Genomic DNA, 288,358 nt, shown 5'->3' with positions numbered 1-288,358 from the left:
CAACCACCCTCTGACATGGCTGAGCAAGCCACTCAGTTGTAGCGATCACTCTGATGTCTCAACAAAGAAATGAAACTGGAATGACCACCCGGCATTGACCCAGGCACCAGAAAAGATAACAGCAGAGACAGCCCTGGTGATCCTACAACACCCTCCTTACGAACATCTGAAGGCTCGTGCCAAAATTAAGAGAGCTGTCTCAAAGACTAGTCAAGCCCAACATAGTATACGCACAGAATCATACCTGACAAGTAACATCCCAGACACCACCATCACCATCCCTTGACCCAACCAGCAGAGATGGCAGTATGGTGATATACAGCTGGAAGTGAGTTACCCTGGGAGTCCTCAACATTGACTCCTGACTCCATTATGTCTCATGGTTTCAGGTTAAACATGGGTGAGGAAACCTCCTGCTGATTGCCACATACCACCCTCCGATGGCTGAAGAATCAGTACTCTTCTATGTTGAACAACACTTCGAGGAAGTACACTTAAAGAAACATGCAGCTATCAGACATAAAAATGGAGGCGCAGGCGAGATTACAGAGCTAATTAGCGGGTTTCCTGAGTGAAAGCAAGGCTAGTGTTATTATTTACTGACTCTGAGATGAATTAGAAAACATATCAAACACAGGTAAAAATTTCAAAAGGAGAGTTTGTCAGGAAAGGTAAAGGCTACACATTTTCGAAGTCCTTAGAGACCTTGTGGTGTTCGATCCTTGACATGAAACCACAGTTGTTTCACTGTTTATCCATCTTGTCAGGGACTAGCTGGGCTTTCCACACTGCTAACCAATCAGAGGCCCAGCAGCCACGCTAGGACAAATACCCACCCCTGAGGCAGCGAAGAGAAAGTGAGGACACTCTCCACAGGGTGAGCATCACATTACTGTCTAACCCAAACAAGGGGAACAGCAGGGAAAGCCATCCTCCAGCAAGAGTTGGAGGCCATGGGGTTGCCATTTCTGATGGTTGCTCCTGCTCAATTGGAGGAAAGGACAGAGAGATGGAATTCAGCTGTCACACCGCACCCCCCACATACCCTCCCCCCCCCTCCAAATTGGGGAAAATGTAGGCTCTGTAAAATCCAGTAACCCCTTTTGGGAAAGCAGTCACTTTTCTGCCCTGCTGGGAAGGTTGGTGACAGGACCAGTGGTGAGTTGAGGACCTGAACTGGCTGCGAATTAGCCATGTAAGGGCTTTAAGCAATGGGTCCGATTGGACCATCCTGCCCAGAACTGAATTGGTTAGTTGGCAGGAAGAGGGCAGATGTCTTGCTAGTGCCAACCTGCCCGCTTACTTGACCTTTTCACCACCTTTCCCGTCACATCAAGCGAGGGGAAATTACTACCCATACCATCTACAAGGAGGTCCCAATGAAACTCTGAGGGTGTGTAACTCAAATGAGCCCCAAACTGTCCCAGTGTCTTGTTCAGAAATGGGATGGTCCCTCCTGCCCTACACCAAGTGGAACATATGCAGAATTTGTTTTTGCATTCTCTTCATTTCATGGTGGCATTAAACACTGCTTCTCCCCAAGTTGCATGGCCAATGGTGTAGCCAGCTTTCTCAGTGCTGCCCTTATGGAATTGCATGAGCTTTCCTGAATGCACACCTGAAGCACAGGGAGGTTGCAGGAAGCTTTGGGATTAAGTGGGTGCCTGAACCCTACACCGTGTGGGGAACATAAACCAGACAGTGATACTGGCCAGTGCCTGGCCTGCTGTCCATAGAAATAATGCTTAGAGGCCGACATCCCATCCCCAATGCCCCTTTATTTACGAATGCATCACCGAGCCTCCCACTACAAGCACTAATAAAGCCCAGTGACCATTCTCTAAAAGGAGTAACAATTGACACTTACACACTGAATGGGCTGCATTGACACAGGCTGTACTCCTGATTCCTGGGGTGGCACAGCAGCTCAGTGGTTAGTACTGCTGCCTCACAGCACCAGGAATCCAGGTTTCGATTCCAGCCTCAGATGGAATGGAGTTTGCACGTTCTCCCCATGTCTGCATGGGTTTCCTCTGGGTGTTCTGGTTTCCTCCCATAGTCCAAAAATGTGCAGGGTAGGTGGATTGGCCATGGGGGATGCAGGGTTGCAGGGAGGTGGGTCTGAGTGGAATGCTCTTCAGAGGGTCGGTGTGGACTTGATGGGCCGAATGGCCTGTTTGCACACTGTAGGGATTCTATGACTCATGCTGGAAGGTGGATTTTCAATGAAACAAAGCATTATTCCTCGCTTGCTATCCCTCCCATCACTACTTGCAGCCACTTGAAGAGCTATGCGAGGTTATATTAATCCATGAGTTACCACCTACAGAGAAGAATAAACAAAATTGCAAGTTTCTTTAAGCATTAATGAGAATTAAGGCATCAAAAAGAATCTTTATAATTAATATAATTGTAATTCAGATGAGTTAGCTTAAAATATTATAAAAATGCCTGGTATTTCTCTGGAATTTCACTCCATGGTTATTTTGTCTGAGTACCAGTGATGTCTCTCTGTCATGGGGAGGCGTGGTTAAGAAGCAGCAATTCACTGAATGAAGAATATGGGTGATAGTGAAGCAATAAAGGGAACCTGCTGGTTCAGGTCCCATCAGATGTGGATAATAATATCCCTGAACAAATTGAAAGAAAACTTCTGAAGGGAAAGTACACCCAACGTTACTCCTTGCTTCAAACACTATTTCTCAAGAATCAAGAAATCGTATTGATGACTCAGAGTAACCATTCAATGGTAGGTCACAGCACAGAACGAGGCCATTCTACCCATCATCCTGGTAACAGCTCTTGAAAAGGCCAGCTCACCTTGTCAACTTTTACCTATAGCCCTATAAATATTTTTTCTGCAGATAATCAGTCTGTTTTCCCTAATTAATCAGCTTCCAGTCTCCTCTCAGACAATGCATTCCAAAACCAAATCATTCACTTGATAAAAATATTTCCTTACGTTGCCATTGGATTATTTGGAGCCAGCATTAATCAGTTCCTTCTGGTTTCAGGTTGCTCTGCTACTGGGAACAATTTCTCACTATCTGCCCTCTCCAGGTCCCTCATGGTTTGGAGCACCACTATCAAATCTCCACTTCAATCTTCCCTTCTCCAAAAACAACAGACCCAGCTTGCTCAACCTAAAGTTTATCATCATTGAAACTAATTGCCTGAATGTCTTCAGCTCCATCACTAATATCTTCTCATCCTTCCCAAAGAATTAAATTGAATTCAATTCAATTGAATTAGCTTTTTTGTCACATGTACTCAAATGAGTACAATGAAATAAGTCGCCACTAACAGCATCATCTCAGGTACAGAGGTACCCGGGTACAATGCTGTGTGAAAGAATTGAGAAATGAACAATAAAAAGTTACATTCCAGCTACACACGGTATGGCCATAGGTCAGAGAAACCGAGAGGCAAAGTTAACAAGACAAACATCACAGTCTCTCTCCAAGCGCAGCCCAGCGCAGGGGGCTACCACACTGTCTGACTGCTGGCTGCCAACACACTCCACTGGATCGCTGGTCACTGGGTCCCCAGTCTGCACTGTTCCACTGGCCATTTTTATTCCCACTCCACACTGTTCCACTGATCACTGGTGTTCCCACTCTGTACTGGGCCATTGGACCCTGATATCCCCACACCTCAACGTGCCACTGGTCACTGGTAGCCCCACTCCACATGGTTCCATTGGTCCCTGATATCCCCACTCCTCAACATGCCACTGGTCACTGGTAGCCCCACTCTACACTGGGCCACTGGTCACTGGTATCTCCACTCCCCACTGTGTTACTGGTCACTCATATTCCCACTCCACAGTGGGCTACTGGTCACTGGTATCCCCACTCCACACTGCGTTACTGGTCACTCATATTCCCACTCCACAGTGGGCTACTGGTCACTGGTATCCCCACTCCACACTGCGTTACTGGTCACTCATATTCCCACTCTGCAGTGGGCTACTGGTCACTGGTAGCCCCACTCCACACTGTGTTACTGGTCACTGGTATCCCCACTCCACACTGCGTTACTGGTCACTGGTATCCCCACTCCACACTGCGTGACTGGTCACTGGTAGCCCCACTCCACACTGGGCTACTGGTCATTGGTATCCGCACTCTGCACTGGGTTACTGGTCACTCATATTCCCACTCTGCACTGGGCTACTGGTCACTGGTATCTCCACTCCCCACTGGGTTACTGGTCTCTAGTATCCACAGTCCCCACTGGGCTACTGGTCACTGGTATCCCCACTCCACACTGGGCTACTGGTCACTGGTGTCCCCACTTCGCACTGAGCTATTGTAAATTGCTGGAGTCTATTGTAAAGGATGAAATTACGACACATCTGGATAGCAGTAACAGGATAGGTCAGAGTCAGCATGGATTTATGAAGAGGAAATCATGCTTGACTAATCTTCTGGAATTTTTTGAGGATGTAACTCTGAAGATGGATGAGGGAGATCCAATAGATGTAGTGTACCTGGACTTTCAGAAAGCTTTTGATAAAGTGCAACATAGGAGGTTAGTGAGCAAAATTAGGACACATGGTATTGGGGGCAAAGTACTAACTTGGATTGAAAGTTGGTTGGCTGACAGGAAACAAAGAGTAGTGATAAACGGCTCCATTTTGGAATGGCAGGCAGTGACCAGTGGGGTACCGCAGGGATCAGTGCTGGGACCGCAGCTTTTTACAATATATATTAATGATATAGAAGAAGGTATTAGTAATAACATTAGCAAATTTGCTGATGATACTAAGCAGGGTGGCAGAGTGAAATGTGAGGAGGATGTTAGGAGATTACAGGGTGACCTGGACAGGTTAGGTGAGTGGTCAGATGCATGGCAGATGCAGTTTAATGTGGATAAATGTATGGTTATCCACTTTGGTGGCAAGAACAGGAAGGCAGATTACTACCTAAATGGAATCAATTTAGGTAAAGGGGCAGTACAAAGAGATCTGGGTGTTCTTGTACACCAGTCAATGAAGGTAAGCATGCAGGTACAGCAGGTAGTGAAGAAGGCTAATAGCATGCTGGCCTTCATAACAGGAGGGATTGAGTACAGAAGCAAAGAGGTTCTTCTGCAGCTGTACAGGGCCCTGGTGAGACCACACCTGGAGTACTGTGTGCAGTTCTGGTCTCCAAATTTGAGGAAAGACATTCTGGCTATTGAGGGAGTGCAGCGTAGGTTCACGAGGTCAATTCCTGGAATGGAGGGACTATCTTACGCTGAAAGACTGGAGCGACTGGGCTTGTATTCCCTTGAGTTTAGAAGACTGAGAGGAGATCTGATTGAGACATATATGATTATTAAAGGATTGGATACTCTGGAGGCAGGAAACATGTTTCCGCTGATGGGTGAGTGCCGAACCAGAGGACACAGCTTAAAAATACGGGGTAGACCATTTAGGACAGAGATGAGGAGAAGCTTCTTCACCCAGAGAGTGGTGGCTGTGTGGAATGCTCTGCCCCAGAGGGCAGTGGAGGCCCAGTCTCTGGATTCATTTAAGAAAGAGTTGGATAAGCTCTCAAGGATAGTGGAATCAAGGGTTATGGAGATAAGGCAGGTACAGGATACTGATTAAGGATGATCAGCCATGATCATGTTGAATGGTGGTGCAGGCACGAGGGGCAGAATGGCCTACCCCTGCACTTATTGTCTATTGTCTATTATCGCCACTCTGCACTGGGCCACTGGTCACTGGTATCCCCCCCCCCAACTGGGCCACTGGTCACTGGTATCCCCCCCCCCCAACTGGGCCACTGGTCACTGGTATCGCCACTCCGCACTGGGCCACTGGTCACTGGTATCCCCACTCTGCACTGGCCTACTGGTCACTGGTATCCCCACTCCGCACGAGCTACTGGTCACTGGTATCCCTACTCTACACTGAGCTACTGGTCACTGGTATCCCCACTCCACACTGAGCTACTGGTCACTGGTATCCCCACTCCACACTGGGCTACTGGTCACTGATATCCCCACTCCACACTGGGCTACTGGTCACTGGAATCCCCACTCAACACTGGGCTACTGGTCACTGATATCCCCACTCCACACTGGGCTACTGGTCACTGGAATCCCCACTCAACACTGGGCTACTGGCCACTGGTATCCCCACTCCCCACTGGGCTACTGGTCACTAGTATCCTCACTCCACACTGGGCTACTGGTCACTGGAATCCCCACTACACACTCGGCTACTGGTCACTGGTATCCCCACTCCGCACTGGGCTACTGGTCACTGGAATCCCCACTACACACTGCGTTACTGGTCACTGGTATCCCCACTCTACACTAGGTTACTGGTCACTGGTACCCCCACTCCACACTGGGCTACTGGTCACTGGTATCTCCATTCCACACTGGGGACTACTGGTCTCTGGTATCCCCAGTCCGGTTGCTGGTGTTTCCGCTGACCCCGCTGAGAGGTTGGGTGTTTGAGGCCAGGGCCCGGTGTCTGACATTGAGAGAAGGAGAGAAGGAAGGAGGGACAGAATAAAACAAAAGAAATGTAAAAAGAAGAATAGGTGAAATGGAGGACCACCAGCTGGTGCATCCCACTCCACCGCCATCTTACCTATTGAACATGGAGCTGCATAAAGTTTGCAGCACAGCGACAGGCCATTCAGCCCATCTACGTTTCATACGAGGCTCCTCCTACCCTTCTTCATATCACGCTATCATCGTATTCTCCAATTCCTTTCTTCTTTGTGTACTTATCTGACTCCCCTTAAAATGCATTGATGCTAGTTGTCTCATCCACTCATTGATCACCATCACAGATTGGAATTGATCACTGAAGCCTCGTACTTTCCCAGCACCAATAACTAGTACAAACCAACATGGTCAAACAAGAGCACTCACAGCAGCAATGTCATCAGAAATGTGACATTGTGTCGCGAGTATCGAGTTTGGAGTTGCCAATTTCAAATCTGCACAGATCAAAACCAGTTACACTTGGTCAAGGGAGTTTGATTAACTGTACCCGTACAATGATCCCTTAATTCTCGTACTCTGCCCGAATACACGTCACAGTGTTTGTCGTGCCAACTGTTTGAATTTCCTGTTGACTTAACAGGATAATAATTGCCATCTGTTGTGTTTCATGTAAAGTGACTTGGTGTTTACATATTACTGCCAGAGCTGTGGCTTATGCCAACGCATATTGGATAACATTCTCCTTCCTTCCTGAGACGGTCCTTGTGAAATGCATGTTTTCTGAATAGCCCATGAATACTTAGACAGCCGCAAAAGTGCCAATGCCACCAAGTTACTTGGTATAATGTTTTATTACAAAGCAATGGGTTCAGCCAGATTGTGCTCACGTAGCTAGTTATGTGTAGATTTAGTGCTGACATTACAAACACTCAACTTGCTCGAGTCTAAAGTGTCATCAAGAACTCTGTCTGTAATAGTCATTTTCTAGTGTATGTACTCAATTTAAAACAATAGCTTGTGTATCTTTTCTTACATGTAAAAGTTAATAGCTTTTACTGCTCCCACATATGGTTCCACTTTAGAATTTATCAGGGACAGATTCTGATAAAAAGGGAGAAGGATGATAGTAATTCCTCACGTCAAACCACTCACAAACATACAGCATCTCTCTCCTGCTTGTCTCCATCATCAGGCTCCATCCCAAACCCCCTCACCACCAGGAAAGATTCTGTTCAGGACATTTCTAATCTTGCTGGCTCAGTTGTTAGAGTTCTTATATCAGAGTCTCACATTCCCAGCCCAGAGACTGGATGGAACTCAAAACTCCAGACCAACACTCCCCTTCAGCACTCTGGGAGTGGTATGCTGCGGGACCTGTCCCCTTCAGGTGGATCTCGTGATGAACTTATGGTTTCTTTCCCCTGTCCCTGGTTAATATACGTATTTAAAGTGACATCACTGAAAAAAATGATGTAATCTGATCGTAACAACCTGCAGCCGTGTTTTCTACATTCCAACAGTGACTACACTTCATGGCAGTAAAGTGATTTGAAAATTCACAAGGTTGTGGTAGGTACTACATAAATGCAAACTTGTCTTTCATAGTCTGAAATGTCCAAACGCCAGGTCTTTACTAGCAGACCCTTCCTCAGGACCAGTTAGGCCCTGCTGCGTTGCTGCTTTAAGCGTTGAGTATGATAATGAGCCATGGACCAGAATGAGCAGGAGCTTTGAGGACTCCAGGCAGCAGCAGGTCAGAGGAAGGGTGTGTGCATTAGCTACTCTACAACTGAAAACTAATGGTTTGTCTGTAAAGTTAACTTGTTTGAGAATTTCAAGTAAATTCAATCTGCGCTACTTGAGAATCCAGTGAAAATGGTAACTGTTTTGTTAAGAATATGACAACTGGGTATGCCTCTGTGTAGATGGCATTTGGGGTGCCAGTAATGATTGCGATTCAGACTGAGCTGTGTATGGACACAGACTGAAGGGAGTTCTACTCTATATCTAATCTGACAGGTGCTAGCTGAACAGGATATACTGAAAGAAACAGAATCGGGCAAATCTCAGAATGTTACTTTCAGTTAAGTCATGATGAACAGCACATGGATTGAAACTTAGTGAAAGATCATTCAGGACTGACGTCAGGAAATCCTCCCTTCATAGAAAGAGTGATCAACATATAGAATAGACATTTGGATAGAGTGGTGGAGGCAAAATCCCTTTTTTAAGAAACCTCCACCTCTTTAACATTGTCTGACTGCACCCTGGTCTCAGCTGCTGTAACCCTTGTCCTGGCCGTTGGGCAAGGTCTTCAAATTGGGTAAAGCTCCAGATGGAATGTCCCAAATCATTAAAACTCATTGAGGGGTGGGATGACTTACATTCCCTGTTTTCATTCACAAACTCCCTCAGTTGGTTGCAACAAGGTTAATTTAAAAATGGATGTATTCCCTTGTGGTTACCTTTTCTCCCATGCCTTAAATGAACTAACACTGGGAAAGGAGCAAATTTAACCAGGCTGAGAATTCCTGACATGAAAGTTCTGAGAAGATACTTGGTGACTCCAGATTACCACTTGTCCTCTGGGCCACCATCTTGGACACCTGCCTCTGATGTTTCAGAGCATGCTCCAGCCACATGCAACCCACATCCGCAGATGTTGGCAGCTGGCATGTGCCAGATTTGCTGTGCTATCATGGCACATCTCTGATGCACTAACAGGATGTTTCTGCACTGCCATGTTGCGTGTTGGGGCGTAATTGCATCTACCATAGAACCAGAGAGGTCTACAGAACAGAAAAAGGCCCTTTGACCTATTGAGTGCATGCCAGTTAAAAGCAAGTACCTAATGCTTCCAAATGAGATTGTTGCTACTAGGATCCTTGACGTGCACCTGAGGCAGCAAAGTGAGACTTGGTTTAAGGTTTCATCCAAAATCTAATACCGTCAATTTTGAATTATGCACTTTGTACTGAACTGGAAACATCAGCCTAGGTTTTGTACTGAAATTCTGAGAGGAGACCTTGAATGTTCAGTATTTAGACCCAGAGACAAGACTGCTACCAATGACGCTCATAATCCTTTGCCTAGTAGTCTTTGCAATCATAGGATATGTCTTGCAGCATGCCATAGGGTGTAGAGCTGTCTGCTCATTCTGGCAAAGAAAGACGTCAGGCTCATTTAATGGACAACACTAGCTGTTGTGGATGCTGTTCAAGGCAGGTGGGCCCAGATGTTTATTAACCTGCAATCTGCCAACACAGACACAGTTTCACTGAGGAGCTGAACTCAGCCAGCCAATTCTTGTGAAGCTGTCACTATTTAATTCGATCACGGAATATGTTTGAGATGGCCATGGACAGGCAGTGCAAAGCACTTCACTGTGACTGAATACCAGCTCAACTGGATCTGAGAAAAGCTCCTGTAATCTATCTGAAGTCAAGTTGTTAACACACCAGAATTGTTCCAGAGTCTTCAAATTCCCTGCCAATCTGAAGAGGAAAGAAAAATATTATATGACAACTGGACTGTGTGGGTTTGCTTTTTAAATTTGATATTGGTTCAAACTAACACCTAAAAACAGTTGATTGAGTCATGATTGTATTGATATTTGTGGGAGTTGGTTATACATAAATTGGTTGTCACGTATCCTACATTATTACAGTGATTACATTCCAAAACCCACCAGGTTATCTCAATTCTTCCGAATGCATCAAAATTCTACTCATCAAAAGTTAAGATAAAATCGCCTTTAGTTTGGTAAATAAATATTGCTTTAAACATCAAACCTTACCACAGCTCTGACCTTATTACGATCTTGGCCCGAACATGGACAAAAGAGTTAAATTCCAGAGGTGAGAGTGACTGCCCTTGACATTAAGGCAGCGTTTGACCGAGTAATGAGGCCCCAGGTAAACAGGAGTTGGGAATCGGGAGAAATTCTCCACAAATACGTGGCACAAAGGAAGATGGTTGTGGTTGTTAGATTCAAACATCTCAGTTCCAGAACACCTTGACAGATTATCTCAGGGTCATGTCTTAAACACATCTATGATTAGATTAGATTCCCTACAGTGTGGAAACAGGCCCTTCGGCCCAACAAGTCCACACCAACCCTCCAAAGAGTAACCCAACCAGACCCATTTCCCTCTGACTAATGCACCTAACACCATGAGCAACTTAGCATGGCCAATTGGCCTGACCTGCACATCTTTGGACTGTGGGAGGAAACCGGAGCACCCAGAGGAAACCCACGCAGACATAGGGAGAATGTGCAAACTCCACACAGACAGTCATCCGAGGCTGGAATCGAACCTGGGACCCTGGTGCTGTGAGGCAGCAATGCTAACCACTTAGCCACCATGCTATCATCAGCTGCTTCATCAATAGCCTTCCCTCCATCAATAGGTCATAATAGGAATGTCCAGTGATGATGGTGTCACAAACACTGAAGCATAGCCTACGTAGCAAGACCTGGCTAACATTCAAACTTGGGGTGATAAATGGAGGTAATATTTACCTCACGTGTTAACAATGACTATCTCCAACAAGAGAAAATCCAGCTGAGATCCCTTAACATTCATCATGTCACTAAAACTGCCACTATCAACTTCCTGGAGGTGACCATTGACTAGAACCTGAACATATAAATAAAATGGCTACAACAACAGGTCAAAGACTAGGCATCCTGCAGCAAGGAACTCAGCTTCTGACTCGCCAAGATTTTTCTACAATCTAGAAGGCACAGGTCAAAGAGGGTGGGAGACTTTTCTCCACTTTTCATGTTGAGTACAGCTTCAACACTCAAGAAACGCAATACCATCCAGGGCAAAGCAGCCAGCTTGATTGACCATTCACCATTCACCACCTTAAGCATTCATTCTTTCCATCATTGACACACAGTAATGAGTACCAGCTACAAGACACATTGAGGTAACTCACCAAGACTCTTTTGACAGCATTTTCCGAACTCACAACCTTTCCCACCGAGAAGGCCTAGAGCATGTAATAGTCATTGAGTCCCAAAAACCCAAAGGACAGAAAGATTCGCTTCCACTCATCAAATCTGTACCAGTCAAAGACAATCACAAAACTATTCTATTCCTATTTTCCAACTCTTGGCCCATAGCCTTATATGCCTTGGCCTTGCAAATGTACATCTAAATATTTCTTAAATGTTACGATGGCTTCAGCCTCTACCATCCTTACAGGCAACAAGCTCCAGATTTCCACTACTGTCTGTGTGAAAAAAAATCCCATGTCCCCTGTAAACCTCCTGACCCCTCACCTTGACTCTTTGCCCCCCTCCCCCCTTCACCCTGTCATTAATCCCTCCACCTAGGGGAAAAGTTACTTCCATCTACCCTGTCTATGTCCTTCATAATTTTATACATCTCAGTTATTTCTCCCTCTCAGCCTCCTCCAGTCCAAGGGAAACAACCCTTGTCTATCCAATCTCTCTTCAGAACTGAAGTGCTCCAGCTCAGCAACATTCTGGTCAACCTCCTCGGCACCCTCTCCAATACCATCACATTCTTCCTACGATGTAGACTCCCAGAACTGCTCGCCATACTCTAACTGTGGCCTCATCAGGTTACAGGAACATCACCAATTTCAAGATTCCCTGCCAAGGTGCAAACAACCCTGACTTGGAAATATAGACTCAATTGGGAGGTCATGTTGCAGCTGTTCAGGACATTGGTTAGGCCACTGTTGGAATATTGTGTGCAATTCTGTTCTCCTTCCTATTGGAAATATGTTGTGAAACTTGACAGGGTTCAGAAAAGATTTACAAGGATGTTGCCAGGGTTGGAGGATTTGAGCTATAGGGAGAGGCTGAACAGGCTGGGACTGTTTTCCCTGGAGCATTGGAGGCTGAGGGTGACCTTATAGAGGTTTACAAAATTATGAGGGGCATGGATACGATAAATAGGCAAAGTCTTTCCCCTGTTGTCATGGAGTCCAGATCTAGAGGGCATAGGTTTATGGTGAGAGGGGAAAGATATATGAGAGACCTAAGGGGCAACTTTTTCACACAGAGGGTGGTACGGGTATGGCATTTGCCCAAAACGTTGATTTTACTGCTCCTCGGATGCTGCCTGAACTGCTGAGCTTTTCCAGCACCACTCTAATCTAGACTATAGAATGAGCTACCAGAGGATGTCTGAATACCTTAAAGTCGAAAGGCTGGTAAAATTGCAACATTTAAGAAGCATTTGGATGGGTATATGAACAGGAAGGGTTTGTAGGGATATGGGCTGGGTGCTGGCAGGTGGGACTAGATTGGGTTGGGATATCTGGTTGGCATGGACGGGTTGGACTAAAGGGTCTGTTTCCATGCTGTACATCTCTATGACTCTATGACTAATTGGCTGTGTGTAAATTTTGGGGACTTCCATGGAGGGTTTCTCTCCATGAGGCCTAGAGATTTTCGCACATTATTCTCCACAGCTTGCCTCAGTAGCTCTGCACCTCACCTCTATGGTGTTCTCACATGCACAACCTTCCTCTCAGCAATGGCACAAGAACTCACCACTGCCAGAACCTCCTAGGATTCCCTGTGCATGTCTGATTCTTACAGCCCAGTTGTATGTGGGATAAGCACTGCCTGCAAGGAAGTGCCTGTCACAGTGCACCTAGTGAGAGAGGAACAATGAATAAAGTGGTACATATGTGCCATGGCTGACACTTTATTGTAAATATATGTACATATTCATTAATGAATAGCTATTTGAGAATTATACATCTTTCGTGCCATCTCATGTTGCCCAAGTACCACGAAGCCCTTGTGTCCAAGTGACTAATCTTGTAAGGCATCCAGACCTTAAAACAAACCAAAAAATCAAGGCAGCTTGCAGGGTATGTGTGGTATTAAAGGTAATGGAACTCTGCTGATGAAGTCATCTAGACTCTAATTCATTCAGGTATGCTAATGGCATGGACACCAACAGTGAACTGATGAAAATTGGGAGTATACTGATGGCCGGAATTGGAGAATTATTGATAGGGTTCGGGGAGTTGGAGTGTGGGTTTTACAGAGACAGGAAGAGGGTGAGGCCATGAGGAGGGTTTTGAACAAATGGGTGTGAATTGTCAAATCTGTGTTATTGGATCAGGAGCCAACATAGGTCAGTGAGCACGGTGGGCAATGGGGAAATGGTCTTGGTGTGAGTTTGAATATGGTGATGCATGATGAACTCAAGCTTGTTGGAGGCAATAGGTGAGTATTGAGCAGGAGAGTATTGGAGTAGAAATTAGCCAGTATTGAGAGAAAACAATATATTCTTTCAAAATGAATTGCACATCTGTGTAGCACCAGGGCATTTAAATCATGTATCATTAGATTTTTTAAAGCTTTTTATTAGTCTGACTGATATATTTCATTGTTGTTTAGTATCTTTATGGACTGGCTTTTCATGGCATCAGTTTGTTTGATTGGATTCCTTGTGGGAGCTTTATAATATGCAGAGGGTCAGGATTAATAGGTCAGCTGTAAAAACAGTTTCACATAACATTCACACCAAAGCCACATCTGTAAATAGCTGATTTACGTGTGCATGTTTAGGGGCGGTGGTACTGTAGTGGTAATGTAACTATCCCAGTAACCCAGAAGACATGCTTAGAGCTCTGGGGACATGAGCTCAAATTCCACCATGACGAAATCTGGGTTTTGTAAAAATCTGGAATAAAATTTGTGTAATGGTGACTATGTAACCATTGTCATATTAAAAAAAGCAAATCTAGTCCTTAGAATCCCTACAGTGTGGAAAGAGGCCCTTCAGCCCATTAAGTCCACACCAACCCTCCGAAGAGTAACCCACCCAGACCCAGTCCCTTATTTCTCTACATTTCCCTCTGACTAATGCACCTAACACTATGGGCAATTTAGCATGGCCAATCCACCTAACCTGCACATCTTTGGACTGTGGGAGGAAACCCATGCAGACACAAGGAGAACGTGCAAACTCCACAAAGACAGATGCCCGAGGTTGGAATTGAACCCAGATCCCTGGCGCTGTGAGGTTGCAGTGCTAACTACTGAGCCACTGTGCTGCCTATCCTTGTTAGGGAAGGAAATCTTACCTCTATGTGACTCCAGACCCACAACAATGTGGTTGGCTCTTAACTGCCCTTTGAGCAATAAATACTGGTCGAGCCAATGATGCCCGTATCCCATGAAGGAATTCTAAAAGATGCACATGTTCACATTGACACCTCACTTGTAAGGGCACTGTTCAATTTGCTGTATCCCTTCCCCAGGTGTATTGTTGCTTATAAACTCTGACTGAGATCAATTAACTCCATACTGAGACCGGAAATCCAGCCTCAAATCCTATTTAACAATAACTTGTATTGACATAGTGAAATCATGAAATGTCCCAACATGCTTCGCCAGAGCTGGCACTGAGAGCCAACATAAATATTAGGACTAGGGATTAAAAGCTGAGTAAAAGAGAGCTAGAGAGATCTTGGGAAAGAATTCCTGCTCAAGGGGCCCCAACAGGATAAAGGCGCAGCTGTCACTGATACAGCGATGAGAGTCGGAGTTTTACAGGAACTCGGAGATCATGGAATCTTGTGGGATGGAAGAGATTATTGGGTTACAGGTATGATGACCTTTTCAAATCAAGGCTTTGCTAGTGCAGGAGCTAACACAAGTCAATCACAAATCTTCTGTCAAAGGATAGTCAATTTTTTTTGTATTCAGATTTGCAGAATGTGGGTGTCGTTGGCTAGGCCAGCATTTATTGCCTACTCATAATTACCCAGAGGGCAGTTAAGAATCAACCAAATTGCTGTGTGTCTGGAGTCACATGTAGGCCAGACCAGATAAGGGTGGCAGTTTCATAGATTCATAGAGATGTACAGCACGTAAACAAACCCTTTGGTCCAACTTGTCTATGCCGACCAGATATCCCAACCCAGTCTAGTTCCACCTGCCAGCACCGGGCCCAGATCACTCCATTTCCTTCTATAAAGGACATTAATGAACCAGATGGACTTTTGGAATTGTTTCATGGTTTCATCAGATGTTTAGTTCCAGATTTCGATTGAATTCAAATTCCACCATGTGCTATTTGATGATTCGAAAATAGATCCCCAGAACATTGCCTGGGGTCTCTGGATTGATAGGCTCATGATAATACCACTAGGCCATCACCTCCCTGGTCTGAGAAGCTTCATTACAGAGACACCATTAATTATATCCAAGGTTAGGACAGACAGATCTTTAATCTGTAAAAGGAGTCTGGAGTTCTGGGAAAAAGACATGCCAAGTTTGGTTGACGATGATCAAACCAGCCATAATCTCACTGAATTGTGGAGCAGAGTCGATGGGCTGAATGGTCTATTTCTGCTCCTACTTATTTTGATCCTATGGTCTCTCAGTACACCTACTTGGAACAGCAGCCATTACACATTTGTGTAATTTACCAAGAGCCAAAATCTATTTCTGGATAATATTTGGCTTCATTTGAGTAATTTCCTTTAACTTTCAGGCTGTCTAATACACTCTCAAAAAATAAAGCAGGTTGCACTGTAAATAAATGTTGTTGTATAATGGAGTGGAATTCAGCACTGTAAGAACTCTATTACTTGAAATCATTGTTAGTTGAGGGGAAAGATATTAGTCAGGTGGCTCAAATGCATTTAGCCCATATATCAGTGCAAGTTTGTCCAGATAAAAAACCTGGTATTTCCATTCATCAAAACTGCCAGGGGGGAGAAATCTATATTAGCTTCTAACTTTGAGCTTCTGTCCTGAAAGTAGAAAATGAAATAACAAAATATGGTCGCGTGAAAACACAAATGTTGTTTGTTGAATACAATGAATTGCGAGCCACACATTAGATGTATTTATGAGTGTAAATTAACTAATGTTGCAAGCCTATGAAATATTTGATCCTTTGTGGTTGATGGTCTCTGTTTTCAATGGAGATTCATATTAAGGAAGGATTTGTTCCCCAGATTCTCAGCCTGAACCATTATGAACTCAGTTTCTTCAGCAAATCCCTTTAGATCAAATTCCAATCAACAGTATGATGTTCACTCTCCCCTCTCTCTTCCCACCCCTACTCCTCCTTCTGACATTCCCTCCTCATCCTCTCTCCCTCTCTCCCACTAACTCCTTCATCTCTCCCTTTCCTTCCCCTTCTTGCTCTTTACCACATCCCCCATCTTCTTTACCCCCTCCCCTAATTCTGCCTTTCCAATCCATCACCCCTCCACGTGCCCTCATGCTCATCATCACTATCTCCTCCTCCTTTTCTCTCCGTGTGATTCGCCTCTCTCTACCTTTCCCTCTCTCTTCCTCACTTTTTGTCTCCTATTTACCCCTTGCTCTCTCTCTCTCTCTCTCTCTGCCTCTTACTCCCTTTCTTTCCCTCTCCCATGCCTCATTCTCTTCTTGCTGCTCCTTCTTCCACTGTTGATCACAGTGACTCTTTGTACTCTATGACTGTAACTTCTACCTGGACTGAGTAACTATCTGTGTACAATGATCTCTGTGTGATCAAGACTGTTTGCAAACATAGCATAGGCCCTTGTCTACAGTAACCATGGATTACAGACGCAGCCAAGAGTCAGAAAAATTCAACGAAATGATGCTCTGTCGAGAGATTGCATAAATACTTTATATTCTGGTGACTAACTGAAACCAATTATGGATTTTCACCAGTAATCCCAACTGTCAGCATCAATTCAAATAATCACTCTGAGCAAATAGAATTCAATGAGAAACGTGATCAACTTTAAAATAATGTTGCAAGTCTGACCATGTTCATATCCAAGAAGTCTCTGTACATCAGCAATAGCCTGGTCTGAAATGTTGACATGCTTGTATTCTATTTCACATTTTTTTATTAGATGTGCATTTTGTGTGTGTTGTTTTTTTTTGAATTGTTGGCTTTTTTGGCAACTATTTCAGGATTTTATGTCCTATTTATCTGCTTTTCTGAGTCAGTAGGTTGATATGTCAATAAGTTAAGAGGCTGGATTACACCATGTGGCCTCTATCTGCTTGTCCCATTCAATAAGATCACAGTTGATCTACTGCCTTTATTCTATATTCCACCCCTTTCGCTGGTGCTGGTTTCCTTATTCGAATTAATCAGGTTTTGTCCGATAAAGCCTGTTACTCTCCCCACCAGCCCAGGTTCTATTATAGCTGATCCGATCTGCATCCTCTTTGTAGCCTTGCCATCCTCTCTGGAGTACGTTGACCAAAGTTGGTGTAAAAGTCACACCTTTCTACTTTTTATTGCAGACTCAAATGAAAAAAGAAAGCACTGCTTTAAAAACCAGCGACCATTGAAAGCTTATGGTGTTTTAAAAAGCAAGTAACCCGATAGTCATGGCAAATGCTACTTACAACTGCGTTGTAGGTTTGCAGATGAGCTGGAGCTAGGCTTTGTTTATAAACGGGGATTCAGCTGGCAACGAGTCATTGACTGATAATTGGTCACTAGTCCACAGACCAAAGTCCTTCTGCTTGCCAACAACTGTGTGATTGGCTCCCGGCTAGCTCAGCAGCTTGGCGCTGTTATCAAGAAGTCATCAGATCTCTACAGTTTCAGGAGCTGTCTCTGTTCTCGATAGAAAATGATGTGGAGATGCCGGTGTTGGACTGGGGTGTACAAAGTTAAAAAATCGTACATCACCAGGTTATAGTCCAACAGGCTTATTTGGAAGAGTTGAGAGTGTGTTGCTGGAAAAGCACAGCAGGTCAGGCAGCATCCAAGGAGCAGGAAAATCGACGTTTCGGGCTGGAGCCCTTCATCAGGAATAAGGCTGAGAGCTCGGGGGTGGAGAGCTCCTGGGATGCTGCCTGACCTGTTGTGTTTTTCCAGCAACACATTCTCAACTCTGATCTCCAGCATCTGCAGACCTCACTGCCTCCTAGGTTTATTTGGAAGCACTAGCTTTCAGAGCGCTGCTCCTTTATCGAGGCAACCACCCGATGAAGGAGCGACGCTCCGAAAGCTTGTACTTCCAAACAAACTTGTTGCACTATAACCTGGGTGTTGTGTGATTTTTAACTCTATGTAAAAGAACACTCCAAGCCAGAAGAAAACCAGTTGTAAGCTCTGTGATGTTTAATTAACAAGCCGGAGATCGTTATAACTATGAACAGGTAAAGATCCCAGTAGATCCAGTGAACAGGGACCACTGAACTGCTTTTCCAGTTTTCCCTCTGCCAATAATGTCCATGTTATTTGATCCTGTCTGTGTGTGTACAGGGGCAGTTATAAGGTGGTTAGAGTTTTAACTACTTCAGTTATATGCTTCAATAGTTTACAATTGGTGTTTCCCAGTAGCTGGAGCCTATCTATTTGTATAGTTTTAAATAGTCATTCTTGTTCAGTATGGAATGTGGTCTGTGCTATCTGTCACCTGGGTCTGTGTTCTTTTTAACGTCTTTCATCTCTGTGAGGAGGAATAGCTAGATTTGACTTGCCTAATCCTAGTGAGGTGTGGTATTCAACATTGTAACTGTCATCTAACCAATAACCAGTCTGGGTTTTAGTCTTTCTGCTTTGCTGCTATTTATTTAAAATTCCATCATCGAGTTGTTTCCCCTATTTTAAAGATTGGTACTCCCGAACCCCCAAGTCTTTCTGCTCCTCTACCATTGTGATTGCCTTTTGTTAGTGATTGCTTTCAACAATCCAACCCCTTCCTTTAGTCCCTTCATTCATAATCCATCTTCTATCCATCTCCATGGCAACTGAACCCGTAATCTACCAAATACAGTGAGGAAATCATTCATGGAGTCGTGATGAAAACTGGTGCACAACATGTACGAGGGAAGTCAATTGGTCAAAGACAATGTTTAACAACACAAATTAAAAAGGCATGTACATCCTGAAAAAAATGGCTTGAAACCAAATCATGAAATTGCTATTTCTATTTATATTTTTGGGAGGATTTACTGCATGCTTCCTGATTTTCTATTTTCATTACATGTTTAGCAAAGTGATTAATTTTAACATTGTGTGGTATAGATCAGAAGCTGCTCTCTTGATTGAAACATCAAAATACCAGCATGGGAACTGGCCCTTAGGCTACACCGGTCCATTCTGGTATTAATATTCCATTTGAACCCATCCCATCTTTTCTCAACCAACTCCATCAGCTTAAACCCATCATCGAGCCTCCTCTTAGATTCATCCAAGAGCTCCCTGTGAACGTAAGAACTAGGAACAGGAGCAGGCAATTCAGCACCTCGAACCTGCTCTGTGATTTAATATTAGCGTGGCTGATCTCACCTCAACCTCAACTCCAGTTTCCTGCCCGTTCCCCAGAACCCTGTAACACATTATTGATTAAAAATCTACCACCTCCTTAAATTTACTCCATCTCCCAGTGTTCACTGCACTCTGCACCCTTCAAGAGAACTTTCTTCTTCATCTCTGTTTTAAATCTGCCACCCCCTTCACCTAAGACCAAGACCTGTTGTTCTAAATTCTCCATAAGGGAAGCATCCACACTTACACCCACTTCATCAATCCCCTTTAGCATCATATATCCCTGTGGGAGTGACTTCACATTCTCATTGGTCACTGGGTAGAGAATCTTCTTCTGACCTCCTTGTTGGTTACTATCACATTTTGGCTGCCTTTAATTTAGTTCTTCCATCTCTGCAACTTATTAATAAACACTTCTCACAACTTCAAAGAACTCTATAAATATTAGAAAATGTTTTGGTGGGTACATGCATACATTAACACTTTATCATCACAGCAGTCACAGGACACACACTTAGGTCTTCATTAACAGGAATTGAATAAGGTCAAGCACTTATTGCACATCTCGAATTGCCCTTGAGATGGTGGAGGTGAATCACCTGCAGTCAATGGGGTGAAGGGAGTCAGTAACTCAGGTTATCTAGCTGAGCAGATGACTCTTAAAAAAAGGGTCCAACATTGCATTCTGAGGAAGGCTCACTCGACTCAAAATGTCAACTCTGATTTCTCTCCACAGATAGTGCCACACCTGCTGAATTTTTCCAGCAATTTCGGTTTTTGTTTCTGATTTACAGCATCGCAGTTCTTTCAATTTTTACACTGCTTTGCAGTTGGGGGCAGAAATATGATTAGTTTGCCTCTCTTGGACTTCCCGAGTGCCGTCTGATACACTGTCCCTCTCCCCGACATCCTTTTCTTCAAAACTGTTTCATGGGATGTGGATGTCACTGGCTGGACCAGTATCCATTGCCCATTCCTGGTTGCCCTTGGGAAGACGGTGGACTGCTACATAAGAACACAATCCTTAGAGTCAGAATTGAATTTCACAACACCCTCGATTCTTCATTCTTTTCCTGAAATTGCAGCAACCTTCCTACTTCAATCTTCTTTTTGTCACATCATTTCCAGACATTTTAAAAGTAAAGCTTAGCCTCGATGTTTTGCCTCCACGTTTTCCCGATACCTCCTGACAACCTCGCAATATTTGGACATAATAAGTTTTGGTCTTTAATGATTAGTTTTCGGTACCTCAAGTTTAATGTGCTTGCCTCCTAGTTAGTGTGATTGGCTGCTCCAGCCCACTGAGATGTCGTCTCGTAAAAGTGAGTGCCTGACACAGATTGATACTGATGGATTAATTGAGTTCTTGCGCGCGTATGCTCATTAAAGTGACAAGTGACAATGATGGAGAATGGAATTTTTTCCTGCACAATTGGATCTGCAAAGGTCAAATTACTTTGAAGCCCTGCTAAGCAACAATGATTGAAACCAACCAGCCTTGCCTGACCACTTCTCAGCCTGTATATTTTGACAGTGAAGCAAATGCTAATACTGAAGGAACTTGGAAACCCTTAACCAGAAGAGCTTTTGCAAAATGTTGTTTTGAAATCCAAAGGAACAGTCAGTATTTGCTTCGAACTTTTATCATCTCATCCTTCCATCTACCCTCATTTCGAATTCCTGTTCTCTATTAATTTCACTCCCCCTTCTTAAAAAATACATCATGACAGTGGAAGTCTGTCACTATGTGGTTCAAAATATCGCCATTTTGCTTATAGCATGGGGGTGTCGTGGCTTCCAAACTAGCTACGTCTTTACTTAAATCTTAGTTTTGCTCATTAAAAATGGGAGAAAATAGGAGCGTTGTTATTAACATTGTACAACTGGGGCTCCAACATCTGAATTATAGCAGACCTCCACCTTAACTCCCCTCCTGTTTGATGACAGGGAACTGACACAATGGCAGCTCTTCCAGCTACTCATTCATCATATATGTATGAGGTTGGCTGGGTGCCTTTCTTGTCGCTGTAGCTTCAAATCTCCTCCCAAGGACTTAAACATAAACATCCAAATTGACTTCCCAATGCAATAACAGGGGAGTGCTGCACTGTCAAGACTGTCAAATGAGAAACAAATATGAGTTTTTGTCTGCCTCTCTGATGGGTGCGAAGCATTTGTGGCACCTTTCCAAAGAAGAACAGGGAAGTTATCCCTGATATCCTCATCCACATTTACTCCTCAATTAACATCACAGAAGCAGCTTACCTGGCCATTAACACTTTGACATTTGTGGGAGTTTGTTGTTTCTGTCTTGGCTGCGCACTTGCTACATTAACAAGTGACTACTTTCCAGAAAGTACTTCATTGGCTGTAAACATTCTTTTATTCATTCACAGAATGTGGGCATCCTTAGCTGGACCATCATTCATTGCCCGTCCCTAACTGCTCTGAAGAAAGTGGTGGTAAGTGCCTTCTTAAAGCGCTGCAGTCCGTGCGCTGTTAGGGAGAGAGTTCCAGGGCCTTTTTACAGCAAAGTGAAGGAATGTGATATCTCTCCAATTCAGGAGGGTTTGTGGTTTGGCAGGAATTTTGCACCTACTGTCTTGTTCTGCTAGGAGGTAGAGGTTACAGGTTTGGAAGGTGCTGTGCGTGCGTTCGTGTTACTGTCTGCCTATGTTTATGTGGGTGTGGGTGTGAGGAAACCAGTGTTAAAGTTCAAGGTGTTGCAGAGCATCTCGTGGAACAGAGTTGGTCAACCTTATCACATAAGGGGCAGTATCACAACTTTTCTCTCCTTCTGGAGGGGTGGGAGGTTGGAGCACAAAGTATAAGTGCGAAACTTTCAGAAAGGTGAGTTTGGCACCGCAGTAAGCACGAATTACACAAAAAAAAACTTCTGAAGCAATAAATTGATCATTTAAATACATCACAGACTGACAGAATCATTTTCACTCACTCATAGACAGACGGAATCATGAGCACCAGAGAACAGGATGAGTTTATGACCAAGCAAAAGAGTTAGGGTTAACTAACATTGACCTTTGTTCATCTTTAGTGGTACACACTGAACTCAACTCAATGGATTTCATGTGTGTGAGGTTGAAACAAGACAATTCTGAAGAAGTCATATCAAACTTGAAAATTTAACTCTGTTTTTCCCACATACACACATAGGGTCATTGAATCATGCAGCATGAAAACTGACCTTGCAATCCAATTTGTCCATGCCAACCAAGTTTCACAAACTAAACCTGACCCATATCCCTCTAAACCTTTCCTATTCATGTATCCTTTAAATGTTGTAACTGTACCTGCATCTATCTGTCACTTCCTCTGGCAGTTCATATGAACCACCCTCTCTGTAAAAAAAGTTGTCCATTTTAAAATGTTCTCCTTTCATCTTAAATATATGCCCTCTAGTTTCAAACCTTGACACCTTGGGAAAAAACCTTTGCTCTTCACCTTATCTATGCCTTTCATGACTTTATAAATTTTCATAAGAATACCCCTCAATCTCCTACATTCCAGGGAAAAAAGTCCCAGCCTATCCAGCATCTCTTTACAACTCAAACCCTCCAGTCGTGACAACATCCTATTCAATCTTTTCTGAACCCTCTCCAATTTAATATTATCCTTCCTATAGGGTGACAGGAACTGTACACAACACTCCAAAAGTAGCCTCACCAATGTCCTGTACAACCACAACGTGACGTCCCAGCTCCTTTACTTGAATGGTCTGAGCAATGAAGGCAAGCAAGCTAAACAGCTTCTTAATCACTCTACCTACCTGTCCACAACTTTCAGAGAACTATGTACCTGAACCCTTAGGTCTCTTGGTTTGACAACGTTACCCAGGGCTCGAGCATTAATTGTATTAGTTCTACCTTATTTGTTTTACCAAAATGCAAAACCTCACATTTACCCAAATTAAACTCCATCTGCCACTCCTCAGCCCATTGGCCCAGTTGGTCAAGATCCCTTTGTAATCTTAGATAACCTTCTACACTGTCAATTATCCCACCAACTTTGGTATCTTCCATAAACTTACTAACCATGCCTCCTAAATTCCAACTCATTCATATAATTATAACCATGCAAACATTAGCAGACAGCATTACTAACACACACAAATAATCACACACACAAAGAAAACATCACTCTCCCACACACACATACATGCGCACACACACTCATACACACAATCACAAAGATAATCACACACAAGCATATAGAATCATTAACACACGCAAATAATCACACACAAAAAACATACACATCACTCTCCCACACATACACATACATACAAACAAGCGCACGCGCACACACACTCTCAGACACACACTCATACACATAATCACACACAAGCATATAGAATCACTAACACATTCACTCACCCACTCACTCACCTACTCACTCGCCTACTCACTCGCCTACTCACTCGCCTACTCACTCGCCTACTCACTCGCCTACTCACTCGCCTACTCACTTACCCACTCACTCACACCCACTCACTCACTCACCTACCCACTCACTCACTCCCCAAATCGCTTACTAACTGTCCAGGCCCAAGCAGCCTGCTCCCAATCTTGATTGCTGTTCTTCAGAGACAGGTGACTGTGTAGGAGGACAAGTCTTAGCTCAAAATTGTCTAATTTTACCTGCCAGCATAGATTGGAGGCCTGTGACCAGTGGTGTGCCACAAATATCGGTGTTGGATCCACTGCTTTTTGTCATTTATATAAATTATTTGGCTGTGAGCATTGGAGGTATGATTAGTAAGTTTGCAGATGACACCAAAATTGGAGATGTAGTGGACAATGAAGATTACCTCAGAATACAACAGGATCTTTGTCAGAAAGGCCAATGGGCTGAAGAGTGGCAGATGGAGTTTAATTTAGAGGTGCTGTATTTTGGAAAGGCAAATCAGAGCAGGACTTATACACTTAACTAGGTAAGGTCCTAGGGAGTGTTGGTGAACAAAGAGACCTTGGAGTGGAGGTTCATAATTCCTTGAAAGTAGAGTTACAGGTAGATAGGATAGTGAAGGAGGCGTTTGGTAAGCTTTCCTTTATTGGTCAGAGTATTGAGTATTGGAGTTGGGAGGTCATGTTGCGGCTGTATATGACATTGATTAGGCCACTTTTGGAATATTGCATGCAATTCTGGTCTCTATCCTATAGGAAGGTTGTTGTGAAACTTAAAAGAGTTCTAAAAAGATTTACAAGGATGTTGCCAGGGTTGGAGGATTTGAGCTATAGGGAGAGGTTGAATAGGCTGGGGCTGTTTTCCTTGGAGTGTTGGAGGCTGAGGGGTGACTGTATAAGGGTTTATAAAATCATGAGGGGTATGGATAGGATAAATAGACAAAGTCTTTTCCCTGGGGTGGGTGAGTCCAGAACTTGAGGGCATAGGTTTAGGGTGAGAGGGGAAGGATATAAAAGAGACCTAAGGGGCAACTTTTTCATGCAGAGGGTGGTACGTGTATGGAATGAGCTGCCAGAGGATGTGGTGGAGGTTGGTACAATTACAACATTCAAAAGGGCATCTGGATGGGTATATAATAGGAAGGGTTTGGAGGGATATGGGCCAAATAGTGGCAAATGGGGCTAGATTAATTTAGGATATCTGGTTGGCATGGATGAGTTGGACCGAAGGGTCGGTTTCCGTGCTGTACATCTCTATGACTCTGATTATTTTTCTGTGGAACATTTACAGTTCTAGCCTCTTCAGATTGTCACAGCCATCTCTCCTTCTCATGTGCTCTCCTTTCTCACCCAAACCATTTTCTGCCTGTAAACAACTGCCTCAGCTGCTTTAAGGCTACATTGCCAGGTTAATATCTAAACAGAAGACAAGAGAACTCCTTCCAATTTCACTTCCAGAAACTTAAATCACACCTCTGAGATTTCGCAGAGAGTCTATGGGGCTCTGGTAGAGTTATCGATTCTCCTTAATTGTGTTGGAGTCACCAAGAAATAAAAGATCTGGGCACTGCCAGGAATAACTCAGGAGAGACGTGGAATGATCTCAAAGAGTAGCAAGTTTTGAGAGCATGGAGGGATTTGAAAGCAAGGAAGAAAAGTCTCAATCTGTAATATAGACAGTGCAGGACCTGCAAACACAGCAAACACAGGTGACAATGTGTCAAGGTGTGAGCAAAGAAAAGGTTATCAGGTTTTCTTGGTGAACTCAAGATGAGATCAGGGAGGACAGAGGCAGGGTAATAGAACATAGAACATAGAACATTACAGCGCAGTACAGGCCCTTCGGCCCTCGATGTTGTGCCGCCCTGTCATACTAATCTGAAGCCCATCCCACCTACACTATTCCATGTAATGGTATAAAGGTGGACAAAGGGAGCCGAGATGAAGTGAGGAAGGGAATCTTCTCTCAGGTCAAACAAGACACTGAGGTTGACAAGAAAACCCGACAGCAGGCCTCAGGAGAGAACTGGATCAGTCAATTATTTGCCAGTTCAATGGTGTCTGCCATGGAAGCTGCTGTGAGATGTCTGAGATTGGATTATGGTGGTTTGTAAGATGTCATGGGCAGATTTTTGATTTTGAATACATTCCAGTCTGGTTCAAAGACTCAAAGTGAGATTTTTTTTAAAATACAAAAACATACTTCCAATCATGAATAACTTTTTTAAAAAGTGACTTAGTGTACATTTTGCTGTTTATTTACAACCAAGCACACTCAGATACGGAGCTGGGATCTGTGCACAAGACCGTGACAGGTTGAGATAAGCTGAATAATAGAAAAGTTGTCTCCTTTGGTTGATAGTGCAAGGATGTGGGGCAGGAGTCTTAGACCTCTGGGAAAGAGATGCAAAAGGAAAGGTAAGTTTTTTTTTATATAGTGAATGGCAATGATGTGGAACTCATTGCTTACAAGTCAGTGGAAATGGAAACAGTAAATAATTTTAAAAGGACACTGGATTGGAGTATAAGGGAAATAAACTTACAGGGATAGACGGGGGAGCAGAGCTGACTGTATTTCACCACAATGGCTTGATGGGCCAAACATCCTCCTGATTGATTCTGCACTTTGCTACTTGACATCATTTCTAGAAAGCCATATTTGATGGCAGCGAAAGAGGACTATCGTGGTTGGACTGAGGTTGGCCAGGTGGATCTCGCTGAGCATCAAAGAAACCTCAGAATCTGAGATGGATACAGCCGATGTCACAGCCTCAATTCGATGGGGCGGGTGGATGTAGTGATTGGAATGAAGGCCAAGTGGATCTCAATGACTGCGAGTCCCTGATTGGGGCTGGTAATCTGGGCCAATCAGGGAGCCCTGGCTGACACATATAAACAGGAGAGTCAAAGGGGCTGGTTCTGAGCTGGCTGGTCAGAACCCATGTAAATAAAGGGTGACTTGGTGATGGGATACCTGCCTCCATGGAGTTACTGCAAGGACAGTGTCAGCTGCCGAGTTAAATCAATACTCTGTGAAGGTATCTTGATGAAGCTGATTACAGGCGCATAAATACACAACTTTAACAATACCAAATGACATTATGTGGCATCTCTAATATAATAAAACTGTCCAAGATGCTTCACATGAAGTTAAAAAAAACCTCAAAACCTGACACTGAGCCACTTTAGGACAGATGATCAAAATTTTGCTGGAAGACCATTTAAAATGGAGCATTTTAAAGAAAGGCAGAGATATCGAGAGTCAGAAGAGTTTAGGGAGGAAATTCCAGCGCTCAGGGCCCAGAGAGTGAAAAACACAGACCACCAATAGTAGGGTAATGGAAATGTGGGATGTTTGAGGAGCGAGAATCGTAGAGATGGGTTGTGGACCTGGAGGAGATTACAAAGCTGGGCAGGGCGAGGGGTTTGAAAACAAGAATTAGAATGTTCTGACTAAGGTATTGCTTCACCAGGAAGCAGAGAGAGAGAGCTGAATGGATGTTTGTGCAGCCTAAGTCACTGATTCCTGCATTGAGGTTGTTGAAGGGGAAAATCAAACAATGAGTCCTCTAGGCGCTAACTCTACCCTGGTGCCAGACCTCTATTAGCCGGTCAGCTTCAGCAAGCAGGGACCTGACTGAGATCTCGAGCTAATTAGATTACTCCATATGGTTACTTCATTTTGTTAATTGAGGTCCCAACTGTTTTGCTCCAATGAAGCCCTCAGGGAAATTGCTGTGTACTGTTCCCATTTTATTGCAAGTTGCTCCGATTCATTTATTGTGCTACTCCTGTGCTCTTTATTTCAGTCTTGAACTGAGTACTTCATTGTGTTCAGGTAAAGCCACAATTCTTGATTAATTTTTTTTTGAAAAGTATAGACCATACCAAGAGTAAAAGTAATTTAACGGACGAATGGAATGTGGAAAGCTAACTCTGGGCATTATATAATGTGAGTGATAAGGAATCAATGAGTCATATAGAGACGAAGGGTCCACTGCTCTTGTCTATATTCAACTCATTTTATCCATTGTGTGAACACAGCCAACATTATTCTATATTCCTTTTACTATTTCAGAAATAAAAGCAAGAGAGCATTGATTTAAAACTCAATGAGTATGTCAAAGGGGTAATTGCTCCATAGAGAATCTAAAGTCATTAATGTGCTAATAAAACGCACAATAAACCATTGAATGGTGGTCTTCCTTATCAAAGGTTTAGAGACAAAGAAATGAAAGGAATGGAATGGCACGGCTCAAAATGACAATATGCGCTGTTATCTCTCATTTGCAGAATTAATTTTTCTCACTGCATTTCCAAAGGAATCGTTCTCCTATCATGTCTGGCCACTTGCCATCTTAGTCTAAGAGGGGGGTGGTGGGAGACAAATAGCTTAATAAGGTGCTCCACGGTCAATGAACGACTTTTTGAAGTTTAATCATAAATATTCGGTAGGTGAATGCGGCAGCCAATTCTCTCACAGCCAGGTCTGAGGAACAGAGAACAAAGGGAGGACCAGATAACTTGCCTAATTAGTGCGTTTCATAGAATCCCTGCAGTGTGGAAGCTGGCCATTCAGCCCTTTGAGTCTACACTGACCCTCCAAAGAGCACCGCACCCTATCCCACCCCACCCCCCCCCCCCAACCCATGCCTGTAACCCTTCATTTCCCATGACTAATCCACCCCACCCTCCAAAACACTTCCCATCAACCTTTCTGTCGGCCATCTCAGTAAAAGGGTGCACTTGTGTAACGCCTTTAGCATCCTCAGAATCGTCACAGAATCATTTTTGGACAAAAGTTTCAGACTGGGGACCACAAAAAGGCAAGTTTAAAGACAATAGCGAAGGAGGGGAGAGGGGGAGACATTTAGTAAGGAAATTCCAGAGCTTAGAGCCCCAGGAACTGAAGGCAAGGGATGTCATTAGAGGAAAGATGAAAATTGGGCATATGCAAGTTGGAGGAGTACAGGTTATGGGGCTGGAGGAGGTTGCAAAGGATGGAGGCAGGAGAGGGGAGGTCAGCGAGAAATTGGAAAACAAGGGCGGCAGTTTTCCAGACTGGGAAGCCAACAGAACCAACAGAAAGGATACTGATTGGGAAAGATCAGCCATGATCATATTGAATGGCGGTGCAGGCTCGAAGGGCTGAATGGTCTACTCCTGCATCTATTGTCTATTGTCTAAAGGCACATTCAACACTTGCTCAGGACACACTGAATCTTCAACCTACTGGTCAAATTCAGGAGTGCATTGGGAGTGGATCGGATGAAGGGCTGGGTAATCTTGGACTGTAGCTCTGACACAGAGCCAGGAGGGTACTTTTGTTCCTCCTGGGATCCTGCTCAGTTAATTAGAAAATTTTGGACTTATCATCGTGGCCCAGCAGTCTTCTAAATCCTGAGAATATTAATTGCAGCTTGATTGCTGTCTGCTACACTCAGTCAGGATTTAATTTTGATGTTAATTGGGATGACCTTTATCTCAGGACTGTCTCTGGCTGACATACTGGAATTCCAGAAAAGTCCAGTTCATGAAGCCATTCCCCCAAAGTATCCAACCTCTCCCTGTTGGAATGTGCCAGGTGCATGAGGCAGAGTCACAGCAACAACAACAACTTACATTTCTACAGCGCCATATACACAATTAAACACAGTGGTTAGCACTGCTGCCTCACAGCGCCAGAGACCCGGGTTCAATTCCTGACTCAGGCGACTGACTGTGTGGAGTTTGCACATTCTCCCCGTGTCTGCGTGGGTTTCCTCCGGGTGCTCCGGTTTCCTCCCACAGTCCAAAGATGTGCACGTCAGGTGAATTGGCCATGCTAAATTGCCCATAGTGTTAGGTAATGGGGTAAATGTATGGGAATGGGTGGGTTACGCTTCAGCGGGTCGGTGTGGACTTGTTGGGCCGAAGGGCCTGTTTCCACACTGTAAGTAATCTAATCTAATCTAAACATTCAAAGTTACTTCACAGGACCTGGTTTCATAAAAACCAGGTATCACAGCAAACAGCATAAGGAGATGTTAGAGTAGAAGACAAAAAGGTTTCGAGGAGAAAACAAGAGGTAGCGAGGTGGAGATGTGTGGGGCAGGAATTACAGAGCTTAGCTAAGTGAAGATGTGGCCATCAGTGTTCTATAAGGTAATGGGGTTAATATTCATACTGCATTGGCGCTACCTATATTACCTGACATCATACACAGTCTATGGGTGGGGACTAGGAGCTGTATTCCATCTCTCGGAGGGAGCAGGTGTATTGGCACCAGCTCCCTAAGGCCCAAATTAATTATGCCTGACCAAACATAATTGCACTTACTGTTATCATGCAATAAACCTTCTTGTCACCTCAGAACTGTGCCTCTTCTGTAGATTCTATTGCAGTGTATGCCCTACGCTCAAGACCAAGCAATAACAAAGGAGGATTGGTGACAATGATTCACCTCAAACAATCCTTACCCAACACCACATCATGAGAGAGGCTTGAATTCAATGAAAAGTAAATCTGCAGTTACGAGTCTAATGATGATCTGAAACCATTGTCTGGAAAAATCTATCTGGTTCACTGATGTCCTTTAGGGAAGGAAAATGCCATCCATACCTGGTCTGGACTACATGTGACTCCAGACCCACAGCAATGTGGGTTGACTCTTAACCATTTGGGATGGGCAATAAATATTGGCTAAGTCAGCAGTGCCTATATCCCATTTTAAAAATCAAGGTACTGGGAGTGGTCACTTAGGAAAAGGTATCACATGTCTGCAACGATGCAGAATTAATCCCACGAGGGGGAGAAGACAAGCAGAAGACCCAGAAGAAAATAAATATTTCAAGCAAGTGAGTTTCTCACTTTAAGAAGACACAGACTTTAAGAAGTCCATCAGCAGCTGAAACATACCGACCAGAGAGTCAGCAGTGACTGGAGAAATAAGAAAAAGGCAAGTTCAGTAACCCAAAGGTAAAGCTTAATTGAGAGGCATTGGGTTAAAGCTGAAGGCTAGAAAAAGAGGGAAAGGTCAACCAGCAGGAGACCTGCTGCGCTTTTCCAGCATCACACTTTTCGACTGTGATCTCCAGCATCTGCAGTCCTCATTTTCTTCTAGAAAATACTTTGCCAAAGGTAGACCATGCAGAACGCACTGTTAGATTTCAGGGAGATGTCAGCTCTTAAGATGCACCATTGCTTCAAAATCAAACACAATGCAGAAGTAGTGCACAGTTAAAACACTGCAGAGAAGCAGGAGGTTATGCATGGAAAGATGGTACAGTAGTCTCCTTTACAAATGCTAACCAAGGAATTTATAGGGGAATTGGATCCATTACAAAACTTATTTAAGGCGATGGACAATCTATTGATACAGTGTGTTAAGGTCGCTATCTTATTAGACCAGTTACCATGACAAAGGAATTAGAAGTTACACCCTACAGAGACAAGGTTTGAGTGAACAAAACTGTCAAAATATAGCATTGCTACAAGATATGTTGCATTGAGTTGAAAATATTTCAGGTGTTTGAAATCAACCGACTTCACTTTTCAACCTGAATGCATGCTTTTGCTTCCTTATGAGAGTGGAAGACATTAACTAACTCTGAGAGAATGACTGTTCCAGAAACAAACCATTGTCCATCAACCATTCAAAGGGTACCCAGTTGATTTCATTGGGCTTCCTAGACTCATGGTGGAACCCAAAAAGAGGAAAGAATCTGTTGAGATGACGTACTTTGTCATAAAGGTTTCATTTTGTCAGGAAGAAATAATGGCCAGCAAGGCAAAGAAAGGTCAGGGAAAATCAATAAGAACAGAAGGTCGGCGAAGGTCAGGCAACCATTCATCAGTATTGTTTTGGGGGATGACCCAAATTCCAGGCCAACTGGCCAACAACAAATTGTTTAAACAACGACAGCATTTTGCAATCATGGATGATTTACCAATGTATGACAGATTTCGAGTTATTCTAGCTTCCTTTCAGAAAGATGCATTCAAAGAATTCATTAGAGACACAAAGGCACTGCCGGGCCTACTGCCAGGGCTCAGTCAACAGTGTGATGGCCAATTAGCTTCTCAAGGGCAACTAGGCCTGGGTAATATGTGCTGGCTAGCCAGAGATGCCCACATTCCCACGAATGAAAACTAAAAAAACTCATAACTCATTGTGAAAACTGTACTGTGTTTTCATTGTGTAAAGCTCTCCTGTCACAGCCAAAGGCAGATCAGAAATTAAAACTTAGCGAAACAAGCAAGAAACATTGAACACAGAGAACGGAAATGAGCTGCATAAACCATTTGAACCCATTCAGGAATCTTTCACTGATCATTGTCATTCAGGAGAACAGTTAATGCCAGTGGCATAACTGGAGAGCAGCAATCTTTCAGTAATACGGCCAAGAGTCTGGAAACGTGTGCTTCAACAAGGCAAACAGCCACTGAAGGTGACCAGCCTGATCAAGAGACATAAATTTAACCCTAACTCCATAGGAGTCAAATTAACATCCAACAATTCAGGAAATGGTCAACAGGAAGAAAGTGCCTCAACTATGTGTCCAGGGTACTGCATAAGAGAGCTTATCTCTCCCAATTAGAAAGAAATTCTAGTTTGTGCAGTAATCCACAAATTACTGCAAATAAGAAAGTACATTTCAACAGAGTGTCGATCATCTGTGAACAGAGAGACTGTTTTTGGTGATGCATATTCAAAAGGTTATAAGCTCCCCTAGATGATGTTATGGGGAACATGGAATTGTGATAACTAACATTTGCATAGTTATGTAGTGCATTAACGAGAGGAAGCAAAGTTTGTGGGGAGATGTAAAAATAAATGGTTCTGAAGGGGTTAAAATTCACGTTACTTTGGCTCCATCAACTCCATTGACATCATGCACATGGAACTCCACAGCTGTCAGAGGAAGCAGATGGATCTGTCATAGTGTGCTAAGGTCCTAGTAATTATTTCTTGTTATTGAAGAACAGTGCCTCTGCTGTTCATGTGCTACACCTTCCACCAGGAATCATCAGATAGACACAAAAACCGCAAAGGAAAAGGAAGATTACGGAGAGAGAACTAGCAGAAAAACCCTTATCTTGTGTTGGTAGAGATGGAAAATACCATCAATTTACTAAGAATATTTGCTGGGAAAACCTTATAAACAGTGGTGGAATGAATAAAGCCAGGATTGCTCATGGGGCCTGACTTAAACAAGCTCAGCTCTGTCTGATGGTTGGGGGGTTGAGGAGGTCACAGATAGGGAGAGGTGGTGCCTTTGAGGAGTTTGAAACCAGGGATGATTCAACATAGGTTCCCCTGATAAAGCAGCATGCTATGTGTCTAAATAATAGTAAATGTATTAGAGAAAAATATGCAGACTTCTTAGATTAGTGTTTTTCTTTTAATTAGCTGCAACATAGAGGGTTGAGCACTGTTACAGTTACCATAGCTACAACACTAACCGAATGACCTATGACATGAAATGCGCACAGGATTCGAGATTTGATGTAAAATGGGAAGGCGTTGTTAGAAAGTGTAATTACTATTTTAACAAGCAGCTTCAAAAGAATTTCGCATACTTATGACCTTAAAAGATATATATTCGTTTCTGTGCAATGTGCCAGCTAATATCCTCCCTACCAAGAAGAGTCAGGATGTCCACAAAAGAATGCAAAGTTTCCATAACCTGTAAAATTAAAGCCAAAAGCTCCAAAACACTCAGAAGGCTACACAGCATCTGTGGAGAAAGGAAAACAGAGTTGTATTTGCAGTTCACTCACCCTTTCATCAGAACAGCTTTCAAACCGAGCCTGGGAGAATGCACCACCCCTCTAGACCCACTATGGATCCATGGATCACACCCTGTAAAATGAAAACAATTCCAGTTACCAAGGTAACCAACTAAAACCTTATCAAAGGATGGTCTAAATAATGATGTCTATAAACCAGGCTTCTTAACAAACCTTGGTTTATTATCAAAGCAAAATGTTTTTAATAAAGAGGCAATTGACTACAATACACATCTAGAAATACAACTGACTTCTCCATTAGATAGCCCAGAAATACACACACTTCAGGGAAGGCAACAACAACTGATTTCTTTGCAGAGACTGGTCAAAGTTATTTCCTTTACTGAAAGCCGATAGGCCAAATAATAGAATGTAAAATGTTCTAGAGTCTGTTGATCTGATATTTTGGATAGTTGTAATCAAATCACTAATTGTCTCCAAAATCTTGCAGACATAGCCCAGTCAGGAAATGCAATCTTGAGGTGATTCTGCAAACGTTTCAAAAGAATGAGTTCACCAGAACCCAATGAGAGGGTTTTCATTTCTGACATAAGAGAGACCAGCTGGCCAGCTTGTTTGCAGCAAGCTTTCCTCCAACTCAGCTTGATCTTAGCATTCATCCCTCCAGATGAAACAAGAACCTCTCCAAACCAGGTCACTCTTCACAAATCAGCTCCAAGAGGGATCTACAGAAAAATAAGTATCATTCATTTGATTTACAGGAAGCTTTGTTAAACAAACATTCTGCAATGAGCGAAAGTGAAGACTGCAGATGCTGGAGATCAGAGACAAGATTAGAGTGGTGCTGGAAAAGCACAGCGGGTCAGGTGGCATCCAAGGAGCAGGAGAATTGATGTTTCGGGCAGGAGCCCTTCATCAGGAATTCGTCAAACAATCTGCAATGTCCACAATGAACTATCCATGACCTCTTTTATTGAAACCACTTGAGGATTTGCACACAATTTGAAATGAATCTATCTTCCACAACCCTTCAAAGTTTAAGTCCTTCAATATTAAAATAAAGCATCTCCATAACTGCAGGAAAAGTTAGAGATGTGATAAATTTTACAAGGGCAAGGAAAGGGGGAGGAAAGAAAGAGCAAAAGGGAATTGAATGGAAGACAGGAGAGACTAAATCACAAAAAAATGATTGTGCATTAAGGCAAAAAGATGTGAAAGTGAAAAGACAAAAGATATCTCTGGGCAAGGTATCAGTGTGGAAGGCAGAATCGTTGAGCACAAAATTAGCTCTTTTAGAATCCGCTCGTTCAAGTTCCGTTACTGATTTTTTCGTAAAGTTGAGCCAACATAGAGTGTAAATGGGTGTGAAAACGCAACTCTCCTAAGGAGGATTGTTGTATTATTTAAACAGGATTTGGTGGATGCTGGTTAGCACAGTTGACTAGAATGTGATGCAGAATGACACCAATGAGGCTGTTCAATCCCTGGACTGACTATGGTCAAGGAGATGGAGATCTGCCTCCTCAACCTGCTCCAAACCTGAGGTGGAGTAGTGCCCCTAAGTCACATAACCAGTTCTCTCTCTGTCTCTCTCTCTCTAACAAAGGGAGAAGCCTATAGTCCCTCACTGACCTTTGAATTACTATGACCACCAGCAGTGTCTGAATGCCTTTCAATACTGTGGACATCAACTCTGCAGCAACTCAGTGCACATCAGTTTTGCATCTGTCGTGTATCTGTGATGCAGTTAGAAACTGGCCTTCTGAATGTTATTGCCTCGCTGTGGTCCGCAACCCCCAGCTTCTGTTAGGCTGCTTTTCCAATCTCGCACCCCGTGTGCCCCTGAATTTGATACAGAAAGCATGGTAGTGCTGGTAAAGGGGGCACTAGCACAAATGCTCAACATCCCATTGACTACGGCCCCAACACACACTTCAGGTGGGCACTCTGAACAATTCCAGGCTGATGGAATGAGCTGAAATAAAGGAAGATGAAAAGATGAAAAGTGAGACAGGAAAACTTGGCAGAAAGGAAAAGAAATTAAGAAAAAGACAGACAGATGGGTGGATCTGTTGGTTAAAGATAGTTAAAGAGTTATTAAGGCTTCTTAAGGATTGCTTAAGGTTAACATTAGGCTTGATTGTGATGCCCTCAATGGTTAAATATCAGTGTCTCACTTTGGTCAAAGAAGAATGTTTAGAGAGACTGTCAGTGTCTAAAACTATAGTCCACTGTCATCAACTCACAGAGTAGAGACAATGTGCAGAGAGAAGTTTGAAATTATCTCAATCCTCTGGACACTTACTGTCATTTCACACAGTAACTGCTCATTAAACAGCAGCTGCCCAGTAATTGGTGAGTCTCAGGACTGGGCAGAGACAGAGAGATCAAGAGAGGCTGCACCTTCTTTGGAACTGATTACTTGCTGCCTACAACGCACAACCTGGCTGAGAGCTCTGACATGTGGTGATTTTACAGACTGTCAAATGTATGTTATTACTGAGCCAGCCTGAAATCTTCACATCACATCACAGTAACACATTCACCTCCGCAGAACTGATTGTGCCAATGAAAACAGTCCAATTCGTTACCTCCCACTTCCCTACCTGCCAGCTTTGTATTGGTCTTGACATGTAATTTGGGAGAAGGACTTGTTTGATTTGCCTTTTTTCAAACAGTGAAAGAGCATCGCAAGGCCCAGTGTACCATGTCTTGCATCACGTTTGTTGCAAGCACCTGCTGCAAGGACCCTCCACTGTCCTCACTCACCTGAACCTGAGATTTGCCTGGAAAAGATTAGATTAGATTAGATTACTTACAGTGTGGAAACAGGCCCTTCAGCCCAACAAGTCCACACCGCCCCGCCGAAGCGTAACCCACCCATACCCCTACATCTACATCTACATCTAGATCTACCCCTTACCTAACACTACGGGCAATTTAGCATGGCCAATTCACCTGACCTGCACATCTTTGGACTGTGGGAGGAAACCGGAGCACCTGGAGGAAACCCACGCAGACACAGGGAGAACGTGCAAACTCCACACAGAGAGTCACCTGAGGTGGGAATTGAATCCGGGTCTCTGGCGCTGTGAGGCAGCAATGCTAACCACTGAGCCACCGTGCCGCCCACAAAGAGCTAACGAGTTGCACTAAAGAAAACCAGCAAGTGCTGTAAACGCTCAGCACATCAGGCAGCCACTGTGGTGGGAATAACAGTGTTAATATTTCAGATCGATTAATTTACTTCAGAACTGTATTTGGTGAATGAGAGAAATAGTGACAAGAATAGAATAACAATTGTAAGTTGCATGACTCTTTCTCAAGCTGTTGATGATTAGAATCCAATCTTTCAACATAACCATTCCACTCACCTTACCTCCTATTTGAACAAAGCATATGTACATACAGAAACCTTTGAAGACCATCCAAGAAGTTGAGAAGGTTTTTGGAACAGCCGGCAGAATTCTTGACCATACTATAGGAGGCATAGAGTAGAACAGCAAGTAAGTTAATAGTAATCCATTATAATTCACTCATGAGGCTCCAACTGGAACACTGCACTCAAATCTGGGGCACCACCCTTTAGGAAGGGTCTCAATACCTTGGAGAGAGGGCAGATGAGATTGACTGAAAAGGCTGCAGCAAAGAGAGACTTCAGTTAATGCAGTAAGAGTAGAGAAGCTGGTTTCCTTCTCCTTGGAGCCATAAAGAGGAGATTACAGATGTGTTCAAAATATGAATGGATTTAGTAGAACATTTCAGGAGGAGCTGCATCCAGTCAGGGAAGGACCAGCAGAGTCATACTGCACGGAAACAGACCCTTCGGTCCATCCAGTTCATGCTGACCATAATCCCAAACTAAACTAGCCACACCTGCCTGTGCTTGGCCCATGTCCCTCCAAATGTTTCTTATTCCAAATATCTTTGAAATGTTGTAACTGTACTCTACTTCTGCTGCGAGTTCATTCCACACGCAAACCACACCCTCTTTAAAAACATTTGCCCCTTGTGACATTTTTAAGTCTTTCTCCTCTCACCTTAAAAAATGCCCCTTAGTTTTAAGAACTCCACCCTAGGGAAAATGAAACTTGCTATTCACCTTATCTATACCCCTTATTATTTTGTAACCTTCTAGAAGGTCACCCCTCAACTTCCTATGCTCCAGTGAAACAAGTCCCAGCCTATCTCCTCATAACTCCAACCCTTCCTTCCCAGCAACAGAATTCTGCCGGCAAATCTCTTCTGAATCCTCCCCAGTTTAATAATCTCCTTCCTGTAACAGGGAGATCAGAACTGGACAGTAACTAGAAGGCAGTGATTAAGAGTCATTGGCAGTGAGCTATGATGATCTGAAACGTGATATGTGATGGAGTGGTGGAAGCAGATTCAATGGTGACTTTCCGAAGCTCATTTTCTTTCTACACCTGGTCATAACACCAGCTCTTTCTGTTTTTATAGCATCCCACAGTATTTTATCTTCCTTGTAGATACACCTTAGATTTGACTGGGGAAGGCGCAGGTAGTGATGTTCCCTTACACTCGCAGTGGAGGCTTTTGACAGAGCAATTCATCTGAAGGACAGGTTCGTTATTAGTGCAGTACTCCCTCAGAGCTGGCAATGCCAGCCTGGAATATGTGCTGAAATCTCTGGGTTGAGGCCTGAGCCCACAATTTTGAGACTCAGAGGCAAGACTGCGGCCCACGGATTGGAAAACTGTCATGTGAGAAACAGCAAGTGCAAGATAGGGTCGCAGAACCTTAGCAGTGCAATTAAACCAATTACATCTCAATTTCTTTTCACATTCTGGTTGAGTTACTATGACATCTCAGTTGAGGATATAAAATCTCTCTAGTCTTTTTTTGAAAGTCAAAATTCCACTGAACTTATAACTAATTAACAATGATGAACAGAGTGAGCAGGAGCTGCTCAAACAAAGCCCTATTAAAACCCACAGCAACTTCTTTCTTATTAAATCCTTTAATATCAATTCAAGGTTAATAGGTTTCCCAGAAACGTCCTGAAGCCCTTTGCCTTAAGCTGCTGTCTAATCTGACTTCTGGTTGCATCCCAGCTCCTTTACCTGTGACCTTGTATTAATTAGTTTGGGCTTTAAATTGCACTTAGCATTTTTTTTTCAAATCTCCAACATAAAGATTGATCAGGCTTCTGAGTCAATTGCAATTAATTAATTGCTCTTCTTCCAAATTGTAGTTAACAGAATGTTTGTTATTTTGATTTGCTATTAGGACCAGCACTGAGATTATTGGAAAGGAATCATCTTAACTAGGAACTTTAATTGTTAGTAGATGGAGGTTACCGGTGTAATTAGGATGTCCATTACAGAAACAGGCCATTCAGCTCAATGCACCACACTGAGGTTTCTGCTTCACACAAGCCCTTTCTCACCCTACTGTAACAATACTATGGCTTCAAGAGGTGTATCTTGACCTGGTTTCTTTTATAAAGAAAGGTTGAGACAGGAGTGAGGAGTGGTCTGTTCAAAGCTAATGAAGTAAACAGCTTCTGAGGTCTTGCATTTCTTTTTAAAGTTGGAACAATAGAAGCAGCCTGAATGGGTGGGGTCAAGCTCCCACAGAACTAGGATTGTTAGTTTAAGCTTTCTGCAGTCTCTGGCGTCTTGAAGCTGGATGAGGAAGCTTTTATTCCTCTCTCTTTTACAGCTAAAAGCTGGGATTCTTTTCCTGCTGCTGGAATTGCATGTGAAACAATCTATTTTACTGAGTTTGCCTTTGCCAAGGATGTGTTTATGGGATGTTGCTGTATTGGAACAGTTAATTAGTAGTAGTTAATATATGTTATTTTGTTACATGTTTTGATAGAGTTACAGTTAAGCTAAATGTTTTATTTTTACTTTGTATTTAACTGTAGTCTAAAAATAAAGTCTGTTGTGCTTAAAGTCAAGTTTTTTGACCAAGTTGGAACACAACACCTTACACTTACCTTTAAAATAGGAAAACGTTAGGGTCTTAATATATTTTGAGGGGTTTTGGTCTGGTCCATGACACTACCTACAGATCCTTCTCTTCCCCTCTCACATTGAATATCTTGATTGCCCTTAAATGTTTTTCTGTTTGTTGCCTTAACTACGCCCTCTGGCACTGAGTTCTACGTTCCAAGCATTCCGAAGCCTCTCTTGAGTTCTTTATTGGATTAAATAGTCTCTGTTTTATAATTATGGTTCCTCTATTGGACCCTGCCACACACAAGATAATCAATATTCTTGATGTTTACACAACTGATCCCCTTCACATTCTTAAAAGTGTTGATTCAGTCATCCCTTGGCTTTCGGTTTCCTGCAAATAAAAATAACACCATTATTGTTAAATATTTTCTAATCAACCTTGTCAGAAATGGTATTACACACGCTCTGGAATAGGTGGGGTTTAAACATGGGCCAAAGTGAGGACTGCAGATGCTGGAGATTAGAGTCGAAAGTGTGGTGCTGGAAAAGCACAGCAGGTCAGGCAGCATCCGAGGAGCAAGAGAATCGACGTTTCGGGCATAGGCCCTTCATCACAATCACATTCCTGATGAAGGGCCTATGCCCAAAACGTCGACTCCCCAGCTTCTCAGGTGCTGCCTGACCTGCTGTGCTTTTCCAGCACCACATTTTTCAACTCTGACTCTCCAGCATCTGCAGTCCTCACTTTCTCCTAGTTACTAAAAAGTAATTGTCAGCTGTTAAGTGCTTTAAGAGGCCCTGGGGTAGGGTTGGGGGGGGGGGGGGGGGGGTGGTGGGGGGTAGGTCACAAAGGTGCAATATAAATGCACCTGTTTCCTTTTGTGGTTTTTGTTTGGGACAGGCTCATTTTCTGTCGAACATTTGCTGACCTAACATGGAATGGTTCCTTAGGCCTTGAGCACAAAGCACCTTGTGGGCAAGTGTATGGAGAGGGAGGCTGGATGTGACGGATTGATTATGGGAACAATGGCTCCCTAGTTTGGTTGAACTGTCCATGATGCACAGGCACCGCGTTCCCTCTGACCTGGCGCATCCTGGGATCTCCGGTGCAGTGGTGATAACAACCTGAGCTCTGCCATGTTTCTCGAACAGCTAAGAAAATGAAGAACAGCTTTCAGGGAGATTTGAGGGGCTGTAAGTTCATCATCAGCAGAAGCAGCTTCAACGTTCTCCCAGAGCTCATACTTGTTTTATCTCATCTTTAACATCTCGACACCATCTTTAACAAACAGGACAGGACTGATATTTGAGGAAACGTTCAGCAGAAGAAGGAATATTGTTACAATGTAAATATAGATAATTAAAGTGATCAGTAATGTGGAGGGAAGTGAGTGAGGATACTATAACAATGATAGGGCTCTCTCCCTCCCAATAATGAAACAAACACCCGGTTGCCTTTACAGTACAACTATGCACATTCCAGAAACATAAACAAGCGTTTACCTCACAGATTCTGACTACTCACCTCACTGCCATGCTAAATTGCACCCACTCACCCTTCTCACTAAGGTTTCCTGAATTGATTTGGGTCAGTAAACAATTTAAGGTAAACACCTTCAGAAAGAGCTAGGGGAGCTCATCAGGTCTGGCAACATCTGCAGAGAGGGAAAAGCAGTGTTAACATTTCAGCTCCTCTGACAGTTCCTCAGGCTCCAGAACGAGTTCCAGAAAGGGTGATGTTAATCCTGAGGACTAACACCGGAGGAGCTGTCACTCCCAATGCATCTTGATCAATCCCTGGGGGAAGGAGGCAACCCGAAACTTACACAGAACTGAAGGCCACTCTGCCCATTCTGGCTGTGATAGAAACAGCTATCCCAAGACCCCCTGTTCTGCATTTTCATTTTCAAATTTGGAATCCCAGGCTTTATGTTGCTTTTAGTTTTGCTAACTCCTTCCTGGAAAGGACGTGTGTGAGTACAGGATTCCAAGCAGCATGTAGTCACTGTAGGCACTGGAAGAGATTTGATGACTGAGAATCCTGCTGGGCTACACTTTGAAGAGCCAGCCACATTGGTTGGGAGCGGTGTCTTGCAGAGGCACAGAATAGGATTCTGTGATGAATCAGCTCATTATGCTGTAAGATCCAGCCAGTAGGTTAGCTGCCACTATCCTGTTTCCCAGGAAGAATCCGCAGGACCTGCTGGATCTCATATGGAAAAGGAACACCATCCTGTAGTCTAGCAAAATGGAGGCTCCTGCTGCATAAAGCAACAAAATACAACTTAGACATTACCATCAGCATTGTTAATATGGCTATGTAATTAGGTCTTACTCCCTCAAGGTGTAAAACTGTTCTTCCCCGGGAGTCTATGTGCTATCATCATATTGGGGCTGCTTAATAATGTATTCCTCTGCATTAACCATTTTAGACCTTTACTCCTATACAACATCTCCCTCCAGATTTTACCCATCATTAACATTTGTCACTACTGTATTCACAAATTCAGACAGTCCGGAGGTTCACTATTCTCCCAGAATATGCTGTCATAGATCCTCTACAATGTGGAAGCAGGCCATTCAATCCATCAAGTTCACACTGAGCCTCCAAAGAGTGTCCCACCCTGACACACCTCCTACATTATCCCTGTAATCCCCTAGCCTGCATATCTTTGGACTGTGGGAGCAAACTGGAGCAGCCAGAGGAAACCCACACAGACACAGAATGAACATGCAAACTCCACACAGAGTTACCCGAGGCTGGAATTGAACCCAGCTGGTATTGTGAAGCAGCAGTGCTCACCACTGAGCCAATGTGCCACCCTCATCTTTGGACTAGGAAGATTAATAGAGCCCTAGGTTGAAGATGTTGATTTAGATTCTGTCCTTGACAGTGCCAACTGCTGTAAGTCCCTTTAAAGTGGAAGAGCTTTACTTGCATGGATTTCCTTTGACCTTTATGACTGTCCTATTGAAACAAGTGTTTCCTTTTCAGCAGTATCTTAGATCTCTGGGCCAGGCAGTTTCTTCTTGGCTGTGTTGTGAAATTGGAGGCAAGAGTTGTCCCAACCCAGTGGTGGCTTCTATTGAGCTGTATGAACCACATCTTCAATCTGTGTCAGCAGATTTTTATTCTCAATCTGCCCATAGGTCTGTATTGAAGTGTGTGCATTCTTTATTTCCATGAGTTTCTCAGTCAGACTGTTTGAGGATTGCCTCTTCCTTGACCTAATCTCGGTCACCAGTACAGATGATGGGAAGATAAGGAAATGAAACACTCTAGTTGAACTTGCATCTTCCTAGGGCCTAATTTCAGCCTCAAACCTGTCTTGATGATATTTTCACTAAAGCTGTGCTGTAGTCTGACTGACTTCAATAGAAGATTCATCAATGAGCCCAAGTTAGGGTTTAATGCTCGAAATCTCATTATTTCATCACTGGTCTTTCAACCATCCAATGCAGACGTATGAACAAGGAGCAGAAGGTAACTGCGCCTCCTTCAGTTACATCATGGCTGATCTGATTGTAACCTCAGATTCCCACTTACCGCTGATCACACAACACCACACTTCAGTCTAATGGGTTTATTTGAAATCACAAGCTTTTGGAGCACCGCTTCTTCATCAGGTATCTTCACATCGTATACATCTTTGAGGTATTTCTACACCCCTGGCACACTATAGAGACTCTCTTGTTTAAAATTAATGAAATTTTCAATGCTAGAAGTACTTTCTTACTAATAGGTTATCTTCTGGATCACATTTCTTCCGAGAATACCTTTAACTATTCTGCTATATTAACCTTCTCCACCTCATGAACTTTTTTGTGAGAGTAGTTATTTGAATTCTTGCCATTCTATAACTGTATCCTCTTACAGCATTTTTTTCTGAAAATAATCTAGTCTTTTATAGATTAAATGTTTTTTTTAATAGCTGGGTACTACTTTTGCCTGTGAAGTTTCCTTGCTCCACGGTGCCTGTTAGTTCTCATGCCTGTGCCTTTAGGATTTGATACTATAGGGATTGAATCGATTCTGATCTCCTGTGATAATGTCGATTTGTCTCCTGAGGATTGATCTGTTTTGCTTCCAGACTTTTGCTTTGTTCACCATCTGAATTATTTCCTCAGGAGGCAAATCTTCCATTTATTGTAACAATTCTGACAAAGACTTGACTTTATCATCTTTATCTTATCAAAAAACAATTCTGCCTTAGATGAATTCCAATTGTAAAGTATCATAATCCAATTTTCGCTCTAGTCTGTATAGATCACTAAGTTATCTATGGATTCCTTTCTTTTGTGAAATCTTACTCTTTCAAGAATTTTATTTGTTCTGGGCTTAAAGTAAATTGCCAAAAGTCTGTACAAGATCATCAAAATTATTTGTTACCTCTTTTGCATATTTTTAACCTTGACATCATCAGAAATTACTTATTGGATACAAAGTATATTAACTTGTTCAGCTTCTAATTTAAAATCTGGTTTGGTAGTATTTCTGTATCTTAAGAAATATTTTCTGCAAAATGGTCAATTCTTTATTTTATTTAATTCTACTGAAATCTGAATTTTTCTGCCAATATTAATTCTGCTGTATAAGACCATAAGACATAGGAGTGGAAGTAAGGCCATTCGGCCCATCGAGTCCACTCCGCCATTCAATCATGGCTGATGGGCATTTCAACTCCACTTACCCGCATTCTCCCCGTAGCCCTTAATTCCTTGTGACATCAAGAACTTATCAATCTCTGCCTTGAAGACATTTAGCGTCCCGGCCTCCACTGCACTCTGCAGCAATGAATTCCACAGGCCCACCACTCTCTGGCTGAAGAAATGTCTCCGCATTACCCCCTCTAATTCTAAGGCTGTGTCCACGGGTCCTAGTCTCCGTGCCTAATGGAAACAATTTCCTAGCGTCCACCCTTTCTAAGCCATGTAATGGTCAGCTTGGTCAAATGTGGTAAAGGAAAACCAACCAGGTGTCTATCAATAAGAGGATCTTATCTTAAACAAGGTTTTATTTTTTTGCATGATAGAAGCGAGGTAGATGTTGCATTGATGTGGTAGGCATTTATGTCGAGATTATGAGGGAGATCATGACTTTAGATCTGACTCCTTTGATATCCAAAGCTGTTTCCCTGTCTGCATCCATATAACATCATCATATGGGTGGCACTTAATGCATTCCTCAGCATTAACCCTTTCAGGCACTTACAAGCCTGTACGTTAAATGGCAGGTTTCCTTTCTAAAAGGGAACATCAGCAACAATGCAGCAGCTTCATAGTCACTTTTACCAACGTTAATTCATTTCATGATGTTTTGGACCAAATTTGAACATGTTCAATGACAACATAAGGAACAGAAACAGGAGTAGGTCAGTTGGCCCCTCAAGCTTACTCTGCCTTTTGATAGGATCATTGCTGATCCAACATTCCTCAAGTCCACTTTCCTACATTTTTCCTGATTCCCCTACTGATTAAGAATCTTTCTATCTCAGCCTTAAATATAAACAACCTCCCTGCCCCCACAAACGGGGTGTAGGACCATTCGGCGCCGCCACTTTGGTGCAAGTGATTCGGCGCGGCCGGTTTGGCGCGACCCATTTCGGTGCAGACTCGTTTTGGCACGAGCAATTTGGCGCAGCTCTTATTTATTCCTTTTCAGGCTTACTTACAAGCATTAATGAAAGCAATAAAAAGAAAAATAATGTTTATCCTCTTCAGTAAAAATGTTAAAAAGAAAATAAAAACGAAAGAAATAAGACAAATATAAAATTGTTGATGGCATTTTAATGGGTTTTATTTGAATAATTTGTATATTAATATGTTTTATTTTAATATATTTTAATAATAGTAGTTTAATAACTACTACTGAATAACTACAAAACAGTTTTGCACCAAAATGGGTCTGCGCTGAAATGGGTTGCGCCAAACCGGCCGCGCCGAATCACCCGTGCTAAAGTGGCTGCACCAAATGGTCCCACTCGGGGTGCAAACACTTCCAAAGACTCACAACCCTCTGAGGGAAGAAATTCCTTCTCATCTCAGCCTTACATTGCCACCCCTTTATTCTGAGGCTATGCCCTCTGGTCCTGGAATCTCCCAGAGATAAGATTACTCTGTCAAGCCCTTTAAGAATCCTGTACGTTTCAACCAGATCACCTTTCATTCTTCTAAACTCTGGTGAATAGAGTCCCAGTATTAGTCCAGGTTTCTGGAATGCCACCACACTGCCGCATACAATTAGAGCATTGCAAAGGATTAATATAACCAACATATTTTATATGTTCAATTTTGTAATCAAAATTCAATTAGAGATTTGAGTTAGTGTGTTTCAAGAGGAGTCATGTGACATCATAGATCCCAGAAATGGAAACCTTCCCAGCTTGTCAATGTCACCTGCCCTTGATGTTATTGTACAGTCTCAGTACAAACACTCAGCAACCCCCCTTTCCCCAGCGCTGGAATACCTTTGACCACAGGGCATCGTACTTTGCACAGGGGACACTGAGAATCTCATCAGGGTTGTTTTTAATAAGTTAAGTAATGAAGAGAAAGATTCCTAGTCGGCTGCACAATGATTTCCATAGCAATGAAGCTGACGTCACTGGACAGGCAGGTTTTGGACAGTCTCTCCTGGAGAAGGACCATTGCAGTCTCAAGGGGAAACACCGCCTCTGAAATCGACTGTTAGTGGTGAAACTCATGCCTGCTGGGTATTTTTCATGCCAAACACAGACACACACACACGGACACGCATACACACACACCACACAGATATAGACAGACAGACACACACACATGCAGAGACACATACACAGATAAACACACACGCACAGACACAGACAGACACACACACATATACATATTTTTTACCCTTGCCTACAGTTGTCATAGTGTAAACCCTGACCCCTTGCAAGAACAATCTGAAATTCAATTGCAAGGGCAAAACTAGGCTATTTTGAGCTTTGTCATTCAGAAACTTGGTAATATTGTAGCACATTTTCTTGAAAGACAAGAGACACTATCAATTGCTGTTTAAAGTTCAGATTCAGATTCAATGGCACAGTGTACTGCTCAAACCTTCATAGTTCAGTCTGATGCCACAATGAGCCGAAGTTGGGAACAGGATTAATCACTCTTACCTTGGTGTTATTTGACCTAATTCAGAATATCACAGAAAGCATAAGGTCGAAGCCCACCTTCCACATCTTCATCTTTAAAGAGGATGATTCAATTGTTAGTATTTCCAAATCAAATAAATAAAACTAAGTAAATAAAATCTAAAATCAAACAAAATGGACATAACATTGGTGAGTCGGAATAAACCACTGGCTCATCAAGCCAACCCAATGCATCCACTGTTTGGGAACGATCCCAAGTAAACGTTACCCCACCCAGAAATCCCCACCCACACCCAAAACAACATCTGAGGCCAAATAAGCAGGGAAAGAAATACTCCCAAATTCCTCCCTGGTGCCAGGAAACAATCCTAATCAGTCCAGATCATAGAAACCAAGAGCTCTCTCTCTCTCTCCCTGAAGATATTTCCCTTTGTACAATGCAGTCTCCAGCCCTGTCAAGAACGGGCCCAGATTCCCCTTGAAAGTAGAGACAGCATCTACCTCACTAGTCAGTAACACTTTCCACATTGTAACCAGCCTGTGGCAAAGCTGTTTCTCCTGAATTTCCTGTTGGATTTAGCAGCAACAAACTTAATGCTGTAAGATCTGTTTTCTCCATTTAGTGGATATTTCTCTTCTATGTCTACCCTTCCATAAACCTGAAGGCCTCGATTCTGTTACCCCTCGCCTTCCCCTGGGTAGACGTTTTTCCTGATAGATATAATCTTTCATTTCTGAGATCAACCAGCAAAACTTGACAACCTTGCAGCTTTACAGAGGCTTGATGTCTGTACATCCTTTAGATTGCGGATGTCACCAGTCAGTACCTCTTGGGTCAAAAAGACAAAGAATGGGAGAAGATGCAACCTGAGAGAGCTTTATCTGTCCCTGCAAAACATGTGGCTCCAAGGTGTAGTCTGAACGATTGAGTGTAGAAAGAACCAATCGCCAGGAGTTCAGACTCACAGCAGCAGGAGATCTTTCCAACTCAACAGAAAGGCACAATGTTAGATTGAAAACATCTTCTTGTAAAAGCTCTGAATTGTCTCCCATTAACCAGCCACCTTCTAAATTTCATATACTGTTCCATTTAAATGATGCTTGCTGCATAAATAACAAAAAACTCACTTGAATTGAACAAAATGATTAGAAATAGTCCACCACACAGTCAGCACCCAGAGAATGGGAGGAGAAGGGACTCCCATGTGTCTCTCTAACAGGTTCTGAGGACATATTGATGTAAATCTGAGGCAGCGTTCCAACACATTCCATTGGGCTTTGAGATTAAAATTAAACAATTAAATATGTAGGAGCCTGGTTAATTAATGACAAATTCAATGCTAATGACATGTCCATCAGCATTAACTGAATTGATACCCTTAATCAAGTTCAATCAGTGAAACATATCTGATTTTTAATTCAGCACTGCAATTGCCAGCAATAAAATTCTGGATGAAGATGAATTTCTGTTTTACAGTGGCGACTAATGGAAGCAAGGAAATATTTCCAAGTTATATTATCACTTAGATGATGCCAAAGTTCTGCTTATAGACACCATCATCCCACAGAAATTCCTTACCTGACTGAGGTTCTTGACTCTATTGTATTGATTTCCATGTGATCCTTTTCCTTTTCCTCTGAATGTTTGTGAAAGAAAGTGTGAGGGATGTTACTGCTGAGAAGTAGATTTTCTAAGCTCAGACATACACCTTCATGTCAGTTTTACCAAGGTATAGCTCCTTGTTTACTGTCAAACACATTCCAATTTGTGGAGCGGCATGGTGATTCAGTGGTTAGCACGGCCTCACAGTGCCAGGGACCTGGGTTCGATTCCAGCCTCAGGCAATACTCTGTGTGGAATTTGCACGTTCTCCCTATGTCTTCTTGGGTTTCCTCCGGGTGCTCCAGTTTTCTTCCACAATCCAAAGATGTGCAGGTTAGGTGAATTGGCCCTGCTAAATTGCCCACAGTGTTCAGGGATGTATGGGTTAGATGCATTAGTCAGGGGAAATGTAGAGTAATAGGGTGGGTTGGTTTGGACTTGTTGGGCCAAATGGCCTGTTTCCACACTGTAGGGATTCTATGAGTTTAAGATGTTCTTTAAAACCTACCACCAGGATCCAGTTTCTGCTCTAATATGCTTGTCACCTTTTTGTTGATAATGCTCTGGTTAAGATGGAAATGAACCTGCAATTACATAATAACCTTACACACAATTGTTTTCAATATAGTTATGGTTTTAAAAAATTTGTTTACAGTCTTTGGACCTCACTGGCAAAGCCAGAAATGACTGACCATTCCTGGTCGCCCTGAAGAAGGTGATGGTGATCTTCCTTCATGAACCGCTGCAGTCTTTTGGCTGTAGAGACACCGATAGTGTTCTTAGGAAGCAACATTGGCACATTTTTAAACCATATGGTGTGTGGCCCAGAGAGAATGTACAGGAGGTGGCATTCCCAGGCATTTGCTGTTCTACATGCTAAAGGCGGAAGATTTGGATGGGGTTGTCAAAGGTTGTCCTGCTGACATATTATACACTATCAGCCTTACTCTGTTTCATCAGGTAAGGTCATGAGTGGGGATGGTCGACAAAGGTTGCACAATGTTCCATTTGCAGCTCCTTGGATATTGAAGCAGCCCATGTTCAAATGCAGCAAAGACAATATGTGGGGTGATAAATGGCAAGTAATATTCATACCAAGTAATGACAAGCTCTACCAAGAAAATGTCTAACCATTGACTTTTTGATGTTTAATGGCATTGCCATCACTGAAACCTCAAATATCAACATCCTTGGGCTACTAGTATTGTCCAGAAACTGAAATGGACTATTCATTTAATAACTGCGGCTACAATGGCAGGCAATAAGCTAGGAATTCTCTCGCAAATACCCTGTAAAGCATCTTGTAGATGGTACACATTGCTACCACTGTACATTGGTGATAAAAGGAGTAAGTGTTGAAGATGTTGGATGGTATGCTGATCAAGGTGGAGCTTTCTGACTGTGTTTCCAGATTCAGTAACCCAAGAACATGGTCGCTCTTTCATCACACTCCTGACTTGTGCTTTGTAGACAGTGGACACACTTAGGGGATCCAGGAGGTCAGTTATTTGCCGGAGAATTCCTAGCTTATTGCATGCTGTTGCAGCCACAGTATTTATAGTTGATTTTAGTGTCTGGACAATATTGGTAGCCCCAGGATGTCGATATTCAAGGTTTCAGTAATGGCAATGCCATTGAACATCAAAAGGCAATAGTTAGACTTTTTCTTGGTAGAGCTTGTCATTACCTGGCGTGAGTTACTTGCCATTTATCATCCCACACTTGGATGTCATCTTTGCTGCATTTGAACATTGATTGCTTCAATATCCAAGGAGCTGCAAATGGTACTGAGCATTGTGCAACCTTCAGCGAACACCCCCCCCCCCCCACCCCCCAACCCCCCTCCTGACCTTACCTGATGAAACAGAGTAGGGCTGAGAGGGCAGCAGTCAGATTGGCAGTGTGGTATCAGAGTAGAACATGGTGTACAAGTCATTGAGTAAGACAGTGTTCACAACTATCTGACTCAGCAAACTATGACAGACACACACCTCACATACTTTGCTGCATGAAATGTAAGTTGTTGTCCTAACCCCAGCACCAGGACAGCATTCTGCACAAAACTCTGTGAGAACTCTGTGTTTGAGATGAACACCAGTGAAAAATAGCTACTTGACAATTTGACCATTTAATGTCCTGAGGTTGCTAACTGAAAGGTCAGCCATGGCCACTGGGAACATTTGCAGCTGTGACTCTGGCCATCTCTGCCCAGGTGATACACTTTTACTGAAATGTTCCCAATTACTGAATTTTATTTGTGTGTGTTTAAGCTATTTGATGGCTATTGTTATCACCTTGGAATTCTGACGTTTGGAAGGAACAGCAGTTTAAACAGCAGAATGCTGTGTTTAAACATTAAAGAATCCCCTAAAGAGAGAAAACATACTGCAGCACTTCCACAGTGTTATCACTGGTATTAATTTTAGCTGATGTCCCAGGATCTGAAAGGAAAAACAACATTGTATTAACACATTGACTTGAGCGCTTATTTGGGGCATGAAGAAAGCTGAAGGAACATTTAATGGCTTCTTTGCAATTGTCATAAAATATAGTATATTAAAAACACTGAGATCAGCATACAAGATATACATATGTGAACATAAGTGTAGTGAGCTCAATTTTCCTTTTGACTTTTCTCAGACACAGTTAATATTGAGAGTGAGGGAAGGAGGCTGGGCTGTCTCTCCATGGTAACATTGTAAAGCACAGAAAGAAGGACTTGCTTTGTTTAGTGACTTTCACCTTTCACAATTTCAGGACTCCCCAGAGCAGGTACCAGTCAATAAAATATTCTTTGAAGTGTACTTTAGTAAAGTCAAGATGAACACATCACATGTTTCTTTCAAAAACACGCCGGTTCAATTCTTAGAGTCATAGAGTCATGGAGTCATTCAGCGTGGAAATTGACCCTTCAGTCCAACTGCACCAACAATCTGACCTGGTCCCATTTGCCAGCATTTGGCCCATATCCCTCTAACCCTTCCTATTCATGTACCCATCCTGATGCCTTTCAAATGTTACAATCGTACCAGTCTCCACCACTTTCTCTGGCAGTTCATTCAATGCATATACTACCACCTGTGTGTGAAAAAGTTACCCCTTAGGTCTCTTTTATACCTTTCCCCTCTCACCTTAAACCTATGCCCTCTGGTTTTGGACTCCCCCAGGGAAAAGACCGTGTCTATTTACACTCTCCATGCTCCTCATGATTTTATAGACCTCTATATGGTCACCCCTCAGCCTCCGACCCTCTGGGGTGAAAGGCCCAATGGACTGTTGAAGTAATGGATGTTGATTATGTCTAAGACAGACTGAAAAAATACTTGTGTACAAAGGGAGCTAAGGACCTGGGAAAATCACTGGAAGATGGCGCTGAGGTAGGAAATTATCTTGTTGAATGGAGGAGCAGATTCAAAGGGGCTGAATGGCCTGCTTGCTTATCTATAAACCTTTATTAAGTTTCTCATCTTCATCTCAATCATGATGACAATCCATCATTCAGTAAAGCCAAGCTTCTGCGCTAAGTCCCCCGACCCTTAACAGTCAAGTGTCACCACCGGTTTCCCAATTTAGTAAGTGACAAATTAATTCAGGCATTTCAAAATCAGAAAGAGAGGTTGTTCAGTAACAAAGACAATACATCTTTTTCTATATGGAATTACTTTCAGGACAACATAAGTTCATATGCATCCTTTCTACCAGCTATAGACATGTCTGAGTATATCTGAAGTCATGAGTATACAGATAGCTGAATCTTGCTTCATAAGATTAATACTCCTCACTAATTGATTCACTTCTTTAATGACTGACTCTTCTCATGAGTAAAACATTACCCTCTGCATTGTGAAGCAGTTCTTACTTAAATCAGCTCCTGGTTGAAAACACAAAGCGGCCTTTTAACATCAGAAAATAATCCAATAATTTGCTTAATATTGGACAATACTTAGTCTTTAACAGAAAGTTCCTGTGAAGGCCCATTTTAAAATCCATTCATGGTACAGACGCAGATAACTTTGACATGTTTTGACGTGCTTGAGCGGCAACTCAAGCTTGTCAAAACATGCCACAGTTCTCAGTTTCTGGAGGTTTTGTTTTGCTTTGAAGTTCATTGATTCTGAAATATTGAGTTGAAGCTGTTCTCAGAAACGAAGAACTTTTAAGACATTTGCGTGACCCATGCTGCAACTGGGTTTATAGGATTAGGCAAGATTCATTTCATTAAAAACAAAACCAGACATATACAAGGAAGAATCAACCGAGGTGGTTAGCACAAGATCCGACAACCAATTGATTCTTGAAAGGAAAAGTTGTGAAATGATAAAAAAAAATGCACGCAAGGTAGAAGAGACTGAAGGCTTTAATTCGGAAAGCAAGGCCAAATCATAAGCATGAGGAAAGGAGAGTTATATTATGAACACCGGCTGCTAGGAAGAGGCTTGTATTTCTTTCAACATAGATGGTAAAGGAGTGAACTACTTGAGGTTCTAACAGTCTTGATAGAAATTATTTCCATTTGTGGTTGGAGTCCAGAAGGAAAGACGTTAACGTTAAGAGCTCTGCTGTTCAGGTTTTAATCAGACAAAGTGCATTTGAAATATGCTACTCTCCCTCCATCAAACTGTAGATGCTGGAGGTTAAATTTAAAATTTTACAACTATGATTGATAGAATTTTGTTAACCAAGGGTATTAAGAAATCCAGAACCAGGGTGGGAAGATGGAGGAAGGAGACTATTAGCTATGCTGTAATTGAATTGTGATTTATTTTAAGCATTCACTTAGGGCCAGCGTTTATTGCCTGACCCTAGTTGCTCTCCAGAAGGTGGTGGTGAGCTGTCATCTTGAACTGTGGTAGACAAGCTGGAGGCTGGAAGAGCACAGCAAGCCAAGCAGCATCAGGAAGTACAGAAGTCAATATTTCAGATGTAACCCTTTTTCAGGACTCACAGAGAACATCTTCAAAGTGGGCATCCTTTGAAGAGACTTTGCAGTGGTACAAACTTAGAGACCAAAAAAACTGCAGATGCTGGGATCCAAGGTAGACAAGCAGGAGGCTGGAAGAGCACAGCAAGCCAGGCAGCATCAGGAGGTAGAGATGTTAACATCTCAGGTGTAACCCTTCTTTTTGAACCACAACAGTCCATCTGCTGTGGTTTGACCCACAATATCCTTAAGGATCCAGGATTTTGACCCAGTAACAGTGAAGGAATGGCAATATATTTCCAAGTCAAGATAGAGTGTGGCTTGGAGGGGAACTTGCAGGTGGTGGCGTTCCCATAGTTGTGCATTTGGTAGGCGCTGTCTAAGGATGCTTGGTGAATTTCTTCAGTACATCTTGTAGGTAGCACACCCTTGCTACTGAGCGGTGATGCTGCAGGGAGTTGATGTTTGTGTATGTGGTGTCAATCAAGCAGGCTGCTTTGTCCTGAATGGTGTCAAGCTTCTTCGGTGTTGTGAGAGCTGCACACATCCAGGAAAGTGACGGGTCTTCCATCACACTCCTGACACATGCCTTGTAGCTCCCAGACACATTTTCAGTTACTCACCCCAGTCTTCCTAGCTTCTGACCTGCTTTTTGATGCCACTGTATTTATATGGAGAGTCCAATTGTGTTTCTGGTCAATAGTAACCCCCAGGATGTTGATAAGGGGAATTTAGTGATGCTAACACCATTGAATGTGTAACAGGCTTGAAGGGCTGCTTCTTCTGTATGGGATTGCTGTTTAGTAAACTGTAATTTACTGTTTATCAGATTTCTGAGGCACTGGAATTGGCTCTGGGACAGAAAGGACATGTACAAGATGGACAAGTTGCATCTTGGTAGGACCGAAACTAACATCCTCTCAGGGAGAGTGAGAATTTGTAGAATGCCTTTGCTACAATTTCTTGGAATAATACATTGTGGAACCAACTGGGGATAAAGCTATCTTAGATCTAGTTTCGGGAGATCTAAAAAGTCATATTTAATTCATAATCTCATAATAGAAGATCCTTGGAGAAAGAGTGAACACAATGCAATTGAATTTCCTATTATGTTTGAAGTAAATACTCAAGTGACAAACACAATCCTTAGATTGAAACAAAGCCATTACTCTACACAGATATAAGCAAAGAACTGATTAGGTAAATGTTTGGGTCAATAGAATCAATTCAAAATGTTCACCCAAAATACATTTTATTAAAAATAAATAGAGTAGTAAATATTCATCCAGAGAACTGCCAGGGAATTCCTAGAGGCATGGCACTCATCCACAGATTCAATCAATAAGCACATCAACCTGGACCCAATATACCGACCACTGCAACGGACAGCTGGAATGGACAACCGGAAGCGGCAGATTCAAACCACTACAAATGCCGGAGGAAAGATCACAGGAGGCTCCCAAGCACTGAGGATGTCACCTAAACAGGGGACGAAACGTCTGCAACACAAATTCCCAGCTCGGCGAACAGAACCACAACAACGAGCACCCGAGTTACAAATCTTCTCACAAACTTTCAAAGCTGGTGTAAGCTGTAAAGAGGGATAGACTAGATTAAACTAATGGGTAAAAAGGTGACAGATGGTATAATGTGGAGAAGTTTGAATTTATTCACTTTGGTCATAACAACAAAGGAGGAATATTGTTTAAATGACAAGAGCTTGTCAGTTTTGATATTCAGAGGTGCTTGGGTGAACTCATTCTAGGAACACAATGTTAATATGCAAGAGCAATTGGAATGGCACATGGGATATAGGCCTTTATTACACAGGTATTGGAGCACAAGAACAAGGTATAATTGCTACAATTTAAGGAAGAATATTTTTACACTGCAGGCAATAAAGACTCTGGGATGAGGAGATTGTCCTATGATGAGAGCCAGAGAAATTGGGTGTATAACTCCACATCATAGAAATGTCCCAGGTAGAGACCCAGATTCCTTTGAAATGAGCTGAACGTTTCTGCCTCAACCATTAAATTGAGCAGCAAATTTCAGACATTACTGTCCGGGCGAATTTGTTTTCTTAAATGGCCTTTCTAATCACTTTAAATCTGTGGCTGCCAGTAAATATCGTCTCTGCCAGGAGAAACAGGTCTTCTCTGTTCACTGCCCTTACTTTTCTACATCTTGAGTCAGGAAAATAACTCTGGCCTATTCAATCTCCCTCTAGTTGTTATTTTCAAGCCCTGGTAGTGTTCTTGCAAATCTTCTCTGTATCCGATTAGACCAATCATGCATTCTCTAGGGTTTAGGGTGACATCATCGAAAAGTACAAGATCCTGAAGGGGCTTGACTGCATAGACACTTTGGGGATGTTTTCCCATCTGAGAAATGTAGAATATGGCACCCAATCACAGAATAACCACTGAGTGTTTAGGTCTGAGATGAAGAGCATCTTGTTTACTTAAAAGGGTGGTGAATCTTTGGAACACTACCCCAGACATTTGAATATGCTCAACAATGGAGCATCAGCAAGGCAGGGGCAGAAGATCAGCCATGATAATATTAAATATTATAGTAAGCTTGGGGGCCAAATGGTCTACTCCTGCTCCTATTTATTACATAAGACCTGCGCACAAATAAAATGAAGTCAGAAATCACACAATACCAGGTTACAGACCAACAGGTTTAATTGAAATCATGAGCTTTTGGAGCATAGTCCCTTCGTCAGGTGAAGTGAGGGGGAAAGTACATTGAACACAGAATTTATGGACAGAGTGATCAAAAGATCACACAAAAGGCATGAGTGAAATGTCAAATAATATGTTTTAGCACGATAGCGAGTGTGATGGACGGTGTGAGTAAAGTGTCAATAACTGAATAACAAGTGAAGGGCTGACGTATAATCTGATTAAATGAGGCAGAGGTGTAACTACAAAAAATTAAAAATAAAGTGCTGCTGGAGAGAAACCAAATGACTAATAATATGGAAGAAAACTAGAAGCTGTTGGAAAAGCCATACGGACAAGCCCTGCACAAACACAGGATCTGCTCAGATGAGGAGGAAGGTAACGGACACCTAAAGATTTTGAAGGATACCCTATAAGAATGGGATACAATGCTCATCTCATCAATAACCGGTTCAGACTTGCTACTGCGAAAAACTGCAACAACCTCCTCAGAAAATGGACACAGGATACAACTGATAGAGTACCCTTCATTGTCCAGTACGTCTCTAAGCGGAGAGACTACGCCATGTTCTTCACAGCCTTCAACATTGTTGATGAGCATCTTGCCAAGGTCATCCCTATGCCTCCACTTTTCACCTTCCAACAACGGTCAAATCTTAAACAAACCATCGTTCGCAGCAAACTACCCAGCCTTCAGGACAATGACCACAGCATCACACAACCGTCATGGCAACCTCTGCAAGATTTCATTGTGGATACTATCATCACACATGGGAATACCACTCATCACAAACACAGCAGATACCAATGTGACTTGGCCAATGTTGTCTTACCTCATATGCTGCATGCAAGGATGCCTTGATGCATGGTATATTGTTAAGACCATGCAAACACTACAATATCAGATGAACAGACACTGCGCAACAGACGCCAGACAAGAATGTTCCCTCCCAGTCGGGGAATACTTCAGCGGTCAAGGCCATTCAGCTTGCGATCTTCAGGTAAGCATCCTCCAAGGCGGCCTTCAAGATACACAACAGGGTTGCCAAACAGAAACTGATAGCCAAGTTCCGTACCCACTAAGATGGCCTCAACTATGACCCTGGGATTATGTCACATTACACACGACTCTACCACATGGTTCTGCGTTTGTAAAATCTTCCTTACTTTCTGTTTTGACACCATCACTTTGATAAATTGTTATAATCTCTCTTATTTAATTAGCTTGTACAGTTTTGGATTATTTATTATTTCGGTTAGACCCTCAGCATGCGACTCTTTTACCTATCATGTTATTCCAGTCAAATAAAAACCAAACAAACAGGGGATGCTGTAAGTCAGGAGCAAGGGGAGGACTGGGGAGGGCTCAGTGGTCTGGCAGCATCAGAGAAGAAAATCAGAGTTAGTGTTTCAGGTCTGGTGACCTTTCATCTGGTTTTTCTTCAGATGCTGCTGGATCTGCCGGGCCTTTCCAGCAGCTTCTGTTTTCATGCCAGGTTATTCTAGTCATTTGGTTTGTCTCCAGCACCACCTTACTTTTAATTTTTAGTATATCCCTCTGCCTCATTTAGTCTGATGATAGGTCATCCCTTTGCCTGTTATTCAGTTGTTGACACTTTACTCTCATCGTCTATTTTTTCGAGCTGTGTGGACCTTGGAGACCCATGCACAGCAGCAGCTTCCGAAAGTGGAAGCCAATGCGTCAGCTGCATGAAATCTCCAAGCAGCTGTGCAGCTTAGAGGGTACATTGACTTTGAACACGACATCCAGGCTGACAACTCCAGTCCCAAAATGAAGGAGCGCTGCATTGTCAGAGGTACCATTAAAAGCACATCTGTCCTCTAGGGTGCACATAAAAGTTCCCATGGGATCATTCTGAAGTAGGATAGCTCACCCCAGTGTGCTGATCAATTTTTATTTCTCAACTGACGATGGTCATCACCTACAGAGACTTGTTATTTGACACTCTACTCTCACCATTTGTATAATCTTTTGATCTCTCTGCCCTTGATCTCAACTGCCCATAAATTCTGTGTGCTTCCCTCTCACTTTACCTGATGAAAGGGCTATGCTCCAAAAACTTGTGATTTCAAATAAACTTGTTGGTGTATAACGTGGTGTCGTGTGACTTCTGACTTTGTCCACCCCAGTCCAACAGCGGCACCTCCGAAATCATAAATAAAATGCAAATTTGTATTCATCATGTAAACCAAGGTGATTCTTTTTTAAGGGAACAAATGATTAGCATGTGGAATGCACTGCCTTATAGGCCAAAGTATACAAATTCAATACTCACCTTGAAATTGAATTGGATAATAGTCCGAAGGAGATATGGCAAATGAATGGGGATGAGGGGTAACTGGATTGCTTTCTGAAAGAGCTGGTGAATATTTAATACAACATGTGGCCTCCTAGTGTTATGTGCTATTCTATAATTTAATAATGAATGCCAGAATCAGTCAAGGTCTAATTCTTAAGGGCAGTGTCATCTGTAATTAACCAATTAAGTTTAGTTTGATGATTTTACACTCAACAGATCAGCATATTCAACATGTCAGCGACATTTCACTGAAGAATTAGATCAAGCAAATCAATGGGCATCACTGTATAGATACAAACCTTTTCAGTACTTGTGATCTCCTCTTCCCACAGCTGAGCAATGTGAAAGGATTAAAACAAGTAGTAAGAAATATTTTTTAGTGAGTTTTGAGAAGACTTGTAGCTCAGATTGAGGTTTTGGATGTAGGTTTGCTCACTGAGCTGAAAGTTTCATTACCTTACTAGGTAACATCTTCAGTGGGCCTCAGGTGAAGCAATGCTGAAAATTTCTGCTTTCTATTTATATGTTTGTGTTTCTTTGGGTTGGTGATGCCATTTCCTGTGAAGTCACTTCCTGTTCGTTTTCTCAGATGGGGTCTAACTCGAATTGTTTGTTGATAGAGTTCCAGTTGGAATGCCATGCTTCTAGGAATTCTCATGCGTGTCTTTGTTTGGCTTGTCCTCTATCAACAAACACATCGAGTTAGACCCCACTTACCACCCTCTAAGAAAAGGAACCGGAAGTGACTTCACCACCCCAAAGAAACACAAACATATAACTAGAAAGCAGGAATTATCAGCATTGCTTCGCGTGAGGCCCACTGAAGATGTTACCCACTAAGGTAACGAAATGTCTGGAAATGAACCTTTCAGCTCAGCAAGAAATATTTGTTTATCTCCCCTAGTATACAGCCTGTGTCAAATTTCTCCATTAAGCTGGGGCAGTTCTACCAATGGACTGCCTAACACTAACTGTCCAATTCTCATTCTTCAGAATTCAACTTGATACAGCAAGTTTACTCATACGCTGAGACACCAAAGGGCATCACAGAAGAGTCCAGTGTCGTTATTGCACATCCTGAAACAGGAGCAATGTGGGATAAAACCTAAGGCCATTCCTGATGACCACTTCTGAAGTAATTAAGGTATGACATGAATTTCCAAATGGAGACAGCTTACGATAGGCAAGAGTGATGGTCATGACGATTTAATGCAGATCAGTTGAATGTAATTACTTTATTGTAATATGAACAGCACAATATGCAAGAGGTGATTGAACAATTCAAGTCAAATGGCGGCTTATTTCTGAATAAGGTTCAAATCCCACTCCAGAATATTGACCAACAATCCATTAAATTTTTTTCTAGCTGTGTGGACCTTGGAGACCCATGCACAGCAGCAGCTTCCGAAAGTGGAAGCCAATGCGTCAGCTGCATGAAATCTCCAAGCAGCTGTGCAGCTTAGAGGGAACATTGACTTTGAACACGACATCCAGGCTGACAACTCCAGTCCCAAAGTGAAGGAGTGCTGCATTGTCAGAGATACCATTAAAAGCACATCTGTCCTCTAGGGTGCACATAAAAGCTCCCATGGGATCATTCTGAAGTAGGATAGCTCACCCCAGTGTGCTGATCAATTTTTATTTCTCAACTGACATTTCAAAACAAAAGGTTTAGTCATCAGTTCATGATTGTCTGTCGAAGCATGCTGCAATTCTAACACATAACAAGAGTGGCTGCATTCATTGCAGTGGTTTTAATTACTTCACCATTTTGGTTAGTGAAACATTTGAAAACATGCAAAAATATACAAAGTGCACTCTCATTTAACAATTTGCAGGTATTATGTACACACACTTCATCACTCTCCCCGACTGGTCACGTTCATTCTTTTACTTATTCCAATATTGAAGAGGGAATGAAACGCTATCAAGACTCACTCATAAGGAAAATGTGAGCGTTGGCACAATTTACATTAATAAACAGCTCCGTTGTTCAAAACCTCTGCACAAATTAGAAATGGAGGCAGAATTCAACAACAATGTGCTGGGAAGAGCTATTAAATATTGTACAGTTGAGGCAGAATGAAGCACGTCCGCAAAATTAATTTCACTACATATGAGAAACAGTGTCCGATAATCAGTGAAATCTTAGAACAGAAGCAAACACCAGCAAGAAAATAGTTTTCATTATAAAATGATTTATTCTTTGTAAATAGGTTCTGTACAAAATGTAATTCTTTTCAACATGATGGAACAATCTCAAAATAATTGTTGGCAAAGGACTCATTTTTTTAAAAATGTAAAAATAAAACAGTTTATAACTTACAAAAAAACTGGCCATATTGAGTTCACTATAAGATGGACAGGACTTAAACTGACTTGTATCAGTAAAAACATATTTGTTTTGAAAGGATATAGTGCTGTCTACAAAAGCCATTGAAGAGCCCACAAAATCTTTGTGGAGGCTTCTTAAACAGTGTAAAGGGACTGTGACAAATACCAAAATTCATTCTTACGTCCTATTCATAAGCTTTCAGTATTAATTGAAATTCTAGTTAATATTTCACACAGGGTGCAGAATGAATTACTTGAGAAATTTCAGTTACGACTCCTTTTCCAAAACAACACATCGAAAAGAAATGAGTAGGTACGTTATACACTCAGTCAAATTCTACTCTTTGAATTGAGTGCCAACTTTAATCTATCATGCAGAGAAATGGATCCCTCCTAATTTGAACTGATGACTCTTTAGCATGGTACAAAACAGTAAAAACACTTTATGCAGAAAACTGCAATACTTCCCAAATCTTACAAAAGTGCAGTACATGTTTGCAACTGTAACAAGAGAAACCTCTGTCCTCAATGCCCTCCTGGAAACAGTTGCAAAGGGCATTGGTTTACATAGAAATACCTTGTGATGACATTTTTGCTTTAAAAACCATGCAAGAACTCTGCAGTGTTTGCCAAACAACGCTGAGTAGTGCACAATTAAAACCATCGAGCAAATCGGCATCAGCTCGCTCATGCATTATTCCCTGCCGCAACGGCCTACTTCAGGGATACAGATGTGCAGTTACTAATTGGGCACTTGATGGTAAAGGTTTTGCTTCACCAGTGCAGTGCTCAACTTTCAGCTGTTTTTCATCCACCCACACCTTTCCTCCTCATCTGAAATATTTGCCCTTCTAGATGTCTTTTAATGAACACTTACGTCGAAGCCACAATCCCCTCCAACCGTTCACGAACTTTTGTAAACCAGTGAGAAACTTAGCCCACTCTTAAGCATGAGATACCGGGCAGACGTTGCACACTTAGCATCGTGCTTGTTGAAAGTAGTCTCTCCAAAATCAGCAGTTAGTAAATCCTGCTGAAGTATTTACTCCTATCAGTGTGTCAAAAAGACAGAAGTATTATTTAATCACTCTCCGTGTACAAATTCTGGCCAATGGTTCCATCTAAAGAGGAGTCACACATGATCCAACAGAGCAATGCAAAACAAACAAGAAAATATTGGAAAAGTGGACTGAAGTGATTTTCAACAAGAAAAATAATTCACAATCTGGGTAGTCTATTAACTTCACATTGCAACAGAAGGAGCCTTGATGGCAGAATTCTCTCGCCCTCCTCTCACTGGCGATTCAAGGTTCAGGTCTTACAGCCATGGGTGCCAGGCAGGGTCCATGCGACAGAGGTTGTCAAGGCTGTTGGCAGCTGCAACCAGTGTGTTCACTTTGCTCTCGCCGCCCTCAAACTGGGCCAGGCTGTGCAGCCTGGTCACAATAGCAGTCACTGCCTTCTGAACCAGTGAGACCAGCTGCTGGCTGTCCATGTTCTCAGGCTGGCCAGCTGCCGAGAGAGGGGAGGAAGTGTCCTCCTGAGTCTTCTTGTGCCAGGCAATTATTTCATCACGCAGCACAGCTTTCAGAATGCCATCAACCTGCAAGGAGAAGAAAATTGGATAATTATCTGCAATTAACAGAATAACCAGGGGACCTGTCCCCGACGCAGCACGTATAATAAGTCATATTCTTTAATCGATTGGACGTGAAAGAAACAACGCAAACCAAAACAGCATTTTAATAACAAAGCTGGTTAGGTAATGAGAGTTATTAGGCAAGTTAGCTGCTACATTGTTCGGAAAAATAAAAACAACCACGTGTAATGATCTGGAATCCACTGCTTGAGAGAGTGGTGGAAGCAGAATCCATCATAACTTTGAAAAGAAAAGCTTTACACAGTCATGGACGAAGAACAGGGAGTGGGACTAATAGAAGTAGTTCTTTCAAAGAACTGGCATATACACAACAAGCTGAATGGCCTCCTTCCATTCTGCAATGCATGAACTGCAGAAATAAATCATTGCGGTGCTTTTGAAAATAGCCTCAGTGTAGAAGTTAAAATGAAGGACTGCAAACTAGTCAGATACACCCGTTTACTTTGCAGCTTTGAAATATTTCAGAGCTATTAAACCAGTTTCAACAAAGGTGGGGTACGTTTCTTAAACTGCGCCTCATTTAGCCTGTGATCTGAAAATCCGTTCAATTCGCCTGGAACTAAATCGCCAGGTCAAAATCCTGGAATTTGACCCAAACAGTACTGTGGGTGTATCTGCACCCCAGGGACTGCAATGTTTCTAGACACAGTGAGTCACTATGACCTTCAAGTGCAGTTAGGGACAGACAACAATTGCCAGCAACACCCACATTTCAGGAACAAATAAAAGATTTTAGACAGCTTGAGGTTGGCTCGCTCATAAGCAACGGTTAGTAAAAGAGGAATATGATTAATTAACCAGAAAATCCAGTCGTTTGTGAAATTCTTCTTTGGGGAGTGAAGCAAAGAGATGGAGAGGACGGTACATGAACAACAAGAAGAAACCCTTCGGTCAAGGGAGGCATGTGTGTATGTCTTTCCCTCAGTGCAGGAACATTGTGCAGTACTGGAATTGTAACAGACATCATATTTGAATAGTTTATGACAGCATGTTAACCCGACCATCAAAGCAGAATTCTTCAGTGAGGAGAAGATTAAATGGGACAGTGAGCTAATCAAAGTAGTTAGGTGCCTGACAGCCCTGGCAACCATACAGTCTTATTTTATTCTGGTTAGAAATTCAGTGAAGTTCATCAGAGAGAGATAGCACAAGTATGTTAAATATATAAAACCTGAGAGCCAGGGCTGATTATATCCAAGCAATACCAACACAAAAGCCACTTAACCCACTTCAGCAAGGAAATGTAAAGATGGTGGTCTCTGGAATGTTTACAAATATAAATTTTACTAATATTTTGCCTACAAAGAGTAGCAGTATTTAATTGGCTTTGCCTTAGCATTTTTCACTTTGGCCTCTGAATGAGAATGAGAATGAGAATGGAAGTTTACGTCCCACTCTAGAGTCTGAGCATGTAACTTCGGGCGGCACGGTGGCACAGTGGTTAGCACTGCTGCCTCACAGCACCAGAGACCAGGGTTCAATTCCCGCCTCAGGCGAGTGACTGTGTGGAGTTTGCACATTCTCCCCATGTCTGCATGGGTTTCCTCCGGGTGCTCCGGTTTCCTCCCACAGTCCAAAGATGTGCAGGTCAGGTGAATTGGCCATGCTAAATTGCCCGTAGTGTTAGGTAAGGGGTAGATGTAGGGGTATGGGTGGGTTGCACTTCGGCGGGGCAGTGTGGACTTGTTGGGCCGAAGGGCCTGTTTCCACACTGTAAGTAATCTAATCTAATCTTAAGCTGTGGCTCCAGCACAGTACAATGTAAATGCTATATTGTTATGAGTGCTGTTTTTCTGATGAGACTCTGCCCTCTCAAGAGAACATAAAAAAATTCACAAGCACTATTCTGAAGAATGCAGATTTCTTCCCAATGCCCTAGTTAATAATGATTCCTCAACAACAGTGAAATAGGTTATCTTGGTCATCAGATTGCTGCTTGTGGGAGCTTGCTGTGCACAAATTAGTTGCAGGGTTTCCTTCATAACCAAGTGACGACACTTCAAAAAAGTACCTCCGTCTGTGTCCCAAAGCATTTCGTTGAGGTTGTCAATGACATTGTAGAAATGCACGTTTCTACCCCTTGATGACAGGAAAACACTTTGTTGAAAAATGCAACTGCAAATAGTCAGGAGTTCAACAGAACGATTAAGAATGAAGGTCTGACAAGGACAATCAGAACACAAAGCAATGACCTGAAAGGTGGGGAGGCATGGATTCCTATGAACAGGAAAGCAAGTAGGACTGGAGACCATAGAAAAACCCTAATTTTTTGGGACGATTATGCATAAAATAGATTTTGCTGACTGTACACAATTTAAAGGCATGCTGATAGAATTTGAAGACACATTTATATCACAACAGAGAATTCATTTCTGTTGAAAACGTCAACACACTGTATTCCAGTTGTTTTAAGCTGTGACTGTTGCTCTTAGCTTCTGAGGCAGCACTGGCTGTCCAAACTAAAATCTTTCATCTTTACATTCCCAGCTCTGACAGTTGGACAGATTGCACAAAGGAATTTAAATTGCTCAGGTCTTGTCACTTAAAGAATGGTAAGCATGCACCATCACATTAAAGGGCGGCGTGGTGGCTCCGTGGTTAGCACTGCTGCCTCACAGCACCAGGGACCCAGGTTCAGTTCTGTCCTCCAGCAACTGTGTGTGTGGAGTTTGCACATTCTCCCTGTGTATACTTGGGTTTCCTCCAGGTGCTCAAATCTCCTCCCACAATCCAAAGACATGCAGATTAGGTGGATTGGCCATGTTAAATTTCTATGGATGTGCAGGTTCGGTGGATTAGTCAGGTGAAAATGCAGGATTTTAAGGATAGGTTAGGTGGGTGGGACCAGGTGAGATGCTCTTTGGATAGTTGGTGGGGACACGAAGGGCCAAATGACCTGTTTCCCCACTGTAGGAATTCTATGATCTTTTATCCCATCAGGAAGCTTCAGGGGTAGTCATAACCATATTGACAGACTAGCAACATGGAATATCAGATGGGAAGGACAAGATACTCCATTGCCTTACTTTGAAGTTTGGTTGTGCGAAACATCTGGCAACAGCTATCATCGAGGCAGTGAGTGGGCCGGACACTCCGATGGCAGTGAGAAACTCTGAGATGTTTGGAGTGAGACGGAATGGCACAGGGCGGTTAGCATCGAGATCGCCAGAGTTGTCATTGATATCAAACCTGAAGTACGCCACATTGAGCTTTCCGGTGTCCTAGAACACAAGATCAAACAACAGGATCCCATTCAGTAAGCAAATGTTACCTGTAGAAATGAAGAACTACAAGCAAATATTCAACTTACAATGAGGAAAAAATACACATGGATGAAAAGGTGTCAGTATCTTACCTTTTTCATTCAAGGAGTCCATCATTTTGAAAGAGCTATTCCTCCCCTTACATCCTGGTTCTAAATACCAACTGATAATTAAACTTGAAAGAATGTTAAATAAACTAGCCTCCACCCCAGACACCCAACCTTGTGGATAATAACTAGATTTTTAAAATAAAATTCAGGATTATACCAATTTGCAATTTTGTCTCATGGCAAACAGTTACTGACCAAATCGCAGTGGAGAGATTCAAAAGGTAATACAGAAAAGCTAACTCGAGGGGAAAAGCAATATTTAAGGGAGACAATCTTGGCATTAAAAATTGGCTATTTAACAGTGAAATGAAGAAGCAATTCTCCGTCACATAAGGAAAGTGGCAATACTGGAATGGAACACTTCTTCTCAAAGACTGTGGATGCTGAGCCACAACTGGAACACTCAAGATTGAGTTCAGTGAATCTTTACAGAGTAAAGACTAGATTCCCTACAGTGTGGAAACAGGCCCTTTGGCCCAACAAGTCCACACCGACCCTCCGAAGAGTCAGCCCCATTTCCCTCTGACTAATGCACCTAGAACTATGGGCAATTGAGCATGGCCAATTCACCTAACCTGCACACCTTTGGACTGTGGGAGGAACCCCACGCAGACATGGGGAGAATGTGCAAACTCCACACAGACAGTCACCAGAGGCTGGATCTCCCTGGCGCTGAGAGGCAGAAGTGCTAACCACTAAGCCATCGTGCCACCCTATACTGAGAGTAAAACAAGTTTAAAGTAGGAAAGATGTAAATAAATGGCAGACCAAACTCAAGGGGCTGAACAGAGTCCTCTGTTCCAATAATAGTGTTAAATTTGTCTGGTTTGAGAAATATTTTGGGATATCCTGAGGGATATACAAATGCAAGTTCATCAATATTGCTGATCATCAGAACATTTCCAAGAACACTTTGGCAGAAAAATTCATTACAGACTTCAATCTGTACAGCAGGGTCAATTAAGAAGCCATATAATTTGATTATGCAGATCAGAAATAATGATTCTGAAGACACTACCTTACATAAGTTGTTGGGATATTTCATCAGTTCCAAATCATTTATTTTTTACGAACCTGGAGATTTTTGACATTTATGTTACAAAGATAAGAGGACTAACCTTTTGACATACTATTTAACAATGATCTGGTAATATTGATATTCAAAGAAAAATTCAGAGGTTTTGAATCAGTAATGCCTGCATTGTACATATTGGACCCCTCATCATTAGGAAGAAATATAGTCAGCAGTAAAGTGAAAATCATTCCCTACCACATTACTGAATTATTTGAAGTAACAAAAGACAGACAAGGGTAATCTGCAAATATCTGAATTTCCAAAAAGCCTTTGATTAGATATTGTACAGTAGACTCATGACCATGTTCAATATTTTTGGAATCAGCGGGCAAATAGCAGAAAGGAGAAAGCAAACCAATTTCACATCTGAAAACAGCAAATGTTGACGGTTGCTCAGTCTGCTGTTTCACCAGTTAGTTTATCAATTTGGATGAAGGAATGGGAAACAATTACAACATTTGCGTATGACTCCAATTTTGGGCAAGGGGGAGGGTAAAAGTTAGTACAGAGGAGAACTACAACAATAGACAAGACAAGCATTAACAAACTTTCAAAATAGGTACATGATTGTCAAATTTATTTCAATGTCGACTAATGTTAGAAGGCAAAATAAGGCAGCCACATACTCCTTTGAAAGTAACTCTCTAAATATCGGTGAAGAACATTAGGATCTGCAAGTTCAGACACACAAATTATGAACTGGTTACTAAGTCCATAAAAAGAAAACAAAACACTGCAGCTCATTTCCTAAGGGATAGAGTTGAAATGCAGAGCGGTGTTGTTAAACTTGTTAGGTTAATACATATAGTGCTGGACAGAGTCTTGATCCCTATTATTACCAGGAAAGAGAAACACTGGAGAAGGTACAAAATTACCAAAACGATTCCAGAATTTCAGAGTTTATCCTCTTCAGGAAAGGGGCCAAACTAGGGAATTTATTCTCTAGACTGATACGATCTGACTGAGGTCATATAGCATGGAAACAGACCCTTTGGTTCTCCTTAACATTATGAAATATTTTCATGGAATAGATTTTGGGGAGGTGGTTTAAACAGTTGAGAAGACCAAACTAGGAGCCATATCACAATCATTGGTCAAATTGGGCATTCATAAGGAAATTTTTTTATACAGGGAGTGATGCCATGACCATGGACCATAACCTCAATCAGCTATGGCCACATTCAACTTTAATTGCAATGAGTTCTTTTCATAAACAAAAAAGGCTATTAAGCTAAATGTAGACTGCAGGCATAAATTCCAAATGAGATGCTGAAGAACAACAATAGACAACAAATTGAACTTGTAATCTCTTGGGAGTGACTCAAGACTGTGGACTGGATGGTATAAAAAGATGAACAGTCTGGAGAGATACATTTTTTGATTTTTTTTACCCCTTTCAAGAATACACAGAGACAGAGGTTAATAGTGAAATTCAACTCCAATATGTAATCGAGTGGCCTAATATCCTTGTGTGTGGACCAGGTGTACATGGAGGGTAATGGAAAAGCAAATTAAGCACTCCTACAGTACAAGGAAAGGAAATGACTGAATCTCACTGAGTGCTGCTAGTCAGCCACAGGCAAAAGAAATAAGAATAGAAGAGTTTCAACCAACCTACAAACCCAAAAAATTGATTGTTCAACTACCAATGTCAAAACTATTGGTAACATCCACCTCAATGGCTACATTTGCTATTTACAAACAATGTTAAAATTTACCCAACACCAGGTTATAGTCCAACAGCTAACTACCTGATGAAGGAGCAATGCTCTGAAAGCTTGCACTTTCAAATAAACCTGTTGGACTATAACCTGGTGTTGTGCGATTTTTAACTTTGTCCACCCCAGTCCAACACCAGCACCTCCACATCATGGCTTCACAAACAATGCAGAGACTGATGTATTTTTTTAAAAACTTTTCATTTTGAACTCGCCTCTTATTCTGATCTGCATAAGAGAGTTGGGTTACTGTTTCTTCCTGTATTTATACTCAGTTGTTTTGTTTATTTGAGGCTGGATTAAATTGGCTCCTTCTTTTGGGTCTGGGAGAAAGCTATCTCAAAAGAATTAATTGTTTTAAAGGTAATCTTCCTGCATCCAATTGAAGGGTGTGCAAATAACCAAGGGGAACTAGTTCACTTCCCTCACCTCGGACTTTAATAGTTTGACAAGTCCTGTCTGGAACTGTGACAAATTGGGGTACCTCACAAAGAGATGGATTGTAACAGTGGTTAGTATGCAGAATCTACTATCACAAAGAGTAATTAGTTGGGGCAAATAGAATGGATTTAAAGGGAAACAGGAGGAGAAAATGCTCATTAGACTTAGAAGAGGATCGTGCAGATCATAAACATTGGCAGAGACCAATTGGATCAAATGGCCTGTGCTTATCCTGTTAACACCACATAATGTTTTATAACAGAGATACACAATGAAACTGGGAACTGGAAATAACCTCAAAACGTAAATTCACACTTCAATCCGTTTTTAAAAATCTGCAATGTAATCTTTATACTGAAAGGTTACAAGTTCAGCTTTATTCATTTTAAAACGAATCCAGAAGAAATTAGATTTTGCTGGCTTTAAAAAAAATCCCAACAGTAATTGTTTTGGCATAAGGCAAAAACCAAGAGCTATAAAATATAGCTGGGCAGGAACCTCAGTACAGAAAACTGTTCATTGCTCTCACTGGATTCATTTTAACTCAGTGCAATTATCATTTTGTTTAAATTGCTTCAAATTAGTTACATAAATAGTCTTCAGCTCCTCAATGACCATTAGCTGCACCTGCTTCAGGCATCTTGCACAGACTGGCAGTGGGCACAAAACAGCAAAATGCTCAGCAAGTACACCAAAAATTCAGCAGGAATTACAGCATTTCTTTAAAACTTACTGCAGTCTGTTGTTAATAGCCATAATGTGACTTTGCATGTACCTGCGCAATTTGAAGCATTTCAGGGTTAAGGCGGTTCAGGTGAAGTACAAATTCAGCAAAACCAATCAATGCGAGCTGAATGGTGAACATTTTTCTAAAGGTCCAGTAGTCCGTGGCATTAGGGAACGTGTGCAAAGCCCATTCCTTCAGCATGCTCCGTGGCACCATGTTTCCCTGCACCTCCTTTAGAATGTCACGCAGAACCTGAAAACAATCAGGAAATTCAAACTGGTATCAGAGCACTTATCACATGTAAAACAACTGCAAAGTAAATCAATGTTATTGTTCAAAGAAATTAAGGTGAACAGTGACAAATTGGGTACAGGGGCTGATATTTAATGGAACAACAGCAATTTCAATCACCACAGGAGAACTAATGAAAGCCCCACATTAACCGTTTTCAGAGAGGCCAATTAGGCACTTAACAGGGCAGTCCAGGATCAAGGACCCTGTGGACAGAAATCCCATAGGCCAAGAGTTGGCAGATAAAGGCCGAAATTCTGCATTGTATGGCAATGTCACTGGGGAGACAGTGACCTCTGCTGGCTCTTTATCCACCCAAGACTTAGGATCACCAAGGTCTCCAGGCCACAGAGAATTGATGGGAAGAAATCAATAACAAGGGCAAAGGCACGTTCTCAGATGTAACCACCCCTCTATTCCGATACTGGATCACTTGATATGGCAGTGTGTCCTTCACGAATGAGGAACCCCTAATCCTAGCTCGTGAGCTCACAGATCTTTAAGATGGCATCAGTTCCATTTGAATTGAATCCAATTGAAAGGGCTCAATTGCCATTGGGAATAGGAATGAAGGCCATCTCTGGGCCTTCCTGCCATTGATTCAATCAGGGTAGACACATGAATGTGGCAGAGTTACCACCTTCCTTATTAAATGCACCTAATGACCTAAACCTCCCAACACAAACTCATCATTGGCAAGTACATCATATTTTTCCAAGCATTGACATGGGAACATGAGACTAAAGGACAGCAGACAGAGGTAAAGAAGGGCAAAATGAAGCAAAGGAAAAAGAAATGGAAAAGGCAGATCAAGATCAGTGGAAAGGCTGCTACAATACTCGATTAATTGGAGATACTTGGGTATTAAGTTAGGATTTGCACTATCACAATAATTCAAAGATATTAATTATTAATATTGCAACTTCCATCAAGTAATTTTAATACTTAGGGTTTGCATGGATTAAGATTGTCCCAAGAAAAAAAAAGACTTTAAAATGCCACAGTAATAACCTGACCACAGATGGAGCCAGACTTCAAGAAACCAACAATAAACAAGAACCAGTCTGAACTGAAATTAATGTTTCTGTCAATAAAGACCAAAGCCGGTCACTCATGCAGAAACTGGCATCTCCTATTCAGATTTACAATTGCATGATGAGACATGGTAAGATGAAAGACATCTCCTGCAACTATCCAATTTGAAAAACAAGGAGCTTAGATAGTAGAACTCACAACTAATTGTGTTTCAGGGAGCAGCTTTTGACAGACCAGAGGAGATGGATTTGTGACTGGGACTGGAGAAGGTTCTCTCTCTGGTCCCTCAGGAAACAAGAAGCCCAGTAATAAAGTGAATTGGAGAAACACAAACAACTCAAAAGCCATCTGCAATATTAACAGCTGTTGTTCTAGGACATCCTTAACTAACCATTGCTTCAAGTTAACACCGAAACCTCAAGAACATGCTAATGACTTTAAACTGCACATTCTTTCAGCTTCCTTTTTGTACTGAACTTTATAACTTCACACCCACATTTGCATTTCATGTTGCGTCTTCAGTATTTTTTCTCCAGATTAGCACGTAAAATAATAATTCTTCTTCCTTTTACTCAAGATGATTTTGTGATGGAGTCTTTCTTGTTTTTGGTGAACTAGTTAACTACAGTATAATTGGAGTGAGGTTTGGATATGTGCTAAAGGGATCTAGAAGTCAATGAAAGCAGACAGGCAGGTGCAGCAAGCAATTAGGAAGGCAAATGATTTATTGGCCTACACTGCAAGAGAATTGGAGTTCAGAACTAGGGATGTCTTACTGCAATTATATTGGGTCCTGAGGAGACTACACTTGGAGATTGTATGTAGTTCTGGTCTAGGAAAGGATATACTTGCCGTCATGAAAGTGAAGCAGAAGTACACTAGGCTGATAACAGGCACATTCTGGATTAGTGGTGCTGGAAGAGCACAGCAGTTCAGGCAGCATCCAACGAGCAGCGAAATCGACGTTTCGGGCAAAAGCTCTTCATCAGGAATGCTGCCTGAACTGCTGTGCTCTTCCAGCACCACTAATCCAGAATTTGGTTTCCAGCATCTGCAGTTATTGTTTTTACCACCTTGATAACAGGCACATCCAATGAAGACAGATTGGTTCACTAGGTCTGATCCACCAGAGTTTAGAGAGAAAAAAAGGATATTGGATTGAAACAAATTCTAACAGGGTTGGGCATATGGATGTATGGAGGATGGTCTCCCTGGCTGTGGAATTCAAAGTAATAGATAATAGGGCAGGAGGCCAAAAGCTTGGGTTCAAAGATAGCTTTAAAACATCAGAAAGAGTTTGCAAAATTATGGGAGAGAATTTCAAAATTTAGGGTTCAGACAGCTGAAAGCATAGTTACCAAAGGTGGAGTAAAAGAAGTGGGGATCGGCAATCTCAACATTAAGCTGTAATAGCCTCAAGATTTTTGCTTTCAATAGACGATCCTATACATGTCCCATTGTCTATTTTCACCTTTAATCAGAAGAATATGCAAAATATCAAACATGATAAATATTGTTATCTTACTGTAAACCAGAATACAAATGATCATGCTCCAAATATAGAGTGCTGTAAAAATCTATTCACAACTGATTTTATTTAAACTGACAAAATCTTTTCCTTATTCCATATTAACCTTTGTCAAATCTTCAACCATTTACTTATGACACAACAAAACCCACATTAACTTCAGGAGTCATACTTATTCAAAGAGTCTACACTTGTTTCAGTTGGGTTTATTTGCTATTTTAGTTGTTTATTTTGATACTGCTTTGATAGAATCTGATTTACAGTAATGGACAGATTATGCAAGAGTCACACTGCACCGCAACAGGCCCTTCGGTTCAACTCGTCCATGCTGACCAGGTATCCTAAATTAAACTAGTCTCATTTGCCTGCATTTGGTCCATATCCCTCTAATCCTTTCCTATTCACATACCTGCCTAAAAGTCTTTGAAATGTTGTAATTGTAGATAATGTCCAAGGAACAGGAGAATCAACGTTTCGGGCTTATGCCCGAAACGTCGATTCTCTTGTTCCTTGGATGCTGCCTGACCTGCTGCGCTTTTCCAGCAACATATTTTCAGCTCTGATCTCCAGCATCTGCAGTCCTCACTTTCTCCCTTAATTGTAGATAATGTTGATCAGCCTTAAACAAAAATAGACTTCCACTAAGAGGAGAGTACAATTAACTTCTTCCTTCTGATTTTCTTTACTCTCATCTGGAAAAGACTTGCTGTACACAATTTGGTGCAGGCAGTCTGTTCATTTATACATTAATTAGAGAAGAAAATGGCCTACCAACTCAGAGATTATAGCATAGAGCAGAACACACTATAAATTCCAAGGTTCAGATTTCATGAATAACATGTTCACCTTTTAAAAATACTTAGCTTATTCTGATAGTGTGAGGCCTCATAAAACAAACAGATTATTTGACCTTGAGTAAACCATTTATTTGAACAAGAATACTTCATTGTATTTTCTCTGAAGTGTAAGCTCAGGTTTATCCCTTGGCACTCTGGTTATTTTTCTTCCTCTGTCGTCATATCTTCCCACACCCCCTCCAACTACTGCCTCTCCCCAGAACACAAATTTCCGTTCCTCTCAAGGCCACAGAGTGCACAGTGGGATACATTTCCACATTTTGGTCAATGCAGTTAGTGCCTTTACATAGGATGACACAAGATGTACACGTCTTTTAACAGCACCTTCACAAAGCTTAAATTTTAAAAATAAAAGGCTTCCTGCGAAATACTTGAAAAGTTAAAAGTCAACTTGAAGTAATTTACAGGAAGGAAGTGTAGTCTGTTCAGGTCCAAATCAAGGAACTATCCTATGTATTTGTTCATTACATGAAATCCACTGCACAGAAACAGGCCACTTAACAGAACAGTGGTGCTCATGATCTGCTTGAGCCTCCTCCCGAATTTCTTCGTGAAAGGAGCTATATAAAAAATTGATCCTCCTCCTTTGTTTGGCATTATATTCGTATATCCTGGCAAAGGGGTGAACAGAAAGAGATACTTTTGACTACAGTAGTGCCAGATTTTCACAGCACCGAGGAACAGTGTGTCCCTCTTGATTTTAGGATAGAACCGTAATGCCATCTGTCCAATTTGTTGTGGGTGTGTTCCTCAAACAGCAGGAATTTTTACCCAAGCCAAGAGCAGCCTGAACCATTTCTTGTGCTGTAGTTAACATCGTTTTGATGAATGGAACAGAGGACTCAAAGAGGAGTGAAACAATATGCAACAACAATAGTCACTAGCTCCTGAAACAAAGAGGTGAAGACAATCATGAGAAAAGAAAAGTGAACATACATGGAGAGAATGTAGTAGAGGTGATTAGTGATAGCAAATGCCACACTGTTAATGGGAAGCACACAAATGAGGAAAAAGCAGTAAAATCACTTCCCATAATTGCTGCATCATTACCAGTGACTTGGAAATTAGAGGCATTTTTAAATCCAGTAATCTACTGCATAATGCCAGGAATCATGTAACTTTATGTAATGTAGGCAGGAGTAAGATGCAATACTTAAATCAATATAATTTTATAACATTTTTGCTAGACACATTTCTACAATATTTATTTCACACAAGATAAGTGATCAGTGCAGTTCACAATGTCCAGTCTCTGAACAAGTGTATTATATCTGGTATAGGTAACATTTCTGGATTTTTTTTAAACCAACGCTCAATAACTTTTGTTTCTAAGATAATGTCATTACAGTATATCATCTTTCTCATTATAATCAGCCTTGTCACTGCTCTCTGCTCCTTTGCTTCTTCAAGGTCCCTCTCATTAATCATTCTCCTTGAACTATTAATTTTCAACATGCATCTGTAGTAAGCTAACTCAAAGCCCTCCATTGTTACTTTTCCAATATTCAAGGTCTAATCTCACATTCGTTCCATGCTGTCTAGCATATTATTTAACAACTTGATTTTATACCTGTGCAAGAAAACAGGAACCTCTCTTATGCAATTCTTAGACTGTAACTTGATGAAGCAGTGAAGTAGTTATGCTGTCCATACAAATTACACCTTTATCCAATTGCTCCATGTTTAGCCAAATTGGATATAATGGGTTAAATTGAGGTTTGGGAGCAGAAAGATGTCTTGCGTTTCGTTAAGTCTAGGAGACTGAGAGGTGATCCGATTGAGGTATTTGAGATGCTTGAAGATTTTAATGTGGTAGCTAAAGATAAATTGTTTCCAATGAAGAATTGGAATCTACAAATTAGAGCTAGGCCATGTAGGAGGAGGGGGGTCTTGTGTAGCATAGCGATAGTGCACATTTGGACCAGAATCTCAAAGTCAAGTCCTACACCAGGACCTGTTTGGCATGGCAGGTATGCTCAAAACGAGGCCAGACAGGCAGTAATTCCTTCCACTATGTGTGATAGCAGTAGTGACAATGGGAGAATTGCCAGTCATCTGTTTGGCAGAATACAAAAGGAAACCAGTGCAGGACTTTGCCTGTAAGCATGAACCAATTCAATGGAAAACCATGGCCCATCCCCCAAAAAGACAATGAGATGAAAGATAGAAAGACATACGGCTAGGACACTCCGGAAGCATCCCCCAAAGAAAGAGTGGGGAAAAAAATCTGAAAGGGAGCCAACTGAAGTTTTAAAAACAGAGAGGGTTTTCTAGCAATTCTAACCTATGAGGCATCCATTATTTTGAACAGCAGCAATGGCTTTCACTTCCATAGTGCCTAAACTCTGGAATTTCCTGCCTAAATTTCTCCACCTTCTACGGCTCTCTGTTCTTTTAAGTTATTCCTTAATATCTATCACTCTGGCCAAGGCTTGTTCCAATAAAACCACCGCAACTGAGAAGCAAACAATTTATTTTGTGTATTTGATACCTGATGACTTGCTTGGGTTCCTCTGGCCTGCACAGTAGCCAGCCTGTCATAATAGCGAGATACAGGATTGTCATGCTCTATACCCTTTTTGGCGCAGCGTTGCTTGTAAATTTCCACAAGAGACAGCGAAGAAGGATTGTCTTCAACCAATCGCATCTGAGGCGAAACTGCAACAACTCGTGGTACTATAAAACAAATGGGGAAATTACAAGTTGGATACAACATCACTGCAATTTTACTGGACATTGTCTATACCAAATACAGGGGAACCTTGATTATCTGAATACCAATTATCTGAAAATCAGATTATTTGAAGGAGATCTCGAGGTCCCAACAGAAACATTACATCAAGGACGTGTGTCCAACAACTGATCGTGTCTTTGGTTTACAGTGATTAAAAATGCTGCTGAGAATACTCCTGGACTGATAGGAGTGCAGGAACTGTCTCTAAATGGCTGACCTCCAACCCCCCCTCTCTCTACCCACACTTTCCCTGGAGTTCTACATGGGGGTGTACCCTAAACCCATCTTCCACAGGTGATCTCTCTAACATTGTCTTGTACAGGGCGAGAGAGAGAGAGAGAGAGAGAGAGAGAGAGAGAGAGAGAGAGAGAGAGAGAGAGAAGAGAAGAGAGAGAGAAGAGAAGAGAGAAGAGAAGAGAGAGAGAAGAGAGAGAGAAGAGAAGAGAAGAGAAGAGAAGAGAAGAAGAGAAGAGAAGAGAAGAGAAGAGAAGAGAAGAGAAGAGAAGAGAAGAGAAGAGAGAAGAGAGAAGAGAGAAGAGAAGAGAGAAGAGAAGAGAGAAGAGAAGAGAAGAGAAGAGAAAAGAGGAGAAGAGAAGAGAAGAGAAAAGAGGAGAAGAGAAGAGAAGAGAAGAGAAGAGAAGAGAAGAGAAGAGAAGAGAGAAGAGAGAAGAGGGAAGAGGGAAGAGGGAAGAGGGAAGAGGGAAGAGGGAAGAGGGAAGAGGGAAGAGAAGAGAGAAGAGAGAAGAGAAGAGAAAAAGAAGAATGAGAGTGAGAGATATGAGGAGGGGTTGGACGGGTCGGTGGCGGTGTCGGGTTGCGGGCGGTGGGTGTGTTGGATGGATGGGGTCTGGGGACGGGCAGTGGGCAGCGATGAGGGGTGGATGGTGGGTGGGGACAGACGGGAGGTGGTGTTGGACGTGGTTGGGGGTGCGGGTGTGGGGCCGTGTCAGATGGGGTTTGGGGGCTGGCGGGGACAATATTGGAGGCTCTCATGCACTGTGCTGCTGCTAGTCTCCTAAACGGGGAGCAGACTTAATAGAAAACTCAGAGCCCTGAGGAAAGGCACTGAATTGATTAACCGAACAATCAATTATCCGAACAAAATAGTGCCTACCCATCTCATTTGGATAATTGAGGTGCCACTGTACTCACAAACATAGCATCTTAGTTGTTAATAAAACAATGTGCTGGTGAACAGCTAGTAATAACCAGCATGATCAAAGCAATAATCTGGGAGATGTCAGCATTTGTGGGACCTTGCTATCTGCCAGTTGACTATATTGAATTTCCTACATTACAATTGTGACTATACTGTTAAAGCATTTCAACTAGCTGTAAAACATTTGGCAAAGTCCTTATATTGCAGAAGAAATTTGATAAGTGTAAACCTTTGTTTCAGAATAGGTCTTTCTTTAAATATCTTATCTACATCAGTTAGAAAGAACAGTAAACTACAGCTATTTAGTTAATCAGTTTTTGGCTATTTATCTTTTATTAACATATGTTTATTCAAAACGCCAAATATAAAGCAATATCCCTTAGGATGCACAATCACGTTTAAAAACTGGAATGAGATGTCAAGACTGGACAGGGCACACAATAACTAAAAACGAGACAATTTGTTGTTTATTTCTTTCCCTGTAACTCAAGGCAAGGACACAATCAAAGGTAATGGGACTCAGCAGTAAGTGATCAAACAGTATAGGAATAAAAAGAATCCTAGGTAAGCAAAGCTACAGGAACAATAAACAAAGTGACAGGGGGTGGGGGCCTGGTTCACCTGGAATGAGAATAATTTCTAATTAAACATGGAAAATACATGTACACAACTAATTTCCAATTAGCTTCAGAAATGTGTGTATGTAGCAATTAGACTTTGTGGTTTAAAAATAATAATTACATTCAACCAAATAACACAACATGGTTGTGCATTAAATGGTACAATCTAACTGTCAGTATAATGGTTAGTAGATTCCCTAATTTAGAGAAAGGAACAATAATTGTACTAAGATTTGACTGGGGCTGTTTAAAAAAAAGACTGCAGCCTCAGTTTATAATGATGTATAATAATCAAGTATTAAAAAACATACAGACTCTTTGCTGCTTGTTCACTTTCAACAACATTGCATCTATTTTCACAGGAAGACAGCATTTCAGAACATGATACCTGTGAAGAATAAGTGTCTCTTTGTAGTCTCCTTTCTTTTCTCGAGGCAGGGGTTCAATAACCTCAGCAGTTGTAGAACACGCTCCTCCCGTCGAGACTCTGTCAGACATGCATCATTCATCACTAGGTATGGGTATATCTTGCCATTATGGCCCCGGATGTAAAGTCTCCGAGCTGCTGTATTGTGCTTCTGTACAATTTCTACTCTGGGCATGAACCTGATGACAAAAGACAATATTTAGTTTGAAAAACAAGTTCCTGAATATTTTGGCTAATATATTACATGAAAGATGCAACACAGGAAGCAGTTATTGGCCTATTTTGCTATGTCAGTTTTTCAAATGCACATCCCCTTGTTCTTTCCCCAAAGTCCTGCAAACTTTTTTCCTTTTCAAGTATTTATCCAAACGTAATTTGAAAATTATTGAACGTACTCAGCCCTTTCAGACAGATGATTTTCAGGACATGAACTTGCTGAGTAAAAAAAAAATTCTAATCTTCCTCTCACCCAGCCCTCTAACACTCAATATTTTTTCGTCACTTATCTTAAATCTGGATGTAGGTTTGCACGCTGAGCTGGAAGGTTTATTTTCAGATGTTTCGTCACCATACTAGGTAACATCTTCAGTGAGCCTCTGGACAAAGCTCTGCTGGTGTTTCCTGCTTTCTATTTATATGTTTGGGTTTCCTTGGATTGATATTGTAATTCCCTATGGCGATGTCATTTCGGTTATTTTTCTCAGGGGGTGGTAAATGGAGTCCAAGTCAATGTGTTTGTTGATCGAGTTGGAATGCCATGCTGTTAGGAACTCTTGTGCATGTCTCTGTTTAGCTTGTCCTAGGATGGATTGACTTGGATCCCATGTACCACCCCCTGAGAAAAAGACAGGAAATGGCATCACCATAGGAAATTATGTCACCACAGGAAATGGCATTACCAACCCAAGGAAACCCAAACATATAAATAGAAGGCAGGAAACACCAGCAGTGCTTCGTCCGAAAGCTTACTGAAGATGGTACCTAGTTAGGTGACGAAATGTCTGAAAATGAACACTCCAGGTCAGTGAGCAAACCTACAATCAGTACCTTAACCTGAGCTACAAATCTTCTCAAAACTCACTATTTAAATCTGTCCATTCTGGTGCATAGATTTGCTACCACGAGAAACAATTTCTCCTTAGTTACTATTTATAACCCCTTACAATTTTGAACAGCAGTAAACCTCCCCTTGTATTTTGCTTTGTTGAAAAGGTGACAAATCAACTTTACTGGTCCATAAGTTAGCACAACAGAATATATATTATATATATAGGAACAGGCTTTCCAGTACAAAAGGAGGCCATTCAGCTGTGTATCAAATAACTTTTGGAATTCCATATACATCACATCAATAAAGTGAAAATCACACAACACCAGATTATAGTCCAACAGGGTTATTTGGAAGCACTGGTTTCAGGGCACTGCTCCTTCATCAGGTGGTTATGGAATAGGATCACAGCATGGTCTTGTTCCACACACCTAATAAAGAGGCAGTACCTTGAAAGCTAGTGCTTCCAAATAAGCCTCTTGGACTATAATCTGGTGTTGTGTGATTTTTTTTATTTAAAAACTTTGTCCAAGCTAGTCCATCACCAGAATTTCCAAATCATCAATAGTGTATTTCAAGATAAAGTTCATATAGATGACTGGTGGTAATTTAATTTGTTGGTCAACACACCTCAGGTGAGGGGAGAGATTGAGAAGGACAGCTTTCTCAGCCGGTCTGGGAATTGAACCCACACTGCTAGCATCACAAATCTGCAGTCCAGCCAAATGAGATAACCAAATCCTAATGCCATTCTTTCAATTCTCCATTACCTCATAAATCTCAACGAAGTTGGTTAACGATGATTTGCCTTGAATAAACCTATGCTGGGATTCCTCAGTTAATCCACATTTGTCCAAGTCATAATTAACTTTCGCCCTGATTGGTGTCTCTAAATGCTTCTTCACTACAGAGATTAAACAGACTGGCTTATTGTCATCTTTACACCTTTCTTGAATGAGGGTAAACCATTTACAGATTTCCAGTTTTCTAATCAATATTTTCAGAGATGCTATCACTAACTCTGGAGCAGATAGGACTGGAACCAGGTCCCATGATTCAGAGGTAGGGACATGAACACAACAGCCTTTTATCCCTGAATCGAAGGAAGATTTGAAAATTCTTTTTTAGATTCAGTTTCTTTGCATTTATCACTCTTACTTTCTTAATTATTCCTAGAAGTATCTTATTCAGTTCTGGTGTTAAATATAAGCAGTTGACTCAATAGCTCCTCCTTATCAGTTTAAAACCCATCTTCAAGTGTCTGAACCACGTCCTCCATCTCCAGGACCTCAACAACATTTACTTGCTTGAGAAAGACAGACGCAAAATATTCATTTAATTGGACTCCTCGAACTCAGCACCACCTTCCTAACCTGCAACCTTCTTCCTGACCTCTCCGCCCCCACCCCCACTCCTGCCTATCACCCTCACCTTAACCTCCATCCACCTATCACATTTCCAATGCCCCTCCCCCAAGTCCCTCCTCCCTCTCTTTTATCTTAGCCTGCTTGGCACACTCGCCTCATTCCTGAAGAAGGGCTCATGCCCGAAACGTCGATTCTCCTGCTTCTTGGATGCTGCCTGACCTGCTGCGCTTTTCCAGCAACACATTTTCAGCTCTATTCATTTAATTGGTCAACCACAGCACCTGCCTCTATGAATGTATCCTCTTTTCGGTCACCAATTGGCCCTATTCCTTCAACCATCCTTCTACTATTTATAAGTTTACAGAAAACATTAGACTACCCTTTTGTGTAAGCCGCCAACTCTTTTCCAACTTTCTCACTTTGCTAATGGTTTTTCAATTCCCCTTAGGCCTTCTATTTTCAATTATATCATCAAATGGACATTGTCATAAGCACACGTTTTCTGATTCATCTTAACTTCTGTCTCCTTCGTCGTCCAGGGTGCTTTAGATCTTTTGCTTTATCTTCCCCCTACATGGGTATTTAACATGACTGTTTTTGAACTCTCTTCTTTAAAGGCAGCCAATTTTTCAGTTACAGTTTTGCCTGCTTATCTTTGATTCTGATTCATCTGAGCCAGAGTCATTCTTAACCAGTTTGAAGTTGGCTTCCCACCTCTTCCATGACACCCTGTCCTTGACCCATAGGAGATTGCATCTCTCTCTAGCACATGGTCCCTCATGGAACAGTGTGCGCACTCTAGGTCTGAGTTGCTGTACCATATCTTTTCAATAATAAAGCTTATGACAAAGAATAAAATTCATAAGCTTTTCAAACTTTCTCCCATTGCCATTTAAATGAAGGTTCATGGAGATGCTTTCCTTTACCTCTATGACATATTTAAAAAATTGAAAATTTCCACCTCCTTAGACTTATTCTTAACTTTGAAGAAAGGGAAAGCAAGCTACAATACTCACCAACAATCAACTGATGGACTTCCTATGCTGTCAAAGTTTGGTTATTGTTTTCCTCTCACTTCAGCGATTCTGAGCAGCTGCACAGTAATCCCAGTCTGCTTCACAATGGCCCTGACAAGCCTCACTGTATTCAACTCAACCAGTCTGTGCTTGCTTTTGCTTTCTATTGAAGTCACCCTCCATTCCATTTAACTCAGTTCAGCCTTTAGCATATATTTCGTGTCCCTTTTCATTAAGAGCCCAACTAAGGCTGTGTGTTTTTAAAAAAATCATTTACAGGATGAGGGTGTCACTGGCTAGTGGGTCTGGAGTAACATGTAGGCCAGACCAGGTAAGGATGACAGTTTCCTTCACATCATTGAATCAGTTGGGTTTTTCCAACAAACAACAAAGGGTTCATGGTCATCATTAAACTCTTAATTCCAGATTTTTATTGAATTCAAATTCCATCATCTGCCGTGGTGAGATTCGAACCATTACCTGGGTCTCTGGATTAAAAGTCCAGCAATAATACCACTAGGCCATTGCCTCCCCTTCAAGTGATACTAACTTTAGCTTTCATTTCTGTTGGGAGAAAATTCTAACCTGACGGTGGCACTATTCATATGAAAGTGGCCACTGGAAGCAGGTTGCCTTTCAGCCTGATTTTCCTCTCATCTGTATATTTTGTGGATGTGTTTTTGGGGAAGGATGAGGATGAGGCAGACAATGGTATGTATATGTGTGTGTGGGGATCTGGTTCTCTGAGTCTCACTGTCACATGCTCCCTTCCATGCTCTATTTGCCCTTTCTTCTGAGTTTTGTGGATGGGACATTTTACTGACGTTGGGAGGCTGTGAAGGAGGAAATGCTGTTTAACAGTCTAGCTGCTCTGGGGAGGTGGATACATGGTTCCAACTGCCATGGGTGGCTGTCACTTAAACTTCTTGTGATTTGGACATGGTGGGGGGAGTGTGGAGGAAACAGAGACAGAGAGCAATAGGGAAAGCACAGCCAAAGGCAGAGAGAGAATAGACCATGTAGAAATTAAAGATAAGTCACACTGATCATTGTTCATTCAATCACAACCTATTTCTCACCTTCATTTCCTTTTGGTAAATTCAGTGAACATATTAACATCAAATGGGAGGGGGAAAACAACCTGTGATTGGAGAAGCAGCACCACAGAAAAAGTCAAATCCATTTAGCTGTTATTCCAATAGGCCCCAGACAAGGTCGACACACTCCATAGGTCATATTCCCACTCATCCAGGCCACCTGTTGGAGGTACCTGATCTAAACTATTCACTTCAACTAAGTCATGTGATAACAGAGTTCCACATTTCTAATCAGAGTGAAGACATTTCTCTGTGTTTACCTATTCGATTTATTAGTGAACTAGCTTACATTTACAATTCTGAATTCTCCCACAAGTTGCACATCTTCCCTCTCCAACCTGTCCATAATTTTAAACAAGTCTCCCCAAAGTCTTCTGTCTTGGCTGTAAAACTTACACCAACTCATATTTCTTTTCTTCTCTAAAATACCAGAAAATGTCAAAACAAATCTGAACACCAATTAGAAAAGAGACTTCTACAAAATAGCATGATTCCAAATATTATAGACAAAAGGATCCACTAACCGTGCAATTTTGATGTAATAATGGGTCGGTTTTGGCATAAGGAACTCTCCTGGGATTTCCACATCTGCTGTCTGTGCAGAGAAGTTACTAAGAAAACGACACTTCTCCTCAATCAGAAAGAATTTAGGTAGCTGCTTGGTTTTTGTTTCCAGAATCTTTATCCATTTCTTTAGCTTAGAGATGAGATTGTGAAGCTTCATGGAGCCTGGAACACTAAAATCAAAATCTGAAACAAAAATGTGGCACATCAGCTGGATTTAGAAAATATCTATATTCTATTTCACTGTAAAAATAACTATCTGCAACAACCCTTGCATTCAACTTACAATAGTTTGTTATCATTCAAAAGCCTATTTTGCTTACTTAAGATCGGCATCTTCTACAGTTTTAACTTGGCGCCAGTCTGAACGATATTACATTTTGGTAAAAGTCATTTTCATATACTGAGGTGGGCCACTGTCAGCAGCTCAGCGAGCACAAATTGCTCTCTACCCATCAGTCAATGCAGTAGAGCAATAGAGTGACAATTCTCTGCACCACCAAGTTTTACATTTTTCAGAGTATTTAATGCAGCTGGTTACCTCTTGGTCTTATCCCAAAACAGTTTTGTAATTAACCTTCTAATGCTTCAAATTTGTAAAACTAAATGCAGCTCCCTCACGAAATCCATTTTGCCCACTGCATTGAACAGTCCTGTTCCCTTGAATCACAGAGCTTACTCTAAGCAATTAACTTGAACAAGGGCATTTACTGCCTTAGTCTTAGATTAGGAAACAAATTAAAAGGAAATACCAGGCCTCTCTTATTTATCACATCATATTAATAATTGCATTTGCTAATATGTAAATTTACTAATAGCTATATAAATTCACCATAAAAATATTATACTTGAGGAATTAATCAGGCATAGGCATAAACTAACAATTTGCAGTTTTCACAATCCATACAAATTCCATTTAGGCCATGGGATACAGGAGCCGAATCAGGCCATATTGGCCCATCAAGTCTGCTCCGCCATTCAATCACAGCTGATGTGTTTCTCAACCACATTCACGTGCTTAACACTTGAACCCCCCCCACCCCCCACCCCCAAAGAACCTGTCTATCGTAAATACACTCAATGAGAAAGCCAACACAGCCAACTGCAGCAATGAATTCCACAGATCCACCACCCTCTGGCTTAAGAAATTCCTCCTTATCTCAGTTCGAAAGGGTTGTCCCTTCATTCAGAGGCTGTGTCCTTGGGTCCTACTCTCTCCTACTAGTGGAAGTACCTTCTCCACGTTCACTTTATCCAGACCTCTCAGTATTGTGTGTTTCAATCAGATCACACCTCATCCTTCTAAATGCTGTCAAGTACAGGCCTCAACCATTCTGTCCATGACAAGCCCCAAATCCCTGGGATTACTTTTGTGAAACTCCTCTGGACCCCCTCCCATACCAGCATATTCTTCTTCAGATAGGGGGCCAAACATTGCTCTCAATATTCCAAATCCAGTCTAACTAGAGCCTTATACTGCCTCAGCAGTACATCTCTGCTCTTGTACTCTGGCCCTCTTGAAGTGACTGCTAAAATTGCATTTGCCTTCCCCATGTTAACCTAAACTAGGACTCCTAAGTCCCTTTGGGCTTCAGATTTCCAAAGTCTTTCCTGTTTAGAAAGTAGTCTATGTCTCTGATCTTCCTAGCGCAAGTGCATCTTACACTTTCCCACATTGTATTCTGTCCAGGACTTCTTTGTTCACTCTCCTTGCCTGTCTAAGTCCTTCTGCAGCCTTCCCACTTCATCAACTCAAAGAGATAGGTTTTAAGGATTGCCTTAACAGTGTGGGGTAGGTTCAGGGAATTCCAGAGCTTAGGGTGTACATGGCAGAAAACACAGCCACAACCAATGGAACAATAAAAACTAGGAACGCAGAGGAGAAAGAGCACTGAAAATCTGCAGTTAGGGAGTGCAGAAGGTCCACCCAGTGGAGAATGCAACTGCCACCTGAAAGCAAAATACTGCGAAAGGAAATTATGAAAATAAGTGAAAAACACATTAGTAAAGAAAATGAGAGAAAACGGAGACAGAATGTTATGACTGAAATTGTTCCTCATAATACGAAATCCAAAGAGCTGTAAAGTGCCCAGCTGAAAATGGAGATGCGGCTTCTGGAGAATGATTTAAGCTTAACTGGCACACCGTAGGAGGGAGACAACAAGTTTAGAGGGGAAGCAATAGTTTAGTGGAGAATTAAAATGACAGGCGGCTGGAAACTCAAGGTCAAACTTACGGACTGAGCGAAATGTTCTGCAAAGTGGCCACCCAAACTGCTTTGGTTCCCCCAGTGTACAAAAGCCATGTTGTCAGCAGCGAATACCATAATTAATCTTAAACCAGGACAAGTTAATCACTGTTCCCGGTGAAGGGAAATCTGATTCCATGGACACTAAGACGGTACAGGTAAAAGGGCAGCTTTGTATCTTTCTGCGCAAGTGCAGGAGATGTCAATGTAAAAGGGATGAATGTTGCAGGTGACCGAGGAGTGAACCAGGGTGTTGTAGGGAAACAGTTTTGCTGAAATGCTGAAAAACGTTGAGTGGGGAGTGTGTGTTTGGAGGTGGCATTTCATATCGAAGGTGAGATCAAGGGGGGGGGGGGGTGTATCGTGGTTCTGTGAGGGAAAGGAGTGAGAGCAGTTCTGCTGAGTGATCACACATGAATAGTCAAGCTTGATTCCCTCTACAATGTTGCCTGATGTGCTGCATATTTTTACCATTTTTGTTTTTATTTCAAATTTGTTATACCATATCATTGCAAATTTAGGCAAAATAATTTAACTAGGGTATTACATTTGAGAATGCACATGATAACTTGTTAAATGCAATGAAGGTGGAAAACCCTAATCAAACTGCATACTTAATAAAAAAAAAATATCAGGAGTACCATATTTAGCATTAAACCCCAAATTTGTGCCATGTCAGATCGATACTAACTCATCCAGCTCAAACCCCAACAACTTGTTAGGGTTTGAGGGGCATGGATAGGGTAAATAGACAAAGTATTTATCCTGGGGTGGGAGAGTCCTGAAGTAAAGGGCATAGGTTTACAGTGAGAGGGGAAATATAGAAGAGACCCCTAAGGGACAACTTTTTCACGCAGAGGGTGGTGAGTGTATAGGATGAGCTGTCAGAGGAAGGGGAGGAGGCTGGTACAATTACAACATATCCATAGCCTGTGACATAGGCCAAATGCTGGCAAATGGGACTAGATTAGGTTGGCATGGACAAGTTGGACCAAAGGGTCTGTTTCCATGCTCTACATCTCTACGACTACAAATAAGTACTTTACTTCAGTGATAAATCCACAGTTCTTCTTGATTTTTGAACAGAGAACATAGTTGTTCTGGATTGCAAACTATATCAGCATATTTTTGTTAGATTTGGCACAGAACATTAATTACTGTTCATATGTTCAAAGCAATGCTTCTCGATAACAGAGTCTTGTGCAAGGCAGAAGTGCATGTAATTGCATAAAATGGAAAATGATCAAGAGAAGGAATGGAATGATTTTGTCCCTTCGCAGGCATGTCACTCACGGCATAGATTATTATGCAAGTAATTAACATTATCTACATTCATGGTAAGCCTTTACCTATCTCTCAAATTGCATTATAAGCCCTTATTTCTTTTGTTCAATTTATATTTCTTGGGGTATTAGATTGGAAGTTGAAAAGCCATTAATTCTGCTGCTTTCAGTCAAAGTAAAAGGTTCAGAGCAAAAGGTGTTTTCAACCTGCAAATGAGATTCTCTGTTCTGACAGACCAGAATGAGGAAACATCCTTAAAGCCTGACTGTCTAAAGGTCACATTGTGCTTTCACAACCAGGAGGTAACAGAGGCACTAAGGAGAAGATAGATTCTCACTTGGTTATAACAAAATGACTCGGCACGAGGCTGCTCCACGATGCACCCATTTAAGGAGTATGGTGGGTATTTCACAGCATTATCATGCAACAATGAAAATTTGAAGGGGTACTCCAGAAACTGCAGCCTCTGAATACAGGGATTCAAATCAGGGATTATAATGATTCAATGAAGAGGATTCTTTTCATAGAATCATAAAATCTCTACAGTGTCAAAGCAGGTCATTCAGCCCATCAAGCCTACACCAACCCTCCGAAGAACATTCCATCCAGACCCAACCCTTATCCTATTCCTAAACCCCTGCATTTATTATGGCCAATCCACTGAACCTGCACATCTTTGGACTTTAGGAGGAACCCCGTACAGGCACAGGGAGAATGTGCAAACTCGGGTCCTGGCACTGTGAGGCAGCAGTGCTAACCATGCTGTCCCAAATTTTGTTACATCCTAGCACACTTTTGTCCAAATGATAAAAATGATCCACAAAAATATCTCGATAGCTGTACTAAAGGAACTCATCCAACATCACATTTAAAAAGAAAATCTAAAAACATTCAGTACAGTATTTGTATCATGAAACTGGAGCTTTGATTTATCTCATGCTATCTTGTAAACAAAGCTCTCTTGTAAACAAAAGCAAACATTTGTTCAGAAGTCTCCATTTTGAGAGTAGTGGTGGGCAATTTTGTTTCCACGCAATGCAGTAAATTATTACTATTACATTAGAAAATGTGGGAAATATAGCAGACTAGGTGACACCTTTGCAGAGATAAACAGTTCAAATTTTATATTTGGCATCTGATGAAAGGTCAACATTTACTTGTTTTACCTTTCTGCACACAGTTCCTGGCCTGCAGAGTATTGCCAACATTTCCATGGTATTTTACAATAGTCTTACACTAGCCTCATGGATCTTGAGTTGAGGAAAGTGGGAGATGAAGCTTATCTTAAAATTGATAGTTTTTACATCATCATCATAATAGTGTGGTGATTGCGTAACTGGATTATTAATTCAGAGGTTTGGTCTAATGATAATCAGACATGAACTCAAGTCTATCGGGGCAACTGAGGTACATGAATTTGTAAGATCACAAGATGCAGGAAGAGAAGGAGGCCACTCAGTCCTTCAAGTCTGCTCCACCATTCAATAGATCAAGGTTGATCTGACAATACTCAAATCCACATTCCTACCTTATCCCTATAGGCTTAGATTGCCTTACTGATTGAAAATCTGTATCTTAGCCATAAATGTACTGAAGGACCCACCCTTGATGTGTGGTAAAGAATCCCACAGATGGCCTAACTCCAGAGAAAACAAAAAAAAATTATGCTCTCTGGTCCTAGACTCTCCCAGAAGGGAAAAACAAACTCACTGCAACCCTATCAAGCCCCTAATAGTTGTCTTTTTCACAAAGGTCTCCTTTCTTCTAAACTTCTATTCAATAAATAAGTTTTGAATGAAAAGCTAGTATCAGTAATGGTGACCACATCCTGTTCACACATCTGGCTCAGTGATGTCCGTCAAAAAATTATATCTGTCAGCCTTACCTAGCCTGACCAGTATGTGATTCCAGACTTACAGCATTATGGATGACTCAATTATCTTTTGAGATGGCCTAGCCAATCACCCAAGTTAATGGTATTTCGGGATAGCAATAAATGCTGGTCATGTCAGCATTCCCACATCCTGTGAATGAACAGGCTTAACAACTGTATACGTTTACCACTTACCAAGTTAGAAGACCTGATGGGGTACACAGATCACGTCAGTCATAACCTCACTTCAAGTCAAAAGTTCAGGGGTTCAAGAGATGCTTGATCATAACACATGACTAGCCGTACTAAGATCACCGTCAGAGGTGCCATTTTTAGAATCAGTTGTGAAACCAAGGTCTCAACTACCCTCTCAAGTGGATGCAAATAGCTTATAAACACTACTTCAAAGAAGATTGGGGGAGGTCTCTTCAGTATCTAGCTGACATTACTAAAAACAGATTCCCTAGTCGTGATCAATTATGAGTGTTTTCCAGTTGCAAATTGATTGCCACAATTCCTCCATTAGAACAGTGGCTAGAATTCTGAAAGTATTTCATTGATTGTAAAGTGGTTTGGGATATCCCACGGTTGTGAAAGGTACAAAAGAAATGTTAGTTATTCCTGATGACAGCAATACATCAAAATAATTGTCTTTGAGCCATTCATAAATCAGCGCACTATCAGATTCCATCATAAACCTTCCCTTACATACTTTTACTGAAAGATTAAAAAAAGCATTGAATTATCTAGTGAGAGATAATTCTATACAACACGTAGTCTTGATGGGTGCTGTTCTTCACTTTAATGGCTTGTGACACTTTTTACAGCTTAAGTAGCAATAGCTGTTTGAGAAGCTCTTATAATTTAATTATTTTACAGGGATACTTCTAACATCTCTGGTCATTCCAGCAAAGACTGCTCCACAAGATTGAAGGGGTCACTGACCGTGCTATTAATGGCACTCAATGAAAACCTACAGCACTGGAGTATGAGGACACAAACGTTATGCTGCAGTTATACAAAACTCTGGTTAGATGCCATTTTGGAAACAGAACAGATCTGGGTACTACACCGTAAGGAGAACATATTGGTTTTGGAGGGAATACAATGAAGATTTACAAGAACGATACCTGGACTTGAGGTGTTAAATTATGAGGAGAGATTATATTAGGCCAGTTTTCTCTAGATTTTAGAGGGTTAAGATATCAACAGGAAAAGATAAATTAGTTCCACTGGTTGGGGATTCTAGAACTAAGGGGCATAGTCTGAGAATTAGGCCCAGATCATTCAGGTAAGATATTAGAAAGCACTGCTACACACAAAGGGTAGTAGACATTTGGGACTCTCTTCTACAAACAGTTGTGGATGCAGGATCAATCGTTCATTTTAAATCAGAGATAAATTTTGTTCAGTAAAGGTATAAAGAGATATTGGCCAAAGACAGGCACATGGTGCTTGGCCACAAATCAGCCACGATCACACTAAATGGGCTCCAGAGGCTGAATGGTCAATTCCTCGGAGTAATATTCTTAGGACTCCTTCAACAGTACCTACCCAAACCACAACCTCGACCATCCAGAATATCAAAGACAACAGATGCATGGGAACACCATCACCTGCAAGATCACCCCATAACACAAAAAAAGAAATCGCTGTTCCTTTGAGTCAAAATCCTAGAACTGCATCTTAACAACACTATGATCTTGCAACACCACCTGGACAGCTGCGGTTCAAGAACTAGGTTCAACATGACCATCAAGATAAAATTGGGATGGACATAGTGAATGTTGAGAGCCAACAAAACCAGAATCCAATGAAAGCATAAAAAAAGAAAATTCTCAGTTTCAAACATTTCCAAAAGTTTTAGATCTTGCAGTAGTTCTGAATAATCTTCTCATTTCAATTCAAAGCTGTCGTTCACCTCTTACGTAATGAATCTTTGAGCAGCTGCATGTTAGAAGAATGCTAAACCACTGGCTTCTCTGACCATTAAGAGACACTAAGTCCTGGCTATTAGCAAGGTATAGGTTCCTTTAGATTCTTACAGATGTGATACTGAAGCTGTTGCAATTTAGACATCCTATTCCTAACTCAAGAACGACGGAGCTTAGCATTGATTGGAAAAGTAGAGCCCCTATTTACAGTATCTTCGTTTAAAGTCTGATGCAGGCTCTGTTGTCAGAGACTGAAGTACAAAGGATTGGAAGCCAAAGATAGTAGTCATCCAGATTTAAAACTGTCAGCTAGTGAAGAAATAGACGATGGATACTTGATCAACAACCCCTCATTTATAAAGTTCATGCTTAGGCTTTTTTGTAAAAGCAAATTCAACATTGAAAACTACTTCCAGAGCTGGAAGCATTGACTTTCATAGGGAATCTAATACCATAAAAAAGTACCCAAATGATTTAGTTAGGAAACTGAAAAAGCAATAGTCAGACAAAGATCAGAGAATGCAGACTTTGCTAATGAGGACAAAAATTGAAGGATCAGAATGCCAGTGGAAAAATGTTCCACTTTGATGAGAAAGGAACATTTGGAACTGCTTGAAAACTTATCAAAACTTGCTCCACATTCTCCCAATTTGCTGCTTTTAAACCACTTCTCATGTTTAGTCCCAGTTAGCATACACTTTGATTTTTAATTGATTTCATTCAAAGCAAGTGCATTCACAAGGACAAGTGATAAAATCCACTAAGCATTGTATTAAGTGATGCAAAATAAAAATGAACAGAAACCCTCCCCTTTGGGGGTCGTGTGTAAGGTAAATAATATTTAATAATTTTTTAAAAAATTATAATTTGAATCATCCTGTCATTTTGAACAATCAGTAACAAGCAAACTGTTCCAGCATCATTTCTTTACTGGGTGACCACTGTCCATTAAATTCAATCATGTGGTTCAAAACTCCCATTATTTACTGTCATGCAACTGTTGTGCCTCAGAGAGTACATCATGCAAAATAGATGTGTGCAAGCTATGTAGGTCACATTCAAGACTTCAAGCTACTTTCAGGAGGACAATCAGATATTCCATTTACACAACATCTGGACTGGGGATTTAAAAAACCTTCTTATTCATCTAATACATAGATGACAAATCACCTAGATTTAGCCTGTACGTTCACATGCTGAAACACTGATTACACAATCAGATTTCAAGCAACACCCAGAGCTACACTGCTATTTTAATTATATTTCCTTTCCCTCATATTTTACCTGTTTATTTCTGTGCTAGGGACAGTCAATTAGATGAAACAGTGCTTTTCCTGATTCATTAACTAGGTGAGTCAGAATATTTATTCATGACAGTGGGTTACTCCACCTAGTGGCTCATTTGGAAACAAAGCACAGCCCAGAGAAAACTAAAAATGTGTTTTTATATGGTATCTTTCATAACATCCCTAAGTAGTTCACAGCCCGTAACCCAGTTTTATTGTAGCAATTGTATTGCTGAAAACTTGGCAGCCAATACACACGGCAAGCTTCCTAAAATAGTAATGAGATAAAGACCAGATCATGGCTTTTCTAGATATTGGTTCAGAGATCAACGGTACCTGTGGAGAACATTTCCCTATTTCATAGTGGGACGTAATTCCAAGACAACATGAAAAGGAGGAAATTCTCTAGTGTCACACCAAACTCTTTTGTAGCCAACACAAAATAAACCAAATGACCAAATATTTTGTTTGTATTTGAAACACAAGTGGCATGCAATGTCAATCACGATTATTATTATCAGAAACATCAATACGCTTCATAGCAAATAACTTGCTGTGTGAAGTGCTTGGAGGCATTTGAAAGAAAAAGGTTTACGTAAACGCTTCCTTGCTGTCAGTCAGGTCATAATTTATAGTGTACAACTTAGTAGAGGCACAACAGAGGCAAACATGAATAAAGATGATCACAAAAGAGTCATTTTTCTTGCAGGTTAGCACTTATTCAATAAGTAATAACTTTCTCCTCCAAGTCAGGCATTCTATTAAGCAGAGAGGGCAGCATCAATACTGACAACTATTTCAAACAAAGTGGATCTCAGGATGTGCCATAGTTATTCAGTGGATGAACAGCTAAAATCCACTTGATCAATACAATTTCTTGAACTGGCTTTGATCACCTGAGAGTGTCAGGGAAACATTTCACAGATCCCTTGCCTTATCGGCCGAGTTTCTCTGTTGTCACATTCAGGCGATGAGTTAGTGAAATTGGTATAAGGTTTACAAGTCAATGACAACTGACACGACAATGGAAATACTACAGATGCTCCCAACCCTTCATTTCAAGATGCATTTTTTAAAAAGACAGCTGCGACAGTTAAATGCAGGAGTAAAAGAATTATATGCGAACCTAATGGTGTCAAAGAAACTGCAAACAAACAAGACTGAAATCTTGTGACTAAAAAAGGTTAACTAGGGGCTGACAAACCTCTACTTCAATAGCAAACCACCCTCTGCAAATTTGGCACAAACTACCTACACATTTTGTGTATTTTCCCTTGTAACAATGCATTAAAAATGGGGTTTTAAAAGTTACTTTCAACATTACTGGAGCGGCCTAGGACTGAACATGCTCATGTGTACCTGCCTGGATTAAAAATACGAGCAGGCTGTGAAGGTCACAAGTGAAAATCTATCACCTAGTTATCAGTGTTGCAGGTAAAGACTTTCACTCAGAGTGCCACAAATCAGTTAAAGAGGAGGAATCAGGACACAGGAACTTCAAACTAAAATACCAAAAATTGCAAAAAAGACTTCAAATGCAAATGTCAAACCAACAGGTAACCTCCACCACAAGGGCAACAATGTTCAAATATCTGCTCTTCATGAACAATTCAGAGGCTAATTTGGAGATGATTTTTAAACATTCACCTTTTTTGACCCATCTTGTGTTTACAATATAAGTGTTGCATTATTAATACATTCATTGTGTTACTTGAAAATGCTTGTGGCTAAATTGGCTTCTTTTAAAACATAAATTTACTTGGATCTGGAAAAAAGGTACAAGGTACAAGTTTCTTTTCAAATTAATCTTGTTGCAACTAACTGACAGGGTGGGTGAATAAAGTTGAGCCAGTTCATCCATAAAACCACAAGATGTAGGAGCAGGAGTAGATCATTCAGCCCAATCTACTCCACCAATGAGACAATGGCTGATCTGACAGGGTAAACAGCCTTCCCTAAAACTTCCCTAAAAGATGAAATCTCTCATGTTTTTGAAGAAATTATATCACAAAGCAGACTAGTGTGATCTCCTTGACTCCTTGGGCGGGGGCGGGGGTGTGTGGTAAAAGAACAATTCCTCTTATGGGGGAGGAAGTGCTTGGTTCACAATAGCTTGACCACCATGGTGTGCAAAAGATAGGCAGGGACACCCTGACTTACAAACTTTCATATAACACATGGGTGGCACAGTAGAACAGTGGTTAGCACTGCACGCCTCACAGCACCTGAGACCCGGGTTCAATTCCTGCCTCAGACAACTGTCTGTGTGGAGTTTGCACATTCTCCCAGTGTTTGCGTGGGTTTCCTCTGGGTGCTCCAGTTTCCTCCCACAGTACAAAAATGTGCAGGTCAGGTGAATTGGCCATGCTAAATTGCCCATAGCGTTAGGTGGTGAAGGGGTAAACGTAGGGGAATGGGTCTGGGTGGGTTGCTCTTCGGAGGATCGGTATGGACTTGTTGGGCCGAAGGGCCTGTTTCCACACTATAGGGAATCTAATTTAAAAAAATTTTAAAACCCTCAATGTGACTAACCAGTCACTGAGAAGTCCAAAAATACTAAACAAACATTCCAATGAGGCAAATGTAAAATGTCCAACTTCACTAAGACAGGCATTTTGACTTATGAAATCATACTTAGACATACTTTTGCACTAACTGCATACCTCATTTTACCAAATATTATCTGTTCTTTTATTGCTATCTCAGTAGTGGTATTAAATATTAATTTGACTATTCCTTCTTCAGTTTTTATGGGATAGAAATTTAGAAACATACTAATCTTATATTTAAATTATATTGATAAGTTAAGGAAAATAATCTGCTTTCTCACCATAGGAAATAACTAACTTGCTACATTTTAAAGAACATAAACAGTAATTGTATTTCGAGTATGTCATTATAAAAGAATTAACTTCTGGTACAAAGCTTACTATGTCAGTTTAAAAAATACTAAATCTGTCCCTATTATATAATACAAACTCCCATTATGATCCCGTTTAGTTAATGCTTACTGAGCTCCTCACTGTAAGGAATTGGTTAAGTTTAAGTATTGCCTCCATTCTAATGTTCTTTGACTACAAAATACTATTTGTCTGCACGGTACAAGTGATTCAGGAATTTAATTTTGAAAAGCATAGAAATTGTACTTGGTCCTGAAAAAGTAAAGCTACATTAAAAGTAGCACACTACACAATGTTGTGGCTCTGTTCGCCGAGCTGGGAATTTGTGTTGCAGACGTTTTGTCCCCTGTCTAGGTGACATCCTCAGTGCTTGGGAGCCACCGGTGAAGGGCTTCTGTGATGTTTCCTCCGGCATTTGTAGTGGTTTGAATCTGCCGCTTCCGGTTGTCCGTTCCAGCTGTCTGTTGCAGTAGTCGGTATATTGGGTCCAGGTCGATGTGCTTATTGATTGAATCTGTGATTGATCCAATATACCAATCACTGCAATTGACAGCTGGAACTGACAACCGGAAGATACAAATCACTATAAATGCCGGAGGAAAGATCACAGAAGCGCTTCACAGGAGGCTCCCAATTACTGAGGATGTCACCTAGACAGGGGACGAAATGTCCGCAACACAAATTCCCAGCTCGGCGAACAGAACCACAACAACGAGCACCCGAGCTACAAATCTTCTCACAAACTTTGAACACTACACAATGTCCTGTGAAGGTGAAAGAAATAGCATAAAGTGAGGAGATTCAATAATGAAGGGCAAGGAGATGACTTTTGTGGATCATAAAATGCCAGCATAGATCAGTCTTCCTCAAGAGTCTGTTTAGATTTATTTTCTGGAGCCTTGCAAAATCAATCAGATCGCTGTGTAACAAAGCTGGAGGCCATGTGGCCCATTGATTCTGCACCAGCTCTTTTGAAGTGCAATCCAGTTAGCCCCACTTCCCTATTGTTTCCCTGTATCTCTGCAACTTTTTTTCCTTCAGCTATTTATCAGATTCCTTTTTTAGATGCTACTAGTATTCCCACTATTTTTCCAATTCTTAAACTGCTAATTGCACAAAAAAGCTTCTCGTCTCACCCCGGGCTCTTTTAGCCTACCACTTCACACGTATGCCTTCTGATTCTTGATCATATAGCCATTGGAAACAGTTTCTCTTCAGTTACTCAGGAAAATAAATTGGTTTTAACTCAAATTATACTAAATGCTGTACCAATCTGTCGCAAGTCTTTCATATAAAGGCTATCTATCCATAAAGGAATGCTTACATTTATTCTTTTATCTCTTGGCAATTTTGGGCCCTTCTCTCCTGAAGATAAAGATTTCCTGCTGCCTGTCTTAAAAACATCAACTGCCAATTCCTTCCACCTGATGCCTCATTCAAAGAGCAGCAACAGATGGTGACTGCATTAAGTCAGAGCCCCATCATGTCCTAGTACGCATACAATAAACAAGGTTCACTGCAGAGTCGTCAGCAGCAACAATACCCATTTCTTCCACCTTGACATTGACTTAGCGAGTTGATAAACATAATTGGGACTGTCCTGACTGAAAATGGTTTGTCAGAACAGGCCAGAAAATAAATTTTGGAGCTTTCTGATTGAAACTGTCCAGCCTCTTAATGGATAACCAGTAAATTGCATTTATATAGCATTTCTCAAACAAAAAAGTACCCCAAGATGCTTAACAGGAGTGTTAACTGAATTTTACGACTGAATCACAGGGAACATCAGAACAGATGAGAAGGGCTTGAAGAGCATCTAAAAGGATAGAAGTAAAGAGGTTTAAAGCTGAGTCAGTTGAAGGCAAGGCTAGTAATTGTGGAGCCAAACAAACCACAGTGCACAAAAGGCCAAAATCGGAGATCTCAGGGGGTCACTGGAAGTCAGAGGTAGGAGTGAGAGGACAAGGCCTTGAAAGTCTTAGGCAATTGAGGAAAATCCTTAAAAATAAAGTTCAACAAGCCATCACAGTCGCCATATCATAAACAGCATCATACCATTCTTTCAGATCCTGCAATCTCACTGGCAAAATCCAACATCTAAATTGTCTTCAATAACAAATCACCATGTTTTGCTCACCTGTTGTGAACTGTCCTTTGAGTTTCTGAAAAACTGGATCTTGTGCTGTGGCCTGAGCCCTCCTTGCCAGAGACTCTGAGGCTGCACTAGAAAACATGGTGGACACATTGGATACATTTTCAAGACCAACTCCAAAAGTGCTCACAAGCTTCTTGACAAAGTTTAGGGTGTGAGGTGTGATTTTGGCATCAGACACTGCTCCACTCTTCTCAAAAGCCACAGAGTAGCACTTTGCCAATCCTTGCTGTAGTTGTCTCAGTACCTGGGTATGAAAAGAAAATAGTTAGAGACAAAAAAAACTGTAGATGCTGGAATCCAAAGTAGACAAACAGGAGGCTGGAAGAACACAGCAAGCCAAGCAGCATCAGGTGGTGGTGAAGTCAACGTTTCAGGTTTAACCCTTCTTCAGGACTAGATATGGGGGTATGGGCAACTACAGATAAAGAGAGAGAGGTGGCGGGGGAGGCAGAGTTGTGAGGTGGGGAGAGTAAAAGAATGGTGGGGTAGTAATAGAGGAACTCAGGCAGTGGGTACGACCTGGTTGGTTGATGGGAGGGATGAATCCAGTTGGTAGCTGGAAAGAAGGGTCTGTAGGTGGAATGGAAGGGAGAAGATGAAAAGGGAGCTGAGGGATGGGTGGGAAGGTTATTTGAAATTCAAGAACACAATGTTAGGTACTCTGGGTTCTAGGCTGCCCAGACACCATTCTGCTACTCTCCCAACCCCCCACTTCCCTTTAGCTGTAGCTCTCCCTCCCCCCATATCTAGTCCTGAAGAAGAGTTATACCCAAAATGTTGACTTTCCATCTCCTGATGCTGCCTAACTTGCTGATGCTTCCAGCCTCCTGTTTGTCTACGAAAAGAAAATCAGCTGTTATAAACACAATGCACGGAACGTTCCACAATACATTAGCTTTCGTATCAGAAGGTTGTGGGCAGAAGTCCCACTCGTGAGATTTACGTGCAAATCCTATGCTGGCACATTCATTGTAATACAGATGGAGTGCTGAACTGTTGACCTGGTGTCCTACAGATGACACTTTGACCTGAAATTCCACCTGTTCTCTCAGGCAAAATGAAGCTCTCACCAGTGACCTGGTCTTAGAGTCATAGAGATGTACAGCACAGAAACAGATCCCTTGGTCCAACCTGTCCATGCTGACCAGATATCCTAACCTAATCTAGTCCCTTTTGCCATAAACCTCCAAACCCTTCCTTTTCATATACCCATCCAGATGCCTTTTCAATGCTGCAATTGTACCTGCCTCCACCACTTCCTCTGGCAGCTCATTCCATACAAGCACAACCCTCTGCATGAAAATGTTGCCCTGTAGGTCTCTTTTATACCTTTCCCCTCTCATCCGAAACCTATGCCCTCTAGTTCTGGACATCCCCACCCCAGGAAAAAGACTTTGTCTATTTACCCTATCCATGCCCCTCATGATTTTATACATCTCCATAAGGTCACCCCTCAGTCTCCGACACTCCAGGGAAAACAGCCCCAGCCTACTCAACCTCTTCCCATAGCTCAAATCCTCCAACCCTGACAACATCCTTGTAAATCTTTTCTGAACCATTTCAAGTTTCACAACATCTTTCCAATAGGAAGGAGACCAGAATTGCACGCAATGTTCCAACAGTGGCCTAACCAACATCCTGTACAGCTGCAACATGACCTCCCAACTCCTGTACTCAATACTCTGACCAATAAAGGAAAGCATACCAAATGCCTTCTTCACTATCCTATCTACCTGTGACTCTACTTTCAAGGAACTATGAACCTGCACTCTAAGGTCTCTTTGATCAGTAACACTCCCTGTTTGTTCTTCCAAAATGCAGCATCTCACATTTATCTAAATTAAATTCCATCTGCCACTTCTCAGCCCATTGGCCCATCTGGTCAAGATCCTGTTGTAACCTGGAGGTATCCCTCTTCGCTGTCCATTACACCTCCAATTTTGCATCTGCAAACTTACTAACTATACCACCAATGTTCACATCTAAAGCATTTCTATAATGACGAGAAGCAAGGGACCCAGCACCAATCCTTGTGGCACTCCAGAGGTCACAGGCCTACAGTCCGAAAAACAACCCTCAACCACCACCCTGTCTTCTACCTTCGAGCCAGTTCTGTATCAAAATAGCTAGTTCTCTCTGTATTCCATGAGATCTAGCCTTGCTTACCAGTCTCCCATGGGGAACCCTGGTGAACGTTTTACTGAAGTCTATCTAGATCACGCCCACCGCTCTGCACGCATCAATCCTCTTTGTTACTTCTTCAAAAAACTCAATCAAGTTTCCACGCGCAAAGTACTGACTATTAGCGAATTTTGAGAAGATGTGTAGCTCAGGTTGAGGTTCTGGATGTAGGTTTGCTCACTGAGCTGGAAGATTTGTTTTCAGACATTTAGTCACCATACTAGATAACATCAACGAGCCTCTGGATGAAGCACTGGTGGCATGGCCCGCTTTCTACTGATGGGTTTACGTCTCCTTGGGTTGGTGATGTCACTTCCTGTGGTGACACAAAGTCTGAAAAGGAACCTTCTAGCTCAGCAAGCAAACCAACATCCAGTGCTGACTACCCCTAATCAGTCCTTGCCTTTCCAAATACATGTAAATCCTGTCCTTCAGGATTCCCTCCAACAACCTGCCCATTACCTATGTCAGGCTCAACAGTCTATAGCTCCCTGGCGTGTCCTCACCAGCTTTCTTAAATAGTGGCACTATGTAAACCAACCTCCAGGCTTCCAGCACATCACCTCTGACTAGTAATGATGCAAATATCTTAGCAATCACTTCTCTAGCTTCACACAGGGTTCTAGGGTACACCTGATCAGGTCCTGGGGATTTATCCACTCTTGTGCATTTCAAGACATCCAGCACCACCTCCTCTGTAATATGGACATTTTTCAAGATGTCAGCATCTATTTCCCCACATTTTACATGTTCTTCTCCACAGTACACACTGATGCAAAATACTCATTTAGTACCTTCCCCCATCTCCATCGGCACCACACAAAGGCCGCCTTGCTGATCTTTGAGGGGCCCTATTCTCTCCCTAATTACCCTTTGTCCTTAATTTATTAATAAAAACCCTTTGTACTCTCCTTAACCAGATTTGCTAAACCTACCTCACGTCCTCTTTTTGCCCTCCTGATTTCCCTAAGTATACCCCTACTACCTTTACAATCAAAGGATTCACTTGATCTCTCCTGTCTATATCTGACATACGCTGGTCAACACACATTGCTAAACTAACGTCACTAAACCATTGAATGGTCATTATCTAATTGTTGTTTACTCTAGTTCTATGCTATAAATTGGCTGTCACATTCTCGACACTGCAACAGTGAGACTAATTTAAACATATTTAATTGACTGAGAAGCACTCTAGGACAGCAAAGTTGGAAAAGGTGCTATTTGCAAATCTTTCATTGTCCCAAATAAGTCTCAACACTCTGCAGACTGCAGGCTTGCTAGACTAGGTAGATAGTGAAACATATTTTCAATGCCTATCCTAGGAAGGCTAGAGACTAGTCAGGACACGTAGTGAGGGTTTCACTGCCTGACTGAAGTATTACATTATTTGGCCCCTGTCACTAAAGCATTGGGTACTCAATTGAAATGTCTGCTCTTCCAAAAATATGGTTGATTAGCAGGTTGAATATATAATTTTGACAAAACAATTAGTGCAGCACTCAGAAAAACCTACAATGAAAGAGGCAGATCAAACGTTAATCAGTGCAATGTATTAATTGCTTCTTTGTCTTCTCACCACAGCCCCCAGTACCACACAAAGTATATTCATCCACCCACTACACAGTGAAGCTTAAGGTCCATCCAAAGAGTTTGAAGTTTTCCAATACGTTGATGGGATCTAACCAATTTTATGTATTCTATCAAACCAGTACCACTCCAGAAACTTGAGCCCAAAATGTAGACCAACAATCTCAAGGAGAACAGACAGTATAGTTGGAGGTACCATTCTTAAGGTGAGAGGTTAATTCTTGGCCTTGCCTGCCCTCTCAAGAAGTTGTGACCACACTTCACATGCACTTCATTAGCTTTTCTAAAATACAAGTTACATTTATATAGCACAATTCATGACTACAGAATATCCTAAAATACAGTACAGCTAATGAAGCACTTTAGAAACTTAGGTCATACAGGAAACTCTTAAGGCATTTGACAAGGTGCCACAGAAAAAGTTCATACACAAGGTAAGGTCACATGGGATTGGGATAAATTTATTAGCTTGGATAGAAAACTGCTTTCTGTTGGGAGCCAGAGTGCCAGGACAAATGGGTCTTTTCTGGGCAGACAAGACACAACTAATGGGTTATCACAGGATTGATCCTCAAACCCCAACTATTTACCATCTATTAGCAGATGACATTAAAGTAGGTGGGAAGTAAGTTACAGTAAAAAAAACTTTAAAAATTACAAATGAATATGAGTAGAATTTAGTCCCAAGTTGCTCAAAATTCCCTAGCAGAATTTTCTCTCACATCCTACCCACGTCACTGGTACTTTTGAAGACAACTGAATCCTACCTTACCTACTCTAAATTCCTCTCTAGCCCAGAAGAGATGCCCTTAAGGTGGAGGATGGGTAGGAGAAAGGAGATGGGAGGTTAGATAGGAAAAGGGACTGAGGGAGGGAGGGCGGGCAAAGGAGGGGAGAAAGGGAGGGCCAGCCAAGGACAGCAAGGGACAGACAGCCAAGAACAGCAACATGCAACAGCTGGACAAACAAACCTCTTCATGCCAGTTTTCACGGAACCACACCATTTGATCCACAATGCCCTCCAGGGATGAAAGCAGGGTCGGGTGAAGCTCCCGCTGCATGTGCATTATCCGGCTGCAACGCCACATTGGTGCTGTGGCTCGTATTGGTCCTGGGTCAGAGGCAGAGTGAGACTGCGTGCCAACCGAACCTGGCTGCTGCTGTCCTGAGTCTGTAACAAAAAAGAAAGATGGCCCTCAGCGTTATCTTACTGCTAAAATGTCAGAAAAAGTTATTGCAACAATCATTAACAGTTTCACAATTTTTCTTGTTCCTCAAGTTAATCGAAGAACACAAACTCAAATAATACTTGTAAAATGCAATTATAATTCAGATATAAATATGTATCATGAGACATATTTATTATCACAGTAAGAAAATAAACTTTTATGAACTAATTAAACCATCAGGTATTATTCACTGGAATGTACACATCCCCCTCCAAGGATTTAAGATACTTATCAATTGACTTCACATGCACTGCCAGGGCGAGCATCATCCTGTCCTCACTATGCAGACTTCTTCCTGAGTTACTGACCTACATTTCTGTTAGCTTCAGAACTTTAGACTGCCAGCTGCAATCCTAATAGCCACACTGCTCACAGATAATAAAGGGCACTGCAATCCACACAAACAAATTATTAAAAGATTTTTCAATATTCACAATTTGTACAAAGGTACAGTCAACAACTTTAATTCTTGAAAGATAAAATATTACTGCACATACTGCATATTTGGCATGTGTGGTGAAATGGAGAGGACCATTTTAATTTTGAATCTCAACCTCAGGTAAAAAAAATCTTTCGGTTTTAAAATATAAACCGTAAAAAAAAAGTACTAACCTTTTGAATTCTTGCAGCACACCCACACAAAAAAATCTGGTAGGAATTTTAGGCTCTGTACACAGCTACTGTTTCGCCACAAGAATCTCTTACTGCAGTTCTACAGAGTCTTGGTGAGACTATTCCTGGAGTATTGTGTACACTTTTCTTCTCTCTCTACTTGCAAAAGGATAAATGAGCCACAGAGGGGCTACAGTGAAGGCTCACCAGACTGATTTCTTGGATGACAGGATTGCCTTATAAGAAGAGATGGGGACAAGAACACTTGTATTCACTGGAGTTTGGTAGTATGGTGAATTATCTGAGGGAAACGTGTCAATTTCTGACAGGGCGGGAACAGCTAGGTGCAGGAAGAGGTTTTGCTTGTCTGAGGGCTCTAGAAAAAGATGTTATTGGTCTCAGGACATGGGTAGATCATTTAAGACTGGGATGAGGAGAAACTTCTTCACTGAGAGGGAGGGTGATCAGTTTGTGAAAATTCTACAACACAAGGTTTTGAAGACCAAATGACTGAACATATTTAAAACAGAAGTAAATAGATTTCTAGGCAATAAAGATATGAAAAAGTTTTGGGAGAGTGCAGGAGTAGGCCGTTGAGTTAGAGGATCAGCCATGATCTCACTGAATAGTGGTGCAAGCTCAAAAGGGCTGAATGGCAAACTCGGTCATATTTTCAATATTTCAATTATTTTGTCAGCTCTGTCCCTGCTTTCAAAGGTCACTTCATTAACACACCTTTCCCTATAGCCAAGGAACATGACGGAAATCAAATTGGTATATTTTGCACAATACTTTAGCTTTAAGAGAATGCCACTTTAAAAAAAACTTCAATTCCAATTTAAATCACTGTAAAATTAACACAATTGGGTCTAATAAAACATTTACAAATAAATTCAATGATCAGTGATAGTTTTCTCAGTTTGCAAAACACAACAGATAATGGTGGTGACCGAGTATGAGAAACCGAAAAGGTCTCAGTGAGAACCAACTTCACCTAAATCACTGGTAGGTGGGTACATTTCCCCCTAAACTGAAATCATGTAGAAAGTGGTCAAGTAATCTTTAGCTGAGCATCACAATCCTGAGATAAACGTAATTACTTATCCAGCTTTTTATTAATACATGGACTGAAGCTTTGACATAACTGAGGAACAATTTAGGAATGAAGCATTGAAAGGATTCTGTGGCACACAGATATCGAGTGTAACTAAAATGCAACTTTCACTTGCAGTTTTCTCCTAGTCTAAAAACAACACCTTTGGGCAGCACAATCTCAGCATGCCCATCACCTATGATCATTCTTCTTACTATACTAGCTGGCTTGAGAACCAATTGAAAACAGCTCATTTCTCACACCAACCAAAGCCTTACCACTTTTGTAACGTTCCCGTTGCTCAATCTTCAATGTTAAATATAGTGTTCTAATTGGGAAATAGACAGCTTGGGGAAACACTCTTCCAACCTGAAAATGAAAGGTATATGGACATCGAGTTATGTTCAAAATAGCACCTTTTTAAACTTAATTCTTGGTCATCTCAAAGTACTTTTTAAATAAATGAATTGCACCGTAAGCAGTGACATAAGCAAAAGGCAACATGATTCCAAAATGATCAGCTAGATATTAAAATAAAGATTTCTAGCTCACCTTCCGTCTCCCTAGTAAGCACTCTCAATATATAATAATGGGATTGCTGATTAATCACAGAATACAAGCAGGAGGCTGGGAGAACACAACAGGCCAGGCAGCATTAGGTGGAGACTTCAACCTTTCGGGTATAACCCTTCTTCTGGACTTAAGGTGGGTGTTGGGGGAGCTGCAGATAAATGGGGGTGGAAGCAGCCTACAGCTTGGAGGACTCAACATTGAGTTCTCCAATTGCAAATAACCTCCATTCCCATCCCCCGACTCCCTTCCCAGCCCCTCCCCGCCATTCCTCTGATTGACGTTTCCTTCCAGCTACCAACCAGGTTCATCCCACCCAGCGACCAACCAGGTATAACCCTCTACTTGTGTTTACCTATCCCTCCCTCACCAATCCTCCCCCTTTATCTGAGCTCCCTTACACCAATCCCCAGTCCTGAAGAAGGGTTACACCCAAAAAATTGACTTCTCTACCTCCTGATGCGGCCTGGCTTGCTGTGTTCTTCCACCCTCTTGCTGGTTTAGCTTGGACTCCAGCATCTGCAATTTTCTTTTGTCTCTGATTAATCACAGCAACCATAATCAGTGAGGTTCCAACACACCCAGACACACAGTCAGGAAAACCTCAGAAGACTTTGGGAGCTATATATTCAATTTTACCCGTTCCTTCTAACATTGCCGTTGGATTTGGGGCAGTGATTGAATAAGGAATGGTGGTCAGAATACCATCCTGATGGTCAGGATATTGCCAAAGACAAAGACAGTGTCACGGTTATTTGATATCCAAACAAGGAAGACAAGATTTGGCCTAAGTCTGAGAAATGACACCACTAATTACAGAATTTCCTTTAAACTGCACAGGAAACCTCAGCCAAGATCAAGCACCAAGTCCAGGAAAGAGATGAGCATACCCACTAAGTCATTTCTGAGAGAGACTTTGCATTTAGCAATCAATTAAGACAGGCACCCAATAAGTGATACATAAATGTATGTATAATCCATAATAATTTGATAGCAAGCAATAACCCTGAAATGGGGGAGTGATTAGATAGTAATACTTTTGCAGATTGGTCAGATGAATAGTTTTTCCTCTCTTTCCCAGGTTAAATGGTGGAACCCAGCAATCACATATGTGCGTAACTTAATATGCATATAATAATTGTATCAGCACAGCATTCATGCAGATAACTGACGGGCAAGAAAACAGTCACAGTGACATCAACAAATCTTTAACTTAGTTTAAAATTCTTAATCAGCTCATGTATACATGCTGGCTTTGTCAATTATGGTCTAATCTTACACAATGTTAATGCAACAATGATGGTGAAAAATAGCCACCTAATGTAAAAATATATAATTTGCATCAAGCTGAGGACTGCCTCGACAGTTTTTGTGTATTAAATTTTCAATATCCTTGTTAGAGTGAATGTAAATAAGTTGGACACTTCTGATTAAACAAAAACAGAAATAAGTTCAAGGAAACTTCCAGCATTAAATTCGATCATGGCAGGCTTGTTTCTTAACACTATTTCCCATTGATTCCACATTCCTTAATACACACCTACCAAAATAAACAAATCACAGGTTTGAAATATCTGAAACAGCTTTGCTGAGTGCGAGTTCCAGACTTCCACTAATATTTCTTCCTGAAATCACGAATTAACAGCCCAAAGTTCAAGACTCTATCTGCCAGAGGGAACGATTCCCAACATCTAATGGATCAAATCTTCTAACCTCCTAAAACACTTCAATTTATCACTCTAAATCTTCCAAATTCAAGTGAATACAAACTCAATCTACACAACAAAAATGGAATTAAGGCCACAATTCAATCAATCAATCCAGAACCTACTGAACTGCATTGCAGGCAAAAGGGACCAAATGGGTTCTCGGATTCTAAAGCAGGGGATGAGGCAAATTTGATAAGAAATATCTTGATCCATGACGGAGATCAATTTTCCTTATTCATTCATGACAAAGTTTATAGGGACATACGTACTTGGCTTATGAGGTTGAGAAGAAGTTTGCCCTCCGAGCCAACCAAGCATGTCAAGAGTTGAGGAATCCAAGCCAGCCACTGAATAGGTGGCACACCAATACAGTATTTGTCCACTGCATCTGCCAGTGTGTTCTTTTCATCATCAAAACTCAGTAGCCAAAGGACCTGGGAAAAGCAAGTGGAAGTTAACACCTTCCTAAGAGTTGTGCCCACACAAAAAATTATGAAGTCAACTCAAAATTCCAATACCACACTATGAAATGCAACTTACAGCATATGCACTGCTGCTGGTTTCACACATCTTTGGCTTTTAAGATGCATGAAAGGGTCAGCACCCAGCAGTGATACAGATTGAAATAATGAGTGATTCAAATCATGTGTACCCACTCACCAATTATCATTTTCAAAAATTCACTGGCAAGGTCATTGCCCAACCCTGGGTGCCCTTGAGAAGGTGGCAGTATGCTTTCTCATGATCATGGATCAAACAGCAGAAAGCGCAATTAAGTGAAATACTTAGTAACCCTCACGATTTCAATAAAAAGTACAATCTTGGACTCTTGCAATGGCATTTCTGATTAATGCATTATTCATTTTTAAACTGTAACAAAGTTTTTATTAGAACACAATTGAGAATTTGTTCTTGTCATGGTACATAGAGGTTTTGTCAACAAAAATTAAATCGCAATTACATACTGTTTGAAAAAAACTTAATATTGCCCTTCTGGTTAATATACAGCTAATATAAATTGATAAAGGGCACTTCCTAAAGCATTTTTACAATGAATTCTGAAACTAAAAGCAGAATGATAGCACATAGCACAGCGGGGCCAGGTATTGTACTAAAGGTCCATATTACTGAACAGATTATTTGTTATTATAAAGGTAGCATGCAGCAATTTAGTATCTATATCATTTTAACCTAAGTCTATACTCAAATAGGAAAAAGCAATTCATGGTTTATGGTATAGAAAATGAAATCCAACACATCAAATATAATTTTGCATACAACACAAATGTTAAGAAATCAAATCTAGGATTCCCACAACAATACTCGGATAATTGACAGTATGATAATTTTAACAAGCGATTTGAATCTTTATGCTTTCACTAAAACACAATGGTTGAATCAGACTGGAAGAGATTCTAAATTTTTAAAAAAATCATGTTTGCAATGTTTTCTCTGTTCATTCCAACGTGCTTTGCTCCGTGATCATAAGAAGGTACACTACCATTTTAAAGGAACAGGTGATAAAAATTACAAACGTGAAAAAACAAATCAGTTAACATGACAGATTTAATTCCAACTATAAGTACAATCACTTTTTTGACATGACTACTGTCCAAGTAGAATTAAGAGTAGTACAGTTCCTTAGGTTGTCAGTAAGTCTGTTGCAGCTCTTTCAAACAGCAATCCTGTTAGCCTCACTCCCCACACACTTTCTATTTTCAAGCATTCACACAATTCCCTTTTGAAAGCTTCTATTGAATATAATTTTCACTAGATTACAGTGACGCTGGAAAAGCACAGCAGGTCAGGCAGCAATAGAGGAGCAGGAAAATCGATGTTTCGGGCAAAAGCCCTTCCTGATGTAGGGTTTTTGCCCAAAATGTTGATTTTCCTGCTCCTTGGATGCTGCCTGACCTGCTGTGCTTTTCCAGCACCACTCTAACCTTGACTCTGATCTCCAGCAGCTGCAGTACCCACTTCCACCTATAATTTTCACTACTCTACCAGACAATGCAATCCAAATCTGAACTGTATTAAAAACAATTTTCCTGGCTTTGCAAATTGCCTTAAAACTATGCCCTCCTATTATCGATATTTCAACCTTTGCAAACGGATTATCTTTATTTACTCTAGTTAAATCCCTTAAGTTATTAAAAACCGCTATCAAATCTGCTTTCAGTCTTTTCTGCTCCAAGGGAAATACCAACATCTTTTCCAGTCATCCCTAGAATTATCCCATTTAAAAAAAAAATTTGTTCACAAGTTGTGGGTGTCACTGTCTGGGTCAACATTCATTACTAATACCTAACTGCTCTTTCAACTCAGTGCCGAACTAGAGCTATTTCAGAGTGCATTTAAGAGTCAACCAAAATGCTGTGTGTCTAGAATCACATGGAGACCAGACCTGGTAGGGATGAGAGCTTCCTTCTCTAAAGGACATGAGTGAACCAGATGAGTTTGTAATGACAAAATGCAATGGTTATTATATGGTTTCAAATTTCACCATTTGTTATAGTGGGATTCAAACCCATGCCCACAGCTTGGATCTCTCGATTACTCATCCAATGACAATACCACCACTTTCCCAAACCTTGACATCCCTCCTGTACTGGGCACAAACAAAATGCTTGGAAAGTATGCCACTGATTTGTGTTAAATGCTTAATATTAATTTTCTCAAGGGTTTCAGTGAACACTGGCTTTTGCACTGTAATCCTCACCTTGGCAAGATATTTTCTCGACTTGCTCTCATTCTGGTGGCGACAAGCGTGCAGGTAGCAAGTGATGGCAGATACACCAAGGTGAAGCTGTCTTTCTTTGACAAAGATATTCTCCAGATAATCACCCCACATTGCCCAAGCTTTTACCAGTACATCATGCATCTGAACAGCTGCAGAAAATGCTTTATTGGCTTCCTCAGATCTATGTAACAGGACAATAAACACATACAAAATATTAATTGTAAACATGAAGAAATCCAATCCTATCCCATAACTGTAAGGTCTCAACAACTCAAACTTCAGGGTAACAGATTCAAGATTGCCACAGAAGCCCAATGTACCACATGAATGTATCTCTACAAAACATTACATCCCTACAAATGCAGTCTTTATTTGAAATGTTGTGTATTGAGCTCTTGCTGTAAATGCATTCAACATAACCCTCACAGTGGTGAAAGTATGCAAACAACTCAAGTCAATAATTTATGAGAGTGTCTCTCATCAATTAAATAACCCCATTACAGGTTTTGATACACTTTGCTAGTGATAAGAAACAAAATCAAGGCTACAGAAGTGGGCTCAGGTTTTGCAATTCCTGCGGTGGCAGGGGAGGAAGGGCTTTTGCCCAAAACGTCGATCTTCCTGCTCTTCAGATGCTGCCTGACCTGCTGTGCTTTTCCAGCACCACTCTAATCTGGACTCTGGTTTCCAGCATCTGCAGTCCTTGTTTTTACCTAGTTGATTTCCTATTCATGTACCCATCTAAATGCCTTTTAAATATTATAACTGTAAAAGCCTCTGTATCCCTAGGTCTCTGTTCAGCAACACTACTCAGGGCCCTACCATTAACTGTATAAGTTCTGCTTGTTTTACCTTACCAAAATGCAACATTTATTTAAATTAAACTCCATCAGCCACTCCTTGGTCTATTGGATGAAGATTCCATTGTACTCAGAAATAGCCTTCTTCATTGTCCACTATACAACCAATATTGACATCACCTCCTCTTGGAGGTCAGTCATCACCAGGAAATCTTTGTAGGGGTACTTCAGGATAGTGCCCTAGACCTCACTGCTTCATCAATGACCTTCCCTCCAGCATAAGGTCAGAAGTGGGGATGTGACCTGATGATTGAACAACGTTCAGCACCATTGACAACTCCTCAGGTACTAAAGCAGTCCATGCCCAAATGCAACAAGACCTGGACAATATGCAAGCCTGGGCTAGCAACTGCGAAGTAACATTTGGGCCACACAATGCCACTCCCCCATCCCCACCCGGGGGGTCGGGGGGAGGTGGAGAGAAGAGGTGGTGGTGTTGGATGCTACCATTGACCAGAAACTCAACTGGTCTCACTATGTAGACAATAGGTGCAGGAATAGGCCATTCAGCCCTTCGAGCCTGCACCACCATTCAATATGATCATGGCTGATCATTCCTAATCACTATCCTGTACCTGCCTTATCTCCATAACCCTTGATTCCACTATCATTGAGAGCTCTATCCAACTCTTTCTTAAATGAATCCAGAGACTGGGCCTCCACTGCCCTCTGGGGCAGAGCATTCCACACAGCCACCACTCTCTGGGTGAAGAAGCTTCTCCTCATCTCTGTCCTAAATGGTCTACCCCGTATTTTTAAGCTGTGTCCTCTGGCTCGGCACTCATGCATCAGCGGAAACATGTTTCCTGCTGCCAGAGTGTCCAATCCTTTCATAATCTTATACGTCTCAATCAGATCTCCTCTCAGTCTTCTAAACTCAAGGGTATACAAGCCCAGTCGCTTCAGTCTTTCAGCGTAAGGTAATCCCGCCATTCCAGGAATTGACCTCGTGAACCTACGCTGCACTCCCTCAATAGCCAGAATGTCTTTCCACAGTGACGCTAAATACAGTTAGCTTCACAAGCAGGTCACAGACTAGGGATACTGCATCTCCTGACTCCCCAAAGCCTGTCCACTGTTACAAGGTATAAATCAGGAGTATACTGGAATAATTACCTGGATGAATGCAGATTGAGTAACACCAATGAAGCTTGATGTCATTACCAGAACAAAGCAGCTCACATGCTTGTTTGTGGATCTAGTGCCACTCCCTCTATCACCAGCGCTCAGTAGCAGCAATACATAATATCTACAAAACACAATACTATAGAGAAGGACAAGGCCAACAGATACATGGGAACACCACCATCTGCAAGTTCCCCAAGTTATTCATCATTCAGACTTGGAAACATATTGCCAGTCCTTCACTGTCTCTGGGTCAAAATCCGATCCTTCCCTTCCCTTCCTGTCAGCCATTTGGGACAACCAAAAGCACAAGTTCATGGGTATTTCAGATTTTTATTGCTCCACCAGTGGTGGCCACACCTTAAAAGCAGAGGCCACAAGGAAAACTGTAAAATCAAAGAGCTTAAGCAAGCTGTAATTTACCTCAGCTATCTGGCAGTCTCAGGATTTTTTTGTAGGAAGTGAAATATCACAGATTATTAATGAGAAACTGTCAAAATAGTGAAGGCATCGCTGAAATAGATTGCGGTGCACACTGTAACATCTAATTGGTTCTCTTTGTAGAAGGGCTGTTTGCTTAAATGGTGAGCAAAATGCAAGTTGAATAACTTGTCAATTGCAGTTTCAGTTATGAGTTTTCAAACAGTGATATGAATGTCTGTGTGGCATCAAACAGCTCTTTCATTGGTGCAAGGAAGAAGTGATTCTCATGCTAAAAAGCATGGTAGATGGGTAAACTTGAAAAAACAAATTAGAAGAAGTATAAAGTAGTAAACAACATACTTCATGGAAAATGTAACAAGTGAATTTAAAACTAACTTTAAATCTTTCAAAGTTAACCTATTTCCCCTGTGAAGCATTTTCAAGACAAATGATGTGTAGAATTTTTATACTTTACTATAAGGATGAATGGATGTGCATTGAAGCTTCACTGTGGAGGCTCAGCACTGATGAAATATCCATGACACTGGGATCTTAAAGGTAACAGGAATATAATTTTGTTTCAAAAGGTGAAAATCAAGGATATGCAGCCCACAAAAAAAAGAAACTTGCTCCTAAGGAAAGTATGCATCGTATAGCAGCTAGAAAAACATACATTTTCTCGCATCGGGTGGGGGGGGGGGTCAACCTGTGCGACAGCAAAGGTGGTGTGATTGGGAGTTGTCCAAACTGGTCAATTTGGTTCTATAACATCAAACCACTTGAGGAAGACACCATGTAGTATGAGGTGCTGGAAATCCAGCTGAGGAATGGATGCTTCGTATTCTTCAAGAATGTTCACCCAACAAATAATCACATCATCATGACCCTACATACAGATAACTTCAAAATGAAAGCTGAAAAACCGAGGTGACACAGCTCAGGCAGCATCAGTGAACAGAGAAAGACTGTTAGCATTTAAAGGTGAAACACTAAGCAGAAAAAACCTGAACCCCAATTTCCTCTCTCAGACATTGCCTAAGCTGCTCAATGATTCATTCTCTTATGAATTCTTCAGACATCCAGCATCCAAACAATTTGCTTTAAAGATAGCATCCAGAGTGCCATATTTGTATGTCAAATACATGCTTTTGAATAACACACTGTTAAATCAAACTATACAATGCAGGGGAAATAAAAATAAAAGTGATGAGGTGGCATGGAGTTACCCAACATACACAGATCATTCAATAACAAAAGTAATGGACAAGTACGATCAAGCAAATTAAGATTTCCCTTTGACAATGTAGCACCATTCAGAAGCAAATAGTGAATAGAAACATGGAATATATTCAAGGCACAGCAGCTCAAACAGTTGACAGTTCAACTCCCAAGCAAGGTTATAAATTTAAGCCAGAGGTCCCTGATCAATGAAGCATGCTTGCTTCAGTTGGGTGAGTTTTATCAGTTTCCAGCAGGAGTATTATATGAAGTAGTTAAGAGATCCAAGATTTTACACTGAGGAGGGTGATAAAGGGAAAGGAGGTTTAAAAAAAAGTGAAAGAGTCTGTCATTGACTTGTATTGTAACTTTCACTAGATAAACTGAAATGATGTATCAGCAACTTTAGTGAACAGTTTTGCAACACTAATTCTTTCTTCTCTTCTCTGGATTGAAAGAAATTGCAAACATATCCCAGGGTAGAAAATGAGAAGACTCTTCTCCTTAAAACTATCCAGACCTTGTGCAAAATGCTTTAGAAAGAATAGAGAGTAGCAATTCAAGGTTGACCAGAATGAGAGATATGCATGTGGGAATTAAGAGTGAAACAGAATTACAAGTTAAAGCAAGACCTTCTCATATTTGCAACAAATCTAAAACAATGTTTTTTAAATAAATGTTCACTCCCACATTAATTATTAGCAAATAGTGGAATTAGACCCCTTAATGGAAAAAAGGAGTGGATTAAGTTCCCTGTCATTTTTACATACTTATTAATCTGTGCAAGGAACATTCCTTTCAGTGCGTAGAATTCAGCTGTCATCTCCTTTGTGAAATACTTCAGATTTGTAGATTCAATAACTTCCAAACCCTGTGTGAAACAAAGTTGAAGACTGAATGTATGATGTACTGATTTATTAATAAAAGTCTGGTAAAGCAGTCTTTATAGAAGGAGAAGTTTGAGTTCTCAAGATAGCTCAATTAGTGACCTTTTGTTTGATCAGGCTCTGAACAGCAGTTATTACCTGACAGCTCTGTAACTCAACAGATGATCAATTATTCTTAATAAGTTATTGATTTTGCCATGTAGTGATAAAAGCAACTGTGATCTTTATGAATGTTTCCAATTCCCTTGCGTTACATACCTTTATGCAATCACTGATCATACTTTTCAAATCTTTTCTGTCACTGCATTTCAATTCAAAACAATCCAATTTATATATTTTTTGCTTAATTTCTATAGTAGTTGCAAATATATAATGACTCTTCTCTGTCACAAACCTCATCACAGGCAATTACTCAAGTGTCATAGTGGACTTGTGCTCGTTCTCTTCCAGCAGACTTAACCAGATTCTTCACCCCCTTTTTTTGTGAAGGAATGGCCACGTTGCCTACCTGCATACATTCATTCTTGCCCATAACTCCAGCCTGCTGGAGGTAGCACTTGACCTGCTGTCGAATCTTCTGAAAGCAGTCCACGATGGGCACGGTGGGAATAGTATGGATGCGACTGAGGATATCAAGGGCTACGTTCACCAGGCCCTGCTTACGGGCAATCTTCCCATACTGGATGATAGCTGAGGCAGAGGCATGGACTCCCAGCATGGCGTTATTTGAGTTGGGGTCATGCTGAGAGCTGTTTTCATAGGCTGCCACGATCGCTTTGGAGAAAAAGAAAATTAAAGTAGCTGATTATTTTCAAATTTGAGGGGAAAAAAAACATTTTTTGAGACCCTTTAAAGACATTTTGGAAATGAGCCACATTAAAAAGACCAACAACCACCAAATATTCATTTACAAGATGAAACTGATGATCAAACTTTATCCCATTGCAGTTGACGCAAGATTTAATTTGGCCTTTTGACATTGATTAAAACTATTGAGCTGATAGGATGATATGTGGGACATTCTCAAAAGACATGAACATATCTAATGGTGGCAAATGGAAATTAGCAATATAGGAACAGGAGTAGCCATTTAGCCTGTTGAACCTGTTCTCTCAACGTATTAACATATTCAAACAAACAGCAACTTAGTTTCTGAATGCTCAATGATGTTTTTAATTTTATACTTGACCAAGCCTTGCTTTCGTGCATTGACTGGTGAGGAAAATTATAAATGATTCACATTTGTGAAAATCAGATTCTGTTCTCCGCATCCATCATTGGCATGATGGTCGAATGGCCTCTTTGTGTTGTAGCTATTCTATGATTTTGAATTATTGATAAAAGTTAAGGAATGAGTAAATGTGAAACTCCAATACATCTATGAAAATAAAACAGTATTGCATTCAAAGCTTGACTAACAACTCACTCTGAAGTTCAGATTTACAAATTTAAAATTGAATCTTGTCCCTTGATTAGGATATCCAATTTACAGAGCAGGTCGATCTCATAACATTGTAGCAAAGAGAAATGGTGACGCACATGGAAATGTTTTGAGTTTTAGCAGGTTTTACCATGAGGTGAGTGTAACTCCTGCAAGTATTCACAAACATTTCAACATTAAATGAGTTCAAACCCAAGGTCATTTTGATTTTACAAACTCATTTGTTCCATACCTGCTTTCAGTTTTGTAAGATCAGCTGCAGTTCGTCCCACTGAAACGAATGGAAATGCGAAAAATAGCAAATTTCCTGGAGTGCGCTATGGTTAAACTCTAATAAATTACAGCTTCAAATCTTACTGCAAAGTTTTTTACTATTTAATTTTTGTAAGGAGGGACAGATAACTGTTCTGCAACATTATTTGCTTAAATGAGAAAAACATAACAACAGGAGTATGCTATTCAACTCTATTCTGCCATTTAACGAGATGCGGTCGATAAGTATCTTGACTCCATCTACACACCTTGGCTTTGTAACCCCGAATATCTTTGGGCACCAACATCAATATCAGTTTTAGAAATCTTCACCCCATCCACCCCCAACCCTTTGCATGGAAAGGGAAAGTCTTTAATTTATTCTGTAACTTTTCCCTGGTTCTTCCTCTTCCACATCACCCCCACAATTCCACTGCATCCTGCCACATCGCTCATCTTCAGCGAACATGAATATTGACCTATTCCTTAATCTTGTATCTGCTCTGTTGGCTATACAAATAGGCTATCTCACCATCATACTTTCAAACATCCTTGTACAGGACATTCATTCCTAATAAGCACCTGCCTAAACCACTCCAGCTAAGAGCCCAGTGCTTAGTACAAAAATAAAACTAAGCCCCACATTAGTTTGTTAGTGTGCAAAACATGTTTTCCACCAAATCAGAAATAAAATGGTAGCATTTAGTTTGGTGTTCCCTACATATTAGTACTACTCCCAATTAAGTACCTTGGAGCTGTAGTCTTGTTCTTGGGATGTGCTGAGGTTATGAAAGGAGCAATACACAAATGTAAACTTGTCCTTCCTTTTTACAATGGCAGGCCACATGGGTTAACATAAGAACAAGCTCCAAGTCAATTTGTTCAACTCAATCACCATTTTTGCTTGTGTACTGATTAAACAAATTCCATTTTCTTCCAAAAATACTGAACTTTGAAAGCTAAATAAACATGTTGCATAGGCTAAATGAGCTATTGTACGGCACATTTTATTCAAAATTAGACAAAGTTGAAAATCAACGTCAATTTATTACAATTATCTTAATAACCTGATTAATTAATTTCTTATAAAAATTAACTAAATAATGTCTCAAATCTAGGGCTTAAGTTCTTAAATCGTCAACAGCACAACAATTTTAATCTTTGTAATGTATACTACATATGATAATCAAGTCATTTTTGTCCCAATAGCTGAATTATTGGTTTAAGTTGACTCACCATAACTTCTGATTTACACACAATTCTCAAATTTGCCTTGTCCCTCAGCATTCTAATGATGGAGAATGACAATAGCTTCACCATCATTAGCCCATATTTTGCTCTGCTAATGCTTCAGGTCAGTGAGATGCAGATGGGTTTGGAGACGGAATTTCAGAGCATGGGATCACAATTCCAATAGCTAACTAAAATGTATAACACCACATTTGTTTTAAATCTTACCAAAAACAAAAACTAGAACATAGAACAATACAGCGCAGAACAGGCCCTTCGGCCCTCGATGTTGCGCCGACTTGTGAACTATTCAATCTGATTACTTATATCTTTTGGAAAACAAGAGCTGATTCCAAGATGGGTTTTAAATATGATCCACGCATGCATGCTTAAAACGATAAACTTGTTGGATTTAATTGCCCAGTTCTGTGGTGTACATATCGTATAATATGTGAATTAACCTATCAATTTCCTATTGGCTGAATTAGAGCCTGTTTGAGCCTGTTCTGCCACCCAGTTAGATGATTCCATTTGTACCTCAAACCTCTCAACTTTTCCAGTCTGGAAATTCTCAACTGACATACCAAAACAGCATTTTAGGGGATTACAGTCCTAGGCTTCCATGATGCTTTCATGGGAAGTGCTTCCTTATGTCACCACTGGTCAGTCTAGCTTTAATTTTAAGGTTAACTCCTCGCGATCTAGCTTCCTAGCCCCAGTCAATCTGTTTACCCTATCAATTCCATTAACTATCTCTAATACAAATAGCTTATTCTTACACCGAAATCTAAGGGCATACATTCACTGAAAAGTTGCTGAAGCCTACACAGATACATCAGTATCTTAGAACTCAGAAATGCACAAGTCTCATCACAATGCACCATTAACACACACAAGTAACATATCCTTACATAAAAATGCATGTTGGCAGGTATATCAGGTCATACCTTGATAATGATGTTGTCTCCACATGAAGATGCTGCTCCAGTGAGAAAGGTCATCGGACACAATGGGCAAACGATTCCGCCAAGTTTTCACCACAGTCTTCATGTCATGTAAACTTGTATTCCTCCCCAAATTGGCAGGCTGTAAACCAGCATTTATTTGAGCAGCTTCCTGCAGTTCAATAATTTGCTGAGCCGCCTACAATTTGAACAAAATCCCATCAACATTAAGTTCCAATGAAAAAATGCATTCCATTCTAATGTCAACCGTAAATATAGATTTACCAAGTAGAGTGAGAGAATTTGTAGCACGCCTGAAGTGTTGTAAACAATCCAATTCAAAGGCATGCACAATGAATAGTAAAAGTTATCACTGAACATGCTTATTTGTTAACAGCACATATACAGCATGTGGCAACATGTGGCATCTTAAACCTGTCAAAGATACAACACTGGAGCTGCTGGTGACATGTCTTTTAATCCTTTTGAAATTACTATAATAACTGAAAATGTTAACAATTACAACTATAACAAATGCTGGCAACTTCCTGATGGAGTCCTTCAAATATAAAACTTGATGGCTAAATCCCCTATAAACTGCACACAAAGGACTGTCTATTTATTCAAACACATCAATTACATTCTAACAGTTTTGATTTACGTATATTCAAGGTAAATATTAAATGACAATATTCAAATCTAAATCCATTAACTTTTAATGTCTGTCCTAAATTAAGATGATCTTGGAATTTGCTGTTCAACACGGACACCAGTCCAGAGCAAACAATGCTAAAGTTTTGCTACCATATTTATGGAAGGATAAAGGGGAGAGTGATGGTCTAGTGGTATTATCGCTGGACTGTTAATCCAGAGACCAAAGGAATGTTCTGGGGATCTGGGTTTGAATCCTGCCATGGCAGATGGTGAGATTTGAAATCAATACAAATCTAGCATTAAGAGTCTAATGATAACCATCAATCCATTGCCAATTGTTGGAAAAACCCATCTGGTTAATGTTCTTTAAGGAAGGAAACTGCCAACCTTATCTGGTCTGACCTACATGTGACAACCACAGCAATGTGGCTCACTGTTAACTGCTCTCTGGGCTATTAGGAACGGGCAATAAATGCTGACTTAGCCAGTGACACCCTCCTCCCATGAATTAATACAAAAAATACTGGCGTTGGGGCTGTTCAAAAGAGATTCACTCATCTGATTCCTGGAATGAGTGAGATGACTTATCAAGAACAGCTCAAAAAGGTTAGAACTTTATTCACTAATTCAAAGTTTGGGAGAAGATTTGTAGCTTGGGTGCTCGTTGTTGTGGTTCTGTTCGCCGAGCTGGGAATTTGTCTTGCAAATGTTTCGTCCCCTGTCGAGGTGACATCCTCAGTGCTTGGGAGCCTCCTGTGAAGCGCTTCTGTGCTGTTCCCTCCGGCATTTATAGTGGCCTGTCTCTGCCGCTTCCGGTTGTCAGTTCGAGCTGTCCGCTGTAGTGGCTGGTATATTGGGTCCAGGTCGATGTGTTTGTTGATAGAGTCTGTGGATGAGTGCCATGCCTCTAGGAATTCCCTGGCTGTTCTCTGTTTGGCTTGCCCTATAATGGTAGTGTTGTCCCAGTCGAATTCATTCACCAGAACAAAGGACCCGATACCCAACATGAGCAAAACTAATGTAGTGTACAAAATCCCATGCAAGGACTGCACAAAACACTACATCGGACAAACAGGAAGACAGCTAACGATCCGTATACACGAACACCAACTAGCCACGAAACGACACGACCAGCTATCCTTAGTAGCCACACACACAGACGACAAGCAACATGAATTCGACTGGGACAACATTACCATTATAGGGCAAGCCAAACAGAGAACAGCCAGGGAATTCCTAGAGGAATGGCACTCATCCACAGACTCTATCAACAAACACATCGACCTGGACCCAATATACCGGCCACTACAGCGGACAGCTCGAACTGACAACCGGAAGCGGCAGAGACAGGCCACTATAAATGCCGGAGGAAACAGCACAGAAGCGCTTCACAGGAGGCTCCCAAGCACTGAGGATGTCACCTAGACAGGGGACGAAACGTTTATTCACTAATGTTCAAAAGAATGAGGGGTGATCTTATTGAAGTGTTGAAGTTCTGAGGGGGCTTGACAGGTTAGATTTTGAGATGTTTCCATTAGTGGGGGAATCTTGAATTAGGGGATATAGTTACAAAATAACAAGATACACATTTAAAATAGATGCAAAGGAATTTATTCGTGGAGACTTGATCACTAAATGTAAGCAAGCATTCATGTTTAAAATGAAGGTAAATAGATTTTTGGAATATCAGTTGGCTATACTGAGCTGGCATGAAAAAGGAGGTGTGAGCAGGAACAGATTAACCATGATCTTGCTGAACAGCTGGGGAGGTTTGAGGGGACCAAATGGCCAGTTCCTGCTCCTATTTCTTATCACAGAATTCCTACAGTGTGGGAGCAAGCCATTCGGCCCATCGAGTCCACACTGATTTCTGCACATACACAGAGATTTACAAGTTTATCACATTGCTGCGAACTGCCAAATCCCAGTGATGTCAGCATGGCACACTCACCTGAAGCAATGGCGTATGGACATGAGACACAATATGTGGGAGTCTCCGCCATTCACGGATTGCGAGACTGCTAGCCATCTCTACTAGACGTTCGATAAAGTTGAGCTGCTGTTCTTCAGGGTGACAAATAGCCAAGTAGCCTCGGTACATGTTGACTTTCCATGCCATCTCCTTTGGGCAACTCAGCTCCACCTGAAGTGTTTTAAAAGGATCACTGAGCTCACCACAGCATTTCCTCCTTACAAAGATGGTCAATGCAGATATAAAACTTAAAAGAACATATGTCACTTTCAGACTATAGACTCTAACAAAGTGAAAACTTACTTAGGAGAGAAGAGATTTGAACTACATTCTGCATTATGTTTTCAAAGAAAATCAGAGTCCTTCAAGTTGCTTTTGTGTGACTATACAAGCCTCCAGCCACAGCAGCAATATTATTTATTTGAAAATGTTCAAGTTCCTTTGCCAAAAATGGTAACTGACAAGTCTGCTGTATTCTGTGTACTCTCAAAGCCCATCAAAAGGAGGGGGGAATATAGTGGAGTAAATACTAAGAAATTATTTCCCTCCACTGGAGGGTTAATAAACAGAGGCTTCAAATTTCAGATAATTGTCGAAAGGGGAGAAGAACATTTGTTTGTGCGGTTAAGAGCTGGAATGCACTTCTTGTGGAAAATGATCTTGGTTGATTAAAAAGTAACTTTCAGAAAGGAATTTGAAATATACTTCAAAGGTGATAAAAACAGGGACTAAACAAACAGTTCCAACAAACAGTTAGCACTAGTATGATAGGCCATACTAGTATGATTCCATAATGCTGCATTTATGTGGCAGCAAGGTTATCGGTCTTGCAGGATCTTCATTGATCTTTAAATGTGTCATGCTTCACATAACAAACACCAATGGCAAATGGATGAGAGAGGGAGAAAACTAATATTGCACGGATAAGGCTTCTTAAGTGATGGCAACTGAATGATTCTTCTTGACTCAAACAAATTGCTCCCAAATATGACGCTTATCTTTTGCCCCTAAAAATGTTTGATTCTGACATATCTCAATATTAAACTGAGCAAAAGGGAAAAGGAATACCTATGCAAATGGCCAATACATAGCAGTCAGTCCAAGGGGAACTCTTTATATATACTTTCTCCACTTAGATTACTGAAATACAACGGATTAAAATCAGACACTACTGGGGTTAAGACACTGTTACACATGAGAAATTTCTAAATTACATAACTGGAGAGGTTGAAGCTTATGGGAACAAAGCTACATGAAGGACTAAATTTAGAACCCACAGGAGGATGCTACAGCATTCTCAGGAGTATTAGACTTCTAGGCTCCAGGCACAAGATACATAAAATAAGCAATGACAAATGGGCACACATGTATATACAGATGCAATACCTTGAAAGCAAAATAATTTCACCGAAATATTTTTGTAGCAGGCTTCAAAGGTCCCCATACTCTCAAAATTGAAATCTATTGCAAGTGGTAATGTACTTAGCTGCCTCTACACAATAACATACAAAGACAGTAGAGTTATGCTGGTGTCATAAAGTGCATTGGTTATACCACATTTTGGAGTAATGCATTCACTTCTGGACACCACATCTCAGGAAGGATATGACCTTGGAGCTGATGCAGTGGAGATTTATAAAAATGATACAAGAGGTAAAAAGGTTAAATTATGTGCATAGACTTGAATACAAACCTAGCAATTTCATTTTGTATGGAAGATTAAGGTGATTTAACTACGGCATTTGACATGATCAAAGAATTTGATAGGGTGAATACAAAAAATTTCCACTCGTGAGGGAATCCATACTGAAACTTAAAGTTAGAGCTAGGCTGTTCAGGAGCACGTCAGAAAGTATTTGTTCTGAGGGGGCAGTGGAAATCTGGTTGAAGTTATTGGAGAAGGATATTGCACAACATATAACACTGACATCCCACCTGATCTCATGTAAATTCCAACTGAATGCTCAGTTAAAACTGCCCCAAATATATTTTGAAAGATAGAGGGGTTAAATACATTGGAACGCAGTTTGGAATCGCACAAAACATGAAGGATTAGACTTCAATTGTTTGATTGGGATGAGCTAGGTTAAGAGAACAAATAAAGGATACAGATGATCCATAGACAAGTAAAGACAACTGTTCTAGCATGTCTATGCAAAAAACTAAATGATTGACGTTTTTGCTGCAGTAGTACAAGTTCTTCTTAGAACCAAACACCATGGTTCCAAAGACCATCTTTGGATGAATGCTGCTAGGGATAATAAGGTACCCCGAACTTTATGAAAAAGAACTAACTGCAGTCTCCTTAAATAACAGAACATCAGAATATTTTCAAAATGATTTTAGCAACATGCCAAGTTATTACGAGTCAGTTCTCATCAGTTGTAATAAAACACACCAGCTGCCATAGGCTAGAGCTGATGAAATGTAACCCCCCAAGAATTAATGGATGCAATGCTGAAGAGGCTGAATGAACAGCAGGAGCTGAAGACTTTTTGTGCAAAAGCTCTTGGCTTTGTTCTGAACTTGCAATCATAAAAATTAACAAAAGAAAATACATATTTACAGAAGTATGCATCCACTGTTAATAATATTGTGAACATGTGCTGTTTATCTCTCCTGTCATTAATAACAACATGTGGCACAGAGTGTACTGTTCTTTGTTAAACATCGCCAATGCACAAGGGAAACAGCAATAAATGCTGGGCTTGTCAACAATGCCCATATCACATGAATTTATTCAATTTTTCAAAATCAGTTGCCGCTCCACTTCAAAAGTCTTAAAATATGTTTTCTTTGAGAAACTGTGCTTTATTTCTCAGATATTGGAACCATGATAAACAACAAATTAGTAACAAGCAGATGCTCATGCAATTATTCAACAGCTGATCCATAAATACAATAAAGCAAAACTAAATGCAATCAGTTATCAGATGAGGAATAGAGCATTTGGGAATATAATCCTCCTTTAGGACAGAAGATTTCCACGTTTGACAGCACAACACTGACTATTCAGCAGTTCTGAGAGAAATACTGAGGGTGGAATATCTGTACTCGGTGAAAGAAATAAAAGGAAATTGGTTCAATGCTGCAATTGATCTCTGGACCAGCTTTCCAATTGAAAACAAGCCATCGCCAGAGTGCAGTTAGCACAAAGTCAGAGCTTTTCTCTACATGGTTCAGGTCACACCAATCACCCGACAGGCATTTTGTCAAGAGATATTTTTTAAACTCAGTCGGTGGCCAGCAGGTGCAAAAATCTCTCTGCCAAGTATGAGGGTCTTGCCATTAAGTAGAGAATTATACACAATTACCAATCTCCTCTAGTAGCCGAAACAGAAGACAGACACTCTGAAGGAATATTCACCTCTTAGGTCTAAGAATATGTGCAGATTGGTAGAAACATTTGGCCTCTTAGCACTGGCAATAAGCAACCTCACCCTTTCAGCAAGGGAGGTTTCCCAAAAATTGCAAGTAGAAAGTGTTGAATTTTCAGACTTGAGACAAGGGACTCTCAGAGTCTGTACAAACAATGGATGTAGAATTAGAGTGTTCATATAAAATAACCAAATAATTTAATAAGAATTATTTAGTATAAACAAAATTTAATACCAACAGCCAACCTAAGACTATATAAAGTAGCACTTGACCCATCCACACTGCTTTAGCAGAACTATTCACGAAGATACAATTGTTGAAAACAAAGTAGAGCCACATTAGGATAGATATTTTGGAAGTAAAATTATGGTAATTAAAGGAAAAACAGAAAGGATTTGAAATATTAATTATTACAGAACATAAACTGGTGCATCTACTTCAAAAGTTGCTTACCTGCACCAGTGCTTCTTTCATAGCAGCCCAGTTAGAGACTCTCCAAGCACATTCCAATACCAGATAAGGATTAATATGGCCTTTAGACTGACCATACTCAGTCAGTGCTTCCCACTGATTCAGTTCCTTTGAGCAGCTGTTGATTGTGAAACAGAATAAGGCAACAAGTAAATTAGGTTCATGAGAAGGTAGCATCATTGATTGGCTTCATAAAAATCAATCTATTTAACATCTTTTCCATTATGAGCTGTGCCTTTGTGGAATACAATGAATGAAATCATTGGTGTATATCTTGTGATGCTAGTGAGGAATTTGGTTTCCAAAAGTGTTGGGAGAACATCATATTTAAAGAAACTTAGAGCACATTAGGAGGCCATTTGGTCCCTTATTTATATGATGGCTCTTCAATTGAGCAATCTGTTTGGTCCACAAACCGAAATGTCAGAAATCTGAAACAAAAACAAATTGCTGGAGAAACTCAGCAGGTCTAGCTGCATCTGTGGGAAGAAAGCAGAGTTTATGTTTCAGGTCCAGTGACCCTTCATCAAAACTAGCAGTGGTTAGTTCTCTACAAACCCGCCTTGACCCCACAATCTTGCCAAGTTACAATCCCAGCTTCTCAAAACCTCTCCGCATAAATGAATTGCCTCATCTCAGATCATCCTAGTAACCCCACTCCATACCCACACCAAATCTTGCCATCTTTGCTAAAGGTTGCATGTCAAGCTTTGAACATGGTTCTCCAACTGAATGCAAACAGGGATTTGGGAAAGGTTTCATGTAACATTGGGCTGCATGATTAAAAGACACCACTGTAACTGACCTCCGGGTGCTCCGGTTTCCTCCCACAATCCAACCGTGTGCAGGTTAGGTGAATTGGACATGCTAAATTGCCCATAGTGTTAGGTGTTGGGAAATGGGTCTGGGTGGGTTGCGCTTCGGCGGGTCGGTGTGGACTTGTTGGGCCGAAGGTCCTGTTTCCACACTGTAAGTAATCTAATCTAAGTAATCTAATCTAAGTAATCTAATCTAAGTAATCTAATCTAAGTAATCTAATCTAAGTAATCTAATCTAAGTAACAAGTATCCAAGCAGAGCAACTCTTGAGCCCAGGGAGGAAGACAGCTAATGTTTTGGGTATGAGAAACAAACTGCATTAGACAGTGTTGCTGTTTAAAATCTTCATGCCAGCTAGGAATTTAATACACTTACCGATTCCAGTGATCCTCCCACAGCTGATACTCTGGAAAAATGGCAGGTGATGCATTATTTCTTTCATTCTCTTTTCTGGCTTTATCCATTGCCTTCTCATAAGTTTCCTGTGCCTTCACAGAAATATAGGCTTGATTACTTCAAGGCTATGGTTGCAAACCAATATTAAAAAAATCTAAAATGGAGCAAAAAAAGTAAGCATGGCATTGCTCAATTTGCAAGCACTGGCAAAAGGTAAGATGAAGGATTCTTTTTCTCAACCTCTCCCAGCACCAAGGTGTGGTGACACTCAGAAGAAACAACCACCAGTCATCTCTCTCTATGACAGGGTAACCCTATGGTGACTATCCTTTTGCTCATTTGCCCAGCTCCCCATACTACTTCAGCTAAAAACATGCTGAAAGCCAAATGTGCTAAAGACCGTGTGCACACATTTGCAAAAATAGAGTGAATATACACACATTTTCTCTTGCACTCTGTTGCTTCAAGAATGGTCTCCACAATATCAGAGTTTGGACTCTTTTTTTTTTGAAAAAAACTCCTATCTCCTTCCCATGACCATGGGAATTCAATGGTTGTCATCTTCCTGAATGGCCACTTTTGGCATACGAATTGGGGGAATCTGTGAGGGGAAAAAACTCTGCATCTTACGTTTAAAATGACCTGTTCCTTGCTTGCAGACAACACACCCATCAGTGGGTTGTTAGGGAAAACTACTGATTATCCATTAGCAAACAAAAAACTTGCCCTGACTACCAACTTTCACGATTGGTATTTCTTTACCAAGACCACTCCCCTAAGCTTACTATGAGAAAATTGCAACCCAAATCAGGATACCTGAACAAATCATTAGTATGCATTAGGCAGAGCTTAGAAAGCATTAACTGTGAAATGAAAGCAGACATCTCAACTGTTTGAGACATAGAACGAATCCCAAGACCTTTGATAGTGTCTAACAGACAGGCATACTTGCTCAAAGAAACCATGTTGCTCATAGGCGATTGCTGTAGCAGTCTCAGGAAACTTGCACCGTTTTTGCCAAAGGCCAGCCCACATATCCTCCTCTTGCAATAGGGAGTACAATTCAGCCAATGAATCCAAAATTTCCTGTAAACATAATTAAACCAGTAGTGTAATTATAAATCAATTATAAATCAAAAAAATAGTAAATCAAAAGCATTGAGTTGATAATGTGCAACATGCTATACGGAGAGAAAAAAATAATTCTAATTACAGAATCAAAGGAAGTGGCTATTCTGTGAGAAAATTGTGTGTTCCCTTGTGAAATAAATTCATGTCCATTGGCTGCAGAAACCTGTGTTCCATTGTCTAAATGAATCCGTGTTGTGGCTGCTGCCAGTTTGAAACTGTAGCTTTGACTCTGTGTGGATTTCAAGTCTGAGGTCAGTGTGTGAGAAGTGAGAGAGAGTAACCCTATGGCTCTCAGATTATGGTGACTATCTTTTTTCTCACTTGCAATGTTCGTTATCACCCTCAAAATGTTTCCTTTTCAAGCATTTATCTAATTCCCTTTTGAAAGTTAAACCAGAAACTGCTTCCAACTCTTTCTGGCACTGCATTTGTCACAATAACTCACTGTGCTAAAACTACTTCACCTCACTCTACTAGTTAAATTGAGGTATTTAATCTCCATATCTACTCCAAAATACCTTACAGTTTTGAGCATCTCTACCAAATATGCCTATTACATTTTCTGCTCTCAGAAAAACAATTCCCATAGTTCCTGGCATGCTACCACCTTAGCAAATCTTATCTGACTAATGGCCTGACAAAAGAAAATTATGTAACAAAATCTTTGCAATTACTAAAATTGGTAGATTAGATTGAAACCATGTTATTTTTCTCTTGGGTAACATTACAAGTGGTACCCATAATTCCATCTTTCAGCCACCTGATTGGGTAACTCCCAACATGTTCACTACATTTACAACAAATATGGAATGGCTTAAGAAGCAACACTAGGTGAAAATGGATAGAAACAACGTAATTATTAATAGGTGCTCACTTTTCCACAGATCACACAGCTTTTCAGTGTCATGTCACGTAAACCAGAGAAAAATGAATAGCAATGAAACATATAAAGAGCACTTTAGGAAGATGATAATGAAGTCAGGTGATAAATGAAATTTAGAGTTAAACTAGAAAATAGATAGCAAACGGTAACAGAGGAAGGAAACATTTTGTCCACTGCTATTAAGTCAATAGCAAAGACAACAGAATTGATACAAAGTAAGTGACAAGGCACAATGGAGTTAAATGTATCAGGGTCCAGATTCCACCATCCCCAAGTCACCATAAAAACTCAGTAATAACATGCATGCTAAATAAAATCAAATGCAATTGTCTTCAGTCAAGATGCTTTTGAGTATCAAATTGGGGGTGACACCAAACAACAGAGGGAGGGGTCATGAACCGAAAGACAACTATGTTTTCAGACATAAATTTCCCTCAAGAGATCCTTTCATATTCATAACCAGAATTAAAGCATGTTCACATGCATTTCATGAAAACAAAAGGACACCAATATAAGACCAGCACATGAGGGGAGCTACTGCAATGCAGAACAAAGGTTTGCTCTTTGATTGTGCTTTTGTACAAAGTAGTCATGCTTGAAATCAGGAGGATTTCATCCCACTAGCCTCCATGAGTCAGGGCTAAGTTTGCCATTCATACATAGAATGCTCCTGATGTTTGGTCTTACGGACAGGATTTAAGCTAAATCTGTGGAACACTATATTCAACTGTACCAGTTATTACCACTCCACATTCATTTCAAAGATGAAACAAAAACAGGAATCACTGGAGAAACCCAGCAAGTCTAGCAGCATCTTTGGAGAGAAAACAGTTAACATTTTGTGTTCTGTGATCCCAGTTCTGAAGGAGGATGCTGCTAGACCTGTTGAGTTTCCCCAGCCATTCCTGTTTTTGTTTCAGATTTCCAGCATCTACAGTTCTTTGGTTTTTTTTTCCATTTCAAAGATCCCACAGGCATGATGGGCCAAATGGTCGGAGTGCTTATTCTATCCTCAGTAAAAGGGTAGAATCTGTTCTTGACATTGCAGCTCAATTGTTGTTGTGGGGGGGTGGTGGGAACAAACAGGAAATCAGTTACTGTTTTCAGCTTTGGTCCAAGCATCTTTGCATACATCATACTCCTTGTGATACTATTGTATTTCACATCATGTTCCTCTTGACAGGTTATTTTCAATTCTCAGCCTATTCACCAAATATTCAAGATAGCTATTCATAATAATGTGACCAATCCTGTGTGCTCAGATATTGATTTTACACTAGCAAGCAAACAGAAAAATAAATACACCTCATTTTCCCCTTGCTATGGAGTTGCAGCAGACATACGCCACTCAGTACCTCAAGCTTGCTCTGCCATTCGAGGTAATTATAGCTGATCTGAATGCAACCTCAACTCCACATTCTAATATTCAACACCGTTGCCGAATAAATTTTTACCACTTTGCTAATCAAAAATCTATACCTCTGCCTTAAAAACATTCAAAAACTCAAACTTTCTCTCAAAGGACAGTGGAAACAAAGGCTCACAACCTTGACAGAAAAACTTCTCGTCTTGCTTTAAATAGGCACTCTAACTCTTCTTCTTAAAACGTAACCCCCAGTTCTAGATGTTTCAACAAAAGGAAACATCTTTCACACCTGTACATCCACTGGTTCCCCTTTATCCTCCCTCATGCTATCAACTGAAAAAAACCCAATAAATCAATGAACTATATTACTCAGTCTGAAAAGCCAAATTAAAAGACAGATTCTTTTCTGTACTTAAAATAATCATTTAGGAATGCACACATCTATTTCTGGCCTCTTGCACTTCCTCAATTTCACACACTCCACTATTGATTTCTGCACCATTGCCCTACTTGCAAATCAAGCCTTTGTAGCACGTGATTCCTGCAGACTACAGAAAACTTTTGCAAAATTAAAATTACATATAAATTCCATATTTATATATAATCCACACAATGCCATTCCCTTGTCAGCCCTGTGTTCATTAGCTAGCCAAGACCAGCGATTCTATGATTTTGAAATTCTTCTACTGATTTTCAAAGTTCATACATGGCCTTATCCCACCCTCTCTGCAATTTCTACTAGTCCCACAAACATTCACTTCTGCACTTCTCTAAAATCTGGTTTCTTGGCCATCTTCAGTTTGAATTGCTCCACCTTTGACGACCATCCATTCAGCTACCTAGGTTCCAGAGTTTTGGATTTGCTTTCCTAATCCTTTCCAGCTCTCTGTTTGCCTTGAAGATGCTCCTTAAAATCGATCTTACTTCAATGTGGGTTTTGGTGACCTGACCCAACATGGACCAGTCTCACTTTCAGTCAGGTAACTCCCCATTCTGCCCATTTGGAGGCACTAAAGATATTCAAGTCCTGGTTGAGGCAAAAGAAAACACTTACTTGTGGAGGCGGAGTAATGCTTTCTTGCTCATAGAATTCAGATGTCTGACGTGGTTTAATCTGAAGACTCAAGCCTTTTTCAAAAGCCTGGTGCTCCAGCATCAATGTGGATCGAAACCAAAGGTTGTGTGTCTTGCCCAGATACTTTAGTACACAGGGTCTGATTGAAATGTGGGGGACGCACTGGGACATCGCCTCAACGAAACAGTTCAGAGCACTTGGTTGGCAGTCTCTCTGCACTTGATGACTTCCGCTGCAGAGAAAAGGACTTATCTCTCCTGCCAGAGCCTGAGAAGCAAAAGTATAACAGTCATTTGCAGAAAAGATTTTTGACACTTCCATATTTCTAAAACTAAAGTCAGGAACAAATAAAAACTAAAATCACATGCATTCTGGCAACTACTGTCACAAATTTAAGAGCTTGAATTAAAAACAAGTTTTTTACTACTGTAAAATGCACACAAAAAATGTCAACAGAACAAAACGACAGTGATGCTGGTGGATCACAAAGAGAAATTGCTGAAGGATCACTGGACACCAAAATGTTAACTCTGTTCTCTCTCCATTGATGCTGGCTGACTGGCTGAGTTCCTCCAGCAATTTCTTTTTTTTTCCAGATTTTCAGCATCTGCAATTCTTTATTTTATTTCAGTAATGGTGTTGGGTTGTTATACTGACTAATTAATTAAAGTATCAGGATTCAATCATGTTAGTGAACGAATGAATGATGAAGAGCACAGAAATGAGAAGAAGTTCATATGGAACAAGAAGAGAGGCACAGATCAATTAAATCAGACGAGGAGCAGTTTCTTCTTTCAGACATGTGTGTCTTCGGAATTCCTTATCAGAGAGAGCTTGCAGGGACACAGTCCTTGTGTTTATTTAAGGCTAAGATCCACAGATTCCTGATCAGTAGATAAATCAAGGGTTGCACAGAAAAAAAGCAAGGAAGTGGACACAAGGAATGTCGGATCTGCCACAATCCTAATGAATGGCGGAGCAGGCTTAGGGGGTCAAATGGCCTACTCTGGTTTCTACTTCTTATGGCCCTATAGTTGGATTGACTGACTTGTTCTCATGTTGTAAATTCTGGGAAATGTGGAGCTAGAGTCACATGTTGGCTAAACCGAGTATGGATGCAAGCCTGCCATCCTTGAAAGGTATTTGTGAGCTAGTTAGCGCTATACAGTTATATGTTCCATGTTTCTAAGGTCATTACAATGATGTTGAGAACTACTCTTTTTGCACATGTCCCTCCAACAAACTCCTTCATTCTTATAACACAGCAGTATTCATGGCTTGAAACAGAAATTACTTTAGCAGTGAGTCACACTTTCAAATACTTTTATAGCGAAGCCCTCTAAAACAAAATTCTTTCAAATTCAACATCAGAGACAATGAGGAAGAAAAGCTTCAGTCCTCGAGAGATAGTCCTCAAGATCAATAATATGAGAAATTGCATGTGATGGCAGTACTTTACTACTTCTGGGAATGATAAAACACCTACAGGCTAACAGGTTTTGTCGGAATAATTCTTTGAAATTTACTTTTGAAATATATATTTCTATTTTTGTTGGAAAAGACAATACCATTATGTATCACAGTCAGTTTTAAAAAAGGCTTTGGATCCAGACTTTTGATTTTCAGTTTTTGGGAAATATAATTTGCTTGAAAGAGACAGGTTGCATCTTCAGTTAATGGATCTCACCAGATATTATATAGAAATTACAAAGGAGGAAGAGGCTCTTCAGTCCAAACTGTCCATGTTTCTCCACCACAGTAGTCCTAATTACATGTGCCTGCTTTGAACCAAAATCCGTAAATCCTCTTTTCTTTTCCCTTTCTATATAATCCCTGCACAATTTAGTCTTAACTGCTAATATGCTCTCTGCTTCAATCACTAACTTTAGTATTCTACAGCATTACAAGCCTCTACATTAAAAAATTCTTGGTCTCCATTTTAAACCTTTCACTTTCAATTTTAGGTCTATGCCCCTTTGTTCTAACACCCCCAAATATCTACATGAGTCATGATTCAGTGGGTAGTTCTCTCACCTTCCAGGTTCTTGAGCACTTTTTAAAAAATTTGCTCATGCTACATGGGTGTTGCTGGTTGGCTGGCGCTTATTACCCGTCCCTAGTTACCCTCGAGGTGGTGGTGGTGAGCTGCCATTTTGAACCGCTACAGTTCACACACTATAGGCTGACCCACAATGCCAGTGGGGGGGGAAAACTCCAGGATTTTGAGCCAGCAACAGTGAAGTATCAGCAACATATTTCCAAGTCAGGATGCTTAGCAGTTTGAAGGGTACCTTGCAGGCTGGTGTTCCCATGCACCTGCTGTTCTTGTCCTTGTAATTAGAAGCGGTCATGGGTTTGGATGTTGCTGTCCAAGGATCTTTGGTGAACTCCTGCAGTGCAACTTGTACACATTGCTGCTACTGAATGTCAGTGGTGAAGAGACTGGATGCTTGCAGATATGGTACCAATTAAACGGGTTGCTTTATCGGGATGGTGACAATGTTCTTTAGTGCTTTTGGAGCTGTACCCACCCAGGCAGGTGGGGAATATTCCATCACACTCCTGATTTGTGCCCTGTATACAGCGGACAGACTTTGGAGAGTCAGGAAGTGAGTTACTTGCCACAGCAGTGCAATCCTTTGATCTGCTTTTGTAGTAAATGTGTCGAATCCAGCTGAGCTTCTGGTCAATGGGAAACCCAAGAATGTTGATGCTGGGGGGGTGGGTTCAGTGATAACACCACTGAATGTCAAGGGATGCTGGTTAGATTGTCTCTTATGGAGATGGTCAATGCCTCGCATTTGTGTGCGACCAAGGTTATTTGCTACTTGTCAGCCCAAGTCTGGATACTGTCCAGACCTGGTTTCATTTGAACAAGGACAGATTTAGTATCTGAGGAGATGTGAATGGTGCTGAACATTGTACAATCATCAGCAAAAACATCCCCACCTTATGATGGAGAGAAGGTCATGGTTCAGGTTGAAAATCTGGTGCAATGGTGAGGAAGTGCTTCATTCTCAGATGACAACTTTCATGGGTCATTAAACTGGAGCACTTTCTCATGAATATTATCCCATAGTGTTCTAACTTTTATCCTTCCATCAACACCACCAATAAATATTACACCTGGGGGATTTTTGGATTGTGGTTTCTCGATTTATTTTATACAAACATAAAAATAGCGCCTCTTTAAACCTGAAAAAAATTATATTAATATGATGACCATAAAATAATTAAATGGAAAAATTTCAGGACTGAGCATTTTTGTCCAAACACTCACATGCTGTTGCCTATCAGATAGTATCTTCCATAGCCTTGGAAAGAGCTGGATCCAGGTTTTCTCAGCCAATGCTGTGCTAATGTGACATAATTGAACATATGCGCTCAGCAATGCTCCAGTCTATCAAAAGGAAGAGAAAAAGAAAGACATCAAAATACAGAGGAAACTGAAAACTGCAAACCCCCTGCCCACAAACATGCAAGTTTACTTTGATTAAAAAGCAGCAGCACACTAAATAATTCCGATGCAGCATCTTAATTTCTATTTCTGATCCATCACTAAAGGATATTATAAATTAAATTGTTGCTGTAATTTCTCTGTAAAAGATATTTTCTCTATTTGGTACTTCATTAACAAAATAAAAAACACAAAAAAGGTATCAAATGCAGCCAAACCAACTGCACAAATAAAATCTAAACTGTTATTTAACTGTCAACCTTGGCCAGGTAAATTAATAGAGTAAAGACTACATTACAGTGAGACTGCTTCAACAAAAGCCACTAATGCATCATTCATTGCCATTACTAGCATTTATTTGTATAAGCAGACCATCTGCAATTTAATTAAAGTGTTCCTCTCAAATATCAATGTGCATAATGGTATATTTAAACAATATCAAATTTTACCTTTTCAACACAAGTTGGGTTAGTAATTCATTGCATTATGTATATCACAGAATCTTGCAGTACAGGAGACTACCATTTTGCCCAGTGCACCTGTGCCAGCTCTTTAAAAGTGCTACATTAATTAGTTCCAATCCAGCCCATTCTTCCACCACAGTCCTGGAAATTTCCCCTTTCACATGGTCATCCATTCCTTTTTGAAAGTGACCATTGAATCGGTTTCTAACAGTCATTTAATAATTTAATGCAAGTGCGAAAGTATTATTTAGCAGACATGTGCCAAAACAGGGAACCATGAGGACTCAGGAGTTTGATAAATATTTGTCCCATGATTCAGAACGATGAGTTACATTATTTTCTCAATGTGAACTTTATGCATTGTTCCTTACTCAAACCTCTAACCTAAACAGTACATTTAAAAGAAAAGACCAAACAGTAAACCAAACTACAAATTTTATAGCATGCCTAAACATAATGGACACTTGGGGCTGATGGCCATTTGGTGGAATAAATGTGTAGTACTTGTGCTGCGCAGGAAGATGCACGCGATCCAAGTGTGAGATTGATGCCTCTGTGCTATCTAGCAAGGCATTTATTTTCTATCTCTACCCTCCACACTCTCTACTGATTTCGAACAACAAGCATGGCAAAGCAGCCTGTCTGCATCTGCACAAAACAGCACATTAATAGGGCAAAACCGATAACCTTCGTGTCTGGCTGAAGCATCAATATGTTAACTGGCATGGAATGTCAAGGACCATAAGACCCAGAAGCAGAGATTAGACCATTCAATAACGGCTGAGAAGTTGCTCGACCCTATTCTCCCACCTTCGCCCCATAACCCTGAATCTCCTTTATAATCAAGAGCCGATCTGTCTTAAATATACTCAATGACCAGGCCTCCATAGTCTTCTGTAACAATGAATTCCATACATTCACCACTCCCTGGCTGAAGTATTTTCTCCTTAGCTACATTCTGAAGGGTATTCCCTTTACTCAAGGCATGCCCTCAGGTACTAGTCTCTCCTGTTAATGAAAACATCTACCCAACGTCCACTCTATCCAGGTCTTTCAGTACTCTATGTTTCAATCAGATTCCACCTCCCCTGCCCCCGCCTCCCCCACAACTTTCTAAACTCTATTGAGTACAGACTCAAAGTTCATTGTATGTTAAGTCTTTCATTCCTGGGACCATTCTTGTGAACTTCCTCTGGACCCGCTCCAGGGCCAGTACATCCTTCCTGAGATATGGGGCCCAAACTTGCTCACAAGAGTCTACATGTGGTCTGACCAGACCCTTATAAATTCTCAGAAATACATCCCTGCTTTTATATTCTAGCCCTCTCAAAATAAATTCCATCATTGCATTTATCTTCCTACTGACTCAACTTGCAAGTTAACCTTAAGAGAATCCTGGACTAAGTCCCTTTGCACTTCAGATTTCCGAATTTTCTCTCCATTTAGAAAATAGTCCATGCCTCTAATCTTCTTACCAAAGTGCATTATCTCTCACTTTCCCACATTGTACTCCATCTGCCATTTCTTTAACCACTCTAACTGGCCTAAATCATTTTGCAGCCTCCCCAATACTACTTGTCTCTCCACGTATCTTAGCATCATCGACAAACTTAGCCAAAATGCTCTCAGTTCCTTCATCTAGATCATTAGTGAAAAGTTGTGGTTCCAACACTGATCCTTGCAAAACTCCATTCATTCATCATCAGCTGCCATTCTGAGAAGGACCCTTTTATCCTCACTCTCTGCTTTCTGCCAGACAGCCAATCTGCTATCTATGCTAGTACCTTGCCTCTAACACCATGGGTCCTTATCTTACTCAGCAGCCTCCTGTGCAGCACCTTGTCAAAGGCTTTCTGAACATCCATTTGCTCTCTTCTGTATAACATGCTAGTTACAGCCTCAAAAGAATTCAAACAGATTTGTCAGGCACAACCTCCCCTTGATGAAACCATGCTGATTTTACCCTATTTTATCATACACTTTCAAGTATTCAGAAATCTCACCCTTCACAAGAGACTCCAAAATCGTACCAACGACCAAGGTCAGGTTAATTAGCCTGTAAGTTTCTGTATTTTGCCTCACTCCCTTCTTAAACAGAGGGGTTACATTAGTGATTTTACAGTCCACTGGGACCCTCTCTGACTCGATTGCTAAAGATCACCACTAATGCCTCCACTCCTCCTCAGCTATCTCTTTCAAAACTCTGGGTGTAGTCCATGTGGTCCAGATGATTTATCCACTTTCAAACCTTTCAGTTGTTTCGAGCACCTTCTCCTTGGTGACGACCCGCCCCCCCTCATTTTTGGAATGTTACTCAGGTCTTCCACCATGAAAACTGACGCAAAGTATTTATTCAGATCCTCAGCCATTTATTATTCCATATTACTACTTCTCCAGTGTCAATTTCCAGTGGCCTTAAGTCAACTTTTGCCACTTTTTGCCTTTATATATCTCAAGAAACTCTTGCAATCTTCTTTTATATTTATACCTAGCTTACCCTCATATTTAATCTTCTCCCTCCTTATTTCTTTTACGTTGTCCTGTGTTGGTCTTTGTAGGCTTCCCACTGCTCTTCACTGCATTATACGTTTTCTCCTTTGTTTTTAAGCGGTTACTGACTTCCCTTGTCACCCATGTTTGCTTTAACCTCCCTTTAAAATGCTTCTTTTTCCTCTGGAAGGATTTTTGCTGTGGCTCCTGAACTGGTCCCAGAAACTCCTACCATTGCTGTTCCACTGTCCCTCCTGCTAGCCTCCATACCCTGTCAATTCTGGCCAGCTCCTCCCTACTGCCTCTGTAGTTCATTTATTCAATTGTAATACCATTACATTCGATTCCAGCTTCTCTCTCTCAATTCACAAAATAAATTCCATCATATTACGGTCACTGCCTCCTAAGGATTCCTTCACCTTAAACCCCCTTATCAAGTCTGCCTCATTACAAGTCACTAAATCCAGAACTGCCTGTTCCCAAGCGGAGTCCACTACAAGTTGCTCCAAATGTCATCTCATAGACATTCCACAAACTCCTTTTCTTAGGAATCACTACCAACCTGATTTTCCCAGTTCCAGGGTTTGTTTTCAGACTGGAGGCCTGTGACCAGTGGAGGGCGAGCGGGGAAAGATATAAAAGAGACCTAAGGGTCAACATTTTCACGCAAAGGGTGGTACATGTATGGAATGAACTGCCAGAGGATGTGGTGGAGGCTGGTACAATTGCAACATTTAAGAGGCATTCGGATGGGTATATGAATAGGAAGGGTTTAGAGGGATATAGGCCGGGTGCTGGCAGGTGGGACTAGATTGGGTTGGGATATCTGGTCAGCATGGACAGGTTGGACCAAAGGGTCTGTTTCCATGCTGTACATCTCTATGACTCTATAAATGCTTAGGCGCTGTGAGCATACAGTGAGGCGCCACATTAGTGAACATTAAAACAGCAAGCAAGCATCCCTGAGATGCAACTTGGTCCAGTTCATAAACTATGCCTGTCCCTGCATGTAAAGCACCCTTACAGCAATCTTTCAATATTGACTGTCAGAGCAGCCTGTAAGCAGATTCAAGAGGTACCATGATGACTGTGAGGGGTTGGCAAGTGTCAGATGCCAAAGTTGGCTGATCACAGCTGAGAGGGGGTAAGCAGTGGTCATGGATCATGCCCAAGACTCTGCTTAATAGTGAGCATCATGAAGGCTCCGCACAGAGAGTGAGAAGCTGAAGTTGCCAGGTGCCCATTCTGACTTGCACATTGAGAAGTCTCTACTGATTGACATTTGGGAGAGTTAGGATGCTGAATATCAGTAAGGTGTGTTGCAGCATTAATAAGGTGTTTGACGAGGTATAATCGCTCATCATCGGGATCTTGCAGCTGTCTAGTGAGAAACTCACCTTGCTACACAAAGATGCAATGAGTTGATCCTGAAGTCAAGACAGCCCTGCATGACTTTTTTGCCAGATTCTGTCGCAAGTATCACCATAGCCCAGATCACTCAGGACCCTCCCCTGTTCACTCTTGAATCCAGCTTGCACGAATTAAATTTCATTTCACTCACCTTCACTTCTCTTAGAGAGTCCAAAAATTTATCATGCCTGTTTGTCAGCATGTGCAACTGGTTCCCAGCATCTTTTTCAGACTGATCCTTGGTTTTCGGGGTACCACTCTGATCTCCTGGTGCCAGCTCAATATCAATTTCCACATCCTAATTAAGTTTTAAAGAAGATACATAAAACATTCAGTAAGTCATTATTTCTGCAAATGACAGGGCAACAGAAACACATTCTAATTGGTTTGAAAATTTTAAATAACCAGGCAAAATACTAGTATTGCTGTGGAATAAAACATTATTATAGAAGTCATAACTTCAGATAATGCCTTAGGGAGGCACAGTGACTCAATGGTTAACATTGCTACCTCTCAGTTCCAGAGACCTCCGTTTGATCCCATCCTTGGGTGACTGTGTGCAGTTTGCACTTTGTCCCCGTCGGCATGGGTTTCCTCCCGGTGCTCTGGTTTCTTCCTTCAGTCCAAGGGTGTTCAGGTTGGATCGATTGGCCATGCTAAATTGCCCATAGTGTCCAGGGATATGTAAATTAGGTGGGTTAGCCATGGGAATTGCAGGATTACAGGGATAGGATAGGGGGTAGTGTCTGGATGGGTTGCTGCCTGGAGGGGCAGTCTAGGCTGACTAGCCTTCTTCCAAACTATATGAATTCTTTTGTCTAAAAAGTCTGGAAGAATTCATTTTCTTTTGAGCCTTTTGCAAATCTCCATTTTCCTCTACTCCACCATTATTTTCATCAGCTTGGGCCTTAACCTCTGGAATTCCCTTTCCACACCTCATCACCTTTAGGATCTTCCTTATAACCTCCCTTGGTCATTTCTCCCGATATCTCCTTAAGTGGCCCTTCAAATCTTGCCTGATAACAGTCCTGGTGAACACCAAGAAATATATTACCATGTTAAAGCAAGTTCTCATTAGTTTTTCTCGAATAATCTAGCAATTCAGCAACCACTTCTAAAATTCAAACCAAAATCAAGGCAGCAAGTGTGTTTGGTTACCACATGAGCACAACCACATTATATAACAGATGATTGCTTGTGTTTATTCTAAGAAAACAATCTATTACTTAATGAATACACAGCCTCTATGCAACCAGTATTTAACAGTGGATTCCCCCAAAAGACTGAATTTGGAGCGGTATCTGGGTTCTTTTGCATCAACGGAATGTGTCAAACATATTAGATCATTAAAATGTGTGTTTCTTTGTTCATGCAACGCTCGTGTTATGGGCTAGGCCAGCATTTATTAACCATCCCGATACAACATTATTTCCTACCTAAAAAGGATAGAATACATTGCAGTATTTTGTTAATCTGTCAAATGCAGGTGAAAGGGTGCATATTTACACTATTCTATTGTGGATACTCATTTCTCAAGATAACTATCCCTCTCCAGTAACCTTTCCCACGCTCATCTCCCAGCACTTCATGAATTGATTTGGTTTTAAAATCTCAGAATAACGTTAGCACTCTGTCAAAAGGAAAATCCATTTTGTGACTGCAAAATCACATGTCTTGAATGCATCATACACAGAGGAAAACTTTACATGGAGAATAGTACTGAGCCTGAAGGCAAATTAAATTTCTCTCTCAGAAGATCCAGGGAATTCCTCATGGAATCCCTGGTTCAATGTACTTTGTATAATGGGCAAAATTTGATATGCTTAGTCACAAACTGCCTCCAAACTTGGCTTACACAACATTTTATCAAACTGGTTTATTTATATCAACTCTGATCTACATAATTCACTTGCAGGTAAGATCAAAACCAGAGGCCATGAATATAAATTTGTCACTAATAAAAGCAATTTGGAATTCAAGAGAAATTTCATTACACAGTGTGGTTGAATGTGCAACTTGCTCCACGTGGATTGCTGAGACAAACAGCATACATGCCTTTAACAGGAAGTTAGACAGGTCCATCAGGGAGAAAGTAACAGAAGGATCTGTTTAGGCAATGTGAAAGGGAATGGCTGCAAGCTCAAGTGGAGGAGTTAATCTGACGCAGACCTTTTGGATCGACTGTCCTGCTTCTGCCTTGCAATAGCCATTTTGGTAACGAGCAAGAAGGCACTTTGTACTTTAAATCACATTAGTTCTTTAACCAAAATTTGTTGGACCTTGTAGGACAACATCAAAATTAAATATGAAAAACAAACCACCTCCTCCTTGCTCTCGCTGTTCTCCCTCTCCCTGGGTTCTTGTTTCACATGTGTCACCATGGCAAAGGCTGCACGGTCATGGCTGTCAGCCAGATTAATGACATTGGTGATGGATGGCAGCATGGCGCCTTGACAGTTGGTGCCAATGGTGGTGTTTTTTTCACAAACTGCAAGGAGAAGCTGTGGGAGAAGAATAAGAAAAAAGGAAGTGCAATAATCAAAATAACATATGCAGGGCATGGCGAGGTAATAAATCTTTTAAATCAACAAATCATTACCAACTCTTCCATAGACAAGACACATTTTTAAACTCAAAACATATTGGCAAAATCACTGGGGGAACTCCCTTAGAGAAGTTAATGACTCAAACAATGTCAAAGAGCTTAAATAAAATGCTCAGTTCAAATGACTGGATCCCAAGGTTAAAGACTCCACGTAATGATATCAATTCATCTTCTAAGAACGAGATTAACCAATTCCTCCACATTAATAAAGGAAATAAAAATAGGAACAAACCATTTAATTGTACTATTATGTACATGATTCTAACTAAGACATCCTTTTTAAAAACACAATAGCGAGGAAAAAAAATTGCGTTTTCAAACAGGCGAGGTCCGTGGGCCCTCCAGTTCCACAGGACTCAAGTTCAAAGGAAACTTTCATTTTGCCCCTTACCACCCCACCCCCACTTCCACCCCCGTGCTGGCAAATGCAGTTGTAATCACAGCGTCCGACATCATATCAGTCCCCAAACTAAAGCACAGTGTCATCATATCTGAATAGATCTTTTCCCTGAATCCCATTTGCATGTTTTGAAATCGAAACAGGCTGCAGTTGTCTTGGAGTGTGGTAATGTGAATTTTGTTTGTTTCATTTTGTGTTCAAAGCATTGGTAGGCGCACTTGATTGAAGTTGGGGAGGAGGGGGTAGGTGAGGGAAGTTGACCAGCAGGGAGAGGAGGAACATTTGGAATGGATGGAAACTAAGGATTGAAGACACTGGCATCAATTGTCTCAGTGGTGGGCCTGCCAGCCTGGATGAATGGAGCTAATTGCATGGTGCTTGAGGGGGTCAGATGATGCAAATTAGTAGCAGGCATGTTGAAATCTGGTGGTGGGGGAGGAGGGTCTCTGCAGTAGTAGTGTCTCTACCTCAGCCAATTTATAAAAAGTCAAGTTGGACTGTGCTGGTTGAAGCATTGAAAATAGGTGAAATTTATCAGAGGCATAACCTTTTCCCAAGTAAGTGGGATTTTAGAAAATGACTTTTCCACAGCTTTATTTTTAGGAGTAGCTTTGTGGTCTGAAACCAGGTTTCTGTGTGTGTGTGTGGTTCTCTATGTACCACCCAGCTGGGCAATGCACCATGGAAATTGTGCCCTCTGCATGGATGCCCAGTGATGCTGAGCTGGAAAACAAGGATATACACGATAATTCAGTGCCACAGTCTCAAAAATGATGATATATTCAATTTCAATATGCCCGAAAACCCTTCACTCCCTAAAAGGGCTTATCCTAGCTGTATAGAAAAGCTACTTTTCCCTCTCCGTTACCAACTTGTCTGTGAGATCGCTAAATCCATGATGCAGTAAAACCGTATGTTTTTGGTGTTTCTTATCTTTCAACTGCTCCTTCAAACTGTCCGGTTGAGTTTGTGTTGTCTGAGTATAATCCTCCTTCACTACGCTTCCATATGCCCTGTTTGGGGATTTTCCGAGAAATTTTTTTTAATTTTTGGTTTTAAATCATCAGAATAGCTGAGCCAGCAGTGAGGAGCAGAGATGAGTTAATTCCACGCGGCCAATCCCGCCCTCCTAGCTGAGGAACTCTTGAGAGGGTGAGAACAATCCACTATAAAGTTCCACTTTTTGCTCGACTTGTCACGAGTTGTTATTGGGAAGGGTATTTCTGTTCCCTGATGGCTGAGGGGGTGGCGTGCAACTGTCCTTTTTCCTGTTGAGCCTTGAATAAACCTTTGAAGGATTGTGACACAGATGTTCTTGATTGTTTTTCCATGCTGCTGCTTACCGAGTATTCGCTCTGTCTTTCTGGTTTTTAAGTTTTTTTTTGTTTGCATTTGCTGCTGTCAGTGTCCTTTTACTGTTTTTTTTTAAAATGAATCGTACCCTTCTCTTTTTTTGTGTTTTCTTTTCATATTGAAAAGTATAAAGCTGGCCTGTTTCTTAACTGACAAATAAAACCATTTTTCTTTGCGAAAATAAGAAATTTTTAAAAAATTTGCAGATGATATGAAGATAGGTGGAGTTGTGAACAGTGAGGAGGGCATTTGCCGTTTGCAAAGGGACTTAGATATGATGCAGAGCTGGGCTGAGGAGTGGCAGATGGAGTTCAACCCTGCCAAGTGTGAGGTTGTCCATTTTGGAAGAACAAATAAGAATGTGGAATACAGGGTTAATGGTAGGGTTCTTAGTCAGGTGGAGGAACAGAGGGATCTTGGGGTCTATGTACATAGATCTTTGAAAGTTGCCACTCAGGTGGATACAGTTTGTAAGAAGGCCTATGGTGTATTATCCTTCATTAGCAGAGGGATTGAATTCAAGAGTCGTGAAGTGATATTGCAGCTGTACAGGACTTTGGTTAGGCCACAGTTGGAGTACTGTGTGCAGTTCTGGTCGCCTCACTTTAGGAAAGATGTGGAAGCTTTGGAGAGGGTGCAGAGAAGATTTACCAGGATGTTGCCTGGAATGGAGAGTAGGTCGTACGAGGATAGGTTGAGAGTTCTCGGCCTTTTCTCGTTGGAACAGCGAAGGATGAGGGGTGACTTGATAGAGGTTTATAAGATGATCAGAGGAATAGATAGAGTAGACAGTCAGAAACTTTTTCCCCGGGTACAACAGAGTGTTACAAGGGGACATAAATTTAAGGTTAAGGGTGGAAGGTATAGGGGAGATGTCAGGGGTGGGTTCTTTACCACTCCCACGGGCAGGGCATTCCATGCCCCCACCACTCTCTGGGTAGAGTCAGAATCATTGGCGACCTTTAAGCTGCATTTGGATAGGTACATGGATGGGTGCTTAATCTAGGATAGAAGTTCGGCACAACATCGTGGGCCGAAGGGCCTGTTCTGTGCTGTATTGTTCTATGTTCTATGTTCTATGTTAAGACAGTTTAGTCTAAAGGTCCAGCAAGAAAATGCATTCCTCGGGCAGAAGTGACGAGTGACCAAGACAGAACATGTTAGTAACCTCAACTGGACAGTGAATACCAGGACTGGGTTCAGCTGGGATAAACAAACTTCTAAGCATTCGCTGCGCAGAGTCATTACAAGTATTCAGCTTGTTAACTATCTGGGAATAGATCAGGTCTATGGAGTGATACTAGCGCCAACATGTTCAGAGTAGAAAGGACCATAACTGGTTAGCTGGTAAGAGAAGAAATCTAATAAAATGTTATTCTAACCAAAAATAATAAACTGCAATAATAAGACTAATGGTATAGATGCATTTAAAAGGAAGTTAGGAAGACATGAGACAAAGTAGTATAAGGATATGGTGATGGGATTAGATCTGATCAGGGAGAAATATGGTTCATGGGATTGTGTAACCAGGATCACAGCTCGGTACAGGCACACAGCGTGCACCAATGAATGCAATGCAATCAAAATTCACATGATTCCAACATCTGGGGTCAGGAATTGTAAGATTAAAACACAGATTCTGGAGAACTTCAAGGCCAGTGTATGTAGTCTAGCTAGAGTTAGCCATAGATCAGAGGTCAGAAACCAGCTTCTCTTGGAAAATGAAAGCTCCATGTTAAACTAGAGTATACGAAAGAAACAATGAGAACACCAGAGATATGCATATTTAAGATTAAATTACTGCAGTTTTGATCTGCCTTTTGGTTTTGCAGTTTTATACCCAATCATTTTAAACATTTCAGCTTTAATACAATTCATCAAAAGTTAAGTAAATTCTTCCAAAAGTTCACTTTCTCATTTTTCTCACTCCCTCACTGAAGGGCTGATTCTAGCTAGTTGCAAGCAGTCCAGGATTGAACCTATGATCTTCATATTTGGATTGGCAGAGTAATACACTAAAGACTGCCTTTACCTACTGAAATGATTATACATCTATAACCTACTAAAACAATCCTGCATCTGCGTACATATTGTCAACTTCATTATTAATTCTTTAGCCACATTTATAATAGCACCAGGGCTGAGGAACTTTAGTTAAGCTGGGAGGTATCTTAGTAGAAATGTTCAAAATCATTAAATGTGCTATTAATAAGAAGCAACTACTTCTGCTGCCAGAAAAATCATAAACCAAAAGGTTGTAAAATCATCACAGTGCTACAAGACCACAGAATTGCTCTCTCATGGGGGGGGGGGGGGGAAAGAGATGACTCGTGGTGGGTTAGTCCAGGGGTCACCATGCCTCGAAACTAAATGGACACAAACCAAGGGACTTAAGCTCAGTGGTAAGAGAATCACAGGGTAGCTGATTGTTGACCCAACAAAGACTTATTGTATAATCCTGCTAGTGGATGAAAGAGTTTGAAGGATAAATGTTGCTATTTGCTACGGGTCCCAAGAAATGGATGACTAAAGATCTCCATGAGCAATCTCTCTCAAATGTTTAGAGATAGATCTTAGTGATTAGTTATTTATATGTTTCAAAAAACTATGCTAAAAAAGCATTTTTATTCCTGCCAGACATGCAGCTAAGGTTTAAAATTTTAGGAGGATGATCAATGTCATAAAATGTAAAGCGTGCGTGATTTAAAGGTCAGGTTTTGTGCCTTGAGAAACTTAAAAATTAAAAAACATTTTCCTAACAGGTATGGCCAAGGTTACAGCTGCACTTGGCAACATCTTTGCTAAAATGAGTTGAGGTTTAATCACCTCAACAATAGGAATGAACATGGGAGACACTATTTGTATCACTATACACCTCATAAGATGTAGTGACTGACTTGGAAATGCTTTTTGATCGCTCTACATTTGCTCTATTATGTTTGTTTGTTCTTGGACCACCACTTTGTGGGTCACAATAAAGCAGCATTCAATTTTCCAAGACAAAAACAAAATACTGCAGATATATGAATATCTGAATTTTAAAAAAAATTGGAAACACTCAAAAGCCAGGCAGCATCCTTGAAGAAAAAAAGTGCCAATGGACTTTGAAGCCATTGACAAAAGACATGATCGACTGCATTGCTCCCATTAATCAAAGGGGTATGAAAGAGAGGATATCCCAGGTTTCACTATTGTACGCATTAGTAGAGTATAGTAGAATCCTCAAAATGTCATTTTTATTTGCACAAAACTTCGCTTTTACTATAACCATTTCATTTCTTCTTCATTTGCATCTAGTGCCCAAAAAAACTGTTAGGCCTAGATGTGACGCTCTGGTTAAAAGGTTTACCAACCTTAATTAAATGAAGTATAGCTTTTGTTTTGGGGGCAGGGAGGTGAAGGAGGCAGCTCAAATAGAACATAAAAGACATGCAGAGACAGGTTATTGTTCAAATGGGGTGCTTCTATGCTATACGCAATCTACCTATAACTAAACCTAAACCTGCCTACTCTAGATTTATTGACCTATCTTGAGACACATGAATTATAAAGTCAGATGGTTACAGTGTTCTTGGAAGAGGAAACACAAGTGATAAAAAATGGAACGGTTCACTCTGTACTAAAACACTGCAACTGCACAACAGATTTAATAGTCTGAAAGTTGAGGGTATTGCTTAAAGAGCTTTTTTTCCACTCTGTGTACACATTCCCTAAAGCTTTGAGAAGTCTGGCAATCCAGTTCATTTTAAAGATTTCTTACAGATTATTTAATAAGTATTTTAGGTCATTTCCCCACTTCAAGTTTCAGAGCTCCAGTAGAAAACATACAAATTGCATTACTTTCAAATCATGCAAAGTACTTTGTCCTGAATAATTTCCATTTGTTCATTCATGTCAAAAACCGAAGCACACGCACCTTGGTTCATTTGGCTCTGCATTTAATCACCATTTTAGCTGAAGTAATGTGCAACTAAACTCATGGTTTTAATCTAGAAATTAACTAAACAGACTTGTTTTCTGTATCATTCTTTCTCACAAGCTTGGGAGATGAATGCATTTAATTCAATTACTCAGTGCATGTTCAGTATATGTCTCCTTTTCTGTAATCCATGCAAGTTTGTAAGTTACATGGTGCAATTCAAAGACCTTCTCTGGAAACCAGGGAAAAAGAAAGAACTAATTAACAACACAGACAGACAGTGTGGCAGTCACTTTTCCCTCACCTCTATACACTGTTTGATCCAGAAATGGTTACCCATGGCTTCCCAGTTTTGGGAACACGTAATATACAGTAGACGATCATACACCCGGCGTCTCATGGAGTTATCAAAAACTTCGAAGAATTTGGCCCGGATGTGAGGTTGGCAACATCGTAGTCCTGCCAAGAAGGCTGGCTCGAGCTTCGCAGTAAGCTCACTGCCAGAGAGGTTCTCATCCCTGCATTTGACCACAAAATCACACTTGTCAATCTGTTCAGAGTAATTAAGAGCAACAAAACAGTAATACAGGTACATCAACTAACGTTGCTTAAATATTATTTCAGCTCGAATCATACAGCACAGAGCGTGCCATTGGTCCATCATGCCTATACCAACTCATTTAGTTTTACCCCTTTGCTTTTACCCCTACAGACCAGTAAATATTTTTCTTTTAAATATTTGGGAAAAAGAAAAGGTTTCTACTCCCAAAGCATAGGAAGAACCAATTCAACATAATTGCACATAATTCTCTCAGAAAATAACTGCTCTGCATTGGTATGTCAGTATCTGTAAATATGAAATAATATGATCAAAATTATAAGTCAACCTCTACCTTGAAATATTTAATTGACCCTCAACATACACAACCCCTTTTTGGGATGTGGTGAGGAGGGATTGTGGGAGCTTTACATTTTCTCTACCCTGTATATGCAAACAAACAGCTTCCCAATTCACTTTCTAACAGTTAGGCCTTCGTTTTAAGTTTTGTTTTGTTTGTTAAGTTAGTGGATTCTCCCACAAGAAAAAATAGTGTTGCCAAATCACCATATTAAATCCTTTTCTTATTTTGGCATTTTCACTTTGATCTCCTCTCCAAATTCAAAGCCAAGTGTATGCAAACCCTACTTTTACTTCAACTCATTAAGCTCTGGTATTCTGCTAAATTTATGCTATATCTTCTTCCAAGGTCAAAATATTATTCCAGAGCTCAGATGCTCCTTTGGGCGCAACCATTTGACATAACTAGAATGACAATATTATGTAATTATTGAGTTGTTTAATTTTTGCTAAGAAACTGGTCAAATTTTGACTGCATTACTGTGAAACAAATTCTTCCTCAATTAGAAGAGCAAACGGATAATCAGATGACTGAAAATGAAGCTGAAGGTAGTAGTTCAGCAGGACCATCATGCAGAAGTAACAGCAAAGCACTACCATAGGCCTGGTGGCAAGCTGCAAAGAGAAGCAGAGGCATATGGAATACAAACCTCGAAGTAAAAAAATTATAATCAGGGTGAGGGTGGAGAAGCTCAGGGGAGGTTAGTACAAATAAGGGTGAAGCAGAAGAGAGGGAGGCATTAAGGATAGCAGGGGCAGTAGGTGGAGTGTCAGCTGGATATGGTGCAGAGGGTGCTGTTCGGGCAAGGTTGAAGGTTATTGTGCAGAAGGGAGAGCATGCGAGTGCCTGGCCTAGCCTTGGCGGGGTGAGGGGGTGGTTTGGTTAGCGTGCAAGAGCACCTGGCGGGGGACCAGGGGGCAGAGAAAGGGGAGAGAGAGTGCAAGTGTGAGTGCTTGGCAGGTGTGGGAAGATTGGGGGGGGGGGGGAAAGAGAAGAGAAGAGAAGAGAAGGTGCAGGGATGAGAGAGAGCGCGAGAGAGAGACTGCGAGCGAGTGAGAGAGGGACTGCGAGTGAGTGAGAGAGGGGGCACGCATGAAAACGATTCAGTGCAAGAGTGCGAGAGAAGAGACCAGGGTAGTGGAGAGGAGTAATTAAATGAAGAAATCAAAAATATGTAACGATGCCTAAGTTGGAAATTATCTGCATACTATTCTCGTTTCTGTGCCTCGAATCCTTCCATTAATTAATTCTTTTGTTCCATTATTATCTACAACAAGATAAAATATCTATTTATTCTGTGGACACATGGGATTTCAAAGAAGATTTCAAAGTCAAACCACTTTTAACAATGTTTCAGGTCATAAAATACATCAGAGGAGCATGGGAATATTTTAGTTTACGGATCCTCCTTCTGGACTCCATGTTAATCATAAAACAAAATGTAGCATAATACACCTACAAACATGCTGCAAGGCTGCACAATTGGAATAATGAATTAGCATTTATAATTTGATGTTCCTTCTCATCAACATTCAGTATGAAAAATAAATTTACATTTCCTTTGCAGCCAAATTTAGCCAAGAAAGTCATGTAAAAATTAGTTTCTGTATAGCGATACACCACACAGGCATGCATTGTTAACTCTAAGTTTCATTAAAAATAGTTGCAATCTATTTTTGTGTTGAACATAAGTTAGAACACAGACAAAAACTAAGCAATATTGCATTTTCAAACAGAATATAAATTGCATTGGCCTCTCAAGAGCACAGTGCAAAGTCAGAAGTATGCAAATAAATGAAATGTAATTTTTGATTAATTACTACAATTACCTATAGACATAGTTAACGAGGTCCAAGAACTGGGCATTTAATTCAAGGTCATCTGGAAAGCGTTTTTCAATGTAAGTCATCATTTTAACCAGCAAAATGGACTTCTCTCTCAATGTAGGTGTCTGCACAGAATATAGAAAATTATTCATTCCACCATTTTTTTGTTCTACTCCACATGCAAAGAACAAATTCACAATGTTTAGCTTTGAAAAATAGTGATAGGAATAAACATATCACTGGAAACAAACCAGAGATAGGCAGGGAGGTATGATAACATTAACCAGTGTCAAACGTAGTGACTTTAGTAACAGAGCAAGTCACCTCTGAAATAGAATTCCAATCTAGCATTGATTGTGAGCAAAATTTGCTGTTAGCTGGTTTCTTTTTTAAAAAAACAAATCACATTCAGCACAAGCTGAAGGTCCGTGACAGCACAGTACTACACCGGAGATGGGAAATGGCAGGCATAGGCGTGTAATTTGAAAACAGAAATTGATAAGCATTCAACTCATAAGAAAATAATTGTCCACTGTTCTAAACCACTTAACCCAGAGGACAGAATTTAATAAACAGAGCACTGTATTAATGTGAACTGGGATGCTCTTATGACTTGATGTAAAATGCTCATATGACTCAGCAGTCAGGTGGATCAGAGAGCTCTTAGTTAACTGCATGACATACAAATGACATTAGTACGCCATCAAGAGGCGGCTGCATATCACTTTAGTTTTGAACACAATGTGGTATAGCTCCAGTCTAGTCTGTCATAAGGCTGTGTTCAGCACCCATTTGACATAGTACCACTTGACCTAATCAATATCATCTTAAAGCAACCTCTTGCATCCTATTTAATGTAGCAAGTAGTTAGGCAGGTGATTCGATTAATTCAATTAATTAATTGATAGAGTAGTGTAGAAGGAGTTAAGGGTGAGCAGTTGATAAACTCTATTCACAAAGAATGACATTGGTTTCCATCTGACTGACCAATAAGCTGATATCTAAACAAGCATTGGCAGCAGATGATGGGTCATGTAAAGATGAAAAAATTGTTAAGTAAGGCTTTTTTCCAACAGAAGATTAGAATTGGAATTGATTTGGAGAACAATAAACGAACTCAACTGAAAAGTGTCAGGATGAGATCCCACTGATGTTTTGCGAGTATGAAGTATAATTTTATGATCAATGGAAAAATGAATTGGACAGGTAGACACAAGTTAAATCTTCAAATTCCTTTAGGAATGAGTGACCAGAACACCTTCCCTCTCCTCCACCCCCCAAGCTGAAGAGAATAGCTCCACTTTCTTTTTTTGACTACCTGAATGCTGTGCATGCAGGGAAAAGGGAATTAATTAAAGTTAAGGTTTCACAGAAAATTCAGCAAGGTTTATGGACATTTTAAGAGTTAATTAAATTAAATTTTAGTAACTGAACATGGTATATTACAAAAGCGATGAGCAAAACACAAGTAGAAATGCCCATATAAGGTTATGGATAATGGGCAAAGTAATTTTATAGTATGGGAACAAAACCATTAGTGTGCATTAATTGCCACTGATTGCACATTTAAATCTGAACAAGTCACAGAAACAGATGACACATGTACTTGGGAGTGTGTGTGTGTTGTCACAATCTGGTCCTTACAATTGTCCAAGTGAAGAGCTGACCGAACATGAAAAAAGTGATATGGAAATGCAGGACAAAGCTATTTGCCCCAAACAACAAGAACCAAAAGTTAAAGTTGCAATCACGCCAGAAGGAGCTAATAACTGGAGGAATGTCACCATCAAGGAAGCCACCAGCAAATACAAAAATTGGTGCAATATGCATGTTTTGAGTCAGGAAGTACAATTTCTGGACTGATAAATGAAGACCTAATATCACCAATTCTCAAGATCTGCCTCTAACATATTTTGAAGCAGTGCTTCCAGATCCAAACGATTCACTGTGTTAAAAACGCTTTTCCCCATGGCAAAAGCAGCAATGGGGACAATCACCTTAAAACAGGCTCTCAATGTTTCTACGGAACCAGTTTCTCTCCAATCTGTCCAAGGCCTTCATGATTTTAAGACTTCAATCTAACACTCTCTTCTCCAGGAAGAGTAGCCTCAGCTTCGCTACTTTATCTGGCTAAATTAAGTTTTTATCCTTGAAACCATTCACATTAATCTTTTCTGCATCTCCTGTTTTCTTCAACATTCTGAATGCTAGCACACACTGTTCTAATTAGCTCCCTAACCACATTAAAAATTAACTCATGTTAAAAACTGTTAAAACATTAAGTGCACAGGTTTGACGAAATCACATTGCACTCCAAATTCTACAGCTTGACCATCTCAGAGACTGATTACTTCCACCTCCATTAAAAATCTCCAGTTTCCATCCATACCAGTAGTACTACTTAAACTCTCAACCATTCTTTGTGATTTCTAAATATCAGTATCTCCAGCATCGTCCTTACTGGCCTCTCATTCTCCACTGATACTAATATTCAAAACAGCCTGTCAGAACCTCAATTGTATCAAATTCAAACACTCTTATCCTTGATGACTACCTGTATTCCAATGAAATGAAACTAAAATTTCCCGGCTTGGCTCTCCTCTACCTCCATCTCACTAAACTTCCTCTAGTACAGGCCTTTTTATGCATTCTCCTCCCTTCCCCACTTTCATTCACCTGTCAATGCTAACATGTCCCTCCCAAGCCCTTCTGCCTCTGCACCAATAAAAATAACTGTCTCAAAACCCACCTTCACAACTAAGCTTTCAACTCACTTCCTGGCTCTACGTGTCAGCTCAATGTCTATTCTTTCGCTTCCTACTTCGCCAATGAAACCAATTAAGGGTTTTTATTAGCTTTAAAGGCGTTATGAATGTCTGTTGTTATTTTGTTATCAAGAGTGATGCAGTAGTCAGAATGTGGAGCAGAATTAATTGGTTTCTTTCCTCCCCACTCCAGTCGGAAATTATTTCTGTCTTATAAAGCAAGTTTCACTATGTATACTTCTTTTTAAAAAAAATCAAATTGCAGTGAATGTCAAAAGACAATGATTAGATCGCAATTGATGATTTAATATCAAATTTTATTCTTGTCCATTTAATTACTCATGCTAGGATAGAATCCATTTACACTATTAATGTACAAAATCTGTTGTAACAGTTCATTTGCAAATGATAATTATCTTGCATTGATTTCCCATGTGCAGAGCAAGAAATCAGTGATGATTTATGCTTTGGTTAAGATCAACAGATGAGTAACAATGGAGTAACTTGGTCTATTGATACTCTGCACTTAGATTATTATGGCTTGTAAATTAGATGCACCACATAATGCTTAACTACATGACAACCGCAGTTATGACTGTTAGCCATGTGGAATTAGTAGCAGAAGCACTGGTTTCAGCTTTTCCAGCCTTAGGAATATTTCTTTTTTGTTCTTTCATTGGATGTGGGCAACATTTGTTGCCCACCCTAATTGATCTTCAGAAGATGTACTACTTCCTCAAGCTACTGCAGTCCCTGGACTTGTGGAGTGGTGGTGACAAATGGAGCTGGGACAGGCCAGGATGTGTGGCTTGGAGTGGATCTTGCAGCTGACAGTCATGAGCTTTTAAGGTTCAGTCAAGAGAATGCTGGAGAGTTATTGTAATGCATCTACTGCATTGGTAATAAAAGGAATGAATGTTGAACTTATTAGATACAGTGCCAATGAAGGAGGCTGCTTGGCTCTAGGTAGTGTTAAGTTTTTTCAGTGTTGGTGCAGTTGCAAGTGGAGAGTATTTTATCACACTCCTGACTCATCCCTGCTGATAGGCAGGTATTGTGGAGTTTGGAGTTGAATTATTTGTTGCAGAATTCCTCACTTCTTATCTGTCTTGTACTCATAATATTTAAATGGCACATCCAGTTCAGTTTCTGGTTGATGGTAACCCAAACAATGTTAATAGTGGGGAATTCAGTGATGCTATTGCATGTCAAGAGGAGACAATTAGGCGTTAGAGATGGAACACAGCCAGGATGGTGAATGAGATGTCTGGAGTCTCCCAATTATGACACAAACCTCCAGGTAGTAATAAATGAGGGATGAGTCTGTCATTTTCTTTTCTGATAACGATAGTGGTCCATCCTGTTTAATTCTGTTAAACTTTATTATGATTTACTACAACTGAATGGCTTACAAGGCCATTTAATTGTGAACCACATTGTTGAGAATTTGATGTGAGATGAATACCTGACTAAGCCAGAATGAGTGAACGAAATGGGCTTTTACAGCAATTGACAATAATTTCATGGTTACCATTAGACTAGGTTTTAATTTCAGTTTTATTACTTGAATTCAAATTTGAAAGTCAGAGTAGTAGGATTTGAACCCACATCCTGAGCATGACTCTGGGCCTCTGGATTACTACATTAGTACTACACCAGTCTCATTGCTTTCCAAACATCCAGGCCGGAAATTGAGCACACGTGGGAGATAGACGGGCCACATTGGGCCCCACTGCAACAGTGATCAGGTGATAGGCATATTGGCTCACACACTGAGAAAACTCATTTGTTCAAGGTGTCAAGACACCACAAGTATCCTTAAAGTCACCTGGTGTTAAAAAAAGGGAAAAAACAGAAGCAAAATTGTAGGTTTTGCTTCAAGTGTCTGCTTAATTGCATACTGGTCTTCTTAAATGGGGATGCAAATGTCATTTGTCTTCTTAGGTGTTGAAATCACAGAAATATAAAATGGATATACGTTAAGATCTTTTTAACAGAAAGGTAGTGGTTTTTAAAAACTGGCTGGTTGTCACTTGTTGTAAAAGCCCATTTCGTTCACTCGTTCTGGCTTAGTCAGGTATTCATCTGACATCAAACTCTCAACAATGCAGTTCACAATTAAATGGCCTTGTAAGCCTTTCAGTTGTATTAACTAGATTTTAACAGCTAGTTATCATTAACAATCATATTAAAGTTTTACATTATTCAAGGGCAAAAATCAACAAATGTTACCTGGACAAAACTTTTAGTTAAATTTGGATTTATATCACATATTACACTTATATTGCAGAGCTTCTGAAAATAAATTTTGCAAATCGCAAATGAAATTTTGGCACTCAATCACACCAACCTTGATTTTGATCAAGTGTTACCTATTTGTTGTTGAAGCATTCTCACCTGATTTACTGCCATTGGGGAATTATTCTTCACCCACTCCTCCACTATTTTCACCACAGCTCGCAAAATCTTGGCATCGGAGGATTTCTCAATGAGAGAGGTCAGGATGACTTGAATAAAATTCTTCCTCATCTCCATGCTCATTACAGCAAGACGCGTTTTCACAAGTTCCAGACTTAACATTATCAGTTCAACAGTGACTGAAACATAGTTGTTAAAACAATTCAGGAAAAAAGAACACTGCATAGTCCACATAATATAATGGTGAGACACAGCTAGAACTTTAAATTACAGAGCAAGACAATGGTTAGCATTTTTAGTATTTTACTCTTAACTTCAGAAATTTATCATTCCAGATATTATGCTTCACTGAACAAGAAGCCTGTACTTTCAAACAATTAAAGTTTCCTCCCACAGTCCAAAAATGTGCAGGTTAGGTGAATTGGCCATGCTAAATTGCCCGTAGTGTTAGGTGAAGGGGTAAATGTAGGGGAATGGGTCTGGGTGAGTTACATTTCGGTGGGTCGGTGTTGACTTGTTGGGCCGAAGGGCCTGTTTCCACATTGTAAGTAATCTAATATAATAATAAAAAATTAAATGCAAACAAGAGTTCTGCATAGTGCACCATCTAGTGGCATGGTTAATGCCCAGGATCAAGGAAATCACAGAAACATGAGGAGATTTATGGCACAGAAACAGGGCATTCAGTCCATCATGTCCATGGTGGCATATAAAAAAATACCCACCCTAATCCCCCTTTCACCCCCAACTGAGATTGAAGTATTAAAAAGAGTCATTAAATCAAAGCCTTTTCTCTTGCACTCACTAGGACAGGAATGCCAAGAGAACCAACATTAAAATGGAAACAATTTATCAAACCTGACAAAGAAGGTATTAATTGATTTATATGGTTGGCATTGAGACAATGTAGAAACTATTACCTGTCCCAGTTAATTGATTAACTCAAACCAGGCAAGTCAACTGACTGATCAGGCCGCTGACAGATACAGCAAGGATTTGCTGTCTCTACTGCGCTTTCCTCAGTGAAAAAAAGATGTAATATGTGGACATATTCCTTTACCTACAAGAACAGGGTCCCATGTGTGAACAAATGTAGTTTCTTGCATGCACAAGAATTCCACTGCAAATCCAAGCTGAGGGTGACCTTAAACAAGTTTATAATATCATGAGGGGCATAGATAGCGTGACTAGCCACAGTTTGTTTCCTCAGGTAGGGGGTTCCAAAACTAGAGGGCAAAGGTTTAAAGAGGGGAAAGATTTAAAAGGGACTTAAGGGGTAACTTTTTCAGACAGCACAAAAGTGGTGCATTTATGGAATGAGCTGCCTGAGGAAGTGGTGGAAGCTGATACAATTACAACATTTAAAAGGCATCTGGATGGGAGCCTGAGTAGGAAAGGGTTAGAGAGATATGGGCTCAGACCTGGCAAATGGGATTAGATCAGTTTAAGATATCTGGTCAGTATGGTCGAACTGGACCGAAGAGTCCGCTTCTGTGTTTTTCAATTGCATGACTTTATGATAGATGTGATTCGGCCATCTGGCAACATTTACTAAATAATCTTGATTGTACCAAGAATTACAATGGAAACCATTTTAAGGTTTTTAGTTGGGTAAGAATGACTCAAGGTTGACCTGCCTATTTGAATCTAAATGGTAAACTAAAATAGTTATCAGTTATCTACTGTATCTCCATGCCAACTAACCCCCAACCAGCTTCCTCTTCTCATTCTACATAAATTGTTGTTTCCTTACTAATTAGCTTTGTTATATTTCATAACTATTGAGTGCAAGACAAAAAGCTTCAACATCAGGTCTCTTTAGCACTGTTTAAGTTCTGGACTACCATGCAATTATTTACAATTAAGTAGTGTAAATAACTTCTGCAAGAAATTGAGAAAGGAAAGACTTAACTATATAACACCTCTCGCCATTACTGAACATTGCAAAAAGTGTTTCATGGCCACTGAAATATATTTAAATATATTGATTGTTATAATACAGGATCATCTCATCTGGCAAATTATAACTTCCATTTGATATGAAGTTAGGTGCTTTTTGTGAACTTTATAAATTTGGTATAGTCTCTTAATTGTACAAAAGAAGCACTTTTAGTCGAATGTGGACTCTCCCAAGAAAAATCTGCAGATATTAGGGTGGTGACCATATCTTGTTCAATGAGGTTCACTTTCGAGGAGGATCATAAATAAGGAGAGGGAGTCAAAGAGGCAACAGATTTGAGAGAGGAAAATCCTTTAGATGGTTTGAGACATGATCACCAATAGTAAGAAGAAGAGGTGGGCAGATGCATGACAGGCCAGTCAGTGACATGCAACACCTGAGGAAAAGGAGAGGCTTCAACTTCAGGTCTCTTTAGCACTGTTAAATTCTGTACTACAATGCAATTATTTAAAATTAAGTAGTGTAAGTCACTTCTGCAAGAAATTGGCTGAAGGAGGCCACAGCACTTTGGAGCAGTAAAACCAAGACCTCCCAGAATCTCTCAAATGGGCTATTTTAAAAAAATCAAAGGTGGAAAACAATTCACAGTGAGATCCTACTTTGGAGGGATTTCACATGGACAAAAACTGCTGACATTAAATATTAATACAAGGTAACTTTTCACTTTCGTCAAGTTTGGGATTATGTTTATAATTACAACATAAAACAATGAAGCATAAAAGAAAATTAGCAATCTAAGTTAAAATCTTGATTCAACATTTTCATATTTTTGGCCAAGAGACACAGTTTAGCTGCTAATTATAATTTTCTTTGGAAGCAGAAGGATATGTCAAATGAGGTATTATTCAAACATGCCAAGTCAATTACTGAAATTCCCCAATGGGATCATCATCCAGCAACTTCAGTGGGAATAGATTTTGTTTGCTTTGATCCACTCACGATTTGAGCCTCACATTAATACACTTCATGATGTTGCATTAATTATACACAATGAAAAAAATTCAGAAATACTAACCATTATTTCCACTATTAACACAATGCAATTTCAAGCATCATGAAACTTTTGTGTTTAAAATTAAAACATTTCAAAATCTGAAGCCAATTTTCAAAACAATGAAAAAAATTATGGTTATTAAAACTGGTTAATAAGAATCTCATATTGCTACACAAATAAATTGAAGATGAATGAAAATTGCTACAATTAGTGGTGCCTTTAATGACCACAAAACATTTAAGCAATTAAGCATTTTTTTTCAAAGTCTAAGTCACTCTAGGTTGTAGTTGTAGGAAATAAAGCAGGCAATTCCCACAAAAGCAGTGTAATGATGACGACGACTAGATCTTTTATGTCAATGGGGGGGAAAACATAGCGAGGACTCCATAAAGAATTCAAAAGTAGTGCCATCAGATCTAATGTTCACTTGAGACTGCAAATGCAATTCTCATTCGCATCTGAAAGAGGGCACCCCCAACAGTGCAGCATTCCCTCAGAATTGCACAGACATGTCAACCCTGATTTCCAGTCTTAGGATTGGGTCTTCAACCCACTAACTTCAGACTCAAAAGATGACAGTGCCATCCACTAAGCCTTGGCTAACACAGTGTACTGAAAATCAGAGATCAACCAAGTCCCACTGTCTTCCCTTGGCTTGTGATATGACTAAATAATTGGTGTCATTTCCTAGTCCAGCTAAAACAGATGGGATAGTAGGCACTCTGTTGGTAGTAGGCAGCCTCCATCTAATTGGCCTGAACCCAGTTCTGAGATAACCCTCGTCACCCTGGGATTAAGTTCAGGGCCTCGATGAATCGTAGATGTTAGAGCCCACTAAAGTGGCTGAGAGTTTAGTGGAAACAGATTTTCATCCCAGCTGTCTGGGTTTGATATGAACTCTGGGTCACAAGAGCCAAAAATGAAAAAAAGACCATTCATCAAACACCAGTTCCAAACTGTTAGGATTGCCTGCATAAGTCAAGGTGTGCTTGGCTTCAGGACAAAAGTGAAAAGCATGTAGCTTAATTAATCAACTTTACAAAAGCTATTAATTTTCTGTGATTCTAATTTACAATATCGAAAACAGAAATTATTGACAATGTCGCCTGTAGCCACTAAACATAATGAATGCTTAAACCTATCATCCACAAATTGCTTTGCAAATACAAGTAAAATGATTACATTGCTAGCTCTTGCTGTCCTTTCGCCCTGTGTAGACTCCAGGCGACACATAGTACTCATTTCGCGATCCTACTTGCTTCACACATTCTGACAAAATTACCCTTCTGTTGCAATAATTAAGAATTTACATCATTCCTCTTGCACTTTCTTCTGACAGATTGCAGTTGTAGATCATTATTGTTTTCTGCTATACAGCAGCGCAAAATAGCGCTATAATTTCTTCAGCCTCATACCAAGAAAAATCTTCATTTGTTGTTTGTTACAACCTTTATTGTCAGAAACAACATACATTACCCCATGGTCAATCCTAGAATTTAAACATATTAGTAAGTCACAATAATTATTACAGAATAAAGTCTGCAGCAGTACTTTGGCATAAAATAATGTTACAACTTGCATCTTTTTCTCTCCTAATTGATGTCAGATGTACAGCATGGAAAGACCCTTCGGTCCAACCCGCCCATGCCGACCAGATATCCCAACCCAATCTAGTCCCACCCGGCCCATATCCCTCCAAACACTTCCTATTCATATACCCATCCAAATGCTTTTAAAATGTTGCAATTGTACGAGCCTCCACCACATCCTCTGGCAGCTCATTCCATACACGCACCGCCCTCTGCGTGAACAAGTTGCCCCATACGTCTCTTTTATATCTTTCGCCTCTCACCCTAAACCTATGCCCTCCAATTCTGGATTCCCCCACCCCAGGGAAAAGACTTTGCCTATTTACCCTATCCATGCCCCTAATAATTTTGTAAACCTCTATAAGGTCATCCCTCAGCCTCCGATGCTCCAGGGAAAACAGCCCCAGCCTGTTCAGCCTCTCCCTGTAGCTCACATCCTCCAACCCTGGCAACATCCTTGTAAATCTTTTCTGAACCATTTCAAATTTCACAACATCTTTCCGATAGGAAGGAGACCAGAATTGCACGCAATATTCCAACAGTGGCCTATCCAATGTCCTGTACAGCCGCAACATGACCTCCCAACTCCAACAAATGACAAGTCTGACAAATTTAAGGATATAGCCTCATTAATCAACCTTACAAAAGCTATTAATTTTCTGTGATTCTAATTTATAATATTTAAAACAGATATTATTGACAATATCAGATGTACCAAGCAGGATTGATAAAGAGCAAACAGTAGTTATAGCATATTTAGATTGCAAAAGACTTCTGATAAAGTAGTGCACATTAGGCTACTTAAGAAAACAGCCTGTGGCTTCGAGGGTAGTATATTGGTGTAGATAGAGGATTGCTAACTAATTGAAGACAGAGTTAGAAGAGGGGGCATTTTTCAAGATGGCAACTTAAAACCAGTGGAGTGCAACCAGGATCAGTGCTGGGACCACAACATGTATTAATGACTTGGATGTAGGAAGTGAAAGTCCTCAAGTTTGCAGATAACAAATATAGATTAGATTAGATTAGATTACTTACAGTGTGGAAACAGGCCCTTCGGCCCAACAAGTCCACACCGCCCCGCCGAAGCGTAACCCACCCATACCCCTACATCTACATCTACATCTACATTTACCCCTTACCTAACACTATGGGCAATTTAGCATGGCCAATTCACCTGGCCTGCACATCTTTGGACTGTGGGAGGAAACCGGAGCACCCGGAGGAAACCCACGCAGACACGGGGAGAACGTGCAAACTCCACACAGTCAGTCGCCTGAGGCGGGAATTGAACCTGGGTCTCAGGCGCTGTGAGGCAGCAGTGCTAACCACTGTGCCGCCCACTAATATAGGTGGGAAGTAAAGTGGTGAGGATGACACAGAGTCTACAGAGGGACATAGACAGGTTAGGTGAATGGACAAAAACGTGGCAGGTGGAATGTAATGCTGGTAAATGTGAAGATATACATTTTGGTCGAGTCAGTTGGGCCGGCATTCTATTTAGAAAAATGAGAAAAGTGACATTTTGATACGTACAGGATTCTAATGAGGTTTAACAGGGTAGATTCAGAGAGGGAAAGTCCAGGACCAGAAAGCATAATCTCAGACTAAAGGCTTGCCCTGTAAGGAATCACTTCGCCCAGAGGGTAATGAATTGGTACAATTCTTTACTGCAGAGAAGTGTAGAGGCTGTGTGTTAATGATATTCAAGGACAAGAAAGACAGATTTTGCCTCAGCAAGAGAATCGTCACTGTCATTGGCAATCACTCATTAACAAGTATGACTTTCCACTGAGGAAATTCCATGTACGGGTCATGGCTTTCTGTGGGTCCTTGCATGGCTGATGAATCCAACTAAGAGTTGCATCTCCAGCCACCCACATTTGGCAGGTGTTTTCCGGAGGTGAAATTGGTCCTTGGTCTCAAGATCTCTGGTATTCCTTTCTCCGGTTCATCTTCTGTCAACAGGTATTCTCAAAGAACTGTGCCCCTTCATACAGGAGCTTCCTCCATGTTGGTTTCTCTGAATCAGGAACTCCCACATGTTGCATTTCTTGAGGGAAGCTTTCTTTGAAACTCTTGCTTTGGAACCCTCTCATTTGAGTGCCTCCCTGGAGCAAAAATGATTTGCTTTAGCAGTCAAAACTCAGGCATCCGAAGCACATGGCAAGCCTGGAGGTCTTGAATGATCATAGTCTGGATACTGGTGCCATTAGCTGCTTCGAAGACACCAACGGTCGTATGCTTGTCCTTCCAGATGAAGCAAAGAATTCATCGCAAACAGCACAGATGGTATTTACCAAGGGCCTTGAAGTGGTGTTTATGTACTGGCCAAATTTCACAGCCAGAATCAAAGGTTATTGGTAAAAGACAGGAAAGTGAAGTTGAGGATTATCAAATCAGTCAGGATCTCACTGAATGGCAGAAAAGACTGGATGGGTTAAATAGCATACTCTTCACCCACATCTTATGGGCATCTTGAGCAACAGTTCAGGATGTGAAACCTAAGGCTATAAATATTGTTGAAAGTTTGGGGCTTGCTGCCTGTGAACTGAGGGCATTTTCTTTCAGAGATTTTAGAAAAGGGAGGGAAGAGGCATCTATATGACGTGCTTTGAAATGTGTACCATCAATCTATAGAAAATTAAATTTAGATTTGAAAGCATGTTGAAATTTTACTATCTTTATAACGTGATAAATTGCTGTTATTGCAGAGGCAGTCTAATTAACATTTATGGCTGATCTATTACTGGAGTTTGCTTCAGGCACATTAATCCACTAGCAAACATGTTTGAAACTCTTAAATTAAGTTCCATGTTCTAGAACTGATAAGGCAGCTTAAATGGTATTCATCTACCTTTCATCTTTGCCAAACATCAACTTCCCAATGGCAAACTTATGCCTGCAACACAAAACAAAATGATTCATATCCTTCTTTCATACTCCCCTCCACCACTAAATTTCTTCTGCCTTGAAAGTCATTCCTTTCGCAGTGCAACTTCATCCAAATGTTCATTCGCCATAAAATCAGCTGTGTGTTGGCAAGTTTATTCAGCCAATGTTATGGGAGCCATCACTACACTTGTGTTCAATCTTATCCTTGCCAAACATCCACACTATAGACAATAGTAAAAGTCTCTGCCTTGGCTGTTTTATTAGCTGAACACTGCTAAGACGACAGCAATAAGAGTCAAAACTGTTCAACGGTAGTGTTCGCCTCAAGTCAGAAGTTGTCAGTTGAAGTCCCACCATTCTTCCATGCCAGTCCTAAGGGCATGATGCAGTGGTGGAAGTGCCATCGCCCAGATGAGATATTAAACCTCAGGGGAGTGCACAATATCTCATGACGTAGTTTGCAAGAAAACAGGGGAGGGCCTTGCCAATATTTAAAACTGTCAACCTCCATTTTAAACCCTATTTTCCTAGTGCTGACCTTCGCATTCAGAAGACCAGATTATTATAATCTTCCAGATGAACAACCAATGGCAGTTCCTTCAGATATTGATCCTACTACCTCCCAACAGCATCTTCATCACTTCTAAATATCTTTCAGACAAATTTGTGTCTCAAATCTAATCCCTTCTGGTTGATCACCACCCATCCAGTTCCCTGTCCACTTTCTATCCACAATCCATTTGCTGAAGTGCCCAAGACATTTCTGTAATGAGTGTTTAAGAAAAGTGAAAATTGCTTCATGAGTTCTCAAAACAATTAAGACACTGCGTAGCTATAACTACAGAGACATCACCTTGACACTCCAAGACCATAAGATCTATGAGCAGAATTAGGCCATTTAGCCCAATTTGTCTGCCCCACTATTTCATCGTGGCTGATACATTTTTCAACCTCATTCTCCTGCCTTCTCCCTGTAACCCTTGACTGCCCAACTAATCAAGAATCTATTTGTGTTAAATACATTGTGACTTGGCCTCCATAGCCTTCTGAGCAATGAATTCTACAGATTAACCACACTATGGTTGAAGAAATTCCTCCTCATCTCAGTTCTAAAAGGTCGTCCCTTCATTCTGAGGCTGTGCCCTCAGGTCGCAGTGTCTCCTACTCATGGAAACATCTTCGTCGTGCCAATTCTATTCAGGCCTCTGTATTCTGGAAGTTTCAATGAGATCCCATTCTCTCTCTCTCTCCTCCCTCCCTCCCTCCCTCCACTCCCCCCCACATTGAACATTTTCAAATCAGTCTTGGACAGTACGTCGATTTTATATAAAACCCATTGATATGTTTTCATTAGGTTTGTGAACAAAGTATACATTGTGAAGTTTGAAATATTTATATAATCAACTCCCTTTATTTTTCTGAAATCTTCATACTACAGAATAAAAATTGCATTGGCCTACAGAACAAATTGAACTGCTGGAAAAGGCAGTACACTTTACCTCGTCAGAAGATAAATCATATTCTCTCCTATTTATTGGAGCAGTACATTTTGCTTTATTATAATAGCAGTACAATAAATTACTTTCAGACTCCCTTTCCAACCTCATCAGAAGAAACAAATATTAAAAGCAATGTCATTACCTGTACTGGTTTCAGATGGCCCTTGGGTTGTCTGTGGGTTCAGATGGTCTCTCACCATCTTCTGCAGAGATCGCATGAAGACAGAGATGAGCCGATCAATGTAGCTGGGGTTATTGCTGCAAGCAGACTTCAGGATCATCAGGGTGCCTGAAGTTCAAAAAGACAATGGTGTAAGATTAGAATCAAGAAAGTTATGCAAAACCTTTACGAAACACTGGTTATGTTTCAGCTGCAGCAGTGTGTTCAATTCAGTTTTGATGCCCAGGTCTTAAAAGGTATAAAAGAGACAGAAGATGGTACCAAGAGGAGCAAACTTCAAACTGAAGTTGGAATCATTCTCCTTACAGCAGAAACAGTTAAGAGGAGATTTAATAGAGGCATTTTTTTTCTTTAAGAGTGGGTAGAGAGTTAGTTTTCACTAACTGAAAAGTTATTAACCAGATAACTGGTTTCAGATAACTGGCAAAAGAGCCACTGGGGAGATAAATGACATTTCTAAAGATGTATCAAGTTATGCCTGAAAAAAAAAAGTCAGTGGAAGCAAATTTAATAAGAACTGAAAGAGCTGTGGAATCTGTAAATCTGCTTCAAAAACAGAAGTTGCTGGAAAAGCTCAGCAGGTCTGACAGCATCTGTGGAGAGAAATCAAAGTTAACATCCAGCAACTTCTGTTTTTGAAGCAGGTTTAATGATAAGTTTCATAAAGAACTGGATAAGTACCAAAGGGAAAATCTGCAGAGCAGTGGGGAAAAGAGCAGAGCTGAAAGACTAATTGGGTAGCTCTCTCAAGTAATTTCACACAATGAGTTATGCTGATCCAGAAAGTGCTACCTTGAAAACACCGAATTTATTTGCATTTGAACTTTCAACAGGAAATTAGGTAAATAGTATATGAGGAAAAATCTGCAGAGTTACACAAAAAGAACAGCAGTGGAAGACTAATTGGATAGCTCTTAGAAAGATGCTTGCACTACATTATTCTAGAAATCTTTTAGCAGTTATGCAAGCAATCTAAGCTTCTGCAACATGTACCAAAAATACAAACGATAAGTCTGCAGTTTCAATAAGAATCTATGTCACATCTTTTTGCTTTCCATTATTTTATACTAGAAGGTCTGCCCAATCTTCACAATAGATGCAATGCCCCATGAACTGACTTCTTAGGTGGTACAGTGGCTCAGAGGTTCGTGCAGCTTCCCCAGAGCGCCAGGGACCCGGGTTCAGCCTCGGGGACTGTCAGTGTGGAGTTTGCACATTCGCCCTGTGTCTGCGTGGGCTTCCTCCGGGTGTTCTGGTTTCCTCCCACAATCCAAAGATGTGCAGGTTAGGTGAATTGGCCATGCTAAATTGTCCATAGTGTTCAGGGGTATGCAAGTTAGGTGCATTAGTCAGGAGTAAATACAGGAAAATAGGATTGGGGAATGGGTCTGGTGGGTTACTCTTCGGCAGGTCGGTATGGACTTGTTGGGCCGAAGAGCCTGTTTCCACATTGTAGGAATTCTAGTTCTTAAATTATACAATACTTTATGGCTCATCTTGAATAACTCACTGATTTCTCATTAGGCTCAGAATTGAGCCAGAAGATCTCACAGAGCACTTCACCCAACTTTTAAATGTCTCAAAAACACTATAGTTATAGTAAGTTTGCAGATGACATCAAAATTGGAGGTGTAGTGTACAGTGAAGGAGGTTACCTCAGATTACAACCCAGACAGACCCTGTTCCTATGTAACCCCCACCCTCGACAGACCCTGTCTCTGTGTAACTCTGTGACTGATGCCCTGGACTGGTCTACCACTCGCTGCCAGTGCCCATCAATGAGCTTTGCTGCAAATGGGCCAAGGGGCTGAGGAGTGGCAGATGGAGTTTAATTTAGATAAATGCAAGGTGCTGCATTTTAGGAAAGCAACTCAGAGCAGGACCTATACACTTAATACTAAGGTCCTAGGGAGTGCAGGTTCATAGCTCCTTGAAAGTAGAGTTGCAGGTAGATAGGATAGTGAAGGTGGCATTTTGTATACTTTCCTTTATTGGTCAGGAGTTTTTTGGGGGGTTGGGGAGAAAAAGGACATTTGTTAGGCCACTTTTGGAATATTGCATGCAATTCTGGTCTCCTTCCTATCAGAAGGATGTTGTGAAGCTTGAAAGCGCTCAGAAAAGATTTACAAGGATGTTGACAGGATTGGAGTGCTTGAACTACAGGGAGAGGCCAAACAAACTGGGGCTGTTTTCCCTGGAGGGTCAGGGGCTGAGGGGTAATCTCAGAGGTTTATAAAATCATGAGGGGCACGGGTAGGGTAAATAGAAAAAGTCTTTCCCCAGGGTGGGGGGTCCAGAACTAGAGGGTTTAGGTTGAGAGGGAAAAGATATAAAGGGGACCTAAGGGGCAACTTTTTCACACCGAGGGTAGTGTGTATATGGAATGAGCTGCCAGAAGTGGTGAAGACTGGTAAAATTGCAACATTTAAATGGCATCTGGATGGATATATGAATAGGAAAGGTTTAGAGGGATATGGGCCAAGTGCTGACAAAGAGAACTAGATTAGGTTAGGATACCTGGTTGGCATTGATGAATTGCATCGAAGGGTCTGTTTCTGTGCTGTACATCTCTATGACTATAAAACATCGCACGAATAAAGTGCTTTCAATTCACTGGCTGCTCTCCTGGAGGCAGACAGCATTGAAATGAACAGTGAATCTTTAGTTTGGAGGAATATTGGCCAGGATACAAGAGAATTGCCTGTTGTTCTTACTAACATAAGAACAAGAGTAGACCATTCAACTCTTTAAGCCATTTATGGAGATTATAGTGGATCTGTGGCCTAACTCAATATTCCTGCTCTTGGTCTATATCCCTTCTTAAACTTGTTTAACAAAAAAATCTGAGATTTAAAAAGTAACAAATAATCTACCATCCACTGCTGTTTGTAGCAGAGAGTTCCAAACATCTTCCATCCTTTGCAACTAGAAGTGCTTCCTAACCTCTCTCCCGAATGCTCTTGACCCAGTTCTCAGACTATGCCCCCTAGTTCTAGAATTCACAACCAGTCGAAATAGCTTACCTTTATCTACACTGTCTTTTCCTATTAATATACCTTGAAGACTTCTATCAGATCACCCTCTAAAGCTTCTAAATACGAGAAAACAGGCCTCTCGCATAACATAACAGGTGGACTGCAGTGGTTCAAGAAGGCAGTTCACCACTACCTTGTCAAAGGCAAAGGCAAAGGCAATTAGGAACAGGCAATAAATGCTGGTCAGCCAGTGATGCCCACGGCCAACAAATAAATTTAAAAACCGTAGAAGTCCAGTTCTTCACATAATGGGACAGGATTTCTAGCTCACCAGAAATGGATGGATTTGACTTAACGAACACTGCAAAGTCCAGGAATTGAATATTGTGATGTCTTTATTACTCTGCCTTCAGACAACGTGGTAGTACAGTGGTTATGACGCTCGACCAATATTCCAGAGGTCAGGTGTTCAAATACTGAATTTAACATGAGAAACACTGGCCACTAAAGCACCTGATTAGCATAAAAACTCACATTGCGTAACAGTGATCTTCAGAGAAAGGAACCTGACACTCCAATACCCTCTCTCTCTGAACTCTACAAGACAGCTGTTTGATAGCACTTGATTGACTCACCACTTTCCCAGAGTGACTCAAGGTGCATAATTAATTTACCCTTGCCATATCCAGAGAACAAAAAGCTTCATAATGCATTCTTGCTTTATTTTCTTTTCATCAATTGTACACAATGTTAAACAAGCTTGATGCAAAGATGCACAAAACAAATGTTTTATACTCAGCAAGCCTTTTGTTTTAAAATGTTCAAATGCTCTTGCCTCTCACAGAAGGTCCTAAATGCACTGTGAAACGATCAACCTCTAGGTTAAAATTGATCAGATGTTAACTCTAACAGGTCAGTGCATGCACCACGACTAGCATATGCTTAGGTCCAAATGTCTCTGACGTTTGGGCACCACAGGCTGTGTTAAATGATGTACTTGGGAGACTTGGATTTGACAAGCTCACAACTAGCAAATTGCCAATTCTTAAACTAAAATTACATCTGCCGGTACTGATCACTGAGTTGAGCAGTGAAGGACATTTGCCATTTAGAGGAGAATGCATTGTTACCCGTTATACAATTTCACAACTGCTTTACTGACAGAGCTAATTCAATGCCAGATTGTGAGGGCTCTACCAACTCATCAGCGCAACAGCAATACTTAAAAGTGATGGCTAGATGTATATTGAATAACTCAAGCGTTTTGAACTGATCAGGTACTGCTACATTTATAGTTTTATAACAGACAGTTTCAATCAAATCAAGCACCAAAACCTAGGTGAAAAGCTTTATATCTCGATAAATTGCGACATTTATGATTCCTTACTGGATAAACTGAAAATAGAAAGTAATCCATTGGAACAACACAGGAAAAGAACCAAGAACTGGATGAGAGGTGAAAGAACTTTTCACAAATGTGAATATTTGAGAAAAAGTTTAAAATCTTTAACTAAAGCAGCAGACTGGGACAATAGAAACTGTAACACTCGAAAAAGAATGACAAATGACCAGTGGGAGTTCGCCAAAAAACAAAAAGGATCTGAATGTGTTCATTTAATAGATAATGGCTGAACAGCAATACAAGGTAATGGCAGTCTGGAGGAATATTCTCAGTTATGACACTGCTTCTTGCAGCTCTCCAGTGATTTACAGCTCTTATGGCATTAGAACACAATTACAATTTGGTCTAAGTTCACAATGAGGTCTTATTCCAATTGTATTAACCACATCTTAAAAGTATAATGTTTAGTACAGGACTATACACTGTCAGAAACAATTCAAATATCCTCAAGCCTAAAGCAGTACAAAGCAAATGGAATTTTCCTGATAAATAGGAAACCTGACAGTATACATACTGAGATCGCCAATCCCCTTGAAACTTTGGTTAACAAAAAAAAAGTTTTAAATTTAATAATTCATCTATCATCGATTGTCATTTGTGGAAGGGATTTACAAACATCTGTTGTCCTGTGTTTATGACATGTTAACTATTTATGCAGCTTGGACCATCAGTCATTTTGGATCTCCAGTTTCTAACCTTTCACCATTTAGAAAATATTCTGATATATCTTTCTTGAATCCCAAGTCAATGACCTTACACTTTGCTTGACTGAAATGCCTTTGCCACAATTTTGTCCATTCAGTTAATCTAGAAAGATCTACTGGTAGTGTTACATTTCCAAAAGTTACAGTTTAAAAAAAAACTGTACTCCTCCACTCGTGTAACATACTTAATTCTATCGGAAAGATGCTCATTAAATGGGAAAGCAAAGCATGCACGGCTCTCAGAACCCTGTTGTTGCCACAGGTCTTGCATGCTGCTACTCCTTGTTGCAAAACCTTGAAGCTGCTAAGAATAGTAGAGGACTGGAACACGGCTAACAGAAAACTCAATACACCGATTACAATGCACCCTAATATTTAGAAAAGGTTTCATGTTGGGAAAGGCCCCAAGGACACAGGAAATGTCATCCGGAAACACCATAATGTTTCTCAAGCACACTGCACCATTCATTTTGATCATGGCTCTTCCACTAATTCAAAACAACTTTTCTACATGTTCCCTATATTGCTCAATTTCCTGAGAGATCAAAAATCTCTCAGCATTGAATGTACTTAACAATGAAATGTTAACCACCAACTCATTCTCACCCTCTCACACACAATGTTAGAGAACTCTAAAGTTTCACAATCTTTTGAATGAATAAATTTCTTTTCACCTCAGTCTTAAATGATTAACTTCTTCTCCAACCTGGGAAAATAGCCTGTCAATCCTCTGCAGACACTCTAATTTTTCAGTAAGATTGTATCTCACCCCCCTCAACTCCAAAGACTATAGGTTTAATTCCTTCAGCTGGTCATTCTAGTTGAATTGCTGAAGTGACTTACCAAACAATTGATTTGGATTGGTATTTGCTGCTTTCTCATAATTTGTGAGGCCTTCATAAATCACTTTTCCCACTGCAGCATAAAGACACTCCAATTCCTCATATTTGGAAGCCACACTTGAAGTACCTGTTGAAAAGGGAAGTGCATAACATTGACAATAAAGTAGTATCAGATATTTTTTAAAAAGCTGCACTTCTCCACTTGTGTAACCTACTTGGTTCTGTCGGAAACACACTCATTAGACGGGAAAGCAGAGTGTGCACAGCTCTCAGAACCTTGTTATTGCCGCAGGTCATACATGCTGCTATTCCTCGTTGCAATGGCTTGAAACTGCTAAGAATAGCAGAGGACTGGAGCACGGTTAACAGGAAGCTCAATACCTCTAATCCTGTACAGATATTCGCCATGTTGGCTTGATTGGGTTGCTCCTAAAATCAATAAAAAAGTTGAGGTACAGATTTGAAAAGAGAACATTCAATATGCACATGGATCATTTTACTACCAATTATACTAAGAGTACAGAACTCAAGTCAGTCAATGCACTGGACAAAGTTACCAGATTACTTTTTGTAAAGCTTTAATTTTTTTCTATCGACTAATTATCATCAGTGATCACACCCTTATCAGTATAAAATGGAATTAATAGGATAGAAAAGGTCAAAAAGACAAATGGTAATTTGTCCAGCCTTTGATGCTTGAAATGCTGCTATAATTGACAAGAGATTTTCCTTTACAGCAAACAACAAGATAACTTGCTAAGTAAAGGACATGACTGAACCTCTTCAGAAATGCTAATTAAATTATCAAATAATTCTGCATATTGGCTCCCTTGTGCTTTCTAAACAGATTTCTCCTAAACTATTGGAAAAAATTATGTAATGTACCTATCTGAATGTCAATTATATGGCATCCAATACCCAGCCAGATTAAAGCCTCTCTTATCTTGGTTATGTGCGAGTACAGATTCTGCATAAAAATGAATTTTGCCCCCGCACTGTGTAACACACTTCTCAATTACTGCAATTATTCAAGCAGGACAACTTTGAATTTCAACTTGGGTTCAAGTTATTTTGAAAAATCACTGTACATTGCTTTTAATTCACACTTCAATTCAGAAAGGCTGAATCAGAAGGGTAACTGCGGGATTATAAAATGTACAATAAATCCAGAGGTAGTGTTGTTATCCTGTTGGAATCTTGCAGTCCTTAGTAAAACATTAATACCCAACACCACACACAGTGATTTGAGACTTGTTCCACAGGAACAAACAGTATCTCACAACTGGATTAGCATCATGAGACAGGAAACACTACTTAAATTATGAACAAAAACACAAGTTGCTGGAAAAGCTCAACCGGTCTGTCAGCATCTGTGAAGGGAAGTCAAAGTTAACATTTCAGATCTGGTGACCTTTCCTCAGAACTGATGGCAGCTAGGAATACATCAGTTTATATGCAGAAGATTGGGTGGCTGGGAAGCAAGCAATAAACAATATGTTGGGATAGAGAGACAGAAGAACAATTTGACAGACAAAGGATAACTGTCTGACTGGGAGGGTGAATAGCTATAAATGGAAACTGTTAGTGGTTAACAATAGATAATGTGTAATGGCAAACTATGTGATAACAAAGCCAGGTGTGTGTGGTAGGGTATTAGAGCATTGGAGGGGGAGGGGGGGGTTCAGGCCCTAAAATTGTTGAACTTGATATCGAGTCCGGAGGGCTGCGGCTTTCCAAATGGAAAATGAGGCTTTGTTCTTCCAGCTCAGCTCAGCTTAAGTTGAAACACTGCAGCAAACCTGAGACAGAGATGCTGGCCAGGGAACAGGGTGATGTGTGAAAGTGGCAAGCAAGTCCAAATCCACATTTCTACCTATCACTGATAACTTTTCACCCTTTTTGAAAACCAATAATTTATCCACCTCTACCTTAAAAACATTGAGACTTTGCTTCCACTGGCTTTTCAGAAAGAGAATTCTAAAAGAACATGACTCAGGAAAATAATGACATCTGTTTTAAATAGATGACCCCTGATTTTTAAGCAATACTGCCCAGTTCCAAAATGAGGCATGGTTTCAACTTCTACACAGTCAAGACCCTCGGGATCTTCTATTTCCAATCAAGTCACCTCTTGAACATCTAAGAGGTGACTTTTCTCCTAAGACAACCTGCTCATTCCAGGTATTAACAAAGTAAACTTCTCTGAACCGCTTTCAATCTTACATTCTTCCTGAAATAAAGTGAACAGTACTGTATACAGTACTCCAGATTCAATCTCATTAATTCCCTATATAACTGAAGCATAAACTCTACTTTTGCACTCAACTCTGTTCACAAGAAAGAACATTCTTGTAACATTCCCAATTACTTGCTATATCATATACCAGCATTCTGCGATTCATGCACTAGGACACAGATGACTGCCTTTCAAAGCTCTGCAATCTCTCACGATTTACACATTCTTCTCGCCAAAATTGACAATTGCATATTTTACCATATTATACTCAATTTACCAGATCTTTGCACATTCACTTAATCTATCTACCTCATTTTGTCACCTCCTGATTTTGTATTCACAACCCATTTGCCTACCATTGTGTGTCATTAGTAATATGGTTGCCAATTTTGCTAAGACATTTATGTTTTATTTATCTATCTTTTTCATTTATTCACGGGATGTGGGTGCCAGTAAATGGACAAGCATTTTTTTCCCATCCTTATTTGGAGCTTCTTTCTTAAACCGCTGCAGTCCATTTCCTGTCGGCAGAGCAACAATCCCCTTAGGGAAGGGATTTCAGGATTCTGATCCAGTGACAGTGAAGAACACTTTTCCAAGTCAGGATGGTGAGTGGCTTGGAGGGGAATTTGCAGATCAAAGCGTTACCAAGTATCTGCTGCTCTTGTACTGTTTGATGCAGTTTCTTTGGGTTTGGACAGTGCTGTCTAAAGAGCATTAGAATTTGTGCACTTGTATCTTGTAGATGGCACGCATCACTGCTACAGAACATCAGTGGTGGGGTGAGTGAATGTTTGTGATGTGGTGCAAATCAAGAGAGCTGTGTCTTTTTGGTGTAGAGCTGCCTATTGTTGAAGCTGCACCCATCCAGGCAAGTGGAGAGTGTTTCATCACATGACTGACTTGAGTCTTATTGATGATGGATAGGTTTTGGGGAGTCAAGCGATCATTACTTGTTGTAAGATTCCTAGCCTCTGACCAGCCTAAATATATAAATAAATTAATATAAATTGTAAACAGTTAAGGGGCCAACACCAATCCTTGCGGCAAACGTTGGGAACACATATTTGCGGATTATGAGAATCGGGAAAGTAAACATTAGGACAATTTCTATGTTGCAAATGATTTCCAAAGTAATTTTACTAAGTCTCTGTGTTTTGCATTGTTAGTTACCCAGGAATAAAAAGTGACAAATTTGCTAACTGAATTTACATTTTTGGTGCAGGGCAAGAAATAGCGAGTCTTAATTTCCACTGCATTCCTCTTGTCAGAGTCTTATTGATATACAGGGGAACGTCGATTATCCGAAGGAGATCTTGAGGTCCCGATAGAAACATTACGTGAAAGAGCTGTTTCAATCCTGATCGTGTCTTTTGTTTACACTGATTAAAAACGATCTCTGCCGAGAGCAATACTGGACATAGGTGAGAGCCCAGGCACTGTCTCCAAATGGCTGATCTCCTGCCCTCTCTCCCTCTCCCCACACTTTCCCTGGAGTTCTACATAGGGGTGAACCCCGCTTTCCCCAGATATTCTAACATTGCCCTGTACAGGGCAGAGGTGGAACTTGACAAAAAGCTGCAGTTAAAAAGTTGTGCGTGTGCTATTTGGAGACTTACCCCAGAAAAGTTGCAGCAGTCTTACAGTTGGTGGTGGTGGTGGTGGGGGGTGGGGTGGAGATGGACAGAGGACAATGTTGGACGGGGTTTGGGGGGAGAAGAGCAGTGTGCTGCAGTCTCCTGAACAGGGAGCAGACTTAATAGAAAACTCTTGAGCCCCAGAGGAAATGCATTGAATTGATTAACCAAATAAACCAATTATCCAAACGAAAGAGTGCCCACCCATGTCGTTCAGACAATCAAGGTTCCTCTGTATTCTGTCAACCTTAAAAAGATGCATTTATACTCACTGCTTCAGATATACCAGATAATCTTCTCTCCATGCCATTGTGCTACTCCCTACATTATGAAATTTTACTTTCATTGATCGTCTTTTCATTTCCCATTACCCATTCTCTAGGCTCACCTTCTACTGGATCAATGCACACTTTGTTAATCTGTTTCTTTTTAAACTATTTATAAAAAAAACTCCTGTCAACTTTTCTAGCTTTCCCTCATAGTCTAACCTTTCCCCCCTCATTAATTATTTTTGGTAATTCTTTGCTTTTTTTTTAAAATAAAAACATTTCTGTCCAGTCTTTTGACTTGCCATCTGGCTTTGTATAATTGAATGTTTTCCTTTAAGTTCAATATTAACTTTAACATTTCTAGTTAACCATGGGATGGTGAATCCAACATTTGGATTTTTATTGTATTGGTTGGAATGAATCTGCTGTCTGTATTCTGAAATGTTCACTTAAATGTCTGCCACTGCATCTCTATTGACCTACCCTTGAACCTAATTTGCCAATTCACTTTAGTCAACTCTACTTTTATGCACTCATAATAGCCTTTTAGTTTAAGAAAAATAGATTTGGACCTACTCCTCTCTCACTCAAAGTGAATGTAAAATTTAATCATATTATGTTCCCTGCTATCGAGTTCATGCTGAGATAATTACTTAATTCTATCTTGTTGCACAAAACTAGGTCTAGCATAGCCTACCCTTTGGATGGCTCCAGGCCATGCTGGTCTAAGAAACAATCCGGAAAACATTCTATTAATTCACCTAGACTACTTCTGTACATCTGACTTTTCCAGTCAATATTAAAATCTCCCACAATTATTGCTGGACCTTTCTGACAAACTCCCATTATTTCTTCCTTCATGTCCCACCCCTACCACGTGGTTAACTGTTAGGGGGCTTGCACAGCACTTCCAGAAATAATATTTTGTCTTTATCAGTTCTAATCTCTATTCAAATTGGTTTTCTGCATGTGGGTCATTCCTTACCATTGTGCTATCATTAACTAACAAAGCCACCCCTTCATCCTTCCCTAACCTTCTGCCTTTCACAAATATTCTGATCCCTTGAACATTCAGGTGACAAACCATGTCACCCAGCAGCCACATGTCTAAAATGTCTGACAGATCATTATTATTTATTTCTAAGGCATTGCTCTGTTCAGTTGTTTAATTTCAAATGCTACTTGCATTCATACAGTCTTTGGTTTTATCCTTTTATTGCTTTTGTATCCCTCACATGATCGCTTGATTTACTCTTCAATTTGTACTATTCTTTCCTGTCACTTTGTTGATTATTTTTCACATTAATACATTTCTCTTTTGCCTTTTCTGTACTTTTTGATTTGTCACATATTTCTAATCTCCTCCCCTAACTTTTCAGTTTAAAATCTTTTCCATCTCTCTAGTTCCGCAGCTCACAGTTTGGTTGAGGTGAAGACTGTCCCATCGCTACCGATTCGACTTGCCCCACTGCTGCTGTCAATGCTCTAAGAACCAGATCCCATTTCACCCACACCAGTCTTTGAAACAAGTATTCATCTCTCTAACCTGATTTGCTCTATGCCAGTTAATACATGGCTCTGTAATAACACTGATTTTGGTCTTTGACATTCTGCTCTTAATTTGGTGACTAGTTCCTCACAGTGACTTCTTTGCTTTTCCTGCCGATGTCATTGCTGTCCTTGCTCACCAGTCACTGAAATCAAACACACATGTGCAACAAGCCGTAAAGAAGGCAATCTGTATGTTGGCCTTCATAGCAAGAGAATTCAAGTATAGGAACAAGGATTTACTCCTGCAATTATACAGGGAATTGGTGAAGCATCTGGAATACTTTGCGCAGGTTTGGTCTCCTTATCTGAAGAATCTTCTTGTTATCGAGGAAACACAGCAAAGATTTCACAACTTGATTCCTGTAATGGCAGGACTGATGCACGAGAAGAGATTGAATCAGTTAGAATTATATTCACTGGAGTTTCGAAGAATGAGGTGGGGGGTGGGATCTCATAGAAACCCAACAAGACTAGACAGCTTGGATGCAGGAAGCATGTTCCCAGTGGTGGCAATCGAGAACCAGGGGCATAGTTTAAGGGTAAGGTATAAACAGTTTGGGACTGAGGGGAAGAAAAATCTCTTCATCCACAGAGTGGTGAGTTTGTGCAATTCACTACCACAAAGTGGTTAGAACCAAAACATGATGTTTTAAAGAAAGTGGTAGACATAGCTCCTATAACAATAAGGATCAAGGGATATTGGGAGAAGGTGTGATTAGGGCATTGAGCTTGCTGAACACCTATGGTCTGTGTCAAACATGATGACTGCATCCTTCTGCTCCCACTCCCTCTCTAGCCCCAAGCAGATGACCTGAACTCTGGCATTGACAGACAGAGTAATCTTCACACACCCTCCTTGAAAATGCAATGTAGTTTTTCCCACTTCTTTCTCTGAAGCTCTGGAATATTTTTCTTCAGATGTTTATCCAATCCCCTTTTGAAAGCCACAATTGAATTTGCCTCCACCTGTTTTCAGGCAGTGCATTTCAGATCGTAAATAGAATGTTGTACTAAGAATATTCTCATGCTACCACTGCTCCTTGTCAATCCTTGAGAACCTCTGGTTCTCAACAATAATCAATTAGCCTAGTTCGCTCCCTTAGTCCATCAAAACTACTCCAACAGCAGTATTTGGAGAGGATTTCATGCTGGTTGGCATCAACTCAACAAAAGAAAAAGTAAACCAAAATAAATCAATAGAAAGCTGAGCACTTAATAAATGGATAACCCTCCATTTTCTGGCATTTTGAAGTTGTTGACAAAAAGAGCCTCTGATGTGTCATGACTTGGCATTTTAAAAATGCAAAGAAACACATAAAAAAAACTTCAAATTTGTGTCAGTTAAAGAAAGCAATTTCCACATATTACAGTGCTTGAAACTAAAGACACAATATTTCCAAAGAAAACTTGAGGGAAATAAATTACAGGGATAAAGTAGGGGAATGGGTCCAACTGGATTTGCAAAGAGATAAGTCATGGACAAAGTGCCCTTTTGTGCTGTAATGCCTATATGTCTATAACCAGAACAAACATTGTAACATTCAGTGAAGTTAATCCCATAATCAAGGTACAAATCAAGTGAAGCAGTGTTATTTCAGTTCAAATCACGCAATTCAATTACAGAATCATGAAATTCGTCATCAACAGATACAACATCCTCACAGGTCAAGAAGAAAGATAAAATCATAAACAAGGGCCACACTGTGCTAAAGAATGCATTGCAATATGTTCCAAGGCAGTTGGACACCTGAAGCAGAACTGATGTTAATAAATCATAATCTTTCCCACTACAGTTTATATCACCTCAGCCCCACAGATTTTGCTGCCATATACAAACTTGCAGAATAGACTTGGCTCTGTGGAGGGGAAAAATAAGTCGCTCCACCACATCCCAAACAAAACATTCACCAAATCCTTTCATATGCCTGTTCATTTTTTAAAAACAGTCTAAGTGAAAAATCGGGAATAAAAAGGATCATTTATCTCATTAACACTCACACCACACAACCAAAATTATTCTGAATAATTAAATATTTGGGCTTGTTATCTTGTTCCGAAAATCTCAAGTCTGAACAAAGGTTTTTTTCATTACCTGCTTTAACCTTACTTTTCTGTCATTTTCATTTCATTCATGTCCTTCAAACTTGGACTTTGACTAACAAGTGGGTTTACTTGTAATACTTAATATGCTTATAAGCATCAGCAATTTTCCTTTCAATAATTTGCTACAAAATTTAAGTTCCTTCTACATTAGAGACATGCCTGCATCAGCCTCATGCTTTCCTGACGGTCCACTCTCATTGTCATGAGGAGTCAAAGCTGGAGATTTATGTGCACATATGCATCCTATCAGTTATCCGTTAAAAAGGAACATGGAACTAATGAGGCTGAAAGGTACATAATAAAGCACTTTTAATATGGTAACTATTTGAGAAGGGAAAAAAAACATACCACCGTCATCAGCAACTTGTCAAACCACTGCAGTTTCAGCTCAGCTTTTGGCCACATATCAGGACGAAGAGCCATCTTCAGAAGACTAACACAGCGCCTCGACAACATTTCGCCTGGTGAACCCGCTGTGTTTGAGGAATCATTCACCTGGGGTTCAATTGTCACATATAACTACACAGGCTGTAAGTAGTAACTGTCGCAAATATAAATTTTTGTTTCATTACTGCAGCACATGTGAGTTCCATCATATATCGAAAAAAAACAGGATGATGAAAGATTTACAATTTCTTCATTGCTAAGATTAATCCAAAGTTTAACATATATGAGAGTATGGATAAGCATTGAAAAGCAATGATCAACTCAAATATTAATAATAGGAAATATACTTAAAAATACATTGAAAATTGGAAGCAAAACAAAAAGTTGTAAAGACTCGTGATGACTAACTATTTTCATTTTTACCCGAGAGTTGCAATAGAGATTTCTATGGCTTCAAATCCACTCTTGGGATTTGTACGTATAAATAGAACACAATATAGGGATGAATAACATTTTCCAGATACATGTTAAGCCAAGACATCATGGATCTGTGCCAGGTGGTGTTGAAGGTCTTATGATTCCATCCACAGAATAACAAAAGTATCTCAAAAGATCTGATTTTTCAGAAGAGTGTTTTGGTTAACTTTCTGCCCTTAACCTACAACAGTCAAACTGATGTAGGTCATCCTGTTGTGTTCAAAATCACTGCCACATTTCCCACAAAAAATAGTAACTGCAAAAATTTATTCTAATTTACTTGCTTCGAGTTTCGTCTGAAAAATGTGAAACATTGCATGTGTGTTATTTTTGTTGCTATATCAAGAGCCCCACCTGCCTCCTATCTTAAATCTTCAGAAGGGTCTTGCCCCAGAAATATTAGCAATCAGCTTTAGCAGATGATGATAGAGACATGATGGCAGAAAGAGAATACTTTGCAAGACAACCACATTCTTTCAGCAATGAAACAGAAATTTTGGAAAAGATCAGCAATTCTTTTGGCTTTTACAATATTTTAATAGCTCAGTGTCAACTCTAAATGGGATCGTTTTCTAGCTTTGAATATTCTCTTTGCAAGATAATCCTCACCAAATGTTTCTGGGTAAAGTTTAAAGGGAAGATGGAACGGAGCAGAGGGTCTGAATTGTTTACAATGCTCAGCTCTACATCAGGTTTCATTTCATTTCATTTCTTCTAATAATTTTTAGGACTTTCATATGGTTTGTTTGTAAACAAGCCCCATCAACAGGTAGCATAAACGCAAGCAATAATCAGGAGAAAAATAATTTTAGTCATACATTTTGTTGTGGCCAACACATCAGCAGGATATCAGGGACAGGTACAGAAAATGCTAAGTCTTATGACAAACTCAGTTTGGGAAAATTATAACTTCATTGATACAAACCTAGCTCAAATAGAATACAATCTAACTTATCAAAAGGAGAGCTTCTCATCTTCCTCACATCAAAACGAACACAGTCTGTTAATGAGAATCTTCAAACAGAGCTAGTGTGAACCAAAAGTAGCTTTGAATTCTCTGGCCATGGTGAGATGGTTACTACTGGGCAGATTGAACAAACCACTGCACTCTTGCTGGTCAGGGTAACATCATGTCAAAATTCTGGGTACAAGGTTCACAGAGAAAGACTTAAACATGCCTCTTCCATATGGATGATGTCAACTATCATACAGAAGTTGTTCTGCCACAATATTAAATCTTGAAATGTAACCCAAGCTTTACCTCCATTCCAGAGCTCAAATAGTACCACAGCTCAAACAACCAGCACGTCAGGTGGGGTCTAGTACAACTGAAGCTGCCTCAATTGCATAATGTTCAAAAATGCATAATGTACAAAAAGTAGAGGGATTTGGATGTCCTTATGCATGAATACTAAAAATGTAGCATCCACTTTCAGCAAATGGACCATTATTTCAAAAGGGATTGGAGAATAAAAATAGAGGCACAGGCCAGACTACACAGAATACAGCAAACAGTTACAGTTCCCTTATCTAAGGAAAGGTATAATGGCATTGGATGGAGTCCTGAAAAGATTCAGGAGGTTGATTCCGGGTATTGAGGGATTTTATTACAGAGAGAGCTTGAATAGATTGGGGTCTTATTCTTCTAAACACCATTGAGTACAAGAGATGTTATTGAAACAAAAAATATTCTAAGTGGCACTTGTCAGGGTAAATGTGGACAGGTTGTTTCCCCTTGTGGGAGAATCTAAGACCAGAGAACAATCTCCGAGGAAGGGGTCGCCATTTAAGACACAGCTGAGAAATTTCATTCATCAGAAGTTAATGAATCTGTGGAACTCTTTAGCACAGAAGACGGAGGATGCTGGACTGTTATACCTTCAAGTATATTCAAAGCTGAAGTAGAGATTTTTAAACATAAGGGATTAAGAGTCATGGGATAAGGCAGGAAAGTGAATTTGATAGGCCAAATGGTCTATTTCTGCCCTTACATCTTAAGATCTTGTTTCTAACAATAACCAGAAGTAGACAGCTGGATGTGTTTTCTTGTAGAGTACCATTCTGAGGGATTTGTCATTAAAACCAGGCAATGCAAAAGTTACAGTACGATCACAAAATAATTGCCCCCATTTCTAAAGAGGGATTAATAAAGAAAGCTTCACATTTACGGACATCTTTCCCCATGACACTCACAAATATGACATATACAATTAATAACTTTGAATTGTGATGCTTGCTATCGTTTTGCTCTCAACATTATCTCTCAAACAGATTAGCATGAACGAGCAGTTAATGTTTTTCTTACCCCTTTGCTTTCGACTGAAGGGAAATGATCAAGAAAAAGCTCTGCTGCTCTAATAGCCCCAAGTCTTCCCTAAATCACAGCCATAGCTAGACAGAACTGCAGCTTAATGTATTATTTAAAAGAGATACCTCTAACAGTGCATTGAAAGTGTCTGCTTAGGATTTAAGCCCACAATAAAGGAAGTCTTTCATGATTTTGGAATAGACTGAAATGTTTTAAGGGCAATAAAGTATTTGGAAATGTAATCCACCCTTGTAATGCTGGGAATCAACAGGGAATTTACAAAAAAACAAGCTCCCACAAATAAAAAAAAAATGATTTAATGACATTAACTGGTAAATAAAGACTAGTCTGAACACTGTGATGAATTCCCTCATCCACCTTTGAAAGAGCGTAAGGAATCTTTTATGGCCAACTGAGGGCAAACAGACTTTCATTTAACGTTTAATCTGAAAGACTGCATCTCCAAAAGGCAAGCATTCCATCAGTACTGCACTTGAGTTTCAACTGAGATCATGTGCTCAGGTCTGTATCAGAACTTCATGGAATTATGATATACACTGGGAGGCAAGGATGCTATTAATCAATTAACAATTTTATAATATTAAAAGGGCAGAAGGTAGTGAAAGGAAAAGACTTACATAAAGTTCCATCACAGCTAAATTCTTAATGTAGCAAATATTTCAAATGTTCAATTCAAACCCACATAAAATTAACATTCCGCAGCTATTCTCGCAAATGACAAATTAGCGTGATCATTACCTGACAAGCTATTCTGATGAGGAAATTCACTACGGTATCAGTGTGCTGCTTATCAATAGGTTTCGAAAGCAGATGATCAGTCCCTGTTAAGGACTGGCTGCGTCCAAACACCTGTCGGTTTAAAAATATTTAAAGTGAGGTTACTTTGCAACAAAATTGCAGATGAACTTTTCTGATCAAATTGATCTGACTCCAGTCTGATTCAAAATTGAATTAGTACGTCACAATTTTTCAGAAAGTTCAATTTATTGCAGATGGTAAGTTCAATTTACCGTGGACAGCACAGTGGTTAACACTGCTGCCTCACAGTGCCAGGGACCTGGGTTCAATTCCCGCCTCAGGCGACTGACTGTGTGGAGTTTGCACTTTCTCCCCGTGTCTGTGTGGGTTTCCGCCGGGTGCTCCAGTTTCCACCCACAGTCCAAAAATGTGCAGGTTAGGTGAATTGGCCATGCTAAATTGCCCGCAGTGTTAGATGAAGGGGTAAATATAGGGGAATGGGTCTGGGTGGGTTACGCTTTGGTGGGTTGGTGTGGACTCATTGGGCCGAAGGGCCTGTTTCCACACTGTAAGCAAGCTAATCTAATCAGAACATTAAGCTATTGTTCAGCTGGCAAGGAACAGTTTTGTAGTTATGTGAATGCATTTCTGATTTCAACACTTGTTTTTTTGAAAACTGAACGCTTTCAACTGAGCCAAGGCTTAAACTCCACTTTGCAAAAATGAAAGGAAGAGAAAAAGATGACTAGCTGTCTAAGAAAATATCAGACCTGAAACATTGTTTCTCTCTCCACAGATGCTGCTATACTTGCTGGGTATTTGCAACATTGTGTTCAATTTTTAACAGACTCTAAAATGTTAAGTATGTAATTGACAAAAAAAAAGCATTAGCCACAATTAAGATAAACAGTCAGATTCCCAAAGAATTAACCTCTATTATGTACACCTTCTGCAATTATACCATTACATCATATGAAAAATAAATGCACTTTCTAACTGAAAGTGAAATAAAGTAGCATCACAAAGAGTTAAATGCAGTAAACTCTATAAATATGCAGAGAACAGTGTGCTGTTCATGACTAAATCAAGGTAAATTCCTGAATTTTTGACCATTCCAGTTTTGCCATCTCAGCACTTTTCCTTCCTTAGAGAAGTATATTAGAATAAAACAATAAGTACAGAAATTGGCACAGCTTAGATCAGAAGAGGGTGTCCTACAGAAAAACGACGTATTCAATGACTTAAATAAGAGAGGAATACTGAATTCATTCCATTGGACAAGTCATGCTTACTGAAAGCAACACAAGATGAAGTGAGACCAGTTTGGCTAAATACCAATTACGTCAATGCATAAACTGCTAAATAGTAATATGTAGGTTGTCATCACTTAGTTCAAATATCTGAAAACATGACAGATTGACTACAGAAACAGTTCACAATTACACACTGCATTCAAGGTAAACGAATTAGTTATCTGCTTTCAAATGCAGAAATTGATTAAGTTATTTTACATTACATAAACCACAACATTCTAATCAAGTCAAGTATTTGTATGTTGCAAAGTTACAAACAATCTTTAATTTATTGTTGAGAGCGCTCATTTATAGTAACATTATCACTTTAATTGGAAACATATTTTTAAACTATATTTAATCGCTAGCTAAAAGACACAAAATGAACTTTAATGCAATTTGAACTAGAATGAAAATGCTATAGTGCCAGAATTAATTTAGCTGCATCCAAAACTTTACCCGCACAACTGCATCAATGGAGTGATCAAAGCATCAACTACACAAGCCCAAGTTACCGATCCTAAAACATTTCCTCGCAAAGAAAAAATTGCATTACTGCTCTTGAACGTGAACCAGATATTGTCCTCTATCTTTGGACTGTACTCACAGTTCCAGCATTTGTTCTGAAGCGTTTCACGTCCTGAGCAGAATCCACCGATAAACCTCGTCTGACGTTGCCATTGGTCGCACTGGTTCCCTCACCACCGCCATTTGCGTCAGGATCCGAATCTGGCTACATTTTTTTAAAACAGTATGACAGGGAGCAGGGATGAAGAATGGAACAGAATGGTAAAATATTCAGTATTTATTTGGCAATATCTAAAAATCAAAACATTGTATTTCATAGTCATCTTATGAAAAGGAAATCTCAAAAAAACATATCAGTTGTAAAACTCATTTCAGCAATCTGAATGTACACAATAAAAGGAGTTTTGTTTTCTTTTTAGTTCTCCTGTGGTCAGAATTGAGGAGTTAATTATTGGCATATAGTCTTTCAGGTACTGAAATACCCTGAATACAGAACAACTTCGATTATCCGAACAAGATCACAAAGTCCCGATACCTGACTAAACTATGTTATCCTGCACTTCAAATAACCGAAGGAAATAGTCCCCCACCCACGTCCCTCGGATAATCGAGGTTCCTCTGTATACAGCACCAACCTTCCTTTTGTGTACAATGCACCCTCAGATTCAACATTTCTCGTCATTGTGTGACTGAATGCCAAGCTTACACACACCCACTTCTTTTTATGTATAGGCTGTCTGACTATAGGACAACTGTCTTTTGTAGTACAAATATAGCACCTCTTCTAAACTCCTAACATGTTGAAGTAGTTATGCATCTTTGAATCGCAGCCCCTGTTATGGGAATCATGGCACCCAATTTGAATGCAGCACAATTCCATAAATAGTTATGTTCTATAAAATAGATAATTGGTCAGCTGAGGGATAAATATTGGTCAGGACACTTGTAAGCTCTCACAAATGCCTTGAGATCTTTTACGTTCACATATCACATTAGACAAAGCTGTAGCTTAAAGTCACATCTGAAATACAGCACCTGCAACAATGAAGTGCTTTCTCAGTCTACATTGGTGGGTCAGCCTAAAGTTGATACTTGGAAGTGGAACTTAAACCCTCGAACTCTTACTCAAGAGGCGAATGCATCAAAGACTGAAGTAATGATGGGACCTTCCTCAATTACACCAATAGATGTTTTGGATTACAAACAATACTCTCCTCCCTAGGATTATTAACTGCCCCTTCAAATCATAGCACTAAAGTAAGTTATGATTTCATTCTGTGAAATTAAACCTTTGAGGTAACTAAACTGCTACTGGAAAAGAATCAAATCAAAAACGAAACAAAGTTATACATCCAGTAAACAAATTTAGGTTTCAGCAGAAAGTGGAGGCTTCCAACACAAGAAAGAATTCTGGTAGGAATAAGATAAAGAAACAATGCTTAAAAAAAATATTATCCTATTCTGTAACTGAGCACACAAAGCTAATTGTAATTTCAATCAATGCAGGTAGGTTCTTTCATCAATAAGGAATAACATGCACTGATCTGATGTCCAAAAAACACAGCTTTGAAGATCCAAAAACATTTAACTGCATATTATTAAAACTGATAACCTATTTATCCTCAGATGGATAACAAATTCAACAAGTAATCCTTTGAAATGTTAACAACTCTGATATTGATACATGTTTAGAACTGCATCGCTGGAATCGAGCCTCAAGACTCAGTGTATACAAAATGGTATCCCTCTTAAAAAAATGAAACATGACTTTTAACCTGAATCAAGGTTATGCTAAAAATGAACTTGAAATGAAATTATGAACAATGGAAAAAGCCCAATTGTCAAGCTTTTAAATAGAGGATAAATTGATATTCTGCATATTACTTTACCTGCTGGTCCTTGATTCTCTGCAGCTCCCATTTAATGACAACTTCAGCCAGATCAACAGCTAACTTCCTCTGTTCAATGGTGACACTTGGCGTGAAACCTAGTCGCTGCATGGCACTAACCATGTGTTGCACAAGATGATGTCGCACTGGGAAGTACACCTAAGCAGAAACATTATTCCCAATTGCATTTCAGAATACTCACAATGTGTCCTTTCTTCATGTCTAATTCTCACTATACAAGAAGGAAGGCTTCTAAAATCTCCTCCTATAAACTGTGTACCTATGACACACCTTTGCTGGGGAAGTGTAAATTGGTACCGATCAGGGACCACACATTTCTAGTAAATATTATGCATATCTGACTTTTTTTTCCTTCTGGTCCAAGACAACTCCTCTTTTATACTAATACTATTGGACAACTCCGACTGGAATAGAACCAGGAATCAAACTGATAGGTTTAAATGAGGACTTAAACCATGGAAGTGAAATGTGAGAAAGTTCATTCCAAATGTAAAACTTGCTTATGAAACCCAGTCAAATGCATTTGTTCGATCACAAAGGGATTTTTGCTCTCTATTGTTCTGCTGAAGATTCTGCATTTCTTGTAATGTTACAAAGTGATTGTGCAAGATGAGATGCCATCTGCAAAATAAGTGGTTACTGCTACAAAAAGACCACAAACTACCTACACCTTTCAAGTGGATGTTAGGAAGGAATCCATAACATTTCCTGTGATGCAGCATGTTTCTGCAAAGCTGCCTTTACTGTGGTTTACTGGCCTCTCCTTTGAATTTGGAGGTTTACTTCTGCTGTCTATTTATACTACTCTCTGCAAAATGATAATGATAACTGTATAAGACAAATGGGGAATTTTAAGACTGGGGGCACATTTTTAAGGTGAGAGGAGAGATTTTAAAAGAAAAAGGGGCATTTTTTTTAAAACAGAGGATGGCTCATGTGTGGAATGAACTTCCTGAGGAAGTGGTGGATATGGGCACAATTACCTATGTCTAAGTACATGAAGAGGAAAGGTTTGGAGGGATATGGGTCAAACGTGGGCAGGTGGGATGAGTCTAGTTTGGGATTATGTTTGGCATCGACAGGTAGGACTGAAGAGTCAGCTTACATGCCGTATGACTGGGGGTTACACCCAAAACATCGACTTCTCAAACTTCTGATGCTGCCTGACTTGCTGTGTTGTTCCAGCCTCCTGCTTGTCCACTTTGGATTTGAGCATCTGCAGTTGTTTTGTCTCTATGACAGCCAGCAGAATTGACACACGAATAATCTTAATGCTAGGGGACAGTGAAATCATTGGCGATAAAAGGCCAAGTTCTTAGCTTTCTATTCTCCTGGCATTGCATGACAATGGAGTTATTGACTAAATCACAGTAATCAACCTTTATCAATTTCAGTCTATACAATGCATACAAACAAAGTAGTGGAACCATCACATCCGAAATGTTGCCCTCCCAAGCATGCTACGATTACCATGGCACAAATTTTTAATACACTTTCCTTTGTTGAGGTATTAGCTAATAGATAGAAACTCAGCTTATTCTTGTGACAACAACTTACCCTAAAATGTTGAACAATGAGATGCAAAATGTGAACCAGCTGAGGCACTGTATGCCCTTCTTCCACAATGATTTTTCTTGTCCAGTGAGTCAGCATTTGATGCCCATCTTCCATGCGAGCTGGGACAGCAGGAGTCAAAATGGCCATCGCTTGCCTGACTACCAATCGAGCTTCCATAGCATGAGCTTTAAGCAAACTGAGGAAAACCTGTGAAAATACAATTGAGAAATGCCTGACCTTGAAACAATGTTACACCCTAAATTCTTAAAATTACGTACACTGCTCATTCACCAATCACACCTGAGCTCAATGCCTTGCACCGATTCCTAATCTGAGAATTCAACAATTTAAAAATTCTCACCCTCATTTTCAAATTCCTTCATTGCTTTACCCATCCTATGTAACATTAGTTATCACTATAAATTTCCTGGAACAATGCATTGCTCCAATTCTGTATTGCAAATCCAAATTTCAATTCTCCTTAAGCTCTATAATTCTCTGTCTACACTTTGCTGTTTCTCTACGTCTCCATCACAATGCTACCTAGAATGTACATCCTCAAAAAAGCTTTGGTCACCTGCCCTTCTACGTTCTTGATATGGTTGATCCTGGAGGGACAGGATGTACATATATTTGGAAAGGCAAGGAGTTATTAGGGATAGTCAACATGGCTTTGTGTGAGGGAAATCATGTCTCACAAACTTGATTGAGTTTTTTGAAGAAGTAACAAAGAGGATTGATATGGGCAGAGCAATGGACATGATCTATATGAAGAAGTTTTCCTCCTCTCGCTACAAGAATCTCAGGGAGTCCCTCTCCCACTGCAACACCCAGGTCATTTCCTCTGCTCTGAAGCTCTTCAACCATGTCGTGAAACAAACTCGCGACCACAGCCACATTCGCTTCCTCAGTGCCTGCCTCCGTAACCAACTCATCCCACACTGACTCCGGACCACCTTTAAACCAGCAGAGTTCGGACCCGAACAGGACAAACAGTATAGACTACAGATTCAAAAACACCAGCAACAGTTCTCCTTCAAGATCCCCCGCTCCACGTTTGCAGCAATGCGCCGGCACCTAACCTCTCTACAGTCAGCCCTGCCTCAGCTGAGGGCCACACTCTCTCAGAATTGCAAAGGACCCACTCTGTACTACATCCTCAGGAGAATTCATACTCTCAACAAACAGTATTTCAATTCCATCTCAAACATCAAAAACTGTAAGTACAACAAACTTTTATCCACCCACCTCCATAACCAGCGCTCCTCAAACATTCCAGAAGATTCCCCTGGCCTCGGAACCTATTCCGCCATTAGCCATGCGGCTGATGCAGCTACCGCCCCCACAGTGATTGATGATGTCACTTCCACCCCCATCATGGCCACTCTCACAACCACTTCCACCCCTCACAATTCCTCATGCATCACAGCTGACATCACTTCTGCCCTTCACATCATCGCTGATGCCACATGTTCAGTGACTTCTGCCACCCCTACTGCCGTGGTCACCACCACTTCCGCCCCCACCAGCACCACTCACCTGCATTCTGCTGACATGCCCCTCACAGACCACACTGTCACTATCCCCACCCCCCAGAACCCCAAGGTGAACACTACCCCTGCTCATGACTCCACCCCCATTCCTCCCACCATCACACCCACTCCAGTTACAGGTTCCCCCCCACTCCCAGCTCTACACCCACACCAGATCCCAGCTCCCAGCCCTGCCGAGTTTTCACCATCCCCCCAGACCTCCCCCTCACTGAGGACGAACGATCAGTCCTCAGGAAAGGACTCACCTTCATCCCCCTCCGTCCACGCATTAATACACGACGTGACGTCGATCAATTCTTCGGTCGCCTCCACCTCAGAGTTTACTTTCACAATCAGGACTCCCACCCACCTTCAGAGGACCCCTTCACCCGCCTCCAACACACTGCATCCACCTGGACACCCCGCGCTGGCCTATTACCTGCCCTCGACCTCTTCATTTCAACTGCCGCCGGGACATTAACCGCCTCAACCTGTCTACCCCCCTCCCCCACTCCAACCTCTCACCCTCACAACGCGCAGCCCTCCAATCCCTCTGCTCCAATCCCAACCTCACCATCAAGCCAGCGGATAAAGGGGGCGCAGTGGTAGTCTGGCGCACTGACCTCTACACCGCTGAAGCCAAACGTCAACTCGAGGACACCTCTTCCTACTGCTCCCTCGACCATGACCCCACCCCCCATCACCAAACCATCATCTCCCAGACCATACAGAACCTCATCACCTCAGGAGATCTCCCACCCACAGCTTCCAACCTCATAGTCCGGGAACCCCGCACTGCCCGGTTCTACCTCCTTCCCAAGATCCACAAGCCTGACCACCCTGGCCGACCCATTGTCTCAGCATGCTCCTGCCCCACTGAACTCATCTCTACCTACCTCGACATTGTCCTATCCCTCTAGTCCAGGAACTCCCCACATACGTTCAAGACACCACCCACGCCCTCCACCTCCTCCAAGACTTCCGTTTCCCTGGCCCCTCAACGCCCCATCTTCACCATGGATATCCAATCCCTCTACACCTCCATCCGCCATGACCAGGGCCTCCAAGACCTCCATTTTTTCCTCTCCAGACGACCCCAACAGTACCTTTCCACCGACACACTCATTAGTTTGGCCGAACTGGTCCTCACCCGTAACAATTTCTCCTTTGAATCCTCCCACTTCCTCCAGACCAAAGGGGTAGCCATGGGCACACGTATGGGCCCAAGCTATGCCTGTCTCTTTGTTGGCTACGTAGAGCAGTTGATCTTCCGTAATTACACCGGCACCACTCCCCATCTCTTCCTCCGCTACATTGATGACTGCATTGGCGCCACCTTGTGCTCCCGCGAGGAGGTTGAGCAATTCATCAACTTCACCAACACATTCCACCCTGACTTTAAATTTACCTGGACCATCTCTGACACCTCCCTCCCCTTCCTGGACCTCTCCATCTCCATTAATGACGACCAACTTGACACTGATATTTTTTACAAACCCACCAACTCCCACAGCTACCTGGATTACACCTCTTCCCACCCTACCTCTTGCAAAAATGCCATCCCGTAATCCCAATTCCTCTGTCTCCGCCGTATCTGCTCCCAGGACGACCAGTTCCACCACAGAACACACCAGATGGCCTCCTTTAGAGACCGCAATTTCCCTTCCCACGTGGTTAAAGATGTGCTCCAACGCATCTCGTCTACATCCCGCACCTCCGCCCTCAGACCCCACCCCTCCAACCGTAACAAGGAGAGAACGCCCCGGTGCTCACATTCCACCCTACAAACCTTCGCATCAACCAAATCATCTGCCAACATTTCCGCCACCTCCAAACAGACCCCACCACCAGGGATATATTTCCCTCCCCACCCCTTTCCGCCTTCCGCAAAGACTGTTCCCTCCGCGACTACCTGGTCAAGTCCACGCCCCCAAACAACCCACCCTCCAATCCTGGCACTTTCCCCTGCCACCGCAGGAATGTAAAACTTGCGCCCACACCTCCTCCCTCACCTCTATTCAAGGTCCTAAAGGAGCCTTCCACATCCAAAGTTTTACTTGCACATCCACTAATACCATTTATTGTATCCGTTGCTCCCGATGCAGTCTCCTTTACATTGGGGAGACTGGGCGCCTCCTAGCAGAGCGCTTTAGGGAACATGTCCGGGACACCCGCACCAATCAACCACACCGCCCCGTGGTCCAACATTTCAACTCCCCCTCCCACTCTGCCGAGGACATGGAGGTCCTGGGCCTCCTTCACTGCCGCTCCCTCACCACAAGATGCCTGGAGGAAGAACGCCTCATCTTCCGCCTCGGAACACTTCAACGCCAGGGTATCAATGTGGACTTCAACAGTTTCCTCATTTCCCCTTCCCCCACCTCACCCTAGTTCTAAACTTCCAGCTCAGCACTGTCCCCATGACTTGTCCTACCTGCCTATCTCCTTTTCCACCTATCCACTCCACCCTCTCCTCCTTGACCTTTCACCTTCATCCCCTCCCCCAGTCACCCATGTACTCTATGCTACTTTCTCCCCACCCCCACCCTCCTCTAGCTTATCTCTCCACGCTTCAGGCTCACTGCCTTTATTCCTGATGAAGGGCTTTTGCCCAAAACGTCAATATCGAAGCTACTTGGATGCTGCCTGAACTGCTGTGCTCTTCCAGCACCACTAATCCAGAATCTAGTTTCCAGCATCTGCAGTCATTGTTTTTATCTCGATGATCTATATGGATTTCAGTAAGGCATTCGACAAGGGTCCCCATGGGAGACTAGTTAGAAATGTTAGATCTCATGGAATACTAGCCATTTGGATACAGAACTGGCTGAAAGTAGGAGACAGAGGGTGGTGGTGAAGGGTTGTTTTTCAGACTGGAGGCCTGTGACCAGTGGAGTGCCACAAGGATCGGTGCTAGGTCCATTACTTTTCATCATTTACATAAAGGATTTGGATGCGAGCATAAGAGGTATAGTTAGTAAGTTTGCAGATGACACCAAAATTGGAGGTGTAGTGGACAGTGAAGGAGGTTACCTCAGAGTACAATGGGATCTTGACCACACGGGCTAATGGGCGGAGGAGAGCCAAATGGAGTTTCATTCAGATAAATGTGAGGCACTGCATTTTGAGAAAGCAAATCTTAGCAGAATTTGTATAATTAATGAGAAGGTCCTGGGTTGCTGAACAAAGAGACCTTGGAGTGCAGGTTCATAGTTCCTTGAAAGTGGAGTCACAGGTAAATAGGAGAGTGAAGGCAACATTTGGTATGCTTTCCTTTATTGTTCACAGTATTGACTACAGGAGTTGGGAAGTCATGTTGTGGCTGTACAGGACATTGGTTAGGCCACTTTTGGGATATCGCGTGCAATTCTGCTCTCCTTCCTATCAGAAGGATGTTGTGAAATTTGAAAGTGTTCCGAAAAAAATTTATGGATGCTGTCAGGGTGGGGTTACCTTTTAGAGGTTTATAAAATCATGAGGGGCATGGATCGGATACATAGAACATAACAGCGCAGTACAGGCCCTTCAGCCCTCAATGTTGCGCCGACCTGTCATACTAATCTGAAGCCCATTCCACCTACACTATTCCATGTATGTCCATATGCCTGTCCAATGACCCCTTAAATGCACTTAAAGTTGGCAAATCTGCTACCGTTGCAGGCAAAGCATTCTATACCCTTACTGCTCTGAGTAAAGAAACTACCTCTGACATCTGTCTTATACTTATCTCCCCTCACTTTAAAGTTGTGTCCCCTATTGTGTGCTGTACCCATACTTGGAAAAAGGCTCTCCCTGTCCAGCCTATCTAACCCTCTGATTATCTTGTATGTCTCTATTAAGTGGGAGAAAGTGAGGACTGCAGATGCTGAAGATCAGAGCTGAAAAATATGTGTTGTTGGAAAAGCGCAGCAGGTCAGGCAGCATCCAAGGAGCAGGAGAATCGACGTTTCGGCATAAGTCCTTCTTCAGGGATGAGGAAGGTGTGCCAAGCGGGCTAACATAAAAGGTAGGGAGGAGGGGCGTTGGGAATGCGATGGGTGGAAGGAGGTTAAGGTGAGGGTGATAGGCCGGAGAGGTTGGGAAGATGATTGCAGGTCAAGAGGGCGGTGCTGAGTCAGAGGGTTGGGACTGAGAGAAGGTCGGGGGAGGGGAAATGAGGAAGCTGGAGAAATCTGCACTCATCCCTTGTGGTTGGAGGGTTCCTAGGCGGAAGATGAGGCACTCTTCCTCCAGGTGTCGTGTTGCCATGGTCTGGCGATGGAGGCGGCCAAGGACCTGCATGTCCTTGGCGAAGTGGGATGGGGAGTTAAAGTGTTCAGCCACGGGGCGGTTGGGTTGGTTGGTGTGGGTGTCCCAGAGGTGTTCTCTGAAATGTTCCGCAATTAGGCGGCCGGTCTCCCCAATGTAGAGGAGGCAGCAGATGCAGTAAATGATGTGTGTAGAGGTGCAGATGAATTTGTGACAGATATGGAAGGATCCCTCGGGGCCTTGGAGGGAAGTGAGGGGGGGAGGTGTGGGCACAAGTTTTGCATTTTTTGCAGCTGCAGGGGAAGATGTCGGGAGTGGAGGTTGGGTTGGTGGGGGGTGTGGACCTGACGAGGGAGTCACGGAGGGAGTGGTCTTTCCGGAGCTGATAGGGGAGGGGAGGGAAATATATCCTTGGTGGTGGGGTCTGTTTGAAGGTGGCTATTAAGTCACCTCTCAACCTTCTCTCTAACGAGAACAGCCTCAAGGCCCTCAGCCTTTCCTCGTAAGACATTCCTTCCATACCAGGCAACATCCTAGTAAATCTCCTCTGCACGCTTTCCAAAGCTTCCACATCCTTCTTATAACGCGGTGACAAAAACTGTACACAATACTCCAAGTGTGGCCGTAGCAGAGCTTTGTACAGCTGCAGCATAACCTCCTGATTCTGGAACTCAACCCCTCTATTAATAAAGGCCAAAACACTGTATGCCTTCTTAACAACCCTGACAATCTGGGTGGCAACTTTCAGGGATCTGTGTACAAAAACACCGAGATCTCTCTGCTCATCTGCACTCCCAAGAATCTTACCATTAGCCCAGTACTTTGCATTCCGATTACTCCGTCCAAAGTGTATCACCTCACACTTGTCCACATTAAACTCCATTTGCCACCTCTCAGCCCAGCTCTGCATCCTATGTCTCTCTGCAACCTACTATATCCTTCGTCACTATCCATAACTCCACCGACCTTAGTGTTGTCCTCAAATTTACTACTTCTAAGCCCTCATCCAGGTCATTTATAAAGATGACGAACACTAATGGACCCAACACCGACCCTTGTGGTACACCGGTGGTAACTGGATTCCAAGATGAACATGGTCCATCAACTACAACTCTCTGTTTTCTTTCAGCAAGCTAATTACTGATCCAAACTACAATGTCTCCCACAATCCCATTCCTCCGCATTTTGTATAATAGCCTACTGTGGGGGACCTTATCAAACGTCTTGCTGAAATCCATATACACCACATCAACCGGTTTACTCTCATCTACCTGTCTGGTCACTTTGTTAAAAAAGTCAATAACATTCATTAGGCACGACCTACCCTTCACAAAACCGTGCTGACTGTCCCTGATCAGATTATTCTTTTCTAGATGGTTACAAATCCTAATAACCTTTTCCAACACTTTACCAACAACTGAAGTGAGACTCACTGGTCTGTTATTACCAGGGTTGTCTCTACTACCCTTTTTGAACAAGGGAACCTCATATGCTATCCTCCAGTCCTCGGGCACTATTCCTGTAGACAACGATGATTTGAAGATCAATGCCAGAGGCTTGGCAATCTCTTCCCTTGCTTCCCAGAGGATCCTAGGATAGATCCCATCCGGCCCAGGGGACTTGTCTATTTTCACACACTGCAGTATTTCTAATGCCTCTTCCTTGTGAACCTCAATCTCTTCTAGTCTAGATGGAAGTAATCTGTATCTTCCTCACCAACATTTTCATTTTCTATAGTGAACACTGTCAAAAAATATTTATTTAGTGCTTCGAATAGGCAAAGTCCCAGGGGTGGGTGGAGTCCAGAACTAGAGAGCGTAGGTTTAGGGTGAGAGGGGAAAGATATAAGAGACACCTACAGGGCAACTTTTTCACAGAGGGTGGTACATGTATGGAATGCGCTGCCAGAGGAAGTGGTGGAAGCTAGTACAATTGCAACATTAAAAGGCATCTGGATGAGTATACGAATAGGAAGGGTTTGGAGGGATATGGGCCAGGTGCTGGCAGGTGGGATTAGATTGGATTGGGATAACTGGTCGGCATGGACGAGCATATGACTCTAAATGCAATTGCCTTGATTAAAACAAACAAATTTAATGTTCACTGTGAAAAAGAAATAAATGCAGTTCCAGTTACAATAAATGTTGGCCAGCAGACAACACCCGCAACCACTGAATAAATATTAACTAAAAAATTTTCAAAAACATAGGCATTACTATGGGATTGCTAGACTTTAGCAAGGTTATAATGTTGCTGAATTTGTGTTTTATGTCCAATAAGTGTAAAATATCTCGTTTGTCCCAAGTTTTGCAGTAATGAACATAGAAGGGAAAGTTAGTAAGTTTGCAGAAGACACCAAAATTGGAGGTGTAGTGGACAGCAAAGAAGAAGGTTACCTCAGATTACAACAGGATCTCATCAGATGGACCAATGGGCTGAAGAGTGGCAGCTGAAATTTAATTTAGATAAATGTGAAGTGCTACATTTTGGGAACGCAAATCTTAGCAGGACTTATACACTTAATGTGAAGGTCTGAGGGAGTGCAGATTTACTTGAAAGTAGAGTGGCAGGGAGATTGGATAATAAAGAAAGCGTTTGGTATGGTTTCCTTTACTGGTCACAGTATTGAGTACAGGAGTTGGGAGGTCATGTTGCGACTGTATAAGACATTGGTTAGGCCACTTTTAGAAACTGCGTGCAATTCTGGTCTCCTTCCTATCGGAAATATGTTGTGAAACTTGAAAAGGTTCAGAAAAGATTTACAAGGACGTTGCCAGAGTTGGAGGATTTGAGCTATAAGGAGATGCTGAATAGGCTGGGGCTGTTTTCCCTGGAATATCAGAGACCGAGGGGTGACCTTATAGAGGTTTATAAAATCATGAGGGGTATGGATAGGATAAATAAAGTCTTTTCCTGGGGTGGGGGAGTCCAGAACTAGAGGGCATTGGTTTAGGGTGAAAGGAGAAAGATATAAAAGGGACCTAAGGGGCAACATTTTCATGCAGAGGGTGACATGTGTATGGAATCAGCTGCCAAGGAAGTGGTGAAGGCTGATACAATTGCAACATTTAAAAGGCATCTGGATGGGTATGTGAATAGGAAGGGTTTGGAGGGATAAGGGCCAAGTGCTGGCAAATGGGACGGGATTCGGTTAGGATATCTGGTCAGCATGGACGAGTTGGACTGAAGGGTCTGTTTCCGTACTGTACATCTCTATGACTCTAATTGCCTGGAAGTATAGAAATATATCTGCTCAACAACTTGATAAGACAGTTAAATAGCAGTTGCATTGGCTAGGCCGAAAAAAAAAACACTTTGGTGCTCAATACCAAACAATAAAATTTGTCAACATAGACACATTGGTGCATGGGATCAACTGATGCGGTTTGTATAAGTCTTTATTTACAAAATGGTTAAAAAGTAGAATCACAGGGAGACAGGATAGTGAAGACGGCGTTTGGTATGCTTTCCTTTATTGGTCAGAGTATTGAGCACACAAGTTGGGAGGTCATGTTGCGGCTGTACAGGACATTGACTAGGCCACTTTTGGAATACTTCGTGCAATTCTGGTCTCCCTCCTATAGGAAGGATGTTGTGAAACGTGAAAGGGTTCAGAAAAGATTTACAAGGACGTTGCCAGGGTTGCAGGATTTGAGCTTTCGGGAGAGACTGAATAGTTAATTCAAGAAACTGTAAACAAAAAAACGTCTCCAGTCATCATTCACTTTTCACACAAACCACTCCATGCCTGGGTTCGTGCCATTTAAGCATACAATTCCAAAGGTGGGTGGATAGCTACTCTGTCAAAACATTGACTGTGTCAGGAGTTAACAAAATATTTCATAAAAAGCCAATGAGAATTTTGTTGGGTGTTTTTTTTTGGGGGGGGGGGGGGGAGGTTAGACTGCAAAAAATAAACAAGCTGACATTTTTGTGACTGATTCAGTGAAAGTAAACTTGCAATAAAAAAAATGATTCAGTACTATGAAAGACACACATAATTTGCACTTTGCACATGTCCATGGTTTAAGAGTGCCTTTTGTACATTTTACCATGCATATTATTGGTCTCTCTACTCAACTATCTATTTACACAGGTATCACTGTTGGTAGATGTGATCAACATTTTCTCAATTAAAATCTGATATTCAGTCACATCTACCATTTAAAGCTACATGAAATTACATGGCTTACAATATGAAGCTTACCTGCAAGACTATCTTTTTATGAATTGCAAATTTGGCTATGATATGTGCCAGAAGTAAGTGACCACTATATTTACAAGCTGGATCCACACAGGTCTTGGAAAGCAAGCAAGGCCACGCAAACGTCATCAGGCGTCTCAGTTTGCTGTTCCGATTTTTATTATTGTCGTGGATGTGGTGGGGTGCGTGCTCAACGAGAAGAGTTGCAAATTGTAGCAAGTAAATCCTTAAAGCATCTAACATTTCAGCATGTTTCTCTGGATCCAGTACCTGAAAAAAAACATAACTATTTAAATAAAGGATTAATAAAAGTTAATAAATTAATGAGTACTGGCCAAAGAACAAAGTGGTGATGAGAAGAACAGTATTTAAAAAAAACAAAAATTAAAATCATGATTTTTCTTAAAACAGAGGTGTTAAAATCTAGGTTGCATTGTCTGCAAAGATAGTGAAAACAGATTTAATAGCAGCTTCTTGACAATAAAAATTTGAAAGGTAATGATTAAAGAGCAGATGAGACGGACGGACTGGATAAGTTTCTAAAGATGACAGCATTGGAAAAAAACAGGCTGAATGGCCTCCGCCTATGCAGTATGATTCTACAATATTAACTGCACTTGAATTGAAAAAGATACTGGCTCTTCGGAAAGGCTTCTGGAAACCACCACAATTTTCTTCTTCTTCACAAGACCAGTAGTCACAATTACATAAGTTGTGTAAATTCACAGAAAATAAATTATATAAAAGCCATGAGCATCTTTCTTGAATCCTCTCAAGATACTCAAGGTGCAGAGATCATTGCTGGAAACACCTCAAATTGTGGAAATGTCTGAATTATTAATATTTACCATCTAAAATCTCTTCTGTTAAAAGCAGAAATGATTTATAAGTTGCCACAGGTGGGACTACATTTTAAGATACAGTGAAGAATAATCACACTTTCAAACTTATGAATAATTTATTGGAATTAAGCAGTTTACCGCACTATCACAGCAAAGAGCAAAGGCATGTGAAGTGTAACAAAAGATTCCTTGGCTCATATTTACAAATAAGAAACTTGCATCAATATCCAAACCATTAGCATTACCTTTGTAATGAAAACACTTGTGATGCTATCAGGATTATCTCCCTCAGGATTTGGAGGCCCTAAAAGTTGCTCCCCTTCACCTTTGTCAAAGCTGTATTGGAAAGCGGGGATCAAGATGTGCTGCAGAGCCTAAAGAAAGGACATACCAGCAAAATCATCAAACAGCATATGATATTCCTTTTATCATACACATTTGAATGCCACAAAATCAGCAATATCATTCAGTAAGAAGTCAGTCAACCCATTACACCGAAGCTCATCTTTTCAAACATGTCATATAAAATAGTATATTTTAAAGTTTAGTAATTTCTTTTAGTTCTGAAGATCAAATACTTGTAATAACATAAATATCAAAATATTGTTTAAAACTCTTGATACAAGTTGAAATGAATACAAGTGTTTTGTGCGGAGATATATCTGACATATAACTGTACAAGAGAAGCACATCAGAACACAGAACCCAAGGTCAGTTGTGCACTGATCACCGATCCTTCAACTGTTCATCTGGCTGAGTAAATGCCACCAACTGTACAAAGCATAATCTTGAGCTGATATATTTTTGCAAGTATGTGCAGGCAAAGTCAAAAGGTAATGGATGGCATGCAGCAAAATACAATAGTAAATATTCAGTCGGGTTTATCATCTTCTTAATTTGTGAATTTTTGTTTAATTGCATCTCTAAATGAGAACTCAGTCATTCTATTTAATTGAAGTACTTCGGCTGAAATTCCTTTGTTGCTTTAGTCATGTAGATATTTAAAAGTCAAAACATTTCAATGATTAAAACATAAAATAGTTGATATTTAAATCCATTCATCCATCATTAACAATCACCACGGAAATACATTAAATTCACAAATACATTAATCCAAAAATACATTGTTACATTTTCCCATTACAGTTACATTATAATGGTTAATCAATCTGGAGAATGATAGGTCTAACAGCAGCAATATAAATACAAAACGCTGGCTTAGGGGGCTTTGAAATGAACAGGTCGAGGAACAAATTAATTACAATACTTGATCACATGAAATAAATCGTAATTTTAATTATAATTTTGAAGTTATTACTGATCTGATGAGCAAGAAAAACATTGTACATCCTCAGAAAATGAATTTGCTATTAAAATGTCAAGAATTTGCCTCCAATCTGAAAGAATTTAAAAGAGAGAAATCTAAGCCCTTGAGATGTCATGGCTAAGAACAACAGGTGAACAGGCTTTCATTTTTTTTTCCAAAAAAAAAAGTGTTCCAACCGGGAATGTACTGCCTGTAATTGAATAGTAACTTGCAAACAAATTGAATAAATACTTGAAAGGAGAAAAATTACAAATGAGTGAAGGAATGCAAATAATTGGCCAAAACTTTAAAAGGGTTGGTACAAAGAACATGGACTGAATTGCACCTTTCTCTGCTGTAAGATTCTAAGATTCAGTTCAGTGGAGTTTGTTTTATATTGACATTTTCCAGGAGTTAAACATTTACATGCTCAGAAATAAACAATTCTAGACGTTTCTGAACATGGCTGAAGAAGTTCAAAGTGCCAACTAGCTTATTTTTACAATACAGTACACTCACCTTGGCTTTAAGCTCATCTCCAAAGTTTGGATCATAAAATTCCACAAATCTGTTAAACAGGACACGCTTCTGTACCACACTGTAATTCTTTGGGATCTCTTCTTCCATATACTCTTTCAGGAAGGTCATATTGCTCAGAAAACGCCCAGTAAATGCGCGAAGCAGTTGAAACAGCAACTCAATCTCTGCATAATTCCGTCTGGAGGGAAGTCAATTTTCATAACAGATCAGTCATTTCTAAGATAAATTAAAACAGAACTTCATCAGTACATGCTCCAATCAATTTACTATGGACGTAGCTGCAACCTCAAAACAAATCCCAAAGACAGTGAAGCAACACTGAAGTGTACTAACTTTTCTATAATTCAAAATTATTAAATACTATTTGAGAATGATGAACCTTGGTAGAGAAAATAAGCATAAATTGTTTCCACTGTGTGGAAGGTCAAGCACAAAGACTGAAGTCATTTGGCAAAGGATCCATAACTTTCAAGAGAACTGGATAATTCTTAAATAGAATAACTCGTAAGACAATGAGGAACAGGAGCAAGAAGTAACATTGATGAGGTAAGAGCAAGCACAGCCAAGGCTGACACATCAGCCTGCTGATGTACTGTATGATTCTGCGATTAATCCATTATTATAGATTCCAACAAAGTTGCACATATGGAAATAAGTATGCATATTATGGTAAAAAGAATCCAAAAGTAATGAAATTTTAGGTGTTTAATTGAAAAATGCTTGAAAGCTTAGCTACATTTCTTAAACATTAGGTATAGATTTAGGTTTACAAAGATCTTAGTCATGGAGTGCTATTTCAAGTCCAAGAGCTTTCCAAGTGTATGGAAATATGCAACGGAAAAAGCCCTTCACATCACCCATTTTAAGAAATAAATTAGTCTCTTTTGTTTTCAAGAGAAAACATTGCATACTTGCAATAATTCAACAGGCAAAATGCTAGAAGCTTTGGTTCCTTCCAGTGAGTGGCTACCATGCTTTCCTTCCGATGGCGCTCCTGGAAAGCGTCACTCACCCAGACCCGTCGTAAGTGGCTCACTAGCTGAGGTTGGCCAGATAACCAGTTCCCATCATTCTTCACTATGATACTGATAATCTGTTAAATAAAATTAAAATTGGTGGAGCACAAATTAGCTGAACGCAACTACAATAAAAAGCTTGCAGTCTGGGAAACAGAGGAGACGGTAAATACCTTCATTTTCCTAATGTTGCTCTCACCAACCCCTGCCTTACTATACCACAGAAAATGTAATGTCTCCTAGGAAAGGAGATTTCTTTCCTCAATTAGGAAAATATGTTAACTTCGTAGAAAAATGCACTTTATAAGACATACAGACCAGGAAAGTCTGATTACAACTTTGCAGATTTTTTTAAAAGGCTGAGGAAGTCGAAGCGGTCAGTTGTGACTGGTCAAGACAAAAGGCTTCAGTTCACAGGATAACAACTGAGAAGGGGTGGTTAAGTCGAAAACAGTAATTTCTCTGCTTTTTGTGTAACTGTAAAGTGGTGGTATTGGAGGAATAGATAGGATTTTGTTTTGACATTTCATTTTGCTTTGAAATCTTTCAAACTGTATTGTACACAGATATCTTGGTTTGGCTTTGCACAATAAACTTCTACTTTATTATTAGAACTAAATCTACAGACTTATCTGCTTATACTTAAGTGAAAGAACATTGCATTAAATTTAAAATTAAAACAAAATATGACTGATCCGTTTTTAACATTAGCTGGCATCACAAGTTCCTATTACCTTGGCAATGATTGTAAAACTGAATTTACTTGCAATTATGATGGGCTCAAACTGTTTTGGAAATACTGAGCTATTCAAATTATCAATAGAAGAAAATCAATCTGGATATATTACAGGATTTACTTCCATTAATAAACATGCTCAGCTTATCACAAATTAATCCAAGCCAAACTAGCTTTGAGAAAGTACATATCTCAGCCTGCGTCATATATATCTCCAGTACCAGCCCGTTATTACACTGGTTGAGTTGAGAGACGTGGTGACAGTCTGTTTATAGTGGAAGAGACAATATGCACAGTAAAAAGCTGCTTATTACAGCACGCCAAAGTATCAAATTAGGTTTTGGTTCCATATCAGACATTTTGAAATGAAAGGACTTGCATTTATACGGCATCTTTCACTATCTCAGCATTTTCCATATACTTTTAGTCAATAAGTATATTGTAAGTCATTGTACTTGCTAGCAATTCTGACTTAGTAGGCTTCCACAACCAGCAATGTAATATTCCCATGTTAATGAGGATTATGAAGGCTTGGTTGAGGCACAACTGCTCATCAGGACTCCCTTGAGTCTATTTTGTCACTTTGTTTTTCACACCCATCAGAAAGCCCAAATACAGCCTTAGTTAAAAGTCTCAAAATTTGGTACCTCCAACATAATACTACATTAGGCATGCCAGCCTGACCTCTAGGCTGACATTCTTGGAGTGGGAAATAAACCCAAAACCAAATCAGATTCAGAGAAGATCCTGACTCAACTGAAACTGAGGACAAACTTCCAGAAAGTAACATGGCAATTCAGAGTAAGCCGAAAGCAAGAGATTTTGATCTCGATGTGCAGGGTCTTTATCCCAAGCTGGGCAACTACATATTTATTACTAATCCAATTATAATGGAAGTCTGAAGCGAAGAGGTTTCTACTAACAATGTCATCAGTAATTGAAAGCAGAGAAACTTGGCAAGTTATGCTTTCCCTTGTCTTGCAAAAATAACTGTTTGCATTATTTCTACAGTCAACTAAACTTCTCAGCAGACAAAATCATCCATAGCAATGTGACCACCTTGAATACTCGCTCATTCAGGAACCATACAATGTCCTCATTCTGGGATTATTCCAGAGGTCAGAGGGACAGAAGTAAATTTTTCCTTTTGTAATTTGGATGAAGCTAATCAATGCAAAAGGGACAACAGAACTACGGCCACTTCACCCCTCAATGCCTCAAAAAGTTGAATGCTGTTTCAAACAATCTAATTGCAACATTATGTGGAATTGCAAGGGCACAAACTTTAAGATAATAATCAATATTATCTGGTGGTTAAGTTTAGGATTCAAGGATCTGTGGTGAATTCCTCAGATTCTAGTTTCGACTTTGCACTAATTGTCAAGGAAACTGAACTGCCCAATTTGTAAAGAACAACTTTATATAAATTTCATTGTTACATATTCCATGACTGCTAATACTTTTTACATCATGGCTGCATGTACATTATAATAAAATTTAATATGATCACTTTAAACTTTTACGCACTCAAAAAAAAGTGGTAGACCCAACAACACAATTAAATTCTGTATAGTCGGGGAAAGAGAAAGTTGTGAATGCAGCAGTCAACTAACTGGGCAGATCTACTCACCTTGATGGCTTGGAACTGGAGATCTAACCGAATAGTGCTGGTACTGGGAGACCCAGGCCTTACTGCAGCTTGTGCACCAGGAAACAGCAGGTTGACAAACCGGCCTGGTGTGGCAGCCAGCACATCGCGGAGAGGCTTTGCATCTTTGTGCTTTAAAAAACTCTAGAAAGGAGCAAGAGAGTTGATCTTAGAACAAAAGGTTAGCCAATTTAGTGACTGTTTCATTAACTAGAATGAGTAGACTTATCAAACACCATTAGCCAGGTTTCTGTAATATCAATAAGACCAATTCAATGCCATCTCCATATTTTTACATTCAATCGTATCAACTAAAGAAAGAAAACATAACACCATGACTATAATCCACTTCACTGAGAGTGAAGTTGGGAGCACCAACTTGAAAAAAGGGACTGAGGAAGCCCTGACCAATATGAGCATTACCATAAACATTCTGCTCCATTGAGGATCATTCAAAGTGGCCTCCATCATAAAAAGTTCAACAGTCTGTGCCGGATAACGTGTCAGAAACTTGATCAGAGGCTCACGGAATGGACTTCCAGCCTATAAAAGAGCAAAATGTGATTTATTTTTTAAACTTCAAATTTAAATGAAGTAAAGCACAAATTCTTTTATCCAGTAGCAGTACTGGGATTCATTTGCTGAATAAAAATGCCATAAATTTATAACTGCCTTTTTCAGAGTCCGGTTCAAGATTGAAGGTTCACTCAAGATCAGCATTCTACAGACTGTGAATACATTTTCATATCAAGAATAAACTATTAACAGTTCATTATCTAAGGAGTTGTACAAGTTGGCATGAATAATTTTCTCCCCAATCCTGTTTCACTGCCTTAAGCATGCCCCTCCTTCTTTGTAATACCCCTGCAGAGATCACCGAGTGTTAGCTCGGTAGCAGAATAATGCCTTCCCATTAAAACGATCCTAAGGCTTTTTCACCACTGCCCTATTGTTCGGCAAATGCTCCAATAACAGAAGTTACAACTACAGTTATGTGGATTCTAAACTGGAAAGTTTCAAAGAAAATTAATACATAGTTCAATCTATTTAATTGGAACATTACAGATCCAAACTGGCAAAGTCCAGGAAATTGAGTTAAAATTAATAAAGTTTAGTACATATTCATGTTCTAGAAATAAATATTGTGAACTGAAACTAGAGTCTGAATTTACGGTAAACTAGCACAGTTCAATACACAAAAGGTGTCTATATTGCATTCAGATGACCATTACTTACACTTTTAAATTTCTTAAAAGATTGCACAATTTAAAAAAAAATTAATTTCCATATTGTTTAAAATCAAGAACAAGTTTTGAGAATAGGTCATCAACTAGAAACAAGTGTTTCCTGTGCTTCTGGTGACAAAGCTGTCACTGTTCACCATCAATACACTAATCAGAGGCCCAGCAACTATGAAAGACATGCTTGTATCAGCTTTTGTTAATGGGTCACTCTGGTCAATCTCAGGATAAGAAGGAAGAAGCAGCAGTTGCAAAACCTTGGACTGTCAGTCCAGTCATAACAAAATGTCACCCATGGGAAGGGGAAAAAAAAGCAACTCAAGAATTTAAAAAATCCAGCAACTGGTTACATTCTGGAATTCGTGGTCTAAGAGAATGGTGGAGACAGATTCAATCCAGGTCTTCAATCAGGTAATGATTGAATGAGAATAAGTTTGCTGGAAAAGTAGAAAAAGCAGAGGAGTTGTGGATGCTGACAACCAGTATACACACAAGAGACAGAGTGGCGACCATTTACGTCATAATGTTTTAGGAGCAGTGCTTCCAGGCAGAAACGGTCACTTTGAGAGCAATTTAAAATCCAGGCCACTGAGGGAATGTGCACTGGAAGGCATTTAGACTTCCAAATCAGCTGTGGAAGGGATCTGATTATTTGTAATGATATAATTTAATTTATCTGACTTTTTAAAAATATGCAAAAACTTAAGTTTAGCAAATTTATCAGAGTTAGATTTTTGTTCCAATGTATTTTCTCTTTTGAATCTATTGTGACAAATACTGCAGCGCTTAGTTTTGACACATTGGGCAGGCATGACTTCTATCTGGGAGAAAGTGAGGACTGCAGATGCTGGCGATCAGAGCTGGAAAAGCGCAAGAGGTCAGGCAGCATCAAAAGAGCAGGAGAATCGACGTTTCGGACATAAGCCCTTCTTCAGGAATCTTAGATTACACCTCCTCCCACCCTGCCCCCTGTAAAAACGCCATCCCTTCGTCGGATATGTGGAACAGTCCATCTTCCGCAGCAACACAGGCACCACCCCCTAGCTTTTCCTCCACTACATCGATGACTGATCGGCGCTACCTCATGCTCCCACGAGGAGGTTGAACAGTTCATCCACTTTACTAACACCTTCCACCCCGACCTCAAGTTTGCCTGGACTGTCTCAGACTCCTCCCTCCCCTTTCTAGACCTCTCCATTTCTATCTCGGGCGACCAACTCAACACGGACATTTACTATAAACTGACCGACTCCCACAGCTACCTAGATTACACCTCCTCCCACTCTGCCCCCTGTAAAAATTCTATCCACTGTACCACTTGATCTGTCCTTGTCATTCATGTTAGAGGACACTGCACAGCTACACTAAGATCACATCGAGGGAATCTTCTCTCCTTCCAAATAAAACTTTCAGCTCCGCCATCAAGCAAGGTAAGCACACAATTTACTTCAAAAGATCAGCCACTTTCCTGGCTGACCATAACTTCTGGAAATTAACCCTTTCTCTCTGCACACATGTTGCCTGACCCACTGAGTGCTTTCCAGCAATCTATGCCTTTTGAAATTAATACATCCGTATTTGGTTAAAGTATCTTAATACTATAATTTTGAGTAGGGTCAGAATCAAACTTAATTACCTCAATAAGCATGGCCCGTTCAGTTTTCATCACCACCTCCAGAAGAGGTTTCACGAGAGTCTGAGGTGCAGCCGGAATTAAGTGGAACAGATTAATGATGGCCGAGCAGATTTTCATTTCCTGTGCAAGCAAATTAGCAACATTATGAAAAGAAACATCAACGTAAATAACTGTACAGATGTAAAGCATCAGTTCATTAACTATGCACATAACTCTACCCATTTCTAGAGCGATAATTTCCTGTCAACAGAAAACATGCACACAGTAGTGCAAGTTCTTCAATTGCAGAAACTCTGTAACATACCCTGGAAAGATCATGCTACCCAGGTAAATGTTGTAATGTCATCTGATTACTGAACACGCAACAAAATTCTTAAATAATCTGCAAATTCTTAAATAATTTTCCTTTAAATGATAATCTAAGAAAGAGGTACTTATTTTCTTGCCCAAGTGAAATCTGGAGACGAGTGGCAAAAATAAAACACAAATGAAATCACTCATTACGATGAGTCCTTACATAATTTAAATGTAATTGCTCATTAAAGAAAGCTTCCGTCAGCATACTAGTGCTTTGAATATTCATATCATATTCAAAATATCTGCACATCAATCCAAAAATGGGTTGCACAGAGAAATTCTTTTTAAAATGAGAATTATTTCTTTCCTGTATATTGCCATTAAATTAGTAGTAGTTTGTAACGTATGATTATATATTTGGACTAATAGGCTTTTGGGCTCAAAAGGAATTGGGAGATATCAAGAGTCAGGATGGGAAAATGAAGCAGACCTTAATCAGCTCGTATTTTAACGGACTTAGCTCCTGTTCCTAGTTGTTTTTGTAACATGCAAGGTCCAATTAACTAAGTATCCTTCCTTGATATAAGACCATTAAGATATAGGAGTTGAATCTGGTCATTCAGCTAGCCTATTAAGAATGCTTTGCCATTCAATCATGGCTGATCCTTTTCTCAATACCATTCGCCTGCCTTCTCACTCGTAACCTGTGATCCCTTTCCTAACCTCTCCTAATACTGACAAAAATCTTCTCCACATCCACTCTACTCAGGCTTCTCCGAATCAGTTTCAATCAGAACCCCCCCCCCAATCCTTATAAACTTTGAGTAATGACTAAGAGTCCTTATCTGTTCCTTATATGACAAGCCCTTCATCCTTGGGATCATTCTTGTAAACCTTCTCTGCACCTCCTTCAGGACCAGCACATCTTTCCTTAGATATGGGGTGCAAAACTGCTCAAAATATTTTAAATGGGAGTTTGACGAGAGCCTTTTAAAGCCACAAAAATACATCCCTGCTCTTGTACTCCAGCTCTCTGAAAGTGAATGCTAACACTGTATTTATGTTTCTAACTGCCCACTGAACCTACATGATATCTTTAAGATAATTGGAAACTGGGATTTCTAAGTCCTTTTGTACTTCAGATTTCCAAAGCTTTCCCCTACTTAGAAAATAGCTTACATCTCTATTCTTCCAAAGTGCATATCCTCACACTTTCCCACATTGTATTTCATCTGGTGCTTTGTTGCCAACTCTTCTAGTCTGTCCATGTCCTTCTGCAGCCTCCCCAACACTATCTGTCCCTTCACCTATCTTTATGTCATCTGCAAACCTAGCAACAATGCAATCAGTTCTTTCATTTAGATCATTAATGTATAATGTGGATAGTTGTGGTCCTAACACTCACCCTGTGGAACTCTACCTGCCATCTTGGAAAAGACTCTTATTTCCACTTTCTGCCTTCTGCCAGACAGCCAATCCTAATCCATGACAGTTCCTTGTTCCTATCTTATCTTATCTTATTTAGCAGCCTCCTGTGTAGCACCTTGTCAAAGGCATTCTGGAAATCCACATTGATCACTCCATTAGCTCTCCTTTCTCTAACTTGTTTGGTACCTCCTCAAAAGAATTCCAACAGATTTGTCAGGCATGACCTCCCCTTGACAAAGCCGTGGTGACTCAGCCCTATTTTACCATAAACAAAGAACTCCGCAATTTCATCCTTAATAATGGACACAAAAATCTTACTAATGACAGACATCTGGCTAATCAGCTTGTAGTGTTCCTGCCTCCCTCTCTTCTTAAACATGAGTCTTGCACTAGCCATTTTCCAATCTCTGGAACCCTACCTGACTCCAGTGATTCCTGAAAGATCACCACAACAATCTCAGCTATCTCCTTCAGAGCTCTGGGTTGTAGTCCATCTGGTCCAGATACTTTATCCACCCTTCAGAACTTTCTGCCTCCCCTGCATTTTCTCCTTAAATGATAGCTACTACACTCACTTCTGCCCCTTGACTCTCGAAGTTCTGGTATCCCACTGATGTCTTCCACTGTGCACTGATGCAAAGTACCTATTCAGTTCTTTCATCATGTCTTTGCTCCCCATGATCATTTCTCCAACCTGCTTCCAGTAGTCCAATGTCCATTCTTGCCTCACTCTTAACTTATATATCTTAAAAAAAAAACTGTTCTTTTATATTACTAGCTAGCTTCCCCTCCTATTTCATCTTCACCACCCCACCCCCACCTTAAGTTGCCCTCTGCCAGTTTTTTTAAAAGCTTCCCACTCACTTCACCACATTATAGGAGCAGGAAAAATCGACATTTCAGATAAAAGCCCTTCATCCGGAAGGGTTTCCTGATGAAAGTATTTTGCCCGAAACATCAATTCTCCTGCTCCTCGGATGCTGCCTGACATGCTGTACTTTTCCAGCACCATTCTAATCTTAACTCTCATCCCCAGCATCTGCAGTACCCACTTCCACCTTCACCACATTATACTCTAATTCTTTTGCTTTGTTGCTGCACCGACTTCCCTGTCAGCCAAGTTTGCCTCCTCCCCTCCTTAGTGTGTCTCTTCTTCCTTGGGATGGATTTCCACTGTGCCTCCCAAATTAACCGCAGAAACTAGATTAGATTACTTACAGTGTGGAAACAGGCCCTTTGGCCCAACAAGTCCACACCGACCCGCCGAAGCATAACCCACCCAGACCCATTTCTCCTAACACTACGAGCAATTTAGCACGACCAATTCACCTAACCTGCACATTTTTTGGATTGTGGGAGGAAACCAGAACACCCAGAGGAAACCCACGCAGACACAGGGAGAATGTGCAAACTCCACACAGTGTCACCTGAGGTGGGAATTGAACCTGGGTCTGTGGCGCTGTGAGGCAGCAGTGCTAACCACTGTGCCACCGTGCCGCCCATTCCTCCTGCTTGGGCGTCCCTTCTTAGCAGCTCTGGCCAGCTCTTCGCTCATGTCTTTATAATTAGCTTTACTTAACTGCAATTTCAAAACAACCAACTATTTTTGATTCAAGCATCTCCCCCTCAAACTGAATGGTGAATCCTATCTTACTGTGGTCACTGCCCTCAGGGATTCCTCCACCTTAACCTTAAGTCTGCCTTATTACACATCAAATTCAGAACCACCCTGTTCCCTAATGGGCTCTACCACAAATTGCTCCAAAAACCATCTTGCAGACATTCCACGAACTCCTTTTCTCCTTATGACATGGACATATGCTCCTCATGACATAGATGGAGCAGGGATTGACTAGATGGTGAAGAGGCTTGGAGAAGAAGATTAACATGTAACAACAGAAGAACTTCAAAAAAGGTATGCCCCAACATATGACAAGTTTATATAAAATAATTAATAATTAATATAATATGACAATGGTTGTTTTTAACTCAATGTGTAGGTACACATAAGATATGACCCTCGACATAAAGTAATGTGCTACACTTTTGAACTTTTTTTTAAAAAACACATCACTGTGGCAATGGATTTATTTTCTTGTGCAATTGTTAAGACCACAAAGCAGTTTTTCTTAAATGGTTGTATGGTCCTCCCAAGAAATATTGATTGGGAGACATGCAATATACGCAAGTGGAAGCATTCAGGGGAAGAAATACAGGGAAATACTTTTGTACTAAATAAAGATCCCACAGATAATTTCATCAAATCTTTGAATGTCATTTCTAAAATAAAAAAACTTCACATGCGCTTGACTTTTTAAACACTTTAGATTCAACGCCACAAGGTCACAAATAAGACAACCACCAGAGGGTTCCACAGCATTGCAACTTCAAACAAAATTCACAATTTGAACGAACGCACTACTAAAACAGCTCAATACAAGACAGAGAAGACATCACAACACCACTGGATAGTTTCCTGCTGCACTCACAGCCTTTACCAGAATTCTCACCTCCACCCCCTCCATGGCAGGCTAAACCAAAACAAAAGTCATGACAAAAAAGAAATCGAATAGGACAGACAATAAGTGCTACTTGCAATAAATGAGACTGAGCAAATGAATGAATGTATAAATTAATGTAATCCCAGAGATTCATCAAAACATAATTTCACCATAGTTGGAAAGTGTTCAGAGTTTGCTGCATGATAATGTGGAAGGAACTCAAATGACATCATTAGTGCAAATGATTGGACTGTTAAGGTGTTGGGCACACTTGAGCTGTCTTAGATTTAGCTGCTATACCCTAGAATCTACAGAAAGAAAAAGGGGATTGAGACTGTTCAGATAATTCTTTCTAGAGCCAGTACAAGCACAGTGGGACTAATGGCCTCCTTTAAGAATCAACAAAAATTACAATAACTAAAATACATTATGAAAGCAATTTAAAGACAAAGAAAAATGCTATTATAGCACAAATAAAAAATGTTAGTTAAAATCAATTACCAGAAACCGAGTGTTAAAAGAAATGCTGTAATCTTGTTCCTAAGGCCAATGGTACTTCCTTCCATGCAAAATAATACATTGGCTTTCGTACTTCAAAATCTGGGGTTACTCTATCTAATAATACAAGGGCATCAAGATGACATCAGAGCCCATCAATTTTAATGCGATTAACTGATTGCTTTGAAGAAAGTGTGTCTTGTGAAACATATCTGCACAAAGATTTAACTGCTTTGCCATAATTATTTCTTTAGCTCTTGAAGTCAGAGGAGGATGTGAAGTGGTAAGCCACTAAAATTTAATGCACGAGGGAGAATTTTTACAAGAGGAATCAACACAACACGAATTCTACAAATGAAAGTTGACAACTAGGACACAGGTATTAAATTTCCCATGTTCCCCCAAATGGCTAAGGACCAGACATTGAGAAGAGAAATACCTGCGATTTATAGCATATTTCACATCTTCAGTGTGTTTGAGCCGTTTTCCAGTTAATAGACTACTTTTGAAATTTAAGAACTGTCAACTTGCACAGAGCAAAATCCCAGAATCTAACATGAATGTTAGTTTTGACAGTATTAATTGGAGGAATGAATATTGGCCAGAAGATATCGGTTCTTTATGAGAACAATGCCAGTGTTTTACATCCACTAAGTGCATGGCAGGGTCTTGATTTAACTGGAAATACAGTATCTCTTACAGTGTACCATTCCCTCAAAATTGGCACAGGAGTATCAGCCTGAATTTTTTTTTTTAAAAACAAGTCTCTTCAATTGAGCTTGAAGCCACATACTTATGACTCAAGAGGCAGAAGTGCCAGCCAGTGAGTGAGTGAGAGCTGTAAACATGATGCATGCAGAATTAAAACATTGCTTATCTTTTTAAATGGGTCCAGTAAATTGAAGTCAGCATTCACCATTAGAGATATGGTGGCATAGTGAGAGGACTAGCAAACCTGAAGTCCAGACTAAAAATCTGAACATATGGGTTCAAACCTTATTTTGGCAGCTGACAGAATTTACATTTGATTAATGAATTAAAAATATTGAGTTAGTCTCCGTAAAGGTGACCATGAAACTATCATTTATTGCCATAAAAACCAATCTGGTGCACTACGGTTAAAGGAAGAAAGATTTTCATCTGTATTTGGTCTGACCTCCATGTGACACCAGATCCATAGTAATGCTGTGACTTAATAAGCCACTCAATTAAAGAATATTTAGGGATTCACAATAAATGCTGGCCTCACCAGCAACATCTATTTCACACAAAAGAGAAAAAAATGAAAAACTCAGTTTAGTTATAGATTTTGTGCATTTACAACATATGACTTTGCAAGAAGAGATAGAAAAAAAACTAAATATTTAAAACTTAAGTTTTTGCTATCACCAAAGATTTCCCGTTGTGTTTTAAAATATTACTGTTGTTGAGACATAACGATTATTCAGAATGGAAACTTGCCTAATGCTTCTTCGGGAACATTCTTCTCAGTTAATTGTTCACAAAAATGAAAGAACTTAAAATTAGTTTAAAATAGTGAAATTTAATTAGGCAATTTTGAAACAATTAATCACAAAAGTTTCCACAAATTATAATCACTTATCAGGTAACAGTCAACTCCATAGGCTTCATTATAATGGACTCATAGGAATAAATTGCTAATTAGTCACAATAGGTCACATTCAGCATTATTTCAGAAAGCTTTGCCTAAACAAAATGTTGTAGTAAAACTTATTCAACAATAAACCAGATTTCAGAACTCACATTGCCATCACTTCTCTGTCCTCCTTTGTGTGTAAGAACGACCACCTCCATCCATTTACGCAAGTGTTGCTAAGGTCCGAAAGACAAATGTTATCCGTTAAATTAGTTTTCACACTGTTTGAATTCATCACCTCATTTACTTCACAACTGAGTGAATGTGAAACTTAAACAAGAGTTTAAATTGCTATTTAAGATTCTAAGTCCCTCTGATTAGTTACTGGATTGCAGAATCAAAACATACAAGTTTAAAAATTCTTTCATGTATTTCTCTAGTAGTAACTGTTATGGACTAGGCCAGAGCACTCAAAACATTCTTGAGCAGTCAACCCAGACCATAACTTTGCAATTTGTTTCGGTAAGTGTACAATGAAAATTACCCAGAGTAAATTAGCTAGGTTGACTACCATGTTTTAAAACAGACAAATTTATTCACAAAATTACACAATGAAACACTAAGAACAGAATAACGAACCCCTTCAGAACTCAATCTATCCAAACTAGACTTAATTTTGCTGTTCCAAATATACACAACAGTCCCAATAAGCAAACCCCCTTAAAGACCAGTAAAAAAAATGAAACAAATGCTTACAGGTTGAAGTTAGAAGGGCAGAAGGAGAGAGTTTCCACACAGTTTACTGTTGAACTCCTAATTAGTTCTGGATTGAACTGCCCAGCTAGAGGGCTGACCACTTCCCATTCATTATACAGGTCACTTCTAAAACATGATCACTTTGCCCTGAAGTCTCATCTGTTTACATAGAAACATAAAGGCCTCTCAATATCCTTTAACCTCTGTACCAAATCAGTCTAATCGGAACCAGGAGAGTTTCATGATCCCTCTGAAACAAAATCAAGGAAACAGTATCCTTGAGAAAAGGAAAAGCTTTTAGAAAAAGGGACCAGCTTTGTGACATAAGTGTTTTGAATATATTTATGCTGCTTAGATATGGATGAATTAGCATTGTTGGCCAGTAATTCAGAGTACGCAAGTTCAAAACCCAACATGGGAGTTCAAGATTGGAGTACTTTAAAAGTGGAAATACTCACTTACTTTTCCTCAGCCACTGCTTGACATTTGCTACTAAATAAACCTGGTTATTCAGATCCCAGAATCGGATGGTCAAAAACTAACTTGTGTTAATTTGACAACCTGGCAACCATAAACTTTAAACCCTATCCATGACTTGTATCATACACTAAAGAGTCAACTCTAAGTTGACTAAGCAAGCCATTCAGTTGTAAAACCAGTCATGTTTTTGAGGAGGCCCCTTTGGAAACAGGCATTAAGTGTGACCTTTCCAGTACTGTCTAGTTTTCCCTCACCCTCTTGCTCAATAATAAGAGGAAAAATGCCACAAAAATTACCAAACTCTTCAAGTTGCATCTAAGAATGCATAATGCAACTAATGTAGATAACATTTCCACAGAATTCTGGGGCAATTTCAGCTAAAACAATTTAGCGTAATGCCAAACATTACTCCAGTTTATTATACCTTGAGGCCACTGTTACTTATACACGTCAGAACGCTATCTCTTTTGACTATTTCATGGAGTCAATTTGCTAATTACATTTTCAGAAGTGAAACAATAAAAGAAAGCATGCAGTGACTGTAACCCAGACCCCAGTCTCAATAGAACAGCAGGGAATTTTAAACCATGAAAGTGATTTTGCTATTTGATGGTAAATAAATGGAATGCCAGGAAAATCTTAAATCTGACCATAACAGTATAAGAACAAAACAGAAGATTCAAATGAGGAATTAAAACTTGACATCCAAATGCAACATTCACAAAGCACCGTGAAATTAAAGCATTCAAATTGCAAAGAGATGATGGGTAAATTCACCCTATAAAAGCTGCAAGAGAATTCAATCATGAGAACAGTCAGAGGATGCACTCCTTCATGTAGAACGATCAAGCAGTTTGAGGAGCTGATCCTCAAAAAGACTATTTATCATCAGTAGCAAGCACGTGAGAGAAATGACAGCTGAGGGGGACCGGAAACACTGACAGAGAAGCAAGTGTGACCAAGCCATCTCAGGTTGGAGAAGCTGGAGTTATTGGGCCAGTGCTGGAAGACTGGAGGAGAGAGTTGCAGAAGGGAGGGGACAGCTCCAAGTTGGTAGTGAGAGAGAATAGAAGGGGTTGGGGAATAGAAAAAGAGAAGAGGAAGGTGGAAAGGTTAGGCAGGGAAGGGTGAGCAAAAGCCAGACTGAGGAAGAGGGAGGTTTCATGATGAAAAGAGAATAGTTTTAACTGAGTTAATGGAACACACAGTAGCTGCAACATCATTAGTCTTTAAAGGCACGTTTCAGAGAATGGTTACTGTGTACGAAATTATTTTCAAAAAAAGTTTTGTTGCTAATTTATTGTTATCATTTTCTGCTAATGTAAATACTGTGTTGTCTAAGATATTAACATTTGCGTATTGTGGATTTAAATTTGACAAAGAGATGATGTTGTTTCAGGATGTTGATTAATTCTTCTAATTCTGCTTCTGTGAGTGCCCCTGTAACTTATAGGGTAACACAATTACAGAAGATAAATGTTGTTTCTTGACTGTATTATATAATAAAGGAATTAGTGATAACAAGAAAGAAGACCCTCTAAAAACTTAAATAGTAACCTGAAAAATAACCTCAAGGAAAGCATTAAAAGTATATAAAATATATAAACCCCTGGTCTGCTCCAATATGCTGCTCTCAGTCCTTCCTCCCTCTCAGGCTGTTTACTGCAACCTGTGCTAAGGCATCCTGGTTTGTAAGACTTAGCAACCAGGCACTCTGATGCACAGTCATACAGCGCAGAACATCCATTTTCTATTTTAAAAAGCATTTATCCACATAATATACTGTACTTAAGCCAGGTCATTCAATAATATTTGTATACTTATTTTATTATTAATAATTATTTTAAGCAACCTCGTACGTTGCTCAATAACTATTAACACCAAGTTATTAGCAGACATTGTACGGGTAGCGGGCGATTGACTCATTTGGCTGGACAGCTGGCTTGCAATGCAGAGTCATGCCAGTATCTGAGGCATGATGACTTTCAGATTAAACCACCACCAGTCGTGTCTCTCTAATGAGAGAGCAGTCCTATGGGACTATGGCAACTTTATATTTTCCTTCACTGAAATGAGACAAGCCATTTGGCCAAACCAGTCCGTGCCAAAGTTTATGCTCTACTTGAGACATACTGTGCTACCACTTTAATATAGCAAGAAAAATGCCAATGTATTTCCCAGGAGCACTACAGAAAAAACATTAAACATCGAGTCACAGCAACAACACAGAAAATGGCCAAAACTGTAAAGGTGATTTTGAAGGAGGAAACAGAGTTTAGAGCATAGAACTTGGTAATTGAAGGAATAGCCATCCCCGGTGGATGAATTAAAATTGGAGATGTGCCACAGACTAAACCTGAAGGACAGTAGAAAAAAAGCAGAGCTGGAGTAGGTTACAGGGATAATGGGGAAGCCTAAATGGATTGCAGTAGGCTAAAAATTTTAGAATGGAGGTGTGACAGATTTACAGGATATGGAGCGATTGTGGGTGAATGAGTTTGGAGAAAGTTGGGACACAGGCAATAGACTTTAGGATCAACTTAAGTTAATGAAAAATATAACGTGTGGGACGGACCAGGAGTAAAACGGAATTGTCAAGACCACAGTGTACAAATCAGGAAACATTCACTCCAAACTTTTAACCCCTCAGTCGGTTGGGGAGTAGACCAGCGTAGTCAATCAGAACAGAAGAAACCGAACTAGATTTACAACTCTGGATTAGTGGTGCTGGAAGAGCACAGCAGTTCAGGCAGCATCCAAGGAGATTCGAAATCGACGTTTCGGGCAAAAGCCCTTCATCAGGAATAAAGGCAGTGAGCTGAAGCATGGAGAGATAAGCTAGAGGAGGGTGGGGGTGGGGAGAAAGTAGCATAGATTACAATGGGTGAGTGGGGAGGGGATGAAGGTGATAGGTCAGGGAGGAGAGGGTGGAGTGGATAGGTGGAAAAAGGAGATAGGCAGGTAGGACAAGTCCGGACAAGTCATGGGGGCAGTGCTGAGCTGGAAGTTTGGACCTAGGGGAAGGCCCCACCACCAGGGATATATTTCCCTCCCCACCCCTTTCCGCCTTCCGACTACCTGGTCAGGTCCACGCCCCCCTACAACCCACCCTCCCATCCTGGCACTTTCCCCTGCCACCGCACGAACTGTACAACCTGTGCCCACACCTCCTCCCTCACCTCTATCCAAGGCCCTAAAAGGAGCTTTCCACATCCAAAGTTTTACTTGCACATCCACTAATATCATTTATTGTATCCGTTGCTCCCGATGCGGTCTCCTCTACATTGGGGAGACTGGGCACCTCCTAGCAGAGTGCTTTAGGGAACATGTCCGGGACACCCGCACCAATCAATCAACCACACCGCCCCGTGGCCCAACATTTCAACTCCCCCTCCCACTCTGCCGAGGACATGGAGGTCCTGGGTCTCCTTTACCGCCGCTCCCTCACCACCAGATGCCTGGAGGAAGAACGCCTCATCTTCCGCCTCGGAACACTTCAACCCCAGGGCATCAATGTGGACTTCAACAGTTTCCTCATTTCCCCTTCCCCCACCTCACCCTAGTTCCAAACTTCCAGCTCAGCACTGTCCCCATGACTTGTCCGGACTTGTCCTACCTGCCTATCTCCTTTTCCACCTATCCACTCCACCCTCTCCTCCCTGACCTATCACCTTCATCCCCTCCCCCACTCACCCATTGTACTCTATACTACTTTCTCCCCACCCCCACCCTCCTCTAGCTTATCTCTCCACGCTTCAGGCTCACTGCCTTTATTCCTGATGAAGGGCTTTTGCCCGAAACGTCGATTTCGCTGCTCCTTGGATGCTGCCTGAACTGCTGTGCTCTTCCAGCACCACTGATCCAGAATCTGGTTCCCAGCATCTGCAGTCATTATTTTTACCTCATAGATTTACAACTCGTCCAGCTCCAAGTCCAAACAAAACCCAAACAAAACTAATTGAAATTACCACCAGTGCCTGGCAGAGCACTACCTTGAATGCTTATTGGATGAAGGAGTTATACCTGAGGTTTCTGGGAAATAAAGCTTTCAACAGATCGAAAGGTATTGATTGAGAAGAGATGTCATCAGAATTTTATTTTAAGCACAGTCTGACTGAGTAAATTGGTGAGAGAGATTCAGTTTAAATCAAAAATTGATTCACACTTGACTGAGACCCATGTCCCATCCATCGTAGTCCATCCTGAATTCATTCCACATCATTCAGTTCGCTCCCAAACATTTTCTCATGACCACTGCTGTCAGTCACTTCTGCGATTCAACACACATCTCTTCTGTGCCAGAGTCAATTCAAAGTACCAACAGCATAGTTCAGGGTTGTAACAATAGCACCTCCTCTGCTTCCAACCTACCTGATATCCAAATGCCACTGCAAACATTTCAGTGGAGAATCAAGAAACCTTGAGTCACATATGAATCATTAAGCTGCTTTATTTCACAATTAGTGAGCACAATTGGCAAAAATAATGATTCACTCAGCTTAATTCATTCAACTTGCTTTCACATTAAAAAATACCAAGTACACCAAGTTTCCTTACATCAGCGAGGTTCTATTTTCCCCGAAAAGTGGCCTGGGTTTTTATTCTGATTGCTCATGTCTCCCAGGCAATCATATTTGATTTTTTGGTGGAATAGGGAATGCATGCTTTATCATAATTGTCTGGGCAGGCCAAATTAACTGGTCCTGATAGCGTTTCATCTGTCTATCACTGTATTCTTAACTTCAACAAATTAGTGCCATCTTCTCCTATGTAGATATTCTATATCCCCATGTTCTTCAGAATTTGACAAAAGCTCAAATTCTTTTTTTTGTTTAAGTGTCTTACTATCGGTTTTTATTCCCATATTGACAGCCATAAGGGATAGGCTGGGAGACACCCTTAATAAGTGTGTTAGTCCAGAGACTTCCCCATTTAGCAACAGCTCAGCCAGGCTTGTGCATTTCATATTGTTAGAGTTTTTGTGGAAGACAAAGTAACTCTTTTAGTCAACTTGCCTAACATCCCTTTACATGGTTCAATTTAAAACTTTGTTTTATCATGTTCTTGTCAAGCACCATCGGATAACTTATTCTGTGAAAGGTGCTCATACATGAATAATTATAACCCACATTTTCACTTAGTGCTTTTCCCACAACCCTGCCAAATGAATGGGAATATTAAAAGACTACTATTTAAAATAGCTAAATGTCCCAAAACTTTTGCACTGAAGATGCGTTTTTTTTTTCTCCCACAAAAAAATACTTAAACAAGATAGCTCTGAATGGTAAAGGTGACTTCCAGATTTCTTAAACCAACGCATTGACAAATTCTGTATTCTAAAGACCATGGCAGAAAACTCACATTCTTAAAATTCTTAAACTACAATTCTTACCAGATCCAAACATTATGTAAAAGTTGAAAAGCTCTTAATAACTGGAACTCCAAACAGACTTAGAGGTCCATCTACACAGATCAATAAAATTTAGGGACCAGATAGAAAATGAGAGAAAAAAAGTGGCATAATTAATGTCAGTCTTTATGAAGGCTAGGTGGTAGGAATTTTGCGAGAGCTGTACAAAGCTCCAGCCCGACCTGATCAGCAGTACTGTATAGCTTAGAAAAAATATATTGACCTGGGAAGGAGCACAGGATAAATTTATTAGAATGCTCACAGAACTCCTGAATTTAACTTATGAGTAGAGGTTACATAAACTAGGTTTGCATTTCCTAGATTACAGAAGATGGAGCGATATTTGATTTGGTTTATAGGGTTTTGAAAAAAAAAATCCATAGAGGCAGAAACATTTTTTCGCAGTTTGGTGAGCCAAGGACCAGGGAACATGACCTTAAAATCAGGAGTTAGGACACTTTTGTTAACCTCAAGTGTAGCAGAATGGAATTCTCTCCTACAAAAAGCAAGTGCAAGCATAGCTTAAAAATAAGATCAATAGATTTATTGCTGGACAAGAATATAAAATAGAAATGAAGTTCAAGTGAAATGTAAATAGAGTCAGAGATATACAGTATGGAAACAGACCCTTTGGTCCAACTCGTCCATGCGGACCAGATACCCCAACCTAATCTTGCCCCACTTGCCATCACCAGCCCCATATCCCTCCGAACACTTCCCATTCATATACCCATCCAGATGCCTTTTAAATATTGCAATTATACTAGCCTCCACCACTTCCTCTGACAGCTCATTCCATACACTCACCACCCTGTGCGAGAAAAAGTTGGCCCTCAGGTCTCTTTTATATCTTTCTCCTCTCACTCTGAACCTACATCCTCTAGTTCTGGACTTCCCCCACCCCAGAGAAAAGACTTTGTCTATTTATCCTATCCACGCCCCTCATGATTTTATAAATCTCTATGAGGTCACCCCTCAGCTTCTGACACTCCAGGAAAAACAGCCCCAGCCTATTCAACCTTTCCTTATGCCTCAACCCTTCTAACCCTGGTCACATCCTTGTAAATATTTTCTGAACCCTTTCAAGTTTCACAACATCCTTCCGATAGAAAGACCACCAGAACTGCACGCAATCTTCCAAAAGTGGCCTAACCAATGCCCTGTACAGCTGCAATATGACCGTCCAATTCCTGTACTCATCAGCAGTGATTTCTTGAAAAGGTGGGACAGGTGGCTCAAGTAGCTAAATTGTCTCTTCCTATTCCATGTTATCCCTATGTATGTCGCCATTTAGTAGGAGTGTGATTCAATTAGAATTAACAGCACTACTGAAAGCTTTCCATTTCCAGATTAAAGTAGATTGAGAAAATGGAGATCGATATAAATTGCCAAATATCTAGAGGCTGCTTCGGTTTCTGGCATTGGTTGGCTGGTTCTATTTCATAAAAGATCTTAAAAATCATTGCTATCTAGCACAACTTAACTTCCTCAGAAAGGCAGAGCAAGAAAAATGGCCAACAAGTGACAAAAGATCACTTTTGATTGTTAATAACACAAATTCCACAACGGTTTAAATATCTACAATGTGCAAATACTACTACAGTTAAAGTTACTTGTACACTTACCATCATTTGATCACAAAATTTATCATTAAAGGAGTTTGGAAAAAGTCTTGTAACAGACGTCAAGCGATTCACAACGTTTAAAGTCAGGCTGCGATAATCACCCAACATCATCAGGAGTGGCCTCATGTGAGTGTGGATTTGATCTACTTCAATTGTGGCCCCCTCCAAAAACTAAAAATGTAAACATTGAAAGAAAATTCAAGCGATTAAAAACATTAATTAGAAATTATCCTAAATCTCAAAGGCTTTAAAGTTCAATAAAATAAAGGAATACTAGATATAGTGTCATGCTACATAGAACACGCAAACATAGAATATAGGAGGGGAAGGCCATTTAGCTCTTTGAGCCTGCACCGCTACTCATTATGATCATACCTGATCATCCAACTTCGTAGTCTGTTCCCACTTCCCCGCATCCTTTGAACCCTTTAGACCAAAGTGCTATATCCAATTCCTTCTTGATATCATACAATAACTTGTTGTTGACTGATTTGCGAGATGGTGAATTCCACAGAGTCACCACTCTCTGGGTGAAGAAATTTCTCATCGGAGTCCTAACCTTGACTCTGGTTTCAGACTTCACTGCTACCGGGAACATCCTTCTCACATGTACCCGGTTAGAATTTTATAGGCTTACGTAAAACCCCTTCTCAACCTCCTGAACTCCAACAAATATAATCCTAACTGATTCAACCTCTCCTCATACACCAATCCCACCAAGCCAGGAAACAGACTTGTAAACGTTCACTCTACTCCCCTATTGCATGAACATTTCAGTTTGATATAAACAAGTTCTGCAGTACTTATTCAGATAGTTAATATTCAGGTTTATCATTCTTCTTTAAAGTCCTCTGTTGCTATCTGGAGTAAAAGCTTGCATGACAACAATCATATTAAAAGTGGATTTGCTATTTTATTGTTGTGATTGCTTTGTGGAAAGTATCACACTCATGCTGATCAACATATTAGAGAACAAAGTTACAAAGGGATTTGTGAAAAAAAAATTTCAAGACTGTAATTGACAAGTGTTCAGAAAGCAATTAAGTTTTGAGTGTTCACTTCAGCTTCAAGACTGCCCAAAACACTCAGTTATGCAGCCAAACTAAAATAGTAGTCGTGAGTTTTGAGAAGATTTGTAGCTCAGGTTGAAGTTCTGGATGTAGGTTTGTTCATTGAGCTGGTAGGTTCATTTTCATATATGTTTCGTCACCATACTAGATAACATCATCAGTGAGCCTCCGGATGAAGGACTGGTGGCATGGCCTGCTTTCTATTGATGTGTTTAGATTTTATTGAGTTGCCAATGTCATTTCTAGTTCTTTTTCTCAGGGGGTGGTAAATAGGATCCAAGTCAATGTGTCTATCAACACACATCGACTTGGATACTGTTAAGCATTCCCTGAGAAAAAGAACTAGAAATGACATCGCCACAAGGAAACCTAAACACATCAATAGAAAGTGAGCCATCCCAACAGTGCTTCATCCAGAGGCTCACTGACAATGTTACCTAGTATGGTGACAAAACATCTGAAAACAAACCTTCTAGCGCAGCAAACAAACCTACATCACTAAAATTGTACTTGCATAATAGCTTGTTTATCCACATTCAAATATGAAAGACATAATACACAGTTCCAAAGTCAATGCTAAACCTAGCAATGTTAATTACTGGGTATTAGATGTGAAAGGAACATTTGTGTTTATGGACCAGTGTTTTGTTTACATTCTGCAAAAGGTAAGCCACTCTTTGAAAAAATAGTACACTCCCTTTCATGAATTACAAAACACTCCTGAACTCAAATTTGATTTAAAATGCAAACAAATGTAATGTTTTAAGAATCAGATTCACACTGCATTACTAGTCTTGCCTAAAACTCAAATTATTGCATGATTGAAAAACAGCATTAAAAATTGAATAAATTATCGATCATTATACAACTGGGAAAGGATGAAACATAAACAAAAAAACCAAAAAGAACTGCGGGTGCTAGAAATCAGACATGAAAATAAATTGCTGGAAAAACTCAGCAGGTCTGGCAGCACCTGTGGAGAGAAATCAGAGTTAATGTTTCAGGTTCAGTGACTCTTCATCAGACCAAAAACATTAACTGATTTCTTTCTACAGATACTGCCAAACTAAATACAAATATATGTACAAGAAGGCCACTGAACCCTTCAAGCCTGCTCCACTTTTCAGTAAGATCATGGGTGATCTGAACTATATTCCTACAAGGTTAAGAAGCCAGGATATTCTCAGTAACCTCAGCCAGTGTGGGAATTAAACCCACACTGTTGCCATCACTCTGCATTGCAAATCGGTTGTCTAGCCAACTGAGCTAACCAATCTATACCCTCACCTGAATTCACCAATTATCTCTCTTGAATGAGAGAGTAGTTCTATGGTGGTCCTCTGGGATTATGTTGACTTTACCTTTACTTGATAATCCTTCAGTCTTTTGTAATCAAGAATATATCTGTGCCTTAAAAATATTTAAATATTCTACATGCACTGTATTTTGAGGAAGTGAATTTCTAAATGTTAAGTAGGGGCCCATAATTGTCTCGAGTCTTTTGAAAGCTATGTTCTCATCATTTTTATACTACACACATTACTACAGCTAATTGATATTTGGTGGAAAAGCAACAATTAATTAGGACAATAAATTTAGCCTGCATCACCACTTTGTCTAATGACAACACAACAAATTTCATTTTTAAATATTGCTTTATTTAATTACAGACAAGCAAGTGTCTGTCATGGCAACAGAACATGCTGTTAAATGTTAATAGAGCATTAATTCAGGATAATTTTGTTTGAATTCCTTTCAATAAGTGTCTGAATAGCAACACCAAAATTGCACCAAAAACACTACAATACAACTGACCTTCCTCATGCAGGCCTCTCCTGCCTCTTGCAGTTCATTATTTGTCGAGTTCAGCGCCTTGAACAGTGCAGCGATGATTTTTTCTCGTGACTGAGGTAAGTAATTGCAGGCAGCTAAGGCATCTATTCAAGAGAAAGCAAAGCAGCACAATTTCACTCTTCACACAAACCAAGAGAACAGCAAACCAGTGAACAACTTCAAGATATGAATTAGCATATACAATTAGAATAAGAATCTTATGTCGTAGTTTGTACATTGGAAGAATAAACTAACTCAATTACACATACAAAACAAGATGGCAAATCGCAGAAGAGGGTGGGGGTACTTATAAACTTATCTTTGATGACTGTATTGAGTACATAAGGTTAACAGGTTCTCTAATGAAGGCATTTTAAAGTGATTAAAGAATTTAATAGGGCAGAATGAAACATTATTTATTCTGATGTGGGGGACCCAGAGAAAGGGGACTTGAGTTTAAAATTAGAGCAAGCCCATTCAGAGAGGAGGTTAGGAAGCACAGCTTCACAGAAAGGATAATAGAGGTTGGGAATTCCCTCTCCCTCTCCCTTGAGGCTGAGGATTAAGTGAAAATTTCAAATTTGAGATTTAAAAGAGCTCTAAGCAGCTGTGCAGCCTTCTCCTGTTTCCACATTCTTGCTTGTGAAGTCACCACTGCTTGGAGAGAGATGATTAGTGGTGAGTTTAACCTGAGGGTCACCGCTCCTCAAGTAAGGAGTAAGGTCAAGAAGGTTGGACCTTCAGCCATTGCAGAAACTGAAGCCACACAGCTGGCACCATCCTGCACTGCAAACCAGCCATCCAGCTAAATAAGCTGATCAATCTGTGTACAAAGAGCATAAAAAGGAGAAAGCAAGACTTGTAAAAGAATAGACATGGTCTGAATCCACTGCTATCATCCTTTTTAGTGTCTCTGACCCAAACTACCCCACCCTCAACTTACACACATGTACCAGCATCTGAAAAGGTAGCTCCTCAACCTTCCACTAATGCTTTTGTTTTTTGTTCTATAGCTACAAAGATGCAGCTAAGGGTAGCTCATCAGAGCACATACATGCACCTTCCATTAGTCAGCATCTCCCTACATTGGCACTGACACACAATGTCACTATGTCATCATACAGACCAACCTTGCTTTATCTTTTCAAGTCCATCCATGAACAAAATGCTATAATCACACATAAATCTCCTCCAAAACGAGCATCAAAACAGATTAGTGTTTTAACAGTTCCCGAGCTACCTCAATTTATCACAAAATGGTTTCAAATTGAATTAGAGTTTGGTTATAAAGAACAGCAAAATGTTAAGACAGAAGCTTTCTACTGCTTTGTTTGGTTTCACTTACTCAGGGCAGCAATGCGTAACGGCACAAGTGAAGGAAGGCTTTTGTAGCACGGGAGTTTCATAAGTGCAACATCTTCAGCTTCACAGAGATTTAGCAACTGCAACAAGATAAAAGCATTCAACAAGTCAAGCACCATTATTTGCTAAATGGAAGTATTCAACTGACAGACATCCTATCTGTGCAAAATGCTTTGATGTCATAAAAACTCGATTTAGATTAGATTACTTAGTGTGGAAACAGGCCCTTCGGCCCAACAAGTCCACACCAACCCGCCGAAGCGCAACCTACCCAGACCCATTCTCCTACATTTACCCCTTCACCTAATACTACAGGCAATTTAGAATGGCCAATTCACCTAACCTGCACATTTTTGGACTACGGGAGGAAACCGGAGCACCCAGAAGAAACCAACGCAGAATGTGCAAACTCCACACAGTCAGTCAGTCGCCTGAGGTGGGAATTGAACCCAGGACTCTGGCGCTGTGAGGCAGCAGTGCTAACCACTGTGCCACCGTGCCGCCCACCTTGAAAACTTGTTTCTATTTCCAAAGCAACCCCTTGCACTTATTTCATTACTGACCACTAATGAGAAACAATCAGAATCAGATAGTAATTAGTAGTATGAGAATGTAAGGCTCGAAAGGTTAATGCTGAGGAGTGCACAGAAGTCAATTCAATGTGATGTTATATGGACTTGTGGAAGAACAGCTTTGGATCTTGAAGCAATCAGACAAACATCATGGTCCCCACCTTTTGAAAGGTTTGTCTATTGGCTGCATCTCTGACAGTACGGTATTCACTCAGTAAAGTACAGAAGCTTCTTCCAATGTGAAAACATTCATCTTTGGGCTCTGTAAAACTATTCAGACTCCTGAATGATGTGCAGATACATGAACACCCTCATGCTTGTGAATGGAATTATCCAACACACACAAACCTGAAGCAGATGACTCTCTAACCACTGAAAGCTATCTATATGAATGGCCACAAAAACAAAAAAAGGTTACATCGGCACAAGAGAGACAAATTCAACAAGGCTGAACTTTAAATAAAAACTCCAGAAGCTAAATCTACACCCTAAGTGACTGCATTTTCTTTCTGATAAATTAATGACTTGTTTGTCCAAATAAATCACTGAAGTTTACCAAATTTAGAGAAGCTATACTACCAAAAGTGAACTGCCATGAAAACAAGTTCACACACAAAATGAAAAGAATGGGTAGGTAATACAGGAAGAAAGTACAGGTGTGAAACGTTTACCTCTGTATAAAATACTTTGTGCTCAACTACATTGAGATCCATGGTGAAAAGCCTGGGCTGTAGAGTGGTGCAAAACGTATTTCCTTCCATCAATCCGATCTGAGCATTTGCTGGTTGATGTCGCAATAAGTGCTTCTTAGGTGGAACCATATCTTGTAGGACCTGACAGCACATTGAGTAACCCAGAATCAAACTAACGTTCTACACTTCATCAATATCACAACACAAAAACGCTTCATAACAAAAAATGGCAGACACGAAGGATTCAAACACATCTCAAATATAAACGTAATGGGTAGGCCACAACTTCTAAAGCTCTGCCAATGCCTTTCCAAAGGAAAGGCTTAGGTTCCACATTTCTCTTCACCTTCAGAATTGACAAATTATTCACATATTGTCAAGGTTATCAGACTGTCAAATAAACAAAACCCTGGCAAAAAGTCCTTACGATAAGGCCAGCTTTAAGACTGCAGCGTGGTAACGTCAAGTCGGGTAACATCAAGGACCCTGCCCTGTAACTATCTAGCAGTGCAGAGACCATAATGCAGTTTCAACAACAGAATACAACTACAGAGAAAATTTCAGTTCATCCCCGAAAACCACAGTTAATTGATTAAGCATGTTTCAAAGAGAAGGAATTCTCCATAGGAAAAACAAATGATGATCCTATTAATCATCTTCATTATGAGATCTTGAAGAACAAGTTTATGTCCTTGACCTTCTGTCCTTGCAAGATTGTGTATTATAGCAGGTAGGGCTTTCTTAGCAATTCATAGATGCATTTGCACAAAAAAGCCACTAGCCTGACCTGCTAGTGATTTCCCCTCCAAAATTCATAAGTTACAAAAGCATACCTCCAGTTAAATGAAATACTGCAGAGTTTGTGCACTACCTCTTTGTGGGGCTCCATTATTTCTGTTACACTTTTCCCCGTAACTTGAGCAAGCACTTGCAGAGAATGCATGGCCTGTTTTCGCACAGTGGAGTTTGGCGAGGTCACCTCCCGCACCAAGTCATGAGTCACATGGTGGAATGATTTTTCTTGAGCTGCAAGCAACTCTTCAGACTTCTCCTCATCCTTCAATGGAGTCGCACAACGAATTAACAGCTGTTCTAAAGTGGTCTTGGCCATTGCCACTGCTCCATTGGAAACCTGCACAGAAGCAAAGTTAGCCCTTTCAGTAAAGGTCAGTAAACACTAAGCAAAACATCTTATCACAAGGAATTCAACCATCTGTTGGCATGGTCAGTCTGATACCTAGATCCTAAATCATACCAAGCCTCCATCATCTCCCTAACTGATTTACACTAGCTCCCAGTTTGGCAATACTGCCAGTCAAAAATTCTCCTCTTTACCTTTCAAATTCTCCATTTTCACAAGCTCCTGTCACTTCAAGCTTCGACATTCAGAGATCCGAGCATTCTTTCAACTCTGGCTTGAACGGTCATTCATTTATTCCTTCCTTGGATGTAGGCATTGCTAGCTAGGACAGCATTTAATACCCATCCCTAACTATCCAGCCTCAAACTTCATTTCTGCACCAATGGAAGCCGTGCCTTCTGCTGGCCGGGGTCCCTCCGCTCTGGAATCTTTTCCACTTTTCTTTCCAACTTTAAGATATTCTTTAAAACTTGTCCCTTCAATCAAGCTTTCAGTCATTGTCTGAATATTGCATTATGCAGCTTGGTGCCAAATGTTGTTTCTCTGCCTTTGGATGCTTTACAACATGAAGATGTTAGTTGGCTGAAAGGCCATATCCTTCATAACTGACTGGTCAAGAGTGAGCATGTGGTTACCCTCGGCAAAGTTGAATCCAAAAATCGATTGGAGGCGGGAAGCAGAGGATGATGGTAGAGGAGTGTTTGATTAACCAGAAGTCTGCTTTTACTGGGACGTGGTGCTGTGGACCTTCTTGTTTATTCTGCACATTAATGATTGGGCCTTAATTGTAAGGGATATGAGCAAGAAGTTCGTAGATGAGAAAAACTAGTGGGGTGCTGACCACTAAGGATGATAGCCATAAATTGCAGGAGGATATCAATGGACTGGTCAGGTGGGCATAGTAGAGGCAAATGGAATTCTACGTGGAAAAACGTGAGGTAATGAACTTGGAGAGGGCTAGCAAGGCAAAGGATTGCACTATAAATGGTAAGGCATTGGAAGTCCTGAAGATCTAAGGGACCTTGGTGTATATATTCACAGATCTGTGAAGGTAACAGGGAAAGACAACAAAATGGCCAAGGCAGAGAATACAAGAGCAAGGAGATTCATGCTGGAACTGTGTAAACACTGGTTGTGCCACAACTTGAGTACTGCATGTGGTTCTGATCACCTCATCATAGATAAGATGTAACTGTATCAGAGAGGGTACAGTGAAGAGTTACTAAGATGCAGCCTAGGACAGAGTTTGAGCTGGGAAGAAAAGGAAAATCGGATAGCCCTGGGTCGTTTTCCTTTGAATAGCAAAAGGAAGAGAAGGGACCCGATGGAGATTTATAGAAAATTATAAAAGGGGCATAGTTAACTTGGATAAGGCTGCATTTCTTCCATTAGTAGAGAAGTCAACAGACAGGGAGCATAAATTTAGAAGTATGAGCCAGAAGGTTAACAGGAGAGTTCAGAAGAATGTTTTTCATCCAAAAAGTGGTGGGAGACAAACTCATTGCCTGAAGGGATAGCAAGTCAAAAACTCTAACATTTGAGCAGCATTTCGATATTCCCTTCACTTACCACAGAGAGAGGGCTATCGGCTAAAAGCTGGAAAATAGAATTAGAATCAGAAATTTGTTGATCAGTGCAAGCATAATGAGGGTTGAATGGCCTCCTCCAGTGTTATAAGTGAGTATGACTTTAGAAGAAAAAACGGTTGATTGCACTCACTGATTTATAAATCTAGTTTCAGTTCATGTACAATTCAGTACAAGCACAAGCAGGTGCTACCATGAGCTAGATGAAATTCATGACACATCATTATTTTTATGTATCCCATAATCTCATAAGAGAAGCACAATACCTCTCCAGTCAGATCCATCATGACAAAAAGAAGAGCCTTCAAAAACGTTTGCTGATTCTGTAGGACCCAAATCAAAGGAAGGCGCTCCATCAAGAATTTAATGGACACGACACCACCAAGTTTAGCATACCAGGCTTGTTCATAACAGCACGCACAAAGACGTTCCACAATGTACGAAAATAAAGGTAACAGGCATGCCTATTGGAATTTAAAACAAAACATTTCTCATTTGGTAACACATCAAAAATTCTAATGATATGTTATTTATTACCTTGAACAGAATGTAACTTTTTTTTGAATGAGAAATGCCATTTAACTTCTCAGGTGGATATTAAAAACAAACCCATGAGAAGATTATGAAGAAGCCCAAAACATACGACCACCCATCTCCCTACCCATTTGATTGACCCCTTAATCGACATCACTAAAAATAAAAAGAAACAGATCAAGTGATCATTTATCATGTTGCTGTCACCATTATTTGAAATGTGCTGTAGGCAAATTAGCTGCTACATTTCATAGATTACAAATGGCTACATTTCAAAAGCATATAACTGGCTGTGAAGATCTTTGGCATATTTCAGGTTGTGAAAGGTGCTTTATAAACACAAGTTCTTGCCTTCCACTTTAGATTATTTACCATGGGTTGTAAGTTAAAAATGATTATGCTTTGATAACATTGCTCAACAAGCCCATCAGAAATACAAAAGTGCCTACCCGTTCCTTTGAGCCTAAAATTATGCTTGCTACATCAAAGATAACAGCCAGAGCCACTTCTCCTATTTTGCAGAGCTCTTTTTCCTCATAAGCCATGCAAATAGCTATAGCATCAATAAGCACCAGTGGGTCCATTCCTTTTGATCCATTTTCTTCACTGTGGAACATGGCTGTGCTTGGCTGACTGCCTACTTGGTAACACTGAAGCAAGAAAGGGCCTGGGGAACACAATTAAAGATTTTTAAACTACACACCACACAAAGTAAAAACACAGAATTGCAGGCTGCAGAAGAAAAGATAATGTCTATAATTTATATGTTAGCGCAGACAATAAAGAACCAGCAAATGTTTAAAAAGGTACAAGTTAGATCCCATATCTCCACCAAGCAATGCATTCCTCTACTGTAAGGATTTATTCAAGGTAATATTATTTGCTCCTTTCTCTCAATGTTGTTTGTGGGAGTGTACTACATGCAAACTGATGTTGCTTCCCTTTTTACAACAGTGATGTCACTTCAGAAGGACCCATTGGTTGTGAAGTGCTTTGGGACATCCTGAAGTCATGAAAAGAATGGAGTGGAATTATTTCTTTGAGCTTAAGCTGGAAGCTAAATTGTTTAAAGTGACTGCATATACAATCAAGTTGCAAACAAAATGTTATTGAGCAGAAGTGTTATTACAAACTAAACATGTTTTTTAAACATAGATAAAACATAGAATTTTTTTTAAAATGGTATTTAAAATATAATTTTAAATTTCGTATAACACTGTCATGTGATCCAAATTCCACTGGACTGACAAGTCCCACATTTACTCTCTAACACATTCATGCATTTGTCAATTATGATTGTAATTTCACACCTGTGGAATTAAACCACAGCAATATCCTCCATTCAGTTCTACAAGGACTTAATTTCTTTGCTTGTAGTAGCTTCAGAAAGGCCTCAGTTCAATCTCAACAACGTAGAAGGTGACATTTACTCACCACACTGTTGAGCTACTGCCACCATGGTGTAGTGACGGATCAAACTGGCCACAAAAGGCAGAGCACTAGGCCGCAGATCTTTAATGACAGCTGACATAAATGCTCCCGTCAAAGCCTGTTCAAATGTTTTACGAGCAGGTGTGTCTTGTGCTTTGTAACGGTGCGATATAATTACGCTTGGTATCGCCTTCTCTGTGAAGCTGGAAGACAAAATGAAATTAATTTGAGAAAGCCACTCACTGCATTATTAACAAGTCAACCATGAAAATCACACAGCAGGTAAAAGAGTTTCTTTAACATTTTGATAGAGCTGACCCAATTCAATTACTCCATTTTAATACTGTCAACTGCTGACCACAAATAAGATGGATGGTTCAATTTCATCACAGCTATTTAAGGCCAGCTGCTGCAAATAAGGAAAATGTGCTCCAAATGGTACAAGCGCTGACAACCAAATGCGATCATTGAGTGACGTTTCAATATTTACAGTGTGCTGTGCTCAAGTCATTTCATTTGATTTTGAAAAGCTGAAATGTTAAATCAATTTGGCAAAGAGAGCTATTATACCAAGATTGAGAAATGCTTATGCTGCTGCCCTTATTTGATAGATTTTAGTATTGCCTTTATTAAGAGATGTTTTTTCCTCTTGCAGATTTTGCTTCAGTGGGCTTATGTTGTTCTCTTCACCTCAACTGAGTGCCAAAATGACCGGCAATTTTCAGGCAAATGCTGGTGGATTATTCAACTAGAGTGGACTTTAAAGCAAAGCTGATATCCTGTCTGCACCAAACATTAATGTAAACAGAAACAACCACCACCCCCCACCATTCCAACTGGGGACTTCTAGTTAACCATCAGAAACAAATGAACCCAAGCAATCCTTTCCTAATTAGAAGTGTTCAAAAGGCCATTTGTTCTGCCCCAATTGTGGTTGAAATAAGCAGAAAACAAAAATGCAAAGTCCAAGGTGCTCTCTCTATGATTCAGGTGCTCATTGGTTAACTTGTCAAGTAACATAGGTTGCTTATATCAAAGAAGTCCATAATTAATATTAACCCAAATGTCTTTCATTGTGTTTCCTTAAAAAACGTATTCTGAGACTGTAGAAAGAGAGTCATAGAGAAGTACAGCATGGAAACAGACCCTTTGGTCAAACTCGTCCATGCTGACCAGATATGCCAACCTAACCTAGTCCCACTTGCCAGCAGCAGGCCCATATCCCTCCAAACCCTTTCTATTCATATACCCATCCAAATGCCTTTTAAATGTTGCAATTGTATCAGCCTCAACCACTTCCTTTGGCAGCTCATTCCATGCACACATCACCCTCTGCATGAAAAACAGTTGCCCCTTAAGTCCCTTTTTATACATTTACCCGCTCACCCTAAACCTATGCTCTCTAGTTCTGGACTCCCCCACCCCAGGGAAAAGACTTTGCCTATTTACCCTATCCATGCCCCTCATGATTTTATAAACCTCTATAAGGTCACCCCTCAGCCTCCGATGCTCTAGGAAAAACAGCCCCAGCCTATTCAGCCTCTCCCTATAGCTCAAATCCTCCAACCCTGAAAACATCCTTGTAAATCTTTTCTGAACCCTTTCAAGTTTCACAACATCTTTCCGATTAGGAAGGAGACCAGAATTGCACAATAGTCAAAAAGTGCTCTACAACTGCAACATGAATTCACAACTCCTATAGTCAATGCTCTGACCAATAAAGGAAAGTATACCAAACGTTTTCTTCACTATCCTAGCCACCTGCGACTTCACTTTCAAGGAACTATGAACCTGCATTCCAAGGTCTCTTTATTCAGCAACACTCCTTAGGACCTTACCATTAAGTGTAAATGTAAAGCTTTTATTCATTTCTAATCAATAAATTGACCAAATGAAGATCTGCATCTAACATGCAAATCACTCTTAGAGAGGGTCACAAAAGTTGCATTATGACTCTCCTCCAACAGAAACTTAAATAGAAGCTGCATTTTATCAGAATACCTCAGTAATTTAACAACTACCATCTAATCAGGAGCCAGTCTCATACATATACAATGTAGTTGCGCTCACTTCGGATACCCCAAAATAACAATTATAGTTGGCAAACTTCTGCTCTTTCCTTTATGGAAAATTGCACAAGTTCATTTATTGGGAAACAAGCGTCACCAATATTGGAATGGTCAAATGATGCCGTCCATCACCCAGCATTCACTAACACATCATAAAACATTCTAGCACACAACTGCATTCAGGAAGTGAAGGTTTCAAGAATCCCAAAAGAGAAATGGCTGCCATAATCACAAAGGTACCATAATAATTAAACAAAATTTAATTTGCTGGCAGGAGGCCAAAAGGTATATAATTTGACTGCTTTGTCTACAATATGTTCACTGAACTTGCCCAAATGCAAACAGGAGTGATAAACATGTTAATGTAAATTAGTTGCAATTATGTTCATCAACTAACCTAAAAATCAGTGATTCTAACTTTTACTGCAAATCATATTAAAAAGAAGAATAAACTCTGATTAATCGACACAGAACATGCATTTTCAAAATTTGTGGAATAAAATCAGAATTGTAATTATTGATGCTTTAAAGTGATGAAAAGGATCACAAGTAGGAGCAGAAAATCATGCAGACACTTGAGACTACAATCATTGAAACATATATACAAATTACGAGTAGGCCATTCAGCCTCTCAATCCTGTTCCAACATTCAATAAGATCGTGCCTTCAACTCCACTTGATTAGCTGCTTCAAAAACGGTTTCCCATATGTTCTCTGTATAGAAGAGGCTTCAATAGATATCCCTTTTGTACTCAAGATTCCTGTGTAAAGAGAAACTGTAGACTATGCATCTACAAATACATTAAGGACAAAAGGGTAACTAGGGAGAGAATAGGGCCCCTCAAAGATCAACAAGTTAGCCTTTGTGTGGAACCGCAGATATGGGAGAGATACTAAACAAGTATTTTGCATCAGTATTTACTGTGGAAAAGGATATGGAAGATGTAGGAAGTCGGGAAATAGATGGTGACACCTTGTAAAATGTCCAGATTTCAGAGGAGGAAGTGCTGGATGTCTTGAAACGCATAAAGGTGGATAAGTTCCCAGGACCGGATCAGGTGTACCATAGAACGCTGTGGGAAGCTAGAGAAGTGATTGCTGGGCTCTTGCTGAGATATTTGTATCATCGATAGTCACAGGTGAGGTGCCGGAAGACTGGAAGTTGGTTAACGTGGTGCCACTGTTTAATAAGGGTGGTAAGGACAAGCCAGGGAACTATAGGCCAGTGAACCGGACATCGGTGGTGGGCAAGTTGTTGGAGGGAATCCTGAGGAACAGGATGTACATGTATTTGGAAAGGCAACAACTGATTAGGGATAGTCAACGTGGCTTTGTGCGTGGGAAATCATGTCTCACAAACTTGATTTGAGTCTTTTGAAGTAGTAACGAAGAGGATTGATGAGGGCAGAGCAGTAGATGTGATCTATATGGACTTCAGTAAGGCATTTGACAAGGTTCCCCTTGGGAGACTGATTAGCAAGGTTAGATCTCATGGAATACAGGGAGAATTAGCCATTTGGATACAGAACTGGCTCAAAGGTAGAAGACAGAAGGTGGTGGTGGAGGGTTGTTTTTCAGACTGGAGGCCTGTGACCAGTGGAGTGCCACAAGGATCGGTGCTAGGTCCTCTACTTTTTGTCATTTACATAAAATGGTTTGGATGCACGCATAAGTGGTACAGTTAGTAAGTTTGCTGATGACACCAAAATTGGACAGTGAAGAAGGTTACCTCCGATTAAAACAGGATCTTGACCAGATGGGCCAATGGGCTGAGAAGTAGCAGATGGAGTTCAATTCAGATAAATGCGAAGTGCTGCATTTTGGGAAAGCAAATCTTAGCAGGACTTATACACTTAATGGTAAGATACAAGGGAGTGTTGCTGAACAAAGAGACCTTGGAGTGCAGGTTCATAGCTCCTTGAAAATAGATTTGCAGGTAGAAAGGATAGTGAAGGCTGTGTTTGGTATGCTTTCTTTTATTGGTCAGATTATTTTGAGTACAGAAGTTGGGAGGTCATGTTGTGGCTGTACAGGACATTGGTTAGGCCACTGTTGTAATATTGCGTGCAATTCTGGTCTCCTTCCTATCGGAAAGATGTTGTGAAACTTGAAAGGGTTCAGAAAAGATTTACAAGGATGTTACAAGGTTTGGAGGATTTGAGCTATAGGGAGAGGCTGAATAGACTGGGGCTGTTTTCCCTGGAGTGTCAGAGGCTGAGGGGTGACCTTATAGAGGTTTACAAAATTATTTGGGGCATTGATAGGATAAATAGACAAAGTCTATTCCCTGGGGTCGAGGAGTCCAGAACTAGAGGGCATGGGTTTAGGGTGAGAGGAGAAAGATATAAAACAGACCTATGGGGCAACGTTTTCACACAGAGTGGTACGTGTATTGAATGAGCTGCCAGAGGAAGTGGAGGAGGCTGGTACAATTGCAACATTTAAAAAGCATTTGGATGGGTATATGAATAGGAAGGATATGGGCTGGGTGCTGGCAGGTGGGACTTGATTGGGTTGGAATATCTGGTCGGCATAGCTGGGCTGGACTGATGGGTCTGTTTCCATGCTGTATATCTGTATGACACTATAACTCTAATTATGAATTTTTATATTCAATTTCAACACTAAATCTCTGCTGTTCTTACTTCGGATGGGCAAGTAGTTGGTATAATGAATGCTTGTTGTCATCCAAGCTCATCATTGCCACCAAAAAGCATTTGATAACTTCCCAAGCCTGGCGACGATAATATGGCTCTGTGTTGGCACTCTTCAGACAATCCAAAGCAGTTTCAATTGCCTAGAATAAAAACCAAAACAGCATTTGTAGACAAAATCAAAACAATTTCGAAGTTCCATTCCATGTCCCACTGAAATTTCATTAAACTATGGAATTTTAAGACATATATTTAGGCTATAGTGGAACACGAACAGCGGCCCTGCATGCAATGACGCGCCACCCTGCGTACAATGACACAAGAGCAGGTACGCTTCACAGATTGTCAAACTGGTACACTGCATTTGACACAAACAGAGCAGCAATTTACCATTGTTCAATTTACAGCATACATAAAGGATTTTTTATTTGCCTCAGAAACAAAGTTGGCATTCAGGTGGGACAAAAACCTTGAGTGCCATCTCTCATAGATAGATAACTTAACCTGTGACTACAATGTTATTCAATTGCCAAATAAATATCTATAACCCACTTCCATTCTGGGATGAAATCTGCCTTTAGTAGCTCATTGTTTAGTATTTAGTTTGCAATATAAAGTACAATACAAACAACTAATTCATTTAGAGAAAGGCTCAGTTGAAGTGCTCTGCATGCCACAACAAATACAACTCCAATAATTCATTCCTGATCTATTTTTTAAGGAAGAAAGATCAGTATAAATTCCAAATGGCATTTTAGTCAAATGATTCAGCCCTAGATTATTGTAATTTAGTACAGTGAAACACCATATCCAAATGTTTAACTGGATGTATGGAAAACACAATTTGTAACACATGACTTTTAAACGAAAACACCAAACACAAAGTCTGACCTGCGTTTCTACAGTACCTTCCATTGCCTCAAAAAGGTCTCAAAGCATTCTACAGACAATGAAGTATTTCTGAAACGTAGTCACAATTGTTATCTAGGAAATTATGGCATCCAGTTTGCAGGTAGTAAGCTCTCACAAAAAGTTGATAGTGACCAGTTAGTTTTTGAGACCAGGGCTCCTCTTCAAAATAATACCATGGGATATTTTGTGTCCACCAGGGGGACAGACATGATATTGGTTTAACTTCTCATCCAAAAGATAACATCCCAACAGGCAGCATATTCTCAGTACTACATGGAGGCTCAGCTTTGATTTTGTGCTCAAGTTATGGAATGCAACTTGAATTTAATCACATGACTCAGAGGAAAGAGTGCTACCCAGTGACAGAAGATGACTTGAAAATTACAAGCATTACGTTATCTGTCAACAAAACAACAATGGAAAATTCACTCAGGTCATCATGAATGAGAAATTTCATGATGCAGCTGGCTGTAAACTGAAAACCAATTCACCTATTCATTAATGTGAAATTATTCAACTAATGGTGCGAAATGACTGCTGCAAGTGACTGTCCTATTGAAAGGCAAACAATTTGTCTATGGAGAAAATATTTTTAAGACTACCATTTATAAAATCAACCATCAGACTATATCACCAACTTTAATCAAAGTCCATCAAGATTTCACTATACAGTCAAGTCTTATCGACAGACCACTGAAGTAGGACCACATGAATACAGTAAAAACGAAAAAAAAATTTAACCCAAAAATGCTCATTGTACCATACAAATAACTCTTCAAGCTACAAGTCTAGTGTGAGGGAGATATTGTGCTTAAAAAAAATAAATTAAGTACCTCTCACTAAATAAAAATGACTGGCCTGCCAGCACCAACTCTATGTTTACTAAGCTTTATCCATTTACTTTTAAAATGGCAAGCCTCAAACATTAAGCACAGATGCCTTTTTAAAATTCTGTTCATGAGTGCCACATATTTATTGCAGCAATTTACAAGGAGCAGTACTTTCAATCACCCATTTCAACTCAAAGCTTGCTCATGGAATATGAAATGCAAAATTCTAAATCAGCTTTTCAAGCTGAACAAGAACTCCCGATATAGAAAAAATGACTTTTCCTTGGCAGTACTATTTAAACATGTTGAATGAATGAACATGTACTGCTGTGTTACAATATTATAGTATATATTTATGACCACTTTTTAAGAGCAGGGTGTATTTATTTGTAAAGCAATCGTTTGATTTGATGTTTTTCCATTTTATTCTTTGTATCATTATAAATAAAGTCAAGCATTAAGTACCAATCATCCAGAATGTTGGGACAGCACGGCTTTGAAGAAAGAAAATGACATGAACCACAGGCACAAATTCCACAGCTAGGATTTGATTGTATAGTTTTATATTCTGACAATATTTTGTGTCAGAACCAACTGTATGGTTAGACACGTTAAGAAACTAACAACACCATTTGTTAAAAGTATAAGCTTTGGAATAAAACAATAGTGGGAACCATTTTTCAATCCAGAGGAAGGCTAGGAATCGAAAACAGGTTTATTGATTTAACCTCACTTTCATTACCTGAAGATTTTAAAAGCCATACATTTACAAACAGATTAATGCAAAATGGTAAAAGTGTGTTATAACTATGAAACCCTCTCAAAGTTTTAAAAAAATGTTATCATTGTAAACAATGTTTTTGACTTTTACAAGTGATTTACATCTTCACATTTTGAAAAGAGAGGGTGCTCTTTGCTTTGACTCCCTTGTATACCGAGATACTGTGCACAACACAAGTACAAAGAATTAACTTCCCAAAAGAATTGTTGATTTTAATTTTAAAAGATATGCTGTCTGCTCATATAGCTGATCAACGGACTCCTCAAAATGTTTCTGACACTGAACTCAGTGAAACAGTTGAGAACTTGGTCATCTACTACTATTACTAAATGCAAAATGATACAACATGACAATAATTCACAGTCTTTCTTCTAAATGCTATGACTCTTAAAATTCTCAATCCCTTCCCAGTAGTGGAGGCTGGTACAATTATAACATTTCAAAGGCACCTGGATGGGTATATGAATACAAAGGATTTAGAGGAACATAGGCCAAGTGTTGGCAATGGGACTAGATTAATTTAGGATATTTGATCGGCATGGAGAAGTTAGACCGAAGGATCGGTTTCCGTGCCATACATCTATGACTCAGTTGCCCTTTGCCAAATTAACATTTTCACAAAAATGTATCCCACATTATGACATTGATTACACTTCAAAAAGGTACTTCAGTGCAACATTGAAAGATATCACAACACACGATACAATTTATTTCCAACAGTAAAATAATGTCTTTCATAGAGTTTTACTGTTTTAATAAAAAGCAAAGTGCACAGGAAAGCTGTGAAGGTTAGAAAGGCATCACATTCTACTGTTTCTGCCAAATTAATTGATTATAGTAAGGGAACAACTGGATGAAGACACCGCCAAATCAGAAAGCTAGTCATACATCACCCACTGGTCAGGGTGCATACATGAAGTATGACTAATTGAAGAATAGCTGCCTGGTCAACACTTAACACTAAACTCCACAGAAAAACTTTCCATCAGTCAGACAAGAAGAAACAGTGTTCTGTTTAAAGAATGATGTTCATTCATTTCGAATAATTCAGATGAAACCCTATGATTCTACAATTATACCATTAGGTCATTGATAATACTTTTCCAACACAACCTTTTTGTTTAACTGTTCGTTTACTATTTCTGTGAATAAATTGTAAGGATCACCCTACAGGCGCCACACCATTTCTTAACCACCAATTGTAAATTTTTGGGGCACATGCCTTTTGGTGAGGAGTTTCAGTTTGGGGTGTTATATTTATTTTCGTTAATTAGAATTGTGCTATAATGTAAACAGAGAGCATACAAAAAGTTGCAGTGAAGATGGGGACAAATTAATTGCATATTTTAATGCTGCCAATCAAAATTAACTGCACATTGAACGGAAATGCTCCAGGTGGAAGCAAAGCAGTTAAATTGAATTAAGGACTTTAATACAACTCCTGATGGGTTTTTACTTAGAAAAGGTCACAAGTTAGGAAAGAAACTGAATACCAGCAAACCCATTCCTGTTACTGGATTACTTCCATTTTCAAATGACCCAAGCTACAAGACGACCAAAGAATAGCCTTTCACATTGAGCTGACACTGTACATGGACTTAGTCATTTTCTTGTTCTTCCTGTCCCAAAAAGCTGCATGCCACAGGATTTTACAGCACTTCAGCACAAAAATGTATATGCTTTTAATTCTTTTGACTTCCACAAGTCCTTTGCCTCCACTTATTTCAGACAATCTCTGCAAATATTGCTGTATGGCTCATAAGGTAAATTAACAGAGCCTGAGTCAACTCACTTCCATGTTATTCCCGTTTTTCTGTGGGCAAATGACCAGTCACTACCAGCCGTCAATATGATGGTTAGCAGTCTCACCTCCAAACACAGGTTGTGGATTCAAGTTCCACTCCATATAATCCAAGATGACACTTCCAGTATAGTACTGGCAGACACAGCATGATCAGAGATACCATCTTTCAGATGAGGTGTTAAATCCAAAGTCTCATTGCGCCTCTTAGGGTAGATACAACTGATCCTGTAGCACTATATCAAACTCTATTTTTTTTTTGGGGGGGGGCGGGGGGAAGTTCTGATCAATATTTATCCTTCATATATCATTGAAATCACAATTCTGTGTTCAGATGCTGCCAAACATGTGCTTTCCTAGTAATCTCTATTTTTGTTTCTGGTTTACATTATCTGCAGTTCTTTAAAATTTTTATAGACTGGGGAATACATTTTTCTTCCAAACCCAGTGAGGTAAGATATTCCTTAACAATACTATCATTGCCAATTCTTGCCACACTGTGGCAGTGTACTCAACACTGGATACATAATGCTGCATCAAATAAACCTACAATATACACTGCTTAAACAGTGCCATCAAGTGGCTGCAATCAATATGGTAAGATTTTCAATGTATAAAGGGTAAGTAACTCAGAACCCCATAATTTGCTTTATGGGGCCTTTCTCTTTAGACAATAAAGATCTCAGAGAAAGTTGTGTGAAGTGGAAAGAATTCAAGAGTTTGCTGCACAAAGAACAGGCAATCCTACTATATCTCTGTATCTTGGCTGAAAGCAGCTCCTATCTAAAACAACATGTAACAGTGTTCAAGCACTGATGATGCAAGAGAACTATCATGTGCATAAACTTCCTACAAATGCTAAAATCGCAATGATTCATCAACATTACAGCAACAGCATAGCTTAGAAGTTTGAAACTAGGTTAACTGGAGAGAATGGAGAAAGAAAGGTATTAGAATTAAAATCAGCGAATCATAACAGTTAAAAAAAATTTTGCTCAAGAGCTCAGATCACATGAGAAATCAATGCCTTGTCAGAGATTTCAGAGATCAACAAGCCAGCACAATTTGCGAAGATATATGAATTAAAATGCAAGCTATTTAACTTTGGCTGGGTACTCAGCTGTGCAACAGGGTGGTTATGTTGAATGAGAGTCTTGAGAAGATATGTAGCCCAGGTTGAGGTTCAGGATGTAGGTTTGCTCGCTGAACTAGAAGGTTCATTTCCAGACATTTCATCACTCTACTAGTGTGCCCAACTTCAGTGGGCCTCTGGGCGAAGCACTGCTGATGGTTCCTGCTTTCTATTTATAGGTTTGGGTTTCTTTGGGTTGGTGATGTCATTTCCTGTGGTGATGTCATTTTCTGTTCTTTTTCACAAGGGTGGTAGATGAGGTCTAACTCGATGTGTTTGTTGATAGAGTTCCGGTTGGAATGCCATGCTTCTAGGAATTCTCATGCATTTCTCTGTTTGGCTTGTCAGAGGATGGATGTGTTGTCCCAGTCGGTGTCCTTCCTTATCCGAATGTAAGAATACTAGTGAGAGGGGGTCATGTCGTTTTGTGGCTAGATGACATACTGAAAACTAGACACCAGGATACATGAACATCAACTAGCCACACAACGACATGCCCCTCTCTCACTAGTATCCTTACAATCAGATAAGGAAGAACACCACTTCAACTGGGACAACACATCCATCCTAGGACAAGCCAAACAGAGACACGCAAGAGAATTCCTAGAAACACATTCCAACTGGAACGCTATCAAAAAACAGAGGTAGACCCCACCTATGACCGCCTGAGAAAAACAACAGGAAATGACATCGCCAACCCAAAGAAACACAAAACATGTAAATAGAAAGCAGGAATCATCAGCAGTGCTTCGCCCGGAGGCCCACTGAAAATAATGCCTATTAGGGTGACAAATCGTCTGGAAATAAACCTTCCAGCTCAGCGAGCAAACCTACATCCAGTTATGTTGAAAGACTCTTGAGCTAGAGCAAGAATCACACAGACATAAAAAGACAGAGAATAATATCCATTTCTACAGCACCTTTCCTGACCTCAATATCCTACACTGCAGAATAACTAATGAAGGCTTATTGAAGTAAAGAGCAGTAAGCAAGACATAGAACATGTGCAGCAAGGTCCCACAAATGGCAATGAGGTGATCAGATTATCAATTTTTGTGATGTTCTTTGATGGGCAAATATTGTCTAATAAACCCAAGAGAACTTCTCTGCTCTTCCTTACAATTGTGTTATTGGACCATTTATTTCCACCTTAAAAGGAGACCTGTGCCTTGATTTACCATCTCTCCAAAAGGCAGAATCCTCCAAAAGAGCAGCACCCTATATGTCAGCACTGAATGTGTCAGTCAGGACTTTGGGCTCAAATCCCTAGAGTTGGTCGAGAACCTGCTGATCCAGAGGCATCAGAGCTTCCAACTGAGTCACAACTGAATGAACCAGTAGGTGTTCCAATCTGCAGCATGGTTGTCACCATGACAAAACCAAAAATCCAATGATACACAAATTAAATATCTTCTCTTGGTGTGCCAGATTCTGCAAGCCTCACCTTCTCCATAGGAAGTTGGATAGATGCCTTACAGTCAGAAAACTCAGCTGTAATGCTTGGTCCCTGCACTTCGGTAATAACGTACTGCAGTTTCTGAGACTCCTTTAGCATCTTCCGATTGCTTCCACCAAATTTGCCCAACACACGGTAGGCCACGTGGGAGATGCTGTCGGCTGGGTTACGCAAAGTACGCCATAAAGCCTGTGTAAAAAATTTTAGAAAACATAATTCTTCAAACTAATCTATAACTTAGTAATTGTAATAGCTACTACATTGATTCTGGCATTTATTCAAATACTGGGGGAACAAAAACACATCATAGAAACATCAGTGGTCAGCACTGCTCACTTACAGAACCAGGAATCCAGGTTAGTTTTCAGCCTTGGGTGACTGTCTATGTGAAGTCTGCACATTCTCCCTATATCTGCATTGGTTTCCTCTGGGTGCTCTGGTTTCCTCCCACAGTCCAAAGATGTGAAGGTTAGGTGATTGAACCATACTAAATTTCCCATAGTACCCAGAGATTATGCAGGGAGGTGGGTAAGCCTTGGTAAAAATCCCAAGTGGTCGGGGATGGGTCTGGCTCAGATGCTCTTCGGACTCAATTGGCCAAACGACCTCTGTTTGCACTTTGATATGGATTCTAGGACAATTGGGACTTGTTGTGCTAAATCAAAGGATGCCTAAATTTCAAGGATTCTGAAATTCCAACAATCTCAGGTCCTAAGCAATGTACTTTGTGGGTCTGAAAGCTTGCATTACTTCGTGATGGGAAAGTACCCCCAGGAATACAACACAATCATCCAACAATGGATGATATAATATTAAGGTGAGACAAATAGAATGAAAGGGAGATCATTCAGCCCATCACATCGTTCAAAAATTGATTCATTCAGCACCACCTTCACGTCCTTTCTCCAAAGCCTTGCAATTTGCATTCCCCTCCCCATCCAACCCCTAAACTTCCATTCAAGTATTTTTGCAAATTCACTTATTGAAGTTAGTACTGAATTTGCTTCCATCATCTTTATAAGGGAGAAATGAATAGAAGGAATGGAGAATAAAGGTGATATAGATGGAGACTCACAGTTGGGCCAAATGCTCTTTTAGCTCTACGTAATTATATTCTATCACATTTAATAATTGCAGATGCAAAATGATTAAAAACAGGAAATGCTAGAAATACTCAGCAAGTCTGATAACGTGGTGAGAAGGAGGATTAAATGTTGAGTAGTAGGTATTAACAACTGTAAAACAGGGAGCTTGGGAGCAGCAGGGGTAAAAAGGCAGGAATTAAATAAAAATTGTTTCTTTAGAAAATGAAGCAAATCAGATTTAGCGTTGACAAAGCACCTTGAAAAATTATTGAAAGGACAGTATTCATGAGGCAAACAGCCATTTTCCTCACAACATTCAAAGTTCATGTGAATTGTTAATTAATATCTTGAAATTACGAATTTCTAAATTAGCAACTTTATAATAAACTTATAAACTTTATAATAATCTCTCTTAAGATCCTGATTATAAACCTAGACTCCTTAAATGTGCATTCTTTCCTGCGAAAATTAAATCAAATTCCTAAATTAGAAAAAAGCTTCTATCATACTCAAATTGTTCTTCAGAAATACAACTACTATTTTCCTCCAAATGACTCTTCAGTTGCAATTACAACAAAAAGATTTGAACAGTGCTGCCATCCTGCAAATGAACAGTTATCGTGCCCATTCAGTGTTATTTACTGTATCCCATGTATTCTGATAGTGTTTAATTTGCTTTGAAGCTCAGGAGTTTGTAATTCTGAACAGCAAACTCTATTAAAGGTAATAAAAATTACAATAGCAAAGCATCACAGCAGGAGTTTTAACAACATTACAGTTTAATTTGTGACATCCATTTCTTTCTCTGAGTGTTTCCTGTTTGACTTTGAGATTGTTGTGGGGAGGAATTCATGGATATCTCAACACAAAATAGTTGATTTATTGCAATCTATCTCACATTTCTGTAATGAAATAAAACATCCCATTATTTCATCAAATTTTGATTTTTGAACAAGTAACAAAGAGTGAGGAAAAAAAATACAAAGAGCAAGAACAAAAACTGACAAAGAAAGAACAAACGAACCTCTGGAAATGTAGCAGCATTCCTGTGCAAAACAACAGGCTGAAATGACCATAAGGATGTTTCAACTGTTCTTCCAAGGCCACAGAAGTCAACAAGAATGACTGCAGCTATCTAGAAGTTCAAAGTCAATTCTGTCTCCACTGATGTTAAGCATGGATAGAAGATTGTCTAATTAACAATAAAACTGACAATGGGGAAAAATAGGTGTTCTTAGGTTGGAAAACTGCAAGTTATAAAGCCATGTTGGGAACTCAATAATTTAAAAACTACTTTAATGACCTGGATGAAAGGACAGATTGCATTCTAGCCAAACTTGTTGACGATATAGATTGGTACTAAAGCATGTTATAAAGGAGGATACAGAGTTTGCAATGGGAAAGTGCTCAAATACACAGTGAGCAGTAGATGTTTGTACAAATTGAAACAGAATATTATGAACATTAAGGGAATGCCTCACACACATATGGTACTTGAGTAATGAAGACAGTCATCAGGGAAGAACGACCAGTTTTACTTTGAGAAGGAAATAATATGTATCTTTCATACATCAATCCTGTATATATGCTCACTTGGGATCAATAGTCTGGATGGCAGAAAAGCGGAGAATGGAAGGATTTTTTGTAAGCAAAGAGTTATGATGAACTGAAAAGCTCTGCTCGAGAGGAATCCAGATTCAATAACAACATTCAAAAAGGAACTGGATATAGGCTTGAAAAAGGAAAAAAATGAACAGCTATAAAAAGGAAAGGGACAGATGGCCCAAGCCATTTCAGTGAATATTTGAAAGGTGGTGCTTCTGTAATGATTTATCGAATTTGCCCAGGTGTAAAAGACATGATAATTTGAATAGTCTCCCTTTTGCTGGACGATTCAACTATTAACATACAGCAAAAGAAGAATAAAAAGTTGAAAGATTCACATCCCCTAATGTATTACACAGTCCCAATGTTACCTGCATGAGCTCAGCTCGCACTGGCTGGATATGATCATACAAAAAATCAGGCTGCAAGTTGTCAACACACAGTTCCAGTGTCCGCAGGCCCTGACTGACCAGGGTCTGGGAACCATTGAGTGCAGATACCAGTGGGTCCATCAACATTGGCAGATAAGGCAGGAGAGAGCTGAGTCGGACAGGCACAGTTAAACACAGTTCAACGAAAAGATCTTTCATATGTTGTTTATGCAGGCCGCTCTGCAGCATATTCAGTCCTGCAATAAAATAGCATGAGTAGGACAGCAATTATATCTGTTACTTTATTCTGGTTTCTATTTTCAAACAGACCCTGAACAATTTTACGAGGCAATACTTAGCATGCTAAACCTATACGAGGCAGCAATAAGTGTTCTGAACAATGCAAATTAATAAAAATCTTGATTTACAGATATTGAATGAGGAAAGATACTGGTTCTATCCTTTACAAAATGATAGAAAATCCACACTTAAGTGATACATTTTCAGCCCTGCACCTATAAAGCGACAAAGCAGATTTAGGACTCAAAAGGAATTATCTTCAGTGAGGAACATGCTTTAGCTAATGCTCATCTCAATCGAGCTCCTAATACATTTTACCAAGGCTTAAAATATATTGATTGAACCTGGGGTTATTTCATCAGTTAAACAGTCAGAAGCTAATGTAATTGCATTCCTACCTTGCAGCAAGTTAGGCAGTAATGGCAGAAACTCCTGATACAGGAGATCGTGGCTGCCACCTCCAATGGATCGGAAAAGGGCTCGAAGCAACAGAAAGTAGTTGTATGGCTCCTTGGCTGTTTGAGCAAGTTCCATAGAACTGTTCACAATTTTGTGTAGATGTGGCTAAAATATAATGGAATTTCATGTTAAGGGTTTCCAGCTTGGGACTGGTGTCAGCTCTTATACAGTGGATCACACTGCCTCTCTCAGACATTTGTGGGTTCAAGACTTACTCCAAAAACATGAGAACAAAACCAAACCAACACTTCAGATGCAGTACCAAGGGAATACCACCCTGTTTGAGGTGCTGTCTTTTAAACAAGCCATTAAACCAAGGCCCTGGCTGCTCCAATGGTGACAGCTTGTCTATCACAATACTTATAAAAAGGCACACCCCACCCCAATTACTCAAGAAAGCACTACCACAATTTCAAGTAAAAGTTGCTTCAGTGGAAAAAGTAGGCTATAATTGTGTTTCTTTTAAAACCATGCCAATACATTCACAAGCGACTTTTCATTACACAGTTAATTTCCAAGCTTTAAACATCCATTGCTTAATTTAATGAAACAACATTAAAAAACAGACCAAAAAATCCAAACATTTAAATTGCAGTTATAGCTCATTAAATTCACTCTACCTCAAATTTTCTGACAGGGAGAGAACAAAGGAAGAGATTTTTCAATATGATATTTTAAAATGACCTTCACAGAGCAAAATCAGATGCTAAACCATTAATCACTAAGAAAAGTCACATTTCAAAAGAGCTCACATCATTTCAAACCAGTCAAAATCCAATATATTTTTTCTGCACACCAATATTCCAAAAATCAAACTCCAGCTTTGAATGACAAGCAGCATTTATTGTAATAACAGGAAAGGAGAAAAGAAAAACCCATTTCTCTACATAACAAAAGCTACTAATTGAATGCATGTAACTGATTTCTGAAGGAACCCTTCATACTTAAATGATAAGGCAATACATCTTTTATCTGCAATGCTAGCTGGACTCCAAGGGCCACAGTATCAAAGCGTACAAATTAGCGGTCATTTTCCCTGGAATTTAGACAATTCACACAAGATTTGTTGAAACGTTTCAAGATATTATGGGAACTGATAGTACTCTCTACCTATCCTATTTCTGCAGGTTAGGGAGTATAGTACTGGAATCTAAAAAATCACACAACACCAGGTTATGTCCAACAGGTTTATTTGGAAGCACTCGCTTTCTGAGCGTTGCTCCTCCATCAGGTGAAAATTTTGTAGACCTCAGTCCAACACCAGCACCTCTAAATCATGACTAAAAATTAAAGACCTAATCAATGAAACTAGAAAACATCCTTGATAAAAAGTGGTAGAAATTTGGGAATCTTTTCTAGAAGCTATATTATATCAATTATTAATTCTAAATAAGAGATAGATAAGACTGTTGTTAACCAAAGGTATTGCAGACAAATTGAACAATGGTGCATGTATGGCGTTTGATCTCAATTCAACCATGACTTCAACGAATGGGTGACAGACCCCAGGAACTAAACTGCCTCCTCCTGTTCCAATTTAAAATAGGATTTTTTTTGGCAATTATTCCTTGCATTCACCACAAATAGTGCATGGAAATAACATTTGGAAACATTAATGTCAAATTTCATTCATAGGCTGTGGGCATCATTGGCTGGGCTCAGTTTATTGCCAGTGACTAATTGCTCAGACAGCAGTTAAGAGTTAACCACATTGATACAGATCTGGACAGGGATGACAAAATTTCCAACCTTAAAGATATCAGCAAACTAGATGAGTTTTATTCAGTGGGTAGCACCTTCACCACTGAAAGGCTCTAGACTCTAATTCCTTTCTAGGATTTCAGTCCAAAAATCAAAGCTGATAATCCAATGCAGTGCTGGGGGAGGTGCCATCCTTCAGACAGCTGTGAAACCAAGGGCACGTTTGCGTTCTCATGGCAAACTTAAAAGATTGTATGACTACACGGCATAGCAACTGGACGGTTTTTGACAGTGGCCTTCCCAAGATTTATCCCTCAACTAACGTCACACAAACAGATCTCCAGACCATTTACGTGTTAGTTTATGGAAGCTTGTTCTACATAGGTTAGCAGCTGCATTGCTCATATTACATTACATCAGTGACCACACTTCAAAAAGATATTCATTGGCTTGCAAGGGGCTTTTGCGATGCTCAGTGGTCACAGCAGATGTTATACAGATGCAAATCTTTGTTTTTAAATGTGAACTGAAGAATTCCAACAGAAGGTTATTTCAACGTCTGTAAACAGAAACCTGTATCAGGTAGGCATACATCTTGAGCTTCAAGCCAAAGAATTGAGACCAATTTTATCAGTTTGTTTGAATCTACTTGAATTCAGATCTATGGAGTCTTCAAAATGAAATGCAACTAAGAGCCATCATTTTCTTTTCTTTCAAATCAGGTGCTGAAATCTTGCTAAGTTTAACCAGCTTCTTTTCTAAATAGAAGGATAACAGAGCTTAGTCATTTGCCTAACCAGTCTACGCCGATGTTCCACACAAGCCTCCTCCCTCCCCTGGTCATCTAACCCCACTAGCTGCACCACTAACTCGCCTGAAAGCATGATAAACATTGGAGTATTTCAATTACATACTAGCCTTAGATTGTGAAAATATCATCATACAACGGTGAGAACTCACCACGCTCTCTTTCATTCCTGCATCACCTCCTTACCTTTAACATCTGCTCATTTTCTGCTGCAAACAGAGAAACAGAGCCGAACACTAGCTTGAACAGCTTGAGATAGAGGTTGGAGAGTTCAACATTGGAGCCCATTTCTGGAAGGCGGTCTAGAAGATATTCCACCAGAATTGTAGCAAACAGAGCAGAGGTAGAAGGGTTCGCCAGGAATGAATTAGCCACAATCTGTAGCAGATAATAATTAAAAGTAAATGAAAAAAATTCTAAACCAGAATGTTGCACTTACACTGCCAAATATAAAAATACACAAAATGCTGATTAAAAGATCCAGTGAGCTTGTAAATTGAGAATAGAGCCCACTCAACTTGATAAGCAGAGCTACGCAGAACATGTTCCAAACAATTCTCAATGATAATCTGCCTTTCTGTTTGTGCTACAAAGTGAATTACCTCACATTTATCCTCATTATACTTCAGTTGTCACACTTCTGCCCAGTCACTCAACTGGTCAAACATCACTTACTTCTCACAGCTCACCTTCCTTGCTAGCTATGTGTCAGCTATATTCTTGGTGATATTACATTTAGTTCCTTCACCTAAGTAAATGTCATGAATATCTGGGGCCCCGAGAACTGGTCACTGCCTGCCACTCAAAAAAAGACCAGTCTTTCTGTACCTACTGTCTGACAACCAGCTCGCTATCCATGTCAGCATATTATCCCAATCCAATTCGCTTTTATTTTATATGCTAATCTCTTATGTAGTACCTAATCAAAAGTCTTCTGAAAGTCCAAGTAAATCATACCCAATGGTTCCTCATCAACTCTAATAGTTTATGCTCAAAAAATTTCATTATATTCATCAAATATCATTTTCCTTTTGTAAATTCATGCTGACCTGTCTAATTCTGTCATTGTTTCCCAATTGCCCTTTTCGTAATTCTTTTATATCCGACTCTAACATTTTCCCTCCTACCAATGTTAAACTAATTGACCTATAATTCACTGTTTTGTCTACCCCTTTATTAATAGTGGGGTTAAATTATGGTTACAACCATAGAAACTGTTGCATAGGCTATAGAATCTTGAAAGATGACCACAAATACTTTCATTATTTCTAGGGTCACTTCCTTAAGAAATGTACGATGTAGATTACTAGACCCTGGATATGTATTGGGTCGTAATCACATCAATTTCCCCAACAAGCAGAACCAAAATATGTATCTAATTGGTCTTCCACCTATTTATTCCCCATTAAAACTTCCCCTATTTCTGATTGTAAGGGACAGACATTTGTCTTCACATTCCAAAATAAGATTTTACAAATCAGTATGTTCCCTGCAATATTACTCGTATACTTTATTTTCCCCCTATTAATCAATTCTTTGCTGAATTCTGAAGTGCTTTCAAGCCTCAAGTCTGCCTCCTTACTGAGATATAATACCATCCATAATTTTCCTTGTTCACCACAGTCAGATCACCTTTCCCATTTTAGTTTTGTACCGGGTACCAGACAAGAATGAACCATTTGTTGCAGACCATCCATGTACTCATTAAATGTTTCCCATTGCCTCTGCACCATCAGCTCTTTAAGGGTCGTCGATTCAGCATGGCCAGCTTGTGCCTCTTACCATCGCAGTTTAGTCTGTCTATCAATTACATCACTCTCCATCTTAATGAACAAGAATATCATATTATGGTCACTTGCAGATGTCAGGAGTTTAGAGTTACCTGGAGCAGTTGGATTAAAACACTCCAAGATTAAAATTTTCTTTGCATTTATGTGAAAGTTTTGACAAAGAAATCTCAGTACCATGTGCTTAAACCTTTCAGATATAAATGAAAGAACATTGGCCTGAATCTTGACTTTGCCACCACCTGGCAAGGGACCTGTTGAGTATTTTGCAATATTTTCTGGTTTTATTTCAAATTTAATGCACCAAAAGTACTTAGCTTTTACAGTCTTACAGTCACAGATGTACAGCATGGAAACAGATCCTTTGGTCCAACTCGTCCATGCCGACCAGATATCTGAACTTAATCTAGTCCCACTTGCCAGCACCTGGCCCATATCTCTCTAAACCCTTCCTATTCACATACCCATCCAGATGCCTTGTAAATGTTGCAATTGTACTAGCCTCTACCACTTCCTCTGGCAGCTCATTCCATACATGTACTACCTTGAGTGAAAAAGTTGCCCCTTACGTACTTATTATATCTTTCCCCTCACCCTAAACTTTTCCCTGTAGTTCTGGACTCCCCCCATCCCAGGGAAAATACTTTATCTATTTATTGTATCCATACCCCTCACAATTTTATAAACGTCTACAAGGTCACCACTCAGCCTCCAACGCTCCAGGGAAAACAGCCCCAGCCTATTCAGCCTCTCCCTATAGCTTAAACTCTCCAACCCTGGCAACATCCTTGTAAATCTTTTCTGAACCCTTACAAGTTTCACAACATCTTTCCGATCAAAATTGCACACAATACTCCAAAAGTGGCCTTAACCAAATGTCCTGCACAGCCACAACATGACCTCCCAACTCCTATACTCAAAGCTCTGACCAATAAAAGAAAGCATACCAATCATCATCTTCACTATCCTATCTACCTGCGACTCTACTTTCAAGGAGCTATGAACCTGTTTTACTGTAAATGTTGTCCCATTGCTAAAGAAGTATTTTCTAACACTTACACTGGCTAAACTTTCATTAACAAGGTAAAAAGAGAATGCCTGTCACCTGAAGAGCATAGTTCTTTGAAATCCTTTCCACCATGTATGGTACAGTTGTTTGAAAGATCTCCTTAAAAGTCAAAGGATTCATCATAGTGAAAACACCAGCAAAGTGCTCCAAAACCTCCTTCTCTTCCTTCATCCTCACTGTCTGGCAATTGGCCACTCGAATGTATGTTTGTCCATTCCCAGCAATTTGCACCTGAAACCAGAGATTGATTACAATTGTTATGCTGAAAAAATACCTACTGGGTTTTCCCAACTCCCTCATCCCTTCCACTGAACATACTCAACCAAATGCTGCATAACTCTGGATAATTATTAAAAGGTCAATTAATTACAGCAACAGCATCACAATTTTATAGAATCCAAAGGAGTATGGCTAAATTAAAATTTGTACTGCAGAATTAATAAGATAGTATTTTGAACATTTCAAATACTTTCACTAAAGCAGCTGAAAATTGCTCAAAACACAAGATTGTCCTCATCGAGCAGCTTTGAGCCAACCACGACCCCATGGTTCAGCAGCCAATAACCAATCCTAGCCACCAGTTCACCCCAACATGCAGTATACATCATTCTTCAAGTTTACAAATAAAATTTAATCCCATGTTTACACTAATTTATCAGATTACTGATCGCAGTATTTGTCATTGTGTTTTAGGTGTTATTCACCAATTAGGAAAAAAGCCTTTCCAAAGTATTAGTCCCAAACAATTTCAAGAGATGAGCCAGACAATACAGTCAAGTCACTGAGGCTTCAAAAGTGAGGTTGGCAGGGCATGAGTGAATTGAGGCTGCTGTTTGGGCTTCACTGACAGAGATCAAAACATACAGACCACTGCTGAATCAATATACAATTCTAATACTATACCTGGTAAATATCCAAAGCCTGCATTGCATATTTTACCAACTTGATGTAAATTTGTGTTTCTTTTGGCTGTAACTGTTTATTGGGAATAAAGGATGCCTCTAAGGAATAGAAAAAAAAATCCTTCAAGACTGCACTTCATAATCTCAAAAATACAGCATTTATAACAGTTCCATTAGCACAGTACTAGTTTTTACACAATTTTATAGAATTATTACACAGAATTTTAGAAAATGCTTGTCAGTGCCACTCGCTGGCATGTACTAATTGAACAATTCCTTACTATTAGCAAAATGCTTAATTCTGACACAAACCCTCTATCACTACTTTCACCCAATTTGGATATTCATATCTGACAACAAATGTCAGAATACTATGACCATTTGAAAGAAAAAAAATGCTTTTCAATAACACTATAAACACACTTCTAAAGCAGCAAAATATCCCAAAGTGTTTCACACGATCCATTACTAAATGCAATCCAGCACCAAGCTGCATCAGAACAGGTAACTAAAGCTTGGCCAAAGAGTCTTTTGAGGAGCAATTTAAAAGACCAGGGTAGGGAAGTAAATGGAGAAGTCATCAGCGCTTAGGTCCTTGATGACCATTTCTTCAGTCACCTATGGAAATTATCACATAGTGGGATTCTCAAAGCATATTGGTGACTTCTCATTAATTATTCAATTTCTGAAGTGTGAGACATGCAGTATTAGACAGATGAACAGCAACAGACAATACTACTCAGTATGGAACTTACCTCCAGGTGCTTTACATGAAGTTATGCCCCATGTTATTGTCTTCACCCCACATACCAACGTCTTCACCAAGCTGCGGCAGTCAGATACTTGGAAGGTCTGCTTTTCCTCCTTTTCTTTATCCCCATGTTTGTCTAAGGCTGGTGCAGGAAGGGTGGGCGTTGGTGGGGCAGGAGGGGGAACAGATTGCGTTGGAGTCGCTTGAGCTGCTGCCATAGGGGCTTCTGCAGCTGTTAGCTCAGATTGTGGCTTGCATTTCTTAAAAATGGTGGACAACTGATAGCGAGAAATGGTATGAAATTTCAGCACAAAGACCTAGAATAAGACATACAGGAAATGGGAAATATTGCTTTTTTCTAACACCCTTACCTTTCCTCAAAACACACACTGGTTAGATTGCCAACTTTAACAAATTACAGTTCCTTGAGTGAAAAGGATAATTACAATTTCAATCATTTTCTCGAAGACAGATATCCAAATCCAAGGTGTCAGGTGCTGAAGGATAGAAAGGAGGATATAGAAGGATAGAAATGGAGTCCAATCTTCAAACGCACAATATTTTATTAGAAGCATACACCTCCAAAACCAACAACCAGTTTGAACCTAGTCATGTGCAGAGGAATCCTCAGTTAATGCCCACCATCTGAATACTCTGAATATGTATTTACCAACAGATGCTTTCTAAGTTCATCTCAAAACAAGACATCAAAAGTCAGTGACAAAGCATATAGAGCATGAGGTATGCAGTATTAGACAGAGGTGAAAAGCAAGAGAATGAGCACCACTGTGTAATGACCTTACCTCCTGGTGCTTTACATGTGTGTAGCAAGAAGACAGGAAATTAATCCAGTTATCCCATTTTTTTTAAACAGCAAGTTCACGAGCAAATAGTACCAGGCTAAATATCAGGCACTTTGTTGTAGTTATAATTTACATGTATAATTAAATAAATAGATTTCCTACAGCATTTAGGGAATTTTATTCACAGAACAGGCTAAGAAGGAGGGACATGAAAGGCTTCAGTGTCACCGGTTGCAGGAAGGGGCAGCTACATGATGATAATTTTACATAGGCAGTTCCGATTGGAAATATTTACACAGGAATTTATAAACAAAGTTAACAGGAAATCAGTAAACGTGTAAAATTTTGAAAGGAGTACAAGTTGCTCTCCCTGTGCAATGATGCACAGAGTAAAGCCCAACAGTCAGCTTAAGGTAAAGCCTGATAGGGGACAACTGGGCTCAAATAAGCAGAAATAACTCAGACGCAATTTTAAAGTTATCTACAGTCAAGTCACTGGTAGCCTTTTCTTTTTTATGCGCAGTTATCCAAGCTGCCATTATTTCTCCCATTCCCATCAAACACGAGTAATGTAATTCCCATGACACCAAGAGTAGAAATTCAGTTACAGACTAAATCATTTTTAAAATTCAGTGTAATCTAACTACGTACCTCCAACATTCTCATCAAAATATCTCTTCCATTCCCATTCTCCTGCTCACTTTTTGAACGAATACAATCTACAAGGTTCAACAGAAGTTTGCAAGACATTGTTTGGATGCTGCTGGGCAATGATTCATCATCAATATTCTTTGCAAACAGCTGAACGGCAAGGGCCAGATCATTCAGAGGAAGATGCTGGCGAACATGATGCACCAGGTCAGCCAAAGTGCTGTAGGCCAGGGGTCTATTTCAAAGAAAGTAAAAATATTTACAACAGAAGTACAACTTCCTGCAGAGTGTCCATGCTACTCTTTATGTAGATTGTCATAAGATGGAAAACAAAGAAATTGCCTGTGCAAACAAGAGGGGTTGAATGGCTACTTTCATTATTTTATCTTCTTTTGCTTACACTAATCTACTTGTAGGTTAGCACCACTGCTCGCAAATGCTAATACTAAATAAAATGCCCCAAGTCATCCTCTTCCCATTCAGCACTTTTTTAAAAAACTGTATCATGGGGAACTTGAGCTCTTTCTTTCAAAAATTCATAAAATAGCAAAACATATTTACGTAAATAGGTAATAAGGTAAAATTAGAAGGCAACAGTTACATGTTCATAACGAGATTACAAACATATACATGGAAGCACTTTCACATTAAAGTGTCCAGAAAGGTGAAACTGTACAAAATGTCAGCATTTAAGCAACAATGTGGAATCCTGAATTATGGCAACTTTTAATGCATAAGGCATTCTGCAAACAAGTCGCTGGTAGCATTTTCCTTTTATGTGTAGGCACTATTTAATTAAATGCCCCAGCATATTTCCAGTGCACTGGAGTGATTGCCTACCTCAGCGTTTCCCGAGCTGTGTACCCTGAGCCTATTAGTACAGATTCATCAAATAGCTTATCCATGCATGGAATGAATTCTGTAAAACAAATGATTGGTATTATGCAAAGAGCCACCAACTCTCCCTCATTAATGCAAACATAAAACTAATTAAACATCATCAACTTTTCTCTTGTGAAACATTAATACAATTATGTTACACCAACATATTTACAGTGCTCCTATTGTCCAGCACAGTAAATATAATTGCACAAAGTAAATACTAACTACAATGGTGGCTAATGATTAAGAGATTGCAGCCTCTCATTTAGAAGTTCACTTCACTGCTTATGAGAAAGGGAACAAGTTTAACAGATACGGTTACCTCTCACCTTCAACCCTTTATATCATAATAGTACTACTTTTGGAAAGGCAACACTACAGAGAGGTATCAATATATTGGGCAATGGCAACAGGGTTGTACTCCAACAAATCCAGCTATGCTACTGTATCGAGTAGAGGTTGGCACCCACCAAAACAGTAACATGGAAAGAGTGTCATAAGGTGGGTTCCAAATATCTTAACATATTTGGATGTGATTATGAAATAGGGTAGAAAGTGGGAAGGAAGAGAAAGTTACTTGGAACATGAAGGTCTGTGCTCTCCCAGTTAAAACAATCTGCATCCCACTCTGTCTTTGACTGTTCAATCTTAATACAGAGGAACCTCAATTATCTGAACGACACGGGCAGAGCGTATTTTGTTCAGATAATCCAATTTTCAGATAATCGAATGATAGATAACAGTTTAGCCAAGCACGGGACCTTGCAATCTTGTTTGGATAATCCGAAATTTGGATAATAGATGTTTGGATAATCGAGGTTCTTCTGTATTAGCTTAACTATGTTCCAGTAGGACTTTCCAAATGCAGACAGCACAGAAACTACATACGGTTCCGAAGATCGGTAGTTAGAATGTGCTTAGCTGCAATCAGCAGCTCCTTCCGTAGGTGGGCAGTTTCAGAAGGACAGTTAGTCAGCAATTGCAACATTCCTTTCACCATCTGTTGTGAATACTTTCCAACCAAATCCTAAAGAGAAAATAACATTACATGCAAGATCTTTCTTGTCCTTTTAAAATCAAAGTAAAGGCCATTAGAAAGAAACATACCTGATAAATTCTTATGATGTAAGCAAGAAAGGACAATGTTTTAATCTGTGCAGCAATGAAGTCAGCGTACAGCTCCTTGTTATAAAGTTTATTTTGCCTGCAATAAAAAATACATCCTTTCAGATCCAAATTTGAAAACATTTATCTTTTAGTGAAACAAGAGACTAGCCAACTTGTACAGAATTAAGAAAGGGTGCTTTTTGATCAAGTTATTTTGAATCAAGTAAATTGCATGCAGTTGTGCTAAATAAGTGTTAATGTTACATATGACGCAGCACTGTAGAACACATCACAAAACTGATTCTACTTGAATGCTTAAGGGACTATAAATACAGCTCAGTAAAATTATCTGCATTTTAAAATAACTCAAGATTACCTTTGACATCAACTAACCGTTGCCAATGTCATAACAAAGTGTTTCAAACATTTCTTGTTAGTGAGGCTTCAAGGTCCTATTTTATTAGCTCTTAGCTCCTATCGCAAGTCAATAAGCAGACAGTCGAGTACCAATCCCTAAACGCCAGTATTTCAGGTCTCAACGGCTGGTGTGATAAGCAGAATGACATGGTTCGGTGGGGGAAAAGAGGTGTCTTGATGCTCCGACAGCCTTAAAGCTCAAAGACCAACACGGAAAATATTCTGACAGCCTGGACTACAACATGGCATTCCAGTAAGAGATGGAACTGAACACGTCATGATGTAGCTGAGCCCAGCATACTTCAGTCAATTTTTGATAACTATTACTCACAGAAGTGTCATAAATTTTGCTCAGTTGAGAATGAGTGACTCATCCAACTTAATATCAATGTTTACAATACTAATGATCAATGATTTCTAATTGTGGCTATTCAGAAATAGTTAATGGAAGTATTAATATTTTAGTTTGCATGCTTTGAACTTTATTTTGATTATCAAAAATCTTTAAAGCCTCTGAAGCTGTTAACAAAATTTGACTGTTCCTTTGATGGGTGCAGCAGCCAAGTTATTAATTTCTAGCTCTTACTGGCTAAATGCAAAAATTTTAACTAAAAATTCCTTTCTGAATTGAAATGATTTTGGGCACTCACTTAGTAACAATAGAAATATACAATCTTCTCCAAAGGCTTCTTCCTCCTCCAGTCTACAAATGAGGGTTTACTTGGTCTTTGGTATGAAGAACCCAAAGGTTTGTTTATAGTTTGGTAGGGCATCAACCCTTCAATCATTCCCATACTTTGTTCAACATCATTAAAGGCAAAATGATTGTCACACATAACAAAATGTTGTTTTCTTGGAGGAAGAGTGGTAAGAGAAAATTTCCCATTGACAATTTACAACAAACAAAAGACAAGAGAAAAGGAATGAGAGATTTGAGAACTAGAAGAGGAAATATCTGAGCTTCTCAACAAAAATTTCCAAAGCTGCAGACACCATCAGAATACGCCACTGCGCTTAGTACCAAGGATCGGCTTCACTCACAGTAACTCTTCAAGTACCCACTACCAGGTACAGAGGTCTTCTGAATCAGCACACAAACTAGAAGGGTTCAACGTCTAGATTCTGACCATCATTGAAGTTTTGGTCATTTACAAACCACAAAGGAATTCACAAACACTGTGGCCTTACGGTATGAAGGTATTTCAATGAAAAACCAAATCAGTCAAATCTACCCATATTAGATTATATATCCATAGTGACTCCTCAGTGAATCATTTGGTTTTTGTTCTAAGGCCCCTTCACAAGCTGTTTTAAGTATATGCTCAGATACCAAATAAAATCTACAATACAAAACCAATCATTGTATGTAGTCTATGGCACCACTGGGACAGATAATGCTTACCTTGCTTGAGGTGTAACCTGCAGCATGATAGTGCTCATTATCAAAGGCACAAACTCAGATACAACATTGTGTATACTCTGCTTGTACAGCTGAAATAAAACATGGACATTAGTGGATTTATGTAAACTAACAGCAGTCCCTGGAATTACTATCATGATTCACAATTTCTATATATTTTAGCAATAGTTTGTCAAAGTCTTTCAATTTATACACATTGAAACAATGAGGAAGAAGCATCAATGGAAGAGGAAAACAACATTTCTATTTTATGGGAAAAGGGGTGCTAATTGGTTTGAAATTATTCCTCTTACAAAGTAACACTTTGTGTCACCAGTCACACTAAAGGCAGCTTCACAGATTTGACTCGCACCACACTATACATCTTTTAGCTGCCATCAAGGGAGGAAACCAAGTTCCACCTCAGAGGAATCTCTCAGACTGATTCATAACTTTGAAAAGGATTTAAGAAAATGCTTGCAGGAGAGAGATGAAGTGAATTACTCTCAAAGCTCACTGGCTAATTTGCCAGCAGAAAGCAAATGAACAGCACTGCTGGGTCACTCCACGGTTACCCAACTAGAACTTTCTCCATCTCTTCAGCCTTTGGGTTCACTACCACCTGTTGTGGCACAATTAGTGGTGGGTAGTAAATACTGGCCTTGCCAGCAACACACAGATCCCAAAAACAATAACAAAGAGATTGTTTGAAGGGAGCAGCATTAGTGGCAAGCAACATCAGCCTATGGCTCTGCCACTGGGAAAGCTAATGGGTTGAAATAAAACCACCTTTATTCATATGCAACTCCTTGTTCATGGTGCCTTTCTCTGGCTTGGGATGGATAATATATATCCAGCTGCAACATGTCCTCTGCCATGGGTATATGTAGACTGGCTGGTTCACAGAAAGTGGGAACCACAACAGTACAATAATACGAGGTCATTCATGTTGGTATGGATTTCCTATATGGCAAGCATGGCCTGCTCACACGAAAATTTGGTCTGGTCTTTGCACTTAGCAAACTGAGGGCAAGCAGTCAGGGGCTGGAGGTGTTGTTAGGGGCTAGGCCAGGACAAGCAGTATTTTGCAACAATGTAGGTAAATGACCAAACGTTCACTAAGTCAGCTAAAAACAGCAGCTGTGTCTATCAGATCAGATTCACCATCTGGCAGCACTAACATTCCTAGATTTTACCTTAAATCAGGAATTTACCTCTTCAATGGCTGGTAGATTAAAGTGAAACATTTGAAACAGCTTAACCACTAGAGAGAAGGGAAATGGTAAAATAAGTGGTGTGAGCCAGTCTCATGTGATTCAGCAAATCTGGGACATTGTCAAATAGGTACAAGTGCTCAGAGAAGAAATACTCAGCTGGAAGAGCTGTAAAGACCAAGGGAAGGGCAGGGGCAAAAGAGAAGAATAATAATAACGAACAGAATTAATCATGAGCCACAGAATAGCGAGAGGCTGTCTAGGTGCTGAGTTAATTAAATCGACACCAGAACCTAAGTAAGGCAATATCCCAAGCACTCAGATTCAAATTGAGCCTCTCCCAATGTGGTAACTACACATTACAACAATTACCTGATACATGAGAACAACAATGATCGGAAGTTCAGCCAACACCTTCAGAGAAAGGGAGCCTCTTGGAATTATGGTATGCTGAAAGACATAAGTATTTTACATAAAGCACAAGACTTTCCAGTAATATAGGAAATAACAGCAGGACATTAGTTTAGAACAGAGGAACACCTACATCTATTAAAATTAAATGAACCAACTTATTTTTTATATAACTAACAACAGCCTTCATTTTGAAGTAAATAGATTCAAGGTACTGAGAATTAGTGATAAATACATATAGAGAGTTTTGGTTTTATATTTAAAGAGTGTATCAGTCCAGCAGGCCAATATTGCAGACTTACCTGAAGCTTTTCTCATCTTTAGAAATACAAGTTAATATTGTAAGCACTCATTGACAAAGAATCGTAGGCAGAAGAGAATGCTTGAATCTGTCAGTCTGTGAGAGAATGCAAGCCCAGCTGCCGAAGGTGAAAGAACATGTGAACTATCAAGAGATCAACTCACCGTTCTTGATTCACTGTCCTCTCGCTCAGGATTGGTCTTAACTACGACCTGAGTGATCATGCCAACCATCTCTGGGGAAGGGACAGTGTTATCTGCGATCGCTTGGGGCTTCTCAAAGTATCGTGTCTAGGAGCAGGAGGAATTAAAAATTCATTTCCCTTCCTAACAGTGGTCAGAGATTTAAAAGAAAAATCCATAGCATGCTACATACCACTACTTTCAGTAGGTCATTATAAATCTGCTTCACAAAATCAAGGAAGTGATGAATCTGCAATAAAACAGACATGACATTAGCAAAACTATGTCCACATTATTAGACAGGGCCATTCTAAACCTGAACCAGATCTGTTTTTTAAAAGACGATTAATTTTAACAAGTATTCAGAAACTATTGTCTGGAGATTCCTAGTTGAAATTAAAAACAGCTCAGTACAATAAACTGTACAAACTAATAACGCTATACATTTTAAAATATCTGGTGTTTCAAGCAAGAGTACTTACTTCCTGTGTGATTGGTGGTCGGAATTGCTTATGCAATTCAATGATTATTCGAAGGCAAATAAGCACATTCTCTTCATTCTCCACCTGAATTAAGGAAATGGTGAAAGTGCAACAGCATATTAAGCATTTATCTATTAGCAGTGATTGTAATGGTTTCAAAATTTTACTCCCTCTCATCTACACTTTTATTCTAAGTAAAACAGTTAGAATTAAACAAAGTTCATCAGTTATGGGATACGTCTCAAAAGGCTTAAAGGGATACCAAAAACTGAGCTGAAGATATAATTTTACACAAGAACCTTCCACACCATGCACCTTTCCAATTATTCATTAGCCCAAGTTATTTGTTAATACAGCAGCTCTTGGGTTTCTGAAGTAAAGGGATGTAGCCCACACCTGCTTGGTAAATGAGAGAATGATCCCATACAGAAGAACCTCAATTATCCAAATATCGGACTACCCGGAAAGATCGCAAGGTTCCGATGCTCGGCTAAACTATGTCATCTGGCATTTGGTTATCCAAATAAAATACTCCATGCCAGTGTCCTTCGGATAATTGAGGTTCCTCTGTATTTGTCTTTACATACATGGTATACCACGATTGTAAGCATGAATCTAGGGACAGCAAGATCACACTAATAGAGGTTGCCCATTCAACTACACAGACGTGCAGAACCATCTCATTAACCGAATCACCTCTGCTCCTAACCTTTAGTCATAATGTGAAGGTGCCGGTGTTGGACTGAGGTAGAGTCAGAAGTCATATGACACCAGGTTGTAGTCCAACACCTGCACCTCCACAGGTTACCTGACCAAGGGGCAGCACTGCGAAAGCTCGTGATTTCAAATAAACATATTGGACTATACCTGGTGTCATGTGACTTCTGACCTAATCTTTGTGTTCTGCCTTTTCTTAAACCTTTATTTCCCAACTAAGCATCCAACTTGTTTTTAAATGCCCCAATTAGCTCAACGGGTAAAACTTTCAACAGGGAGTCATAAGATTCTGGACTTATGTCCCACTCCAAGACTTGAACATAAAAATATCAGGGCTGACACTCCCAGGACAATACTGAGGAAGTGCTACACTGTTGCAAGTGCCATTTTTCAAAGAAGATATTGATCAGAGGTCCTGTCTGCCCTCTCATGAGCATACAAGATCCCATAGCAGGGGAGTTATCGCAGTGTCCTGGCAAATATTTACACCTCAATCAATCACAAAGAGAACGGGTTTTCTCATCATTATCACATTGGTGTTTGTGGGAGTTTGTGCAAAATGACTATCTTGTTTCTGACATTAGCAAGTGTGCTTCTTTCATTTGTTTTACTGGTCATAAAGCGCTCAAGACATCTGGTGGTCATGAAAAGTCCAATATAAATGGATTTTCTTTTTAGAAACACTGTCTGAGATGCTGCAGTTCAATGAAACATTAAATCAAAGTTGCCATCTGCCCTCTCAGATGAAAACAAAAGATCCATGACACCATCTTGAGGAGGGAGGAGATTTTTCCAGTGTCCTGACCAATACATATTCCTCAATCAAAAGATTACTTGGACATAATCTCATCACTGCTTGTGGCAACTTGTTGCGCATGAATTGACTGACGCATTTCCTACATTACAATAGCAATTTCAAAAATATTAAATTGGCCAAAAAAAAACCCTTAGGACATCCCAAGAACATGAAAGGCATAATATAAATGCAACTTTTTTTATACATAACGGAGTTAGTAATCCATATTTTCTATGAAATTACTTTTTGCTTTTTCAACAACTGAGCTCAAATTTGATAAATTACCTTCATTTTGATGACCCTATCTAAAAGAAGAGTCAGCCCCTATCCGCTCTCAGCTTCCTTCATTATTTAAAACTCATAGGGTGAAAGGATTAATTGACTAGATATATATTTCCTAAAGTAGGGAAGAATGAGAGATGATCTAACAAACATGAAATTAAGAGGCTAAAGACAGATTTTAGGAGAATCCTCTTTCTTGTTGGAGTGTCCAAAAGTCACAATCTCAGAATTAAGGGAGCCTCCTCTTAAGACCAAAGCAAGGAAAAATGATTTGAGTCAGGACTGAGAATTTTTGAAATTGTCTATCCCAGTAAACAGTAGATATTTAGTCATTGTGTAAGTGTTTCCAAAACACAGTTCATTGGATTTTTGGGCTCCAAGGGAAATAATTGATATGAAGATGGTGCAGGAGGATGGAGTTTATGTAGATAGGCCATGAAGAAACTGGATGAATAGGTAACCCAGACCATCCAGCCTATGCAATCCAATCAATAAGATCACGGCTAATTTGAAATGGCCCTGATTGCACTTCTCTGCCTATTTCCCATGTCCTGTTACCCATCATCCTTGACTCCCTTGTTAAATCTGTTTCAGTCACAAATTATTGTTTACCTATTCTCCACTCTTCACTGAGAAAGATAATGCCCCAACAATGGTTGTCAAAAAAACATCTTGCTTGCCTCCAATGGGAAACCTCTTACTTTAAAACTGCCAGATTCCTCTTTAAGGGGATATACACTCTCAGCAAGTCCACCACAATCTTATGTTTGAGCAAGATTATCTGTCCTTAAGGCAGCAGGTTCAAGGGGCTGGAAGACCTCCTCCAATTAATTTTCTTTTATGTTCAGAGACAGGATTTCATCACGTATGAACTGAAACTGTACTTTACAGTTGGCACCAATAATTTGAAAACAATCGCTGAATCAAAAGACTAATAATTAGATACTAACATCCTTTGTTACAAACATAAATCACAACACCAGGTTTAGTCCAACAGGTTTATTTGGAAGCGGTAGCTTTCAGAGCATTGCTCCTTTATCGGGTGGTTGTGAGGATAATGCAAGAAAGTAGAGTTTAGGTGGATAGGCCATGAAGAAACTGGAGGAATAGGTAGCTCAGCCCAAATAACCTAAGCAACCAAATCAGTACAATCATGGTCAATTTAAAATGGCACTGATTCCACTTCTTTGCCCACTTCCCATATCCTGTTTCCCACAACCACCTAATTAAGCTAGTGCTACCAAATAGACCTGTTGGAGTAAAACCTGGTGCGTGATTTTTAACTTTCTTCACCCCAGTCCAACACCAGCACCTCCAAATCCAGGTTATAAATAGGCTTTTCAGTTACTGCCAGGAGTTAAAAATACATAAAACAAAAAAGAAAATTAAAGAAATCTTACCTCCAAAAACCGGAACATCACAGACAAAATATTTTTTGTGTGGGATCGCAAATGCTCATTTGTTGGAATTCTGTGGATGATTTCAAGGACAAGCTTCCGAACTTGCTAGAAATATACAATTTTCAAAAGAACTTTCACCATACAACAATGTGCACTGGTTCCATTGTACACAAATACATTTAGTAGAAAATAAAATAGAAAATAGAAAAAAAGTCATATATCAAATGGATCGATTTTTCGAAGAACAAATGCCAGAAAATTGTGAATAATTTGCTACAACTGTACAAGTATTGATGATTATTCACCAATCATACTGTCAGCAGTTTTGGTCTCCTTATTTAAGATGGGATATACTGGACGTGATTGGAGGCAGTGCACAGAACATTAGGATGCAGCGCAGAAGAAGGCCATTCAAACCATCACACCCATGCTGGCTCTCAAGGAGAAATTAATGCAATGCCACTCCTCTGCCCCTCCTCCTACCTTAAAATGTTAAGAAAATGTAGAAACAGTTACAGTACAGGTGGTGGTCACTCTGCCCATCACTTCTGTTTAGGAAACAAGCCTCTCCGTCGAATCCAATTTTCCTAACACTTGGTCCATGTCCCTGGATTTCAGGTGCATACTTTTTAAAAGAACGTGAGGGTTTCTACCTCTAGTAACCTTTCAGGCTGAGAGTTACAGACCACTGGCACCCTTTGACTGCAAAAAGAAAACTCAGCTTTCCTGTAATCTTTCCACCAGTCACTTTAAATTTATGCTCCCTACTCCATGACACTCTTACAATGGGAATTGGCTCCAACCCCTTCCCTCTATCTCGGCCCCTCAATCTTCTACACCTTAATCAGATTTCCCCTTAGCGTTCTCTCTTCCAATGAAGACAACCTCTTGCCCATCCAGTTTTTCCTCGTAACTGCAATTGTTCAGTCCTGGTAACATTCTCCTAAATCCACTACATTTTGATTCCTAGGATGAAATGATCTTCTTATGAAGTAAGATCGAGCAGGGTGAGCCTATGTGTCTCTGCATTTAGAGGAATGAAACATGATTTTACTGAAACAGTAGATTCTGAGGGGGTCTGATAGAACAGATGCTGAGAGGACATTTCCCAGAGCACATTAATCTAGAATTAAGAGACTGAGTTTAAAAGTAAGAGATTAACTACTTAATGCTGTTGAGACAATACTTCTGAGAGTCACTACCCCTTGGAATTCTCCTTCTCAGAGAATAATGAAGGTGGAGTCATTGAATATATTCAAGGTTAAGTTGGACAGATTTTTGACAACCAAGGAAATGAAGAGTTATGTAGCAGAAATAAAAGGGGAGTTCAAACCACAATTAAATGGTGGAGAAGGCTTGGTGAGCTGAATGGCCTATTCCTGCTCCTATTTCTTATTATCAATGATATGGTGTGACAATATTTTGACAGCATATGCAGATTGCTGGCTATAAAAATGGATCAGTTCAGGAATGTCAGCTGCATGTAAAACTTCAAATTAAAGAAACTTCTGCACCACAGAACCTAGTAACTACTACAAATTGAATGCAAAAAACAGTTGGGTCATACAAAAATCAATTTTATAGAAACATTATTTTACAGTCAAAACAGTCAACAAATTAACGGGTTTATTGTGCAGAAAATAATTTACATGAAAAGAATTGCAAACTTCTGCAGTGAATAGGTAATAATTACACAATGAAACACAGGGCGTTAAAGGCACCAGAGTGGTCTTAGCAGCCTGGCACTCAATGCTCCACTATTTGGATGACTGTACCAGACATAATAAGCTGTGACAGTTCAAAGGTGATAGCTTTAACATAGCAAGCAGTTATTTCATTCATCAACTTGGACACTTTCTTTGAAAGAGCTTTCCAATTAATCACACACACTTGTTCTTCCAACCCTACATTTTTTTTATCCCTACATATACACCCAATTCCCTTTCAAAAATTACTATTGAGCCTGCTTCCTACCTCTCAGGCAGTCTACTGCAGGTCATAATTTACTGAGTAAAAACATTACACTTCATTTTCCAACCTGCTCTCCAATACTTCTCTTACCCAGGAGGGATCAGAATATAGAACTTGCAATAATCTTCAATCTGTCTCTAGTTTACAGACCAGCATTGTTTATCTTCAACAACTACTCAGATAATGAACTCTTCAAGGTCAATGAAGAGTATTAGATCAAGATATAAATACACACAAAGTGAATTACAAGCTCTAACTAATTTTTGATGCTGTTAAAACTAGGGAAAGGAAACATGCAGCTTCTTGACAAAGAAAAACCTGCAGTCAATGCATTAATCAACTTTGAGATGTACTGCCAAATGTTTAATTACCACAGTAAAGCACAGAGCAACTGCCTTGACCTTGCCTAAACCTGAACTGAGAGTCTGGCTTACAACTTGTGCGCTTGTGCATTACAACAGTTGGGACCTAAAATGTTTCGTCAAATACAACATAATGATATTTAAATTCTAAACAAGCTCATTAAATGTTTCAAAACTTACTGCCAAAATCTATTTCATAAAAATGATTGTTTGCTACCCTACTAATTGGTGAGCTTATGAGCCGATGAGCCCCTACGGCAAATGGCTTGCCAGAGTTGAGAAAGCCAATTGATTACCCTACAAACAACTATTAGGTTCCAGTTGGTGATCTAAAATAAAGAAACCTCAGCAAACTCCAAACATATGCAAGTGCATTACTTTTACACATTTTTTTTGCGCAGAAGAACTGAAGTAGAACATGGTGGGAAGGGAAAACAACTTCCTTATTGGAAAAAGCATTTGGTTATTATGGATATTTAGCCCAAGAAACAAAAATGATTTAGTACAAAACACACCTGACTATTCAACCTGGCAGCAAAGTTAGTTTTGGGGGGAATGCAAGGCATTTCCACCACATACCTGGGCAGATTTTTCCTGTAGGAATTGCACTTCCCCATCTTGCAGGAACGTGAGAAAACGAGGAATGATGTGTTCCAGGAAAGTTGAGTACTGAGGTGAAGTTGTGACATTCTACAAACAAGGGATATTACAGGTGCTGTTTATAAATAGGTTTTTTATTCTTTAAGTTTTTTCCGCTAAGATTACAACTATTCAAAAAGTGCTACCAAGTACAAAATTCACAATTTCATCAACTTTGATTGAAAAAACCAGTACAATACTACTACTTTAAACAAAGAATGCCAATTTGCAAATAAAGTACTTCCACTGTTTCCATGCTTAAATTTCATTCTAGCAGAACGTACAACATTATAACGTGCGTAAAAGTAGCAATCATTTGTTAAACCTTAAATATCCAAAGCTATAATCTCAAGATATATAACTCATCGAAGCAACAGATAATTAAGTTTATGGATGACTTTTATTTACATCTGCAGAATAGCACACAAAATGGCAACTCAACAAATAAATCCAAAGAGGAATTCAATAAAATCTTCCTGACCCAGGAAGGGAATAGAACAATGAATTCACTTTCCAAGCAACAAACTGAGATATATTGTAATGATTCATTTAAAAGAAATATCTAAACCGAGGCAAGTCCAATATCAATATCAGACAGGATCTGGCATACTGGGAGCAGCTACCTGCAGATAAGCCTATATGTGGAAAGCGGGAGTCTTTTTAAAAGTAGTGTAGAGAGTGTTCAGGGCAAGGGCAGCAAGTCCCGGAAACCCTGAACGCCAAAGGTCTATTGAGAGTTTCATAAAGAAAAAGAAGGAAGCATATGTTAGGTACACACCATGAAAAAAAGGGAGGCACTTCAGGACTGTGGAATGTGAGAGGAAGGTACTTAAAAAAAAAGAAATTAGGAGGGCAAAGAGAGGACATGAAATAACTTTGACAGATGGGATTAAGGAAAATCTCAAGGCATTTTATAAATATATTGAGAAAAACAATTACCAGGGAAAGACTGGGGCTATTACAGACCAAAGAGACAATGCACACATGGAGCCAGAATATGAGAGTGAGGTCTTAAACGAATATTTCTCATCTGTATTCACAAAGGAGAAAGTAATTGTAGCTGGAGATTTCAGTTGGGATAGTGAGGCTCTAGAGCATGTTAAAATTAATAAGGATATGGTATTAGGTGTTTTAGCAGGCATAAAAGGTACATAAATCCCCGCAGCCTGATGAAATGTCTCCTAGCTGCTAAGGGAGGTAAGGGAGGAGATTGCCAGAGCCCTGATAGAGATATTTAATACTGCGCTGGCCATAGGAGAAGTGCTAAATGACTAGAGGCGGCGGAGGGGGATTCTGATTGAGATGTACAAAATTATTTAGAAACAGACAGAATAGATCATGAGAATCGCTTTCTGATGGCAGACATATCTAAGACTGGACAGCATAAGTTTAAGGTGACAAAAAAGTTATTTAGAGAAGGTCGGAGGAAATATTTTTTTTCACCCAGAGGGCAGTAAATGGAATATGCTACCTGACGGTGCATGGAGGCAAGTACTCTTGCAAATTTTAAGAAACACCTGGATGAGCACTTAAAATGCCACTTAAAAATACCTGCTACTGCAGGTAAATGGAATTAGTACAGCTTGCCGTTCGTTGGTTGGCACAGACATGGTTTGCCAAAGGGCCCATTTCTATGCTGTAAGACTCTAACACTAGGTAAAAATTAGGGACATATGCATGGAGCTATAAGAGGTGGAAGAAAAAGCTTGCATGGAACACCAACATGGCTTTACTCAGTTGGGTTGAACAGTGAACTTTTTGCTACAAATACTATGTCACCCTATTAGACTCTACCACTCTAGTTTGTTTCCTCACTTTATCCTGATTTTTTAAGTTGTCATAATAATATCTTCAATTCAGAAGTTTCAGAAAGATGATGCTTTCAACTTCACACTCGGGAACATCAGCAATGCTAAAAACTTACTTCAAAATTTTCACTGACTTCCTGCATCATTTTCAGTTTGGTTTCATCAGCTGCAACAAAAGTACAGGAATTACTTAGGACTAAAAACAAAATAGTCAGCTGTGCTCCTGAAGCAATGGAATGACAGAAGCAATCAGATCTTATCAGTTTTACTAACATCGCCCAAAGCAGAAGGTAGCATCACAAACACACCAGCACACACACTAAGTACTCACTCACTTTCTCTCACACACATTCATTCATACAAGTACAGCCATCTTCTGAAATATTTGACAGGGCTCTAGCAATTTGACTCCATCATTTTGCTTCTGCTCAAGTTATGATTCATTCTGTTAAGTAGGATCAACAGCAATCAATTTTTCATAAATGAAGCAACAAAGTTCTGAGTGTCAGCTTCCTATTTTTCTAACTAGAATCACAAAGTCACTTTTTTTTTTAAAAAGCCCTTTCCCATATGCTATTAGAAGAAAATGTCCATGGGATTCTGGGTTTTAGAAATACAGGCAGGAAGTATGAAACAAAAAATGTTCATCTAAGTTTTCATAAATCTCTGGTTACACTTCAACTATAGTTATACATTTAATTTTGGGTCCTACAAAATTGTTTTAATTTGAGCAGAGGTATTAAAGGGAGAAGGTTAGGACGTATTCAAAATTGAGAGATTAACAAAGATAAACAGTTTACAAGATCAAGCACTATATTAGATCCAGTATTTCCAATGAGAAAGGGCTCATTATTAATATTTTTGTAAAAGAAACTTTTGGGAAACAGTGATCATACATTGATAGAATTTCCCATTACATTTGAAAAAGATGCAGTTCAATCTGAAACCAGTGCCCTAAATCTTAAAAAAAGGGCAATTATAAAGGTCTGAGGCTACCTGTGGTGAATTGCAAAAATACAATAAAAAGCTTGCTGGCAAATAGTTAATCCCTAGTATTCAAAGAATGAATGCTTTGCTTTTTGTTTGAAAACCTACCTTCCTGAAAGGCAAAATACCAACTGGGAAAAAGTGTACACCATGGTTAACAAGGGAAATCAAAGATAGTATTAGACCAAAGGAGTGAATTTTAAAGATGCCAAAAAAAGACTGTAAGCCAGAGTGGGAGAATTCAAAGGAGGACAAACAGACTGACAAAGAGAGAGAAGTGAATTGAACTGAAGTGAATTTATTGTCACGTGTACGGAGGTACAGTGAAAAGCTTTGTCTTGCCAGCAATACATGCAGATCACATAGTTAAGTAGCATAGCTAAATAAATAATAGGTAGACAGTGGCAAAAACAAAAACGCAGGTACAGGCGAATGTTAAGAGTTTGAGAGTCCATTCAGTATTCTAACAACAGTAGAGTAAAAAATGTTACAAAACCAGCTGGTGTAAGTGTTCAGGCTTCTGTACTGGAGAATAAATATTAATGTAAAATAGCAAGGAACATAAATACACACTGCAAAAAAATTCTATAGGCGTGTAAAACGCAAAGATTAGAAAGGAAATGTGAGTCTATTCCAGACATAGTTAATAAGAAACAGAGAAGGGCCAGAGAGGCTAAATGAATGCTGACTCTATCTTCACAGAAGAAAACAAGTAATCTTCTTAAAATCAAGACCAAGGGTCAAGAAAGAGTGCAGAACTAAAATAAATTAGTATTGGTAAAAGAAAAGCTGTAACATGTGGTGTTGGAGAAATTAATGTAAAGGAGAGTTAAGAAAACCCCAGAACCAAGGTGGGACTAGATTGGGGTGGGATATCTGGTCGGCATGGACGAGTTGGACCGAATGGTCTGTTTCCGTGCTGTACATCTCTGTGAGTCTGTGAACCCAATGACCTTCATCCTACATTTCCAAATCAGATGGGTAGAGGGATAGCAAATGCTTTGGTATTATTCAAGATTTTACTAATCCTGTACATTAGAAGCTGATAAAAAGTATCTCCACTATTGATAAAAGCAACAAGAGAAAACCGGAAACTACACATACGTTAATCTGACGTCAGTAATAGGGTAAAACAAGATCCTATTATAAAAGGATATGATAGCTGGATATTTAGAAATTAATCGTCAGGTTATGCAGTCAAACTGGATTTATGGAGAGAAAATAATGTTTGATAAAACTGATAGAGTTTAGATGAAGAACAGGAGATAATTAAATAATCTCAAATATGTATCAAACACATGAAGGAAGTGTAAATGGAAACAGTAGAACAACAGAAATGGATGCATGGAAAATCTAGCTGTACTGGAGTGTGGTATGACCCAGGAGTACACTATAAACACAAAGCCTCAAGTTATTAACATATTATAACTGCAACAGGCCACAGCCAATATTTTATCATCCTCTCAATTTCATTAATGTGCAATGTTAACAAAAAGGGGGGAAGGGGATGAAGCAGAGCTTACTGAAGCACAGGTAGCAAGTTGTGGCATCATCTGGACAAAATGGGTTTGAACCCCACTCCAAACTGAGAAGATGACAACTGTCTACACTCCAGTATACAGTACAATGCAACAGCACTCCTCTGTTCATCATTGGCGCCAGCAATGATTTCTATCTAAGATATAACAGACCACTCCGCAAAACTCAAACTAAAGTCAAAAAGACAAAAACATTTTTTGCTCCCCCACACAAAACATTCTAAATAACAAGCTAACTATAATTCATGTGAAGAGAATCCAAGTTAACATTTCGGGTCTGGTGAGCCTTCTTCAGAGTTGATGGTAGCTCAGAAAAAGTTGTTTTTATAATGCAGAAGAGAGGTTGAGGGGAGAGGAGTAAATGATTCATGGAAGTAGAGCCCAAAGGCAGAGTAAAGAGAAAGTGAAGTTTCTGAAAATAAACTCTCTTTGGGCACTAACCCTACCTCTTCAGTTTACTCCTTACACCCTCTGCATAAAAAACATTTTCCTAGTCACCATCTGTTCTGAAGGTCGGTCACTGGAGCCGAAACATTAACTCTGATTTCTCTCCGCAGATGCTGCCAGACCTCTAAGCTCTTCCAGCAATTCCTGTTTTTGTTTGATTTCCAACTTCCACAGTTCTTTTGGGTTTTGTAACCTATTATTCCTGGTGGTGGTAGCCATTACTCTCATTTATTTTTCACTACCATGAGATGGAGATGGGAAATGGGAAGTAAATGAGAGTGATGGCAACCACCACCAGGAAGTTATGTTAAACCACCACAACAGAACGATTTAATACAATAAGGTGGTCTGCTTGGCCATTTCAGAAAACAGTTAACAATCAACTACATTGGGGTACAATAAATAAGAGACTAAGATCACTATTCATCTTGCTTCTCCTCCTAGTAAACATATTATCCAATAACAAGTTATTGATTAGTCAGAGTAATGAATCTCTACCACTAAGTCCGTAACAGATTCAGCCATGAGGCAAGGTAAATCCAGAGTGGGAGAGCAGCTTTGGTGAGAGACCCCACCTCTAGCACACTTTCAGGCAATGATTTCCAATCTATAATTTTTAAAATATATAAAATAACAGTATATATTTTTCCTTACACATTAAAGTTCAAGTCTACTTTTTCCAGTATAACAGTTTCTTATAGACTGTTTTACAAAGAAAGAAGTAATCAGACTGGTGACTGCTGCTATCCACTCACTTCAATTAAGAGATTGCTCTGTTCTACAGCATCTGTTTTAAGAATGCAAACTGATCCTGTTTTTTTTTTAAATTCTTCACTCATTTCATTATGTGTACATTATCCTACAGTGATTTGTCACTATCCTGTACAGCTGGTGCTCACAGTGATTCCAAAAGTGCAAGATTAAATTTCAACACTGGCTGAAGTTGCCATATGACTCTCCTTGTCAACCTCACCTGAGCGGTGATGACCCTCAGACTAAACCATCATCAGTCGTCTCTCTCTCTGATGACCCCTGTGATCTTTTGTGACTATGGAATCTTTACTTATTATGACTAACATATAAACTTCGACCTGAGTGCTATGTACAAGTTGGGTGCTGTATTTCCTACCTTACAACACAGAAGTGTTTACATTGCTGTAAAACACTTCAGATTGTCCCAAGGTAATGAAAAAGCTGGTGAAATTGGGGGTATCAACTGAAAATTTAAAAACTGAAATTGACAGTTGTCAAATCAAGGCAGGGATTGTTATGACAAACCAGCCACGATCGAAGTGAATAAGGCTAAATGAACCCGAGCCTCCAATTCCTATTCCAAGATTTTTCTTTATTCCTTTACTATCCTGTACACACATTAACCAGGGCCTATAGGTAAGTTGAATAACTCACGTGTGTTGCTGTCTGTCAGAGCAGCCACAAACTGAAGGTACTTCTTCATTAAAGTAGTCTGGTCCACCACAGCCCCTGGTGTTGCCACAAATGCCATTTTGGTGAAGGATGTATTGCAGGCAGATGTGGAAGAGATTACTTATGCCAGCATTATTTAAAGCAGTCACGGGAGATCTGAAAATAAAAAGGTGTTTCAATAAAGATTTCCACCAAGGCGGGGATGGGGGGTTGTGGGGGGGGCGGGGGGGAAGAGAAGAGGGGGTGGGGGGGAGAAGGGGAAGAGGAGAAGAGGGGGGTGGGGGGGGAGAAGAAGAAGAGAGGGGTGGGGGGTGGGGAGAGGAGGAGAAGAAGAGAGGGGTGTGGGGGGGAGGAGGAGAAGAAGAGAGGGGTTGGGGGGGGGAGGGAGAAGAGAGGGGTGGGGGTGGGGGGGAGAAGAGAGGGGTGGGGGTGGGGGTGGGGGTGGGGGTGGGGGTGGGGGGGAGAAGAGAGGGGTGGGGGTGGGGGTGGGGGGGAGAAGAGAGGGGTGGGGGGGGAGAAGAGAGGGGTGGGGTGGGGGGGGGAGAAGAGAGGGGTGGGGTGGGGGGGGGAGAAGAGAGGGGTGGGGTGGGGGGGGGAGAAGAGAGGGGTGGGGTGGGGGGGGAGAAGAGAGGGGTGGGGTGGGGGGGGGGGAGAAGAGAGGGGTGGGGTGGGGGGGGGAGAAGAGAGGGGTGGGGTGGGGGGGGGAGAAGAGAGGGGTGGGGTGGGGGGGGGAGAAGAGAGGGGTGGGGTGGGGGGGGGAGAAGAGAGGGGTGGGGTGGGGGGGGAGAAGAGAGGGGTGGGGTGGGGGGGGGAGAAGAGAGGGGTGGGGTGGGGGGGGGAGAAGAGAGGGGTGGGGTGGGGGGGGGGGAGAAGAGAGGGGTGGGGTGGGGGGGGAGGGAGAAGAGAGGGGTGGGGTGGGGGGGGAGAAGAGAGGGGTGGGGTGGGGGGGGAGAAGAGAGGGGTGGGGTGGGGGGGGAGAAGAGAGGGGTGGGGTGGGGGGGGAGAAGAGAGGGGTGGGGTGGGGGGGGAGAAGAGAGGGGTGGGGTGGGGGGGGAGAAGAGAGGGGTGGGGTGGGGGGGGAGAAGAGAGGGGTGGGGTGGGGGGGGAGAAGAGAGGGGTGGGGTGGGGGGGGAGAAGAGAGGGGTGGGGTGGGGGGGGGAGAAGAGAGGGGTGGGGTGGGGGGGGAGAAGAGAGGGGTGGGGTGGGGTGGGGGGGGAGAAGAGAGGGGTGGGGTGGGGGGGGAGAGGGGAGGGGTGGGGTGGGGGGGGAAGAAGAGAGGGGAGGGGTGGGGTGGGGGGAGAAGAGAGGGGAGGGGTGGGGTTGGGGGGGAGAAGAGAGGGGAGGGGTGGGGTTGGGGGGGAGAAGAGAGGGGAGGGGTGGGGTTGGGGGGGAGAAGAGAGGGGAGGGGTGGGGTGGGGGGGGAGAAGAGAGGGGAGGGGTGGGGTGGGGTGGGGGGGGAGAAGAGAGGGGTGGGGTGGGGTGGGGTGGGGGGGGGAGAAGAGAGGGGTGGGGTGGGGTGGGGTGGGGTGGGGTGGGGGGGGAGAAGAGAGGGGTGGGGTGGGGTGGGGGAGAAGAGAGGGGTGGGGTGGGGGGGGGGAGAAGAGAGGGGTGGGGTGGGGGGGGGAGAAGAGAGGGGTGGGGTGGGGGGGGGGAGAAGAGAGGGGTGGGGTGGGGGGGGGGAGAAGAGAGGGGTGGGGTGGGGGGGGGGAGAAGAGAGGGGTGGGGTGGGGGGGGGGAGAAGAGAGGGGTGGGGTGGGGGGGGGAGAAGAGAGGGGTGGGGTGGGGGGGGGGAGAAGAGAGGGGTGGGGTGGGGGGGGGGAGAAGAGAGGGGTGGGGTGGGGGGGGGGAGAAGAGAGAAGAGAGGGGTGGGGTGGGGGGGGGGAGAAGAGAGGGGTGGGGTGGGGTGGGGTGGGGGGGGAGAAGAGAGGGGTGGGGTGGGGGGGGAGAAGAGAGGGGTGGGGTGGGGGGGGAGAAGAGAGGGGTGGGGTGGGGGGGGAGAAGAGAGGGGTGGGGTGGGGGGGGAGAAGAGAGGGGTGGGGTGGGGGGGGGAGAAGAGAGGGGTGGGGTGGGGGGGGGAGAAGAGAGGGGTGGGGGGGGGGGGAGAAGAGAGGGGTGGGGGGGGGGGGGAGAAGAGAGGGGTGGGGGGGGGAGAAGAGAGGGGTGGGGGGGGGGAGAAGAGAGGGGTGGGGGGGGGGGGAGAAGAGAGGGGTGGGGGGGGGGGAGAAGAGAGGGGTGGGGGGGGGGGGAGAAGAGAGGGGTGGGGGGGGAGAAGGGGGGGGGGGGGAGAGAGGGGGGGGGGAGAAGAGGGGGGTGGGGGGGGGAGAAGAGGGGGGTGGGGGGGGGGAGAAGAGGGGGGTGGGGGGGGAGAAGAGAGGGGTGGGGGGGGGAGAAGAGAGGGGTGGGGGGGGGAGAAGAGAGGGGTGGGGGGGGGAGAAGAGAGGGGTGGGGGGGGAGAAGAGGGGTGGGGGGGGAGAAGAGGGGTGGGGTGAGGGGGGGGGAGAAGAGAGGGGTGGGGTGGGGTGGGGGGGGAGAAGAGAGGGGTGGGGTGGGGGGGGAGAAGAGAGGGGTGGGGGGGGGAGAGAGAGGGGTGGGGTGGGGGGGGAGAAGAGAGGGGTGGGGTGGGGGGGGAGAAGAGAGGGGTGGGGTGGGGGGGGAGAAGAGAGGGGTGGGGTGGGGGGGGGAGAAGAGAGGGGTGGGGTGGGGAGGGGTGGGGGGGGGAGAAGAGAGGGGTGGGGTGGGGGGGGGGGAGAAGAGAGGGGTGGGGTGGGGCGGGGGGGAAGAGAGGGGTGGGGGGGGGAGAAGAGAGGGGTGGGGGGGGGAAGAAGAGAGGGGTGGGGGGGGGAAGAAGAGAGGGGTGGGGGGGGGGAGAAGAAGAGTGGGGTGGGGGGGGGGGGAGAAGAGAGGGGTGGGGGGGGGGAAGAAGAGAGGGGTGGGGGGGGGAAGAAGAGAGGGGTGGGGGGGGGGAAGAAGAGAGGGGTGGGGGGGGGGGGAAGAAGAGAGGGGTGGGGGGGGGAAGAAGAGAGGGGTGGGGGGGGGGAAGAAGAGAGGGGTGGGGGGGGGGAAGAAGAGAGGGGTGGGGGGGGGGAAGAAGAGAGGGGTGGGGGGGGGGAAGAAGAGAGGGGTGGGGGGGGAAGAAGAGAGGGGTGGGGGGGGGGAAGAAGAGAGGGGTGGGGGGGGGGGAAGAAGAGAGGGGTGGGGGGGGAAGAAGAGAGGGGTGGGGGGGGGGAAGAAGAGAGGGGTGGGGGGGGGGAAGAAGAGAGGGGTGGGGGGGGGGAAGAAGAGAGGGGTGGGGGGGGGGAAGAAGAGAGGGGTGGGGGGGGGGGGAAGAAGAGAGGGGTGGGGGGGGGGAAGAAGAGAGGGGTGGGGGGGGGGAAGAAGAGAGGGGTGGGGGGGGGGGGAGAAGAGAGGGGTGGGGGGGGGGAGAAGAGGAGAAGAGGGGGTGGGGGGGAGGAGAAGAGGGGGTGGGGGGGGAGCAGAAGAGAGGGGTGGGGGGTGGGGGGGGAGCAGAAGAGAGGGGTGGGTGGGTGGGTGGGGAGAGAAGAGAGGGGTGGGTGGGTGGGTGGGGGGGGAGCAGAAGAGAGGGGTGGGTGGGTGGGGGGGGAGCAGAAGAGAGGGGTGGGTGGGTGGGGGGGGAGCAGAAGAGAGGGGTGGGTGGGTGGGGGGGGGGGTGGGGGTGGGGGGGGGGGGTGGGGGGGGGGGGGGGGGGTGGGGGTGGGGGTGGGGGGGTGGGGGAGGAGAAGAAGAGAGGGGTGGGAGGGGGAGAAGAGAGGGGTGGGAGGGGGAGAAGAGAGGGGTGGGAGGGGGAGAAGAGAGGGGTGGGAGGGGGAGAAGAGAGGGGTGGGAGGGGGAGAAGAGAGGGGTGGGAGGGGGAGAAGAGAGGGGTGGGAGGGGGAGAAGAGAGGGGTGGGAGGGGGAGAAGAGAGGGGTGGGAGGGGGAGAAGAGAGGGGTGGGAGGGGGAGAAGAGAGGGGTGGGAGGGGGAGAAGAGAGGGGTGGGAGGGGGAGAAGAGAGGGGTGGGAGGGGGAGAAGAGAGGGGTGGGAGGGGAGAAGAGAGGGGTGGGAGGGGGAGAAGAGAGGGGTGGGAGGGGAGAAGAGAGGGGTGGGAGGGGGAGAAGAGAGGGGTGGGAGGGGGAGAAGAGAGGGGTGGGAGGGGGAGAAGAGAGGGGTGGGAGGGGGAGAAGAGAGGGGTGGGAGGGGGAGAAGAGAGGGGTGGGAGGGGGAGAAGAGAGGGGTGGGGGGGGGGAGAAGAGAGGGGTGCGGTGGGGGGGAGAAGAGAGGGGTGCGGTGGGGGGGGAGAAGAGAGGGGTGCGGTGGGGGGGGAGAAGAGAGGGGTGCGGTGGGGGGGGAGAAGAGAGGGGTGCGGTGGGGGGGAGAAGAGAGGGGTGCGGTGGGGGGGGGGGAGAAGAGAGGGGTGGGGGGGGGAGAAGAGGGGTGGGGGGGGAGAAGAGAGGGGGGGGGAGAAGAGAGGGGGGGGGAGAAGAGAGGGGGGGGGGAGAAGAGAGGGGGGGGATTGTGGGGGGGGGGGATTGTGGGGGGGGGGGATTGTGGGGGGGGGGGGGAGTGGGGGGGGGGGGGGGAGTGTGGGGGGGAGGAGTGTGGGGGGGAGAGGACGTGGCGGTGGGGGGGAGGGGGGGAGAGGACGTGGCGGTGGGGGGAGGGGGGGAGAGGACGTGGCGGTGGGGGGGAGAGGACGTGGCGGTGGGGGGGAGGGGGGGGGAGAGGACGTGGCGGTGGGGGGGGAGGGGGGGGGAGAGGACGTGGCGGTGGGGGGGGGAGGGGGGGGGAGAGGACGTGGCGGTGGGGGGGGAGGGGGGGGAAGAGGACGTGGCGGTGGGGGGGGAGGGGGGGGAAGAGGACGTGGCGGTGGGGGGGAGGGGGGAAGAGGACGTGGCGGTGGGGGGAGGGGGGGGAAGAGGACGTGGCGGTGGGGGGGAGGGGGGGGAAGAGGACGTGGCGGTGGGGGGGAGGGGGGGGAGAGGACGTGGCGGTGGGGGGGAGGGGGGGGAGGGGGGGGAGGGGGGGGAGGGGGGGGGAGAGGACGTGGCGGTGGGGGGAGGTGGGGAGAGGACGTGGCGGTGGGGGGGGAGGGGGGGAGAGGACGTGGCGGTGGGGGGGGGGGGAGAGGACGTGGCGGTGGGGGGGGGGGGAGAGGACGTGGCGGTGGGGGGAGAGGACGTGGCGGTGGGGGGGAGGGGGGGGAGAGGACGTGGCGGTGGGGGGGAGGGGGGGGAGAGGACGTGGCGGTTGGGGGGAGGGGGGGAGAGGACGTGGCGGTGGGGGGGAGGGGGGGAGAGGACGTGGCGGTGGGGGGGAGGGGGGGAGAGGACGTGGCGGTGGGGGGGAGGGGGGGGAGAGGACGTGGCGGTGGGGGGGGAGAGGGCGTGGCGGTGGGGGGGGAGAGGACGTGGCGGTGGGGGGGAGAGGACGTGGCGGTGGGGGGGAGAGGACGTGGCGGTGGGGGGGAGAGGACGTGGCGGTGGGGGGGAGAGGACGTGGCGGTGGGGGGGAGAGGACGTGGCGGTGGGGGGGAGAGGACGTGGCGGTGGGGGGGAGAGGACGTGGCGGTGGGGGGGAGAGGACGTGGCGGTGGGGGGGAGAGGACGTGGCGGTGGGGGGAGAGGACGTGGCGGTGGGGGGGAGAGGACGTGGCGGTGGGGGGGGAGAGGACGTGGCGGTGGGGGGGAGAGGACGTGGCGGTGGGGGGGAGAGGACGTGGCGGTGGGGGGGAGAGGACGTGGCGGTGGGGGGGAGAGGACGTGGCGGTGGGGGGAGGGGACGTGGCGGTGGGGGGAGGGGACGTGGCGGTGGGGGGAGGGGGGGAGAGGACGTGGCGGTGGGGGGAGGGGGGGAGAGGACGTGGCGGTGGGGGGGGAGGGGGGGGGAGAGGACGTGGCGGTGGGGGGGAGGGGGGGAGAGGACGTGGCGGTGGGGGGGAGGGGGGGAGAGGACGTGGCGGTGGGGGGGAGGGGGGGAGAGGACGTGGCGGTGGGGGGGAGGGGGGGAGAGGACGTGGCGGTGGGGGGAGGGGGGAGAGGACGTGGCGGTGGGGGGGAGGGGGGGAGAGGACGTGGCGGTGGGGGGGAGGGGGGGAGAGGACGTGGCGGTGGGGGGGAGAGGACGTGGCGGTGGGGGGGAGGGGGGGGAGAGGACGTGGCGGTGGGGGGGAGGGGGGGAGAGGACGTGGCGGTGGGGGGGAGGGGGGGAGAGGACGTGGCGGTGGGGGGGAGGGGGGGAGAGGACGTGGCGGTGGGGGGGAGGGGGGGAGAGGACGTGGCGGTGGGGGGGAGGGGGGGAGAGGACGTGGCGGTGGGGGGGGAGGGGGGGAGAGGACGTGGCGGTGGGGGGGAGGGGGGGAGAGGACGTGGCGGTGGGGGGGAGGGGGGGAGAGGACGTGGCGGTGGGGGGGAGGGGGGGAGAGGACGTGGCGGTGGGGGGGAGGGGGGGAGAGGACGTGGCGGTGGGGGGGAGGGGGGGAGAGGACGTGGCGGTGGGGGGGAGGGGGGGAGAGGACGTGGCGGTGGGGGGGGAGAGGACGTGGCGGTGGGGGGGAGGGGGGGAGAGGACGTGGCGGTGGGGGGGAGGGGGGGAGAGGACGTGGCGGTGGGGGGGAGGGGGGGAGAGGACGTGGCGGTGGGGGGGAGGGGGGGAGAGGACGTGGCGGTGGGGGGGAGGGGGGGAGAGGACGTGGCGGTGGGGGGGAGGGGGGGAGAGGACGTGGCGGTGGGGGGGAGGGGGGGAGAGGACGTGGCGGTGGGGGGGAGGGGGGGAGAGGACGTGGCGGTGGGGGGGAGGGGGGGAGAGGACGTGGCGGTGGGGGGGAGGGGGGGAGAGGACGTGGCGGTGGGGGGGAGGGGGGGGAGAGGACGTGGCGGTGGGGGGGGAGGGGGGGAGAGGACGTGGCGGTGGGGGGGAGGGGGGGAGAGGACGTGGCGGTGGGGGGGAGGGGGGGAGAGGACGTGGCGGTGGGGGGGAGGGGGGGAGAGGACGTGGCGGTGGGGGGGGAGAGGACGTGGCGGTGGGGGGGAGGGGGGGAGAGGACGTGGCGGTGGGGGGGAGGGGGGGAGAGGACGTGGCGGTGGGGGGGAGGGGGGGAGAGGACGTGGCGGTGGGGGGGAGGGGGGGAGAGGACGTGGCGGTGGGGGGGAGGGGGGGAGAGGACGTGGCGGTGGGGGGGAGGGGGGGAGAGGACGTGGCGGTGGGGGGGAGGGGGGGAGAGGACGTGGCGGTGGGGGGGAGGGGGGGAGAGGACGTGGCGGTGGGGGGGAGGGGGGGAGAGGACGTGGCGGTGGGGGGGAGGGGGGGAGAGGACGTGGCGGTGGGGGGGAGGGGGGGAGAGGACGTGGCGGTGGGGGGGAGGGGGGGAGAGGACGTGGCGGTGGGGGGGAGGGGGGGAGAGGACGTGGCGGTGGGGGGGAGGGGGGGAGAGGACGTGGCGGTGGGGGGGAGGGGGGGAGAGGACGTGGCGGTGGGGGGGAGGGGGGGAGAGGACGTGGCGGTGGGGGGGAGGGGGGGGAGAGGACGTGGCGGTGGGGGGGAGGGGGGGGAGAGGACGTGGCGGTGGGGGGGAGGGGGGGAGAGGACGTGGCGGTGGGGGGGGGAGGGGGGGAGAGGACGTGGCGGTGGGGGGGAGGGGGGGAGAGGACGTGGCGGTGGGGGGGAGAGGACGTGGCGGTGGGGGGGAGGGGGGGAGAGGACGTGGCGGTGGGGGGGAGGGGGGGAAGAGGACGTGGCGGTGGGTGGAAGGGGGGGAGAGGACGTGGCGGTGGGTGGAGGGGGGGATAGGACGTGGCGGTGGGTGGAAGGGGGGGAGAGGACGTGGCGGTGGGGGGGGAGGGGGGGGAGAGGACGTGGCGGTGGGGGGGAGAGGACGTGGCGGTGGGGGGGAGGGGGGGAGAGGACGTGGCGGTGGGGGGGAGAGGACGTGGCGGGGGGTGGGGAGGACGTGGCGGGGGGGGGGGGAGGAGGACGTGGCGGGGGGGGGGGGAGGAGGAGGACGTGGCGGGGGGGGGGGAGGAGGACGTGGCGGGGGGGGGAGGAGAGGACGTGGGGGGCGGAGGGGGGGGGAGGACGTGGGGGGCGGAGGGGGGGGGAGGACGTGGGGGGCGGAGGGGGGGGAGGACGTGGGGGGCGGAGGGGGGGGGAGAGGACGTGGGGGCGGAGGGGGGGGGGGAGGACGTGGGGGGCGGAGGGGGGGGGGGGAGAGGACGTGGGGGGCGGAGGGGGGGGGGAGGACGTGGGGGCGGAGAGGGGGAGGACGTGCGGGGTGGAGGGGGGGGGGAGGACGTGCGGGGTGGAGGGGGGGGGAGGACGTGCGGGGTGGAGGGGGGGGGAGGACGTGCGGGGTGGAGGGGGGGGGAGGACGTGCGGGGTGGAGGGGGGGAGGAGAGGGAGGGGTGCGGGGGGGAGAAGGAGGGGCGCGGGGGGGAGAAGGAGGAGGAGGAGGAGGAGGGGTGCGGGGGGGATGGGGGGTGGGGAGGATGGGGGGGGCGGAGGAGAGGGAGGGGGGGCAGAGGAGAGGGAGGGGGGCGGAGGAGAGGAAGGGGGGCGGAGGAGAGGAAGGGGGGGCACAGGAGGGGGGGGGCGGAGGAGAGGGAGGAGCGGAGGAGAGGGAGGAGGTGGGGGAGGAAGGAGTGGGGGAGGGGGGGTGCGGGGGGGGGGGGGGGGGGGGGGGGGGGGGGGGGGGGGGGGGGGGGGGGGGGGGGGGGGGGGGGGGGGGGGGGGGGGGGGGGGGGGGGGGGGGGGAGGGGGGGGGGGGGGGGGGGGGGGGGGGGGGGGGGGGGGGGGGGGGGGGGGGGGGGGGGGGGGGGGGGGGGGGGGGGGGGGGGGGGGGGGGGGGGGGGGGGGGGGGGGGGGGGGGGGGGGGGGGGGGGGGGGGGGGGGGGGGGGGGGGGGGGGGGGGGGGGGGGGGGGGGGGGGGGGGGGGGGGGGGGGGGGGGGGGGGGGGGGGGGGGGGGGGGGGGGGGGGGGGGGGGGGGGGGGGGGGGGGGGGGGGGGGGGGGGGGGGGGGGGGGGGGGGGGGGGAGGGGGGGGGGGGGGGGGGGGGGGGGGGGGGGGGGGGGGGGGGGGGGGGGGTGCGGGGGGGGGGTGCGGGGGGAGGGGGAGGGGGGGTGCAGGGGGAGGGGGGGTGCAGGGGGAGGGAGGGTGCGGGGAGGAGGGGGAGGGGGGTGCGGGGGGGAGGGGGAGGGGGGTGCGGGGGGGAGGGGAGGGGGGTGCGGGGGGGGGAGGGGGAGGGGGGTGCGGGGGGGAGGGGGAGGGGGAGGGGGGTGCGGGGGGGGAGGGGGGTGCGGGGGGGGAGGGGGATGCGGGGTGGGAGGGGGAGGGGGATGCGGGAGGGGATGCGGGGGGAGGGGGGTGCGGGGGGGAGGGGGGGTGTGGGGGGGGAGGGGGAGGGGGGTGCGGGGGGGGGGTGAGGGGAAGGGGGGTGTGGGGGGGAAGGGGGTGCGGGGGGAGAGGGGAGGGGGGTGCGGGGGGAGGGGGGTGCGGGGGGAGGGGGGTGCGGGGGGAGAGGGTTGCGGGGGGGGGGGGGGAGGGGGGTGCGGGGGGGGGGAGGGGGGTGCGGGGGGGGGGGAGGGGGGTGCGGGGGAGGGGGATGCGGGAGGGGGATGCGGGGGGGAGGGGGATGCGGGAGGGGGATGCGGGGGGGAGGGGGGTGCGGGGGGGAGGGGGGTGCGGGGGGGAGGGGGGTGCGGGGGGGAGGGGGGTGCGGGGGGGAGGGGGGTGCGGGGGGGAGGGGGGTGCGGGGGGGGGGAGGGGGAGGGGGTGCGGGGGGGGAGGGGGAGGGGGGTGCGGGGGGGGGAGGGGGAGGGGGGTGCGGGGGGGGGGAGGGGGAGGGGGGTGCGGGGGGGGGGGAGGGGGAGGGGGGTGCGGGGGGGGGAGGGGGAGGCGGGGGGGGAGGGGAAGGGGGGTGTGGGGGAGGAGGGGGGTGCGGGGGGAGAGGGGGAGGGGGTGCGGGGGGGGGGATGGGGAGGGGGGTGCGGGGATGGAGGGGGAGGGGGGTGCGGGGAGGGGGAGGGGGGTGCGGGGGGGGGGGGAGGGGGAGGGGGGTGCGGGGGGGGGGAGGGGGAAGGGGGTGCGGGGGGGGAGGGGAAGGGGGGTGTGGGGAGGAGGGGGGTGCGGGGGGAGAGGGGGAGGGGGTGCGGGGGGAGAGGGGGAGGGGGGTGCGGGGGGGAGGGGGTGGGGGGTGCGGGGGGGGAGGGGGTGGGGGGTGCGGGGGGGGAGGGGGTGGGGGATGCGGGAGGGGGAGGGGGGTGCGGGAGGGGGAGGGGGGTGCGGGAGGGGGAGGGGGGTGCGGGGGGGGGAGGGGGGTGCGGGGGGGGGAGGGGGGGGGGAGGGGGAGGGGGGTGCGGGGGGGGGGAGGGGGAGGGCGGTGCGGGGGGGGAGGGGGGTGCGGGGAGGGGAGGGGGAGGGCGGTGCGGGGGTGGAGGGGGAGGGCGGTGCGGAGGGGGAGGGCGGTGCGGAGGGGGAGGGCGGTGCGGGGGGGGAGGGGGGTGCGGGGGGGGAGGGGGAGGGGGGTGCAGGGGGGGAGGGGGAGGGGGTGCGGGGGGGAGGGGGAGGAGGGTGCGGGGAGCGAGGGGGGTGCGGGGGGGAGGGGAGGGGGTGCGGGGGGGAGGGGGTGCGGGGGGGGGGGGAGGGGTGCGGGGGGGAGGGGGAGGGGGTGCGGGGGGGAGGGGGAGTGGGGTGCGGGGGGGAGGAGGAGTGGGGTGCGGGGGGGAGGAGGAGGGGAGGGGAAGGGGTGGGGAAAGGGGGTGCGGGGGGGAGGAAGAGGGGGGTGCGGGGGGGAGGAAGAGGGGGGTGCGGGGGGGAGGAAGAGGGGGGTGCGGGGGGGAGGAAGAGGGGGGTGCGGGGGGGAGGAGGAGGGGGGTGCGGGGGGGGAGGAGGAGGGGGGTGCGGGGGGGAGGAGGAGGGGGTGCGGGGGGGGAGGAGGAGGGGGGTGCGGGGGGGGAGGAGGAGGGGGGTGCGGGGGGGGAGGAGGAGGGGGGTGCGGGGGGGAGGAGGAGGGGGTGCGGGGGGGGGAGGAGGAGGGGGGTGCGGGGGGGGAGGAGGAGGGGGGTGCGGGGGGGAGGAGGAGGGGGGTGCGGGGGGGGAGGAGGAGGGGGGTGCGGGGGGGAGGAGGAGGAGGGGGGTGCGGGGGGGAGGAGGAGGAGGGGGGTGCGGGGGGGGAGGAGGAGGAGGGGGGTGCGGGGGGGAGGAGGAGGGGGGTGCGGTGGGGGAGGAGGAGGAGGGGGTGCGGTGGGGGAGGAGGAGGAGGGGGGTGCGGTGGGGGAGGAGGAGGAGGGGGGTGCGGTGGGGGAGGAGGAGGAGGGGGGTGCGGTGGGGGAGGAGGAGGAGGAGGGGGGTGCGGTGGGGGAGGAGGAGGAGGGGGGTGCGGTGGGGGAGGAGGAGGAGGGGGGTGCGGTGGGGGGGGGAGGAGGAGGGGGGTGCGGTGGGGGGGGAGGAGGAGGGGGTGCGGTGGGGGGGAGGAGGAGGGGGGTGCGGTGGGGGGGAGGAGGAGGGGGGTGCGGTGGGGGGGGAGGAGGAGGGGGGTGCGGGGGGGGAGGAGGAGGGGGGTGCGGGGGGGAGGAGGAGGGGGGTGCGGGGGGGGAGGAGGAGGGGGGTGCGGGGGGGGGGAGGAGGAGGGGGGTGCGGGGGGGGGGACGGGGGGAGCAGGAGACGGGGGGGCGGCAGGGGATGGAGGGGGAAGGGGACAGGAGGAGGAAGGGGAGGGGGAAGGGGACGGGGGGCAGGGGACGGGGGGCAGGAGACGGGGGGGCAGGGGGGAGTGGGGGGGAGGGACGGGGGGAAGTGGGGAGGGAGGGGGGGGAAGTGGGGAGGGAGGGGGGGGAAGTGGGGGGGGAGGGGGGGGAGGAGTGGGGGGAGGAGTGGGGGAGGGGAGAGGGTGGAGTGGGGGGGGGGGAGTATCGGTGGGGTGGGGGGTGGGGTGGGGGGAGGGGTGGGGGGGGAGGGGTGGGGGGAGAGGGGGAGGGTGGTGGGGGGGAGAGGGAGGGGGTGGGGAGAGGGAGGGGGGTGGGGGGAGGGGGGGAGGTGAGGGGTGGGGGGAGGGGTGGGGAGGTGAGGGGTGGGGGGAGAGGGAGGGGGGTGGGGGGGAGGTGGGGGGTGGGGGGAGGGGGGGGAGGTGAGGGGTGGGGGGAGGGGTGGGGGGAGAGGGAGGGGGCTGGGGGGGGGAGAGGGAGGGGGCTGGGGGGGGGAGAGGGGAGGGGGCCGTGGGGGGGGAGATGGAGGGGGCTGGGGGGGGAGAGGGAGGGGTGGGGGTGGGGGAGGTGGCGGTGGGGGGGGTGGGGGAGGTGGGGATGGGGGTGGGGGAGGGGTTGAAGGGGGGGTGCGGTAGAAGTTGCCTCTCTCACTCCTCCAGCCGTTACCTGAGCCACGAGCCCGGCGCCGCTGCACGCACTGCCCGCCAGCCGCTTCACTCGTCTCTTCACCCCACTCCCTCCGCCGCTGCAACATCTGCTTCTCCTCAACCCCACAATGCGACTTTGACCCCGGGTCTGGCTTCCTAACCGTTCCCTCCTGCTGTTCCTTGAGTCCAATTGGTATCCTCACCCGTCGCTAGCTCCAAAATTACATGGGACCTACTTCCTCCGGTGGAGGAACAAACGCGCCGCGAAGCAGCGCTGAGACCATCGAATTTGATGGTCTTTTTTGCGTCATCAACATGCGACTTGCGACTCATTTTGTACAAATTTTAATTTTAGAAAAGAGTGCTGTAATCTCAAAATGTTGTCATTAGGAATTTCACTTTGATGTGTTAATATCCTCAACCACAAAACATATTTAACCGTTGATGTTTCATTTAGTGGGTTGATTAGGACATGTGTTTTAAATGGAATTTCAAAGGCATTTTAGAAAGTGCCTGCGCAACAAACCTACAATTTCAAGCCAGTAGAACTAACAGTAAGGATATAGAATTGGCTAAGTGGCAGAAAACAAAGAATAGTGGCCAGCAATTGCTTTTATGGACTGAAGTGGGATACTCAAGGGATTGATATTTAAACCACTTCTTTTCCAATTCAGGTGGGGTAGGGGATGCATTTTACTGTATAAGAAAACTGTGGTGATTGTTGGCAATTGGATTCTGATTGGTAGTGATAATACCATAGAGGGTATATAATCTGTTCCAACAAGCTTTGTTTAAGTTTTAAACCAATCAGGTTGGCTGTGATTGTCAAGGCATTCTCCTTTGAAATGAACCAGGAAATGGTTGTTGATATTTTCCTCACTAACATCCTCAGTAATGTTATGACACAATTCTGGAGTCGCTGGAACTTGAACCCAGGTTTCTGTGTCTAGAGGTCAGGACACCACTACTGTGCCACAATAGCCCCTTAGCAATTGACTGTCACATATGTTATTGAATTGAAACAGCTGCTGATCATGTAAATGACTGCCCCATCTTCAAAGACAAGGGCCTGTTTATTAATATATTTAGCTTCAAGCAAGCAGGACTCTCCTTTGACAGAAGTGATTTTTTTCAGCAATACTAAAGAGGAGGTACTTCGAAAAAGTAGCTAGTGTCTCAAAGCTAGTCCCTTTTTTTCTAAGAGCTGCTCCTTGGCTCAAGGAAACTCTCTCCTTGATTTTTTTCAGAGGGGCAATAAACTGGACCAGGCTCCGATCAGTCTGGTTTGGTACAGAAATGGAAAGGATTTTGAGGCCTTTTGTTTATATGTAAGAAGATGAGACTTCAGCCCAAAGTGGTCAGGCTTTAGAAGTGACCTATATTAAGAGAGGGGGGTGGTTAGCTCTCTAGCTAGCTAGACTGAGCAGTTTTTAGTTGAGTCCTGAACTGGAAGTTCAACAGGGGACTGTGTGGAAACACTCTCTTCTTTCTGCACTTCAACTCAATCTGTAAGCATATGTTCCATTTATACTGGGTCTTAAAGGGAGTTTGCTTATTGGAACGTGTGTGCGTTCGTGTGTGTTCGGAACAGCATAATTAAGCCTAGCTGGATAGGTTGAGTTCTGTAGGGGTTCTTTATTCTGTTCTTGTTTCATTGTGTAATTTTGTGAATAAATTTTTTGTCTGTTTTAAAATCTAGTAGTTAACTTAGCTATCTTTGGGTAATTTTCACTGTACGCTTACCTGGCCTAGTCCATAACGCTGGACTAAAGGTTCATAAATTACCTGCATCCCAGAGTGTTGAAGCAAGTAACAATAGGGACAGCGGATGCATTGGTGTTTATCCTTAATCATTCTAGAAATATTGGAAGAGATTTGCAGATAATGAAAGAAAATGGAATTAGTATGATAAGCCATGATTGGGTCAGGCTTGATGGGCTGCATGTCCTACTCTTGTTCCTATATTCCTGAAACCAAATGTGGGACCTCTTAGAGCAAGAAACATGGGTGTGCCAAATGCAAACAAATAAAACTTTTTATTCATGGAGTGGAAAACAATATTGCAGAGTTGATCTTTTTAAGTATTTTGATGTGTCTGGCACAGGGAGAAAAGGATGAAATACTTGAATTTATATAATGCCTTCCATAATAAAGCTCTGGCCCATATCATTCTATTTCTGCAAGTGGATCCATCCTGACTTAACCAGTGACAAAGAACGACCCAAGACCTCAGAACCATAATCAATAATTTAATTTTCATTGCGATTGGGAAAATTAAATTGGCAGAGGTAAACTCAAGGAAGAATTCAGCGTGTATTTGGGACAATTTCCTAAAATAATTTGTTATGGATTTCCAATCAGCAATTATACTATTTTGAATCTGGAAATATGTTATGAGGCAGGTTTAAGAAACGATCGCAGAGTAAATTATCACTCAGGCAATAGTGACAGTAACATGGTAGAATCTAGCATTCAATGTGTGAGTGAAAGACTTGGTTTGGAAGCAGCCATGCTACACGTAAATAAAAGTAATTATAAAGCAACAAGGTTAGAGTTAGCTGAAGTAGACTGTGAAGGCCAGTTATCAGAAAAGATGGTTGGGGAATAATGGGAGATACTTTCAAAACTAATTTGTAACTCACAAGAAAGATATAATGAAGTACAAAAGGTTTCTAGGGAGAAGATAGGCCAATCATGGCTAACCAGGGAATTTAAGGATAATATCAAATTGGAAAAAAAAGACATGCAAAGTTCAACAATTAGTGTTAAGTCAGAGAATTGATAAAGTTTTAAAAACCCTGAAATATGATTTTAAAAAAGTAAAGAGGAAGAAATTAACTTTGATGGCAAATTAGCAACTAACATGGAAATTTGGTTCTGATGAAAGACAACTGGATGGAAAGTGTTAACTCTGCTATTCTCTCTCTCCTGATGCTGCGAGACCTGCTGAGTTTTTCCAGCACTTTCTATTCTTATTTCAGATTCTCAGAATCTGCAATTCTATGTTTTATTATAACAATGTGGAAAAAGTGAGGACTGCAGATGCTGGAGATCAGAGCTTAAAAATGTTTTGCTGGAAAAGCGCAGCAGGTCAGGCAGCATCAAAGGAACAGGAGAATCGATGTTTCGGGCATAAGCCCTTCTTTTATGCTTTTAAAATCTAAAAAAAAAACTTTCTTGAATACATTCAATGATTTTGTTTACAAAATAAGTAATAGCAAAATAGACAGAAAGAGCTTCTTTAAGTATGGAAAAAGGAAGAAAGAGGCCAAAGTGAAAATAGACCAATTAGAAAATGAGACTAGGGAAATAATAACGGGGAATCAGGAAATGATTGGGTGTTGAATAACTAAGTATCAGTCTTGATAGTAAAAGACTCTAATAGCATTCCAACAATACTAAATAATCAAGTGGAAAGAGGGAATAAATAAAAATTACCAAAAGGAAAAAGGGACTATGGAAGCTAATTGGGCTAAGTGCAGAAAAGTCTCATAGACCTGGACAGTTCTAGCGAAGATAGTAACAGAAATAGCTGCAGAATAGCATACACTTGTAGTAGCCTCCCACAAATATTTGGATGCAGGTAAAATCCCAGAGGATCAGGGATCGCCAATGTAACACCTCCATTCAAAAAAGCAAGGAAACAAACCAGTCATTAAATCTGTCAATTTGTTTAACATCTATCATTGTTAGATGTACAAGTTTATTCTGAAGGATGTAATAGCAGAACATTTAGAAATACATAATATAGTCAAATAGAATCAGCATGATTTCATTGAAGGGGAAATCATGCCTGACAAATTTATCTGAATTCATTGAGAAGGTAACATGCATTATTGATAAAGGGGAACCATTAGATGTGATATATTTGGTTTTCTGAAAGGCATTCAACTACTTAATAAAAAAGAACCCATGATGTTGGGGTTATATATTAGCCTGATTAGAGAGTTGGCTAACTAAAGGAAACTAGAGAATTGGAATAATGGGGGCATTGCCTGGATAGCAACCTGTAACCAGTGGTGTGCCACAAGAATAAGTGCTGGGCCACTATTATTTATAATATATA

The 288,358-nt window shown here is 41.8% G+C and overlaps 1 protein-coding gene across 2 annotated transcripts; it reads right to left on the bottom strand.

Annotated features, from left to right (window-relative positions):
* Window positions 1-60,625: 60,625 nt before the first annotated feature.
* On the bottom strand, window positions 60,626-284,366 carry trrap (transformation/transcription domain-associated protein). 2 transcript variants are annotated; one of them, XM_072559829.1, is made up of 72 exons: window positions 284,312-284,366; window positions 271,938-272,111; window positions 267,675-267,724; window positions 265,691-265,801; window positions 262,779-262,883; window positions 259,584-259,667; window positions 259,295-259,351; window positions 259,084-259,209; window positions 258,580-258,657; window positions 256,997-257,085; window positions 255,178-255,274; window positions 254,959-255,097; window positions 254,029-254,107; window positions 253,189-253,423; window positions 251,739-252,051; window positions 250,985-251,082; window positions 250,118-250,312; window positions 247,412-247,603; window positions 244,656-244,821; window positions 243,958-244,214; window positions 240,885-241,085; window positions 233,976-234,127; window positions 229,265-229,464; window positions 228,280-228,497; window positions 227,563-227,760; window positions 225,441-225,701; window positions 224,549-224,710; window positions 223,289-223,385; window positions 221,926-222,047; window positions 219,041-219,211; window positions 210,937-211,005; window positions 204,449-204,568; window positions 201,995-202,114; window positions 201,554-201,715; window positions 199,083-199,264; window positions 198,151-198,349; window positions 196,571-196,699; window positions 195,487-195,753; window positions 185,500-185,706; window positions 183,922-184,080; window positions 182,112-182,237; window positions 180,213-180,323; window positions 176,630-176,776; window positions 168,701-168,914; window positions 168,487-168,612; window positions 162,524-162,670; window positions 153,424-153,623; window positions 148,265-148,386; window positions 145,841-146,054; window positions 139,581-139,760; window positions 137,411-137,557; window positions 132,719-132,838; window positions 129,418-129,705; window positions 125,932-126,069; window positions 124,963-125,075; window positions 123,752-123,887; window positions 119,900-120,091; window positions 117,298-117,493; window positions 115,101-115,139; window positions 113,936-114,201; window positions 113,311-113,411; window positions 108,894-109,095; window positions 106,444-106,608; window positions 104,174-104,264; window positions 101,933-102,132; window positions 97,173-97,434; window positions 83,471-83,696; window positions 78,380-78,597; window positions 75,970-76,154; window positions 69,816-70,019; window positions 65,460-65,654; window positions 60,626-62,376 (listed from the first exon to the last, which is right to left on the bottom strand). In XM_072559829.1, the coding sequence occupies exons 2-72, from the start codon at window positions 272,032-272,034 to the stop codon at window positions 62,092-62,094; spliced, it is 11,520 nt and encodes a 3,839-aa protein (XP_072415930.1). In that variant the 5' UTR covers window positions 272,035-272,111; window positions 284,312-284,366; the 3' UTR covers window positions 60,626-62,091. The 2 variants fall into 2 exon arrangements, with proteins under 2 accessions (XP_072415930.1, XP_072415931.1); XM_072559830.1 differs by lacking the exon at window positions 115,101-115,139.
* Between the last annotated feature and the right edge of the window lie 3,992 nt (window positions 284,367-288,358).

This window comes from Chiloscyllium punctatum, chromosome 40 (genome assembly GCF_047496795.1).
Source record: "Chiloscyllium punctatum isolate Juve2018m chromosome 40, sChiPun1.3, whole genome shotgun sequence".
Classification (NCBI taxonomy): domain Eukaryota; kingdom Metazoa; phylum Chordata; class Chondrichthyes; order Orectolobiformes; family Hemiscylliidae; genus Chiloscyllium; species Chiloscyllium punctatum.
This window is presented reverse-complemented; position numbering and strand designations above follow the sequence as displayed.

Bases quoted from the DNA above. Each gene is read 5' to 3' on its own strand.
- trrap (XM_072559829.1), bottom strand. From the start codon at position 272,034: ATGGCATTTGTGGCAACACCAGGGGCTGTGGTGGACCAGACTACTTTA. The intron at 253,424-254,028 runs GTAGGCAATCAC...TCTTTGAAATAG, and splicing joins ACAGCTCGGGAAACGCTGAG to ACCCCTGGCCTACAGCACTT. The intron at 199,265-201,553 runs GTGAGTAGATCT...TTTATTTAACAG, and splicing joins TCCAGTTCCAAGCCATCAAG to ATTATCAGTATCATAGTGAA.